Source organism: Scyliorhinus torazame, chromosome 15 (genome assembly GCF_047496885.1).
Source record: "Scyliorhinus torazame isolate Kashiwa2021f chromosome 15, sScyTor2.1, whole genome shotgun sequence".
Classification (NCBI taxonomy): domain Eukaryota; kingdom Metazoa; phylum Chordata; class Chondrichthyes; order Carcharhiniformes; family Scyliorhinidae; genus Scyliorhinus; species Scyliorhinus torazame.
The window spans coordinates 180,629,708-180,918,065 of record NC_092721.1 but is presented as its reverse complement, the minus strand read 5'-3'; positions in this window follow the sequence as shown (position 1 = coordinate 180,918,065).

Sequence of the window (288,358 nt, the reverse complement as noted above, 5' to 3'; positions counted from 1 at the left end):
CAGAAAACACAATTAGATTCGTGAAACACCATAGAAACACAGAAAAAGGTGCAGGAGTAGGCCATTCGGCCCTTCGAGCCTGCACCTCCATTCAATATGATCATGGCTGATCATGCAAATTCAGTATCCCAGTCCCACTTTCTCTCCATACCCCTTGATCCCTTTAACTGTCAGGACCACGTCCAGCTCCCTCTTGAATATATCCAACAAACTGGCCCCAACAGCTTTCTGTGGGAGAGAATTCCATACGTTCATAACTCTCTCAGAGAAGACGTTCTTCCTCATCTCAGTCCTGAATGGCTGACCCCTTATTCTTAGGCTGTGACCCCTCGTTTGGGGCATCCCCAATATCGGGAACATTCGTCCGGCATCTAACCTGTCCAGTCCCAGCAGGATTTTATATGTTTCTATGAGATCCCCTCTCATTCTTCTAGACTCCAGTGAGTACAAGCCCAGTTGATCCAGTCTTTCTCCGTATGTCAGTCCTGCCATCCCGGGAATTAGTCTGGTGAACCTTCGCTGGACACCCTCAATAGCAAGAATGCCCTTCCTCAAACTAGGAGACCAAAATTGCACACAATACTGAAGGTGTGGCCTCACCAATGCCCTGTATTACTGCCCTTTACAGATCCATGCTGGCTCTCCTTTATTAACTCAACCAGGTGCCAGTTGATCCCCCACCCCCCCCACCCCCCACCCCCACCCCACCCGTCCCTACCCCCGCAAGTAAGGATTCCAAAACCTTACCACCATTGATCTTAGACTAATTGGCCTGTTATTGCCAGAACTGTCCTTACACTCTCTCTTGAATAAGTGTGTCCCAGTTGCCACTCTTCAGACTTCTGGCACCGCCCCCATACCTAGGAAAGATTAAAAAATTGAGGCAAGACCTTCCGTTGCCTCCAACCCCACTTCCTTTAGCAACCTTGACCAGGTGACCTATCTACCCCAAGCAGATCCAACCTTTCCAGTACCTCATCCCTTTTAATTTTCACACTATCCATTGCCTCCACTGTCTCTGCCTCTTCTTTAGTAAATATTCTAGCCTTGCCCTGCACCTCAAAGTATATATCTCCCACTTTGTTCTGGTTAGGACCCATGCCATTTCTTACTATTTACATGCTGGTCGAAGATTTGGGGGTTCCCTGTTATGTTGACTGGCATTCTATCCTCATGCTCCTTCTGGGCCAGTCTTATTTTCCTCTTTGTCTCACCTCTCAACCTATTCTATTTAGCCTGGTACTCACTTGAAGAATTCGCCTGCCATGCATCATATAGGGAAATGGTTGTGTAGTGGTAGTGCCACTGGATTCGCAATCCAGAGGCCCATGATCATCCTCTGGGGACATGGGCTCAAAGCAGAGCAGCTGGTGGAAGTTAAATTCAATTAATAAATCTGGAAGCTAGTCTCTGTAATGGTGACCATGAAACTATAACTGGTTGTCTTAAAAAGAAAGCATCTGGTTACTAATGTCCTTTAGGGAAGGAAATCTGCCATCCTTGCCTGGTCTGGTCGACCTGTGATTCTAGACCCACAGCAATGTGATTGACTCTTAACTGTCCTTTGAAATGTCCTAGTTCAGTTCATAGAATTTACAGTGCAGAAGGAGGCCATTCGGCCCATCGAGTCTGCACCAGCCCTTAGAAAGAGCACCTTACTATTCCCACGCCTCTACCCTACCCCCGTACCCCAGTAACCCCACCTAACCTTTTGGACACTAAGGGGCAATTTAGCATGGCCAATCCACCTAACCTGCACAAGGGTACCTTTTCATCCCTTTCTTCCATTCCTTCATACCGAACTTCGCTAGGTCAGTTCCGCTGTTGTGTTGATCAGAGTTTGCTACTCTAACTCCCTTCTGGGAGGTGGGACGAACATTCTGCTTTTGCTTGGGGCTGGGAGTTGCAGAGTGTGTTCAGTGGTTGCCGTGTTGGTCTGTTGAACCATCATCGGAGCCGGAGCTGGATGCTCATCGGACTGCTGGTCTCTTTTACATCCTCCACTGGAAGCATTATGGTTACCTCCTGGGTGGCTAGCCTGTCTCACCATTGAATGTTTCCCGGCACCTGTAGCAATAATGGACAACCCTGTTCAGCAAAGAGAGACGACATCTCAGAACTGAAGCTCCAGTCAGGATATTATTTTTTGTTTGAGAACTTGGGAACTTGCAGTTCTGAATGATTAATGACGGTGGTTGTCTTGACATCTTCTTCCAGTCAGGAGGTCCGGGGTTAAACAGGAGCTTCTACTCAAGAGAGAGGAAGGCTGGTTATGGATGACAAACATCAGCTTGAAGATTTGTTTGTTACCATACATTAGTGGTTCCTGAATCATGCCTATGACTGGAAACTAATTTCTCTGGGTCTGTAGAGTTGTGTGTCTGATGTTCAAAGCCAGAGGTCCTTTAGTCCTGGTTCTTTGTTTGACAGGAGTGTTACGCTGGCCCCTGCATCTAATTTTAAATTTGTTAAATAGCTATTGAATGAATGCCTGCATTCTAAAATAAAAAAACAATGGGCTGGATTCTCCATCCTGGAATGCCCGGAATGCGTTCCATGATGGGACGGAGAATCGGGTGTCGGAGCAACATGGGGATCGCACCCCAACGCAATACACTGACCACCCACTGGCGGTGTGAATGAGTTCCACGCCGCATGCCAGTGGGAGCATGTGAATTGTAAATAAATACGAGTTGGTTGTAATGACCCATTTGTATCTATTTAGCAGGCCCAGCACCCTCTGGTCCTGTGATTCCCCATACCCGCGGCTGGGAATCATGTAGGCGAGGTTCACTTGTGGGTGGGATTTTCTGTCCCGCCGCACCCGTTTTCTGTTGCGGCATGACCCCGCCGGGAATTCGCTTCCCCGGCAGCCAGCCAATGGGGCTTCCCATTGTGGGCATCCCCGCGCCAACGAGAAATCAGCGGGCGTGAACGTGCTGCCGGTGAAATGGAGGGTCCCGCTGAAGAGAATCCCACCCCCGATCTCTGCAATCGAAGCCCTGGCTTGGTGGACCTTGCAGTGGGCCAAGGGGGTAACCGTCACTCCCTTGGCCCACCGCAAGGTCTACCATGCCAGTGCCATGATGGTAGAGACCATCTGAGCCCATCCGAGGACATTGGTCCTGACCCCCCCCCCCCCCCCCTCCCATCACCCCGCACCCTACAGCAGCCCCAACCCCCGGAGTGCCTGGTTGTCCATCTACTGACAAGTATGGGGGTGACCCTGGCGGCATGTGGTGCAGTGGATAGCACTGGGACTGCGGCACTGAGGACCCGGGTTCGAATCCCGCCCCTGGGTCACTGTCCGTGTGGAGTTTGCACATTCTCCCCATGTCTGCGTGGGTTTCGCCCTCACAACCCAAAGATGTGCAGATCAGGTGGATTGGCCACGCTAAATTGCCCCTTAATTGGAAAAAAAAATAATTGGGTACTCTAAATTAATTTTTTTTAAAGTATGGGGGTGACCCAACCCATGCCTCAGGGACCCTGTTATTGGGAGACCCCCACAGGGACCCTGTTATAGGGGGACCCCACAGGGACCCTGTTATAGGGGGGCAACACACAGGGACCTTCTGCCTATTGCAACCCCTGTCAAAGACTCACCCCCACAGACAGAACACCCCCCCCCACACACAGCCTACCCCCCCTACCCCCAGAAAAGGGTCCCCTGCCTTGAAGCTAGAAAGCGGTCCAGACAGGGGCAGTGGGAAGCATTATAGCTGTGATACTTAGCTTGCAGCTCCACGTGTCCATTCCTCGAAGGACAATAATTGTACTTGCGCCTGATTCCCACAGATCCACTATATGCATAGGCCATTCATAGCTTTTGAGTAGTGGTCTGTAATTGACAGCTGAGAAAAACCATCTGCAGTTTTGATCCATTTATATCATTTCATGCTTCAATGGCCTAAGTGGTGCAACCCCAATGTTTGTAAACAGTGACCACTTCAAAGGAATGTAAATGCACTCAGTGCATTCCAATCACTCAAGGGTGTAATTTCACTGCACTTACCTCTCTTTGATGTGGGTCCCTTTTCTGGAGGGGGTGTCTGTGTGTGGGTGGGTGGGTCTGTGGAGGGGGTCCCCCAATACAGGGTTCCCTGGAAGGACTAGTCCACGCTCCAGCATCACTGGTACCAGCACATTGGAGGGATACAGTGCACATGTCGAGTTAGTGACACTGGGTTATGAGCACAGCAGCAGAGTGCAGGCGGAGTAATCGGAATCAGAGATATCTGTACACAGTCATTCAGCCCCTCGAGCCTGTCAATGAGATCATGGCTGATCTGTGGCCTAACTCCATAAACCTGCCTTTGGCCCATATCCCTTAACACCTTTGCTTAACAAAAATCTATCTATCTCAGATTGAAAGTGAACATGTATGTCCTCAACAGGTGCCTGTAAGACAAAGTCATCACCACGATCCTCATTGCCATATAGACCGAAAGGTGAGAAGACCTGCCTCCACCGCCTCTATGGCAGCACAGAAGAATCAGAGTTCAAAGGCCCAAGCAGTGAGATGCTCCTCGTATCATTCATTGACCGTCCAAACTTGACTTTGAAGGAGGCTCAATGATCAGACTCCACCAACAGAGGCTGGGCAACAGGTGCACCTCAAACATGTGTGCTGGGTGCAGCATGCTCACCCATACGCCAGTGTCACACATTGGCCACGGTGGAAGTATCATAGCTCTTTAGGCCATGTATGCTCCAGGGAACATTGCTCATCTGCTGTCCCCACTATTCTGGCAGCATTTGCATTCCAGGTGACAGAGGATGTGCTTAGTGAGGGAAGGAGAGGTATATAGAAGTCTGGAATGTTACATATGTGGCTCACCTCGGAAACTGGGACGTTGGTCAGAATGGATGCTGCACAAGTTTTTCAAAGAGCTGTTGCTGCACATGTATGGGCTCATCCTGGGCAATGTGCCCTATCTATAGGTTTACTGGCACGTACAGTCCTATCAGCATGCAGAGGGTGTAAAGTTATGTCACTCAGCATTGTGGGCATGGTTTGATTATGGACAAGATGGCAACTTTGGTGCCTCATTTACAGGCCCTGGCATTTATGCGAGGGGCCCAGATTGTGAAGGGCTACTTACCATGTGTGTTTGTAATACGTTTAGGCCCATGGTTATGATGGTAAGGGTTTCAGCCATTTTAATGCAACTGAGTCAAACACATTGATGTTGATTCCTCCCTTGTGGGGGATGGGCATTCCCTGAGCAGTTGTGGTATCAACATAAAAGGTTCTTAACTTGGAGGTTGATCACCAGGGACTAGTTGATGGCAAGTCTGAGACGCGAGGGCCTTATGTGATTTTGTACAAGGACCTGCCCGGCGATGATCTCCTGCACAAAGTTAACGCTGGCTATGTAGTTATGCCTCCCAGCTTCTCTGCCATTGGCAAGTTCCTCATTCTCCTTCATTTGGAGATTGCCAGAATGGGCTGGGGCTTCCTGGCCTCCTCGTCAGAGATTGGAGCTCTACCCATGGTGTAATTGTCAGTGCGTTCTGGGCCTTCCCTATACAACGTTGTGCAGCTTGCAGCACATCACTACTGTTCCAGATACCCTTGCTGGGGCATATTGCAGGGCTCCACCGGAGTGATTGAAGCACGTGGGGCACCTTTAAAAAATGTCAATGGCCTGTTCGATGGCACTCCTTGTGACGCCATGGTCACTGTTGTAGTTATGCTCTGGCCTAGTTTGAGGGCTCCTAAAAAGGGGTCACTAGCCAGGTTCTTAAGGGGTAGATCACCTTCTGCCCAAGAAGCCAGTCACAGATCTGCTTTGGGGGCTGAAATGGCTGAAGGAGTTGAGAATTACTTAGTATGAGGGAGTCATGCCAGCTACCAGGGAACCTTGTGCACACTTGAAGGGGACCCTGTTGTGGTTACAAACCACCTGGACAGTAAAGAGTGGAAGGACTTTTGGTTGATGAAGGCGTCCGAATTATGATTTGGAGTCTTTATTGCAACACGATGGGCGGCTATCTCCATGAAACGCGCATAGACAAATTCTGTCCAGGGCCCATTCCCGGAAATATGGTAAGTTCTATGTTCAGGAGAGGGGCATCCGATTTCTGGGCACATGCACCATTTTAATAATGATGGCAAGGCTCTCAGTCATTGTGAAAACACAGACCTAATATCCTTGTATTCTAAGCTCCCTTTCCTCACCATTTTAAAGCCACTTTTCCATTATTGGCACTGCATCATCTTTCCACACTGCTATTTCCCCTTGTAGCTCACCAACATTATCAAAAGAACAAAGAACAAAGAAAAGTACAGCACAGGAACAGGCCCTTCGGCCCACCAAGCCTGCGTCAACCATGCTGCCCGTCTAAACTAAAATCTTCTACACTTCCGGGGTCCATATCCCTCTATTCCCATCCTATTGATGTATTTGTCAAGATGCCCCTTAAACGTCACTATCGCCCCTGCTTCCACCACCTCCTCCGGCAGTGAGTTCCAGGCACCCACTACCATCTGTGTAGAAAGCTTGCCTCGTACATCTCCTCTAACCCTGGCCCTGCGCACCTTACACCTATGTCCCCTAGTAATTGACCCCTCTACCCTGGGAAAAAGTCTCTGACTATCTACTCTGTCTATGCCCATCATAATTTTGTTCGACCTCTATCAGGTCGTCCCTCAATCTCCATCGTTCCAGTGAGAACGAACCAAGTTTATTCAACCTCTCCTCATAGCTAATGCCCTCAATACCAGGCAACATCCTGGTAAATCTCTTCTGCACCCTCTCTAAAGCCTCCACATCCTTCTGGTAGTATGGCGACCAGAATTGAACACTATACTCCAAGTGTGGCCTAACTAAGGTTCTATACAGCTGCAACATGACTTGCCAATTCTTATACTCAATGCCCCGGCCAATGAAGGCAAGCATGCCGTATGCCTTCTTGACTACCTTCTCTACATGTGTTGCCCCTTTCAGTGACCTGTGGACCTGTACACCTAGATCTCTCTGACTGTCAATACTCTTGAGGGTTCTACCATTCACTGTATATTCCCTACCTACATTAGACCTTCCAAAATGCATTACCTCACATTTGTCCGGATTAAACTCCATCTGCCATCTCTCCGCCCAAGTCTCCAAACAATCTAAATCCTGCTGTATCCTCTGACAGTCCACATTGCTATCCGCAATTCCACCAATGTTTGTGTCGTCCGCAAACTTACTAATCAGACCAGTTACATTTTCCTCCAAATCATTTATATATACTAGGAACAGCAAAGGTCCCAGCACCGATCCCTGTGGAACACCACTAGTCCAACCCCTGCAATTAGAAAAGCACCCTTCCATTGCTACTCTCTGCCTTCTATGACCTAGCCAGTTCTGTATCCATCTTGCCAGGTCCCCTCTGATCCCGTGTGACTTCAGTACACTTTGTGCATTTATGTACAAGCATTGTACTCCTCCCTTTACATTTCTTGATCTGCTGCTAGCGAATATAATGCTATTTCCTCTCTCATCCAATCATGCTCTCTCATTCCCCTATGCACCGTATTCATTTTTTACATTGATATGCTGGTACCCATCTGCCAGCCAATTCGGGTTAAACCCTCCCCATCCACCCCAATGAACCTACCAAATTAATCTAGAGGTTACTACCCTTGAGGTCATACCTTTTAACTTTCTTCCCGGCTCCTGAAAATCTGACCATGTCTATTCTCTTTCTGTCATTGGCATCAACATGCCCCACAGCTCTTGGTTCACTCCCTTCCCCCATCATCTCCATGATGTCCTTTGCCCTGGGAGGCAACCAACCATGTGGGATACAGGATGTACCTGTCTGTCCCCTGAATTAAGGAATCTCCTACAATAACAGTATTTCAACACTTTTACCATTCTCTCCTGCATAGTCCTTTTCCCATCAGTATCATGGTCTGGTCTGTCGTCCTTCAGGCCATCGTCACTCCTAGCCATCTCGAATACTGACTATCTGTTTGCGAGTGGCCCACCCATGAAACCTCCTGTGCTGCATGTCCCTTCCTACCTTTCCTAACCCTACCTTCCTGCACTAGGTTCTTAGCCCCTCAGGTCACGGCCCTTCAAGTAGACATCCAAGTACCTTTTTAAATGTGGCATGCATTTCTGCCTCTGCCGCCTTTACAGGCAACGAGTTCCAGATCTCCACCACCTTAATAGCTGAAAAGATGTCTCCTCATCTCCCCTCTAATCCTCGAGTACTTTAAATCTGTGGCCCCTGTTTTCTTTTGACCCCTCTGTTAAAATAAATGGGCCACCTGATTTACTCTACCTAGGCCCCGCATAAATTTATGACCTTCGGTGAAGACATCCTTCAGCCTCTTGTTCCAAAGAAAACAACCACAACCTATCCAACTTTTCCTCATAGCTGACATGTTTCCGTCTTTTCTCCATCCACGTAAACCTCCCGTGCACCCTCTCCTGTGCAGTCACACCTTTCCTGTGATGTTGTGACCAGAACTGTACGCAGCACTCAAAGCTGTGGTCTAAATAATGTTGGACACAGTTATAGCATAACCTCCCTGCTCTTTTATTCAATGCCTCATCTAATTAAGGAAGCATGTTTTCTGTCTTCTTAGGCACCTGTGTATGCCAGAACCTGTGGGCCTTTTTAAAATTTAATGGGATGCTGCTGGCTAGGACAGCATTTAGTGCTCATCCATAATTACCCTTGAGAAGGTGGTGGTAAGCTGCCTTTTTTAAAAACTGCAGTCCGCTGTCCCTCTGCTCCTCTACATTACTCAATATCCAGAGATTTTTTGTGTATTCCCTTGCCTTGCTGCACCTTGTTGCAAAGTGTGTTACCTCACATTTAGTATCATAGAATTCTTACAGTGCAGAAAAGAGGTAAGTGCATTCCAATCCTTAAGAGCATTCCAGTCACTCAAGCATGTGATTGCAATGCACTTACTGCTCTTTGATGTGGTTGATGTTTGTTAACATTAGGGTTTTAGCACTTAAAGTCACTCACCCATGAAGGGAGATGAATGAATCATGGCTGCATCTGCTTTATGGAAGCTGTCAAACACAGCCCACTATTAGAAATGAATCAATGGCTTGCAGCTAATGGATCTAAGGGATTCAAACATAGATCACAGCTGTTCTAATTAAAGGAATGGGCAATTGGAGCTTCCAGGTTAGTGTTACAGCTGTAATATTTTTCATTACCTTTGTCTGGACTGCTCTGTAGCTTCCAGACAAGGGTCTATTTTCTGGGGGGGGGGGGGGGGGGGGGCGGGGGGGGAGAAGGGGGGAGGTCTGTGGGGAGGGGCATCCCTTTAGTCTGTGGGTCCCTTTGAGGGGTTCCTTTGGTTAGGAGGTCTCTGTGGGCTTTTACTTCAGTTGGGGGGGTCCTGAGGAGGGCCTCCCTATTGAGGGTTTCTGGAGGGCAGAGGTGTGGGTGGGGGCTAAGGTAGAGGAGGAGAAGGCAGGTAGTGATTCCTGACCCAGGGAACCGTAGAATAACGGTAAGCCGGAAAATAGGGTGCTGAGCCCGCTTAATGAATGCAAATGGCTCATTAGGATCCATCTGCATTCATTTACACCCTCCCCTGCCGCGCGGTCGTGAACCTCGATCCCAGTGAGGGATAGGATCGACGCCCAATCGACACCCCGCGATGAACCCGATTTTTCATTTCTCTGCTGCATCGGGGACCCGGCTACCGGCGATGGGCAGCGGAGAATCCAGGCTGTTATCTGTGTTTCCCCCTCCACAGATACTGCCGAACCTGTTGAGTATTTCCTGTATTTTCTGTTCTTATTTCAACTATTACCCTTCGGCTTCCTGCACACGTTGATCCAATTTGCCACTTCCTTTTTTAGTGCAAAAAATAAACTTTATTCATAAAGTATCTGAAGGAACATTCCAAACATTGAAAAATGGCAACCACAGTAAGAGCAATAATATTCAAGTTTTCTAGATAGAGCCACTTCCCTTTAGATTCTAAGGGCTTTTACATTCTAAGAATAATAATAATCTTCATTAGTGTCACAAACAGGCTTACATTACACGGCAATGAAGTTACTATGAAAAGCCCCTAGTCGCCACACTCCGGCACCTATTCGGGTACACTGCGGGAGAATTCAGAATGTCCAATTCACCTAACGAGCACATCTTTCAGGACTTGTGGTAGGAAACCGGAGCACCCGGAGGAAACGCACATAGACACGGGGAGGATGTGCAGACTCCACACAGACAGTGACCCAAGCAGGAATCGAATCCGGGACCCTGGTGCTGTGAAGCCACCATGCTAACCACTGTGCTAGCCTGCCATGTGGGACCCCCATCAGGAGCCAAATCAATGTGGACCACATTTGCCACACATCAACCCTACTTGGCACCTCCTCAGAAGTATCAACTTATTCAGACCTGACCTTCCCTTCACAAATCTGTGCTATCTTTGCTTGAATTGTTTTTAATTTATTTTTTCATGGGATGTGGGCTTCGCTGGCTAAGTCAGCATTTGTTGCCCATCCTTAATTGCCCATGAGAAGGTGGTGATGAGTTGCCTTCTTGAACTGCTGAAGTCCATGTGGCGTAGGTACACCCACTGTGCTACTAGGGAGGGAATTCCAAGATTTTGACCCAGCGGCAGTGAAGAAACGGCGATACATTTCCAAGTCAGGATGGTGAGTGACTTTGAGGGGAACTTCCAAGTGGTAATGTTCCCATGTATCTGCTGCCCTTGTCCTTCTAAATGGCAGTGGTCATGGGTGGAAGGTGCTGTCTAAGGAGACTTGGTGAGTTCCTGCAGTGCATCTTGTAGATGGTACACACTGCTGCTGCTGTCATCTATGCCTTACTAAATGAAGGCTCATGGTGTCCTTCAGAATTGATTTCAATAATCTATTCACAATTGAAGTTAAGCTAACTGGTTGATACTTACTCAGATTAATCCTCCTTCCCTTTCAAAAAACCTCCCAATATTGGCAGTCCTCTAATCCTCTGGCACCACTCCTGTAGGCAGGAAGAATAGAGCCATGATGGTCAGAGACTCCGCAATACATTGGGTCCACTTAAAATGCGGAACCAGCTGTACAGAAGGCACAGCTTTCACTTGGACATGGTTAAATCTAAAGGGTCAAAGGTGGCACCCATGTAAGCATCAGAGCTCCACATGTCAACCCCATGGTTTATGTAAACATGGAAAAGGTTTTCATTCCATGAATGTTCAAGTGGTATATGACCAGAAAAGCATTATTATGCACATTGATGGCCATTAGCCTGAAGCCACCATTATTTTGCAGTTCTTATTACTGGTATGTAGGATGCCAGATCTGCTGGAGTTTACAACCCCCAGGGGTGGGTTGGTATGTGGCGGAGTTGTAAAATGTAGCACCATTCCCAGAACCTACTTGCATGACCCGTAGCAAGTATGTCAGCAATAGGGTGGCGTCATAGAATCATAGAATCTACAGTGCAGAAGGAGACCATTTGGCCCATCGAGTCTGCCCGGCCCTTGGAAAGAGCAACCTACCTAAAACCACACCTCCACCCTATCCCCGTAACCCAGTAACTCCACCTAACGTTTTTGAACACTAAGGGCAATTTTAGCATGGTCAATCCACCTAACCCACATTTTTGGACTGTGGGAGGAAACCGGATCACCCGGAGGAAACCCACACTGACATGGGGAGAAAGTGCAAACTCCGCACAGTGACCCAAGCCAGGAATCGAACCTGGGTCCTGGAGCTGTGAAGCAACTGTGCTAACCACTGTGCTACCGTGCCACCTGCCTGTGGGTCAATCGAGGCCCTGAAGAGGCCAATTTCTGGTCGCTTCACGGCATCCTACCACTGCCTCTGTGATCATACACATGCTGGAAGAGATGCGTGCCAAGTGTGTAGCCCAGAAACTTTCAGTGGTTGGTCTGGTAGCAGGTCAAGGGACAGTGGTGGGGAGGGAATGCTTCCTTTATGGGCCTGCTTTGTCCATCCTATCTCCTCTCCCCAGAGTCTTCCCACCCTTGCATTCTCCTTCCTGCCCTTTTCTATACATCTCGGCCCCACATCCCCCTCTCCCTCTCTCCACCCCCCCCCCTTCCCCAGCCCCTTTCACCCCCTCCCCCAGCCCCCCCGATCCTTATCTTTGCACTTTTACTGGTGTGGCCTACATCCCAAAATAAGACCAACTTCTTGCACCAAGGCTACCAACTTGTCGGCATCAAAGGGGAAACTGTTGCCCAATTTTCATGTTGTGGCCAATCAAATAACTGTCTGTAACCAGACAACTATGTTTTAAACGATGGACTGCTGCCCTATAAAAGTTGATGATCCTTCAGGTTGTTTTTTCATTTTTCAAGCGCCTGCATCAACATCTATCTGGGCACACATTTTTATGTTGCGGTAACCTGCTCAAATTTGGAGAAAGGATTCCTATCATGGAACATTACCACTTGAACTCCTGACACCAGCGATCTTGTTCTATGGGAGTCCTCAGTTTCTGCTGTTCTTCAAAAGTGCTGATGGTGAATATCGTGGGAAGTTTCATAGTGTAATGTGCTCCTCATCGGTTGATAGAGTCGAAACGCATTCCAGTTGAAGCCCTCACATCCAACAGAGGGGAGGAAAACTCTATCAATCGGGACTGAATTTAAGACTAGGTTCCCAGAGTTGAGAGGTTACCTTAGCAGTCCAAAGGCCGCAATATCGCGAGAGATTTACTCCACATATGAAAGTTTTTTTTAAAAACTCTGTTACTAAAATGTGTATTAATGATGCTACATAAAAGGAAATCAATCTGCATGCCTAGATGCCGGATTAGATACTCAATGTGTCTATAATTCTCCCATCACATTAGGTACTTTTGGCCAATATCATCTACAGAACATGCTAAACAGCTATGCAAAGATGGATGGAAGATTATAAGCTGCATATGAAAATGCCTATTTCTACTCATGTGGTTGACTATAACTCACTTGCAACTCTCACACGGCTGAATTATTTAGTTATACAAATAAGCATTCCCAAAGCAGAGGATGTCTCTCCCTGTTTCGATGATTTGGAGTTGGGGACCAAGGACAATGTGTCCAAGTTTGCAGACGACACTAAGATGAGTGGTAAAGCAAAAAGTGCAGAGGATACCGGAAGTCTGCAGAGAGATTTGGATAGGTTAAGTGAAAGGGCTAGGGTCTGGCCGATGGAATACAATGTTGACAAATGTGAGGTTATCCATTTTGGTAGGAATAACAGCAAAAGGGATGATTATTTAAATGATAAAATATTAAAACATGCCGCTGTGCAGAGACACCTGGGTGTGCTAGTGCATGAGTCGCAAAAAGTTGGTTTACAGATGCAACAGGTAATTAAGAAGGCAAATGGAATTTTGTCCTTCATTGCAAGAGAGATGGAGTTTAAGACTAGGGAGGTTATGCTGCAATTGTATAAGGTGTTAGTGAGGCCACACCTGGAGTATTGTGTTCAGTTTTGGTCTCCTTACTTGAGAAAGGACATACTGGCGCTGGAGGGTGTGCAGAGGAGATTCACTAAGTTAATGCCAGGGCTGAAGGCGTTGGATTACGAGGAGAGGTTGAGTCGACTGGGATTGTACTTGTTGGAATTTAGAAGTATGAGGGGGGATCTTATCGAAACATATCAAATTATGAAGGGAATAGATAGGATAAATGCGGGCAGGTTGTTTCCACTGGCGGGTGAAAGCAGAACTAGGGGACATAGCCTCAAAATAAGGGGAAGTAGATTTAGGACTGAGTTTAGGAGGAACTTCTTTACCCAAAGGGTTGTGAATCTATGGAATTCCTTGCCCAGTGAAGAAGTTGAGGCTCCTTCATTCAATGTTTTTAAGATAAAGATAGATAGTTTTTTGAAGAATAAAGGGATTAAGGGTTATGGTGTACGGGCCGGAAAGTGGAGCTGAGTCCACAAAAGATCAGCCATGATCTCATTGAATGGCGGTGCAGGCTCGAGGGGCCAGGTGGCCTACTCCTGGGGCGAAATTCTCCCCCAACGGCGGGATGTCCGCCGACTGGCGCCAAAGACGGCGCCAATCAGACGGGCATCGCGCCGGCCGCATCTTTGGCGGCCTAGCCCAAACATTGAGGGGCTAGGCCGACGCCGGAGGGATTTCCGCCCCGCCAGCTGGCGGAAATGGCGTTTGTTGCCCCGCCAGCTGGCGCGGAAATGCGGCGCATGCGCGGGAGCGTCAGCGGCCGCTGTCAGTTTCCCGGCGCATGCGCGGGAGCGTCAGCGGCCGCTGTCAGTTTCCCGCGCATGCGCAGTGGGGAGAGTCTCTTCCGCCTCCGCCATGGTGGAGGCCGTAGCGGAGGCGGAAGGGAAAGAGTGCCCCCACGGCACAGGCCCGCCCGCGGATCGGTGGGCCCCGATCGCGGGCCAGGCCACCGTGGGGGCACCCCCCGGGGTCAGATCGCCCCGTGCCCCCCCCCAGGACCCCGGAGCCCGCCCACGCCGCATGGTCCCGCCGGTAAATACCAGCTTTGATTTACATCGGCGGGACAGGCAATTCCTGGGCGGGACTTCGGCCCATCCGGGCCGGAGAATCCAGCAGGGGGGTCCCGCCAACCGGCGCGGCCCGATTCCCGCCCCCGCCCAATCTCCGGTACCGGAGACTTCGGCGGGGGCGGGGGCGGGATTCACGGCGGCCAACGGCCATTCTCCGACCCGGCGAGGGGTCGGAGAATGACGCCCCTGCTCCTAGTTCTTATGTTCTTAAGAAGGGGAAAACCAAAGAATGAAGCATCCTTTATGCCTGGTATCAAAATAATCAGCGTACCCTGAGATGTTACATCTTTTAAGCACACAATGTGGCCCATTATGTTATCTGACATACAGAGATGAAGTCTGTAGGTGGTGATTTTATTCCCTCTTCGCAGCGGCACTTTTTTGCCAGCGAGCTATAGTCATGATGGACAGCAAGCTCCCATTTCATTATTCGAGCTGCAATGTTAATGAGTTGTGCCTCCCTTAGTGATACAGGACAGGCACAGAAGATATCAGTGAGGAGCTTATTAACATCTCATTGAAATCATGGAGTGTAACACCAGTAATATTACCTAATTCACATGCTATCTTAACCTGTCCTTTGTTAAGACAGAGAACTGACAATTTTCACACTTGTGCACCACCCATTCTTTGCTAATATTGAATAAAGCATCATCTTTTCATCCAAACGAATAGTCTGCATTTTCCTTTCCTTGGCTGATGTTCAATCCTAATAGCTTTCTATTTGAAACCGTCATTAATCATAGAATCGTTGAATTTACAGTGCAGAAGGAGGCCATTCGGTCTGTCGAGTCTGCACCAGCCCTTGGAAAAAGCACCCTACTTAAGCCCACACGTCCACCCTATCCCTGCAACCCAGTACCCCCACCTAACTGTTTGGGCACTAAGGGCAATTTAACCTGGCCAATCCATCTAACCTGCACATCTTTGGACTGTGGTAGGAAACCGGAGAACCTGGAGGAAACCCACACAGACATGGGGAGGAAGTGCAAAGTCCACTCAGTCACCCGAAGCTGGAATTGAACCCGGGTCCTTGGTGCTGTGAGGCAGCAGTGCTAATCACTGTGGCACCGTCCCGTCCGTCACTCAACCCATCACTATTTCATCCAGGAACCTCTGTTCTTCATGTAGAGCAGTTTGGGGGCCAGAAAGCCACCCCTCATTGGCTTACTAAGAAGAGAGGGAGGTACAGCTCCATTGCAGCTTGCCTTGTGGGACATCCTACCCCGTGTGCTCAAAGATCTATGGATCAAGAATGAGTCTCAGTCACACAAACATCATGGCAGAAACTAATGACCCTGAGTAGGCATCATCCTCGAGTTGAGGGACAGCCGGCAATGATGACTGCAAGGTGACTGATTGGAGCAGCAATTTTAAAGATGGCAGCAGGAACAAAGGTTCAAGGGTTTTCAGATATATTGTATCAGGTGCTGTCTGGAGGGTGTGGCACACAGTCAGTGAGTGCAATATTTGTTAAATATTCTTCAGTGTGCTAAAAATTAAACTGACAACCAATCCAAAATTGTCAGCCCGGCTCGCAGTGTGGCACATTTGTGTGCATGGGAAGCTGTATATGTTAATACATGGGGCTCTGTTCTTTGCAGTCAGAAAGAACATGTACAAACATTGCACCTGTTTCAGCTAAACTAAACAAGTGATAGACATTCGCTGGTTCATTCCTCAGGGCAATTCCTCAACCAATTAGAGTCCAGCTCCCCGTTTAAAATATGAAACAAATCTTGGCAGTTAACTATCAGTCACCATTAACTGGTGCATTCTTCATGGCAACGCTTTGACCAAACAGAGTCCACTTACCAACCAATGAACTCTATCGTCTCATACAGTACAAAGTTATTGTTTCTCCCAACATTGATATTCCACAGTTGTCCTGATGGGTGAAAGAAGAAAAGCTTTGACAAAATGTATTCTTTTTCACAAAATTCAAAAGAAACTTCATTTTCAGGGACATTTTGTCTGTAATTCTCATCATGGTAAATGCATACACTCCTGGTTGGGAGAGACCATCAGCCACAGCTGAGAAGCCAAGAGTTCCAGATCGAAAGAGCCCTGTCTTCAAAAGACCAGGGATTATTTAGCATAGATTTCATTTGGATAGAGTGGACGTATATTCAACATATACCATTGAGGTGACTGCTATTTGGAAGAATTTCACTACAAGAGCCATAACGCCTGAAGAACGAAAGTCCAGGTAATTACTCTGGCATCAACGCTTCAGAAAAAAATTGGTGGTCTCCGGGTGATAGTCACAGCTGCTTCCACAGGTGCTTTCCAAAGATCGATACCGTAGGGCTTGCTGATGGGGACTAGTCAGTCTGTAATGACACTACTCATTAGCACCCTCAGTCTGTGCTCTTCGCAGTGGACTGCAGGATGGGGGTGAACATGCTTCCTTAAAACCCTCTCCAATACATTTAAGCAGGGAGAAACAGCCAACTGAAGTCACTCCTTGACACTGCACGGGAACAGCTGCGAGAAGCTGTTCACTCTGGTAACCTACTATTCTCGAGGTTTTTAAGCTTTAGCAAAACCATTCAGCCGTCCAACGATCAATCGCACTGACTCAGGTGGCAACATGAATGAATAATAGATTAAGAACGAAAGCAAGTAAAGGAACTGCCATAAAGGAGAGTTGAGGTGTTAATAAATAGAAAGGGAGAATACATTTTTGCAGCATTCCTGGTGAATGTCGTTGTCTGAAAATAGTTGCACTCCGCTAATTCTGGCCTTTTGAGAACCACATTGCTATTGTGTAACCATTGCTAGATGTGTCTCAGCTGCCAAAGTCCTAAACTCTGAATTTCCCTCCCTAAACATCTCCGCCTCTCTATCCACTTCGGTAGCAAAAGCGGGAAGACAGATTATTATCTGAATGGCCATAAATTATGAGAGGGGAATGTGCAATGAGACCTGGGTGTCCTCATACACGAGTCACTGAAGGTAAGCATGCAGGTGCAGCAGGCGGTCAAGAAGGTATGCTGGCCTTGATAGTGAGAGGATTTGAGTGCAGGAGCAGGGATGTGTTGCTGCAATTATATAGGGCCTTGGTGAGGCCATGCCTGGAATATTGTGCGCAGTTTTGGTCTTCTTATCTGAAGATGCGTGTTCTTGCTCTGGAGAGAGTTTAGAGAGTGCAGCGAAGGTTTGCCAGACTGATTCCTGGACTGGCAGGACTAAAGTATGAGGAGACATTGAGTCAAATAGGATTGTATTCGCCAGAGTTCAGATCAATGAGTGGGGGGATCTCATTACAACCTATAAAATTCGAACAGGACTAGACATGGTAGTTGCAAGAAGGATGTTCCCAATGATGAGGATATCAAGAAGCAGGGGTCACAGTCTGAGGATACGGAGTATACCATTTAGGACAGGGATGAGGAGAAATTTCTTCACCCAGAGAGTGGGTGGCCTGTGGAATTCATTACCATAGAAAGCAGTTGAGGCCAAAACACTTGTTTTCAAGAAGTAGTTAGAAATAACACTTGGGGGAAGGGGAACAAGGGATAGTGGGGGAAGCTGGGGGCAGGCTATCGAGCTGGATGATCAGTCATGATCATAATAAATGCTGGAGCAGGTTCAAAGGGTCAAATGGCCTCCGCCTACCCCTATTTTCTATGTTTCTATCTCGCTTTTCCCTTGAAAGTTTCCTCATGCCATTTTTGGGCAAACCTTTGATCAGCTGTCCTAGTCTTCCCTTTTGTGATTTGTCATCAAATGTTTCTTTAAAACTCGGGAATCTTGATTATGTTCAAGGCGCTACATAAATGCAAGTTGTTGCTGTTGTTGAAGTAAATACGGTTCAATCATGTAGAACTCGGAGGTAATTTCTGTTGCTGCCTATCAGCAGTTAGAAGTTGGGTGACAGTAGGTGAAGTGAAAATTTCTATCTTCAGTGTCATGGAGTTCAAACTTACCTTGTTGGAGAGCGCGGGAGTCGGGCATGTCAACTCACGATGGGTTTCACAGCCTTTGTGCCGACTGGGAGCACAGATTGGCATTTTTACATTTTTGGGGCCCAGTGCGCTTGTGCCTAAGGAAATGGCACAAAAAACATGGGTCAGGTGGGTGGGAGCAGAGCACCATCGAAAGGTAAGTGTCCCAGGCAGGGAGGTAGGGAGTGGTCCCTAATGGGAAAGGGGACAGGAAGAAGCCCCATGAGAAGTATCCCAGAGAGGGGACATGGACAGGATCAGGTCCCAGTTCCGTTCAAAAAGAGATGAACGGAGAAAAATGGCTCCAAATAGGAAGAGAACTGTGGGTAGCAGACTTTACGTGATGAGGGCTCAGGGTAAGCCCTGATAATCGAACAGGGCTCAGGGGAATCCATGAAGGAAGAAGAATGTTTGGTGACTCCATGCTGCAGGTCATTGGGAGAAAGGTACCCTTTTGGAACCGTAGTCTTCCACTTGGCATGACTGAAGATCTGAAGTTGTGCTGGTGAGTTGGTGTTTGAGTGTGCTCGGGAATCCAGGGAGTGCAGAATGAAAAGAGATGAGATTGAAACCCTGCGAAGTGAGCGATTGCTGGTGCCATCCCGAGTTTCAGTGACCTCCAAGTGAATTCCAAGCTAAGATCTTCAAAGGTGAAGACTATAATCCCTTGTGACAGAGACAGAGGGCGGGATTCTCCAATTGCCGACGCCGAAATCGAATTTGGCAATCGGCCGCAGAATCCCTTTTTACGCCGAAATCGGGAGCGGCGCCGTTTTTCCGATGCTCCACACCCTCAAAAACGGCGTACTCGAGGAGTACACCGCATGCCGTTGGGACGGCCTAAGGACGTCACCTGAGGTCCTGCCCTGATGCTGCACCCCCGATGGGCCAACTTCCTGATGGCATCGGTCGCATGTCCTCTCAACTTTCGTAAACCTGGCGTGGTGGCTGCGGGCTGTGCCAAGCGCCGCCACAGTCGAAGGGAGCTGTTCCGCTGGCAGGGGGGACTTCGGCGAGGGGACTTACAGGGGGGAAATTTTTGCAGGCCGGGTCGGCGTGCAGCCGGCGTCATGTTGTACGGCGCGGCCGCCACAGGCTGCCGATGTGCACATGCGTGTCCACAGACCCGGCCATTCTGTGTCCGTATTGGCAGGTAATGCCGGGAGCTATATGTGGCGCGGCTGCTAGCCCCCCACCGGACGGAGCATCGGTGCGTGGGCGCCGCCAATGTTTTGGTCATAAGACCAGATGAATCCTCCAGACATAGCTGAAGAATCGGAGAATCCCGCCCAGAGTTTCAGTGAGATTGGTTGAGTCATAGTGTTCACTGAAGTCTGGATTTGTTGTTGAGAAATCCATGGACTCTGTCTTGGTCGCATCTGCCATTCATTGTGTGTCATGTGTTCAACCACAGGTGGCTTGTTAATTTGCATTTTGCCTGGTACTTACCCTAAATGTCAGATTATCTTTCCGATGTTGTATAGTAACATTTAGTTTTGTTTATTCAAAACCTATGCAATTTTCTGGCTTTATTCACTGAGCAAATGGCTTAAATCTCAAACTTTGTCTAGTTTAAACAAAACATTAATGGTTCCTAATCAGATCTTACCAAAAACTTAGGGGCCTGGCCAAGGATCAAAACCGATGAAACTTTGTTTATACTTTTTGTAAATTTTTAGGAAAAATTGTGGCATTAATTGTCTAGCATGGGGCAACAATTGAGGGGAATGTATCAGAGGGCCTGGTCACATCCATTTGGGGAAGTAAGCATCAATGGTTGTAGTTTTTTTGGGGGGGGGATTTACTGAAGACAGTTGAGGCAGTTAAAGAATCCATTCTTCTCTTTTTAACCATCTCAAATGCACCCCAAAATAGATAATACCACAAAGAAGAATGCACGCTCTGTTCTTCTATCATAACCACACAAATAGCTGCTACTTAACATTGAAGATACAAATGGATTTTTTTAATTATCAAGAAGTCCTGCTGTTAGGAGTTGAAGTAGCATTATAATAAGAACATGGATAAACGTACTCAACAACAAAATATCACTTCGCAAGGAATAGTCTTAGAAAGAAATTGGCTGCTATGTACTGATCTGTATTCACATCTCATACAGATAAGGCAAAGCATAGTCTGCCTCGTGACATCTATTAATACCTTCCTTAACAGGTGTCCTCACAACACTTTTGGCAAAACCAAGATCTTTACAAATAAAGGAGAGCATCAGCTGCCAACACTTTTTGAATGCTGCACTGCAGCATGCTATTTGGCACCTTTCCTAGTTACCCCTTAATTTCAGCAGCTGATGATTTACCCTGCGTGAGCAAGGTAAGTGGGGTCAAGTAGGTTCCATACCTGCTGGCAGGCCGTTGTGCTGAGTAGATTCGCTGCGACAGACTTGGTAAAGCAACACCTGAGCCAGCTAGCCGGGCACATTGATGTAACCTACAGTTGTAAATCTATAGCTGGGTTCTGACAATACCCAGCTTCACGTAATGTTCTAATAGGCATGGTGATTTTTAACTGTGGGAAGCTTACCAAAGTCATGGTAATTGTGCACTTTTAGCTGGATCGCACTAACAGTACTCCTGTGCATAGTCAGGAATCTTTATCCCTGTTTCCTTGCTAACATGCTGCTTGTTTCTCAGGAGGGTAAGTGGGATATGACCCTGTGGGGACTGAAGAGAGGCAATGGAAGACTTAACTATGAGGATTTTTCATTAATTGGTTTTCAACTGTTTTAAGCACAGTGACAGATTTCTGTACATGTCAAACATGGCCATGTTACTTCGGGAATCATTTTGGTCTAAACTTTGTGGAATTGTATAAAACAGGCTGCAAATCCAATTATGGGATCTTCCCTCCAGGCAAGGGTAGATTCAAATTACTCCTGTAGCCCTGTATATTGTTTTGGCTGTATTTTCTTTTGTTCCATCTTTATGACCTGGGGCAGCACGGTAGCATAAGTGGATAGCACTGTGGCTTCACAGCACCAGGGTCCCAGGTTCGATTCCGCACTGGGTGACTGTCTGTGCGGAGTCTGCACATTCTCCCCGTGTCTGCGTGCGTTTCCTCCGGGTGCTCCAGTTTCCTCCTACGGTCCAAAGACGTGCAGGTTAGGTGGATTGGCCATGCTAAATTGCCCTTAGTGTCCAAAAAAGGTTAGGAGCGGTTATTGGGTTACGGGGATAGGGTGGAGGTGAGGGCTTAAGTGGGTCGGTGCAGACTCGATGGGCCAAATGCCTCCTTCTGCACTGTGTGTTCTATGTTCTATGTTATGTATCCTGCAGCCAGGAACCACCTTAAGTGGAGACGACGTGGTGGTTATCCTAACAAATATCATTCTTGGCCAGCTACTGACAACAACAATAGGAGATTTCTTACAGAACTCTTTTTCCCTCCTGCAAGAAGTAACTCAGAGAGGTTGTAGCATAGTGGTAATGATGTCACTGGATTAGTAATCCAGGGGTTCAACTAATGCTCTGGGGACATGTGTTTAAACCCCACCATGGCATTCAATGAATAAATCTGTAATATGACATCTTCAGCAATGGCATCATCATCATTTGTTGTCGAAAACATCTGGTCTGCTGGTACTGTTTAGGGAAGGAAATCTGTCATCCTTACCCAGTCTGGCCTCCATGTGACTCCTGACCCACAACAATGCAGTTGAACATTAACTGCCTTCAGTTCAAGGGCATTCAGGGCTGGATAATAAATGTTTGCCTTCCCACTGATGTCCACGTCGCAATGAAAGAATTAATTAAAAAATTGAACATACTTTCCACATTGTGTGTTCCGCTGAGAGAGGAATATCTATGAATTGGGGGTTCAAACTGGAACACGAAACTTTAGCAGACAAGCGGCGATATGTATGTCTCATGGCCAAAGAGTGCCTGCTTCAGGAAGAAAATATGAGCACTAAAACATAGCGGTAGAATTTACCGACATGTGGATTGCTGGTTATAATTTTCTCTGGCATCAAGTTTTCTCCAGAATCTTATGACAGGACTAGAAGTTGCTCGTTTTCCATATTTGCGCCTTTGAGGTTTCAGACGTATTAATCATTAAAATCTGAACACAGTTCAGTAGCACTGAAAAGAATGTCAATCCTCCCACCCGCAGAATGAGGGATAAGCTTCAGTCCCTGCTCTACTCATTTAATGGTCTGAGCCATGCTGAGGAGGCAGGCACAAAGGGAAGGCACAAAATTAGCATTTCCCCACAGGGAAAGGAAACATCGGAGGGGAGACTAACTCTTGACAATCAATAATGCCTCCTGGTAACTGGGCAGATTGGAGGCAAAAGCAGCAGAGTTGCCGATTGAGAGTGCCAAGGGTCTGACTCAACATTGCCAAAAGGCTCGAAACCAACTCAGAACATATCATTGCAGTTGAGAAAATCTCTTTTCTCTGTGTAAGTTCAGTCAAAGCACATTTACTGACACATATGCAGTGACCCATACTAACTCACTTCTTTAAGCCAATATATTCCTTTAGAAAAACTGACCAGATCTTCTGCAGTGTTCTGATGTAGGGTCTGCATTCAAAGCAATTACCAGCCTGTCCTTTTTACATATACCAATGAGATCTGATGTAAATTTCCAACATTTACTGCTTTCATTTCAGACATCCGCATTCACATTTACTTTGATCACTCCATCCCTTTATGTCAGGCAGGTGCTCTTGCGGTAGAGCAGCGACATGTGCCAGTGCTTGCTGAGAGAGTACATACGGCTTGTGATATTTGTCCTCCTGCTCCTCCCTGGAGTCCACATGGCCCAAACTTGAAGAGATCAAAAGTGCAGGAATGTTGCAACAGAAGTAGGCAACTCATTTCATTTGGAATGGAACACAAGTTTAGTCTTTACTCCATTTAAACAATAGGGTAGGGGTGTAGTCATCTGGGATGGCCACGTCCTGATTATAAAATGGGTACTTTGCAAATAATGCAGGGAAAATTGGACAATATTGAGAAAGCAAGCAGGTGCAAGGTTTGTATGTTGATTAGAGCTACAGCTCCCAGACAAGACCGAGACTGTAGAACCATCTACATACGAATGAGCGATCTCCGCGAACAAAAAGGCAACATTTAGGTAAACAATGCTAAGACAGACACCCCGGTGCCAGAGGAGACTAAAACAAAGCAGACCAATGGCCACCTAGGACACGCCCAGCAACCAGGGAACCCACCCCTCTATTGGAGGAAAATCGATAAGAACGATTGGGAAATGGCCCAATTAATTGGGGCCAGGTTCAAGGCCCGCCCAAAAGCGCGCAAAGCCCTTTCGAGTATAAAAAGGACTCCCCAAGAGAGAATCGCTCTCTTTGCCTTGGCTCTCAGCGAGGAGAGACCTGCCAAAGCTGCTCCAGACCAAGTAAGTTCCAAGTCAATGCACGCTACGAGATAGATGCTCTTAGTTGCTATCCTGTAAACAGCTCAACCCAGTAGCCTCAGAACCGAGCAACGGCCATTGTTCCTCTGACTGAGTGGGCACCCGAAGCTAAGTATAGGCTTTAGCAGTAGTGATAGTTTAGTTTGTAGAGTTTGATGCATGAGTATATTTGACTGTGTGTAAATAAATGAGCATTGAATTTGAACTTACTAACTGGTGTATCGAGTCTTTGATCAGTATTCGGTTTTGAACCTTGTGGCGGTATCGAAAGATACCTGGCGACTCTAGAGCAAACGTAATTAAACAGAGCCAAATTAAGAAACATCAGCAACGAGCAACATTGGCAACATATTTTGTAGCAGACTCCCCATATCATGGGAACAGTTTGTGTGTGTGTCAGTAGGCATTGGTGGATTACCCTGAGGAGGCCACAGAGGTCACCCTACTTATATTGAGTGCATCTCAGATCTGTTAGTCCAGGTTCTCTAACATCTCCGAAGATTTTGTCACAGGAATTTACAATATTCGGTTGTGATGCCAGAGTGTGATACCAGAGTGTGACATCAGAAAGTGTGACGCTTGAAGCCTTATGAGCTATGTGTGAATTGTACTGTTTGTAACATATTGTGGATGGATATTCAGAATCATGTTTTATTTTAATTCCTTATGGCACACACACAGCAGGCTGCAAGAGGAAACTTTAAAAAAATGAATTTATGGGATGTGGTAATCGCTGGCTAGATCAGCATTTATTGCCCATTCCTAATTACCCTTCAGAAAGTAGTGGTGAGCTGCTTTCTTGAACCGCTGCAGTCCCTGAGGTTTAGGTGCACATACTGGGTGGGATTCACTGACCACACTGTGTGTTATTACACACACAGCAATATCTACTAATGCACGAAATACTACAGACTAGACTATCACGACTGCTAAAGCCTATATTTAACTTCGGGTGCCCACTCAGTCAGAGGAACAATGGCCGTTTTTCGGGTCTGAGGCTGCTGGGGTCGAAGTGGTGAAGGGGAACGGCTAAGGTCGTCCGTCTGGTAGCGAGTTTTGACCTTGGACTTACTTGCTTCTGGTGCAGCTGGTGGAAGGGTCTCTCCGCTGTGAGAGCCAATTCCAAGAGAGCGATTCTCTCTCGGGGCTTTCTTATACCTGAAAGGGCTTTGCACGCTTTTGGGCGGGCCTTGAACTTGACCCCAATCAATTGGGCCGTATCTTTCTCACTCGTATTGATCTTGACCAATAAAGGGGTGGGTGCCCTGATGGCTGGGCATGTCCTAGGTGGCCGTTGGCCTGGCTTTGTTTGTGCTTTCGGTTTGGGGAACTGGCGCCGTGAGGTCTAGAGCCAGATCAGTTCCTTGAGTATCTCCCTTTGTTCCCGGAGATGGGCCATCAATATGCTAATGGACCTACAGTTTCAGTCTCGTCTGGGAGCTGCGGTTCCAATACACGTACAGGCTCTGTGCCTGCCTGCTTTCTTAGCATTGTCAATAGTTCCCTGCAATCTTTGCAAACATCCATTTTGTATTCTGGAAGTGGCCATCCCAGGTGGCTACACCGCCCACTGTGCTGTTAGGGAGGAAATTCCAGGATTTTGACCCAGCGACAGTGAAGGAGAACGGCAATATATTTCCAAGTCGGGATGGTGAGTGACTTGGAGGGGAACCTCCACGTGGTGGGGTTCCCAGGTATCTGCTGGTCTTGTCCTTCTTAATGATAATGGTCATGGATTTGGAATGTGCTGTCTAAGGAACCTTGGTGTGTTCTTGCAGTGCAACTTGTCGATGGTACACACCGCTACAACTGTTCATCGGTGGTTGAGGGATTGAATGATTCAGCAATGGTAATGCCATTGAATGTCAAGGAGCGATGATTAGATCCTCTCTTGTAGGAGATGGTCATTGCCTGGCACTTGCGTGGTGCAGATGTAATTTGTCACTTGTCAGCTCAAGCCCGGATATTGTCCAGGTCTTGCTGCATTTGGACATGAATTGCTTCAGTATCTGAGGAGTCACGAATGGTGCTGAATATTGTGCAGTCATCTGCAAACATTCCCACTTCTGACCTTATGATGGAAAGGAGGTAACTGATGAAGCAGCTGAAGATGCGAGGGCCTATGACACTACCCTGAGGAATTGTGCAGTGATGTCCTGGAGCTGCGATGATTGACTCTCAACTACCACAACCACCTTCCTTTGTTCCAGGTAATACTACAACCAGCGGAGAGTGTCCCCTCTGATTCCCATTGACACCAGTTTATCTAGGGCTCCTTGATGCCATACTCAGTCAAATGCTGCCTTGATGTCAAGGCCAATCACTCTCACCTCACCTCTGGAGTTCAACTCTTTTGCCCATGTTTGAACCAAGGCTGCAATGAGGTCAGGAGCTGACGGAACCTGGCAGAATCCAAACTGAGCATCTGTGAGCAGATTGTTACTGACTAAATGTCACTTGATAGCACTGTTGATGACTCCTTCCACCACTTTGCTGATGATGGAGCGTAGACTGCTGGGGTGGTAATTGGCCGAGTTGGATTTGACCTGTTTCTTGTATACAGGACATACCTGGGAGATTTTCTATATTTCCGGGTGCTGTAGTTGTACTGGACTGGCTTTGTTAGGTGCATCTGCGGCAGGCAGATTGGTGAGGATGTTTTTCTGTTTTGTTTGTTCCCTGAAAACTTGCCGCAGTCTCAGTCTAGCTGTAACATCCTTTAGGATCCAGCCAGTTTGTTCTGTGGTGGTACGATGGAGCCACTCTTGGTGATGGATATGGAAGTCCCCCACCAGAGTACATACATTCTGTGCCCATGCTGCCTTCAGTGCTCCCTCCCAGTGGTGTTCAACATGGAGGAGTACTGATTCATCAGCTGATTCATGGTAATCAGCAAGAGGTTTTCTTGTCCACGTTTTACCTTGTGCCATGAGATTTCATGGGGTCCAGAGTTGATATTGGGGGGTCCCAGAGCAATTCCATCCTGACTGCACACCACTGTGCCGCTACCTTGCCGGTGAGACAGGATATACCCAGGAATGGTGGTGGTGGTATTTGGGACATTATCTGGAAAGAATGATTCTATGGGCTGGATTCTTCCGCCCCGCTTGTTGCGGGTCGTGGACCATGTAAAGGTCCATTGACCTCGGGCAGGAATTTCTGGTCGCCGGGCGGTCATGGCTGGAGAATCCCGTCCTATGAGAATGACAATGTCAAGCTGTTGCTTGACTGGTCTGTGGGACAAGTCTCTCAATTTTGGCACAAGCCCCCAGATGTTAGGAAGAAGGACTAAGGAGGACTTTGTATGGTCGTCAGGGCTGGGTTTGCTGTTGTTGTTTCCGGTGCCTCGGTCAATGCCGGGTGGTTCCTCCAGTTTCATTCCTTTGAATACAACCAGTACTGAATGGCGACCGGCTGGGGACCTGCTTAGTCACGCCCATTTTGGGCGGTAACATGATTGTGCCACCTCGCAAGGTCTGGGTAGATCTCAGCTGCCGGGAACCCGTGGGAGTCCGTTCAGATGCAATGCGGCCGGTAGATGACGTCCAGAATGATTCTATGAGAACAATTTTCCACACATTGACATGGTTTGACACAAGGGCAGTCCTTCTTTTGTTCAACTGGATACAGAAGAGAGGAAGATTTCAACGATTTATTTTCATTCCGAACGTGATTTTTTTGAAAAATAAAAATTAACTTTTCAATTTTCAAAGCATTTGCTAGAAATGAACATAGAACATAGAACGATACAGCGCAGTACAGGCCCTTCGGCCCACGGCACCGAAATAAAAGCCATCTAACCTACACTATGCCATTATCATCCATATGTTTACGCAATAAACTTTTAAATGCCCTCAATGTTGGCGAGTTCACTACTGTTGCAGGTAGGGCATTCCACGGCCTCACTACTCTTTGCGTAAAGAACCTACCTCTGACCTCTGTCCTATATCTATTACCCCTCAGTTTAAAGCTATGTCCCCTCGTGCCAGCCATTTCCATCCGCGGGAGAAGGCTCTCACTGTCCACCCTATCCAACCCCCTGATCATTTTGTATGCCTCTATTAAGTCTCCTCTTAACCTTCTTCTCTCCAACGAAAACAACCTCAAGTCCATCAGCCTTTCCTCATAAGATTTTCCTTCCATACCAGGCAACATCCTGGTAAATCTCCTCTGCACCTGCTCCAAAGCCTCCACGTCCTTCCTATAATGCGGTGACCAGAACTGTACGCAATACTCCAAATGCGGCCGTACCAGAGTTTTGTACAGCTGCAACATGACCTCCTGACTCCGGAACTCAATCCCTCTACCAGTAAAGGCCAACACTCCATAGGCCTTCTTCACAACCCTATCAACCTGGGTGGCAACTTTCAGGGATCTATGTACATGGACAACTAGATCCCACTGCTCATCCACACTTCCAAGAACTTTACCATTAGCCAAATATTCCGCATTCCTGTTATTCCTTCCAAAGTGAATCACCTCACACTTCTCTACATTAAACTCCATTTGCCACCTCTCAGCCCAGCTCTGCAGCTTATCTATATCCCTCTGTAACCTGCTACATCATCCTTCCACACTGTCGACAACACCACCGACTTTAGTATCGTCTGCAAATTTACTCACCCACCCTTCTGCGCCTTCCTCTAGGTCATTGATAAAAATGACAAACAGCAACGGCCCCAGAACAGATCCTTGTGGTACGCCACTTGTAACTGAACTCCATTCTGAATATTTCCCATCAACCACCACCCTCTGTCTTCTTTCAGCTCGCCAATTTCTGATCCACATCTCTAAATCTCCCTCAATCCCCAGCCTCTGTATTTTCTGCAATAGCCTACCGTGGGGAACCTCATCAAACGCTTTACTGAAATCCATATACACCACATCAACTGCTCTACCCTCGTCTACCTGTTCAGTCACCTTCTCAAAGAACTCAATAAGGTTTGTGAGGCATGACCTACCCTTCACAAAGCCATGCTGACTATCCCCGATCATATTATTCCTATCTAGATGATTATAAATCTTGTCTCTTATAATCCCCTCCAAGACTTTACCCACTACAGACGTGAGGCTGATATTAAGAGAAAAAGTAGATCGACTTTCACTTATCATCATGAGAACGTAAAGACATAAAAACCTTTTGCAGTAATTTTTAAAATGCCTCATTTGCATCGATTTTCCAGGATTTCCATGGCTCTTCCAGATGTTATGGCGGAGATGACAGGACACGCCACATAGAAATCACCATCAAAAGATAAACCCATTGATTTCCCCAAATAATAATGCATTGATGCGTTGATGTTAACACCTCATTTTAAATAAGGTGCAATAAAGTCCAGGGCAGCACGGTAGGACAAGTGGATAGCACTGTGGCTTCACAGCGCCAGGGTCCCAGGTTCGATTCCCTGCTGGGGAGTCTGCACGTTTTCCCCGTGTCTGCGTGGGTTTCCTCCGGGTGCTCCGGTTTCCTCCCACAGTCCAAAGACGTGCAGGTTAGGTGGATTGGCCATGATAAATTGCCCTTAGTGACCAAAAAAGGTTAGAGGGATAGGGTGGAAGTGAGGGCTTAAGTGGGTCGGTGCAGACTTGATGGGCTGAATGGTCTCATTCTGCACTGTACGTTCTATGAATGCCAACAGATTGTAATCTGTAATTCATGCACAATATCTCTGCAAATGATGTCTTGACTTTATTCTTTTCATGGTCATAAAACTTAGAAGGAAGTACCAATAAAAGGTTCCTCAAGGAACCCTGCTTCTTGGATTACATTTGCCAACTTGCCTTAATGTCCTCCTTCAATTAACAAAACCCATCTCATTTTCCTAGTTTGCCTGAAGTCTGTGGCAAAAATAGAACTTTGTTAATAGACTCCAGCACCAAATTTTTTTTTCATGTGCTTCCAGTTAACAGGTTTTCTTCTGACAGGATGTTATGGGTCATAATTGTCACATCTCCCTTGCTGAAGAATCTTAATTTCCTTTCTTTCCTCTTCATTTTGATTTTCACAGCTCCTCCAGGCAGCTGTGAATGATAAAGTCTGCCGGCTTGTTTACTTAAGAGCTGCAAAGTTCAGCCAAGTTAAAACTGTACAGAATCACAGAGCGTTCGTGAGTCACTATTTGGCTGATCAACAAACAGGAATTATGTGCATCTGCTCAACAGTTTTATGACAGCAATAACACTCTCGTCTCTAATATCCCCACCTCGATCGCGGAACCACAGCTGGGGAGGCCGGCGTACAATGTGTGAACGGCTGCTGCGTTTTGCCCTGTCTGTGATGATGTGTCAGGTTCAGAGAACCTGCAAAGGCAGATGTACAATATCAGATGTGCGGATACTCTGATGATGTCGTGCCAAAACTGAAACATGGATGTCCAGCTTTAACGCGATGGTGGTTCCTTTAAATCAGTCAAAACTAAAAGCCTCCCCCATTCTGAATCCACGCCACAACCTAAGCTGCTGCCTCACCATAAGGATTGCAACAAGGATGATTATCTGCATTTATTATTTCATAGGATCATAAAATCCCTACAGAGCAGAAGGAGGCCATTCAGCCCATCGATTCTACACCGACCCTCCAACGAGCACCCTGCCAAGGCCCACTTCCCCACCCTATCCCTGTAATCCCCAAACCCCACCTAACCTTTTGGACACCACGGGCAATTTAGCATGACCTATCTACCTAATCCACACATCTTTGGACAGTGGGAGGAAACCGGAGCACCCGGAATAAGCCCACACAGACATGAGAAGAACATGCAAACTCCACACAGACAGTGACCCCAGGCTGGAATTGAACCCGGGTCTCTGGCACTGTGAGGCAGCAGTGCCAACCACTGTGCCACCGTGCCAACCATTCAACTTTTAATATTGAGAATATCCAAGGGCGGCATGTGGCGCAGTGGCTTGCACTGGGACTGCGGCGCTGAGGACCCAGGTTCGAATCCCGTCCCTGGATCACTGTCCGTGTGGCGTTTGCACATTCTCCCCATGTCTGTGTGGATTTCACCCCCACAACCCAAAGGTGTGCAGGTTAGATGGGTTGGCCACACTAAATTGCCCCTTAATTGGAAAAATAAATAATTGAGTACTCTAAATTTATTAAAAATAATATTGAGACTATCCAATACATAGGCCTCAAGCTTCCCTACGAGCCTCAAAGAGTGTGATCAAAAATTAGATGTCAGGCTAAACGAGGCGATATCAGGTGGCATGGTGGCACAATGGTCAGCACTGTTACCCCACAGCGTCAGGGACTGGGGTTCGATTCCAGTCTTGGATAACTGTCTGTGTGGAGTTTGTACATTCCCCCGTGCCTGCGTGGGTTTCCTCCGGGTGCTCCAGTTTTCTCCCACAGTGCAAAGATATCCAGGTTAGGTGCATTGGCCACATTAAATTGCCCCTTGGTGTCCAAAGATGTGCAGGACAGGTGGGGTTACGGGATTAAAGGGATAGGGCAGGGGAGTGGCCCTGGGAGAGGGTTGGTGCGGGCCCAATGAGCTGAATGGCCTCCTGTCTCTACGGCTAAGCTGACCCGAAGAAATGGATTTGAAAGAGGGGAGAGAGGGGAGGTAATGCTGCAGAAGAACTTTGGAAGAAAATTCCAGGACATGGGTTCTAGGTGGCTGAAGGTGCAACCCTTAATGGTGGAGCAAAGGGAAGGGGTAGTGATGTGGAGTTCAGAGGAGGAAGAATAGAGGTCTCTTTCAGTAGGGAATCAGGTGTTGTAGGACCTTTACGATCTTGGGAAGCATTGAGGCCATAGGGCTTTAAACATAAGGATGAAAATTTTAAATTTGAGGCATGGTGGTGGAGGGGGTTGGGTGGGGGTGGTGGGGTCGGTGTGGGGACAGCAGACCATTGTTGAAATCAGCATAGACAGGACTAACAGTGAGAGATTTGACTGAATTGGCATTTTGGGAATGCAGATGATGGGGAGCATTGGAGTGGTCAAGCTTGAAGACCAGAGGACCTGAATGCTGAATTCAGCAGCTGTGCAGGGGTAAATGCTGCCACAGGAATACAGGTGGGTGGTCTTTGCGGTGGAGAGGCTGTGGCGTCAGAATCTTACTTCAGCATTGAAGAGGTTGGTAACAATTTGACCCAGTTTAAGACAATAATGGGGTTGGGGAGTGGACGCAGTGACAAGGGTAATGGAGTTTGTGGGAGGGGGCGGAAGACAATGGCTGGCTGGTTGAGTTACATGTTTAGAAAGGCGCAAAGTCATAGAATGTACATGTACAGATGTGTGATCTGTTCACAGTTTGTATGACTTACAGCTCAAGAAAGCAATGATTGACAAATATCAGCCAGTGGTTATCAGCAGTGCTGGAGATGGCTGTTTAGATTTTCTGATAAGTTATTTCCGTAGGCAGGGAGCAAATCACACATGCAGCGCTATTCCCTGCCTCCAGCAGCATGTTCATCATCTCATTTGTGTTACTGCCTCTGAAAGACAGGAATAATTGTAACAATGCAGCAAAATGATTGTGTTGCTGACAGCATCCTGCTATAAAGTTATTGGACTAGATTTTGCTGTAGCAATGATAGGGGAGCTGCCAACATTCAACACTGTCACTCCTCTGAAATGCCCGGTAGCTGATTTTCCTTCAGGGGCCAGGAAACCCTCGCTGGGACCATTTCAGGGTCCCGGTCCTGTCGGGTCGGGGGAGGGTTGTGGGGGGTTGGGGGGAGGAGTAGTCACATCACTCCCCCTCTGCCCCACCTGCCCTCTGTATTGGCTGGAGGACAAGCTGGGAGGCAGCTCGCAAGAGACCCAAATGAAAGAAGGCTCAGCTTCAGAAGTCTGAAGGAACCCAATCCACCCCAGTATACAAAATCTGCTCAGGCCATCAAAGGATAAAGGCACAGGTTTTAAACTTCAAATATTAAGAAGAGGATACTCTCAGAATCAAAATCAAGACCCGATATAGATTAGTTGTAACTGGGGGCTACCCTCAATCTTAATAAGGACTAAACTAACCCTACCAACCCCAACTAACCACTCTTCATAGATTTCATAGATTATCATAGAATTTACAGTGCAGAAGGAGGCCATTTGGCTCATCAAGTCTGCACCGGCTCTTGGAAAGAGCACTCTTCACCCGCTATGGCTACACTCATCCTTCTTATAAACAAGATAGGGGGTGATAAAAACAGAACACACCCCTACCACAGCCACATGGATTGTAAGTCATAATAACAAAAGAAAGAGTAAAACTATGCACAGATCACATTTCACATAATCGACTCAACATGATTTTGCAGCTATGTGTTGTGACTTCCTCTTTTTCACATCAGAAAGCACTTAGCTGCCTTTGATGTGGTGAGGGACTGTCAATCATAGTAAGAGAGTTTATATACATTGTGGTTAGCATCAAAACAGGATAATAGAGATGCATTCAAGCATGAAGGGAAAGATCAATGGACAATCCACCAAGCTGGTTTCTCTGGAGTAATAACACTGTCGCTCACTGGCTAATAAAATGTATTGCTGTGTGAACTTGAATGGAATATCTGCATTTCAAAGGCTGTCATTTCAAAGGATTTGCGTTGTGGGGGGAGCATACTCTGCAATGGACTTTCGGGGGGGATCCTACATTACATGTTTACCACCTTGACCCACCGCAGGGTCCAACGCATCAGGATCATGCTTGAAAATACTTGCACCAATCCACGCCTGCACCAGTCCCGTCAAGAAGGCTGAGGCTGTATCAGTTTAAATGACCCATTTGCATCTTCCCACTGGCACGGGGCTTGTAGCTCGACACCGCTGCTGGCGGGGGACCAGAGCATCGAAAAGGGCAGCGATCCCGTTTTTAGCTTGACGCTCAAATCTCTGTTGGATCGTGAATTCCGCTACAGCCGGCGGATGGCAGAGAATCCACCCCTCCCCCCCCCCCATCTTCAGAGCACTTTTCATACATAGAAAGACATAAAACAGTTTTACTGAGCGAGGGGAAAAATTCACAAAGACACAGTAAAAGCTTCCGAAGTTCCGGAAATACAGAAGTTCAGTCTGTGGATTGGAAGATGAACAAATCTTATCCAAGCGTTTAGAGTCAGTGACCATCACAGGTTTTATAGACTAGGTTGTTTTTAAAAAAATTTAGAGTGAGTGCCCAATTATTCTTTTCTCAAATGAAGGGGCAATTTAGCATTTTCAATCCACCTAACCTGCACACCTTTGGGTTGTGGGGGTGAAACCCATGCAGGCATGGAGAGAATATGCAAACTCCACACGGACAGTGACCCGGGGCCGGGATTCGAACCCTGGTCCTCAGCACCGCAGTCCCAGTGCTAACCACTGCGCCACATGCCACCCCGATAGACTAGATTGTTGACCACTAATAGTGAGGAAACTGTTTGAGGGTATCTATGGAATCTTATGCTTGAGGAGCATAAGGGAAGTCAGCATTTATGCAGTAACAGGGCATGTTGACTTTGCCACTGGAAACACATATTTGAGGAATTCAAATACGGAATTAAAAGAAAATGATTTATTTGGTGCATGGTTGTTATTGGAAATTGCTGTCAACTGGGGTAATTGTGGCAAACGGCACACATACATTTACAGGGGAGCTAGATAAGCAGCTAGGGGGAAGAGGAATGGATTGACATGCTGACAAAATTAGATGAAGTAAGGTGTGAGACCCATGTGGATGATAAACAAAGGCATAGACCAGATGGGCTGAATGGCCTGTCTCTGCACTGTAAATCCGATGCAATATAAGGAGAAACTGGGTGGGATTTTCCGGCACCCCACACATGTCCGATGGGCTGGACAGGCTCCTTCTGAAAATGAAATGAAAAATGAAAACCTCTTATTGTCACAAGTAGGCTTCAAATGAAGTTACTGTGAAAAGCCCCTCGTCGCCACATTCCAGCAACTGTTCGGGGAGGCTAGTACGGGAATTGAACCGTGCTGCTGGCCTGCCTTGGTCTGCTTTCAAAGCCAGCAATTTAGCCCAGTGTGCTAAACCAGCCCTTAGAAGGCTCCTTCTTTGTTGAATGATTCTATGATCCTATGTTGCATATTCTATCTTGTATAAATGCCATATCCGTTGGTTTTGTGGTATTATCAGGTATTGCAGTACCCGAGTGGCTGTAGACCATTGGGTAAACCTAGGAGTTTACCATTGGCTGTTTGGTATGTAGCTCCGCCCTGATAGGCGGGGTATAAGAACCGGTGCTGTCCCAGCAGCCCTCATTCTGTACCGAAGCTGCTGGGGAACAGATCTAGTCTATTAAAGCTTTCAGTTATGTTACAACCTCGTCTTTAATAGTAATTGATCGTGCATCAGGTTTATATGGTTCTGGTACCACAGCAGTCACGATCGGCCATGTGGCCCAATATTCTAAGTGTCATTTTAGATCAAGAGGAGCTATTGATTAAAAGCAAAGGGCTAATTTTCCATACTTCTGTTCGCCCCTGCATATTCGTGAAGTCAAGTGGTGCATTTAGCATAGGCATTGTTGTGTTTGGTCCTTTGTACTTCACGAAGGAACTCACCCAACACCTTGACTTGTCCAAACCAGAATCTTTTATCGAGTCTCGTGTGGTAAGATAGCAATCTGATACAGAGCACATTATCATGGAGTCTGCTAACTACTCCTCTGGAACGTGCACCCCTGACCATTCACAAGTATGTCTTATTACCGTCTCAATCTTCTTCTGAACATGGCCGGATGTGTCTCCCTTTATATCCGAGTCACAGATCACATGACTTTGGTCTCGAGACCGCATGGTGTGTCTGTATGGCCACCTGCTGGTTGGAGGTTGCACACCATCCAACTATGATATAGCCCATAGACATGTCACCACAGACATGACTTGAAAGCGATTGAATGGAGCTGCATTTACAAGGTCAGCTGATTTGATTCTCGTCTGTGAATTCTGCACAGGGTTAACATCCTAATCCATGCACGCTCAAAATATGCCTTTCATTACAGTAAGATTTTTTAACGGTGTCTGTTGTTCCTGCCAGAAATCCCGTGGACTGACGTCCCTTAAAAAGGGGTGACAAGTACAACTTTATAAAAAAATATTTTAATTCTCCTTTTTCACATTTTCTCTCAAATTTACACCCAACAATAAACAATAATCAGTAACGAAAGTAATATCAATCCCCATATCAATAACAACAATCCCATCCTCCCACCAAACCCCAAACATTAGCCCGCATTTTAACATAAACAAATGACAAACAGGAATCAAGAATCACCCATAGTCACCATTAACACATACAGTCCCTCTCCCCCCAACCCTCCCAGCTGCATCCCCCACTAATGTTCGATGTGATCCAATTCTCGAAAGTGCATAATGAATAACGCCCATGAATTGTAGAACCCCTCCATCCTTCCCCTCAGTTCAAATTTGACCTTTTCAAGCGTCAAGAATTCCAACAGGTCCCTCCCACCAGGCCAGGGCACAGGGTGGAGAGGTTGATCTCCAGCCCATCAGGATCTGCCTTCGGGTGATCAACGAGGCGAAGGCTACAACATCTGCCTCCGCGCCCGTTTCCAACCCTGGCTGATCCGACACACCAAATGTGGCCACCTGAGGGCTCAGGGCCAGTTTCACATGCACCACTTTAGAGATTACCCTAAAAACCTCCTTCCAGTAATCCTCCACCTTTGGACAGGACCAAAAACATATGAATGTGGTTAGCGCCCCCCCCCCCCCCCTCCCCACCCCACCCCCCACCCCCCCCCCCCCACCCCCCACCACAACGTTCATACACATCTTCTACCCCCTCAAAGAGCCGGCTCATTCTCGCCCTTGTAAGGTGTGCTCTATACACCACCTTCAGCTGTATCAGGCCCAGTCTTGCACACGAGGTGGAGGCGTTAAGGGGTGACAAGTGTTACTGCAGTTTTCATCCTTTACTCTTTGGCTTCTGAATGACACCCTGGACACAGGTAGGGTCATCTGACAGTAACTCCAAATTAGAATGGAAAAAATAATGACTTCCATTCATGTAGAACCTTTCATGACCTCGGGAGACATCAAAGTACGTTAGAGCCATTGAAGTACCTGTGAAGTGCAGTCCCTGCAGTCACTTTGTGCAAAGTAATCTCTCACAGAGAGCAATGAGATCATGATCAGATCATTAGTTTTGAGTGATGATCTTTAGCCTGGGCACAAGCATTCATTACCCTGCTGTTCTTGAAAATAGTGCTTTGTGATCTTTTAAATCCACATTTGAGGGAAGACAGGCCCTCGGTTAAACATCTTATCCAAAGCTTGCCACCTCCTATAAGGCAGCACACCCTCAGTGCTCCACCAGAATGTCAGTCTGGGGCACTATTCCGTGGCCTCAGCGCACACGACTTGGTGTCGGGACAAGGCCGTTGAATCGTGTGAGAAACCTCCATTAGGCTTATTTGAATATGCGTTCACCGGATTAATCTGACCTCTGTGATTCACCAGCCGCGCCTGGGAGACCTAGCCAGGGTGCAATTTGGTACTGGTCCACAAAAAGGACACCTGGCACCTGGGCAAATGTCAGCCTGGCATCCTTGCACTATCACCCGCATGGCATTGCCAGGGTGTCTGGCTGGAAATAACAAGGTGGCCCTGGTGCCTGGTTGCCCATGCCAGAGTCGGGCCCGGGAGTGCCTTGCCCATAAAGGGTGGGTGAGGGCGAGGCTTGAGGATCCCAGGTGAGATAAATTGGGTGAAGTGAGGGTGTCCGGAGGCTGCTGAGGGAGGTCGGGGCGGGATTCTCAGACCCCTCGCCGGGTCGTAGAATCGCCGGGGGGGGTGGGGGGTGGCTTGAATCCCGCCCCCACCGGCTGCCTAATTCTCCAGCGCCGGAGATTTGGCGGGGGCGGGAATCACGCCGCTCCATTCGGGGAGCGCTGGCAGCGGCCCCACCGCCGATTCTCCGGCCCCGCGATGGGCTGAGTGGCCGCCCGTTTGCGGCCAGTCCCACCGGCGTATATTACACCAGGTATTTGCCGGCGGGACCTGGCTGCGCGGGCGGCCTCCGGGGTCCTCGGGGGGGGGGGGTGGGGGTGGGCGGGTGTATCTGACCCCGGGAGGTGCCCCCGCGGTGGCCTGGCCCGCGATTGGGGCCCACCGATCCGCGGGCGGGCCTGTGCTGTGGGGGCACTCGATTCGTCCGCGTCGGCCGCTGTGGTCCTCCGCGATGGCCGATGGGGAGATGAACCCCCTTTGCGCATGCGCTGGGATGACGCCAGCTCACCGCGCATGCTCCAACGCACGCCGGCCGGCGGAGGCCCTTCAGCGCCGGTTGGCGTGGCGCCAAGCCCCTTCCCCGCCGGCCGGCGCAGTGCAAACCACTCCGGCGCCGGCCTAACCCCTGAAAGTGCAGAGGATTCCGCACCTTCGGGGCGGCCTGACGCCGGAGTGGTTCTCGCCACTCCTTCGCGCGCCGGAGTTGCCCGCCCTGCCGATTCCTGCAGAATCCCGCCCCCAGGGCTGCCTTTAAAAATGGTAGTAGTCTTAAAGTGCAACCTTAACGGGGAGTTCCTCACCAAGCCAAAAACAACGGCAAAGTGCAGTTGAATAAGAGGGTCTTTCTCTGCTCGGCAGGGGGACTTTACTCAAGTCCGCTGAATCGCACCCTAGAGTTTTAACTCAGGGTAACCCTGTTTTAAGAACCCAGTTTGAGCATATTTAATACATTTTCAGATCAACAAATATGAAGGTTGCATGTTTACTGATTTCTCAATTCCAATACAGCTCTGGCTTCTGTCAGTTTCTGGGAATCCCTTTATTTAATCAAGCTATTTTAAACAGTTAAAACATTTGATTGGGTGGATGCAGGGGGCGCAATTCAGGAGACAAATGTTCATGTCCTCTTTTGGGCATGTGCAGCGGGATGTTTCAGGGCAGCTGCAATGCCCAGAAACAACCCACTATTCAACAACACTTTGCCCCTATTTTTGGTCTCAGGGAGCTTCCCGAGGCTGTACTTAGAAGGATTTCCTGCTGGTGAGCTGATATCGCCGGCGGCAACGGCTGTTTAATTGACAGCCCCAATCTTTCCTCCCCTGCATGCTTGTTTCCCACCGACCCCCCCCGCTTGATCAATCAACCCCCTCACCACCTCCAAACTTGTCTGGACCCCTGAGAACCCCCTTCACCCCCTCTCCAATTGGCAAGGTGAATCCAGCATCCAGCAGGCTCACTTAAATATGCAGATATGGACTTGGCCCAGTGAGGTGAAGATCCAGATCGCGCCGGGCAGAGTGAGTCGGAGGTGTCGCGATTGGCCCGGCATAGCGCTTGGCTTGGGACATTCGTGCCATTCACCCGTTGTGTCGGGCGCAACGGAGCCGTTGAATTGAGCCAGGGAAATCACTTGTTGTGGTGGGGACTCCAAAAACAAGAGGGTAAAAATCTTCAAATCTGAGCTAGGCTGTTCAGGACGGGAACCAGGAAGCAATTCTAAAAAACAAATAGATACCTTTATGGATCTTTTTTTAGATTTATGTTGAACTCCCATGGAACTAGCTAGCACAGCAATTATTTCTCTCTCTCGGTAAAAATAGAAACAACCCTAAGGAGTCAGGAACAAAGACAGCCAAAGATAACAGTCACAAAATTTGTACATCCCGCATCAAGGTTACTAGACTCTGCGAACTTTCCTGAACTAATAGTGTAGCCATGTAAAATGGCTGCGTTCCGATAAAATGTAGCCATGTAAAATGGCTGCGTTCCGATAAAATGTAGCCATGTAAAATGGCTGCGTTCCGATTAATCTGGCCAAAACCCAGTTTAAAATGGCTAACCCGAAAGACTGCTGGGAAAAGCAGCTAAGAAGACACAAGCAGGCAGCTGCAGACAGGTTCGCATATTCAGCTCTGGGAACGTAGCCCAGATCGATACTCAGGGCTATCAACAGCCCTTCAACTCAGGTATCCGCAGTTTCATTCAGGACTGTTTACACCTAATCAACTCAGACATCCACAGTTAAATCGGCTATCCCCGGGAACAATTGCAACATATTAGCAATTGAATACCGGGCCAGACCTGTCGGCGCCTGCAGTGGCCGAAACAAAGGCAGGTGAGCGACCACCCCCCGATCGAGGAATCGCCTCACCATTGGACACATTGACCCCAGAGATTGGGGACAGAATCCAATCACTTGGGACTCAGGGTCAAGGGCCGCTCCGGGAGGCGGGAAGCCCCTGGGCCCTATAAAAGTAAAGGTCCAAGTTCAGATCTCTCTCTCTCTCATCTTCGCCTGCTCGAGACCTTCGGAGGACCAGCCACCGGTAGCAGTAAGTGTGAATCCAACGATCGCTATCCGGTAGAGACACCTAGCCACCGACCTGTAGCAGCCTTTTGAATCCCGCCGGCCAGATTTGATTGGACAAGCCATTCGTTTCCCTGACCTGGTGGGCTCTTCCTAAGTTAAGTATTGGCCAGTAGTGATAGGTTTGTTATACAGAAAGTAGTATTAGGGTATTAATATTGCTTGTTGTATATAATAAATGACCGTTGTTTTAATCCTTACTAAGCGGTGTGCTGTGTTATTAATCATAACCTAAACTTGAACCACGTGGCGGTATCATAAAGATACCTGACGACTCATGAGCAAAGGTGACCTAAACAGAGCAAATAGTCTAAAGCTAGAAAGAGCAACAATAGCAGCAAGCCTTCTGGCACCCCTGCGTAGACCAATGACACCTAGGCGGGGTAGGTGGGCACCCTGACATAAGAACATACATAAGTACTAGGAGCAGGAATAGGCCACCTGGCCCGTCGAGCCTGCTCAGCCATTCAATGAGATCATGGCTGATCTTTTGTGGACTCAGCTCCACTTTCCGGCCCAAACACCATAACCCATAATCCCTTTATTCTTCCAAAAGCTATCTATCTTTACCTTAAAAACATTTAATGAAGGAGCCTCTACTGCTTCACTGGGCAAGGAATTCCATAGATTCACAACCCTTTGGGTGAAGAAGTTCCTCCTAAACTCAGTACTAAATCTACTTCCCCTTATTTTGAGGCTATGCCCCCTAGTTCTGCTTTCACCCGCCAGTGGAAACAACCTGCCCGCATCTATCCGATCTATTCCCTTCATAGTTTTATATGTTTCTATAAGATCCCCCCTCATCCTTCTAAATTCCAACGAGTACAGTCCCAGTCTATTCAACCTCTCCTCGTAATCCAACCCCTTCAGCTCTGGGATTAACCTAGTGAATCTCCTCTGCACACCCTCCAGTGCCAGTACGTCCTTTCTCAAGTAAGGAGACCAAAACTGAACACAATACTCCAGTTGTGGCCTCACTAACACCTTACACAATTGCAGCATAACCTCCCTAGTCTTAAACTCCATCCCTCTAACAAAATTCCATTCGCCTTCTTAATCACCTGTTGCACCTGTAAAACAACATTTTGCGACTCATGCACTAGCACACCCAGGTCTCTCTACACAACAGTACGTTTTAATATTTTATCATTTGAATAATAATCCCTTTTGCTGTTATTCCTACCAAAATGGATAACCTCACATTTGACAACATTGTATTCCATCTGCCAGACCCTAGCCCATTCACTTAGCCTATCCAAATCCCTCTGCAGACTTCCAGTATCCTCTGCACTTTTTGCTTTACTACTCATCTTAGTGTCGTCTGCACACTTGGACACATTGCCCTTGGTCCCCAACTCCAAATCATCTGTGTAAATTGTGAACAATTGTGGGCCCAACACTGATCCCTGAGGGACACCACTAGCTATTGATTGCCAACCAGAGAAACACCCATTAATCCCCACTCTTTGCTTTCTATTAATTAACCAACCCTCTATCCATGCTACTACTTTACCTTTAATGCCATGCATCTTTATCGTATGCAGCAACCTTTTGTGTGGCACCTTGTCAAAGGCTTTCTGGAAATCCAGATATACCACATCCATTGGCTCCCTGTTATCTACCGCACTGGTAATGTGCTCAAAGAATTCCACTAAATTAGTTAGGCACTACCTGCCGTTTATGAACCCATGCTGCGTCTGCCCAATGGGACAATTTCCATCCAGATGCCTCGCTATTTCTTCCTTGATGATAGATTCCAGCATCTTCCCTACTACCGAAGTTAAGCTCACTGGCCTATAATTACCCGCTTTCTGCCTACCTCCTTTTTTAAACAGTGGTGTCACGTTTGCTAATTTCCAATCCACCGGGACCACCCCAGCGTCTAGTGAATTTTGGTAAATTATCACAAGTGCATTTGCAATTTCCCTAGCCATCTCTTTTTGCACTTTGGGATGCATTCCATCAGGGCCAGGAGACTTGTCTACCTTTAGCCCCATTAGCTTGCCCATCACTACCTCCTTAGTGAGAACAATCCTCTCAAGGTCCTCACCTGTCATAGCCTCATTTCTATCAGTCACTGGCATGTTATTTGTGTCTTCCACTGTGAAGACCGACCCAAAAAACCTGTTCAGTTCCTCAGCCATTTCCTCATCTCCCATTATTAAATCTCCCCTCTCATCCTCTAAAGGACCAATATTTACCTTAGCCACACTTTTTAAAAAAATATATTGTAGAAAACGTTACTATCTGTTTTTATATTTTGAGCAAGTTTACTCTCATAATCTATCTTACTCTTCTTTATAGCTTTTTTAGTAGCTTTCTGTTGCCCCCTAAAGATTTCCCAGTCCTCTAGTCTCCCACTAATCCTTGCCACTTTGTATGCTTTTTCCTTCAATTTGATACTCTCCCTTATTTCCTTAGATATCCATGGTCGATTTTCCCTCTTTCTACCGTCCTTCCTTTTTGTTGGTATAAACCTTTGCTGAACACTATGAAAAATCACTTGGAGGGTTCTCCACTGTTCCTCAACTGTATCAGCATAAAGTCTTTGCTCCCAGTCAACCTTAGCTAGTTCTTCTCTCATCCCATTGTAATCTCCTTTGTTTAAGCACAAAAAACTAGTGTTTGATTTTACCTTCTCACCCTCCATCTGTATTTTAAATTCCACCATATTGTGATTGCTCCTTCCGAGAGGATCCCTAACTATGAGATCATGAATCAATCCTGTCTCATTACACAGGACCAGATCTAGGACCGCTTGTTCCCTTGTAGGTTCTATTACATACTGTTCTAGAAAACTATCGCGGATACATTCTATAAACTCCTCCTCAAGGCTGCCTTGACCGACCTGGCTTAACCAATCGACGTGTAGATTAAAATCCCCCATGATAACTGCTGTACCATTTCTACATGCGTCCGTTATTTCTTTGTTTATTGCCTGGACCAACATAATGTTACTATTTGGTGGCCTATAGACTACTCCTATCAGTGACTTTTGCGCCTTACTATTCCTGATTTCCACCCAAATGGATTCAACATTATCCTCCACAGCACCGAAGTCATCCCTTACTATTGCCCGGATGTCATCCTTAAATAACAGAGCTACACCACCTCCCTTACCATCCACTCTGTCCTTCCAAATAGTTTGATACCCTTGGATATTTATCTCCCAATCGTGACCATCCTTTAACCATGTTTCAGTAATGGCCACTAAATCATAGTCATTCACGATGATTTGCGGCATCAACCCATTTACCATATTTCGAATACTATGAGCATTCAGGTAAAGTACACGTATGTTGGCTTTTTTACCTCTGTTTTGAATCTTAACACCTCGATCAGTAACCTCTCCTAAGTTATATTTCCTCTTAACTTTTCTCCTAATTTTCCTTGTCGTTGAACCCATATCTTCATGTAACAACCTGCCGCGTCGCTTACCATGAATGTTTTTACTTCCCGTTTTATTCCTTTCAGTATTACTAAGCCTATTCACTGAGCTCCCCTCAGTCACTGTACCTTGTACTGTCGCCCTTTTTGATTTTTGACTATGGCTTCTCTGCCTTATTCTTTCCCCTTACAGCCTTTTGTTTCTGTCCCTGTTTTACTACCTTCCAACTTCCTGCATCAGTTCCCATTCCCCTGCCACATTAGTTTAAACCCTCCCCAACAGCTCTAGCAAACACCCCCCCCCCTCCCCCCCAGGGACATCGGTTCCAGTCCTGCCCAGGTGCAGGCCATCCGGTTTGTACTGGTCCCACCTCCCCCAGAACCAGTTCCAATGCCCCAGGAATTTGAATCCCTCCCTCTTGCACTACCTCTCGAGCCACGCATCCATCCTATCTATCCTGATATTCCTACTCTGACTAGCTCGTGGCACTGGTAGCAATCCTGAGATTACTACCTTTGAGGTCCTACTTTTTAGTGTAACTCCTAACGCCCTGAATTCAGCTTGTAGGACCTCGTCCCGTTTTTTACCTATATCGTTGGTGCCTATGTGCACCATGACAGCTGGCTGTTCACCCCCCCCCCCCCCCTGAATGTCCTGCAGCCACTCCGAGACATCCTTGACCCTTGCACCAAGGAGGCAACATACCATCCTGGAGTCTCGATTGCGTCCGCAGAACCGCCTGTCTATTCCCCTTACGATTGTGTCCCCTATCACTATAGCCCTGCCATTCTTCTTCCTGCCCAGCTGCGCAGGAGAGCCAGCCACAGTGCCATGGACCTGGCTGCTGCTGCCTTTACCTGGTGAGTCATCTCCCTCAACAGTATCCAAAGCGGTATATCTGTTTTGCTCGGAGATGACCACAGAGGACACCTGCACTGCCTTCCTACTCTTGCTCTGTCTTTTGGTCACCCATTTTCTATCTCCCTCAGTAACTTTCACCTGCGGTGTGACCAACTCGCTAAACGTGCTATCCACGACATCCTCAGCATCGCGGATGCTCCAAAGTGAGTCCATCCGCAGCTCCAGAGCCATCAAGCGGCCTAACAGGAGCTGCAACTGGACACACTTTTTGCAAGTGAAGGAGCCAGGGACAGTGGACGTGTCCCTGAGCTCCCACACTGCACACGAGGTGCATGACATGGGTCTGGGATCTCCTGCCATGTCTTAAACCTTAGGTTAACTTATACATCTACAATTCCAAAAAAACAAAAGAAAAAATAAATAAATAAATTAGACAATGAAAAGAAAAACTACTTACCAGTCATTTGCCAGGGATAAAAAGCACCTCCTCCCTCCCAAGCATCAAAGCCCCACCTAGATTCAAATTCCCAATCTCACTCTTGGTTGTGTCTCACTCTGGCTGTGTCTTCTCTGGCTCACTGGGAGAACTCACTGGGGAGTAACTGGGTAACTCATCTTTGATAACTGTCCTACTGCCATTGGTCAGGAGGGTTTGTGGCACGGTAGCACAGTGGTTAGCACTGTTTCTTCACAGCACCAGGGTCCAGGAATCGATTCCCGCTTGGGTCACTGTCTGTGTGGAGCGTGCGCATTCTCCCCCTTTCTATGTAAATTCCCTCCGGGTGCTCCGGTTTCCTCACACAAGTCCCGAAAGATGAGCTTGTTAGGTGAATTGGACATTTTGAATTCTCCCTCTGTGGTATTTTCACAGTAGCTTCATTGTAGTGTTAATGTAAGGCTACTTGTGACAATAATAAAGATTATCATTAATGAACAGATATTAACACTGGGTAAGCTTGCCAGCCTCTAGAAATGATGTAAGTTAATGAGTGTCCCGGAGACAAGGGCAGTCCTTGTCAGGTCAGGCGGCAGAGCTGCTTCAGTCAGAAGGAAGATAGGCCAGGGAAGATGGGGGAACGATAGGGGGGGGAATGGAGATGAAATCCTTAACCCTTTGGCTCGAGAATAAAATGCTTCCATTAAAAGCTATTGAGAACAATGCTATCTATGCCAGCTGTCTCATTCTCCGGATCAGTGACCAGGAATTTATGGCCCCAAGCGGCATGTCCCCCCTCACCTCCCCTATCCCCTATCCCAGCGGATGCCCAGAGCCATTTAAACCTCCATTCAGATCGGCAGGACCGTAATGCCTTGCTGGGTGGTAAAACCCTGGCCAGTGAACCAGTCTACACTGTCACGGGTTGTGTCAGTTTCCTGTCTATTCAGCAAATGCATCATACTCGAACTCTTACTTCTCAATGAACTCCATGAAGTGCCTTGTAATTACTTACGCATACTCGACTCCCTGTGCAACATTTTACATAAAGGACAATGGGAATCTGGAACTTGTGCCTCAAAGGCCGTGAATGCTGAGGCAAATGCAATTTTCAAGCTCAATCAATTTTTGTTATGTCATGGAGTGAAGGGTTTGGGAGTTGAGATACAAGTCAGCCATGTTCTAATTACGTGGCGAAAGGAGCTGCCTGGCCTCCTCCTGTTTCTAAACTCCCCCACCTTCCTGCTAATCCGCTGCCGAACACACAAAGCCTAATTCAAGAGAAATTACCTTCATCCCAGAGACACTTAGCCATAACCATTCACATTCTCTCTCACGCATTATAGCAAAACCTTTAAAAGACTAATTGGGGACTCCTATGCCTTCACTACTGCCACCAAACATTCTTCGTGACAGTTGTTAGGCATCTTTCCATTGCAGATGACAGATGCGATCAACTTTCTGATTGCACAGAATAATTGTATACCCAAAGGAAACTACTAACATTTATCAGTGCACATTATAACAAACTCCTAGTTTTGCATACAGATCGCATGCTTGAATAAATAAAGTAAGGTAAAGTTTAGTAATGTATTTCCAGGGCATTTTACGATTGAAGTATCTATCAGATGTTCTAATTTTGTCATCCAATCTCAACTGTATGATTCTGTTTTGACAAATCCTATCAGTTCCTAATACAGATAGCGCCAAGATTGTGCCACTTTAAATAAGAAATGGGAAATGAGAAATGAATAAATGTTGCCATCAATGGAGCCTCTGTTGCAATCATGCCTCAGGTCAGAGTTTTCATTTTTTTTTTAAAGTATCCAATTCATTTTTTCCAATTAAGGGGCAATTTAGTGTGGCCAATCCACCTAGCCTGCACATCTTTGGGTTGTGGGGGCGAAACCCGCACAAACACGGGGCGAATGTGCAAACTCCACACGGACAGTGACCCAGAGCCGGGATTGAACCTGGGACCTCGGCACCGTGTGGCAACAGAGCTAACCCCCTGCGCCACCGTGCTGCCCTAGGTCAGAGTTTTCATATCAAACGTATACTACATTTGTTTTTTAAAATTTGGAGTACCCAATTCATTTTTTCCAATTAAGGGACAATTTAGCATGGCCAATCCACCAAACCTGCAAATCTTTGGGCTGTGGGGGCAAAACTCCACACGACAGTGACCCAGAGCTGGGATCTAACCTGGGACCTCGGCGCCGTGAGGCAGCAGGGCTAACTCACTGCGCCACCGTGCTGCCCGATATACTACTGACATGGCAAGGGCAAAGCACTATTGGAAAGGGCAGCATCCTCGGATAAACTTAATTAGAAGATATCTCTGTACTTTCCTCTGTCACAGCGTTGTTGAGAAACAATAATGGTCTGGATTTTCCATCTCGGGCCTAAGTTCCGTAGCAAAGGTGAAAAGTCTTTTCTTTAACAGAGCCCAGTGGGGAAACCATACTGAATCGTGGAATAAAAAGGTGCTCGGACAGCTGCAGCTTTATCCCACTCGGAACTGTGGTCCAGGAAACTGGCTCAGAAACCCTGGGATGCACCGGCACCAAGACCAGAAATTTACGGCTCCACCCGCCCGTGTGATATTACAGTCGCGCCGATGCAAATGACAATTTACAGTGCCGCATCCACCAGGGGGAGACATGCCGTGGAAGAGGGATTTCTTCCACCTTACTCGACTCACCAACCCTGCATAGCAGGCAGTGTCCAGGGTGGTGAGTGCAAACAGTGTCCACCAGAGGACAGCCCTACAATGCAGGAAAAGGATGAATGACCTCAACCATGCCTCCAGGGGAAGTGAACCCTTTACTGCTCAAACTCACCTCCCAAGGTTGGAAGTGGGACATGGGCCTCAGTGGCCAGGCCACCATCTGGACTGCCCACAGTCCAAAGATGTGCAGGTTAGATGGATTGGCCATGCTGAATTCCGCTAAGTGTCCAAAGGTTGGGTGGGGTTTCGGGGAAAGGGCAGGGGTCTGGACCGAGGTAGGGTGCTCTTTCGGAGGGTCGGTTCAGATTCAATGGGCTGAATTGCCTCCTTCTGCACTGTAGGGATTCTATGACTTGCGATTGGCCTGGCATAGAGCCCGATTTGGCGCTCTTGCGCGATTCACTGTGCACCGGGCGCAATGGAGTTCCTGAATCTCGCCCAGCATTTATCTATTCCACCTATTCTGATGAGACCTTGCCCCCAAAATGGGGTAAGGTACTCCATCAGGAGTATCAGTCGCTTCTTCACATGGATGGCTGAAACGTAACAGCAAAGTCTACCTCAATGTTTTTGAATGGTGGGTATTGTAACTGAGAAGAAAACCCATTAATTCTGGCACATCCGTTAAAATAGGGGACAAAATAATTATTTTTGTTGATGAACATTTCCAAGGTGTATTTTCAAAGCCAGATTATGAGATGCTCAGGCCCAAAACTATGTCTACCATAAAAGGCCCCATATAATTTTTAAAAATTATTCTCACAGAAAACACACCAAAACTATAAATCTGAACATTTTATATTTGCATATCTGCAAAGCCAAAGGCACAAAGGTAAAATTATAATTATAAACATGTCTTACAAAATACCAGTTTGCATTATATAATACTTCCAAACTAAAATTAGTTCATGGTTTTTTAATTATCATACATGGGGCCATATTCTCCGATTCTGAGGCCAAGTGTGGAGCATCTGTGACGTTTTACGAAGAACAAAATCAGCGCTGGTCCCTCACCGATCCTGTGACTGGTGAGGGGCTAGCAGCTATGCCGTTAAACTCCCAGCCTCTACGAAATAAAAAGCCGGAGAATGGCCGGGCCCTTGGCCGCGGCTGTGCATGGCGACGACCTGTAGCGGTCACGCCGTAAAACATGGCACTGGCCATGCACGGATCCGACCTGCCAGTTAGTGCCCCCCTTGCCACCACCTAACAACCCCCCACCAGCCGCCCCAGCCCTCAAGGAATCCCCCCCGGCCAGCAGCACGGCTCCCGCCCGACTGTGGCGGCACTGGACACAGTCCGTAACCGCCACGCCGGTTTCCTGCACGGCTGAGACCATGAGTGAACCGCGCCGTCGTGAACTCAGACCATCGGGGGGGTGGAGTATTGGGGGAGGGCCTTCTGATGATGAGCTGAGGCCGTTCCAACGGCGTGCGGCACGCACTGCAATGATGCCGTTTCGGAGGGGGCGGAGCATACAAAACCTGCGTCAAACAGGCGGCAGCCCGATTTTGGGGTCAAAAGGGATTCTCCACCCAATCGCCAATTATGAAATCACCGCCGGGGAACAGAGAATGCTTTCCATGATCTTTTTGATCAACACCCACAGAAAAGCCATTACAGAAAGCAGAAGCTTAACAGATGGAAGAACAATACAACTGCAATTGGTCCGTTTGCACATCACACAAAGTGAAAAATGTAAAACATTTTTTGTGATTTTTGGAGAGCAAAGTCATCGACGATGTCCTCGAATGATAAGCTGCAAAGTTTAGCACTTTTGATGCACATGATGGTTCAGGCAGATAGCTTCCCTTGCAACATTGCTGTCCTCAGTTCATTCTTGATGATGTTCAGTCGAGAAAATGACCTTTCCCCTGAGCAGTTTATCATTAGACTCACAAATAGCTGCAATGTTGTTTCTGCACAAGGGAATGCCAGCTGATTCTTATCTTGGATGAATGACTTGATGCAGTTCCTGGTGGCTTCAATGTATTTTTAAAAATTCATTGATGTAAGTGTAGGCGTCGCTGGCTGAGTCAGCATTTATTGCCCGTGCTAACTGCCTTTGCACTGTGGCTTGCCCAACCATTTCAGAGGGCATTTATGAGTAAAACTCATTGCCGTGGATTTGGAATCACATGTAGGCCAGACCAGGTAAGGGCAACAGATTTCCTTCCCTAAAGGATATTAGTGAGCCGAGATAGGTTTTTATAACAACTGACAGTATTTTCATGAACTTTAAATTCCGGATTTTTATTGGATTTAAGCATCACCATCTGCCATGGTGGGATTTGAACCACGTCCCCGAGAGACTCTGGTCTCTGCATTGTTCGTTCAGTGACGATACCGCTTTACCACCCTTTCTCTGCATCATTTTCTCAATGAGGTTAACATCTATCTTCAGGATACTCTTTATCAAACTTTTATACTTTCATTCAGCTATTTTTCTGAGGCGTCTCAACCAAACAAAAATGACAAAAGGTTCCCATTGCTCTATTCTTCACGATGGGATGAAATTCTTCCATCATAGGAGTAAAGGATTTTACTCAATATGTGTCTCTCGGAGAAATCACTTGCATCAGCATTGACATCATTGACTTCTTTTTTTCTAATCATTTACGGCTTATTTACAGGCTAGTAGTACATCAGAGACAGAGTCACAGTGCCTGATTTAATGGCTGCTTTGTGCCCGGCACGGATCAGGACGCGTCGGTTAAATAGTGGGGAGGCCAAAATTGGGATCGACACCAGGCACAAATCGGTGCGTTATCTAACCTGGCAGCGGGTTCCGGATGCTGCCCAAACTTGCCGGGAAGATGACTGACACCAAGTAAGACCAATCTCCATCTTATAATAAAAGCAAATTACTGCGGATGCTGGGATCTGAAACGAAAGAGAAAATGCTGGAAAATCTCAGCAGGTCTGGCAGCATCTGTAAGGAGAGAAAAGAGCTAATGTTTTGAGTCCGATGACTCTTTGTCAAAGCTAACAGACAGAGAAAGTGGGAAATATTTAGACTGTGGAGTGAGAATGAAAGATGAGTCATAGCCACCGAAACCCAGAGAAACCGGGTGCTAATGGCCACAGAAACCCAGGGGAAAGAATGCTAATGGCAGTCCCCAGAGAGGACAAAAGATGTTAAAGGTCAGACAGCAAGGAAACTAACATCAGAGGATGAACTGTAGGTGTGGGGGGAGGGGAAGGGGGAAGCAAAGAGGAGAAAGGTAAAGAAAAGGTGGATAAGACTGGGGGGGGGAAATTAAATGTATATTAAGAAAGAAAGAAATGGTAAAAGACAGTTAAAATGAAATGAAAACAAATGGGTCGAGGTGAGCATCTGAAGTTGTTAAATTCGATGTTCAGGCCGGAAGGCTGCAGGGTGCCTAACCGGAAGATGAGATGTTGTTCCTCCAGTTTGCGTTGCGCTTCACTGGAACATTGCAGCAGGCCAAGAACAGACATGTGGGCATGGGAGCATGGTCTTTTGTTAAAATGGCAAGCAGCGGGAAGGTCAGGGTCCTGAATGCGCACAGACCAAAGATGCTCAGCAAAGCGATCAGCCAGTCTGCGTTTGGTCTCTCTGATATAGAGGAGACCACATTGAACAAAGACAAAGAACAAAGAAAATGACAGCACAGGAACAGGCCCTTCGGCCCTCCAAGCCCATGCCGACCATGCTGCCCGACTAAACTACAATCTTATACACTTTAATCTTGGGAGCAGCAAATGCAGTAGACCAAATTGGAAGAGATGCAAGTGAAACGCTGCTTAACCTGGAATGAGTGTTTTGGGCCTGGGATGTTAAGCATGGAAGAGGTAAAGGGGCTTGCGTTACACCTTCTGCGATTGCATGGGAAGGTGCCATGGGTGATGGGAGGGGTACTGAGTATGGTGGAGGAGTGGACTAGATTGTCTCGGAGGGAACGGTCTCTGCGGAATGCTGACAGAGGGAGTGAAGGGAAGATGTGTTTGGTGGTGGCATCACGCTGGAGTTGCCGAAAATGGCGGAGGATTATGCTTTGCATACGGAGGCTGGTGGGATGAAATGTGAGAACGAGGGGGACTCTATCCTTGTTCTGGGAGGGAGTGGAGGGGGCGAGGGTAGTGGCGCAGGAGATGGACTGCACACTGTTGAGGGCCCTGCCCACAACTGTAGGTGGGAAATCACGGTTGAGGAAGAAGAAACAAATTTTCGAAGCACCATTTTGGAAAGTGGCATCATCGGAACAAATGCAACGGAGGCGAAGGAGTTGAGAGAAAGGGATGGAGTCCTTACAGGGTGTAGGGTGCGAACAGCTGTAGTCCAGATAGCTGTGGGAATCAGTGGGCTTGTAGTGGATATTAGTGGATAGCCTATTGCCGGAAATGGAGACAGAAAGATCAAGGAAGGGAAGGGAAGCGTCTGAGATGGACCAGGTGAAAGTGATGGAGGGGTGGAAACTGGAAGCGAAGTTGATGAGTTTTTACAGGTCTGCGCGAGAGCATGACGCGGCACCAAAATAGTCATCAATGAATCGGTAAAGGAGTTGTGGCAGGGGGCCTGGATAGGCCTGGAACAAGGAATGTTCCACCTACCCCATAAAAAAGGCAAGTGTAGCTAGGACCCATGCGGGTACCCATTGCTACACCTTTGAATTGGAGAAAGTGAGATCAGTTAAAGGAGAAGTTGTTGAGAGATAGAACGAGTTCAGCCAGGCGGAGGAGAGTGGTGGTGGATGGGAATTTTCCGGGCCTCTTTTCGAGAAAGAAGCGAAGAGCTCTCAGGCCATCCTGGTGTGGGATGGAGGTGTAGAGGGATTGCACATCCATGGTGAATAGAATGGGGTTGGGGCCCGCGGACTGGAAGCTGTCACTATGACGCAGGGCATCAGAGGAATCCCGGATGTAGGTGGGGAGGGAATAGACCAGAGGAGTGAGGATGGAGTCAAGATAAGAGGAAGTAAGTTCGGTGGGACAAGGGCATGCTGACACAATGGGCCTGCTGAGACAGTCCTTTTTGTGGATTTTGGGAAGTAGGTAAAAGCGGGCTGTCTGGGTTTGGGAGACTATGGGGTTGGAAGCCGTAGGGGGAAGGCATCCGGAGGAAATGAGGTCGCTAACGGTGTTGGAGATAATGGCTTGATGTTCAGTGGTCTGGTCCCCTCCCCCCTCCAAGTGGACCCCTCCCCCGCCGGGGCAATTACCTGCTCTTGATCTCTTCATTGAGAACTGTCGACGGGACATTGGCCGTCTTAATTTTTCTGCCCCCCCCCCCCCACCCATTCCAACCTCTCTCCTTCCGACCTTTCTGCTCTTCACTCCGTCAGATCTAACCCTGACTTTGTCATCAAACCTGCCGACAAAGGGGGTGCTGTTGTCGTCTGGCGCACTGACCTCTACCTCGCAGAGGCTGAGTGCCAGCTCTCAGATACTTCTTCTTACCTCGCCCTGGACCATGGAGGCAGAATGTTGGAGGCACATGAAAGGATCAGTGGAATGGGGGGGAGGATTCTTGCTCAAAGAAGTGGGCATGGAGGCGAAGGCGGCGAAAGAAGAGTTCAACAACATGCCGAGCCCGGAATTCATTGAATTGGGGACGTAAGGGTACAAAGCTGAGTCCTTTGCTGAGAACAGCACGCTCAGCCTCAGAGAGGGGGGATGGGACCAGACCACTGAACATCAAGCCATTATCCAACATCTTTAGCGACCTCATTTTCCTCCGGATGCCTTCCCCCTACGGCTTCCAACCTCAGTCTCCCAACCCCGGGCAGCCCGCTTTTACCTACTTCCCAAAATCCACAAAAAGGACTGTCCCAGCAGGCCCATTGTGTCAGCATGCCCTTGTCCCACCGAACTTACTTCCTCTTATCTTGACTCCATCCTCACTCCTCTGGTCTATTCCCTCCCCACCTACATCCGGGATTCCTCTGATGCCCTGCGTCATAGTGACAGCTTCCAGTTCGCGGGCCCCAACCCCATTCTATTCACCATGGATGTGCAATCCCGCTACACCTCCATCCCACACCAGGATGGCCTGAGAGCTCTTCGCTTCTTTCTCGAAAAGAGGCCTGGACAATTCCCATCCACCACCACTCTCCTCCACCTGGCTGAACTCGTTCTATCTCTCAACAACTTCTCCTTTAACTGATCTCACTTTCTCCAATTCAAAGGTGTAGCAATGGGTACCCGCATGTGTCCTAGCTACACTTGCCTTTTTTATGGGGTATGTGGAACATTCCTTGTTCCAGGCCTATCCAGGCCCCCTCCCAGAACTCCTTTACCGATACATTGATGACTATTTTGGTGCCGCGTCATGCTCTCGCCCAGACCTGTAAAAATTCATCAACTTCGCCTCCAGTTTCCACCCCTCCATCACTTTAAAAAAATATATATATTTTATTCAAGTTTTTTGGCCAAACATAACAATACGTAGTGTTTCTTTTACACAACAATAAAGCAATATAAATAACCGTGGCCAGTTTTAAACAAATAAATAAGTAATATATAAACAAAAACAAAAAACAAAACTAAATGGCAACTGCCTTGTCCAAAATAAATACTCTCCAAAAATACAATCCAACAATCCAATATACAATTACATATACCAAATACCTATACATATACAATAACATCCCTGAGAGTCCGTCCGATTCCTCCCCCCCGCCCTTCCCCCCCCCCCCCCCTCCCCCCTGGGTTGCTGCTGTTGTCTACTTCTTTTCCATTCCCTCTATCTTTCTGTGAGGTAGTTGACGAACGGTTGCCACCGCCTGGTGAACCCCTGAGCCGAACCCCTTAACACGAACTTAATCCGTTCTAACTTTATAAACCCTGCCATATCGTTTATCCAGGTCTCCACACCCGGGGGTTTGGCTTCCTTCCACATTAACAATATCCTGCGCCGGGCTACAAGGGACGCAAAGGCCAACATGTCAGCCTCTCTCGCCTCCTGCACTCCCGGCTCTTCTGCAACCCCAAATATAGCCAACCCCCAGCTTGGTTCGACCCGGACCCCCACCACCTTCGAAAGCACCTTTGCCACCCCCACCCAGAACCCCTGTAGTGCCGGGCATGACCAGAACATGTGGGTGTAATTCGCTGGGCCTCTCTAGCATCTCGCACACCTATCCTCTACCCAAAAAAATTTCCTAAGCTGTGCTCCGGTCATATGCGCCCTGTGTAGCACCTTAAATTGTATCAGGCTTAGCCTGGCACACGAGGACGATGAGTTTACCTTACGTAGGGCATCAGCCCACAGCCCCTCCTCAATCTCCTCCCCCAGTTCTTCTTCCCATTTCCCTTTCAGCTCATCTACCATGATCTCCCCCTCGTCCCTCATCTCCCTGTATATGTCCGCCACCTTACCGTCCCCCACCCATGTCTCTGAGATCACTCTATCCTGCACTTCCTGCGTCGGGAGCTGCGGGAATTCCCTCACCCGTTGCCTCGCAAAAGCCCTCAATTGCATATACCGAAATGCATTCCCTTGGGGCAACCCATATTTCTCCGTCAGCACTCCCAGACTCGCAAACGTCCCATCTACAAATAGATCTCTTAGTTGTACTACCCCAGCTCTTTGCCATGCTCCAAATCCCCCATCCATTCTCCCCGGAACGAACCTATGATTGTTTCTTATCGGGGACCGCACCGAAGCTCCCGTCCCTCCCCTATGCCGTCTCCACTGCCCCCAAATTTTCAATGTAGCCACCACCACCGGGCTTATGGTGTATTTCTTTGGTGAGAACGGCAACGGCGCCGTCACCATTGCTTGCAGGCTAGGTCGCCCTCTCCAATCTTTTCCACGCCGCTCCCTCCCCTTCTCCCATCCACTTACACACCATTGAAACATTGGCGGCCCAGTAGTACTCACTTAGGCTCGGTAGTACCAGCCCCCCCCTGTCCCTACTACGCTGCAAGAATCCCCGCCTCACTCTCGGGGTCTTCCCAGCCACACAAAACTCATAATGCTCTCCTCAATTCTTTTGAAAAAAGCCTTCGTGATCACCACCAGGAGGCACTGGAACACAAAAAGGAATCTCGGGAGGACCACCATTTTAACCGCCTGCACCCTACCTGCCAATGACAGGACACCATGTCCCATCTCTTGAAATCCTCCTCCATCTGTTCCACCAACCGTGTTAAATTAAGCCGATGTAATGTACCCCAATTCTTGGCTATCTGGATCCCCAGGTACCGGAAGTCCCTTGTTACCTTCCTCAACGGTAAATTCTCTATCTCTCTGCTCTGCTCCCCCGGATGCACCACAAATAACTCACTTTTCCCCATGTTCAAAGAACAAAGAACAAAGAAATGTACAGCACAGGAACAGGCCCTTCGGCCCTCCATGCCCGTGCCGACCATACTGCCCGACTAAACTACAATCTTCTACACTTCCTGGGTCCGTATCCTTCTATTCCCATCCTATTCATATATTTGTCAAGATGCCCCTTAAATGTCCCTATCGTCCCTGCTTCCACTACCGTTCAGTTTATACCCTGAAAAATCCCCAAACTCCCCAAGTATCCGCATTATCTCTGGCATTCCCTCCGCCGGGTCCGCCACATATAGCAACAAATCATCCGCATACAGAGATACCCGGTGTTCTTCTCCCCCCCCTAAGTACTCCCCTCCACTTCCTGGAACCCCTCAGTGCTATGGCCAGGGGTTCAATCGCCAATTCAAACAATAATTGGGACAGAGGACATCCCTGCCTTGTCCCCCTATGGAGCTGAAAATAGTCAGACCCCCGTCCATTCATGACCACGTTCGCCATCGGGTCCCTATACAGCAACTGTACCCACCTGATATACCCGTCCCCAAAGCCAAATCTCCTCAACACCTCCCACAAATAATCCCACTCCACTCTATCAAATGCTTTCTCGGCATCCATCGCCACCACTATCTCCGCTTCCCCCTCTGGTGGGGGCATCATCATTACCCCTAGCAGCCTCCGTATATTTGTATTTAGCTGTCTCCCCTTCACAAACCCAGTTTGGTCCTCATGGACCACCCCCGGGACACAATCCTCTATCCTCATTGCCATTACCTTGGCCAGAATCTTAGCATCCACATTCAGGAGGGAAATGGGCCTGTATGACCCGCATTGCAGCGGGTCTTTTTCCTTCTTTAGGAGGAGCGATATCGTTGCCTCTGACATAGTCGGGGGCAGCTGCCCCCTTTCCCTCGCCTCATTAAAGGTTCTCATCAGTAGCGGGGCCAGCAAGTCCAAATATTTCTTATAGAATTCAACTGGGAATCCGTCTGGTCCCGGGGCCTTCCCCGCCTGCATGCTCCCAATCCCTTTCACTACTTCCTCCGTCTCAATCTGTGCTCCCAGCCACACTCTCTCCTGCTCCTCCACCTTAGGAAATTCCAGCTGATCCAGAAAGCACATCATTCTCTCCTTCCCGTCCGGGGGCTGCGCTTCATATAATCTTTCATAAAATGCCTTAAACACTCCATTCACTCTCTCCGCTCCCCGCTCCATCTCTCCCTCCTCATCTCTCACCCCCCCTATTTCCCTCGCTGCTTCCCTTTTCCTCAGTTGGTGGGCCAACAACCTACTCGCCTTCTCCCCATATTCGTACAGTACACCCTGTGCCTTCCTCCATTGTGCCTCTGCATTACCCGTAGTCAACAAGTCAAATTCTACATGTAGCCTTTGCCTTTCCCTGTACAGTCCCTCCTCTGGTGCCTCCGCATATTGTCTGTCCACCCTCAGAAGTTCTTTCAACAACCGCTCCCTTTCCCTACCCTCCTGCTTTCCTTTATGTGCCCTAATAGATATCAGCTCCCCTCTAACCACTGCCTCCCAGACCACTCCCACCTGTACCTTCCCATTATCATTAAGTTCCAAGTATCTTTCAATACACCCCCTCACCCTTAAACACACACCCTCGTCTGCCAATAATCCCATGTCCATTCTCCAGGGTGGAAGCTGTTGTTTTTCTTCCCCTATCTCCAGGTCCACCCAGTGTGGAGCATGATCCGAGATGGCTATAGCCGTGTACTCTGTCCCCGTCACCTTTGGGATCAGTGCCCTTCCCAAAACAAAAAAATCTATTCGTGAAAATACTTTGTGTACATAGGAGAAAAATGAAAACTCCTTACTCCTAGGTCTACTAAATCTCCAGGGATCTACTCCTCCCATCTGCTCCATAAAATCCTTAAGCACCCTAGCTGCAGCCGGCCTCCTTCCGGTCCTGGACCTCGATCTGTCCAGCCCTGGGTCCAGCACCGTATTAAAGTCTCCACCCATTACCAACTTCCCCACTTCTAGGTCCGGGATTCGTCCTAACATACGCCTCATAAAATTGGCATCATCCCAGTTCGGGGCATACACGTTCACTAATACCACCGCCTCCCCTTGCAGTTTGCCACTCACCATCACGTATCTGCCCCCACTATCCGCCACTATAGTCTTTGCCTCAAACATTACCCGCTTCCCCACTAGTATGGCCACCCCCCTGTTTTTTGCATCTAGCCCCGAATGAAACACCTGCCCCACCCATCCTTTGCGAGTTCTAACCTGGTCTATCAGCTTCAGATGCGTCTCCTGATGCATAACCACATCTGCCTTAAGTTTCTTTAGGTGTGCGAGTATCCGTGCCATCTTTATCGGCCCGTTCAGCCCTCTCACATTCCACGTGATCAACCGGGTTGGGGGGCTCTTTACCCCCCCCCTTGACGACTAGCCATTTCCTTTTTCAATCCAGCTCCTCACCCAGTTCCCACGTAGCTGTATCTCCCCCAGGCGGCGCCCCCCTGCCCCGACCCCACCCTCCCATACCAGCTCCCCCTTCTCCCCAGCAGCAGCAACCCAGTTAACCCCCCCCCGCCCCCCCCCCCGCTAGATCCCAAGCTCAGCCCTCCATCACTTTCACCTTGTCCATCTCAGACACTTACCTTCCCTTCCTTGATCTTTCTGTCTCCATTTCCGGCAATAGGCTATCCACTAATATCCACTACAAGCCCACTGACTCCCACAGCTATCTGGACTACAGCTGTTCGCACCCTACACCCTGTAAGGACTCCATCCCTATCTCTCAACTCCTTCGCCTCCGTCGCATTTGTTCCGATGATAGCCCACTTTCCAAAATGGTGCTTCGAAAATGTGTTCCTTCTTCCTCAACCGTGATTTCCCACCTACAGTTGTGGGCAGGGCCCTCAACAGTGTGCGGTCCATCTCCCGCGCCACTACCCTCGCCCCCTCCACTCCCTCCCAGAACAAGGATAGAGTCCCCCTCGTTCTCACATTTCAAACCACCAGCCTACCGTATGCAAAGCATAATCCTCCGCCATTTTCGCCAACTCCAGCGTGATGCCACCACCAAACACATCTTCCCTTCACTTCCTCTGTCAGCATTCCGCAGAGACCGTTCCCTCCGAGACAATCTAGTCCACTCCTCCACCATACCCAGTTCCTCTCCCTTCACCCATGGCACCTTCCCATGCAATCGCAGAAGGTGTAATGCAAGCCCTTTTACCTCTTCCATGCTTAACATCCCAGGCCCAAAACACTCATTCCAGGTTAAGCAGCGTTTCACTTGCATCTCTTCCAATTTGGTCTACTGCATTTGCTGCTCCCAATGTGGTCTCCTCTATATCAGAGAGACCAAACGCAGACTGGGTGATCGCTTTGCTGAGCATCTTCGGACTGTGCGCATTCAGGACCCTGACCTTCCTGTTGCTTGCCATTTTAACAAAAGACACTGCTCCCATGCCCACATGTCTGTTCTTGGCCTGCTGTAATGTTTCAGTGAAGTGCAATGCAAACTGGAGGAACAACATCTCATCTTCCGGTTAGGCACGCTACAGCCTTCCGGCCTGAACATCGAATTCAACAACTTCAGATGATCAGCTCTGATGTGTTATCTATGTTGGATTAACATGGACTGCAACTCGATGCAGTATCACTTGAAAACAGGCTTCCAACGCTGTAGATGGTTCAACACTGCTTTATTGAACTTGCCGAGTAATGTACATAGTTCGCTGTGAGTCGACACTCTATTAATCTAAGCTTGCTAACCTTGGTCTGCCTTGCCCAGACTTGCTCTGTGCCATGTGTAGTAGGTGCTGACTGTACATTGCACCCTGACTGCTGCTACAGCTATCACCAGTACGAAGAGACCGAGCCTTACTGCCTCGTGTGTTTTATACTGGTAATGTCCCTGTCGTGTCCTGCCTGGTGATTGGTTGTTCTGTATTCTGTGTGGTGATTGGTTCCTGTGTGTGTGCATCACTGCCTGTCTGTATCTCATGATGAACATTAGTGCATATTATGACAAGCTCTACCCCCACCTCGACCCATTTGTTTTCATTTCATTTTAACTGTCTTTTACCATTTCTTTCTTTTTTAATATACATTTAATTTCCCCCTAAATCTTATCCACCTTTCCTTTACCTTTCTCCTCTTTGCTTCCCCCTTCCCCTCCCCCACATCTACAGTTCATCCTCTGATGTTAGTTTCCCTGCTGTTTGACCTTTCACATCTTTTGTCCTCTCTGGGGACTGCCATTAGCACTCTTTCCCCTAGGTTTCTGTGGCCATTCGCACCCGGTTTCCCTGGGTTTCTGTGGCTATGACTCATCTTTCATTCTCACTCCACAGTCTAAATATTTCCCACTTTCTCTGTCTGTTAGCTTTGACAAAGAGTCATCGGACTCGAAACGTTAGCTCTTGTCTCTCCCTACAGATGCTGCCAGACTTGCTGAGATTTTCCAGCATTTTCTCTTTCATTCCAATCTCCATCTTATTCGTGAGATGTAAGTCCAATCGAACGGCCTCCCGGGAACTAACTGGTTCCCCGCGAGATATCACACGGGCGTTGTTTAGCACTCCCTTTTAAAAACGGGAAGCAGGCGCAATGGCTGCTGAGGTGGGCTGAGGAGGTGAGTCGCCATTTCCAATCTCCCCAGCGCTCATGGAGGGGGTGGGGCAACGCCCAGTGGATAGACTGGAGTTGGCACCCAAATGCAGGGGGCCGCCGTGTATCCTGTAGACCCAGCTGCCCATCATTCTGAGGAGGGGCCTAGAGGGGGACGCTGGCGACGGCGTCATTGGTTGTATGAAGAAACCATGGACCCCATGTGCTACAGGAGACTCCGTCTCAACATGTCCTCATAGAGTTGGCACACTGTGGAGGAGGAGGACTCCCGGTGGCCCTGAAGGTCGCCACAGCCCTGAACCTTCATACGATTGGTTCATTCCCGGGCTCAAGTGGGGACCTATGTGGAATTTCCCAAGCTACAGCATACAAGTGCATCTGTGAGGTCACGGATACCCTGTATGTCTGGGCAGCAGACAATATTAGCTTTGAGCTGGACAAAGCCCGTCAAGGTGCCCGGGCAGCAGGATCCTCTACCATCACTGGGATTTCCCAGGTCCCGGGGGTAATAGATGGCACGCATGTCATCTTGCACGCACTGGGGCATCAGGGAGTGCCCTTCTTAAACAGGAAGGGGTTCCATTCCTGAATATTCAACTTGTGTACGACCACCACCTCCGCATTATGCGCATGTGCGCACGCTTTCCAGGGAGTGTGCATGATCTCCAGCGTCTTAGAGCACCACCACAGGATGATGGGCTCACTCTTGGGGGATAATGGAGGTCCTGGCTGATGAGACCAGTGCGGAGACTGGAGTCCAAGGTAGAGACCGGATATAACGAGGCCCATGCTGTCATTGAATGAAGCATTGGACTGTCAAAATACGGTTACAATGCCTGGACCTCTCTGGTGGTGCACTGTTGGATACCCCACAGAGGGTCTCCCACTTTGTGGTGGTCCGCTGTGCCGTACACAACCTGGCACAGCAGCGGGGTGAAATCCTGAAGGAGGATGAGGAGGAACATACGGCCTGGTCTGAGGATGAGGAAGGACCAGACCAGGAAGGGCTGGAAGAAAGCCTGGGGGGGACCCGTGGGCGCTGTCAGAGGATGGAGGATCGTTGGCGGTGAAGGTCCAGCATGTGCAGGAAGGCCCTCATAGGACGAGGCTTTGGCCGTCAGCTCAGCCCCTTCCCCCACAACTCTCCCCCCATTCACCCCCTCCCTCCATTGACCAATCCCACCCCCCCCCTTTCCAGACCCTCCTCAACCCCTCACTACCCTGTTCCACACTCCGAAGGTCTGTGTAACATCAGACCAGGGTGATGGGCCTGTGACGACACTGTCAGGTGGTCAATATACAAGGCAGGAGAGTGATGATAACCTGGTGGTGCTCTTCAGTTTGTGCCAAAGTCTGTGACTCCTGTCCTTCTGCTGACAGCACGCTCACACCCATCCTCTGACCGGGGTCTGCATTGGGGCTCTTGATCTTGGACCACTGTTCCCGGGGTGGTAGGGGTAGCAGAGGGCAATAGGGGGTGGGGGTGCAGACAGGCCTGTTGTGGAGAATAACCGGACCCACTGCGCATGCGCGAATCCCCCGCCGCCCATTCCACGGCCGGATCAGCAGCTGGTGTGAACGTCTCCAGGGCCCTGCTGGCCCCCTGTCGGGCCAGAATTGCTGGTCCTGGGGCCGTGTTGATGCCATCGGGAAACGTGGCGGCGTTTCCGACGGCGTCAACACTTAGCCTCAGGATCAGAGAATCCCGCCCTCTATCTCCCTCCTGTATTCTGACTCACCGTTATTCGAGATCCGACCCACTACGGTCCTGTCATCAGCAAACTTGTAAATGGAGTTGGAGCCAAATTTTGCCACACAGTCGTGTGTGTATAGGGAGTATAGTAGAGGGCCAAGTACGCAGCCTTGCGGGGCACCGGTATTGAGGACTATCATGGAGGAGGTGTTGTTTATCCTTACTGATTGTAGTCTATGGGTCAGGAAGTCGAGGATCCAGTTGCAGAGTGAGGAGCCAAGGCCTATGTTTTGGAGCTTTGATATGAGTTTGGCTAGGATTATGGTGTTGAAGGCGGAGCTATAGTCAATGAATAGGAGTTTGACATAAGAGTCCTTGTTGTCAAGATGCTCCAGGGATGAGTGTATTGCCAGGGAGATGGCGTCTGCTGTGGTCCAGTTGTGACAGTTTGCAAATTGCAGTGGATCTAGGCATTCTGGGAGTACTCCCAGCTTGACCGAATTTCCCATCTCTCTTTGCGGGGGGCCATTTCAGATGGCCACAGAGGGGAATTCTCTGCCTCCCCACCTGCGTATTTCTCGGAAAAGCACCATCGCTGGCAGCAGGATTCTCCATTCCTGCCGCTGGCCAATGGGATTTCCAATTGTAGCTACCCCCTGCCATGCGGGGTGCGCTGCTGGCAGAATGGAGAATCTCGCCAATGGAAATTCACCCATAGTGTAATCTGTTAGGGCAGTTGTTTTGCTTTTATTCATCATCTGGCAGATTGACCAACTCTGTCCCTCCCGTTCATCTCTCCTGTGGTGTTCCTGAGGGCAGCACGGTAGCACACTGGTTAGCACAGTTGCTCCAAGGTCCCAGGTTTCATTCACGGCTTGGGTCACTGTCTGTGCGGAGTCTGCACATTCTCCCCGTGTCTGCGTGGGTTTCCTCCGGGAGCTCCAGTTTCCTCCCACAGTCAAAAGATGTGCAGATTAGGTGGATTGGCCATGCTAAATTGTCCTTCGTGTCCAAAATATTGGGGTGGGGTTGTTGGGTTACAGGATAGGGTGGAGGTGTGGGCTTGGGTAGGGTGCGCTTTCCAAGGGTCGGTGCAGACTCAATGGGCCAAATAGCCTCCTTCTGCACTGTAAATTCTATGATTCTATTACTGAGATTCTCATGGGAGGACTTAGACAATGAGTGTTGTCACGTTATATAACTGTGAGGGCATCACAAATAGTCCGAATGCTGCCCTCACTTAACTCTCACACGTGCCTTTTCCAAGGGGGATGACTGCTGCTTGTAGAGCAAAGAGTTAACTCTCATAATAGCTACTGAGCATGTGCAGAAGGAGCGACGTCCCTGTGGAGACATCACTGCAGGAATGAGTGAGAAGCATCTGAGAGAGGAGCTGTAGCTACGTCCAGATGATCTGTAATCGTCAATAGTTATTGATGTAAATAAAGGTAGTTTGAACGAAATACCATTGGGCCAGCAAGATCTCTTCGAGAGTAAGAGACCAATGTATATCCAGACAACCCCACCATAATAGAGGATTGACCAAAAAATATGAAGCAGGATAATTGCTACCCTAGCTGAAGGTAGAGGAGTGGTGATCACAGCATCCTTGCGACCAATCTGAGGACAGAGAACTACTGACCAGGAATTGAACATCTTTGGATTTCTGAACCTCAATTACACACTGAACATGATTCTCATTACTAGAAAATAAAAAAGAGTATTAAAATTGTTTATCAATCTTCATATCATCACTGCCATAACATTAAAGACCAATAGCTCAATCTTCCACAGTGGTCTCCTATGTAGCTCTTTATGTCTGTCAGATTTATGACCATGGCTTAAAAATATTAATATCTATTTCAAATATCATTCATGGATATCACATACATAAATGTGATATAATTATTGATTTATTGATTTAGTCTGGCTTGCCCATTAGTAATTGGTCCAATTAGAGATTTGTTCCTTGGAGAATACGCATGACAACCATGAATAACTAACCTTGCAAAATCTGTGCCATTATGCTCAATTTTGCCAAAAAATTCTAAAATGAACATAGACATTACAAACCTGGGAATGATAGAATGCAATTTGGATTGGAAGTTTAAGGTATTCACAACAAATTGAGCTATTTTAACCTGATTGTTTTATTCCAATAGAGTGGCTAACGGAAGTTGGAAGTTAGGTGTTTCAATGGTAATATTATCCTGGGTATTTTCCAGGCCAAATCTAGAAGTTCCCAGCTTGGGGATATTAATGTTTATGTGAATAAAACAATGGGAATGCTGGCATCAGAAATTACACATGTGGTAGTCTGTATTATGGGTATTACAGTACCTAGGTTGGAGGCACCTGATACTGTAAGATCATTGGTGTTGGAGGTACCTGATACTATAAGATCATTGGTGGAGCCTGCCTGCTGGTTCCGCCCAGAAAGGCGGAGTATAAGAGTCTGTGTTTCCCTAGCTGCTGCATTCTGTACCTGCACTGCTGGGGGAAACATCTAGTTCAATAAAGCCTTCAATTGTCCTACATTCTCGCTTCGGGAGTTATTGATCGTGCATCAATTTATTGAACTAGATTTGAAGAATGGAGCTCCGCATCAAGGTGGAGTGTCTACAACTTAGCCCCCACGCAGCAAACTCTGCGGCGACCTTTAAACACTGGTTGGTGTGTTTCAACGGATACATCAGGACGGCCACGACTACACCCATGGAGGACCAGAAACTGCAAGTTCTCCACTCAAGGGTGAGCCCAGAAATCTACATGCTCATCGAGGACGCGGACGGTTTTGAGGCCGCGATGACCCTGTTAAAAGGACACTACGTTCGCCCAGTAAATCAGGTCTACGCCCGACATCTCCTAGCTACCAGACGACAAATTGCGGGGGAATCGCTAGACGAATTCTACCACGCATTGCTAGTACTGGATAGGAACTGTGACTGTCCGCAAGTTTCAGCCAACGACCACACCAAACTTTTAATCTGGGATGCCTTCGTTGCAGATATGCTGTCGCAGATCCGCCAGCAGCCGCTGGAAAAGGAGACACTGGGTCTCAAGGAGGCACGGGCACTCGCAAGCTCCTTAGACGTAGCCTCCTGCAATGCCCGAGCGTACGACCCCAACCGCGAGGTATCCCCTTGGGCAGCGTGGACCCCACCCGCAGCCAATCCCGACGCATCCCCCAATCCCCCACAAGCCTGTGCCGTGCGGATGCCAGGCAACCATGGGTGGCCCCGATGCTATTTTGGTGGTCAAGCCAAGCACCCCCGGCAACACTGCCCAGCCCGTTCCGTAACTTGCAAGGGCTGTGGGAAAAAGGGGCATTTAGTGGCGGTATGCCAGGCCCGGTCGGTCACCGCTGTCTCCGCAGGCGAACCGGGGCCGCCGCCATTCCCCTCCTCGCAGGCCACGTGCGGATCCCGGGCGCCGCCATCTTGTCCCCCACAGGCCACGTGCAATTCATGGGTGCCGCCATCTTGTCCACCCACGGCCATGTGCGACCCGTGGGCGCCGCCATCTTGGCTGGAATCTCAAGACCCCAATTCGGATGACCGTCCACTGCCCGAGGAGATCCATCAGCTTCTGCCATGACTCGCCTCGGTGACACTGGACCAGTCTTGGCCCGAACTCTTTCGACCGCTACGCTGACAGTACTCATCAACGGACACAAGACATCCTGCCTGATCGACTCCGGGAGCACGGAGAGCTTTATCCACCCCAATACAGTAAGGCGCTGCTCCCTCACTATACACCCAGTTAACCAGAAAATCTCCCTGACCTCCGGGTCTCACTCTGTGGAGATCAAGGGGTACTGCATAGCTAACCTCACAGTCCGGGAGGAGAGTTTAACAATTTCCGACTCTACGTCCTCCCTCACCTCTGCGCTGCCACACTCCTGGGATTGGACTTCCAATGTAACCTCCAGAGCTTAACTTTTAAATTCGGCCGCCCTATACACCCTCTCGCTGTCTGCAGCCTCGCGACCCTCAAGGTCGACCCACCTTCCCTGTTTACAAACCTCACTCCCGATTGCAAACCCGTCGCCACCAGGAGCAGACGGTACAGTGCCCAGGACCGGACCTTCATCAGGTCGGAGGTCCAGCAGTTACTGAAGGAAGGTATTGTAGCACCGTCAATATGACGCGAGGCAGGTTGAGGTAATGTCAATTGAAGGCTTTATTAAGCAGAACTTTATCCCCAGCAGCGTGGTTACAGAATGCAGCTGCTGAGGGAAATGGAGGGAAAAACTGGGTTCTTATACCGGCATTTCTGGGTGGAGTCCAGTAGGTGGCAGATCCTATCAGGACCTGGCATCCCTACACCAATAGCCTGTTGACACGTGGTGTACCGTATTACCTACCATACATACATACATACCACCACAGGTATTATCAAGGCTAGCAACAGCCACTGGAGAGCTCAAGTGGTGGTTGTAAAGACTGGGGAGAAGCACAGGATGATCATCGATTACAGCCAGACCATCAACAGGTATACGGAGCTCGACGCGTACCCTCTCCCCCGCATATCTGATTTGGTCAATCAGATTGCACAATCCAAGGTATTTTCCACAGTGGACCTCAAATCCGCCTACCACGGACTCCCCATTCGCCTGGACGACCGCAAGTACATTGCATTCGAAGCAGATAGGCGGCTGTACCACTTCCTAAGGGTTCCCTTCGGTATCACAAATGTGGTCTCGGTCGTCCAACGGGAGATGGGTCGAATGGTTGACCGGTACGGTTTGCGGGCCACGTTTCCGTACCTCGACAACGTCACCATCTGCGGCCACGACCAGCAGGACCACAACACCAACCTCTGCAAATTCCCCCATACCGCCAGTCTCCTTTACCTGACCTATAAATAGGAGAAATGCGTATTCAGTACCAATCATCGAGCCATCCTTGGCTACGTAGTGCACGATGGAGTCATAGACCCCGATCCCGAACGCATGCGCCCCCTCATGAAGTTTCCCCTCCCCCACTGCTCCAAGGCCCTGAAACGTTGCCTGGGGTTTTTCTCATATTACGCCCAGTAATCAAGGCTCGCCCACTAATCCAATCCACGGCTTTCCCCCTGTCGGCAGAGGCCCGCCAGGCCTTCAGTCGCATAAAAGCAGACATCGCAAAGACCACGATGCACGCAATCGATGAGTCCCTTCCCTTCCAGGGCGAGAGCGATGCATCCGACGTAGCTCTGGCAGCCACCTTCAACCAGGCAGGCAGACCCATGGCCTTCTTCTCTATGCCCCCGAAATCCATCATTCCTCCGTTGAAAAGAAGGTCCAAGCCATAGTAGAAGCTGTGCGGCATTGGAGGCACTACCTGGCCGGCAGGAGATTCACGCTCCTCATTGAACAACGGTCGGTTGCTTTCATGTTCGATAATGCACAGCGGGGCAAGATAAAGAACGATAAGATCATACGGTGGAGGGTCGAGTTCTCCACCTACAATTACGAGATCTTGTATCGTCCCGGGAAGCTAAATGAGCCTCCTGCGCCCTGTCCCGCGGCACATGTGCCAACGCACAAGTGGACCGAATCCGGACCCTTCACAATGACCTCTGCCACCCGGGGTTCACTCGTTCATTCCATTTTATCAAAACCCGCAACCTGCCCTACTCCATCGAGGAGGTCAGGACTGTCACCAGAAACTGCCAAACCTGCGCGGAGTGCAAGCCGCACTTCTACCGGCCAGAGAAAGCGCACCTGGTGAAGGCTTCCCGCCCCTTTGAGTGCCTCAGCATGGACTTCAAAGGACCCCTCCCCTCCACCGACCGCAACACGTACTTTTTGAACGTGATTGATGAGTACTCTGGTTCGCGTTCGCCATCCCCTGTGCCGACATGACCACTGCCACCGTCATTAAAGCCCTCCACAGCATCTTTACCCTGTTCGGTTTCCCCGCCTACGTCCACAGCGATAGGGGGTCCTCCTTCATGAGCGACGAGCTGCGTCAATTCCTGATCAGCAGGGCATTGCCTCAAGCAGGACGACCAGCTACAACCCCCGGGGAAGCGGACAGGTGGAGAGGGAGAACGGAACGGTCTGGAAGACCATCCTACTGGCCCTCTGGTCCAAGAATCTCCCAGTCTCCCGCTGGCAGGAGGTCCTCCCCGATGCACTCCACTCCATTCGATCACTACTGTGTACCACGACCAACGAAACACCTCATGAACATCTCCTTGTCTTCCCTAGGAAGTCCTCCTCCGGGACCTCGCTGCCAACCTGGCTGGCAGCTCCTGGACCCATTCTGCTCCGTAAACACGTGTGGGTGCACAAGTTGGACCTGTTGGTTGAGAGGGTACACCTCCTTTCTGCTAACTCTCAGTACACCTATGTGGCGTACCCCGACGGCCGACAGGATACATAGAACATTACAGCGCAGTACAGGCCCTTCGGCCCTCGATGTTGCGCTGGCCTGTGATACCACTCTAAAGCCCATCTACACTATTCCCTTAACGTCCATATGTCTATCCAATGACCATTTCAATACCCTGAGTGTTGGTGAGTCCATTACTGTTGCAGGCAGGGCATTCCACGCCCTTACTACTCTCTGATTAAAGAACCTACCTCTGACATCTGTCCTATATATATCTCCCATCAATTTAAAGCTATGTCCCCTCATGCTAGACATCACCATACAAGGAAAAAGGCTCTCACTGTCCATCCTATCCAATCCTCTGATCATCTTGTATGCCTCAATTAAGTCACCTCTTAACCTTCTTCTCTCTAACAAAAAACAGCCTCAAGTCCCTCAGTGTTTCATCATAAGATCTTCCCTCCATACCAGGCAACATTCTGGTAAATCTCCTCTGCACCCTTTCTAATGCTTCCACATCCTTCCTATAATGTGGCGACCAGAATTGCACGCAATACTCCAAATGCGGCCGCACCAGAGCTGCAACATGACCTCATGGCTCCGAAACTCAATCCCTCTACCAATAAAAGCTAACACACCGTATGTCTTCTTAACAACCCTCTCAACCTGGGTGGCAACTTTCAAGGATCTATGTACATGGACACCGAGATCTCTGCTCATCCACGCTGCCAAGAATCTTACCATTAGCCCAGTACTCTGTCTTCCTGTTATTCCTTCCAAAATGAATCACCTCACACTTTTCTGCATTCAACTCCATTTGCCACCTCTCAGCCCAGCGCTGCAGCTTATCTATGTCCCTCTGTAACTTGTAACATCCTTCTGCACTGTCCACAACTCCACCGACTTTAGTGTCATCTGCAAATTTACCCACCCATCCTTCTACGCCCTCCTCCAGGTCATTTATAAAAATGACAAACAGCAGTGGCCCCAAAACAGATCCTTGTGGTATACCACTAGTAACTGGACTCCAGTTGGAACATTTCCAATCAACCACCACCCTTTGTCTTCTTCCAGCTAGCCAATTTCTGATCCAAACTGCTAAATCACCCTGAATCCCATGCCTCCGTATTTTCTGCAGTAGCCTACCATGGGGAACCTTATCAAACGCTTTACTGAAATCCATATACACCACATCAACTGCTTTACCCTCATCCACCTGTTTGGTCACCTTCTCAAAGAACTCAATAAGGTTTGTGAGGCACGACCTACCCTTCATAAAACCGTGTTTACTATCTCTAATCAAATTATTCCTTTCCAGATGATTATACATCCGATCTCTTATAAACCTTTCCAAGATTTTGCCCACAACAGAATTAAGGCTCACTGGTCTATAGTTACCGGGGCTGTCTCTACTCCCCTTGTTGAACAGGGGGACAACATTTGCTATCCTCCAGTCTTCTGGAATTATTCCTGTAGACAAAGATGACTTAAAGATCAAAGCCAAAAGCTCAGCAATCTCCTCCCTAGCTTCCCAGAGAATCCTAGGATAAATCCCATCCGTCCCAGGGGATTTATCTATTTTCACACTTTCCAGAATTGCTAACACCTCCTCCTTATGAACCTCAAGCCCTTCTAGTCTAGTAGCCTGAATCTCAGTATTTTCCTCTACAACATTGTCTTTTTCCTGTGTGAATACTGACGAAAAATATTCATTTAGCACCTCTCGTATCTCCTCAGACTCCAAGCACAACTTCCCACTACTGTCCTTGACTGGCCTCACTCTTACCCTAGTCATTATTTTATTCCTGACATATCTATAGAAAGCTTTAGGGTTATCCTTGATCCTACCTGCCAAAGACTTCTCATGTCCCCTCCTGGCTCTTCTTAGCTCTCTCTTTAGGTCCTTCCTAGATAACCTGTTACTTTCGAGCGCCCGAACTGAACCTTCATATCTCATCTTGACATAAGGCTCCTTCTTCCTCTTGACAAGTGTTTCAACTGCTTTAGTAAACCACGGTTCCCTTGCTCGACCACTTCCTCCCTGCCTCACAGGTACATACTTATCAAGGACACGCAGTAGATGTTCCTTGAACAAGCTCCACATTTCCATTGTGCCCATCCCCTGCAGTTTTCCTCTCCATCCGATGCATCCTAAGTCTTGTCTCATCGCATCATAATTGCCTTTCCCTCAGATATAACTCTTGCCCTGCGGTATATACCTATCCCTTTCCATCACTAAAGTAAACGTAATCGAAATTGTGGTCACTATCACCAAAGTGCTCACCTACCTCCAAATCTAACACCTGTCCTGGTTCATTACCCAGTACCAAATCCAATATGGCCTTGCCTCCCTTTGGCCTATCTACATACTGTGTCAGGAATCCCTCCTGCACACATTGGACAAAAACGGACCCATCTAAAGTACTCGAACTATAGCGCTTCCAGTCAATATTTGGAAAGTTAAAGTCCCCCATTACAACTACCCTGTTTCTTTCATTCCTATCCAGAATCATCTTTGCAATACTTTCCTCGACATCTCTGGAACTTTTCGGAGGCCTATAGAAAATCCCTAACAGGGTGACCTCTCCTTTCCTGTTTCTAACCTCAGCCCATACTACCTCAGTAGACAAGTCCTCATCAAACGTCCTTTCTGCCACCGTAATACTGTCCTTGACTAACAATGCCACCCCTCCCCATCGTTTACCACCTTCCCTGAGCTTACTGAAATATCTAAACCCTGGCACCTGCAACAACCATTCCTGTCCCTGCTCTAACCATTTCTCCGAAATTGCCACAACATCAAAGTCCCAGGTACCAACCCATGCCGCAAGTTCACCCACCTTATTCCGGATGCTCCTGGCATTGAAGAAGACACACTTTAAACCACCTTCCTGCCTGCCGATACACTCCTGCAACTTTGAAACCTTACTCATGACCTCACTACTCTCCACCTCCTGTATACTGGAGCTACAATTCAGGTTCCCAAGCCCCTGCTGAACTAGTTTAAACCCTCCCGAAGAGCATTAGCAAATTTCCCCCCCAGGATATTGGTACCCCTCTGGTCCAGGTGGAGACCATCCCGTTTGTAGATGTCCCATCGACCCCAGAATGAGCCCCAATTATCCAGAAATCTGAAACGCTCCCTCCTGCACCATCCCTGTAGCCACGTGTTCAACTCCTCTCTCTCCCTATTCCTCATCTCGCTATCACGTGGCACGGATAACAACCCAGAGATAATAACTCTGTTTGTCCTAGAATTACGTTTCCACCCTAGCTCCCTGAATTCCTGCCTTACATCCCTATCCCTACCTATGTCGTTGGTACCTATGTGGACCACGACTTGGGGCTGCTCCCCCTTAAGGATCCCAAAAACACGATCCGAGGCATCACGCACCCTGGCACCTGGGAGGCAACACGCCAACCGCGAGTCTCTCTCGTTCCCACAGAATCTCCTATCTATCCCCCTAACTGTGGAGTCTCCAATGACTAATGCTCTACTCCTCTCCCCCTTCCCTTCTGAGCAACTGAGACAGACTCTGTGCCAGAGACCTGTACCCATGGCTTACCCCTGGTAAGTCCACCCCCCCAACAGTATCCAAAGCGGTATACTTGTTATTAAGGGGAACGACCACATGGGATCCCTGTACTGACTGCTTCCTCCCAGCCCCTCTCACTGTCACCCATCTATCTTTATTCTTCGGAGTAACTACATCCCTGAAGCTTCTATCTATGACCACCTCTGCCTCCCGAATGATCCAAAGTTCATCCAGCTCCCTAACACGGTTTCTGAGGAGCTGGAGATGGGTGCACTTCCCACAGATGAAATCAGCAGGGACACTGACGGCATCCCTCACCTCAATCATTCTGCAGGAGGAACACTGCACTACCTTCCCTGCCATCCCCTCTAGATTAAAAAAGAAAAAGAAAAAGCTTACCTGTTATTCACTCCCGTTCTCAGCAAGCACTCACTCAGCAACCTCTGCGCCCCGCATTATAACACCTGAGGGAAAATAAAAGATAAACTACTTACCAGTCACCAGCCAATCCCTTACCTGCAGGCTGTGACATCACGGTTCAACTTCTTTCTACTTCTACCTGGCCTCGAGCCTTTCTCTTGATCTTTACAGCGGTTGTTTTTTTTTGATTAGAGGAGTGGGTAGGGAGGGAAACATTGAAGAAGTGTATCAGGTTTAAGTGTCACTTGACAACAGTTCCTCCACAAACCAACTTCAAGTTAGCGTGACCACAACGGACGTATGCAAATTTCCCCCGCAACAGCCAATCAGCAGCTCCGCTCTACTGCCCTCTGCTAGTTGCTTGTCTTCACTTGAACAGCTAGGGTCTCTTGCACAGGTACACCTTCAAGTTGGGGTGACCACAACGGACGTATGCAAATATCCCCCGCAACATACAATCAGCAGCTCCGCTCTACTGCCCTCTGCTGGATGCTTGTCTTAACTTGAACAGCTAGGGTCTCTTGCACAGGTACACCTTCAGGTTAGGGTGACCACAACGGACGTATGCAAATTTCCCCCGCAACAGCCAATCAGCAGCTCCACTCTACTGCCCTCTGCTGGATACGGTCTCCCTCCGGGACCTGATGCCCACTGGATCCCCACCCACACCCCCTCACCAACCCCACCACCCTCTCACTGGCGCACCCAACTGCTGCCCCTTTCCCAGGTGGATTGGTCCTTCCACTGGTCCCACCTAGGGGGCGATGAAGCTGAAGATGCCACGCTCCCGGAGTCACGGATGCCCAAGCCGGCGCCTGCATCACCGCCGAGACTGCGACGATCACAGAGGACAACCAGGGCCCCCGATCGACTAATAGCTTCATTATGAAATGTATCTGTAAATAAATACCTGTAAATAATTTGTGTGACATGTAAAAAGGCAAAACACTATACCACCGAGGAGTACCGTCATAACCTCCACCACTGTACAACGCAAGACCACCACCCATGCCAGACTCTTTTTTAACAGGGGGTGAATGTGGTAGTCTGTATTAGGGGTATTACGGTACCTAGGTTGGAGGTGCCTGATACTGTAAGATCATTGGTGTTGGAGGTACCTGATACTGTAAGATCATTGGTGGAGCCTGCCTGCTGGTTCCGCCCAGAAAGGTGGAGTATAAGAGTCTGTGTTTCCCTAGCTGCTGCATTCTGTACCTGCGCTGCTGGGGGAAACATCTAGTTCAATAAAGCCTTCAATTGTACTACAATCTCGCTTCGGGAGTTATTGATCGTGCATCAACACATTCCTCACCAGTGGTCATGACTTATGCTTTACATCGCTCACTCATTGATTCTGTTTTATCCACGTAACACAGGCTTGTCCAAACTTTCCACTTGGAGCGGGGGCACATTTCCATTTTATCATCACTCACGGGGTGATTTTCAGAAAGATAAGGGCAGGAGTTCTCCGGCAGTTGGCATTCTCTAGTGGCATGGGGTGGCTTCAACGGGAAATCCCATTGACAAGCGGTGGGAGTAGAGAATCCCACCGCCAGCGAGCGGTGCGCCACTGAGAAACACACGGCTGGGGGGACAGAGAACCCCACCCACGGTTTGGCACCACATTAAACTTGACATTCGGACAGCACGATGGCACAGTGGGTTAGCACTGCTGCCTCACGGTTCAATCCTGGTCCTCGCCCCACCCACACCATCGCATCCAGCCTCTTCCAGCCAATCAGCCAGCCTCTACCTCTCCTGGCCCAGCCATGCAGCAAATCTCTCCCTCTACTTCCTGGCCGGGCATGGAGCGAGTCTTCCACCAGCCCAGCGGGATGTGATTCTCTCCCAGCCCGGCATGAAACAAGTCACTCCCCCCAGTGAGAGAGTCTCTCCTGCCCAACACCCGCCGCCACTCCACCCCGCACCCCGCCTACCCAGCCCAGCATTACAAGGCAGAATCTGCCTATCTCTCTCTTTTCTCCCCAATAGGACCCCATCGTCTGTAGCCCAGACACTTCCGTCACAGTTGCTGCTCCTCCAATCACAGACTGCTTCTCTCCCACATTTAATGTTGATAGGCTCATTTGTGAATGTTGTGAATGGCATTTTTAAAACTACCTCAAGGGGCGACATTAGGGGGGGCTTCATGGGCCATATACAGCCCACGGGCTGTGCATTAGACAAGCCCTGTATTGCTTTGAACTTTTAAAGTTATGTTTTAAAGGGTAATTGTGTTATTTTTCAGTATGATTTGAAATTTAGTAATAGCTTGAATTTAAATGGCCTGTAACATCTGAGCTCTGAGGCAGTGTACCTGGGGGATAGTCTAAAGATGCACTGGGGACCCTACTGCCCCAAGAGGTTCCAGGTAAAGATTGCATGGCATTTGCCTAGGCCTGGCCCCATCCAATATAACCTGACCACACCTATCACCCCGAGGCACCCCCCCCCCCCCCCCCCCCCCGCTGGCCCAACCTCTCCCTGGAATAGATGAGCAGGTGGCAGATGGAGTTCAATGCAGAGAATTTTGCCCGGGCATGCCAGTCTATCCCCCTGGAGGCTACACTTATTTCTGCACCCCAGAGTAATCCCCTTGACTGTCCCACACGTGGTCAGATTTGATGTAAATGATACTGGTGAGACGTCACGCCAGTGCTGGGTCAGGATTCTGTGAGGGGGGCAAGGTCTGGAGAGAGTGCTCACTGATGACATGCCAATGTATTAAAATGAGGTTCCCAGGATCATAGAATCATACAATTTAAATGGCAGAAGGAGGCCATTCGGCCCATTGAGTCTGCATCGGCCATTGGAAAGAGCACCCTACCTTAGCCCACAACTCCACCCCATCCCTGTAACCCAGTAACCCACCTACCTAACCTTTGGACACTACAGGGAAATTTAGCGTGGCCAATCCACCTAACCCACACATATTTGGACTGTGGGAGGAAACCGGAGCACCCGGAGGAAACCCACGCAGATACGGGGAGAAAGTGCAGACTCCGCAGAGACAGTGACCCAAGAAGCAACTGTGCTAACCACTGTGCTACCGTGCCCCCCCCCACCGCATGGAGCGATTCGCACCTCTCCACTGCCGAGGTGCGTGGGGGAAGATTCCAAAAGCCAATTACGCCAGAGAGAATTCTGTTTTTCGATTCTCTACGACTTTTGAGCCCAAGCTCAGTTCCTCCCAGATGGAGAAAGTTAGCTCAAAATCGCCCCAATAGAGTACAAGAGAAAGGAAGCGATGTGGAACTCCCAATAAGACAACAGTTTAGCTTCAGGTGCAGTATTATGTCCAGTCCTGGGCACAGTACTTTATGAATGGTATGAAGACATGAGAGAGAGTGCAGAAAACATTCATGAAAATGGTCCCAGGGATGGGGAACTTCAGTTATGAAGAGAAATTGGAAAAGTTAAGCCTGTTTTCCTTTGGGAAGAGTGATGTACCATCAATGACGACAGACGAGAGTCGGAAGAGTAAGCTCTGACTTTAATCAGTTAAATTATACCTGCTGGCAGCCGGTCCCAGAATGAAGGCAGTGCTGGAGGTTAGCTACCTTTATACTTGAGCCTGAGGGGCGGAGCCAGCAGGAACAAACTCAGACATGTAACAAACAGTAAGAACAGTAAGTACAATAAGTAAGAACAGCATGTACAATATAATACAGTGGTTCACCACATTCACCCCCTGTTAAAAAAAAGAGTCCAGCGGGGGTGAAGTGGACGGGTTGAATTAGAGATCGAGTCTGTTGGGGGCTCTGACCTTCCGCTGTGATCGCCTCAGTCCTGGCTGTGGTGAGGACACTGGTGTCGGATGAAGTGTTGAAGCCTGCGTATCCAGGAGCGTGTCGTCTTCCGGATAAGTTGTGATGGAGGGAGACAGTGTAGAGTCGGGGGTAGTGGTGATGGTCGCTGGGGAACCTGCGGGTGCTAAGTCCTGAAGGGAGACTGTGTCCTCCCGCCCGTCATAGATTTACATAGAATTTACAGTGCAGAAGGAGGCCATTCGGCCCATCGAGTCTGCACCGGCTCTTGGAAAGAGCACCCTACACAACACCTCCACCCTATCCCCTGTAACCCAGTAACCCCACCCAACACTAAGGGCAACTTTGGACACTTAGGGCAATTCTTCATGCCCCTGTTTTTGTTAGCGATGTTAGTTGAAGGATAGGATTTTAGGGCAGCACGGTAGCACAGTGGTTAGCACTGTTTCTTCACAACTCCAGCATCCCAGGTTCGATTCCCGGCTTGGGTCACTGTCTGTGCGCAGTCTGCACGTTCTCCCCGTGTGTGTGTGGGTTTCCTCCGGGTGCTCCGGTTTCCTCCCACAGTCCAAAGATGTGCAGGTTAGGTGGATTGGCTAAGCTAAATTGCCCTTAGTGTCCAAAATTGCCCATAGTGTTGGGTGGGGTTGCTGGGTTATGGGGATAGGGTGGAGGTGTGGACCTTGGGTAGGTTGCTCTTTCCAAGAGCCGGTGCAGACTCGATGGGCCGAATGGCCTCCTTCTGCACTGTAAATTCTATGAAAAGTCCTAAATTGTGGAGTCTCTTGTGCGCAGTATTGAGGGAGTGCTGCATTCTTGATGGTGTGATACTTTGCATGAGATGTTAAACCCAAGCCCTCTCTGTCCTCTCAAGCGGATGTAAAAGGTACCGTGGCACTACTCTGAAGAAGAACAAGGGAAATCTACCTGGTGTCTGTCATATCGTGGGCCTGACAAAAGCCTACGGAGTCCGGGATCTGCCAGAAGCCCTCGGAGAATACGTGCTCTCCTGCTGAAAGGGGGCAGGACCTCCGAGGACTTCTGTTATAAAGCCAGCTGGCTCACAATCGGCCGGTACTCACTTGGAGGAGTGGCTTGTATGAAAGACTCTGTAGTAAACTTCAATAATCCTCCTGTTCATCCTGCAACCCGAAGTGGACTCCTTCCTGTGGAGGCGTTTATAATAGTGTCCTGTTGTTATCGTAGAATCACATAATTTACTGTGCAGAAGGAGGCCATTCGGCCCATTGAGTCTGCACCAGCCCTTGAAAAGAGCACCCTACTTAAGCGTACACCTCCACCCGATCGCCGGAATCCAGTAACCCCACCTAGCCTTTTTGGACACTCAGCGGCAATTTTGCATGGCCAATCCACCTAACCGGCACGTTTTTCAGTCCATCTCCCCCCCTCTCCACCCGCACCCCCTCCACCTCCACCACCAGTATGTTTTCCAGGGGCGGAGGTTGCTCACCATTGGCTGCCGCCGGGATATTTTGGTAGATCTTCGGAAGATCCTGCCAGCTGGAAGGACCGGAAAAGTCTACCCCAATGATTTGGTCATTATAACTTTGCTGTTTGTGAACACTGCTGTGCTGCTTTCCTAGTTTACGACAGTGACTCCAAAAGTGCCTCGTTGGTTAAAGGTGCCTTCGGGCATCCTGAGGTCATTAAAGGTGGAAGGCACAGGTGTTTCTTCATATTTCTGGAAAGAGAGACATGTTGCTGAAGCTTTTCACCTTGCACTCACCAGGACAAATGCAAGAATGCCAAATTTCAAACGATCACAACAATGTAAACAACAGGGGACAAGGGTGCTGATTCGTTGGTGAGTCGACTCTGATTGGCTGAGGTGTTGCCATGGCGAAATCAACAGGGAGCAATACGCCTCTCATTTTAAACTCCAATGAGTAAAGGCCCAACCTGCTCAACCTTTCGCCACAAGACAACCGTTAACCCTATGCATCACCCTGCCACAGGCATGGGCACAATGGTGGTACAGTGGTTAACATTGCTGCCAAATAGCGCCAGGAACCTGGGTTCGATTCTGGACTTGGGTGACTGTCTGTGCAGGGTTTGCACATTCTCCTTGTGTCTGCATGGGTTTCCTCCAAGTACTCTGATATCCACCCACAGTCCAGATATGTACAAGTCAGGTGGGGTTACAGGGATAGGATGGGAACGAGCCTAGGTAGCGAATGAGCCTAGGGCGGCACGGTAGCACAGTGGTTAGCACTGTTGCTCACAGCTCCAGGGTCCCAGGTTGATTCCCGACTGGGGTCACTCTCTGTGTGGAGTCTGCGCGTTCTCCCTGTGTCTGCGTCGGTTTCCTCCGAGTGTTCGGTTTCTTCCCATAAGTCCTGATTTGGACATTCTGAATTCTCCCTCTCTGTACCCGAACAGGCGCCGGACTGTGGCGACGAGGGGCTTTTCACAGTAACTTCTTACGGTGTTAATGTGAGCCTATTTGTGACAATAAAGATTATTATTAATTAGGGTGCTCTTTCAGAGGGTCGGTACAGATCAAATGGCCTCCTTTATGCACAGTAGGGATTCTATGATTCAATTTATTGAGATATTTTTGGTACAGTAACAACAACAAAATAAACAATATACATGAAACCATAAACATAGTGTAAAAGCCTTTTAGCTCTCGTACAGGTCACACCCTTATTGACCCCCTACTCTAATTTAAACTACTCCCCGCCCCCCCCCCCACCCCCCCACCCCCTGCTGACGATTAATTTCCCGCAAAGAAGTCGACGAACGGTTGCTACCTCTGGGTGAACCCTAACAGTGACCCTCTCAAGGCGAACTTGATTTTCTCCAAACAGAGAAAGCTAGCCATGTCCGATAGCCAAGTCTCCGACTTCGGGGGCTTTGAGTCTCTCCATGCTAATAGTATCCGTCTCCGGGCTACCAGGGAAGCAATGGCCAGAATGTCTGCCTCTTTCTCCTCCTGGATTCCCGGGTCTTCTGACACCCCGAAAATCGCCACCTCTGGACTCAGCGCCACCCTTGTTTTTAACACCGTGGACATGACAACAGCAAACCCCTGCCAAAATCCCCTAAGCTTTGGACATGCACAGAACATGTGGACACGGTTCGCCGGTCCTCCCGCACATTTTGCGCACCTGTCCTCCACCCCAAAGAATCTGCTCATCCGGGCTACTGTCATGTGAGCCCGGTGAACAACCTTAAATTGTATCAGGCTGAGCCTGGCACATGTTGCAGACCCGTTGACTCTACTCAACGCGTCTGCCCATAGACCATCCTCTGTCTCACCTCCTAGCTCCTCCTCCCACTTACGCTTCAGCTCCTCGGTCTGCATCTCCTCCGACCCCATGAGCTCCTTATAAATGTCCGAGACTCTCCCTTCTCCTACCCACCCTCTGGAAACTACCCTGTCCTGAATCCCCCTTAGCGGTAGGAGTGGGAAGGTTGACACCTGCAGATACCTGAATTCATTTCCCTCGCCAACCCAAACTTTACCTCCAACACCCTCATACTTGGAAAGCTCCCCTCTATGAACATATCCCCCATCCTCTCAATCCCCGCTCTCTGCCATAACCGGATCCCCCCGTCCATACTCCCCGGGGCAAACCGGTGATTATCACCGATTGGGGTCAAGACCGATGCTCCCACTGCTCCCACATGCCGCCTCCACTGGCCCCAAACTCCCAGGGCCGCCACCACTGGACTGGTGGAGTACTGTGCCGACGGGAATGGCAGAGGCGCAGTTACCAACGCCCCCAAACTGGTGCCCTTACATGAAGCCGCCTCCATACATAGAACATACAGTGCAGAAGGAGGCCATTCGGCCCATAGAGTCTGCACCGACCCACTTAAGCCCTCACTTCCACCCTATCCCGGAACACAATAACCCCTCCTAACCTTTTTGGACACTAAGGGCAATTTCTCATGGCCAATCCACCTAACCGGCACGTCTTTGGACTGTGGGAGTAAACCGGAGCACCCGGAGGAAACCCACGTAGACACGAGGAGAACGTGCAGACTCCGCACAGACAGTGACCCAGCAGGGAATCAAACCTGGGACCCTGGCGCTGTGAAGCCACAGTGCTATCCACTTGTGCTACCGTGCTGCCCACGCACCCATGCTGACCCCTCCCCCACCACCCACTTCCTGATCATGGCTATATTAGCCGCCCAGTAATAGTTGTTAAAATTTGGCAGCACCAGCCCTCCCTCTCCCCGACTCCGCTCAAGGGTTACCTTCCTTACTCGCTGGGTATTGCCCGCCCAGAGAAAGCCCATGATCACTCTGTTGACCCGCTTAAAAAAGGGCTGCGGAATAAAGATGGGGAGACATTGAAATACAAATAGGAATTTCGGGAGGACCATCATCTTCACCGTTTGCACCCTCCCAGCCAGAGACAACGGAAGCGTGCCCATCTCCGAAAATCGTCCTTCATTTGGTCCACCAGCCGGGCCAGATTCAATTTATGCAGCCGGTCTCATTCCCGCGCCATTTGGATGCCTAGGTACCGAAAGCTTCCCTCTACTACTAACCTAAACGGCAGCTCTCCCAGTTGCCTCTCCTGTCCCCTCGCCTGGACTACAAACATCTCACTCTTTCCCATATTAAGCTTATACCCCGAAAACCGGCCAACTTCCGCTAGGGTCCTCATGATTTCTTCCATCCCCTCTATTGGGTCCGGAATGTACAGAAGCAGGTCATCCGCGTAGAGCGAAACACTGTGCCCCACCCCTCTCCCGGACCAGTCCTCTCCAGCCCCTCGAGGCTCTCAGAGCAATTGCCAACCGCTCTACAGCCAGTGCAAACAACAGTGGGGAGAGGGGGCATCCCTGCCTCGTCCCCCGGCGCAGTCTAAAATAGTCCGATGTTGTCCTATTCGTCCGTACACTTGCCACAGGAGACTGATACAGTAACCTGACCCAGTCAATAAAACCCCGCCTGAATCCGAACCGTCCCAGTATCCCCCACAGATAGTCCCATTCTACCCGATCAAAAGCCTTTTCTGCATCCATTGCGATCACTACCTCCACCTCCCTACCTTCCGGGGGCATCATGATCACATTTAACAGCCTTCTTACATTGGCCACCAACTGCCTGCCCATAACAAACTCCGTCTGCTCCTCCCCAATAACGTCCGGAACACAATCCTCGATCCTGGAGGACAAGATTTTGGCCAGCAACCTGGCATCTACATTCAACAGGGAGATCGGCCTGTACGACCCACATAGCTCCAGGTTCTCGTCCCACTTAAGAATCAGCAAAATCGTCGCCTGTGACATTGTCGGGGGCAACACTCCTCTTTCCCTTGCCTCATTGAACATCCTCATCAACACCGGCCCCAATATCCCCGAGAATGTTTTATAACTCCACTGGGTACCCATCCGGATCTGGAGCCTTACTCGCCTGCATGGCCTTCAAGCCCTCCACTATCTCTTCCAGCCCGATTGGGACCCCCAGCCCTTCTACCCGCTCCCCGTCCACCTTTGGGAAATTCAGCCCCTCCAAGAAATGCCTCATCCCCTCCGGCCCTGTAGGGGGCTCCGACCTGTACAGCCTGCTGTAAAAATCCCTAAACGCCTTATTCACCCCTACTGAATCACCAACCAGGTTCCCACCTCCGTCCTTTACTTTCCCTATCTCCCTAGCTGCCTTCCTCTTCCTAGGCTGCTGTGCAAGCATTCCGTTGGCCTTCTCTCCATAGATCGCCCCCCTCACCTTTCTCAGCTGCTCCACCGCCCTGTGGTCAGCAAGCTAAACTCCACCTGTAACCTCCGCCGTTCCCTTAAAAGCCCTGCCTCTGGGGTCTCCGCATACCTCCTATCGATCTGTAGTATCTCCTTTACCAGTCAGTCCGTCTCTGCCCTGTCCACCTTCTCCCTATGGGCCCGGATCGAGATCAGCTCCCTCCTGACCACCACCTTCCGTGCTTCCCACACCACCGCTGCAGAAATTTCCCCCGTGTCATTAACCTGTAGGTAGCTCTGAATACATTTCCTCAGCCGCTTGCACACCCCTTTATCCGCCAAAAGTCCCACATCCAACCTCCAGTGCGGGCGCTGGTTACTGTCTTTACTAACCTGCAGGTCAATCCAGTGCGGAGCATGGTCTGAGATTGTGATCGCCGAGTACCCCGTGTCCACCACCCCAGCCTGCAAGGCCCTGCTCAAAATAAAGAAATCAATCCGGGAATATACTTTATGCACATGTGAGTAGAAGGTGAACTCCTTCACCCTCGGCTGCCCAAATCTCCATGGATCCACCCCCCCCCCCCCCCCATCAGCTCCATGAACCCTCTTAGTTCCTTTGCCATTGCTGGCACCCTGCTCATTTTCAAACTTGACCGGTCCAAGCCAGGGTCCATAACTGTGTTGAAGTCCCCTCCCATGACCAACCTGTGCGAGTCCAGGTCCGGTATCTTCCCCAGCAGCCTCTTTATAAACTCCACTTCATCCCAATTTGGCACATACACATTTACTAATACCACCTGCACCCCCTCTAGATTCCCACTGACCATAATGTACCGACCTCCCACATCCGAAAATATTCTACCTGCCTCAAACACCACCCGCTTGTTGATCAGGAGATTCTATGATTCTATGAATAAACCTTGTGACTGCCCAGGCATAATGATGGTCTAAAGTGGCCTAACCTATCCCTCTCTGAAGGTTGCAACCAACTCAAATGATTGAAAAAGTGCAGCTCCATAATTACCCCTTAAACAATAGCCACGGTTCAAAGGATTGAAATAACCGTAGGCTCACTTCAATAAGAGTTTCCTGGCATACACATGCCTTAACAAATTGTGTGCAATATGGAGTAAATATTGTTTTCCTTCAACTTGATAAACAAACATTATGAGCAAGCCTCTGAAATGATTAAAAGGCTTTCCAAGCCTGACTCCCTTCAATTTAAATCTGTTAACAAGTTGTTTCTTTTTTGCTTATAAGCTTTTCTTTCCAACATCTTGAACATGATTTTGAAAAGTAATTTAAAATTTAAAACTTCAATGTTTTCCACTGAATTCTCAGTAGAACAGTTCTCATATTCCCATGGTTTTCCCTTCTAGTATCCATGTTTATTGCACAGATTCCCTGTAATTATAATAATTTATTGATAATAGTCTTTAGCCTCAAAATTACACTGCCCATGAGCTATCCTGTGAGTGCTTAAATGTGATCATCTGAAATTCTTTTCCCCATTAATTTATCAGCGCGGTTAACTCACCTATTTTATACAGGTTAATGCCTCCTCCAAAATAGCAGGGAGGGAAATTCCGAATGAATACATTATGAGTGCATAAAACAGTATCCCACAGTGTAATTTCAGGGCACTTGTACATTAGTAAAGGGATTAAGCTGGTGATGATTTAACATGCAGATATTAGGATGTATAAGTAGAAGCAGCTTGTTGCCAATTTGTCAGATAGCGTGTCAGATGTACAAATATAATTGATCTTACCCAGCACTCCGTAGGTCAGAATGGTCCATTTTTCCTGGAGCACCCTTACATCGCTGACATTTCTTTTCCCCCACTGTTTTTGAAAGTACACATTTTGTAGCATTTGCAAGCTGCTCTTAATAGCAACTCCCTCTTTTCTTCTTGAGAAAATTAGGTGAGGGGCCAAATTGCACATTCCCAATTCTAATCGCTCCAGCATTGGCTGCTGTGCCCGATAAGCTTTGCAATTGCCTCCCTACCATGCACCAGCTCTCTCTACCCTCTTATAACCTCCTCAACCCCTATCTCTTGTATGGCAGCACAGTAGCACAGTGGTTAGCACAGTTGCTTCACAGCACCAGGGACCCAGGGTCGATTCCCAGCTTGGTTCACTGTCTGTGTGGAGTTTGCACGTTATCCCCTTGCCCGTGTGGGTTTCCGCCAGATACTCCGGTTTCCTCCCACAAGTCCCAAAAGACGTGCTTTTAGGTGAATTGGATATTCTGAATTCTCCCTCTGTGTACCCGAATAGGTGCCAGAATGTGGCGACTAGAGATTTTCACAGTAACTTCATTGAAGTGTTAATGTAAGCCTACTTGTGACAATAAAGATTATTATTATATTTCACATCTGGCATGAATCTCAGTTTGGGCCTCTCCCGCGATTCACCAGGCACGCCCGGATCGGAGCTGGGCTCAACGCGGTGGGAAAATCACGCCCTAAGTGTCATTTTGTGTGAGTTCGGCGAGGTGTTTCCCGTCGGCTTTTTGGGTGAGCACCAGACCTGAATTCACCCACTTTTAGCCATTTCTTCTAGGCCTTGGGAAATGTTTTCAACAGTGGGGCGCTGAACTCACAGGTGAGACCGGCTCCTCAGAGATCGGGACACCATTTTGAAAGGGTGCCCTGAACTCTAAGTGAGCTTGAGTGACTGCACCCCCACCCCCCTCCCTGCCCACGGACAATACCAAACTCCCTCCCCGCCCATGGACAATACAGCCCCCCCCCCAGACATGGACATTACTCCCCTCCCCCCTAAAGTGAGCACACCTCAGTAAGGGGTCGCTGATGACCCCCTCCTTTCAAGCCCCCCCCCCCCCCTCCCTTTCAGGACCGTCCTCCTTCAGGACCATCTCTTCACTCCCCCAACTTTTATAACCATTATGAAGCCCCTTCATACCTCCCCCTTAAATCCCCCCTTTCATGGGCATGCCCCTCCTCAGGCCCTGTCCCTTGACAGTGCCAACCTGGCACCTGGGCACTGCGAGCCTGGCGCTGGGGAATGACCCTGTCACCTTGGTACTACCACTGGACCAGGTTGGCACTGCCAGTGTGCCTGGGCATGAGGGGAGTGTTAGGCCACTGTACTGCCCTGTGTCTAACCCCCGAGGGGTCTCCAATGGCCTCCAAGGCCCTCAGATTAGCCATCACATCTGCTCTCCACTTGAGGAGACTAGTATTAATCGGCGCCCTTGTGAGGCCTCGCTGGTGCGGCAGGTGATTCCCAGGAGCCGGGGGACTGTGACCTGAAACAGGCTGAGCATTTGTAATTGAGGCTAATGGCTCATTTAAATATAAGTATCAAGATCGCGCCCAGTGAGGATGTGATCCAGATCACGCCAGGTGCCGCAGGTCAGGTGACTCGTGCACAGTTTTGGGCTCTCAGATTTGAGCCTCTCCCGCGATGCTGCCGGTGCAACAGGACCAACGCCGGGCACAACACGCTGTGAAAATCATGCTCATATTTTTTTTTAATGCTGGGTTGTCATGAGGCTCTTAATTCCATTAAAGGAACTACGATGGATAAAATGGGGTTGAAGTATGTGTAATAAGCTTCAGCTAAAGTACATTTGGATTTTGCAATGTTTATTAAGCTGTGTTGTTCAAGAATCTTCCTGTTGCAATGTTGATCCTTACAATCCACAATGATTACTTCAAATGCTTTAGTTGACATATGCACGCCTCCTGTAAGCTAATGTGAACTATCTCTCTGACAGGTATTGAAGAGTCCAGTGCAGATTCAAAATCTGGAATCATGCTCCACCACCGCTAGTTCATCATACTTTTCGCTTGGCTTCGTAACATCTTTGAAGATCTTTCGAAGCTCCTGGTGCAGGTTTACAAGCGCAGGCTGCAGGGCAGTTTGAGATCATCTGGCAGCTGCTGATTTTGCACATTGAACCCTCCCTCCTTCTCCTATTCCTACCTCTCACCTCCCTTCCCTCCTCTTGCCTCCCTCTCATCCCTACCCTATTGAGAGAAAGACAAAAGAACCATTATGTTCAAATTAAATATATATATTTTATTGATCACTGTGTTAAAGTGAACAAATATATTTTATTGCAAGAAATTGAAAAGTTGAGGTAGTTATTAAACAAAATGTCAACTAGCTGCTGCTAATGTTAAACATTAAGGTAAATGTTAACATGGTATGAAATTTTAGCATTGAGAACATTTCTACTAATAAATGTTTTCCATTAAACATTATAAGGTTATCCAAATGTCTTATTGAAACATCAAAACACAACATTTAATTCTGAGATAATTATAAATGAATAAGATAATTGGAATAAACAAGGCTGAAATATAATGATGAAAAATACAGGTTTTTTAAGTCAAATGTTACACGGACAGTGACAACTAAAAGCAAAAAAGCCTTGGGGGGCACTTTTTATATCTTATGACCAGGTCAGGACCATCTTGTAACAGTATTTCCTGACCCCTTCGCAGGTCTGTAAGGAGACGGTGTTGTTCACATTTTATTTGCTTCAAGAACCACCATTGTTCATGGTCCAAGAAGTCCCAATTTCTCTTTTTCCCAACTACATTTTCAATTGCCATATTGTAAATAAAAACACACAAACACTTTTAAAGTTTGTTATGGGCGAGGCGTTTTCAGAACCCCAAAATATATCATGGAGTTCAACCAACCTCCCCTTTTAATGTATTTGTTACTTTTCCTAGCACACGGCTTGATCCCTAGGTGCGGGATTACAATTATGGACACGTGGGTTTTTAAACACAAAACAATGTTTATTCCATGAACTCAACTTAACATCTTGAATTAACATTGGATCTCTTAACACCCCTTACTTCAAAGATAACTATGAAAATATTGCAACAGTAAATCATTCCTCAAAACATTCCTTCAAACTTCCAAGAGACTTAACACTTTTAAAATGAATCACATCAGGTTAAAGGCTTTACTATTATGAGTTTAAATCACCCAAATGATCCAGAGATAGTCTTACATGGCAGACATCACAGCAAATCCAGCTCACTGCAAAACACAGACACACACCCAGCTCTTTTCCTCCAAACTGCAGCTCTCTGGAAACACACAGACACGCACCAGGTATTTTTCAAAACTGCAAAACTAAACTGCAAAATGGCTGACCTGACCTCAGCTCCACCCACTCTCTGACATCACTGTTTTCTTAAAGGTACATTGCTTAAACATCCATGTCTTAAAGGTACTCTCACATGACACCTCCACAAGAAAAAAAAATAAACCATCAACTTCAAGATGATTTCATTTTTCACTTTTGCACCATCCACTAAGAAATGTACACAGTAAATATACCTTTTCGTTAAAAAAAACACACACGCAAAAAGGTATAATAATATAGTCCATTTTTCTTTGTTCTTCTTCCTCCAACCAAAAACCTTCTCAATTGATCACATTCGTGACAAAGCATCAGCTATCACATTTTCCCATCCTGCCACATGTACTATTTTAAAATGAAATGGCTGTAACAATAAACTCCAGCGAAACAGCCTTGCGTTGTTATTCCGGAATCGCTCCAAAAACGTCAAAGGATTATGATCAGTATGTGTAACGGTGTCAGATGGATTGCTGGTCACATAAATGTGAAAATGTTGCAAAGCCAGCTCCAAACTCAAAGTCTCCTTCTCAATCGTCGAATACGTTTTCTGGTGAGAATTCAATTTCTTTGAAAAATAACCAATAGGCCGATCTAGCCCTTCATTGTCGCCTTGTAGAAGCACCACACCTACGCCCACATCGCTCGCATCAACAGCCACTTTGAAGGGTTTGGTATAATTTGGGATGACTAACACAGGAGTAGTGGTTAACACAGCCTTCAGGACGTCAAATGCCTGTTGACACTCCGCTGTACACTGGAATTTGTTACGCTTCTTGAGCAAGTCCGTCAGTGGAGCGACCACACTTCTAAAATATGGTACAAATTTCTGGTAAAATCCACTCATACCAAGAAATCGCATTATTTCCCGTTGTGTGGAGGGTATCAGAAACTCCCCAATAACTTTTGTTTTCACATCCCGTGGGACCAGTCGACCCTGTCCGATTGTATGGCCAAGGAAAGTGACTTGGGCTTTTCCAAATTCACTTTTGGCTAGGTTTATCACCAAATCCGCCTCCTGAAGTCGATTGAATAACTACCTCAGATGTTTTAAATGTTCTTTCCATGTCTGGCTGAAAACTACCAGATCGTCGATGTATACCGCACCATTGGGTAATCCTGAAACGACTGTATTAGTTAACCGTCAAAATGTTGCTGGGGCGTTTTTCATGCCAAATGGCATAACTTTGAATTCGTATATACCATCTGGAGTCACAAAAGCTGAAATCTCCTTCGCCCTTTCAGATAAAGGTACCTGCCAGTAACCTTTCAGTAAATCCAATTTGGAAATAAAAGCGGATTGTCCCACTTTCTCAATGCAATCCTCCAAACGTGGGATAGGATAAGAGTCCGTTCTTGTAACTGCATTCACCTTTCGATAGTCCACACACAACCGTTGGGTACTGTCTGGTTTACGTACCATCACTATGGGTGAGCTCCATTGGCTGCAACCCATTTCAATTATGCCATTCTTCAGCATACTCTCAAACTCTCTGTTAACCTGTGTCAATTTTAAAGGATTAAGTCTATATGGATGTTGTTTGATAGGAACAGCATTTCCCACATCTACATCATGTATAGCCATTATCGTACTTCCCAATTTATCTCTACAAACTTGCCCATGTGATATCAATAACTCTTTCAGGTCAGTTCCTTTTTCCTCTGGAAGGTAACTTAACAATTATCCCAATTTTTAAGAACATCCTCATTTTCCAATTTAATTTGAGGTATGTCAAATTCACAGTCATCTGGATTTGGTTCATCACTTTGAGTTAGAATAATTAAAACCTCCTTTTTCTCCCCTTCCCTTTCAAAGTACCTTTTAAGCATATTCACATGACACACTCGGTGAGTCTTCCTTCTATCTGGTGTTTTTACCACATAATTCACCTCACTTAATTTCCTTTCAATCTGATAAGGTCCACAAAACCTAACTTTTAAAGACTCCCCTACCACTGGTAACAACACTAAAACTTTATCCCCACTGGCAAAACTACGAACTTTGGATTTCTTGTCCGCTACTCGTTTCATCACATTTTGTGCAGCTTTCAAATGTTGTCTAGCCAATTCACCTGCTCTATTTAATCGTTCCCTAAAATTTGACACGTAATCCAATAGTGTAATTTCTGATTTCTCACCCACCAATTTTTCCTTAATCAATTTAAGTGGTCCTCTTACCTCATGACAAAAAATTAGTTCAAAAGGACTAAATTTGGTAGACTAATTAGGTGCATCCCTAATTGCAAACAATACGAATGGGATTCCTTTATCCCAATCCTCTGGATAATCTTGACAATACGCCCTCAACATTGTCTTTAATGTCTGATGCCATCTTTCTAACGCTCCCTGCGATTCTGGATGGTACGCAGTTGATTTAAATTGTTTCATTCCTAAGCTATCCATAACTTCTTTGAATAACTTTGAAGTAAAATTTGTTCCTTGATCCGATTGAATTTCTGTGGGTAGTCCATATCTAGTAAAGAATTTAAGCAACTCTTCCACAATCCTTTTAGCTGTAATATTACGTACTGGAATGGCCTCTGGAAACCTAGTAGACACATCCATTACAGTCAAAGATATTGATTCCCACTTTTTGTTTTAGGAAGCGGTCCTACACAATCGATTAGGACCCTTGTAAAGTGTTCCTCAAATGCTGGAATGGGTACTAAGGGCGCTGGTTTTATCACTGCTTGAGGTTTCCCTATCATTTGACATGTGTGACATGATTGATAAAATTTAACTACATCTTTATGTACTCCAGGCCATGAAAATGTTTCTGGATTTTAGCTTGCGTTTTCCTTATTCCCCAAATGACCTCCCACTGGTACCTCATGTGCAACTCGCAACACCTACTTTCTATACCCTACCGGCAATACTACTTGACGAACTTTTGCCCACTTTTCATCCACCTGCATATGTACAGGTCTCCATTTTCTCATCAAGACATCATTTTTACAGTAATAACACTCTGGTATACGCTCAGATTCCTCTTCCGTATATGCTTTCTGATTTATCCATTTTATTTCTACATCTTTCTGTTGTAACTTCGCCAATTTTCCTGAACTAAAAATATCCGCCTCATCCTCCACCTGTTCTTGTTCTTTTTCAACCATCTGATCAAAAATCGTTTCTGATAATTGCACTTCAACTTCATCTTCACTCTTTGATTTCTCTTCTTGTCTTAACGTGACTTTGCGACCTTGTTACTACACAATCCGGAAAAATCCCAAGATATTCGTCCTTCAACACTTCAGTTGTCTGATTTTCCACTGGCTTATCAACCACAGTAGGCATCACTCCCACCTGCGATCCAGCTATATCATTACCCAAGATAAACTGTATTCCTGGACAAGATAGTTTATCTATTACTCCTACTACCACTTCACCACTCTTCACTGGACTTTCCAACCTTACCTTATATAATGGAACGCTACTCCTCTCATCCTGAATTCCACATATCACCAACTTTTCTGGCAACATTCTTCCCAAACTACATAATTCCTCATCTCTTACCATTAAAGATTGACTGGCCCCTGTATCTCTTGAAATGGTGACATCTTTACCTGCTCCTCCTGATACACGAGTAAACTTTACCCACACAAGTAAATTCTTTAAATACATCTGGCACCATCTTAACAATTACTTCTTGAACAGGCTGTACAATCGTTTGCACCTCCTTCACTTCCCTTGGGCTTTCCTTTACCACTCTAACAAACCCCACTGTCTTATCCTGTTTTACCACATCAACCTTCCCAGTGCTTTTCTTCAACCGCCAACACTGTGACTTTACATGGCCTAGTTTATTACAATGAAAACATCTGAAACTTTTCATTTCTTTTCCACCCTCCTATATTTCTTTTTTAATCTGAGGTACACTCTCTTTATTGTCTCCCATTCAGATCAACTTTACCTTTACCACTTGAGTATTTCTCATGTCCCCAGTTTCTATCCCTCACCGGCTGAAACTGATGTCAGAAACTAATCTTTGATTTATGAACTAATTCATAATCATCTGCCATTTCCGCTGCTAATCTCGCAGTTTTAACCCTCTGTTCTTCCACATGAGTTCTCACTACATCAGGATTTGAATTTTTAAACTTCTCCAAAAGTATAATTTCTCTGAGAGCTTCATACGTTTGGTCTATTTTCAAAGCCCTTATCCACCTATCAGAATTACTCTGTTTGAGCCTTTCAAACTCCATATATGTTTGACCAAATTCTTTCCTTAAATTTCTAAACCCTTGTTTGTAAGCTTCAGGCACTAGCTCATATGGACATCAGATGGATTTCTTCACCCCCTCATATGTTCCAGATACCTCCTCCGGTAGTGATGCAAGCACTTCACTAGCTCTACCTACCAGCTTTGTTTGAATCAGTGACACCCACATGTCCTGTGGCCATTTCATATGTTTAGCTACCTTCTCAAATGAAATGAAAAAGGTTTCCACTTCCTTCTCGTCAAACCTTGGCAATACTTGGACATATTTAAATAGATTCCCACCGAGCCTTCGACTATGATGCTCTTTCTCACTATCCTCATCACTATCATCCAACTGGACGTTTCCCTTTATGTCTGCCAATTTTAACTAATTGTCATGTTTCATGGCCATTTTTGAAGTTCAAACTCCCTCTCTGTATCTTTTTCCCTGATCTGTATCTCCCTTTCTTTTTCTTTTTGTTCTACTAGGGCTATTCTTTCTTTTCTCCTTTCTTCTCTCTCCTTTTCTTTTTCCTCACTCTCTCTTTCTCTTTCTTTTTCCTCTCTCTCTCTTTCTCTTTCTTCTTCCTCTATCTCACTCTCGTATTCAAGCTGCTTTAATTCTTTCTCATGTTCCATTTGTTTGTTTTGCAACTGAATTTTTGCCATTTAGAATGAGCAAACTCTATCTCAGGCAACTTTAAATGCTTAACCACTGCCATAATTACCTCACCTTTTCGCATTTTGGCAGGTAATGTTAACTACAATGTTCTTGCCAAATCTAACAGTGCTTTTCGTTTCTGTCCGTAAAGTACTACATGTGACATTCTCCACCCCCAAAAACTTATGAGCCTCTCAAAGAGCCATTGTTCACAACAATTCCCCACTTAAACTAAAATATCACACCAGAAAAGCAACAATCCTTCACTGTCTTTAAGTTCACAAAAGCTGATCCAATAGATAGACTTTTATCCCCCTTGAGCCCCCAATTGTTATGGGCGAGGCGTTTTCAGAACCCCAAAATGTATCATGGAGTTCAACCAACCTCCCCCTTTAATGTATTTGTTACTTTTCCTAGCACACGGCTTGTTCCCTAGGTGTGGGATTACGATTATGGAGACGTGGGTTTTTAAACACAAAACAATGTTTATTCCATGAACTCAACTTAACATCTTAAATAAATATTGGATCTCTTAACACCCCTTACTTCAAAGATAACTCAGAAAATATTGCAACAGTAAATCATTCCTCAAAATGTTCCTTCAAACTTCCAAGAGACTTAACACCTTTAGACAGAATCACATCAGGTTAAAGGCCTTACTATTATGAGTTTAAATCACCCAAATGATCCAGAGATAGTCTTACATGGCAGACATTACAGCAAATCCAGCCCACTGCAAAACACAGACACACACCCAGCTCTTTTCCTCCAAACTGCAGCTCTCTGGAAACACACAGACACACACCAGGTCTTTTTCAAAACTGCAAAACTAAACTGCAAAATGGCTGACCTGACCTCAGCTCCACCCACTCTCTGACATCACTGTTTTCTTAAAGGTATATTGCTTAAACATCCATGTCTTAAAGGTACTCTCACATGACAAGTTATGCAATAACATAGATTTAAACAGTGCTTTCATAGATTTAAAACAAATAACAAAACCTATGTTCACTTATGAATATTAAATAATAATCATTTTCAGACATAAAAAATAAAAATAAAAATGATTTTAAAAGAACCAATAACAATCGCATTGCACGTTTAAAAGAAAGAACAAAAAAGGTAAAAAAAACCACAAAAACTTTTTAAAAGTTGTGAAACTTGTTGCTCGTTGTCATAAAATCACCGAATCCCTACAGTGCGGAAGGTGACCATTCGGCCCATCGAGTCTGCACCGACCCTAAGCACAGTCACCCGCCCTATCCCTGTAATCCCATAACACCACCTAACCTTTTGGACACGAAGGGGAAATTTAGCATTGTCAAACCACCTAACCTGCACATCTTTGGACTGTGGTTGGAAAACGGGGCACCCGGTGGAAATCCACCCCCACACGGGGAGAACGTGAAAACGCCAGTCACCCAAGCTTTGAATTGGACCTGGATCCCTGGCACTGTGAGGCAGCAGTGCTAACCACTGCCTTCAATGCCAACCTGCAGATTAAATCCCTGACCTCAATGGGCATTCCCTCAGTGCCCCCATCACAAGCGGGCATGGGTACATTCAAACTGTGCCACGCTGGGGCCTGCGCAGACTGTCCCAATGCAGGCCCGTGGCTTCACCAGGAGTCAGAAAGTTCAAGGGGGGTTTTGAGCACTAGTAAGTGGGCACATTTCTACCTACTCAGTCTCCACGGGCAATGGCTCCCCGTCGACACATAGACGTTATGGGCGAACATTTCAGATCTGAATAACACAAGGATTATTTAGATCTGAAACGTTAACTCTGTTCCTCTCTCCGCAGTCGCTGCCAGACCTGCTGAGTTTACCCAGAATTTTCCTTTTTTCTTTATTACTGTATTCAGTTATCTATTTTACTTTTGTTTTATATGTTTGTTATTCTTATCACCAATTGCTCCATCATTTTGAACTGTAGGAATAGAATAAAACTGAACCATTTGCCAAATACTCTCCAACTGGAGGCCGATTTGCCTCAGTTGGCTGGACAGCTGGTTTGTGATGTGGAGCGAAGCCAACAGTGCAGATTCAATTCACGTACTGCCTGAGGTTATTCATGAAGGCCCCGCCTTCTCAACCTTGCCCTCGCCTGAGGTGTGGTGATCCTCAGGTTAAATCACCACCAGTAAGCTCTTTCTTCAAAGGGCAAAGCAGCCTATGGTCATCTGGGACTCTGGTGTCTTTACTTACTTTATTCTCCAAATAACTAGCTTTTCCTGTAGCAGAGTAGAAGGCTGAGAGAAATAGAAAGCACATGGGCACATCTTTCATTTCTTTCCCTAACGCCCTTAATTACCCAACCCCCCAGCAGCACAATAGCATAGTGGTTCGCACAATTGCTTCACAGCTCCAAGGTCCCAGCTTCGATTCCCGGCTTGGGTCACTGTCTGTGTGGAGTCTGCACGTTCTCCCCGTGTCTGCGTGGGTTTCCGCTCGGTGCTCCGGTTTCCGCCCACAGTCCAAAGATGTGCAGGTTAATTGGATTGGCTGTGCTAACTTGCCCTGAGTGTCCTAAATTGCCCTGAGTGTTGTGTGGGGTTACTGGGTTATGGGGATGAGGTGGGCTGGAGCTGAGGGTAGGGTGCTCTTTCCAAGAGCCGGGGCAGACTCGATGGGCCGAATGGCCTCCTTCTGCGCTGTAAATTCTATGAAATCTTCTATGAAAGCATGAATGACGAGTGCAAGTTTGGAGGGCCGAAGGGCCTGTTCCTGTGCTGTATTGTTCTTTGTTCTTTCCCCAGTGCACCAAATTCCTGCTTTGAGCCAAATTTCCAAACATACTCACTTGGTCTCTGTCTCACTCAGGCCGAAGGCTCCCCTCACTGACCATGTGCATCTCACTCAGAAGGCTGTGGATACCGCAATTATAAATTTCAAGGGAGAGATCATGGAGATTTTGTGAACAAACGATTATGGAACAAAGGTGGCTAAATTAATTTGAGATAATTGAATAGTGGAGCAAACTCGAGGTACTCAATGGCCTATCCCTATTGCAATGCTTCTACATTGGATTGTCCATCACATGACCCGAATTCTGGTGGATTCCACAAACTTGTTGGAAGGGTTTTGATGCACAACTCTGTAGTTACCCATGGGTAACGAAGGCAGGGGAAGAATGTGCAAAATTCACACAGACAGTCAGCCAAGGCTGGAATTGAACCCAGGTCCCTGGCACTGTGAGGCAGCAACATTAACCACTGTGCCGCCATACCTGTGACAAAGCCAGTTGATTCTTAGGATGAAGAGTAAGGGCTGACACTCACTGGAGTTCAGAAGAATGGGAGGTGATCTTACCTAACCATATAGGATTGTAATGGTGTAGATGCTGAGGGAAAAAGGGGGAGAATTAGGGGGGGCACAGATTAGAAATAAGGGGTCACCCTTTAAGGTGGAGGTGAGGAGAAATTTAATCTCTCGGAGGGTCATTAGTCATTACCCCAGAGAGTGGTGGAGGCTGAGCCATTGAATATATTCAAAGCTGAGTTTGATTTTTTTTGTTGCTGTACAAAGGAGCCGAGGGCTATGGGGGATAGGGAGGAAAGTGGAATTAATGGGTGGCACGGTGGCATACTGGTTAGCACTGCTGCCTCACAGCTCCAGGGTCCCTGGTTCAATTCCAGCCTCGGGTGACTGTCTGTGTGGAGTTTCTCCCCGTGCCGGCGTGGGTTTCCTCCAGGTGCTCCGGTTTCCTCCCACAATCCAAAGATGTGCAGGTTAGGTGGATTGGCCATTCTAATTGCCCCTTAGCATCCAAACGATTAGGTGAGGTTACTGAGTTGCGGGGATAGGGTGGAGGTGTGGGCTTAGTGATGGGCCGAATGGCCTCCTTATGCACTGTAAATTCTATGATTCTATGATAAAGCTACAATCACATCAGCCATGATATTATTGAATGGGGCAGAATTGTAGAGTCAAAAGTCCTACTCCAGCCCTATTTTTTATGTTCTTATATTAAAACCAGTAATATCCTCTCCTAGAATGTCCACCCTGTCAGTATGCATGCCCTCAGCCCTGCTCTCTCCTCTCTGTCGTTGACAGTCTGGAAGATTGGAATTTTCAGCTCATTATGCTCTCTGAATCGGCACTGTAAGCATTCTGAAGCAGTGCTCAGTAAAGACAGGAGATGTGAAATGGACCTGGAAATCAATGGAATTATAAATTGGATAGGCTACATAATGGGCAGATCCAGACGGTATCAGCCAAAGTCTGCCGCAGACTTCCTTCGTCACTAAATCACTTGTTTCAGCCGCAAACAGAACTAGTTCAAACAATGTTGTGTATTTGGCGTGGCCCTTTCAAACTCTTCCCCTTGAAATAACTTTTGGGGCTGTGTGGCCTACTCCTGCTCCAATTGGCCATTTTTTTGCCATTGATTTAAATGGATCCTGGAATGGACTAGGAAAACAGACTTCTGACCTGATGATGCAGTCCGTTAGATATAGCTATTGTAGATTGCACTGAGTAAGACTAACACGTGCTCAACTCCAGGCAGCCATTATTGAAATAACTTTAGCTCACCTCCCCAACAGAGAGGGCAGCAGAGAAGACAATTTCACAAAATGCCCGAAGTTTAAAATGTATTGCAATCCCTCCTGACTTAAAAAAATCCTGTACATAAAATGTAAACTGGTACATGTGCGTACGTTCACAGAATATAATACAACTAAACCAATAACAACAATATCTGAAAATTTAGCAGGTTTGATTGTATTTTGTTTTTCCTGTACTCACAACTAAAACATGTATGACCGATACTCACATTCTTTCTTTCTTATTCCTTTCTACTTACTTTCAATTCATCTATATGGCTTATTTTTCTTTCTGTCTGGGTATCTCCTTCTATCTTCATTAAGTTGACTCCACTGTCTCAACATCTCTGCCTGTGTCAAACCTGAACTTTATCTTATGGTTGGCACTGTGACATTGATTGATTTACCTTTGTCAAGGAGCCTGACTCATGTCCCTCCATCGGTGGGTTCTATGATACCTTAAAATTTCCAGTTTCATTGTGATTTTCGCTTTCTTTTTGACTTTCAATTTGGGCCATGGGAAGAATTTGAATTAGAGAATGCTTTCCCTTTGTCAGGTATTCCTGGCAGCCTGGCACTGCCAACCTGGCACCCAGGCACTGTGCCTGACACCCTGGCAGTGGGGCTCCAATGCCCTCCAAAACCCCCGGAGTAGTCACCACGCCTGATCTCCGCTTGTGGAGACCAATACTAATCGTAGGTCGGATGACACCCGGGGGGCTGCGGCCTCAAATCAGCCGTGCATATTTAAATGAACCGAGCGGCGGTACTCCTGGTGCAACAGGATCGGCGCAATGGGATGTAACAATCGTGCTCTTTGTTTCTTGTTTTAGAAACTGTGGAGGAAAGTTACTGAACAAACTCACAGCAGTCCATTGGTAAACTTTTAACATGAAGAATAAAACAGTCATAAAACAAGAAAAATGAACCATATTATACTAGAGAAGAAGGTTGGAAAGATCTCAATATGAACACAAAAATGGTTCAAATCACATTATTCGTTTAACCCAACAATATCTTTGCAGACACATATAGGATACGATTCAGTGGACTCGGCTAAAGTCCGCTGAACAGCACATTTAATGGAATGTGTGATGGTTTTAGCACAGAGAAACACCCTGCTATCCAATTGCACTTTTGCCCTTTTTTTTGCCTCAGGCAGTTTCTCCCCACTGAGGCCGCATTTAGAGGGATTTCCTGCTGGTGAGCTTCGATCATTCCCACTGCCTTTCAGATTCCCACGTATTTTTGTCCCCCCCCCCACCCCTCAACATTGGAGAGGCAACTAGGAACCCCCCCTCCCACACACACACACACACACCATTCCTCACAAGGCCCCACGGACCATGACACACAGCAGTGCCAGCCTGGCATCTGGCCAGTCTGATATGCTGGCACTGCCCCTGGTGCTCAGGCAGTGCACCTGGCAATGCCAGTCTGGCAGTGACAAGGTGCCAGGCTGGCAGTGCCAAGGTGCCCAGGTGCCAGTGGGAGTGCCAGGGTGCCACCCTGCCCTGTACCTGACCACCCAGGGATGTCCCATGGCCTGGGAGACCTCCCGGATACCTTTATGCCTGGTCCACGTTTGTGTGAACCAGTACTAAAAGGCACCCTGGCGAGGTCCCCCATGCGTGGCTGGTGAGCCGCGGGCACCAGATGAATCATGTAACCGGTGTATAAATGAGCCATAAGGCTTATTTAAATATTCAGATCTTGATCTCGCTGGTGTGGGGGGGGGGGGGGGGTAGGCGGGGTGTGGGGAGAGCAAGTCGAGTGACTCGCACAAGGTTATGCGCCCCCCGCAAAGCCCGATTTGGGGCTCACATGTGATTCACCCATTGCGCCCAGATCCGTGCCGAGTGCAACGGGGCCACTGTATCGGATCCATAAATTCAGACAGATTAACAATTGACAATAACTATATAACAGTCTAAAATTCAGGATATGTATGAATTAACAGGTTAATTGTGATCAGATATATCATATTCAGAAAAATGAATGACAGATGTAACCAAAGCAGCTTCCATGGATTTCCCCACATCCCGCCCAGATGTGTGTTACATTGTGTGCCAAACAGTCTCATTGGAACTTCATCTTTCTAACAAAGATTTTTAATCTCCCCATTTTAAGAACTTGCCCTGGAATTCTCTCCCAAGCTTGGTCCCACTGGGACATCTTCAACAAGGATCCACCCCCTGGAGTTTCAAACTTCAAATCTGAGATTCATCTCCCCAGGATCTCTGAGTACACTCAAGCTTCACCTTCCAAGCAATATTTCAGACCTTCGAACCATACCAAGCAGAACACCACTGCTCCAAAAGGTCTGGAGTAAGGCATCGCCAACCTTTGCTGCTTCCTCTGATATTCAACTTTCCTCTCAAGCCCAATTTAATCCAAGTCTGCTCCCCACAGCTCTCACTTTCCCAGAGCAACCCGGTGGCATAGTGGTTAGCACAGTTGCTTCACAGCTCCAGGGTCCCAGGTTTGATTCCCGGCTGGGTCACTATATGTGTGGAGTCTGCACGTCCTCCCCGTGTCTGCGTGGGTTTCCGCCGGGTGCTCCGGTTTCCTCCTATAGTCCAAAGATGTGCAGGTTAGGTGGATTGGCCATGCTAAATTGCCCTTAGTGTCCGAAAAATGTTAAGTGGGGGTTACTAGGTTACGGGGATAGGATAGTTACGTGGGCTTCAGGAGGGTGCTCTTTATAAGGGCCGGTGCAGACTTGATGGGCCGAATGGCCTCCCTCTGCACTGTAAATTCTATGATTCTATGATTTAGTGCTCCTTTTTTTTAAATGACTTCTAGGACTTCTTTCCGTACTCTATTTTTATCCTTCTGGTACTTCACCCTGTCCCCTCACCATCTCCCTCCCTGGGACACCTTCTCTGAAATGGTGCTCTAGTTCAGGTCTTCACTTCTTTGCTTCTTTTCTTCTGATCAGGTGCAGAGAGACAATCCTGGCCTGAAGATTTGAAATGACATGAATTCCGCATGTGCGTCCATTTCCCAGCTGACGCATGGACAAAAAGCCCCGGGTTCACTGGGAACTGGAGTTCCCAGCCTCCGTCGTTAAATCAAGGTAAGTATCTTTGTTTCCTAACACTGTGTTCGTGCAGATAACACCGGTTAAAAACCATATCAAAGACATCTGACCCCATCACGGCAAGTAAACCATTGGCATTATCCTCATCACCTATTTTATTTGCTTTCAGCTAAATGTGTAACCTTCATTCTCTTTGCTAGGGTTTAATCCTCCCATTCTACCTTAGTGCAATTTATTTCAACTCTGGTACTGGCTACTGTCTCGCTGAATGCAATGTGCACACACAAAACAATATTTCAGATCACTCCAACTTCCTCAAAATCAACTTCACAAGTTCCGAAAACGTGTCATAACGTTCGCCAGTCCTTAATTTCTCAAACGAAATGTAAAACAAAAATTCCATCCCGACCTCGCCATCATCTTTTCATGCTGTGTATTCGATGGAGTATGATTAACACATGCCCAACTGCAGGCAGCCACATTGATCTAACTTTAGTTGCACCGCTACAAAAAAAAAGAGAGGGCAGCAGAGAGGGCAACATAACAAAATGCTCAGATCTTGCAATATTCCACAGTGACGGATATCAAAGTCAGCCCCACAACCTTCTAGCTTCAGGACATGAGTCCTATCAATTAAGTCAAGCTCGTAATTGAGGCAAGTCAAAGAATTCCATTGATTATTGTACAATTCTAATGGCTGTTGCCCTGAGGACGTGACGTGGCTTGTTCTGTGAGGACCCAGGGCAGTTAACAGTCAACCACATCAAATGAGTCGGCAACAATATCTACGACCAGATCAGGTACCTGATTTTTTTTTTTCCCCCGTTAACCCTTTCTCCTATTCTAAGGAATTTTGAAAACATTTCCCCCCCCCAAAAGGTTCTTACAGTTGGCTAAATATAGGCAAAACACTCAATGTTTTAAAGCATTGAGAACATCCCTTCAGTATTACTCCATGTTTTCTTGAATAATCTACCTGTATTATCACAGAAATGGTCGAAGAATTGCCTAAAGTACTGAGTGCCTCAGCACATTTCTCCTGTGGCACCTTATTACCTTTCTGACATTCTGCTCACTTGTCATGCTCCAAGATTAAAAATAAGAACAGATGGTTTTATAATTGAGTACAATCCACAAGGCCTGGTTGGTGTCAGAATAATAGCTTAATAAAATGAATGACGTTTGAGTGGTTAACTTTGACAAGCTCTAAACACCATCCAAAGGCAGTTGATAAGGCTGATAAAATGTGCATCAGATGGTAAATAGCACAGTTATCTCAAGAAAGGAGGCATACCAGTTGGGTTTGTAGAACTTCAATAAGAAGCAGTCCGAAAAGGAGGTTTCCCAGTACAGCTTGCTTTCCTGTCACTTTGGCTATGCTGCAAAGTATTTGTTGCAGTAATATGTTAAAAGCATGGGTTAGGGTGTGTATGTATCTGCTGCAGTAATCATAGAATTCCTACAGTGCAAGAAGGAAGCCATTCAGCCCATCAAGTCCGCACCTACCCTTTGAAAGACCACCCTACGTAGGTCCAATCCCCAACCTATTCCTACAAACCTACCCTAAGGGGAAATTTAGCGTGGCCAATCCACCTACGCTGCACATCTTTGGACTTTGCGAGGAAACCGGAGCATCCGGAGGAAACCCACGTAGATACGTGGAGAATGTAAAAACTCCACACAGACAGTCACCCGAGGTCGGAATCGAACTCGAGGTCCCTGGCACTATGAGGCAGCAGTGCTAACCACTGTGCCACCATGCCAACCCCTAATATTTTTTAACATCCTGGTTTAAAACACAGACAAACTTGGGAATAGTGTAGATGGGCTTTAGAGTGGTTTCACAGGTCGGCGCAACATCGAGGGCCGAAGGGCCTGTACTGCGCGGTAATGTTCTATGTTCTATGTTTTCAAAGAGACGCTTAATGGGATTTTATTTATGATTTCTGGGAATTCCCCAGGGAGCAAATAATTAGAGACATTGGGCAGGATACGTTTTCTGGTGCGGCGTGTCCCCGCCTGCAGCGGGATCTTCCCTCCCGGCAGAGGGCCAATGTGGTTTCCCATTGTGGGCACCCCCATGCCATCGGGAAATCCATGGAATGCATGCGCTGCCGGCAAAATGGAGGATCTCGCCGATGGAAAATCCTGCCAATTATATTTAAACTTAAGTGAGTAGGTCATGGGATTTGAATGGAATACCGGCCAAGTAATGGGAGGAGCCAGGCCTGCAGCGCTCAGTGTTTAGTGGACGTTTTCTAGACGCTGCGAGCTGAGCAATAGCTTTGGCAGTAGGCTGCACTGCACATGCATGCCCGATCATCGGCGCGCATGGGCAGTGCGGCCGAATTTATTTTACATGTTCGCCGCCATTTTAAAGGCCGCTTGCAGCCGGCGTTATTAAAGGCCGGCTGCTGCGCGGGGATTTGCGCGATCGGGAGCACCGCGAAGGACGGCTCCGCGACCCTCCCGACACCCGTCCGCGAGTTTGAAGAACACTGGGCTAAAGGGATCAGAGGATATGGGGGAAAGTGGGAATAGTTTACTGAGTTGGATGATCAGCCATGATCATAAGAAACGGCGGAGTAGGCTCAAAGGATCGAATAGCCTATTCCCATTCCTATTTTTCCATGTTTCTATGTTTCCATGATACCGTTACCATTCCACACCCCGCCAGAATAGTCTGGGTGATCCAAACTTTTAATGGGAAGACAACGGTAGCGTCAAATACCTGCCCTTCTTCACACACTAATACCATGTATCACAGCAGGAGATCTGGGGAGAGTAACTGAGAAGGAGGACAAAAATCGTGCAAATCAAACCAGGAACAATAATAAACACCGCAGAGTGCATGATCATTAGAACTCCAGCAGGGGAAGCAGTAAGGATTTGTGACCAGAATCACAAATGCCAGGTTTTTGAAATAACATGATAGCCCCAGTCTTATCTGCCGGAGACTGTGAATGGAATAGTGAGACAAAACTGAGCGCCCAAATATCTGCAAGAATAAGACCTTCAATGGGATGGACCAGTTTCCCAGGAGATCAGCAGGACAAACTGGAAAACGAGCTGGTAGACTCTGATGATTTACATATTACTCCATTCAGTTTCGGAGAGAAGATGGAGAAATTGAACCCCACCCAATTCCCTGAGAGAGCTGAGAATAAGGTCAGGGAGATTTTTGAAACCACCGTAATGGTTACAGCTGTGAACCAGGGATGACGACAGAGCCTTCGCGGGGAGATGTCGGATCATGGAAATAAAAAGTCCAATTTTCTGTGGAGTGGCAATCGCCATCGCTCCGATTTCCTTACTGCAGCTCCACGTTCCTCCACACTCCTGACCCAGGGGCTATGGGGTGGTTGGGTGGTCACAGGAGGGGCGGAAGGGAGGGTGTCGCAGGTGGCGTGGCGAGATAGTCGAGAGGGCAGTCACGTTGTTGGGAGGGTAGTCAGAGGGTGGGGTTAATCAGGGGTCGGGGAAATTGGGTGGTTAGGAGGGTGATCGGGGTCAGTTGGGAGACCGAGTCGTCAAGGGATGGATGCGGTAGTCATGCGGGTACTCAGGTGGTCGGCAGGGTAGTTGGGGGGATCAGGAGGGTAGTTGGAGGGTCCAGTAGGGGATCCAGAAGGGGGATGGGGGTGTAGTTTGTAGAATACTGAGTGTCCAAAAGGTAAGGTGGGGTTACTGGGTTATGGGGATGGGCTGGAGGCATGGGCTTAAGTTAAGTGCTCCTTCCAAGGGCCTGTGCAGACTCGATGGGCTGAATGGCCTCCTTTTGCACTGTAAATTCTATTTTTTTTAAAACCTAATTTAATCCTTCTAACATTTCCTGGATAACTATTTTCCTAAGACTCAGAATCATCCACAATCTTTGTCTTTAAAGTTTCGGAGGGTTCCAGGCCCAGGATAATTTCCCAAAGCAAGTTGAAACTTCCCAGGAAATTCCCATGTAGTTAGTGCATTCTGGCTTTAGAGGGGACCCCAGTGCATCTTCCAAGGTATCTCCCAGATAGGACCATTTGGAGAATGCAAAATCCGAACCAATGCCACAGAGTCAGAGACTTGGGTGGGGATGTAATGTAAAAGGTTAATGTTAAATATGTAAATAGACTGCATGATCAGTGATATAAGATCACATGATGACATATTATGCTGAGAGATAATCCAATGTGCAACCATGTGCTCAGCCTTATCCTATATCTAGTATGATTAATAAAAAATAAAATTTACTATTAACTTTGCCTCCAAAAGTCTCGATCAATCCTGATGAAGCATAACCTTAGTTCAGGCCGTGGCAATGGTGAAAGCAGAGTACTGAAGCTGCAAACCATTTACAGTCAGAATAGCAAAAACAAAGAGCAAGATTATCCGCCACCCCCCACCCCCCCCCACCCCGCTTGCAGCGTGTCTTCCGGGTAGCAGAGGCGGCTAGTCATTGGCTACCAGCGGGATCTTCCAACCCCGGCAATGTCTATGGGGCACGATTCTCCCTCGGCCGACGCCGGAATCGGGAAAGCCAATAGGTCATGAGGCCAAAATCGTGGTTGGCGCCAGAATGCCATGCTCCGATGCCTCAACAGTGGCGTCAATGCATTCTACTCCCAAGGTACAGTTAACGCTGTTTGCATATCAGTAGCAGGCCGAACCTGGTATTCTCCGGAGCCTCCGTGATGCTCCGCCTCCGCCAGTAGCAACATGCAGAGGTACGACCGTGGGCTGACGGACCTGCCACTGGCAGGGCTGGCTGGGGGCGGAGGGAGATTTCTGCCAGGCCCGGAGGGAGCAGTGAATGGTAACCTTCTTTCCGCCCCTAGGCCTTTGCTCCTTGGCATCCAGCAGGGTCTTGAGCTCAGTGTCCACACACTGGGGTGCCGCTCTTCAGGCTGCCTACTTGTTGGCTGGGGAGTGGAGTGCTAATATGCGGCTTGTCAGCCTCTCGAGTGTCAATCCCGACCCCGGCGAATCTGACACCGTTTTTCATTGGAATCGATCGTGTTCTGCGTGCCGTCGGTGCTCACCATTAACAGTTGGCGAGTTGGTCCGGGAGTGGCAGCAATTTTGTGTCGTAGAAACCCACAGATTCTGTCCCGGCGTCAACACTTAGCTGTGAAACGGCGGATACCGCCCATGATGGCTCTTCCGTTCCCCACTGGGGAAACCACTATGGGGGCCATCTTCAGTGGGAACAGAAGATCCCACCGACAGGAAGGTCGAGAAAATTCTCCCCAAAGACTTTTCTTACAATAGCAACCTGTTTGTTTGAGACTTGCTAGCACTTAAATGATAGCTGAAATCAGTGATACTTTTTTTCTGGGACTGATAAAACCTCAACTACACCTTGTGGTGTGACAGCAAATCTGTGTGCAGAGCCATCGAACATTAATTTGTATGTAGCGTCCACTGTCCACAAGCACAGCGAGCACTTGATTTTTTAAAGAGTAATTTCTCATAGGATCATGTTTTGTTTTATTTACAGTATTTTGTGTGTGTCTGATTTTTTTTCATTCGTGCCAAAGCCAGCTTGTCGGATAAGTCTGGACATGAAATTATCCAAATGTACTGGGGCTGGTTTAGCACACAGCTAAATTGCTGGCTTTGAAAGCAGACCAAGGCAGGCCAGCAGTACAATTCAATTCCCGTACCAGCCTCCCTGAACAGGCGCCTGAATGTGGCGACTAGGGGCTTTTCACAGTAACTTCATTGAAGCCTACTTGTGACAATAAACAATTTTCATTTCATTCATGTCATCTCACATCTCAGTGATGTGGTCCAGTTGGACTGCTTTTATACCAGAACGAGGACTCACGCCACTAAATGCTAATCTCAGTTGCATAGGAATAAAATGCAAGGGAGGATTAGTGGGCGCAATGGCTTAGCCGCTCACCTTTCACCTCTGGCCCCTTAGTCCAATCCCAACCAATGAGCTGGAAGTCTTTCGGCTCCACGTAAGGATATGAGCAATCTCACACTCGTTCTGAATGGGTATCTGTCTCGACAGCAAAAAGTATACCGAATTTGGTATTAATTAACAATCTGCCTGAGGGAGGTTTTAGGATGATCTGTGGAAATGTAGTGGTTGGCTGATGGGGGTTGTCACATTAATGCATTAGGAAATATTCTTCGGCTGCCGATGCACTTTGTCAGCAGAAAGTCGGGAGAACTTTATTTTGTATACCCGTCATTGCTATAACTGATCTCAGGAGTACATGACACAGGTTCTGGTGTTGCAAATTGGGTAGAGTTCTCTTCCTCAGCACTCATATTTTAATACTTTAATAAGCCCTGGACAAAAAAAATGTATTGAAATGCTGCCACTGCATTCCTGTAATGATGCCATCAAATTTAACCAAGGGATTAGGGGAATGTCTCGCACTGGCACATTGGCTGTACTGACCGAAGTTATGTTTCTTCCAGTCTTCAGTGATTGAGCAGGGGATGGGAGATAAAGAAGTCTTCTCATAATCATCAGCTAAATACCTGAATTATCTCCTACATTCTGGGGAGATGGAGGCAGCACCAATGTCACTGGACTCGTAATCCAAATTCCCAGGCTATTGCTCTGGGGGACAGAGCAATATGGGCAATCTCACCCTCGTTCTGAATGATCAGTCACCAACACACAATCCAACCAGATATCATCACGCAACGTCTGTAAACATTGTGTGGCGTAATGTCCAATGGGCAGATTTGTTCAATTCTCACAGGCCTGGAACAGCCAACTTGCCGAACCAGTGGCAGAGATCAAAAAAGCACCTCATTTAATCCTTCCAAGGTGCAAACACTGACAAGAATTAGCGGGTTAGAATGAAATGACATGTGCTATGCTCTATCAGAGCTGATATCTTCATATGAGCTTGGAGCAAGAATCCTAAACCTGTATACACATGTCATAAAAAGGGGGGAAATTGGTTGCAAATCATTTTGAATTCGCTCAAAAATTTCTAGTCACCGATTTGCACTTCCTTTATTATTCTTTTACAGGCTGTGGGTGTCACTGGCAAGGCCAGTATTTGTTGCCCATCCCTAATTGCCCTGCTCAGCTGGAGGGGAGGCAGTGGGGCAATGGCGTAGTGATATTGTCACTGGACTTGTAATCCAGAAACCGAGGGTCATGCTCTGAGGACAAGGGTTTGAATCCCACCAGATGGTGGAATTTGAATTCAGTAATGATAAAATCCGGAATTAAAAGTCTGATGACGACCATAAAACCATTGTCGATTGTTGTAAAAACTCGTCTGGTTCTTCACGGAAAGAGTCTGTTATCCTCACCTGGTCTGGCCTACATGTGACTCCAGACCCACAGCAATGTGGTTGACTCTTAAATGCCCTCAGGGATGGGCAACAAATGCTGACCTGGCCAGTGGGGCCCAAATCCCATGAACGAATAAAGAAAAAAGCCATTTCAGAGTTCAGTAGTTGAGAGTCAACTACATTGCCGTGGGTCTGGAGTCCCATATGGGCCAGACCTTGTAAGGATGGCAGATTCCTTCCCTGAAGGACATTAGTGAACCAGACGGGTTCTTACGACGATCAATGTTAGTTTTGTGATCTCCATCACTGAGATTAGCTTTTCAATTCGACATTTATGAACTGAATTTAAATTCCACCAGCTGCCAGAGTGAGATTTGAACCACTGTCCCCAGAGCAATAGCCTGGGAATTTGGATTACTAGTCCAGTGACATTGGTGCTGCCCCCATCTCCCCAGAATGTAGGAGATAATTCAGGTATTTAGCTGAAGATGTTGCTGATGCGGATGAGTGTGAGGTGCAGTAATAATTTTCCTGGCTCCACTAGATGTTTCTGCAACAATATCCTCTGAGTCTGTACCTGTATCCTGCCTTGCTAGCATGTGTCTACTTCTTAATGGTTAAGTCACTTTGTTTCAGGAAGTTACTCAATATCAACCTGACAGGGATGATTGGTGACATTGTAAGAGCGGGGCTATAAATCATCTCCAAACCTACTGAGGCACCTGAAGTGCTCCTTCACTGCTAGTGTTTTATAACGATCCAGCTAGTTTCATGGACCTTCTTGCATTTATTGTTGTGTGTGCCTGTTGCACAAGGCTTATTAGGCCACGCTGTAAAGGGTAGCCTTGGTCTCTGAGGAGCCATCCTTTGTATCTACCTTTGCCTTCAGAGAATGGTGATATGATGACTGCTGCTAAATGAAAGCATGTTGATTACAGTCTGATAGGCAGCTATTATGCTGCAAGCAGCAGTATTCCTAGTCACTGACCACTTGCACATTGATGTCCTTTGTGCTCACATAGGCCATGACATTGCATCCCGTAATCCTCATGGTCACAGGGGAGGTGGCACTAATGCGTCATATTTTGCAGAACCCAGTGATGCGACAACGTTAGTTGTCTGTATGGAGCTGTGTTCAGTGCTGAGTAACGCATCACTCACCTGATTGGTAAATCTGTGGGCAGGAGATTAGCAGAGATTGCCGAAAATCCCATTTCCAGTCTGGAAAGTGAGGAGGCAGAGTCGTTAAGGGCAGTGGTGACCTGACTGCATCCACTGTACTGCCACTGTTAATGGCCACTTACATTCCTCAACCTCCCCACTATTTTACCCAAGGCAGGCAGACGCCTATGCCAGTTGGATAGCCCAACAGCATTTATCAATTGAGCTGATATTGAGCAAGGGTGAAATCTTCTAGGGGGGGTCCTCCATGTCTATTTGCTTCACTAATGTCCTTTAGGGACGGAAATCTGCCGTCCTTACCTGGCCTGTCCTACATCACTCTGGACCCATAACGATGTGTGTCCTCAGGGATGGACAATAAATGCTGGGCCAGCCAGCGATGCCCACATCCCTTGAATTAATTTTTTAAAAACTTGATCATATCTCCCCTCCACTTTAACACTTACCTCCAACCTTTCAAACACAGCCCCACACCCCTTTCAGTCTACACAGCAAAAAGTCAAGCCCTGTCTGTAGCACAGTGGTTAGCACAGTTGCTTCACAGCTCCAGGGTCCCAGATTTGATCCCCGGCTTGGGTCACTGCCCGTGTGGAGTCCGAACGTTCTCCCCGCCTCTGTATGGGTTTCCTCCACAGTCCAACGATGTGCAATTTAGGTGGATTGGACAAACATAAGACCATAAGACCATAAGAGCTGTATGGTCTTATGGTCTTATGGTGACAGGGTGGGATATCCCGCCATCCTATAAATCCTACCCATGGAATCATAGCAGGTTACAGAGCAGATGGAGGCCATCCAATCCATTGTTCCTGCACTGCTTCTTTAAAAGAACCCTCTATTAATCTCACTGCATTGCTTTCTTTTCTCATTGCCCCTCAAATGTTTGCACTTCAAGGGTTGAATCTGGTTCCATTACTCTTTCAGGCAGCACATTCCAGATTACAGCTACTCACTGCGCAAATTAGTTTTTCCTTGAGGTGTCTTTAGTTTGTTTTGGCAATTACCTTCAGTCTGAGTTCTCTGGTTACCCCCGGCCCTTCTGCCATGGGAAACAGTTTCTCCTTATTCATCCTATCAAAACCTGCCATGACTTTGAACACCTCCATTGAATCTCCCTTAATCTGCCTTGCTCTTAGTGGAACAACTCCAATTTCGCTCCACATAAATGAAGTATTTTACCCTAAATACAATTTTAATAAATCGCCTCTGCATCCTTTTTAAAGTGTGCTGCCCAGACTTTGTAATGGTTTAACATAATGCCCTTGCTGGTGTACTCTATGCTTCCATTTATAAAACGAAAGGATCTTGTCTGCTTTTTAACAGCCCTCTCAAGTTTCATAGAATAGAATCCCGAAGGCAGAGAAGGAGGCCATTTGGCCTATTGAGTCTGCATTGACCCTCCAAAAGAGCATTTCACCCAGGTCTACTGCCCCACCCTATCCCCATAACCTTGTAACCCAATCTGGACATCCCTGGACACTAAGAGGCAATTTATCACGACCGATCCAACTAACCTGCACATCTTTGGACTGTGGGAGGAAACCGGAGGAAACCCACGCAGACACGGGGAGAATGTGCAAACTCCACGCAGACAGTCACCCAAGGCCAGAATCAAACCCGGGTCTTTGGCATTGTGAGGCAGCAGAGCTAACCACTCTGCCACCGTGCTGCCACCTTGAAAGTCATGTAAATCCCTAGACAGCTCCACTTCTGCACGACTTCTAATATTCTACTTTAGTTTATATGGCCTCTCCTCATGCTTCCTATCAAAATAAATTACTTCAAACTTCTCTGCGCTAAATTTCACCTATCATATGTTTGCCCATTACTCTCGTCTATGTTCTCCGGAAATCTGTTACTAACCTCCTCACCGTTTATTACATTTCCAAGCTTTTGTATTGTTTGTCAACTGGGAAATTATTCCCTGCATACCCAAATTCAGGTCATCCATCAAACCAATGGTCTCAATACTGATCCCTGGGAGAACACAACTTCCTTGCAATTTGGAAACAACTTTTTTTATTTCAATTGGTTCACAGGATGTAGGTGTTGCTGGCTAGACCAGCATTTATTACCCATCGCTAATGGCCCTTGAGAAGGTGGTAGTGAGCCACCTTCCCAAACAGCTGCAGTCCATGTGGAGTACACCCGCAATGCTCTCAGGGAGGGAGTTCCAGGATTTTGACCCAGCGACAGTGAAGGATTCCAACAGCCTCTGCACCTTTAGTTCCAAGAGCATCTAACAGGTCTATTCATAGAATCCTTACGGTGGCGGAATACAGTGAAGGAGGCCATTCGGCCCATTGAGGCTGCACCAACCTTCTGAAAGAGCATCCCGTCTAGGCCCAACCCCTCCCTATCTCCATAACCCGGATTAACCTTTAAACACTGAAGGGGCAATTTTAAATTGACTCACTCTTCCAACTTCTTCCATTAGGCAGAAGATACAAAAGTCTGAGAACACGCATGAACAGACTCAAAAACAGCTTCTTCCCCGCTGTTACCAGACTCCTAAACGACCCTCTTGTGGACTGACCTGATTAATACAACACTCCTGTATGATTCACCCGATGCCGGTATCTATGTATTTACATTGTGTATCTTGTGTTGCCCAATTATGTATTTTCTTTTTATTTTACTTTCTTTCAAGTACTAAATGATCTGTTTGAGCTGCTCGAAGAAAAATACTTTTCACTGTACCCGAGTACACGTGACAATAAACAAACCCATCCATTTCGCATGGCCAATCCAATCCACCTAACCTGCACATCTTTGGACTGTGGGAGGAAACTGGAGCACCCAGAGAAAACCCACACAGACACTGGGAGAAAGTGCAAACTCCATACTGACAGTCACCGCAGGTCGGAATCAAACCCCGGCCGTTGGCACTGTGAGGCAGCAGAGCTAACCACTGTGCCACCCTGCTATTACGCTGGATTTTATCAAATGCCTTCTTAAAAGTGTAGTTTCTTCTGCTTTACATTTCTTCCACCAATACCTCCAAAGCAGTGTTTGAAATCTTTGTGCACACTTTCCTGCAGGTCCAGCCATTCTTCAAACCTGGCTCACTTTGCAAAGGATTCCCGGCACTACTTCCTGCAGCCACAAAGCACCTCCCGTTTTAGAAAGTCCAGGCTATCTTTAAATAGCCACTCGCCATATTGGGCCCGTTCTTGATGTACTTGGCCGATGAATGGCCCACGTTGGCTGCATTGCACTCACCATTTATCACTGTTGCCAGAGTCACAGTGAACGGGCATGGATTAATCTCAGACCACAACCTCCGTGCACATTTTGGTGTTATCCAATTTAGCGCCCCGCAGGCTTTGAAAACTAAAAAACATGCTGGAAGAGTATATCTTAGCAGAAAAAGTAACCAAATCATTGTCCACAAAATCATTGAAAAGCCAATTGTAGATGAAGCATTTAAACATGTTCAGCAGGACAGGAAGATCCCCAAGGGACAGAGGATTCCCCACGGGGCTCTCACTATACAGCTCAGGCAGTGTCTGTAACAGTGAAATACTGAGCGCAGTGCAGTTGAGCGAGTCAATTTAAAATTAATGATGAAGTTTGCTTTTAAGCACAACAATTGCAGTATTTGATGACCGAGGGTGCAAGAAGTCAAGAAAGAGCAATCAACTGACTTACACCTACTGTTCCAGCACAAATTGCACCTGCTCGCCAGGACACAGCTACCTGACACTGATTGACAGCAACCATTGAGCGCAGGAGCAGTCAGGCTCGGCAGGTTAATGTGTGGCTGATGAAGGAGGGCTTCACAATGCTGGAGTACTGGGAACAGTTCTGGAGCTGCCGGGATTTCTGTAAGCTGGAGCTCCTGCACCCCAACAGGACTGGGACCAATGCCTTTGTGGGGTCGGTGAATTAGTGCCGGTTGGGTTGGGGCGGAGTGGGGTGAGTTTAGACTAACTTGGGAGGGGGAGGGGTGGATAATAATAATCTTTATTGTCACAAGTAGGCTTACATTAACACTGCAATGAAGTTGCTGTGAAAAGCCCCTCGTCTCCACATTCCGGCGCCTGTTCGGGTACACGGAGGGAGAATTCAGAATGTACAAACTACCGAACAGCACATCTTTCGGGACTTGTGGGAGGAAACCGGAGCGCCCGGAGGAAACACACGCAGACACAGGGAGAATGTGCAGACTCCACACAGACAGTGACCCAAGCCGGGAATCAAACCTGGGACTCTGGCGCTGTGAAGCAACAGTGCTAACCACTGTGCTACCATAATGAGGCACTGAGAGGGAGATGCAAGCTGCACAGAGGACTGTGTGAGGTGAACAGCGTTGTAATAAAATGCATGTTCATGAACAGGAAGGATCAGGTGGTGGAAGGGGGAATGGACATGAGGCAGGAGAAATGTCCACTATCCATAGGGTCGGGAGGTTGGTGGTGCAGAAGGACTCCCTGACATATGCTCAGGAGACAGTGGGAGGAAGGAGTGTCAGAGGTCATGGGAGGGGTAAAGCTCCAAGCGTACGAATGCAGTGGAGGAAGAAGTTTGATGATCTGACAAGAGTTGTCGAGGTGAGTTAGCTCAACCTTCAAATGGCATGTCCCAACAACTGCACTAATTAAACTCCTCCACTGCTCCTATACAACATTGAATGTGTGGTCGCCTCCATTAGCACGCCTGTGGAGTCCACTATATTACAAAATCACAGTTTCAAATGCAGCATAAACAACTCTCCTTGCAGCACAAATAAGTTTCAACAAAAGCCGAAATGCTGCAATGGAATCTCAGACTGTTGCCTTCATGATTCTAAGTATTAACTTCCATTTGGCTTCCGGGATAATACAGCAGTTTATTGGATTGGATTGGATTTGTTTTATTGTCACGTGTAATAAGGTACAGTGGAAAGTATTGTTCTGCGTACAGTCCAGACAGATCATTCCGATCATGAAAAGTAAATACATAATAGGGCAAGCATAAAATGCACAATGTAAATACATAGACACAGGCAATGGGTGAGTATACAGAGTGTAGCACTACTCAGTAGAGAAGAAATGAAAAATGAAATGAAAATCGCTTATTGTCACAAGTAGGCTTCAACTGAAGTTACTGTGAAAAGCCCCTAGTCGCCACATTCCGGCGCCTGTTCGGGGAGGCTGGTACGGGAATTGGACCATGCTGCTGGCCTGCCTTGGTCTGCTTTAAAAGCCAGCTCTTTAGCCCTGTGCTAAACCAATCCCTAATGAGTGAAGAGATCAGATCAGTCCACAAGAGAGTCATTCAGGAGTCTGGTAACAGCGGGGAAGAAGCTATTGTTTAACTTGTGCTCTCAGGTGTTTATATCTCCTGTTCGATGGGAGAAGTTGAAAGAGTGAATAACCCAGGTGGGAGGGGGTTGATTATGCTGCCTGCTTTCCCAAGGCAACGGGAGGTGTAGACAGAGTCAATGGATGGGAGGCGGATTTGCGTGATGGACTGGGCTGTGTTTACGACTCTTTGTAGTTTCTTACGGTCTTGGGTCAAGCAGTTGCCAAAATAGGCTGTAATGCAGCCAGATAGGATGCTTTCTACGGTGCATCTGTAAAAATTGGTAAGAATCAATGTGAACATGTCGAATCTCCTTAGTTTCCTGAAGAAGTATAGGCACTGTTGTGCTTCCTTAGTCGTAGTGTTGATGTGGCTGGACCAGGATAGATTGTTGGTGATGTGCATACCTAGGAATTTGAAGCTGCCAACCATCTCAACTTCGGCACGATTGTTGCACATCGGGATATGTCCAATACTTTGTTTCCTGAAGTTAATGACCAGCTCTTCAATTTTGCTGAATTGAGGGAGAGATTGTTGTCATTACACCATGTCACTAGGTTCTCCATCTCCCTCCTGCACACTGATTCATCATTGTTCGAGATCCGACCCACTACGGTCGTGTCATTAGCAAACTTGTAGATAGAGTTGGAGCCAAAGTTTTCCGCACAGTCATGTGTTTATAGTTAGTATCGTAAGGGCTAAGTATGCAGCTTTGCAGGGCCCCAGTATTGAGGACTATCATGGAGGAGGTGTTGTTGTTTATCCTTACTGACTGTGGTTTATGGGTCAGGAAGTCAAGGATCCAGTTGCAGAGTGAGGAGCCAAGGCCTAGGTTTGGAGCTTTGATATGAGCTTGGCCAGGATGATGGTGTTGAAGACGGATCTGTAGTCAATGAATAGGAGTCTGAAATAGGAGTCCTTGCTGTCAAGATGCTCCAGGGATGAGTGTTGGGTCAGGGAGATGGTGTCTGCTGTGGACTGGTTGTTGCGGTATGTGAATTGCAGTGGATCAAGGCATTCTGGGGGTATGGAGTTGATATGTTTATGACAGATAGAAAGAGGGAAAATCAGCCATGGATATCTAAGGAAATAAGGGAGAGAATCAAACTGAAGGAAAAAGCATACAAAGTGACAAAGATTAGTGGGAGACTAGAGGATTGGAAAATCTTTAGGGGGCAACAGGAATCTACTAAAAAAGCTACAAAGAAGAGTAAGATAGATTATGAGAGTAAACTTGCTCAGGATATAAAAACAGATAGTAAAAGTTTCTACAAATACATAAAACAAAAAAGAGTGGCTAAGGTAAATATTGGTCCTTTAGAGGATGAGAAGGGACATTTAATAATGGGAGATGGGGAAATGGCTGAGGAACTGAACAGATTTTTGGGGTCGGTCTTCACAGTGGAAGACACAAATAACATGCCAGTGACTGATGGAAATGAAGCAATGACAGGTCAGGACCTTGAGACGATTGTTATCACTAAGGAAGTAGTGATGGGCAAGCTAATGGGGCTAAAGGTAGACAAGTCTCCTGGCCCTGATGGAATGCATCCCAGGGTACTAAAAGAGATGGCTAGGGAAATTGCAAATGCACTAGTGATAATTGACAAAAATTCACTAGACTCTGGGGTGGTCCAGGCGTATTGGAAAATAGCAAACGTGACACCACCGTTTAAAAAAGGAGGTAGGCAGAAAGAGGGTAATTATAGGCCAGTTAGCTTAACTTCAGTAGTAGGGAAGATGCTGGAATCTATCATCAAGGAAGAAATATCGAGGCATCTGGATGGAAATTGCCCCATTGGGCAGATGCAGCATGGGTTCATAAAGGGCAGGTTGTGCCTAACTAATTTAGTCGAATTTTTTGAGGACATTACCAGTGCGGTCGAAAATGGGGAGCCAATGGATGTGGTATATCTGGATTTCCAGAAAGCTTTTGACAAGGTGCCACACAAAAGGTTGCTGCACAAGATGAGAATGCATGGTGTTAAGGGTAAAGTAGTAGCATGGATAGAGGATTGGTTAATTAATAGAAAGCAAAGAGTGTGGATTAATGGGTGTTTCTCTGGTTGCCATCAGTAGCTGGCGGTGTCCTTCAGGGATCAGTGTTGGGCCCACAATTGTTCACAATTTACATAGATGATTTGGAGTTGGGGACCAAGTGCAATGTGTCCAAGTTTGCAGACGACACTAAGGTGAGTGGTGAAGCAAAAAGTGTAGATGATACTGGAAGTCCGCCCAGGCATTTGGATAGTTTGAGTGAATGGGCTAGGGTCTGGCAGATGGAATACAATGTTGACAAATATGAGGTTATCCATTTTGGTCGGAATAACAGCAAACAGGCTTATTATTTAAATGATAAAATATTAAAACATGCTGCTGTGCAGAGGGACCTGGGTGTCCAAGTGCATGAGTTGCAAAAAGTTGATTGACAGGTGCAACAGGTGATTAAGAAGGCAAATGGAGTTTTCTCCTTCATTGTTAGAGGGATGGAGCTTAAGACTAGGGAGGTTATGCTGCAACTGTATAAGGTGTTAGTGAGGCCACACCTGGAGTATTGTGTTCAGTTTTGGTCTCCTTACTTGAGAAAGGACGTATTGGCGCTGGAGGGTGTGCAGAGAAAATTCACTAGGTTAATCCCAGAGTTGAGGGGGTTGGATTACGAGGAGAGGTTGAGTAGACTGGGACTGTACTCGTTGGAATTTAGAAGGATGTGAGTGGATCTTATAGAAACATATAATATTATGAAGGGAATAGATAGGATAGATGCGGGCAGGTTGTTTCCACTGGCGGGTGAAAGCAGAACTAGGGGGCATAGCCTCAAAATAAGGCGAAGTAGATTTAGGATTGAGTTTAGGAGGAACTTCTTCACCCAAAGGGTTGTGAATCTCTGGAATTGCCTGCCCAGTGAAGCAGTTGAGGCTCCTTCATTAAATGTTTTCAAGATAAAGATAGATAGTTTATGAAGAATAAAGGGATTAAGAGTTATGGTGTTCGGGCGGGAAAGTGGAGCTGAGTCCACAAAAGATCAGCCATGATCTCATTGAATGGTGCAGCAGGCTCGAAGGGCCAGATGGCCTATTCCTGCTCCTAGTTCTTATCTCCTTACGTTCTTATGACTAACCTCTTGAAGCACTTCATAATAATCGATGCCAAGGCACCCGGATGGTAGTCAGTGAGGCACGTTGCCTGGTTCTTCTTTGACACCGAATCAGGGTTATGGTGTTCTTCCTGGAGCAGGTGGAAACCTCAGAATGGAGTACGGGGAGGTTGAAGATGTCCGCGAGCATATCCACCAGTTGGTCCGCGCAGGATCTGAGTGCATGACCTGGGACTCCCTCAGGACCCATCACTTTCCGAGTGTTCACTTTCAAGAAGGCTGATCTGACTTCGGAAGCTGTGACGGTAGGTATAGGTGTGTCCGAAGCTGCTGGGGCAGTTGACAACGCTTTGATGGTTTTCTGCTTGAACCAAGCATAAAATGCATTGAGTTCACTGGGGAGGAGTGCACTGCTGACAGAGATTCTACTCGGCTTTGCTTTGTAGCCAGTTACGTTGTTTAAGCTTTGCCACAACTAACGACAGTCTGTAACGTTAGTCTGTGACTCTAGCTTAGTCTGGTATCGTCTTTTGGCTTCCCTGATGACGTTACGGAGGTCGCACCTGGATTTCTTGTATAGGTCAGCGTCGGATGTCTTGAACGCTTCAGACCTGGCCTTCAGTAGCTAATGAATCTCCCGATTAAACCATGGTTTCCACTTGGATAACATATGTACTACCTTCTTTAGCATGCAGTCTTCCACACACTTGCTGATGAAGTCTGTGACGTTGGTGGCATATCTGTTTAGTTTAGGTTAGTCGCTGAGTTCTTGAATATGAACCAGTCCACTGACTCCAAGCAATGATGTAAGAGCTCTTCTGCTGCCTCGGACCAGCATTGCGCGACCTTCTTAACCAGATTCTCCCGCTTAAGTTTCTGCTTGTATGCCAGGAGAAAGTGCACCATCTTATTGTCCAATTTTACGAAGAGGAAAAGTTAAGGAGTTTGGGACTGTTGTTGAATCAGTAGACGTGGTTGAGGGTAACGAGTATTGTTCATGTATAACGTAATCAGATAGAGCCCAGGCTGAAAGAGGCTGTTTACCTTATAAGATCACTTCCTTTTCCTGGTGCTTCTGTTCAGGAAAATAGATGGGTTTGAATGAGACCTATGCAGGGCAATGTGTGTGCAGTCAATGGTACACTGTGCAATGGGAAAGGCTGGACTTCCTCAAAAACCTCATGCTTTCACCATTTCTGACAAGAGGAAATGGAATGAAAGTGTGTCTCCTGGCATGGAGAGCCTCAATGACCTCCCTTTAAGGAGAGCCCTGCACTGCAAAACTTAAGGTGTCACTCTAATCTTCAACCGCACCTTGAAAGGAGCCAGACACTTGTTAAGAATCTTAACAATCTTTTTAACTTAAGAATTATGGTCACCTTGATAGCCACAGGCAATACAATCCTTGCACTGTTTTGTGGCTGCAGATGTGGGAGTCAGCCATTGACAGTTTTCAGTCATGACCTCTTCTGTGAAGCACAGACATCACAAATGATGGTCTTCATGAGAGCCTGGGCAGATATAACCACTTGCTGAGAGCCCTCTTCCCTCTTCTAGCATATCCTACTCCGCGTGGCCTCTCATCAATCTTCCAGTCATGTTCAATCTCAGAGGAAGTCTTATCAAGCTCCCCATGTCTGGAAGGACGTTGCTGCAACACAGGATTTTAAGTGAATGAAACGTGTTTCAAGGCCACCAACAGCATTCCCCTTGGAGTATTCAAACTTCAACCAAGCATAGGAGAGCTCTAAAAAGACATACAATCGCAACAGTGGCTAGTGGATATAACCCAGCAATTAACCTGCATGTAGTGTATGATCTCTTTATGGAACATTAATAGGGGGTGATGGCTGGGAACCTTCCTTCATTCTATTTAAGGTCATGTTCAGTTATGGTTAAGAGACAGCGTGGTTGGAATTTGAAAAGGGCAGTGGAGCTATCAACACAACATTGCACATTGCTAAGCATATAATCTCCCTGCACGGTGGTCAGTATGGTGGCACAGTGGTTAGCGTTGCTGCCTCACAGCTCCAGGGTCCTGGGTTCAATTCCGACCTCGGGTGACTGAGTGGAGTTTGCACTTTCTCCCCATGTCTGCGTGGGTTTCCTCCGGGTGCTCTGGTTTCCTCCCACAGTCCAAAGATGTGCAGGTTAGGTGGATTGGTTATCATCAATTGCCCCTTAGAGTCCAAAAGGTTAGGTGGCTGACTGGGTTATGATGATAGGTGCCGTTTTAGAGGGTCGGTGCTGACACGATGGGCCGAATGGCCTCCTCCCTGGCGGAATTCTTTGAAATCGATGTTGTGGGCAGCCTTTAGGTGGTTCATGCAAAATGCTGCAACAAGATGACATTCTGGGAAACTCACATGAGAAATGTCTGCATGCATTGCACTTTCGATCTAAACTTTTTTTTCTTAAGCTGTCAAAGGATGTGGAATTGCACTGCATGTCATTTGCAATTTAAAAAAATATTCCATGGGATGTGGGCATCACAGGCAAGATCTGCAGGTTGTGCTGACCTCCTTCCTTACCTCCTGCAGTCTAACTATTTTAACCTTCCTCTGAAGAGGGTCGATGCAACGGAATGTTTTGCTCAGCCACTTCAGAGTCAACAACATTGGATTCACGTGTAGGCCAGGGCATATAAAGAGATTTCCTTCCCTCAAGGCCATTAGTGAACAAGGTGGTTTTTTTAATGACAAAGAATGATAGTTTTATGGTCACCATTACTCAGGCTAACTTTCAATTCCTGATTCTTATTAATTAATTGAACTTAAGTTTCAAACAACACTGGGATTCGAATCTATGTTCCTGGAGCAGTAGCCTGGGACTCTGCACTAAGTGACAATGCAACGCTGTAAATTGCCTGAAAATGCAGTTGCCCCATGGCTCAATTCAATCCCCCCCTCCCCACTCCCCACCACCCCCTTGTCTAATAAGAGCTTTCTTCCATCGTCAATGTAGCTCTAATTGTGAATGGATGAAATAAGCATTAAACAGGGCTTTATCTGAGGATTGGAAATGTAAGTTGGATGTTATGTCAACATGCACATGCAAACCTCAGGCAAAATAATGTATTCTATGCAACAGCACTACAATCTGCCATTGGCGGCATGGTGGTACAATGGTTAGCACTGCTGCCTCAGTGCTAGGGACCTGAGTTTGATTTGTAGGTGAAAATATTCACGAATAGACCTTTGAGTGAGTAAAGAAGCAATTTATTAATTTTCAGAGCTCAGGGAGAAAAGGCCTTTGACCCCTACAGTCTGTGCAGCATCTTTTCTCTCCTGAGCTGAGGTCGCACTGGGTTAATATACAGAAGGAAAGCAGAATTGTTTGCATTCGCATTTACATATACCCAATCAATTCTGTTCGCGTCACAATTCATAACATGCAACTTCAATGCCATAAATGGCTACAAGTTAGCTCCTATAGCTTCTAATTGGCAGTTTGCCGTACCCGATCAATTCATTACATAGATAACGGTTACATAAAGTCATGGGGTCAATAGTCCAGCCATGTTGAAACATGTCCTTCCTCATTCCTTGCTAGTTCCTCAATTTGGGGCCCCCTTGTCAGTTACAAATAGCTAAGAATACAGACATTGGACAAAGGTTGTCAACGGCTCATTGTCTCTCCGGATGCATCTGGTTATGGATCACTTGTTTTGCACAAAGCTTTACTACTTCAGTAGAAGACACTGATAATAACATAGGGTCAAGAACATTGACAGAGTCTATTTTATATCAGGCAGCATCCATTTTGTATCTTCTGTAGTCCGTTCGGAATTCTACCTCTTCAGATTCCAACCTCGAGTGACTGTCTGTGTGGAGTTTGCATGTTCTCCCCGAGTCCGGGTGTTCCAGTTTCCTCCCACTGTCCAAAGATGTGCAGGTTAGGTGGATTGACCATGCTAAATTGCCCCTTAGCATGGGGTTACAGGAATAGAGTGAGGGATTGGGCTGAGGGTGGGTAGTCTTTCAAAGGGTCAGTGCAGACTCGATGGGCCAAATAGCTTCCTTCTGCACAGTAGGGATTCTTTGATTAGGGTTAGCTGACCATTCATACGTGTGAGGTATTTCCTGTGAGGGTTGGATAGGTTTCTGAATAGAAGATTTTCCAGTCACCAAATGTTCAGTATATGTGCATTTACCTAACAATACATTCTGCATAATTCAGCTATGCCTAATTGCTTTTCATAGTTCTTCCGTGGCCATGGTTGCACAGAAACCATTGTCTAAAATGAAATATTTGATTAACTCTGTTTATAGTTATTCATGAAACCTTATCGTTAGATATAAATCCCACTCTGTTTTAATCAGTGGTTTGCACCAGATGAATCAACTTGTCGGGCTGTAATTTTCCACCATGGGATGCTTACACCTATATTTAAGTGTTCAATCCCTACCCGAGCCACTGGCCTCATTGCTCTCTCTGGCAACTGCCTACGGCTGAACCAGACTTCACAACCTCCCGATCATAGTTGACTCAACTTCCGATGATGTGTCCAAACCATCACTAAAAGTGCCTACTCCTACTCCTTAACAGTGAGCAATTCTGTCCCGCTTCAGCTCACCTGGTGAAACCCTCATCCATGCCTTTGTTACTTCCAGTCTTGATGATTGCAGTGTACGCCTGGATTTCCTCCCATATTCTAGAGTCGGTAAACTTGCGGTCATCTACAACTCTGCTGACGGTGTCGTAACTCACAACAAGTCGCATTCACCCCCCACCGCCCTCAACCAGTACCAACCTCACACCCACCCCTCGCCCATCATGCTGAAGATCTACATTGTCTCCAACTTCAGCATTGCTTCAATCTGAAAGCTCTCATTTCAGTTTTCAAAGCCCCCATGGCTTCACCCCTTCTACATTTGCAATTTCCCCCAGCCCACAACCTTCCAATATATCTGCACTGCTCTAATTTTGGGCTCTTCAGCATTCCGAATGTTAATCATTCTATCATCTATGGTCCTGCCATCAGTTGCCCAGGCCCTGAGCTCTGAAGTCCCCCTTCCCCCCAAACCCCGCTGGAGGTGTTTTATGATGTTCAAGATGCTACAAAAATACAAATCACTGATAAGGATTAGGTTCATTTATTAAGACTAGGCACATCCGAACAGAGGAGTTCTCTTGATCGAGTGGGTGGTGTCTTTACCTCTGAGCCCGAAGCTCCAGTTTCAAGTTTCAGCTCAGGACTCAGTGCCAAATAAGGTGTGTTCATAACGTGGCCAAGCAGGTTGATTACCAACCTGCAAATTCCTTCCAGCACATGCCAAGGGCAGGTGGTAATAGCAGGAGAGGCTCAGGTAAAACTTGCTATGGGAGCAAATGAAAGCCTGCCTTGTGCACTACTTGGTGCGGGAAGAGAAGCACCAACATGTGAACAGATATAATAATCTTTATTAGTGTCACAACTTGGCTTACATTAACACTGCAATGAAGTTACTGTGAAAATCCCCTAGTCGCCACATTCTGACACCGGTTCGGCTACACTGAGGAAGAATTCAGAATGTCCAATTCACCTAACAAGCACGTCTTTTGGGACTTGTGGGAGGAAACCAGAGTGCCCGGAGGAAACCCACGCAGACACAGAGAGAACGTGTAGACTCCGCACAGACAGTGACCCAAGCCGTAATCAAACCCAGGTCCCTGGCATTGTGAAGCAACAATGCTAACCACTGTGCTACTATGCATACCTGATATAAAGGCATCGGAGCAGCAGAGCTGTGTGTGGGAAACTAAAACTGGATCGCATGACATACTCCTTTTCAGTGATGCCATGCTGCAATCCCTTAAAAAGCACGTTCTCCCTGTGTTTGCGTGGGTTTCCTCCGGGTGCTCCAGTTTCCTCTCAAGTCCCGAAAGACATGCTTGTTAGATGAATTGAGATGTTATAGTTACATTGTAAATGCACTGATGCAGATGTTCTTCTTTGGTCAGTGCTCCTGGAGAAATCCAAATACATTTCAAAACATATTTCCAATTTTAGTTGAAACACTGAGCAGAGAAAATCTTCATAAATATAATAAATGCACTCAATCTGAATAATTCTTAAGTGTTGAAGATTTGAAGTTTGGGGCTAGGGGAGGTTGGAGATGAATATTAAGTCACAAATTTACATTGTGGATAATCCATTGTGATCCTCGGAGAGCAGGCAAAATTCCTGTGGAGCACAGGTAAGCACATCTTGCAATAACTTCATCATAAGGCCTTGGCAGAGAGATACATATTTTATGATGTTCTGTCAGCTTGACACAGCAACATGTACCTCTGATCATTATGCGGTGAGGATATCTTTATCCAACATGTATTCTTCATCCCTGCGGTTTCCACACAAACCTTAGTAAGTATTCCACCTCCTACCTATTGCTCAGTAACAACAGCTGCAATCAGCTCAGTCTGGTTCTCATGCAAATATAATTGAAAAATGCATGCTTGTGAAATCGCTTTGTAATTATCTTTAGCGCCTGATCAAGGAGGGATGGAAAAGCTTCACGGCACATATCCACCAGTGCAAATTAGGAAGTGTTCATTTGCTGGATCTGTTTTGGATGGGTCGCACAGGGGAACCACCACAGACACAATGGGTGGAATGGTCGCCTTCTGTGCTGCAACCTTATATGGGATTTTGTCTCTGTCCATTCTTATCGGGTTGTGTGCCATAAACTTCGTTTTTAAAAAAAATGCATAATGCATGCTGTTCTGGACTAGCAAGGTGCAGACATGCACTCTACAGTGACGGAAACAAATCAGATAACCGTCAAGTATGTGTGTACCATGGGCTGTACTATTTTGCCCAATGTCCGGCTTGTCAATCAAACACGCCTGGGGAAAGATATTGCCTTGCACAGCATTCTGCTAGCCCATTCCCAGTTGATTTCCTAACCAAATCAAACAAAAAATAACATGCAGTGAAGAACAAGGCAAGAAGCGCTTACCCCTCTCAAATAAAAAAATCAATTATATCTATCAGCTTGGAATGGCCCATGGGGCAGTAAGGAAATGGCAGCTTCAAGTCATCTCTCTCAAAAGAGGAAGAACAGCCCATGGTCTTCGGGGACTATGGTTTAACATAGTCCATCGGCTTTAATCCAAAATACTTCTGATGATCATCTTCTCCATTTTTTCTTTGTTTTGTGTGTGCAACCTCCATGAAATCATAATCACTGTTCTGCCCAGTTTCTTTCGAGGGACACATTTGTTTTACGCCTCTGTGGTGTCAACCGGTGCTCCCTCAGTGGTGTGTTAAGGCTGAAGAAACAACACCTCTCCTTGACCTCATCGTCCTTTAATAACAGTGTTGTAATTGTCCAATGTCATTTGGAAAACTCTGCAGCGCTGGTCTTTGGGATAAATAATTCTCTCACTCCTTGCTTTTCTTTTGGATGAGGCGAATTAGTCTCACAAGGCATCTATATTCATCTCCATGACCATGTGCAGTCTCTTCTCTATTCGCTTTACAATCTTCAGTGCTGTTGCTGCATCTTCCACAAAGGCCCAGTATTCGCAGACTTAGGAAATTGCATCAATGCGTGACCAGGAAAAGCCCAAACGCAGTTTCCACAAATGAATGCTTATTATTTAGTGATGGAATGTCTTATCGGATCACCTGGGGCCTAATCCACAAACATTGATTGGAGACATGGCTCTTGAGGTTAATCTATCATGACACGCTGTTTCTGATTACACAATAAATATGCAGCAAAGCCCTCAAACACAGAAGAATGATGGCAGTCAATCTGCACCTTTATAAATAGAAATTGATCTGACTAATATTAGCAATTAATTATCTAAGTAAACAATCACCCTCTGTAGCCCTCCACAAGATCGGTTGAGACACCATTGCTGTTATGCTGTCAATATTACATGGCACGCAAATGATTAGATAGTTTTCCTTTTTAATCAGAAGATCTACAACCTTGCAAGTCATGAATGCTGATCGGATTCTCGAGCAGGCAATTATTGTGATGGGTGCTCCGAGTGTAAGGTTCATTCAGAGCCTGAGAAACACTGCAAGTCAGTATCAAACATGAGCAGTGTTTCAGCCATAGAGCAGCCACTTGGGATAGGCACTGGAGGGAAGATTCCAAACACACACAAAAAGGTGCCCTCTCTGCCACTCTCTCCTGGCATCTGCATCGCCCATGAGCCCAATCCCACGAGCTGGGGATTAAGTGGTGGTATTTCTACAAGATGTGGGTGAGGAGGGTGCTTCTCTGATCTCCCATCTTAACTTGGGCAGTACGTCAATGGAAACCCTAGAGATTTATCAACAGCAAATACATAATAATCTTTTAATGTCACAAGTATGAAGTTACTGTGAAAAGCCCCCAGTCGCCACATTCTGGCATCTGTTCGGGTAAGCTGGTACGGGAATTGAACCCGCACCATGTTCTGCATCACAAACCAGCTGTCTAGCACACACAGCTAAACCAGCCCTACATACCTGTGCCGGCATTTCCCCTCCAATGTCCCCTCAAACGCTGTTAACATTTGTAAATTGGAAAAGTCATCTTTGCGTGCCGTTGCATCTCGGACTATCCGTGTTAGAATGAATCACTCCTAAATGCTCATTGTTGGGTTTAGATTGCTATTTCCCCAAGCAATCCGATGGAAATGGCTTTCAATAGAGTAGTGTGTGGTTATCTGACTGAACGCTGCACATATTAAACTCAATCATTTCTCTTGGAAAACGCGGATTTAGAAGTTGGAGCTTTGCAGTTTTCCATTTCAACAGACTGGGCTGAATTTAATCAGTTTGCACTATGCAGCCAGCCTGCATGTTCCGTCGGCCAGTTGGAAGCAAATGAAACAAATTAGGTTTCGCTCCTTTCAATTTATCGCAATTAAATTTTAACAACTGATTCATTTGATTTAATTTAAGGGTAGCGAAACTCAGTTATGTACAGATGTTCGTACACAGACACATGCTCAGGAAATGCTGAGCACTCCAAGTCTATGTATGGCCATTGGTTTTACCGCTTCTGATCTGATATTATGTTCAGGTTCAAATTGGCAAACCAGACGAAAGTCAATAAGCAATTGGTACATTAGGCACAAATTTTAGGTCGTACCTTCAAATTGTGAAAACATATGGGCCATTTAATTGTGCCTCAAACTCGTTTACACTATCTGCATTAATGATTTTGCATAAATTCATTATGGGTGAACGTTTGGATGAAATTACACAATTTTCCTGATAAATTTATCATTCATTGTGTCACTTTGCAGTGTGTGTGTTCCTGGCTAGGTCAGCATTTTTTCCGCACCCCTAATTATCCTTGAGAAGGTGGTGATAAGCCACCTTCTTGAACCGCTGCAGTCCATGTGGTGTAGGTACACCCACAGTGCTATTAGGGAGGGATTCCCAGGAATTTGGACCAGCGACATTGGAGGAACAGTAACATAGTTCCAATCAGGATGGAAAATTTGTAGGTGTTCCCATGCATCTGATGTCCTTGTCCTTCAAGGTGGTAGAGATTGTGGGTTTGGAAGGTGCTCTCAAAGAAGCCCTGATGCAGTGCATCTTGTGCTGCCACCGTGTGTTGGTGTTGATGGGAGTGAATGTTTAAGGTGGTAAATGGGGTACCAATAACAGAATCACAGAAAAGTGGCCCTTCAGCCCATCCAGTTTTTACCGACACATGAAAAACACCTGACCTGCTGACCTAATCCCATTTGCCAGCACTTGGCTCATAGGCTTGAATGTTCTGACATTCCAAATGCTCATCCAGGTGTTTATTAAAGGTTGTGAGACAACCCGCCTTTACCATCCTCCCAGGCTGTGCATTCCAGACCGTCACCAACCTCTGGGTAAAAATGGTTTCCCTCACATCCCCCCCGAAACCTCCTGCCCCTCACTTTGAACTTGTGTCGCCTCGTGTCTGAGCCTTCAACTAAGGAGAACAGCTGCTCCCTATTCACCATGTCCATGCCCCTCATATATCTTGTACGTCTCGATCTGGTCGCCCCTCAGTCTTCTCTACTCTTCCCTATCCAACCTCTCTTCATAACTTAAATGTTCCATCACATGCAACATCCTGGTGACTCTCCTTTGCACCCCCTCCAATGCAATCACATCCTTCCTATAATGTGGCGACCAGAATTTCACACACCACTCCAGCTATGGTTTCACCAAAGTTCTACACAACTCAAACATGACCCCCCTGCTTTTGCAATCTGTGCCTCCATTGATAAAGGCAAGTGTCCCATATGCCTTGTTCACCACCCTATTAACCTGCCCTCCCATCTTCAGGGATCTATGGACAAACATGCTAAGGCCCCTTTGTTCCACGGAACTTCCCAGTATCGCGCTGTTCATTCAATACTTCCTTGCCAAATTTCTCCTTCCAAAGTGTATCACCTCAAACTTTTCAGGATTAAATTCCATCTGCCACTTATCTTCCCATTTGACCATCCCATCTATATCTTCCTGTAACCCAAGACATTCAACCTCATTTTAACCACCTGGCTCATCTTTGTGTTATCCGCAAACGTACTGATCCTACCCCCACATAGTCATCCATGTCATTTATATAATAGGGGAGCCAGCACAGATTGCTGTGGTATGCCACTGGACACTGGCTTCCAGTCACTAAAGCAGCCATCTGTCATCACCCTCTGTCTACCACAACTAAGCCAATTTTGAATCTACCTTATCAAATTACCCTGTATCCCATTTGCATTTGCCTCCTTTATAAGTCTTCCATGTGTGACCTTGTCAAAGGCTTTGCAGAAGTCCATGTAAACTACTTTGACTGCACTCTCCACACCTGCTCACCCCCTCAAAACAGTCCATCAAATTTGTTAGGCGTGACCTCCCTCTGATGAAGCCATGCTGACTGTTCCTGATCAAACCTTGCCTCTTCAAGTGGGCTGCTTTAATTGTGCTGAATGTCAGCCATCTTGGGCTTAAGCTCTCGAGTACCCTTACAAAAACATTTTATTGCCATAACCATCCATTGGTACCCTCCTTAAAAGCAACCTTTGACAAAGCTCCCCTGCAAATTCTATTCCTTTGTCTCAGAATCCATTTTCTCTGGTTATATGATTGTGCAATGCTTTGGAACACTTTTTTCTCCCTATTAAAACAATAACATAAAGGTCCTAAAGCGCTCACAAAATATGGTCCTTCCATTACTTAATTAATGGTGTGAAGTGTTGGTTAGCTGTTGGGAATGGGAAATAAAATGGAGATGTAGAAGGCGAGCATCTATACTTTCTACATGACATCACGTTAATCAAACTGTAGTTTTCCTTTCTGCAAACATTGTCACATGCGAAATAAAATCTATTGTTTTGTTCAGAAGTTTAACTGTCATTATTACTTCCCAGTAACGTCAACTGGTAGGTGCCTTACTAAATATCAACTTAAGCCAGGTCGAGCGGAGCTCAGAATTCACCATCAATCTGTATTGAGGGGGATGATATTCAGGCAGAGTGGTAATAGTGTTATGGGCCAGGGTTTAGAGAACTCCAAAGTATATCATGGAGATCACCTGACCCACGACTTTTACTAGATTGTGATATGGGGAGCACATGGCCCACTGCAGCAGAAATCTAAAAATAATTTTTTTAAGCAAAACAATATTTATTCTATGAACTCAGTTACCCTTTTTAAAACATACAGTGAACATCTTAGCAACCATCAATTCAAATACAACCCCTAAAGAATACAACACTCTAAGTAATCCTTAAAGTTTCCTTTTAACATCCATAAGACAAAAACCCTTTTTACAGAAGCACATCAGGTTTAAATTCTCTACTGAGAGCAGTTATCACTCTGAATTTACCAAATGATCTAGAGATAGTCTTAAGATGGCAGAGAGATCAAAATTACACCTTCTTTGGCTGGCTGCAGCTCCAACACTAAAACAAAACTAAAAAACACAGACACACCCAAGCTTTTCCTCAAAGCGAAACTAAAAAGCAGAGCCAGAGCTCAGCTGCACCCACATTCTGACATCACTGCAGCCACTTGAGCAGACAAACATTTCTTAAAGTGACATTCCCATGCCAAAGAGATGTGTCAAATTTCCAACTTGGTGTGGAGACATGATTCACTGCACGAATGCTCCTGGGGTGGCATGGTGGCACAGTGGTTAGCATTGCTTCTTCACAGCGCCAGGGGCCCAGGTTCAATTCCGGCCTTGGGTGACTGCCCGTGTGGAGTCTGCACGTTCTCCCTGTGTCTGCATGGGTTTCCTCCGGGAGCTCCAGTTTCCTCCCACAGTCTAAAGATGTGCAGGTTAGGTGGATTGACCATGCTGAATTGCTCCTTCATGTCCAAAAATGTGCAGGTTAGGTGTGATTGCGGGGATGGGAAGTGGGGGGGGGGGGGGGGGGGATAGGTTCCCTTTCAGACGGTCAGTGCAGACTGGATAGGCTGGATCACTTTCTTCTGCATTGTAGAAATTCTATGGTAATGTTTCTTCTTGAGGAAATCTTGATATTCCTCCGCATTCCCGACCGCACAATTTTCTTCCAGGCCTTTTGTATATCAGGAATGCTTTGTGGGGTGGGCCTCCCCATTTTAAATGTGGAGAGGGAAATCAGATTGCCTCCTGCACACCAATTTTGATTGACGGTACAGACTTTTGGAAGCCCATTTTTTAAAAAACATGATTCGTGGGATGTGACCATCACTGACCATCCCTAATTGGGGCAGCATTGGAAAGGGTGCAGAGGAGATTTACCAGAATGTTGCCTGGTATGGAGGGAAGATCTTGTGAGGAAAGGCTGAGGGACTTGAGGCTGTTTTCGTTAGAGAGAAGAAGGTTAAGAGGTGACTTAATTGAGGCATACAAGATGATCAGAGGATTGGATAGGGTGGACAGTGAGAGCCTTTTTCCTCAGATGGTGATGTCTAGCACGAGGGGACATAGCTTTAAATTGAGGGGAGATAGATATAGGACAGATGTCAGAGGTAGGTTCTTTAATCAGAGAGTAGTAAGGGCGTGGAATGCCCTGCCTGCAAAAGTAGTGGACCCGCCAACACTAAGGGCATTCAAATGGTCACTGGATAGACATATGGATGATAAGGGAATAGTGTAGATGGGCTTTAGAGTGGTTTCACAGGTCGGCGCAACATCGAGGGCCAAAGGGCCTGTACTGCGCTGTAATGTTCTATGTTCTAACTGTCCTTGGACTGAGTCCCACTTCAGAGGGCAGTTAAGAGTCAATCATATTCCTGTGGGGCTGGAGTCATATGAAGGCCCGATAAAAACAGCAGATTTCCTTCCCTAATGGCCGTTCGTGAACCAGGTGGGTTTTTACGAAAATCGACAATGGTTTCATGATCAACGTTAGACTTTTACGTTCAGTGGCTGGATTCTCCGTTGGTGGGATGCTCCGCCTCGCCATAAGCGCACTCAAATCCATGGATTTCCCAACACCGTGGGGGTGCCCACCATGGTAAACCCCATTAGCCGGCTGGTGGGAAGGAAGATCCCACTGCGACGGGGGCGCGCCGCACCAGAAAACGGGTGCAGCGGGGCGGAGGATCTCGCCCCAGATTTTTATTGAATTCAAATTCTGCCAACTGCCATGGTTGGATTCAAACCCAGGTCCCCAGAGCTTTACCCTGGGTCTCTAGATTACTAGCCCAGTAACAATACCACCATACCACCACATCACCCAATGAAAGCACACCAGAGCGGAATTCTCCGGCCTCACAGTCATGTGTTTCTCGCCAACGCGCTGTTCACTGGCGGCAGGATTCTCTCTTCCCATTGAAGCCACCCCCTGCCGCTAGGAAACCTGCGGGCGGGATCGTGCTGCCAGCGAAATCAGAGAATCCTGCGGCTAGCGAAAGGCTGGTGAATTCTAGCCCAGGTTTCAGAGTTCAAGAAGAAACTGACAAGCCATCTGAGGCGCCTTCTCAAACAAACATTCTGAAAGGTCAGTGTCAAGTGTTTTCACATATTCAAATACCACTGTTCAGTGCTGTATTGTAATGTTGATGCATTTTAATGCAGTGATTTATCATAGTGAGCAGTCCTTTTGAGGTAAGCTAACCCTTACATTGACCAACCTTACGTATTAGTTCTCATGTATGACCATGATTTTCCAATCAAGAAAGCACCATAATGTGGTGAACCATGATACTAAATGTCCTGTCAGCCTGTGCTGCCATATTTCCTGCCGCAAATTAAATAGCTCCGACTCATTCCATAAAACTTTGGCAGGATTTCCTGGCAACGCCCGCCTCCATGATCATCCAGTCCCATTGAAAGTCAATGAACTTTCGGCTGGGCCACCAAATCTCTCCCAGTAGGTCCCACCATGATGGGCCAGAAAATCCCAGTTCTGGTTTTGATACTTGAAAAATGATGCACTTGAAAATAATCTAACCACTTGCTCTGTTACATTGATTGACAGGCACAATGCTTTGCAATTAAAATGAACAGCTCCTTTTTTCTTCCCAGAGAGTAATCTATTGTTTAGACAGCTACGCCTACTCTGAATGCTTGGCAGAGTTTCAAATGCTGTTGGGTTTCAGCACAGTACATGTTCTGATCATCTAAGACTGAAAAACAGTTTTAAGAACTTGCATTAACAGATTGTCCTTGATGTGGTTTCTGGTTTGTTGACACAAGCTAATAGGATTGCATGGGTTACTTCTTTTTACTTGGCAGAATGCATTTTTCCTTACTATCAATGATACAAACGTTTTTATTAGATGATCAGAAGTTTTTTCTCCCCAGTGGATGTAAAATATTCCATGATGATATTGCATGGAATCTGAGGACTGTACATAGTGCCTACTGGTGTGTGAAGTCACACAGGGGTCGGGTGTACAGTTTATAAGCTGTGAAATTCCACAGGCCAGGTTTCCCTGAGCCCAGAGGAAGTGGGGTGTCGCCAGCTGGTTGAAGAGCCAGTGAGAGTCCTGCCTCACTGCTTTTAGGGAAGGCCACTGAATTAAGAGCCAATCAGACACTCAGCTGTTCACTGGCAGGAGCTACTCGCCAAGCAGAGGCCAGCAGCACTGTAAAACAGCAACAGCACTAGGGAGGTGGTAGTTATTTCCAGTATGACAGCAATCCGAGGGTAGTATCACCCCAGGGTCACCACTGGATCCCAGGTCACATGTGAGTGATGGTCAGGGGGAGGGCCAGGGGGGTCACCGGTTTGAGGCCTCCGAGGAGGGGGGAGAGTGGGAACAATTACAGGGATGTCCCTCTTGTTGCTACTACCTTCAACGCACCCACCCACCCCCCCACCCGCCCTGCACTTCCCGATGCTAGCTCCTTTGATAAGGCAGTGAATGACCACACTGACCCCTGGGACAGGATATTGATAGATCCAGGGCAGTGAGGGAATGGAACAAAAGCATAAAAATGTTCAGACTGCTCAGCAGGTGAGGCAGCATCAGTGGAAACAGAAACATGGGTTGATTTTGCCGGATGGGTCAAATTGATCATAACATGGGCCTCAGTTCTGCAGTGGGAACCCAGACGTGGCTGTGGCTAGAGGTCAAATGCAATGCTCCCGGAGGATGGTGAGGTTAGCTCATGAAAGAAACGGCACGGTTGCACAGGGGTCAGCACTGCTGCCTCACAGCTCCAGGGTCCCAGGTTCAATTCCAGCCACGGGTGACTGTGTGAAGTTTGCACTTTCTCCCCGTGTCTGCGTACCTTTCCGCCGGGTGCTCTGGTTTCCTCCCAAAGTCTAAAGACATTGCAGGTTAGGTGGCTTGGCCATGATAAATTGCCCCTTAGTGTCCAAAGGTTAGGTGGGGATACTGGGTTACGGGTGGAGGCGTGGGCTTAAGCAGGGTGCACTTTCCAAGATCCGGTGCAGACTCGATGGGCCAAATGACCTCCTTCTGCACTGTAAATTGTATGAATGCAAAAGATCCTGTTGCACTACCCTGAGAAGAGTAGAGAGTTGCCCTAGGAAAAGCTAAAGGAGGTGATATTGGTCTACGATCTGAGGACAACGCAAGCAATAGAGGATCGGCTAAACTCTCCTTGTTGACATTGATGGACAGGAAGGTTGGATGGGGTGTAAAGTCAATACCAGTTCACAATTGCCCATTTTGCCCTGCCATCGATAAGCAATTTTAACCCAAAACCTTCACTATTAACAATGCTGTTTGTCCTGCCGTCTAATATGAAGCCAGGCGCTCTGCTTAATGCAGTTACAGCCCCGAGACAATGGCAGTACTCTGAATGAGTTAATGCATTATATATATGGAAAAAAAACCTCACAGCGCACAACTACCTGCCACACCCACAGATTTCAATAACTTCGCTGAAGTGTCCGATTTCAATTCATGCATTACAGGACAGATCAATTGTAATTCCATCTGCGTGCATTTCACCTTCCATTTCTCTGCATCTGCCTTCGCGGCAGTGCTATCAATAGCTTAAACTTTATTCTCTGAACAAGAGGCAGGACCATTCTGTTACTTAACGCTGCATTCCCGGTGGAGGCACACGCTCGTCATCTGCTGCCATTATATCTTAACACTGGCCAATGCCTGATCAATTTATGCCAGGTTGAAAAATTCCCAGTTGGTGCCATGCCCTTAAGAAAAATCTATCATCCCATCTCCAGTTTACCGCTCAGATTTTACAAAGGGAGTTACGTGCGAGCTTCAGGGTTTGTAAGAACAGGGGAAAAATATTCGGTCCAACGAGCCCCTGCCCGATCATGAATCAATCCGAAATTGCGATCAAGTCCTCATTTTCCTCAACCACTTATTTCTCCAGAGATGTGTCCAGTTAGTCCTTGAGTCCATTTATAACATAAAGCTGAAAGCATTATATGGAATCTTACAACACAGATGGAGCCCATTCGGCCCATTGTCCCTTTGTCAGCTCTTTGAACTTGCAATTCAGTTGGATTAGATTGGATTTTGTTTATTGTCACGTGTACCAAGGTACAGTGAAAATAAATTTTCTGTGAGCAGCTCAAAAGATCAGTAAGTACATGAAAAGAAAAGGAAATAAAAGAAAATACATAATAGGGCAACACAAGGTACACAATGTAACTACATAACACTGCATCGGGTGAAGCATACAGGGGTGTAGTGTTAATGAGGTCAGTCCATACGAGAGTCATTTAGGAGTCTGGTAACATCGGGGAAGAAGCTGTTTTCTTCTTGAGTCTATTTGTGCGTGTTCTCAGACTTTTGTATCTCCTGCCCGATGGAAGAAGTTGGAAGAGTGAGTATGCCGGGTGGGTGGGGTCTTTGATTATGCTGCTCGTTTTCCCCAGGCAGCAGGAGGTGTAGATGGAGTCAATGGATGGGAGGCAGGTTTGTGTGATGGACTGGGCTGTGTTCACGACTCTCTGAAGATTCTTGCGGTCTTGGGCCGAGCAGTTGCCAGACCAGGCTGTGATGCAGCCAGATAGGATGCTTTCTGTGGATGGTGCACCTGTAAAGGTTGGTAAGAGTTAATGTGGACATGCCGAATATCCTTAGTTTCCTGAGGAAGTATAGGCGCTGTTGTGCTTTCTTGGTGGTAGCGTCGACATGGGTGGACGAGGTCAGATTAGGAGTCTGGTAACGTGGGTAACAAATGTGTACCCCCATTTAGCACCACTTCCCTGGGCTCGTTCCCCATAACCCTGAAATAATTTTCCTTTTCAAAGCATACATCCAATATCCTTTTGAAAGTTACAATTGAATTTGCTTCAACCACAATTTCAGACAATGCAATCCAGATCATAAACCATGTCTCCTCCTATACTTCCTGGCTCTTTTGGTCAATGTTATTTAAACTGTGCGCATTCTCTGGTTACTGACCCTCTTGCTAAATCAAACAGTGTCTCCCGACCTGTGAATTTGTTTCACCGCACCCGCTATATTTCTGTGCCAATCTTAGTTAACTATCATCGCCAGTGCAGGGGAACACGTTGTTCTGACTAATTTTGACAAGTTTTCCAACCCCGCCCGCTGCCGGGATCTTCCAGTCCTGCTTTTGAAAAGTGAACGGGCTTTTGTTTGGCTTGCGCGGTGGATCCCACCACAGCGGGGCCGGAAAACCCGCGGCCTTTGTGTTCCCAGCATTCCCAGGTAGGTTATGAGGCAGGCGGGCACCCTGCTTCTGATAGAAGCGGGAAGGTTGAACCTACCACAGTGAAGGAATGTAGCAGCAATTGGGATGTGCTTCTTTTAACTCCTGATCCGTCCAGTTTCAGCGGAGTGAGGCGATTAAAATTCCAACAACTATTAACAATGGCTGTCAATATTGAGGGCTGGATTTTCTTTTTTTTTTAATAAACATTTTATCGAGGTTTTTTTTGGCATTGTAACAGCAGCAATATAAATAATGTACATAATAGTATAAACATAGTGCAAATACCACCTCCCTCCCCCACAGGTCCCACCATTAATTAACCCCCTAATCTACACTAACCTAACCCCCTCCCCCTTCTGCTGATGATTAATTCTCCGCGAAGAAGTCGATGAATGGTTGCCACCTCCGGGCGAACCAGGGGGCTGGATTTTCGTGGAGTCGTGAAGACTTATGATAATAATGCACACGACCCGATTGCAGAAGTCCTAATTTTCCACAGATCCAATTGTTTGCTGTCGGGGGGGGGGGAATAATTCAGCCGAGCTGGAAACCCAAACCCAACAGAGTCATTACAGTTGAGTGCTGAGTTCAAATAGACCTCATTTTGGCCGTTTCAAGGGTCTCTACCCGCAGTTTGGGAGTCACAAATTTATGGAGTAGATTTAAATGTTCTTGAAGAGTGGATAAGGTCTGTACAACTATCTTGATATCAAGTTTTTTTTAATCCTCACCACTCACTTCACTTAAAAAAAAGGCTGCCGCTGTCAGCGAGAGTTAAAACAAACTCCACTGGAGAGTTTTGATTGACAGTCCATGTAATAATAACAATAATCTTTATTAGTATCACAAGTAGGCTTACATTAACACTGCAATGAAGTTGCTGTGAAAAGCTCCTCGTCGCCACACTCCTTCGCCTGTTCGGGTACACAGGGAGAGAATTCAGAATGCCCAATTCACCTAACCTGCACTTCCTTCATGCGGCAGGAAACCGGAGCACCCGGAGGAAATGCACGCAGACACGGGGAGGACGTGCAGACTCTGCACAGACAGTGACCCAAACGGGAATCAAACCTGGGACCCTGGCGCTGTGAAGCAACAGTGCTAACCACTGTGCTACCGTTAGAAAAAAAAACATCTTGGGGCGGCACAAGACTCAGTGGTTAGCACTGGGACGACGGCGCTGAGGACCCGGGTTCGAATCCCGACCCTGTGTCACTGTCCGTGTGGAGTTTGCACATTCTCCCTATGTCTGCGTGGGTTTCACCCCCACAACCCAAAGATGGACAGGGTAGGTGGATTGGCCACGCTGAAGTGCCCCTTAATTGGAAAAAAATAATTGGGTACTTTAAATTTATTTAAAAAAAGAAAAAGACCCATCTGTGCCGTTTCAATGGGGTTATTTCCCTGAGGGCTATAATTATGCTTTTATGAATGCTTGATTGTGTTTTGAAATCTACAGTTAAATGGTCAAGGGGTCGTGAGCTACCAGTTTGATTGACAGTTTAAAGAGGCTATAAAAGGATTATCTGTCTTTGACATGTGGTCTGAATAGAAGTGTGTCTGTTTCTACAGGAGATTAACACTTGAGATTTAAAAGGTTTGGATGGATTTTATAAATCTGAGTATTTTCATAATTAACTATGTAGGAGTGAGTGCTGTATTAGATTGTTAGTATGTTTATTTTATTCATCTCCACATGATTCCTGTGGTTGGTGCATGGTAGATATTGGTGAATGGGTATGGAGGTTACGCATGGGGTCCACGAGTGCCCTCCTTGGCACTTACCTGCCCCCGATAACCCTTACGCTCTGCTTCAGGGGTTGGTGGACAAATTGTATCCCGCCCCCGTCTCCCCAGAGTAAAAACCATTTGATTTAGAGTTCATTTTACTGAGATGGATGTGGTGAGTGGGGAAATTACCCAATTCGGGTCAACCACCTTGGTAGCCAAAACCTGGCCCTTGGAGATGATCCCTGAAGCTTTGATCCTGGTTGTCTTTTGATACTGTGTTTTCCACCTTAAGAAAGCGTCCTCTGGTCTGCTCTATATGTGATTCAAAGTGCCAGACTGAGGGTTGAAGGGCAAGAGGGGGCTTCCAGTGCAGAAGTAGAAGATTAACGACAGGGCTAGGGTCAGAATTGCACACAATTATACGGTGGTAATTATATATGGGAACTTCCTTGGCCAAGGCTTAGGTTTATTTCTGAATTATTGAGTGCTGACAGCTCTTCCTCTTATCTGGCAAGCTTCCATTTACATTGACTCCGTAAGGTATTTGGAATTCAGCTTAGCACCAAGTGTAGCCTATTGAACTGGCTCACCTTGAGGAGCATAACTCGTCTCATGCCAATGAACAATTCCTGATTGTGACCCACTACCGTATTTTTTGTTAGGGCATCCGGTATGAGGGACTTCAGTTATGCGGAGAAGACTGGAGAAGCTGGAATGGATCTCCTTATAGAAGAGAAGGGTGGCACAGTGGTTAGCACTGCTGCCTCATAGCTCCAGGGACCCGGGGTCAATTCTAGCCTCGGGTGACTGTGCGCAGTTTGCACTTTCTTCCCGTGTCTGCGTGAGGTTTCTCCGGGTGCTCCGGTTTCCTCCCACCGTCCAAAGATGTGCAGATTAGGTGGAGTGGCCATGCTAAATTGCCCCTTAGTGTCCAAAAGGTTAGCTCGGGTTATGGGGACGGTGTGGCGACATGGGCTTAAGTCGGGTGCTCTTTCCAAGGGCTGGTGCAGATTTGATGGGCCAAATGGCCTCTTTCGCACTGTAGGGGGATTCTATGATTCTGAGATAATGCGATATATATCTGAACAAACTAGAGCAATCACATGAACAAATCACTTGGATAACGCGATAGGCTTACTGCAAGTAATTCTATTTTACTGCGAGAAAAGAATGACTTGTCATATTTTATGCATAAGTAGTTTGTGCTGAAGCTGCTACAATATAGCGATTCTTTTATACATAAAATCTGCATCTGTGTCAACCCAAAACCCACGGGTCAGCAGCTAAGACAGGTGTCAGATAATCAATTTGAATAAATAACACACTGTAGTCTTCTTGCAACCATTCATGTGAGAAATACTGACTGATTATATTGACATATGCAAATGTCAGGCAAAGAAATTTTAGATTTTGTCACTCAAAACCCGAACACCAATGTATTTCTAGAACAGGTCGATCCATTCAGAGTTAAGTCGGTTCTACTAAGATATGCCCTGATGGGCGATTAGAGTTCATTTGATCCTCTCTGTGAGGTGGGTAAAGAATTAAAAGGGTAACGTGAAAAACAAACCCAGCATTTGAACAGGAGCCACAACCCTTGCCAAGAAAATGTGAAAGCACCATTTCTCTCCTGCTGTGTTGCAACTATGTTCCAGAGCAGATCACCTGATCCAGGTCAATAAAGGTAAGGTAAAGTCGCCCTAGTGCCATAGATGACCATAGGCTGCTTTCCCCTTTGAGGGGGAGACCTGACTGGTGGTGATTTAACCTGAGGACCACCACACCTCAGATGAGGAGTAAGGTTGAGAAGGTTAACCTCAGCCTGTACGGGTATTGAACCCGCGCTGCTGGCGTCACGAACCAGCTGTCTAGCCCACTGAGCAATATGGACAACTCCAAGATGCTGTCATTGACTGACCCACCTGGTTTAGTGGACTTGGATGAGTAAACAGGGCCTTGGCAGCTGAAATTTACGACTAAGTCCATATGACAACACTTCTGGATTGTGAACCTTGCAAGCTACATCAGTTTGACGTGTTTGATGACATCATCTTGGTTTCCAAGATTGATTGCAGGTAACCTGTTGGCTTGCGGCTTTGTGTTGTTGAATATTAGGTTTTTAGACTTTGATTGAAGTGAAAGGAAGCATTTGCTTTTCAGTTATCATTTTTACCATGTCTTCCTGGAACATCTTGATAACATTTCATCCAGAATGAATGACATTGAAATGCTTGTGAAAATGATATAAAGGCACCGGTCGCTCATAAGGGATTGTGCAAACACTTTGTGAGATCATTCATTAATTCTAGGCACATGTGAGCAGACACAGATGGACAGAAAGTTTGAGGATATCAGAGCTGTGGGTGTGTGCTCTGCTCCAGGTTGAAGTCAAACTGGGGCCAGATCACCTGACACACTTCCCTTAATGTGATGACATGCTGCTACCCCTCAAAGACGTATTACAACAATGCATAGCGCACCCAAAAAAACTATCAATAAGAAGATAATCTCTTTCTGATTGTATTGGTTGAGGGAGGAATGTTGGCCACGACACTGAGAGGACCATTTGCCCCTGGGAGAAGCAGATACGGTCTTGGATAATTCAGATGCAAGGTCTACACTTAAAACATCAGCTTGTCTCCTCTCTCCTCAGATGCTGAAGGACTTGTTTCCAACATTTTCAACTTGTGATTAATGTCTGCTGTGAAGGCTGACACTCATAAGAAATGTAACAGTCCGTGCGTATGAGAGGAGAGATGTCCACAAGCCTTGTGAACGTTAATTGTGTTGTGTCTCAGACCATTCCTCTATGGTGGAGTGAAGTGCTGTACAGCATGGCAGTTGTGGTCACTAAAGTAGAAATGGCGCAGCACAAAAGAGGGCCATTCGACCCATCATGTCTGTGCTGGCTCTCTGAATGAGCACTGTGCCCATAGCCATCCCCCTTCCTTCCCTCCATAGCCCTGCTCGTTTTTCCATTTTTTTTTGTATGCTGCAGTAAAATCATATGTAGCTTCATGAAAAAAAAATTGATGAAACGACTGTAGAAATTAAATGATACGTGAAGTAAATGTGAACTGGTGGTGCTTGGACCCTACGATAATTCATTCTTTTCTGCAGAAAATGCAGGATGCAAAAGAGCTGATTCAATTCATGCTGAAGTGCAATGATTTTACTGGTGCAAAATGTAACACCAATGAGGGGCAGAATTTACTGGTCAGCTTGGAAGTGGAGACATTAAATCAGACAGGAGGGTGGTGGGCAGGGACCTCGCCACTTACCCGCCTGTACCCCGATGAAATCCAGGAATGGACAGCTTTCCTTCACTGATGCCAACTGAGATTCTTAAGTGGCCAATTAATGCCCCATCCCATCACCATCACTGTTATTCAACTAACAGCAAGCGGGGGAGATCGGAGGGGGGAGCTGTAAGGGGGGGAGGCAGGTGTAATGGGGGGGGGGGGATAAGGTGCAAGAGGAAAGTGGAATTTCCGGGTGAACCTACAAGGGTTTGTGGAGTCAGTGACTAGCTCCTGGGCAACTAACGGAGGGTAGATATGATGGGAGGCTCAGGGTGGTCATGGTGGGAGGCTCGGGGTAGACATGGTAGGAGGCTCAGGGTAGACATGGTAGGAGGCTCGGGGTCGACATGGTAGGAGTCTCGGGGTGGACATAGTGGGAGGCTCAGGGTGGATATGGTGGGAGGCTCAGGGTGGACATTTAGGAGGTGATATGACATCCTGGTCTAGTGCGTGGCCGATTCCAGCATTGCAACACCGGTGAAATTAGATTTTACATTAATCCCCGTGGTTTTGGTTGAGTTAAATTGAACACAGTCACCAGGTTTATAAATTTTAACACAAATAACCTTTTATTAAGTACAGCATTGTAATTAAACTGAGAGAAAAATGTAGATAAAAGCAAATTGCTGCAGATGCTGGAATCTGAAACAAAAACAGAAAATACTGAACAATCTCAGCAGGCCTGACAGCCTCTGTGGAGAGAGAAGGGAGCTAACATTTCGAGTCTGGATGACTCTTTGTCAAACAGAATATAACTTTCCCACACACCCTTTCTAACTACCCGATCTCTCTACACACATGCACACAAACAATCAACACAGAGGGGCAAGGGTGGTTGAGAGGTTAAAAAAAATAGTATTAAAATAAAAGGATAAAGAATTTTTGATTCGGTTGGATGTCTTCCAGTTAGTTTCTTTTTCAAGGTTGGGCCTTCAGTTGGGTACTTTCTTTTCCTTCACCTTGTAAAGATCTTCACTGCAGACTCACAGAGACAGCAGGCAACCGGCAGCAGAGAGAGGGAGAAAACATCTCCTCTTTCTTCGAGGGTTAGAGGTTTATGCCAGGTTCTCTCTGGAAAAGCCATCTGGCAGGAACCAATCGCTGACTGTTGTCAGGCAGAACACTGTCCCTGGACGACCCACCAGTTGCCAGTTAGCCAATCAAACCAAATTCTCCACAAGCGGCTCACAAGATTCACTCGGCACCAACGAGTCTGGTTTCTCCTCGCTAAAATACAAAGCCTAGGAGCACACTATCCTGGAAAGCTTCTGCTGAAAGGCACATTGCGATTACATCAGCTAAAAATGTAATTTTAGCACCAGGATGGTGCTAAAAATCATAATTGTAGGCCGCCAGCAGCAAGGCCCAATGTTGCACCCTCGCCGAGGGTATGGGCTGTATGGGCTTATCTTCTCTTAAAAGGCCCAGTAATGGCTTGTGGTCAGTCACTATGTCAAACCGCTGTTTATGCACTTATTGGTGGAATTTTTCCACAGTATATATAACCACTAAACCCACCTTCTCAATCTGGGAATAGTTCTGTTCTGCTTCTGAAAGTGTCCGAGAAGCAAAGACGATGGGGGGCCAAGAACTATCTCCCATTTTGTGGCATAAAACTGCTCCTATTCTGTAAGGGGACGTACTGCAGGTCAGCACGATTGGTTTTACCGGGTTAAAATGCACCAAGAGGTTAGAGGACTGTATTGCTTGCTGCACAACTCAGAAGCATTCCTCTTGGGTTCCCTCCACTGCTGATTCTTCCTTCACAGCTGGTGTAATGCTGCCAATGTTGTGGCTCAATTCGAGATGAACCTTCCATAATAATTTACCATACCAAGGAAGGATTTGAACTCGCTGACATTTTTGGGTGCAGGGACTTTACGTATAGCCTTGACCTTGTATTCCAAGGGATGCAACCCTGTCGCATCAATGTCCCCACAAATTCTTATCCAACGATCTAGTTTGACAACAGGGACTATTGACGCTGCCCACTCAAAAAACTGAACCGGCTTAATAATGCCCAGCTCTTCCATTCTCTTTGGCCGGGATTCTCTGATCCGGCGCCGGGTCGGAGAATCCCCGGGAGGGGACGCGAGAATCGCGCCCCGACACTGGCTTCCCCATTCTCCGGCGCCGATTCTCGGGCACCCGCGGGATTCCCGCCGTGCCGGTCGGGGGCCGTTGACAGCGGACCCCCCGGCGATTCTCCGAGCCCTGATGGGCTGACAGGTTTGGCCGAGTCCCGCCGGTGTGGGCTACTCAGGTCCCACGGGAGGGGTGGGGGGGCCCACAGTGGCCTGGCCCGCGATCGGGGCCTACCGATCGGCGGGCGGGCTGGTTCCGTGGGGGCCTATCTTATCCCACGCTGGGCCCCTGTAGGGCTCCGCCATGTTGCCCGGGGGGCTGGCGCGGAGAAGGGAACCCCCGCGCATGTGCGGAAATACGCCGGCTGTTCCGCGCATGCGTGAACTCGCGCCGGATGTTCCGCGCCGGCTGCAGCTGCGGGGGTCACACCCACGCCAACCTAGCCCCCTAGGAAGGGGAGAATTCCTCACTTTGAGAGACCGTTGACGCCGGAGTGGTTGGCACCGCTTTTCATGCTGGCGTGGGGACATAGCCCCATTATTAGAGAATCTGATGCAGTGCATATGGCAGGTGTGACCTGTATAAGATGGACGGGTTGCATCTAAACCGGAGAGGCATAAATATCCTGGCCGCGAGATTTGCTAGTGTCACACGGGAGGGTTTAAACTAGTATGGCAGGGGGGTGGGCACGGGAGCAATAGGTCAGAAGGTGAGAGCGTTGAGGGAGAACTAGGGAATATGGACAGTGTGGCTCTGAGGCAGAGCAGACGGGGAGAAGTTGCTGAACACAGCGGGTCTGGTGGCCTGAAGTGCATATGTTTTAATGCAAGGAGCATTACGGGTAAGGCAGATGAACTTAGAGCTTGGATTACTACTTGGAACTATGATGTTGTTGCCATTACAGAGACCTGGTTGAGGGAAGGGCAGGATTGGCAGCTAAACGTTCCAGGTTTTAGATGTTTCAGGCGGGATAGAGGGGGATGTAAAAGGGGAGGCGGAGTTGCGCTACTTGTTCAGGAGAGTATCACAGCTATACAGCGAGAGGACACCTCAGAGGGCAGTGAGGCTATATGGGTAGAGATCAGGAATAAGAAGGGTGCAGTCACAATGTTGGGGGTATACTACAGGCCTCCCAACAGCCAGCGGGAGATAGAGGAGCAGATAGGTAGACAGATTTTGGAAAAGAGTAAAAACAACAGGGTTGTGGTGATGGGAGACTTCAACTTCCCCAATATTGACTGGGACTCACTTAGTGCCAGGGGCTTAGACGGGGCAGAGTTTGTAAGGAGCATCCAGGAGGGCTTCTTAAAACAATATGTAAACAGTCCAACTAGGGAAGAGGCGGTACTGGACCTGGTATTGGGGAATGAGCCCGGCCAGGTGGTAGATGTTTCAGTAGGGGAGCATTTCGGTAACAGTGACCACAATTCAGTAAGTTTTAAAGTGCTGGTGGACAAGGATAAGAGTGGTCCGAGGATGAATGTGCTAAATTGGGGGAAGGCTAATTATAACAATATTAGGCGGGAACTGAAGAGCATAGATTGGGGGCGGATGTTTGAGGGCAAATCAACATCTGACATGTGGGAGGCTTTCAAGTGTCAATTGATCGGAATACAGGACAGGCATGTTCCTGTGAGGAAGAAAGACAAATACGGCAATTTTCGGGAACCTTGGATGACGAATGATATTGTAGGCCTCGTCAAAAAGAAAAAGGAGGCATTTGTCAGGGCTAAAAGGCTGGGAACAGACGAAGCCTGTGTGGCATATAAGGAAAGTAGGAAGGAACTTAAGCAGGGAGTCAGGAGGGCTAGAAGGGGTCATGAAAAGTCATTGGCAAATAGGGTTAAGGAAAATCCCAAGGCTTTTTACACTTACATAAAAAGCAAGAGGGTAGCCAGGGAAAGGGTTGGCCCACTGAAGGATAGGCAAGGGAATCTATGTGTGGAGCCAGAGGAAATGGGCGAGGTACTAAATGAATACTTTGCATCAGTATTCACCAAAGAGAAGGAATTGGTAGATGTTGAGTCTGGAGAAGGGGGTGTAGATAGCCTGGGTCACATTGTGATCCAAAAAGACGAGGTGTTGGGTGTCTTAAAAAATATTAAGGTAGATAAGTCCCCAGGGCCGGATGGGATCTACCCCAGAATACTGAAGGAGGCTGGAGAGGAAATTGCTGAGGCCTTGACAGAAATCTTTGGATCCTCGCTGTCTTCAGGGGATGTCCCGGAGGACTGGAGAATAGCCAATGTTGTTCCTCTGTTTAAGAAGGGTGGCAGGGATAATCCCGGGAACTACAGGCCGGTGAGCCTTACTTCAGTGGTAGGGAAATTACTGGAGAGAATTCTTCGAGACAGGATCTACTCCCATTTGGAGGCAAATGGACGTATTAGTGAGAGGCAGCACGGTTTTGTGAAGGGGAGGTCGTGTCTCACTAACTTGATAGAGTTTTTCGAGGAGGTCACTAAGATGATTGATGCAGGTAGGGCAGTAGATGTTGTCTATATGGACTTCAGTAAGGCCTTTGACAAGGTCCCTCATGGTAGACTAGTACAAAAGGTGAAGTCACACGGGATCAGGGGTGAACTGGCAAGGTGGATACAGAACTGGCTAGGCCATAGAAGGCAGAGGGTAGCAATGGAGGGATGCTTTTCTAATTGGAGGGCTGTGACCAGTGGTGTTCCACAGGGATCAGTGCTGGGACCTTTGCTCTTTGTAGTATATATAAATGATTTGGAGGAAAATGTAACTGGTCTGATTAGTAAGTTTGCAGACGACACAAAGGTTGGTGGAATTGCGGATAGCGATGAGGACTGTCTGAGGATACAGCAGGATTTAGATTGTCTGGAGACTTGGGCGGAGAGATGGCAGATGGAGTTTAACCTGGACAAATGTGAGGTAATGCATTTTGGAAGGGCTAATGCAGGTAGGGAATATACAGTGAATGGTAGAACCCTCAAGAGTATTGAAAGTCAAAGAGATCTAGGAGTACAGGTCCACAGATCACTGAAAGGGGCTACACAGGTGGAGAAGGTAGTCAAGAAGGCATACGGCATGCTTGCCTTCATTGGCCGGGGCATTGAGTATAAGAATTGGCAAGTCATGTTGCAGCTGTATAGAACCTTAGTTAGGCCACACTTGGAGTATAGTGTTCAATTCTGGTCGCCACACTACCAGAAGGATGTGGAGGCTTTAGAGAGGGTGCAGAAGAGATTTACCAGAATGTTGCCTGGTATGGAGGGCATAAGCTATGAGGAGCGATTGAATAAACTCGGTTTGTTCTCACTGGAACGAAGGAGGTTGAGGGGCGACCTGATAGAGGTATACAAAATTATGAGGGGCATAGACAGAGTGGATAGTCAGAGGCTTTTCCCCAGGGTAGAGGGGTCAATTACTAGGGGGCATAGGTTTAAGGTGAGAGGGGCAAAGTTTAGAGTAGATGTACGAGGCAAGTTTTTTACGCAGAGGGTAGTGGGTGCCTGGAACTCACTACCGGAGGAGGTAGTGGAGGCAGGGACGATAGGGACATTTAAGGGGCATCTTGACAAATATATGAATAGGATGGGAATAGAAGGATACGGACCCAGGAAGTGTAGAAGATTGTAGTTTAGTCGGGCAGTATGGTCGGCACGGGCTTGGAGGGCCGAAGGGCCTGTTCCTGTGCTGTACATTTCTTTGTTCTTTGTTCTTTGTTCTGAAGAACTTAGGTGTTGAATCCGGTTTGACATAGATTTTGGCTTTGGCACCTTTAATACGGCCTTGTGAAAAACGTCTTCATACCTCCTTCAGACATTTTGGAAGATGGCATTGGATATTTTGAACATTTCCAGCCAATTGAGCCTAATCTTCTGTAACGAGTCTCTTCCCATCAGACTGGGTCTCTGCCCTTACACGACAATTATGGGCAGATTGGCTTCCTGCTCTTTCTCGGTCATTGCTGTGTTGGTGGTTCCAAAGACCTTCAGTTTCCCTGGTGTACTTGGAAAGCTTGGTTGCGGTACTCTGCAAGCTTAAAGGCTGAGCTCCCACACAAAGACATTGGAATGTCTGCTCTTCCACTACGGTCACCAAAGCCCAGATGTTGACTTCTATTTTGAGGGGTTTGCTATTTATCCTAAAGACAATTTCAACTGGGGTTGTCTTACTCAATTGGACTGTATTCAACCGATACATCGCCTGCTCTTCTTTAGAGGTCTTCTCCATTATGTTCAGTGGTGCTATGAACTGTTGCTGATGCTGTTGGTTTTGTTTTGTATTGACACGCTTTGTGTAGTGTGGCAATGATCCTGAATGTGCCCACTTTGGTTGCATCGGAAGCACATGGACTCCCGAACATGACAGGTCTCCTGTGGATGGTGTCCCCTGCAAAGATATCAGTCCTCCTCTGAATTGGGTTAGCGGCCCGTCTCTTCCCGATCCAGTCCCGGAACCGTGTTCTCCGGTGTGCCTCTTGATCCTGCTACGCACCTTGCGGCCTAAACAGCCCCATACTTGGTAAACCTCCCCTTCAGCCGTGCTTTGGAGCTCAGTGGCGTCCCACGGTAGCACAGTGGTTAGCCCACAATGATGGTAACAGATGGCTGCAGTGGAAATCACAATGAAAGATCAACAAATGAAGAGCCCAGCGACTGGAAAAATCAGGACAAGCACAGAACTGGAATACATTGAATCAAACGCCAGAGAAGGCAACAGTGAAACAAGACCATGGGGAAAATTCTATCTTCACCAGAATGCTTCGAATACATGGAAGGCCTGGATTTAGATGAGGATTGGAAGAAATGGGGCGAGATTCTCCGACCCCCCCGCCCGGTCGGAGAATCGCCGGGGGCTGGCGTGAATCCCGCCCCCGCCGTTTGCCGAATTCTTCGGCACCGGAGATTCGGTGGGGATGGGAATCGCGCCGTGCCGGTTGGCGGGCCCCCCCCCCCCCGCGATTTTCCGGCCCGAATGGGCCAAAGTCCTGCTGCTAGGATGCCTGTCCCGCCGGCGTGGATTAAACCACCTCTCTTACCGGCGGGACAAGGCGGCGCGGGCTCCGGGGTCCTGGGGGGGGGGGGGGGGGCGCTGGGCGATCTGGCCCCGAGGGGTGCCCCCACGGTGGCCTGGCCCGCGATTGGGGACCACCGATCCGCGGGCGGGCTTGTGCCGTGGGGGCACTCTTTTCCTTCTGCCTTCGCCACGGTCTCCACCACTGTGCATGCGCGGGAATGCCGTGAGCGGCCGCTAACGCTCCCGCACATGCGCCGCCCGGAGATGTCATTTTCGCGCCAGCTGGCGGGGCACCAAAGGCCTTTCCCACCAGCTGGCGGGGCGGAAATCAGTCCGGCGCAGGCCTAGCCCCTCAAGGTTAGGGCTGGGCCCCCCAAGATGCGGAGGATTCCGCACCTTTGGGGCGGCGCGATGCCCGACTGATTTGCGCCGTTTTTGGCGCCGGTCGGCGGACATCGCGCCGATACCGAAGAATTTCGCCTATGGTGTCAGGACTAGTATAGAAAACTAGCGAGGAACAGGCCAATATGTTACTCTATGCCATAGGCATTAGTGCAAATGAAGGTCATAAACGTAGGCATAATGTGTTGTTATGATACAAAAATAGGGAGGTTATGCTTCAGTTGTACAGGGCACCAGCAAGACCACATTTGGAGTGCACTGTACAGTATTGGTCACCTTATTTAAAGATGCATGTAAATGTTTTGGAAGTAGTTCAGAGCAGGTTTACCAGACTAGTGCCTGAAATAGATGGGTTGTCTTTTGAGGAAAGGTTGGACAGGTGAGGCTTAGATCTGCCAGAGCTTAGAAGAGTGATTGAAACATGTAAGATCCTGAGTGGTCTTGACAGGGTGGCTATAGAAAGGATGTTCACTCTTGCGGGAGAATCTAGAACAAGGGGCGGGATTCTCCGACCCCCCCGCCGGGGGCGGCGTGAATCCCGAATTCTCCGGCACCGGGCATTTAGCGGGGCCGGGCACAGGCCGCGCCGGTCGGTGCCCGCTGGCATCAGCCCCCCCCAGTGATTCTCCGGCCCGCGATGTGCCGAGTAGCCGCCCGTTTTCGGCCAGTCCCGCCAGCGTAAATTAGAGTAGGTCCTTACCGGCGGGACCTGGCGGCGCGGGCGGCCTCCGGGGCTCTCGGGGGGAGGGGGGGCGGGGGATCTGGCCCCAGGAGGTGCCCCCACGGTGGCCTGGCCCGCGATCGGGGCCCACTCACGCCGGCCGGCGGAGGCCCTTCGGCGCCGGTTGGCACCAAGCCCCTTCCCCGCTGACCGGCGCAGCGCAAACCACTCCGGGGCCAGCCTAGCCCCTGAAGGTGCAGAGGATTCCGCACCTTTGGGGCAGCCCGACGCCGGAGTGGTTCCCGCCACTCCTTCCTGCCGGAGTTGCCCGCCCTGCCGATTACGACAGAATCCTGCCCAAGGAGTCACTGTTTCAAAATGCAGATGAGGTGAAATTTTCCTCTTAGAGGGTCTTAAGTCTTTGGATCTCTCTTCCTGAAAATGTAGTGGATGCAAAATCTGTGAATATTTTTAAGACGGAGGTGAATGGATACTTGATAAGCAAGTGAGTGATAGGTTATCGGGGGTAAGTGGGATGTAGATTTGAGGTTACGATCAGAGCAACCATGATCTTATTAAATGGCAGAACAGGCTTAAGGGGCTGAATGGCCTCCTGCTCCTTGTTCATATGATCTGGAATGCTGGGCTTGAAAGATTAATAATCTTTATTGTCACAAGTAGGCTTGCAATAACACTGCAATGAAGTTACTGTGAAAAACCCCTGGTTGCCACATTCTGTCGCCTGTTCGGGTACACAGAGGGAGAATTCAGAATGTCCAAATTACCTAACAGCACGTCTCTCGGGGCTTTTGGGAGGAAACCGGAGCACCCGGAGGAAACCCACGCAGACACACGGAGAACGTGCATACTCCGCACAGACCCAAGCGGGAATCGAACCTGGGACCTTGGCGCTGTGAAGCAACAGTGCTAACCACTGTGCTACCGTGCCACCGATTAACAGAAGCAGTTCAGTAATAACTAGTATAAGACAATTGGATAAATACTTAAGCAGGGGAGAATTTTCTGAGCTATGAGGTGTAGAACCAACTGGGTAGCTAAGGGTGGCAGTGGTATTGTCACTGGATTATTAATCCAGAGACCCAGGGTAATGCCCTGGTTTCGAATCCCATGATGGTATATGTAAAATTTTGATTCAATATAAATCTGGAATTAAAAGTCTCATGATATAATTGTCTATTGTCCGAAAAACCCACCTGGTTCATTAATATACTATCAAGAAGGAAATTTGCCACCCTTACCTGGCCTATATGAGACTCCAGATTCACAACAATGTGGTCTTGACTCTTAAAATGCTCTCGGGAATGGGCAATAAATGTTGGCTCAGCCAGCGACACCCAGGTCCCAGAAACAAAAACAAAAATTCAAAGTACTGAATTCAAAGTCTTCTTCTTCTTCTTCTTGAGCAGTCCCTCAGGATCAAGGATGACTTCCACTCCGAAGAGGAGGGTTCTGCAGTGGTTGAATAGTCCAATCCTGAATCCGCAGACTCTGCCACAGGTTTGGGAGGTGGTGTTTGATGTGGTGAGTGGGTGCAATGCTCTGGATTCTGCGCTCTCCTTCTGTTGTTTACGCTTGGCTACCCTACGCCGCTCTAAGTGATTGGCACCTTCGCGGATGCTTCTTCTCCAGTTTCTGCATTCTGAGGCAAGTGATTCCCACATGTCAGTGGGAATGTTACATTTATTTTGGGAGGCTTTCAGAGTGTCCTTGTAGCGTTTCCTCTGCCCTCCTGGTGATCGCTTGCCATTGCAGAGCTCAGGGTAGAGCACTTATTTCGGGAGTCTTGTGTCGGGCATGCGGACAATGGGGCCGGCCCATCGCAGCTGGTTGAGTGTGACCAGTGCCTCGACTCTGGGGATATCGGCCTGGGAGAGGACGCTCACGTTGGTATGCCTAACCTGCCAGTGGATTTGCAGGATTTTGCGGAGGCAACATTGGTTTTCTCACTTCATGTTTCTTTTTATTTTTAAATTTAGAGTATCCAATTATTTATTTTTTTCCAATTAAGGGGAAATTTAGCGTGGCCAATCCACATAACCTGCACATCTTTGGGTTGTGGGGGTGAAACCCACGCAGACATGGGGAGATTGTGCAAACTCCACATGGACAGTGACCCAGGGCCAGGATTCGAACCCGGGTCCTCAGCGCTGCGATCCCAGTGCTAACCACTGAACCACATGCCGCCCCGCATTGTCCATGTTTCTGATGTATACAGGAGGCCATGGAGCACAGCTGCTCTGTAGACCATGAGCTTGGTTCCCTCAGGGATGGGCATTAAACGTGGGCCCAGCCAGCGATGCCCACATCCCATGAACGAATAAAAAAACATTTTCATCGTGCTGACACATGTATGGTGCGCAGAATGACTTCATTTAGTGTATCTTTCTATGATTTCTTCTTCTGGCTGCACCTACTTTGTAGTTTATGGAGCAGCATTCATTGCCCTCTTCTATCTGTAACAATGCCACATTTCCTAGCGAATGGCTGATTCAAGGTAATATATTGCGGCAGGGCTGCACAGCGTATCGGTGTTTGTAAGTACAAGGCAATGGCCTCAATAAAGGACTGAAGTAAAAATGGCCATTCTTCCAGTCAGAGTGTTGCGGCTTGCCAACAATGATCAGGTTTATATTAGAGGCCAAATAGAGGCATGTTCTTTGTAAGTCAGAAGAGTGGAATAGATTTAATTTCAAGAAACGTGAAAGCAGTTGCGATTAGATTTAATAAATGTATGATCATATTTTTTTTTTAAAGTGCTGGAGTAGGCAAAGGAACTCTCCAGTTTCCAGTCCTTAATGAAACCCCTGAGTACAACACAATGGATTTTCAATCATTCTCTCAAAAAGAAATCATTGTGCAATAGAGATGTGTGTTCCCTGAGGTATATTAAATAAATCATGATCACATTTTAAAATAATAAGGCTCGCCGTGTTCCTTCACTAAAGGTATGTGGCTATGCTGCTTCTTCATCACCATTGAAATTGCCTCTGCAATCATTGAATGCCATGTTGGCAGATGACCAGCAAAAATAAAATTATTAATAAAAAACATTCTGTATGAATCATAGAATTCAGTTGGGGATTGAAAGGAAAGGTTTATAATTTAATACATGTTATGATACCAAGTCTATTTGTGGTTTATTGGCAAAATACCAGATATTGGTTTTCCTTGTAAATGCCTCTAATCACTCAAATGGTACCTTCATTCTTTCTAATTTAACAATAGAAATCTCTATGTCTTAACTGCGTGAATATTGTAGGTCTTCTGTTTCCAAATGCACAGAGAACAGTGACATGATTTTAATATTATTGTCGCTCGCAAGGTGGAAAGATGGTTTCCTCCATTTCTCCCTCCTGCAATATCATAACCATGAAGATTAAAATATGTATATTTGTTACAAATGGGGAACACAGAATCAGCGTAGAATTAGGCCATTCCGTCTATCATACCTGGGCTTGTTCTCTCAGAGAATTAGCTATTCACCAATCCCACTCCTCAGTTCACAAAGCCTTGCATATGTTTCCATTTAAGTATACGCCCAATTCCCTTTTGCAAGTTACTGTTGAACCTGCTTCCACCACTCTTTCATGAAATGCATTGCAGATCATAACAACTTTCTGGGTAACACGGCTTTAAAAAATAAATCTCCCATCATTGACCTTTGGGAACTGACCTTATTGCCAGTGGAAACCCTTTCTTTCCATCTTTTCTATCACAATCCCTCCGCAATTTTTAAACACAAAACCGAATAGAGGATATCTTCCCTCAAGATCTTCAAATTGTTCAGCTAGTAAATGCACCAGCTAGTGTTGTGTCAATAGGAATAGGTCCCCAATGATCAGGCTGTGCTGTGCTGGCAACCTGGTTTTACTTGAAAGGGGCAGTAGGGGGATAAAACCAGTTTCAGATGCAGCCAAAATAGGGCAAGGTTTTTACATCTTCACTCACTTTGCTAAATCTCAACTCTGTGGCCTGAGTTTCCCGGACATTTACGATGGAGGGTTCTTCCGATCCTGCCAACCAGCACCCCCACCGCGGGTACCTGGCGGCGAGGGGTGTATTCAATGTTAAACCCCATTGACGTTGGCAGGACCAGAGGATCCCACCGCCGACCAATGACGGACCGCCACAGCGAAACACGTGGCCGGTTGCGTGGAAAATCCCACGCTGAATGTTATGGGTTCAAGACTCACCACTGACGTACACACATAAGTGTCTTTGAGATGACAGGTTGAATTAAGATTCCATCTTCCAGCAGAGATTAATATGAAAATTTCACAGCGCAATTGGGGGAAAAAAAGAACAGAGAGGAAAAAAACAAGTCATGTGTTGGTCATGGTTGGGAACAGGGTCAGCTATGATGTCCCTTAAAGTTCGGCAGCTTTCCAGCACCAACTTTCAAGACATGTCCATCAATTGAGCCAAATACCAGAGGATGGCTAGTACTTCAGCAGCCAATACCTTCAAGAGAGGAGGGAAGAGATGAGAAGTGGAATATATAAATGGAATATATTCTGAGATACATAATTCTATATAAATGATTGAATGTCATAGATTACGGGAGGCATGGTAGCAAAGGGCGGCACAGTAGCACAGTGATTAGCACTGTTGCTTCACAGCTTCAGGGTCCCAGTTTCGATTCCTGCCTTGGGCAACTGTCTGTGCGGAGTCTGCATGTTCTCCTCATGTCTGCGTGGGTTTCCTCCAAGTGTGCTGGTTTCCTCCCATGGTCCAAAGATGTGCAGGTTAGATGGATTGGCCATGCTAAATTTCCCTTAGTGTCCAAAACGGTATGGTGGGGTTACTGGGTTATGGTGGAAGTGTGGGCTTGGGTAGGGTGCTCGTTCTATGGGCCGATGCAGACTTGATGGGCAGAATGGCCTCCTTCTGCACTGTAAATTCTATGATTTGTCAATTACCGATGAAAGAATAATACTTGCCATTCATCCCACTGATGACTGCCAGCAAAGATTTCCTTAGGTTTTGAACAGAGACCTTGGTCTGGATTTTGAGATTCCATCATGGGACTGCACAGATTCAGGATTTAGAAAAAAAAGGCATTCGAGCATTGAAGGCAGGCTGTCCCCCTCCCATTTCCATCTCAGGCCATTTCCAGCTGAAACTGTGCCTGCTGTGATTGATAAGTTGCCTGCACAATTGCTTGCGTTTAGGAACTTCTGGAATTTTCATCGAGGTGGCCTCTTTTTGGAATACTTTTAAATCACACCTGCAGTGTGGAGATGGGAGCTATGGGAGTATAAAAGGTGAGCAAAAATGATGTTGCATCCTTTACAGTGCATTATGAAATGGTGCAGCTATGTCTCTATTTAATAAATTGAGCGATGTAACGCTATGATTGGAAAATGCAAGTGACCATTCAATAATGCACTAGTCAGAGTGTTCCATCTGGAACTTAACATGCCATCCAGTGAAAGAACAACATGGGAAAAGCAGGTACGTATTCAGATGCATCAGAATAGATTATTCACAGACTAAAGTGCTATTTTGCATTGTCCAATATTGAAAGGTTAACCCAGTGTGAGATCCAGAGCTAACTGTTTAAATTCTTCTCATTTAAACTCTGCCCATTTCTTTCTTCCATTCTTTGCAGATAAGCTCAGACATCTGTTTGGCTGTTTAAAAGGGTTGAAAGATAGATGCATTTTCATTCATTCTTTACAGCTCAAATCAGCCATCTGTTTGGCTGTTTGGAAGGTTTTATTGATTTAGGAGTGGCTCCGTTCCAAAGCACAAATGGATTTTGTAATATCGAGTTTGTTTATTCAACTATTTGATTGCTTTCGCAGATTTATGAATTTGAAGAGGATAATGGCTTTTAATGAACCTATTCAATGTTGTGTGTTTATTTTTTTTTACAATTTATGAGCTTTGAAGATGATAATGGTTTTATGTCTCTATTAAAGTGATTTTTATCAATTTTGACAGAGGCATGAGCTTTCCATTGGCCTCCAAATATTATTATAGGGCTTGTGTGTTCTCTTTATAAAGCATTTACTAGATGAGTGGGCTAGCAGGGGTGAGGTAGGTGGGGAGGAATGTAACAAAGGATTATGACTGCACTATATTTTTAGGTAACTTTTACTTTAAATCAATGAACTTTTCACTTTTAGCACAATCAAACAGACAGACTTCAAATATGTACTTTACACCGTCCTTTAAATAGACAACCTGTTCTCCCTGAACCAATCCAGAGTGATTCTTAGCGCCTGAGGGATTACTTTTTTACTTTCCTTTCTCAGCCTGGTAACCTTTGATCAAAACTGTCTTTCACAGTGAAGTTCTTTCTCCAGAGATTCTTCCTCTCATGCAAGGTAGGTGAATCTTCCAGCCTTATTTTAACTCCTCACAAATGTGGTCTTTTCAATCAAAGCTCCCACCCGCTGTCCTTTGCTAGAATATTAGAGCCTTTCTGCCTTGAGTTGTTCTCTCTCATGTCTGTGAGTTTTCACTGACATCTTAGAAACCCTTCCCCTCTCAAAAGCTATCACCATGGCAATGAATCACATAGGCCTCGTATCCAGGTAGAAATGCTGATTAGCTATCCTTGATATCCTAACTCTATTTTATCTTGGAAATAAATAGACAGTTTGAAGCATAACTGTTTACAATCCAACATTCTCAACACATTCCTAGGCTTTGGAGACTTTAAGTCAAACCACTGTAAACACAGATGCTCCTTCCACTGTCTCCAAGTGTGAAGATCTTACACCTTCTTCCCAGCAAAACATTCTTGGTCTTCCTTTAATCTTTAAAAGTCCCCTGACCCAGACATACTTCAAGGCATACTTCAGAACAGGTCACATGGTCTTCTTCATGTTAAACAAAGTTCCAAAATGTAACAATCTTGTAAACCTCATAATTATAACAATACCATATTTGTATGGCAATTTGGAGGCAGGATAATACCATAAGACATAGGAGTAAAAGTAGGCCCATTGAGTCTGCCCCATTCAATGAGATCATTACTGATCTGATATAATCCTCAGCTTCACTTTCCCGCCTTCTCCCCATAACCCTTGATTCACTTATTGTTTAAAAGTCTGTCTATCGCAGCCTTGAACATACTTAATTACCCTGTCTCTACATCTCTCTGTGGTAAAGCATTCCATAGATTTATTTCCTGTGTGTGAAGACATCCTTCCACATCTCTGCCTTAAATGGGCGACCCCTTACTCTTTGATATTGTTCTCTGGTCCTAGACTCTCCCACAAGGTCAAGCAGCACTTAAGCTGCACTTGCTCAGCCAACCCCAGCCAGTTCACAACAATGGCGTCCAGGTGACCAGCCCCAAGATTTGGGAACGCTGACCTGGGTAGGCTCCTAGATGTGGTGGAGGGCAGCAGGGTTGTCCTGTTCCCCCGAGGGCCCAGGAGGGTGAGCCATCGGGCAGCCAGGGCTGCCTGGGATGAGTTGGCGACAACTGTGAGCTCGGGGAGTGTGACCAGGAGGACTGGCCTCCAGTGCAGGAAAAAGATCAACGACCAACACCAGGCAGCAGAAATGCGAAGACACCAATGACCCCCAGCCCCCGCAAGGGAGTATCCACCCCCCAACTACCGATGTGGTCCCCAACCCTCCCTCCACTCCCTCCCCCTTCAACCCCCCCCCACAACCCTCCCTTCACACCCCCATCCCACCACTGTGAACCAAGCGTGTGGCTAACGATGCCCCCTCTGTATCTCCTCAGGAAAAGGTCTCCCATAATAATAATCTTTATTAGTGTCACAAGTAGGCTTATATTAACACTGCAATGAAGTTACTGTGAAAATCCCCTAGTCATAGATTGGCGGAGGGGTGCTGGACTTAAGAATCCGCACCACCTTCGAGGAGCGTGCCCTGGAGGTGACTAGTGTGGCCGAAGACAGGGCAGTCACCCATGCGGAGGCTGGCGGATGCCACAGAGGTGAGGAACCACCAGGTTCCACCCGGGGGACCTGTTAAACATGAGTTGCTGTTGCCTTACTGATTGATCCATCCCTCCCACTGACCACATGTCTATTCTCCCGCAGGTCCACCAGCCGACAGCACGGGCCTATCCTGGGCGGCGCCCTCATCTGCCTCCCACAAGACCACCTTGGAGGAGAGCTCACCTCGGTGGGAAATGTTAGTGGGCGGGCTTCAGGGGCACAATCCGGTGAGCACCCCACTGTTGCTAATGCACATCAGTTGGAGGCAGGAACCACCAGGCGTGACAGCAGTCGGAGGGCCGTGCGTGTGCGCGGCCGCACGGGCGTAACTGCAGGGTCCCGCCCGCAGCCGGAGCTGCAGGACGCACGCCGGGACCCTGCTAGCCTTCTTGAAGATGGAAAATCACACCGGACTTTCGAGGAAAAAGTCCGGAGTGATTCTCACCCGTTTTCCGGCGGGCGTGGGGACTTAGTCCCCAAGAGGGAGAATCGCACCCTATGTGTTTTCTTTCAGTTTAATACTATCCGTCACTTCCTTGGTTCATCGTGGTTAATTTATCCCCTTCCTAGAATCCTCCTTCTTCAATGTGTTTGTTGTGAGAAATTAAGTGTTTTCAGACATGTCTGCCACTGCTGATCGATAGTCTTTCCTGCTAAACTCCATTCCCAGTCCATTCCAGTCAACATTGCCCTCATTCCTTTGTAATTACCTTTATTTAAGTGAAGCACAGTTGTTTCTGACCCATGTTTCTCACTCTCAAATTGAATGCTAAATTCTGCTAATTAACCTTCCTCATTACACATGACCAAATCCAAACATGACCCCTGGTTGATGCACAACATCATTGTTCAAGGAAACTGTCCAGAATACACTCTGTGAATTCTGCCTCATGTCTACCTCTGCCAATTTGATTTTCCAACATGAAGATTAAAGTCACCCTTGATTGAAGTACTGCGTTTTTTATGTGCCTTTATTATCTCCTTATTTATTCTCTGTCCTACAATTTAGTTACTGTTTGGGGGCTTATAGACTACTCCACCAGTGTCTTCTTCCTCTTGTTATTTCTTACCTCCGTTCATATGGATTCTAATTGTTCCAATCCAAGATTGTTTATTGCCATTGTATTGATTCCATTGTGTACTAAAAAGGTACCCCACCAGCCTTTCCTTCCTACCTGCCCTTGCAAAAAGTCATATACCCTTGATTAGTTAGTTCTCAGTTTTCATCTCCCTGTAACCAAGTCTTTGTAATGGCGATAAGATCATACCCATTAACCTCAATTTGTGCATTTAATTCAATTATCCTGCCTCAAATGCTACGTGCATTCTTTTCCCATTTTGACTCTATTTGTTGTGTTTCTTATGTTTGTACACACAGCCCCTGCCTGTCACTCTGGGTACCATTACCTATAGCTGCCTTGTAATGCTGTCCTATCCTTTTGCTTTGTAAGCTTATGTATCCCCTCCATATAACCAGGACTGGACTGGTTCTGATGCATGAGCCTTGAGCATTGCAGCTGGGATGTGTTGCAACCCATATCCTTTGCTGTGCCCAATGCTCTCCATTGCTTCTTATTGGTACGTGCAGTCAAATGCCTTAAGACAGCATTTGAATTAAACATGCACGCATCAGACTTCTTTCATCCGATATATCTATGTTTCGCAAGAAAATGACCTTGCGGGCAGCACAGTGGCGCAATGGGTTAGCCCTGTTGCCTCAAGGCGCTGAGGCCCCAGGTTCGATCCCGGCTCTGGGTCACTGTCCGTGTGGAGTTTGCACATTCTCCCAGTGTTTGCGTGGGTTTCGCCCCCACAACCCCAAGTCGTGCAGAGTCGGTGGATTGGCCACGCTAAAATTGCCGCTTAATTGGAAAAAATGAATTGGGCACTCTAAATTTATATTTAAAAAAAAGAAAATGACCTTGTTTTGACTAGGATTGAGCATTGCCAATGTGAAAGAATCAGATCGTTGGAGAGTATAATGTGTGAGCTATTCCCCCCCCCCCCCCCCCCCGGTCCACCCCCCCCCCCCCCCCCCCCCACCACCACCATTGTTTGCTGTACATAGAATCAGGACCAAAATGGTTTAAAATGACCTGGTGGATTCTGAAAGTCACAATTGGAGTTTTTTAAAAAAGTGTTAACCCCCCCCAAGGAAGTTGTAGGTAACTAATCGGTTGTCAAAATCTCTCTTTTCCATCCAGGACTATCGAGCATATACAATATACACACACACACAGGATATTTGGCCCAACCAGACCATGTCATTGTTTATGCTCAACTTGAGCCTTCTCTCACCTCTCATCATTCAAATCTATCATCATAACCCTCTACTCCCACCTCTCATGTATGCTTGAATAGCTTCTTCTTAATTGCATCTATGCTATTCACTTCACACACTCCCAGTTCCACATTCTTACCATTCTTTGGGTGAATATGTTTCTTCTGAATTCCCTACTGGATTTTCTTCATGACTATCTATGATATGAATGCCACTAGTTATGCTCTAACCCACAAGATGAAGCGTCCTGATCCCACTCTATCAAAGCTTTCATAATTTTAAATACCTTGATTGGGTCATCCTCTTGGGCTTCCTTTTTTCAAGAGACCCAGCCTGTCAATCTTTTCCTGATATATACACCCAAATATTTCTGGTATTACCCTTGTACATCCTCTTTGCACTTTCTATATCATTGTTTGAATGCGGTAACCAGAACTGCACATTTGATAAAGTTTCCCATGGCAGGTTAATGGAAAAAGTGAAGTCGTATGGGGTTCAGGGTGGTCTAGCTAGATGGATAAAGAACTGGCTGGGCAACAGGAGGAAGAGAGTAGTAGTGGAAGGGAGTGTCTCAAAATGCAGAAAGGTGACTAGTGGTGTTCCACAGGGATCCGTGCTCGGACACTGTTGTTTGTGATATACATAAATGATCTGGACGAAGGTATAGGTGGTCTGATTAGCAAGTTTGCAGATGATACTAAGATTGGTGGAGTTGCAGATAGCGAGGAGGACTGTCAGGGAATATAGCAAAATATAAATAGATTGGAGAGTTGGGCAGAGAAATGGCAGATGGAGTTCAATCCAGGCAAATGCGAGGTGATGCATTTTGGAAGATCTAATTCAAGAGCGGACTATACGGTCAATGGAAGAGTCCTGGGGACAATTGATGTTCAGAGCGATCTGGGAGTTCAGGTCCATTGTACCCTGAAGGTGGCAACGCAGGTTGATAGAGTGGTCAAGAAGGCATACAGCATGCTTGCCTTCATCGGACGGGTTATTGAGTACAAGAGTCGGCAGGTCATGTTACAGTTGTATAGGACTTTGGTTAGGCCACATTTGGAATACTGTGTGCAGTTCTGGTCACCACATTACCAGAAGGATGTGGATGCTTTAGAGAGGGTGCAGAGGAGGTTCACCAGGATGTTGCCTGGTATGGAGGGTGCTAGCTATGAAGAAAGGTCGAGTAGATTAGGATTGTTTTCTTTGGAAGGACAAAGTTTGAGGGGGGACCTGATTGAGGTCTACAAAATTATGAGAGGTATAGACAGGGTGGATAGCAACAAGCTTTTTCCAAGAATGGGGGTGTCAATTACAAAGGGTCACGATTTCAAGGTGAGAGGGGGAAAGTTTAAGGGAGATGTGCGTGGAAAGTTTTTTACGCAGAGGGTGGTGGATGCCTGGAACGCTTTGCCAGCGGAGATGACAGAGGCGGGCACAATAGCATCATTTAAGATGCATCTAGACAGATATATGAACGGGCGGGGAACAGAGGGAAGTAGATCCTTGGAAAATAGAAGACAGGTTTAGATAAAGGATCTGGATCGGCGCAGGCTGGGAGGGCTGAAGGGCCTGTTCCTGTGCTGTAATTTTCTTTGTTCTAGTGCTCTTCAGTGTGGTCTAACCATGGTTTCCATGATGTGGAGATGCCAGCATTGGACTGAGGTGGGCGCATCTTGCATCATTGGCTTTGTCTATATATGCTGTGTTTGTGTAACCTACCTCTTCACTCACCTGATGAAGGAGCTACGCTCCGAAAGCTCGTGATTCCAAATAAACCTTGTTGAACTTTAACCTGGTGTTGTAAGACTTCTTACTCTAACCATGGTTTGATGCAGATTTAACATAACTTTCCTCCTTTTCAATTCTATAACTTTTGGAAACTTCTTTCTCCTCCGTGGAACTTTCTGCAACATACCTGGCCATGCGAAGGTTCATTTTGTTCCAGAACAATCGCAGGAACCTCTTTTTAAGATAAAGTGGCTTTGTTACGAATGCTCAAACCAGCTTTATGGAAGATTCTTGTCACTGCACTTGTGGGCCTGACAGCCTTTAGAAATACAGAGCAAAGGAAGGAGTGGAGGTGAGTCATCCACATTGAAACCAATTACAGAGAGACTCGCATGTAGGATTAATTTTGCGACTAGTGTACTGTTGTGTGATGTGGATGTTGAGCTTGCTTGTGTGTTTGGTCATATTCTGCGACCTATTTCAAATTGTTTACTCACACATGGTGGAGTGACTGGGGAGAAAGCCCTTTATTAGAGTTGCCAATACCTGCAGGGAAATATGAGGAGCGCTTATCAATGGTCTGCAGAAGGATAATGGATTTCAAACACTAATGCTGTCAATCAGACCTGCCTGAAAGCACATGGGTTCGGCATACCTGTCCCAGTTCCTGCAAACTATGATTGTGACACTTTTTATTTTGTTTAAAACCGGGTGTAACAATGTTGGCCGCTCCGACGAGGAAATAGCACGTGCAGCAGTGTCAAAAGAATGATACCGATTAGAAAATATGTGGATGACACAACAAACGACCCCTTGTTCATCACTCCCCTCGGCCTGTTGCTTTGCACACATTTTTTGAGTTGTCTGCTTTTTTTTTTGAAGCTGCGCATGACGCTTTGGGATATTTGGTTTTAACGACAGCGCAGCCTTCCACTTTTCTCAGCTGGCATTTGTTTGGCTGGGCCATTTAATGACAATAATTCGGGGCAGTTTTTTGTACCAAGTGAGAAATGAATCCAGAATATCAATTTTCAGGTAAGGCCTTTAGAGCAGAATCCATCATCCTGCCTGTCAGGAACAGGACACAGGTTCTTGTAGAAAATAGGAAATGAGCTTTAGCACACGGCAGGGATTAATTTCACCTGTGTGTTATTTTTAGTGTGTTGGTTAACATATTTGCATTAAATTCCTCCCTCTGCACTTCAATTCAGCTGCTCAAAATGAATAGGTTATCATTAGTAAGAGCACAGAAAGGATCTTAAGGCAAAACATGTTAACAGTGCTTGGAAAATAATGTAGAAAACATTACCTATTAGCACGTTACCTATTAGCACGTTACTCACCTCATCACTATTTTTTTTATTTCAAAAACTTGTGAAGAGCTTTGGTTTGTCAAATTGCTGTTGGATAAATCCAAAATAAAGGCAGAAGCTGACATAATATTATGATCAAATACTCCGAGGATGACTGAAGTGAAATAAACGAGTAGGGTACCCATGGAATGTAATTCTTTCCTTCCTCTTTCTACTGTCAACCAGTTTTTAAACCATTTGCTTATTGTCTTGTAAAGAGGCTTACATTTTAAAATATGTTCCAGTATTCCTTGGAACAATCATACCCCCACCATGACAGACGTACATCCATTTCAGGGTGGCTTCTGTTTTTGCTAATAATAAAACAGAGTTGAGGAAAAAGTACTTCTCCCTAAGGGTTGTGAATCTGTGGAATTCGCTACCCCCAGAGTGTGCTGGGACAGTGAATAAATTTAAGGAGTGGTTAGACAGATTTTTAATTGGTAATGGGTTGAAGGGTTACGGAGCACGAACAGGGTGGCGGAGTTGAGGCCAGGATGAGATCAGCCATGATCGTATTGAACGGTGGGGCGAGCTCAAGAGGCTAAATTGCCTATTCCTGCTCTTAGTTCTCGGGCTGGATTCTCCGATTCTGGGGTGATGTTCCCATGCCGGCGTAGGAACGGTGGCATTAAAACTGGCGCAAAATGGCCACCCATTCCCCGTTTTTCTGGGGGCTAGCAGGACAGCAGCATAGAGCATCCGGCACTAGCTGCCAATACGCTCCGGAGAATTGCCGGGTCCGTGGCCGCGCATGCGCACAGCGGCGGCCTGCAGCGGCCCCGCTGTGCTACATGGCAGCGGCTGCTCGCGGACCCGGCCCACGAAATAGTCCCCCCCCCCCTTCAGCCCTGGAGCACCCTCCACAGTGCCTCCAGCCCCTAATATTGTCCTCCCTGTCCGCGGATCGCCCTTCCCCCGACTGTGGCGGCGCTGGACTGAGCCCACAGCCACCATGCCGAGTTTTTGACGGGTGAGGCCACACGTGTCCCACGCCATCGGGAACTCGGGCGGTCGGGGATGAAGCATCGGGGGAGAGTCTCAGGCAACGTCCTAAGGCCGTTGATAGGTGGCGCGGCGTAATCTCCGAGTACACCGCTTTGGAGGGGGCGGAGCGTTGCGAAAGCGGCGCCACCCGGTATTTGGTTGGGAACCCGGATTTTCTGGCCAGTCGCCGAACGCAATGTCCCTTATGTTTTAAGGAAGAATTGCTCTAGCTGATTTCACCATCTAGCTCTTGGTCTGTAGCTCTGTAGGAAACCAACCCAATCACAAATATGGGGCAGGATTCTCCCGCAATCGGCGGGATGGCCCGACGCCAGCGCCAAGAATGACGCGAACCACTCTGGCTTCGGGCCACCCGGAAGTTGTGGAATCCTCTGCACTCCGGGGGGCTAGGCCGGCACTGAAGGGGTTGGCGCCATGCCAACTGGCGGCGAAGGGTTGCCGTGGTCCCGTGCATGCAAAGAACCGCCGGCGTGTTCCTGTCGGCCATGGCGGAGCCCTACAGAGGTCGGCATGGAGGGAAAGAGTGTCCCCATGGCACAAGCCTTCCCGCAGATCGATAGGCCCCGATCACGGGCCGTGCCACCATGAGGCCCCCCCTGGGGCCGGATCCTCCCGCTCGCCCCCGAGCACCCCGCTAGACAGCCGACAAACCAGGTCCCGCCATAATGGACCATGTCCATTTCATGCTGGCAGGACTGGCATGTTGCTACGCCAGCATGGGGCCATAGCCCCAGAATCGGAGAATCCAGCCCAATTGCCAGGGGGTGCCGCAGCCAACGGCCCCCGAAGACACGGCGTAAAACCTGCCCCCTCCCGCAAACCGCCACCTGAGAATACGGCAGCCGGCGTCAGAGTGGCGGGGCGGGATTCTCACTGCCCCCCGGGGATTTTCCGACCTGGCGGGGGATTGGAGAATCCCGCTCATGGTGTCCATGATCAATAAAGGGAATTCTTGATTAATACGAAGAGCATGGGGAGAAGGCAGGAGAATGGTTATGAGGAACACATCAGCCATGATGGAATGGTGGAGCAGACTCGATGGACCAAATGGCCTAATTCTGTTCCCATATCTTATGAACTTATGAACACCATATTGACACTTGCCAATCCAACAAGCTCCTCAAAAAAATTCAGTAACAGGTCTCTGGCATTCCATTGTCTGTAAGCCAACAGGGTTAGGGTTAGAAAAGTATGGGGAGCATTATTACGGCTAATTATAGATCATTATAGAGTCAATTATGGCGATCAATTGTAGAGTCAGTGACAGCTGATCCTCGGTTTGAGGATAATATCTGCTCAGGGTCACGACATTCTGCTGTGGGTCTTTATGCAATGGAACAGGCTGATTCTTGACTAACAGATCTTTGGGACATGAGGTAGGGTGTCCTATGTGGCAGAAGGATCGGGAGAACAAGATTTGCTTCCTTTTCTTTCCTGCTCTGCCGCCGCTCTGCCTCCTTATTAAGACATTGGGCGCTATTTAATGGAAAAGAAACAAAGTCCCTTTTTGAGTGCATTTAGCGAGGTGTTTCCTGGCACTTGCAGCGCCAAGAACCACCCCGCTATTAAACGGGACTCCGTCTCTATTTTGGGCCTTGCCAAGGAACGCCCCATCGAGGCTGCACTTAGCTTCATTTCCTGAGTTCAACTCGTTTAAAAATTATGCCCCAATTTCTCTGACCCCCACTGTGGCTTCTAGACCACTCAAACGCACCAATTTATCAATCAACTCGGAGTTCTAGAGCCCCCCACACCCCACCTCATAAGCGTAGGGCATCCCCGTGCCTGATCCCCGGCATAGGCAAGATGCCACCTGGCACCCTATCAGTGCACTTGCCAGACTGGCAGTGTTACCTGGGCATCTTGGCAGTGCCACCTGGGTGCCACCCTGGCAGTTCCAGGCTGGCAGTGCCACAGATGGAATTGAGAGTGACAGGGTACTACCCTGCTCAGAGCCCAACCACCCAGGGGCCCCCAAATGCCTGGGAGACCCCCGCCTAAGTGCCAGTACGCCTGGTTCACGTTTATGGAAACCAATGTTAAACAGCGCCCAGCCGGGGTCTTTGAGGTGAGGCCATTAGGCCCCGCGCCTTGGGTAACTCCGGCGTAAACATATTCAAGTGAGGCCAACTACTCAGTTGAATATGCAAATCTGAATTGTGGACGGGATCCCGATCGCGAGGCGTAACGAGCAACATAAATCCCGCGAGAGGTCTCTCATGAGATTTAACGGCGTGACTGCATCCCGAGTCGGACGCAATGAGGTAGGCAAATAACGCCCATTGTGTCTCAAAACATGACGCTGCTTGACGGACATGCTGCTATCATTATCAATGATTGGTCGCAAGCTCCCTTCAGTCATTAATGTGAACACTGCTGCACTTCAGACTGTCTTCAAAACATTTTCTTTGCCCTCTTCTGGCACACTAGTCATTTGAGCGCTGAAGAAGCAAAACCTGGTCTAGTCTATCACGTTGATTTTTCAAGAGTTTTGCCTTAATGATTGTGGAGCTGGCTTCTGGATGGACACTAATGTTTATTCAATGGTCCTCCCTATGAATCCAATAGGAGTTGGATGTAAAAACAAAATACTGAAAGAAATCTGAAAGAAAAACTGAAAATGCTGGAAAGATTGAGCAGCTCTGTGGAGAGAGAAACCGAGTTAACATTTTGAGTCGGTATGACTCTTCAGCTCTGAGACATGTCATGTACTGCATTGTCGGGTTTCTGTAGCCTTCTACTTCGAAGTTATTAACTACAGAACTAATACCAGCACCTCTAAGTTCCCCTTCAAGGCACAAATCATCCTGACTCAGAACTATATGGCCACTTCTTCACTACCGCTGAGTCAATAGCCTGGAACTCCCTCCCGAACAATAATAGGCCTAGACCAAGACATAGACTACAGCAGTTCAAGAAGGTTGATCACCTCCACCATCTTAAGGATTAGCGATGGCCAATAAATGCTGACCTTGGTCACAATGCTCACATCCCAAGACCAAATAATATAACTAAATTGGAAGCCAATATTGTGACTAATGCATGAAAATTGTTTCCTTTACTATAGCAAAAAAGTAACAAGACCCTTGAGCTTGAAATATCCTTCAGTTAGATCATGCCTGCTCTGTACCTCAACATTTACCTTCCTGGTTATACTCCTTAAGACCCTTATCTGGCAAATATCTATCAAGTTCAGTATACAGAATATCCTCTTTTGGACGAGGGAATTCCAGATTTTCACTTCTCGCTGTGTGAACAATTACTTCCTGACATCACTCCTGAATTGCCCAGCTCTTACTTAGGGCTTCTCATTAGCACAGTGGTTAGTACAGTTGCTTCACAGCGCCAGGAACCCGGGTTTGATTCCTGCCTTGGGTCGCTGTCTGTGTGGAGTCTGCACATTCTCCCCGTGTCTGCGTGGGTTTCCTCCGGGTGCTTCGGATTCCTCCCACAAGTCCTGAAAGACGTGCTGTTAGGTGAATTCGACATTCTGAATTCTCCCCAGTGTAGCCGAACAGATGCCGGAGTGTGGCGACTAGGGGATTTTCACAGGAACATCGTTGCAGTGTTAATGTAAGCCTACTTGTGACACTAATAACAATTATTAAGGTTATGCTCCCTTGTACTGGATTTGTGTCTTTGTTACCTTTAGACTTAACTGTTTAAACATCAGCCTGGATGGCATCTGTCGTCTGTCCACCATAAACTTGAGGTCATCCAAAACCCCACTGCCTCTATCCCACTCACACCAAGTCCCTTTCAACTATTACCCCTCTGCTTCCTGACCTACATTGGCTCCCAATCATAAGCAATGTCTCAATTGTAAAACTCTTATCCTTTTTTTCAAATTGCTTTGTGGCCTCATGGCTCTCTGTCTCTGGAATCTCCTCTAGCCTGACAAACCCTGAGACCCTGGCACTCCGATTCTAGACTATTCTTAACATTTTCACCATTGTGACTGTCCACGACTAGGTTCCACCGCCCCCCCCCCCCCCCCCCCACTAAACTTCTCCACCTCTCTATTCTCCTTTGAGACATTACTTAGCATCAAGCTTTTTAGCATCTGCTCTAATATCTCCTTCTGTGGTTCAGTGTCAAAGCTTGTTTCCAAAGACAAAGACAAAAAATGCTGGACAATCTCTGCAGGTCTGACAGCATCTGTGGAGAGAGAATGGGGCTAACGTTTCGAGTCTGGATGACACTTTGAAGAGTCACCCAGACCCGAACCGTTAGCCTCGTTCTCTCTCCACAGATGCTGTCAGACCTGCAGAGATTGTCCAGCATTTTCTGTTTTTGTTTCAGATTCCAGCAGCCGCAGTAATTTGCTTTCATCTTATTTGCAAAGATCCTGGTGAAGTGGCTTGGGATGTTTGATCATGTTAAAGGCACGATACAAATGAAAATTGCTATTAGAATTGCCACACTAATGGCAGCCGATTCACTGTCCCAGTTTTACACATGTGTCGCAAAGGTCTGTCCCAATATCTCCAGACTTGGTTTCAGCTGAGCATAAACTGGAACTTTCTCAGCCTCCACCCTTCATCATTTAGAAAATACTCTGATCCACCTTCCTTTGAAACTACTTTCTATCTTTCTATATTTATCAAACTTAATCTCTTACCAAGAGGTAAAAAGCATGTTATAAGATTACATTAAATGTTTGTACAATAATATCGGCAACAGTAATTCCCAAACACCGAAAGAATAATTCCTCAAATGTTCACGACCAGTGGGCAAGATATTGTGCCGGGAGCATAAATTTGTAAAATTGCATTTATATTCTCCTTAGATCTCACATTCAAACCTTCTATCACATTAATGCTCTTTACCCTCTTTGATCATCTTTGTAATGCTCACAATGGATGGCTCGGTTTATCATTTTAACGTAAAGTGATAAAGCAGTTCTGATAAATGAAAGGTGCTCATTTGAATGAAGTGACATTTACTACAAATGAGCTGTTCTATAAGTGGCATTTAGACCTTAGTTATTGAGCTCACTGATGGAAGCACACAGAATAGCTTTGGAGTGCTACAATGATTAGCAATCTCGTAGACTCCATTTATACTCTGTGTGTCATCCCAGCTCAGAGAAGCACTAAATGCCGGCATTCGTCACAAACTGCATCCTGCCTGCAGCAGAGGTTACACAAAGTTCAATATTCATGAAGGAAAACATATTTAGCGAGCATTATGATACAGTTATGAAGTAGGATTGCAGTCTCAAAATGTCTAATGTTTCTTCAGCAGAATAGTTGCTCGAAAATGCGTCAACTTTCAAGCCAAAACTCCATTTTCAAACCTCGAGTATCTGCTATGGCAACTATCTGATTGTGTTGCAACCTTTTTACTCATGGTGCTAATTGATAATGAGGCAATTTTATATGCAGTTGCATTTTTAAATTAACTTTTGCGTGTTCAATTTGACTGTTTATAAAATTGAGAGGTGCTGTGCTGGGGAATGGAAAAATTATCTCTTCAAGGGATTTGGCATCAAACGCTCCCAAGTCAGATAAGGCACAGTCAGATGCAATTCAGCTGGGTCCATTCTGTACCAATGATAGGGGACAATGTGCTCTATTCTGCTCACTTAGTGCATGGTCACTTCCGGAATGAAAGAAAGGCTTGCATTTCTAAAGCCCTTTCCTATCAACGCGACATCCCAAAGCACTTTACAGCCAAGGAAATTCTTTTTGAACTATTGTCACTGTTGCAATGTAGGAAACGTGGCATCCAATTTACTCACACCAAGCTCTCACCAGCAGAAATGTGATAATGAATGGATAAGTGTGTTTTTTTAAAAGTGATGTTGATTGAGAGATGAATATCGGCCAGGACACCAAGCTGAATTCTCTTGCTCTTTTTTAAAATATATATTTATAGAAAGAACAAGGAAGGTTTTTATTTACTCTAGCTCTGGTAGAAAGTGGCTGGTAAAGAATTTAACCCCCCAATTCACTTTCCTTTACCTTGACTTCAATGGCAAAAAGATCAGGCGGGATGTATATGGGGCAGCAGATTCACTACAGCCAGTGCCCCACCATCCTTCACAAGATTAATAACTCTTCTCAGTGCGTTACACTGCCCCAGGCAGACCACTTTCTCCACAGGAATAAGAGGAGGCCATTCAGCCCAAGGAACATACTCCACCATTCAATTAGACCATGGCTGATCCATCACTCAACTCCAATTATTTGCCTTAACTACATATCCCTTGGCATCTGCACCTAATAAAAATCCATTGGCCACGGCGTTGAAAGCGTCAATACTGCCGGCATCCACAGCCTTTCTCAGGGAGAGAATTCCAGAATTCTGTTACCATTTCTGTGAGAGTGGCTCCATACTTGTGAGGCTGATGTTAATGGTGCTCTCTAATATGAAGTTCCAGAATATTGACTCAGAGATGTTTCATTTGGAATAGTCTGGAGCTCCATTTATAATGAGTGCCTTTTATTTGCAATGCCCGTATCAACTGTTATGTCAACAATTTTAGCAATTAAATTGTGCAGGGTGTATCCCACAAATGGTCGTAGGATGAACAACCAGTTAGCCTAAGATTTTGTGGCACTGTGAGTTGGGAAATGTTGATAGCGACACTGAATCTTTAACACAAGAATACTCCAACTGGAAATAGGTTTATTGCCACATCAAAAATAGGGAACCATTAACAACACAATACTGCACTGGACTATCAACCTACTTTCTTCGACACAGGTTCCAGGGGTGAAACCCACACTCAATATTCCAAACTATCTCAACAGTAATTAAACCAACGTCCTTTTTGTTTCACAGTCAAATGACAATGTGAGGAACAAACTGAAGTGGCATTGGACCAGGGCTGAGTCAGAAACTACCCATCCCATAATTCTCCCCCTTGGCTGGTCAATGATTCAAATACAAAGGGAAAATAATAAATGCCAAAAAGAATTCAGACAAAATCTAAATTGACACCCAAAACACATATCCTCCAGTGGAAAATTGTGTTGCCCTTTTTATAAAGCTCATTCAAATGGCTCTATAAAACTTGCATTGCGGGTGGTAGCATTGCAGAAAGAAAGACAAAAGAATTTGCATCGATATGGCTCTGTTTATGGCCCAGTGGTCACTACAATGCACTTTACAGCCAGTCAAGTACTTCTGAAATCACTGCTGAAGTGTAAGAAATATTAGTGTGTGGGAGATAAAGAGGGTTGCACCTGCTGCCTGAGAGGAAGATTGAAAATATGCAATTTTCTTACGGGCTTCTTGCGATCGCAAGTAGGATCACAGTAACCCTGCTGAACCTAGGGCCAAGGGCAGGACTGCAGGTATTGTGAACCTTTTTGATTCTTCCTGGAATGCCACTGTGGCATAAGGTCCACACTTATACAAGTGCAACAGCAATCAAAACACTTGAATTTCGGTGTCGACCCCTACTCAACATCTACTTCCTAGTATCTCTGCTATCATCCGCCAAATCCACACGCCTAATCTAATGTGCAAGTTAGCACTTTCCCAGACCATGAGAAGTCATTGAACAGCAGCGGCTGATGACTCAGATCATCCCTTTATCTCTTGGTGTGATATGCCAGAATGTGTGTGTGTGCTGGATGATACGTGTTGTCAGTCAACAGCTGTCTTGAGTATCAGACAATAACATGAGGCAGTGGTGAAATAGTCCTCCTACATATCGGTACAAAAGGATGATTGGAATGACCGTGCAATAAGGAACACAATGACCATCAAAACTAAAGTACAATGAAATCAGCAGAAGATCAGTGTGTCAGTCCTCAGGAGGCTTTTGATAATCTTGTGCCGTTAGAAAGAACAGTGGCAGTGTTAGAACTGAAATTCTTTTGAAACTCTATTGGAAATATTAAACCATCACCTGTAAAGAGAAGAGTGAGGTTACAATTAAAGTGTAAAGTTTTTGACAGAATTCAGTACTTCGAACAACATAATTTTTGTATTTATATAGCACCTTTAACATTTGCAGGATTATTTTAAGGAAGCTTTACGTAGGAACATAGAAAATAGGAACAGGAGTAGGCCATTTGGCCTGGTCCGCTATTCAATGCGAACATGGATGATCATCTGTCTCGATGGCATGCTCCCGCTCACTCCACATGCCCCTTTACCCCTTTTGTGTCTAGAAATCTATTTCTTTCTCAGATACATTCAGCGACTTGGCCTCCAGAGCCTTAGGCAGTAGGGAATTCCGCAGGTTCACCACACTCTGACACCTCAGGCCTAAATGTCCTACCCGGCATCCTGAGATTATGACCCTTGTTCTAGACCCCCGGCCAGGGGGAAACATCATCTCTACATCCAGTCTGTCCAGCCCTGTCAAGCACATAAGGTGGTCAGAGGGCAGGAGGTCAATTTGGTCAAAGTTGTAGGTTTTACGGAATATCTCAAAAGGAGGAAAGTCAGTTAGAGAGATGGAGAGGCTCACGGAGAGAATTCCAGACCTTTGAACCCAGACAGCTGAAGGTTCAGCCACCAATTCTGCAATAATTCCAACAGGATTAGACAGGATAGATTCAGAAAGAATGTTCCCGATGGTGGGGGAGTCCAGAACTAGGGGTCGTAGTTTGTGGATAAGGGGTAAATCTTATAGAACTAAGAAGAGGAGAAATTTCTTCACCCAGAGAGTGGTGAATCTATAGAATTTGCGACCACAGAAAGTAATTGAGGCCAAAACATTGTGTAATTTTGAGAAGGAATTAGATATGGAGCTGGATTCTCCATTATTAGGACTATGTCCCCACGCCGGAGTCAAAATGGTGGAGTTTCACGGCAGTAAAACTGGCATGAAAGGACCACTAATTCCAAGCCCTGCAGGGGGCTAGCAGGGACCCGGATTAAATCTTACAGCTTTTGCTGCAGATACAGGCCCCGCACCTCCGGGTCAGAGGCCGCACATGTGCACGGCGGCGGCCTCCAGCGGCCGCGACGAGCTCCATGGCGGACTCGGATCGCTGAACCACCCCAAGAAAGAGACCCCCCGATCGGCCATATGCCCGACCCTTGATGCACTATCAATTATGACGAGATGAGAGTAGAGAGTAATCGAGGCTTTATTAAGCAGAGATGTGTGGCCTCCTGCAGCAGCTACCAGAATGGGAGCAGCTCGGTGTGCACACACATTTATACTCCACCTACTGGGTGGAGCCAGCAGGCAGGGATCTACCCCCGTCCCTGTAGTATTACCTCTAATAACAACTATTATACAATCAGTAGTGACTACCACTTTCACCCCCTGTTAAAAAAGAGTCTAGCGGGGCTGGTGGAAAAAATTTTACATGTTTATGAAAATTTTAAGTTTACAGTCTGCTGAAAATTTACAAATTCAGCCGGCCGGGTGCCTTGATCCTCCGCTGTGAGCGCCTCGGTCCTGGTGGTGATGCAGGTGCCGACTTGGTCGCCTGTGACCCCGGGAGCATGTTGTCCTCATCTTCATCCCCGGGTGGAACCAGTGGGAGGATGAATAATCCTGGGGCGGGGGCTGTAGTGAGGTGCGCTGGGGGGAGGGTGAGTGGTGCCGGAGCAATCGGAGGGGGTCGGGTGGTGGTGGGCCGTGTGTGGGAATCAAGCTGGTGCCAGGTCCATAAGGGAGACTGTGTCCTGGCGGCCATCGCGGTACGCCACGTAGGCATACTGCGGGTTCGCATGAAGTAGTTGTACCCCTTCGACCAACAGGTCCACCTTGTGGATCCGCACACGTTTGCGGAGGAGAACGGGTCCTGGAGCTGCCAGCCACGTTGGGAGCGAAACCCCAGAGGTGGACTTCCTAGGGAGACATTCATGGGGGGTTTCATTAGTCGCAGTGCAGAGTAGCGATCAAATGGAGTGGAGCGCGTCGGGGAGGACCTCCTGTCAGTGGGAGACCGGGAGGTTTTTAGACCGCAGGGCCAGCAAGACGGCCTTCCAGAGCGTCCCATTCTCCCTCTCCACCTGCCCGTTTCCCCGGGGGTTGTAGCTGGTCGTCCTGCTCGAGGCAATGCCTTTTCCGAGCAGGAACTGACACAGCTCATCACTCATAAAGGAGGATCCCAGTCGCTGTGGACGTAAGCGGGGAAACCGAACAGGGCGAAGATGCTGTTTAATGCTTTAATGACTGTGGCAGATGTCATATCGGGGCATGGGATGGTGAAGGGGAATCGGGAGTATTCATCGACCACGTCCAGGAAGTACGTGTTTCGGTCGGTGGAGGGGAGGGGCCCTTTGAAGTCCATGCTGAGGCGTTCAAAGGGGCGGGAGGCCTTCACCAGGTGCGCTAGGTCTGGCCGATAGATGTGCGGTTTGCACTCCGTGCAGACCTGGCAGTCTAGGGTGACAGCCCTGACCTCCGCAATGGAGTAGGGCAGGTTGCGGGCCTTTATGAAGTGGAAGAACCGGGTGACAGATATCATCGTGTAGGGCCCAGAGTCGGTCCACTTGTGCGCTGGCACAGGTACCTCGGCATAGGGCATCGAGGGGCTCGTTGAGCTTCCCGGGGTGATTCAAAATCTCGTAATTGTAGGAGGAGAGCTCGATCCTCCACCATAAGATTTTATCATTTTTGATCTTGCCCCGCTGTTTATTATTAAAGATGAAGGCAACCGACCGTTGGTCAGTGAGGAGACTGAATCTCCTGCCAGCCAGGTAATGCCTCCAATGCCGCACAGCTTCCACGATGGCTTGGGCCTCCTTTTCGACAGAGGAGTGCCGACTTTCGGTGGCATGGAGGGTGCGGGAAAAGAATGCCACGGGTCTGCCTGCCTGGTTGAGAGTGGCGGCCAGCGCGACATCCGATGCATTGCTCTCAATCTGAAAGGGGAGGGTCTCATTGACCGCATGCATCGTGGCCTTGGCGATGTCTGTCTTGATGCGGTTGAAGGCCTGGCGGGCCTCAGCTGTCAGAGGAAAAACTGTGGAGTGGATGAGTGGGCGGGCCTTGTCCGCATAGTTAGGGACCCACTGGACATAATAGGAGAAAACTCCCAGGCATCGTTTCAGGGCATTGGGGTAGTGGGGAAGGGGAGTTCCATGAGGGGGCGCATGCAGTCGGGGTCGGGCCCTAGATCTCCATTTTCCACAACATAGCCAAGGATGGCTAAGCGGTTGGTGCGGAACACGCACTTCTCCTTATTGTACGTGAGGTTAAGGAGTTTAGCGGTGTGGAGAAATTTGAAGAGGTTAGCGTCGTGGTCCTACTGGTCGTGACGTTATCCAGGTACGGGAAGGTGGCCCGCAGTCCGTACCGGTCAACCATTCGGTCCATCTCACGTTGGAAGACCGAGACCCCTTTAGTGACGCTGAAAGGAACGCGAAGGAAGTGGTAAAGGCGGCCGTCTGCTTCAAACACAGTGTACTGGCGACCCGCCTTGCGGATGGGGAGCTGGTGGTAGGCAGATTTCAGTTCCACTGTGGAGAAGACCCGGTACTGTGCAATCTGATTGACCATATCAGATATGCGTGGGTGGGCGTACGCGTCGAGCTGCGTGTACCGATTGATGGTCTGACTATAGTCAATGACCATCCTGTGTTTCTCCTCAGTCTTTACTACTACCACTTGGGCTCTCCAGGGGCTGTTGCTGGCCTCGATGATGCCTTCCCGCAGCAGCCGCTGGACCTCCGACCTGATGAAGATCCTGTCCTGGGCGCTGTACCATCTGCTCCTGGTGGCGACGGGTTTGCAATCTGGGGCGAGGTTTGCAAACAGGGAAGGTGGGTCGACCTTAAGGGCTATGAGGCCGCAGATGGTGAGGGGTGGTAGGGGTCCGCCAAATTTTATAGTTAGACTTTGGAGGTTGCACTGGAAGTCCAGGCCGAGTAACAGGGCAGCGCAAAGGTTGGGGAGGACGTAGAGCTGGAAGTTGCTGAACTCTATGCCCTGGACGGTGAGGGTGGCGATGCAGTACCCCCGGATTTCCACGGAATGGGATCCGGAGGCCAGGGAGTTTCTCTGAGTAACGGGGTGTACCGCGAGGGAGCAGGACCTTACCGTAGCGGGGTGGATGAAGCTTTCCGTGCTCCCGGAGTCAAGAAGGCAAGATGTCTTGTGCCCATCGTCTTTAACTGTCGGCGTCGCGGTTGCGAGGTTGTGCGGCCAGGACTGGTCGAGCGTGATGGAGGCGAGCTGCGGCTGGGGTAGGCCCCGGGCTGGTCGGCGGCAGTGGCAGGCGATGAACGGCCAGATTAAGTGCCCGACGAGCAGGGGTCTTGAGGCGCCGTCCAAAATGGCGCCGAAGATGGCGACGCCCAGGGGCCACACATAGCGGGCGGCGTTAAAGATGGCGGCACCCATAGGCAGCACGTGGTCTGCTGGGAGGAAGATGGCGACGCCCACGGGTTGCACGTGGGGGGTGCAGGAACACTAGGCCTAGATACAGCAGCGATCGACCGGGCCTGGCACACAGCAGCGAAATGTCCCTCCTTCCCGCAGGTCTTGCAGATTGCACTCCGCGCTGGGCAACGCTGCCGGGGGTGCTTTGCTTGCCCGCAGAAATAGCATTTGCGCCCCCCGGATTTGGCTGGCTGCCGTGCGGTGCAGGCTTGGGGTTGGCTGGGGGTGGCCACTGGTGGGGCCCATGATGTCAATGAGGGCGACGTGCGGTCGGGGGCGTACGACTTTACATTACGGGAGGCTACCATTAGTGAGTTCGAGAGTTGCCTGGTTGCCGTGAGGTCTAATGTTCAGCGGCCGAAACTGCCTGGCAATTGCAGTTCCTCACCAGGCTGTGCAGGGCACGCCAGAAATCGTCTAATGACTCACTGGGGAATTGCTGCCTCGTGGACAGGAGGTGCCTGGCGTAGAGTTTGTTGATCAGCCGGATATAGTGTCCTTTCAGAAGCTCTATAGCTTCAGGGTAAGTGGGCGCATCCCGGATAAGGGGAAAAATCTCGGAGCTCACCCGTGAGTACAGGATCTGGAGCTTCTGTGCGTCCGAGTGTTGTTCAGTCTCTGATCCGAGGTAGTTTTCAAAGCAAGCTAGCCAGTGGTCGAAGGCCGACGTGGCATTGGCTGCTTGCAGGTGCAGCTGTAGGCGATCTGGCTTGATGCATAGTTCCATCGCTGTAATATCTCTGCTTAATAAATTGATGCACTATCAGTTACGACGAGACGAGAGTAGAGAAAAAGCAGAGATGTGTGGCCTCCTGCAGCTGCGACCAGAATGGGAGCAGCTCGGTGTGCACACACATTTATACTCTGCCTACTGGGCGGAGCCAGCAGGCAGGGATCTACCCCCGTACCTGTAGTACAGGAGCCTTACCGTATTCCCTCTCATAACAACTATTGTACAATCAGTGGTGACTACCACAACCCTCAACCCCCACATGAACATTTCCTGGCTGTCTATAAGGCCCCCCTGGCCTCCAATCTGCCCGCCCCCGATTTATTGCGGGAACATTGATTCTCCGCCCCCGCGCCGGCTGCAATTTTGGCACGAGGGTGCGGAAAATCCAACCCATGGGGCTAAAGGGCTCAATATGGGGGGGGGGGGGAGGCGGGGTCAGCGTATTGAACTTGATGATCACCCATCATCATAATGAATGGTGGAGCAGGCTTGAAGAGCCTAATGGCCTCCTCCTGCTTCTATTTTCCATGTTTCTATAATTAAAATCAGCAATGTCCAAGAGGCCAGAATTAGAGAACTGCAGACATCTTAGAGGGTTGCGGTGTTGGAGGTGTTTGCAGAAATAGAGAGCGACAAGGTTGTGGAAGAATTTGCAAACAAGGATGACAGTTTTAAAATGAGATGTTGCTTAATTAGGAGCCACTGTAAGCCAGCGAGCACAGGGGTGATGATTGAATGATCTGAGTATTGACACAGGCTGCAAAGTTTTGGATGATCAGTTCTGATGAAGACCGTACTTGATTTCTCTTTGCAGGTGCAGTGCTTTCTGATTCCCTTATCATTTACGTTTGAAAGTATGAATTAGGAGCAGGGGTAGGCCATTCGGCCCCTCAAGCTGACTCTATTGTTCAATCATATGATCATAATCTCATTGTGGCCCCAACATTTCCATACCCCCAATAACCTTTGTGAGTAAAGAATCTATCTAACTCTATTGTATAGAATCACAGAATCCACAGTGCAGAAGGAGGCTATTCTGCCCATCGAGTCTGCACTGGGCCCTGGAAAGAGCACCCAACTTAAGCCCACACTTCCAACCCATCCCTGTAACCCAGCAACCCCACCTAACCTTTTTTGGGCACTAAGGGCAATTTGGCATGACCAATCCACCTAACTTGCACATTTTTGGACTGTGGGAGGAAAGCGGAGGAAACCCACGCAGACACGGGGAGAACGCGCAGACTCCGCACAGACAGTCACCCAAGCCGGGAATCGAACCTGGGACCCTGGAGCTGTGAAGCAACTGTGCTAACCACTATGCTACCATGCTGCCCCCATAACTAATGATTGTAACCATTTCATGATGCCAATTAGATGAGCACTTGACTGAGGATATGGGATGTGTCACTCTTTCTAACTGCGATTTTTCAGGAATCCCGGCTCACCTCAATAGCGGTGGCTATTTTCCTTTTTGGTTATGAAGGAGAACCCATTTTTATTGATGCAAGCCAGTGTGACAATGTCATCATTGAATACAATCTTGTCATCAGTGAGTGCTTTTCCTTGGCTCCCACATATGCCCAGTGGCCTATAATACGAACATTTTCAGAACCTCATGCTTATTTTTAGCGTTACATAATAATAATAATATTCACTTATTGTCACAAGTAGGCTCGATGAAGTTACTGTGAAAAGCCCCTAGTCGCCACATTCCGGTGCCTGTTCGGGAAGGCTGGTACGGGAATTGAACCTGCGCTGCTGTCCTTGTTCTGCATTACAAGCCAGCTGTTTAGCCCACTGTGCTAAACCAGCGCCTTCTGGTCTGAAATCATCGGTTCTATGTGAGGTGCAAATCAATAAGAAACCAACGGAAGAAAATCTGGAAGCAATTGTTTGAGCAACGGACAGTGGCTTCCATAAATTCAGAAATCGAGGGCCCTGAGGCAAAGAGACAAATATTCATATTGGGAAGACAAGTTGATGCCTGGATCTCTGTTATTAACCAGAATCAGAATCTTCAGAAGGGCGATCTTTGGGGCAGGACTCTTTCCTGCTGACATTCTGACTGATGACGACTGTCCGATTGCTTCTGTTTTAATCTGAAGCCTTCCACACACTAATACTGCTGGGTGCTCATTGACAAATATCAAAATGAGTATCAACGGCTTTGCTGTCCCCAAAATTCAATGGTGTGTGCACTCAATGCTCCAATGGTATTTTATTTACTTATTTAAAAAAATATTTTTATTGACCTTTTAACTATTCATACAAAAAAACTGTACAAACAAAATAACTCCAACACCAATATCAAAATTTACAAACAACAGCTGGACAGTAATCCCCCCAAAACAGGAATAACCCCAAGCCAAGCGCCCCCCCTGCCCCCCCCCCACCCCCCCACCCCTCCCCCTCTCCGCCCCCACCAACATCTAACAGTGACCAGTGCAAAATGAAAGTCTGCCATCTACGGTAAACCTTTCAATCGACACCCTCACTGTTAATCTGACCTTCTCTCAGTGCAAAAACTCAATCAAGTCACCGGGCAGGGCTCCAAATAAATATTTAGCATTGCCGATCTGGCACTAAAGAAAGACACCCAAATGCCCAGCAATTTGAAACAGGATCACGACATGGGCATGTGATTCATGGGCCCTCTCGAGCACCGCTCATACCTATCGTAAACCCCCTCAAAAAAATCTACTCATTCTGGCCTTGGTGAGGTATGCCCTAAACACCACCTTAAACTGAATGAAACTCAACTTCGCACAGGATGGCTTAGCATTCACCCTGCGGCGGGGCTCACTCCACACCTCCTCCTACAATATGACTCCTAGAACCTCCTCCGATCTGGCTTTCACCGCTTCAATCCAATAAAACCCATTGGTCTGAGGTAAGTACCATATTTTATTATATTATTATTTTTTAATAAAAATTTAATTTAGTTGTTAGCCAGATCTTGGTAGAAAGTAAGAGGAATGGCAGGGAAGGGAGTGCAATGTTCCTCCTGCAGGATGTTTGAGGTGAGGGATGCAGTTAGTGTCCCTGCTGATTTTACCTGCAGGAAGTGCTGCCATCTCCAGCTCCTCCAAGACCGAGTTAGGGAACTGGAGCTGGAGTTGGAAGAACTTCGGATCATTCGGGAGGCAGAAGGGGTCATAGATAGCAGCTTCAGGGAATTAGTTACACCAAAGATTGGAGATAGGTGGGTAACTGTAAGAGGGACTGGGAAAAAGCAGTCAGTGCAGGGATCCCCTGCGGTCGTTCCCCTGAGAAACAAGTATACCGCTTTGGATACTTGTGGGGGGGGGGACTTACCAGGGGTAAGCCATGGGGTACGGGCCTCTGGCACGGAGTCTGTCCCTGTTGCTCAGAAGGGAAGGGGGGAGAGGAGCAAAGCATTAGTAATTGGGGACTCTATCGTCAGGGGCACAGATAGGAGATTTTGTGGGAGCGTGAGAGACTCACGTTTGGTATGTTGCCTCCCAGGTGCAAGTGTACGTGATGTCTCGGATCGTGTTTTCCGGGTCCTTAGGGGGGAGGGGGAGCAGCCCCAAGTCGTGGTCCACATTGGCACTAACGACATAGGTAGGAAAGGGGACAAGGATGTCAGGCAGGCTTTCAGGGAGCTAGGATGGAAGCTCAGAACTAGAACAAACAGAGTTGTTATCTCTGGGTTGTGGCCCGTGCAACAAAAAGATATAGTTCGAGTACAATAGATGGGTCGTTTTTTGTACAGTGTGTGCAGGAGGGTTTCCTGAAACAATATGTTGACAGGCCAACAAGAGGCGAGGCCACGTTGGATTTGGTTTTGGGTAATGAACCAGGCCAGGTGTTGGATTTGGAGGTAGGAGAGCACTTTGGGGACAGTGACCACAATTCGGTGACGTTTACGTTAATGATGGAAAGGGATAAGTATACACCGCAGGGCAAGAGTTATAGCTGGGGGAAGGGCAATTATGATGCCATTAGACGTGACTTGGGGGGGATAAGGTGGAGAAGTAGGCTGCAAGTGTTGGGCACACTGGATAAGTGGGGCTTGTTCAAAGATCAGCTACTGCGTGTTCTTGATAAGTATGTACCGGTCAGACAGGGAGGAAGGCGTCGAGCGAGGGCACCGTGGTTTACCAAGGAAGTGGAATCTCTTGTTAAGAGGAAGAAGGAGGCCTATGTGAAGATGAAGTGTGAAGTTTCGGTTGGGGCGATGGATAGTTACAAGGTAGCGAGGAAGGATCTAAAGAGAGAGCTAAGACGAGCAAGGAGGGGACATGAGAAGTATTTGGCAGGAAGGATCAAGGAAAACCCAAAAGCTTTCTATAGGTATGTCAGGAATAAGCGAATGACTAGGGAAAGAGTAGGACCAGTCAAGGACAGGGATGGGAAATTGTGTGTGGAGTCTGAAGAGATAGGCGAGATACTAACTGAATATTTTTCGTCAGTATTCACTCAGGAAAAAGATAATGTTGTGGAGGAGAATGCTAAGCCGCAGGCTAATAGAATAGATGGCATTGAGGTACGTAGGGAAGAGGTGTTGGCAATTCTGGACAGGCTGAAAATAGATAAGTCCCCGGGACCTGATGGGATTTATCCTAGGATTCTCTGGGAGGCCAGGGAAGAGATTGCTGGACCTTTGGCTTTGATTTTTATGTCATCATTGGCTACAGGAATAGTGCCAGAGGACTGGAGGACAGCAAATGTGGTCCCTTTGTTCAAAAAGGGGAGCAGAGACAACCCCGGCAACTATAGACCGGTGAGCCTCACGTCTGTAGTGGGTAAAGTCTTGGAGGGGATTATAAGAGACAAGATTTATAATCATCTAGATAGGAATAATATGATCAGGGATAGTCAGCATGGCTTTGTGAAGGGTAGGTCATGCCTCACAAACCTTATTGAGTTCTTTGAGAAGGTGACTGAACAGGTAGACGAGGGTAGAGCAGTTGATGTGGTGTATATGGATTTCAGCAAAGCGTTTGATAAGGTTCCCCACGGTAGGCTATTGCAAAAAATACGGAGGCTGGGGATTGAGGGTGATTTAGAGATGTGGATCAGAAATTGGCTAGCTGAAAGAAGACAGAGGGTGGTGGTTGATGGGAAATGTTCAGAATGGAGTACAGTCACAAGTGGAGTACCACAAGGATCTGTTCTAGGGCCGTTGCTGTTTGTCATTTTTATCAATGACCTAGAGGAAGGCGCAGAAGGGTGGGTGAGTAAATTTGCAGACGATACTAAAGTCGGTGATGTTGTCGATAGTGTGGAAGGATGTAGCAGGTTACAGAGGGATATAGATAAGCTGCAGAGCTGGGCTGAGAGGTGGCAAATGGAGTTTAATGTAGAGAAGTGTGAGGTGATTCACTTTGGAAGGAATAACAGGAATGCGGAATATTTGGCTAATGGTAAAGTTCTTGAAAGTGTGGATGAGCAGAGGGATCTAGGTGTCCATGTACATAGATCCCTGAAAGTTGCCACCCAGGTTGATAGGGTTGTGAAGAAGGCCTATGGAGTATTGGCCTTTATTGGTAGAGGGATTGAGTTCCGGAGTCGGGAGGTCATGTTGTAGCTGTACAGAACTCTGGTACGGCCGCATTTGGAGTATTGCGAGCGGGTGCAGAGGAGATTTACCAGGATGTTGCCTGGTATGGAGGGAAAATCTTATGAGGAAAGGCTGATGGACTTGAGGTTGTTTTCGTTGGAGAGAAGAAGGTTAAGAGGAGACTTAATAGAGGCATACAAAATGATCAGGGGGTTGGATAGGGTGGACAGTGAGAGCCTTCTCCCGCGGATGGATATGGCTGGCACGAGGGGACATAACTTTAAACTGAGGGGTAATAGATATAGGACAGAGGTCAGAGGTAGGTTCTTTACGCAAAGAGTAGTGAGGCCGTGGAATGCCCTACCTGCTACAGTAGTGAACTCGCCAACATTGAGGGCATTTAAAAGTTTATTGGATAAACATATGGATGATAATGGCATAGTGTAGGTTAGATGGCTTTTGTTTCGGTGCAACATCGTGGGCCGAAGGGCCTGTATTGCGCTGTATTGTTCTATGTTCTATGTTCTAATCAGGGCCCCCACGATACGTCCCTATATCCCGGATGTGCTGCCCTCCTCCGACCCCGCGCAGGAAAGAATCCGCTCCAGTAAAGTGGATGGTTGGACCACTGGGACTGTCGGGAATGGCCTACGAACAAAATCCTGTACCTGCAAGTACCTAATTGCATCTGTCCCCTCCAAGCCCTGCTTTCTCCCTCAGCTCCTCTGTGGTGGCAAACCACCCCTCAAAAAACAAATCCTTTGCCCTCTCTTCCAAGGGTATTTTAAAAGTGAAATAAATGAGACAAACTTGTTGCAAGCGTTAAGTTGAGAATGATGGAAATGTTTTACATTGGAGATTATGGGCTGATTTATGGGAGATTGTTGGAGCTTCAAGAGCGATTTTAAAAAATGATTTAGTTTGCCTTTTACTTTGACTCAGCCTTCGGCAGGGTAGCACAGTGGTTAGCACAGTTTCTTCACAGCTCCAGGGTCCCAGGTTTGATTCCAGACTTGGGTCACTGTCCGAGCGGAGTCTGCACGTTCTCCCCGTGTCTGTGTGGGTTACCTCCGGATGCTCTGGCTTCCTCCCACAGTCCAAAGATGTGCAGGTTAGGTGGATTGGCCATGCTAAATTGCCCTTCATGTCCAAAACAAAAGGTTAGGTGGGGTTACTGGGATACGGGGAGAGGGTGGACACATGGGCTTAAGCAGGGTGCTCCTTCCAAGGGCCTGTGCAGAGTTGATGGGCCGAATGGCCTCCTTCTGCACTGTAAATTCTATGACATCCTGAGACTACAGTCAGGTGTTTCCATGCAGCCATATGTGAATGTTAATGTACCAGATATGAGATTCCCAATGGACCTTCACTTGCTTGCAATTATAACAGTGAAAGGACAGGGGCAGTGTAGAATGCAGACACGGACAGTGATATAGAATTGGAGAAGGCGACACAAATTCAAATTAATAGGCCACTTTCCAAAATAATTAGTTAGCCACAGGAATCCTGTGAAGACCTTAATGAAGAGTTCTTGTGCTTTAGGCAAGTGTTCTTCACCACATTTGCGAGAGAGGTGCTTTGCTACCTACTGCATGTAGAGCTGTGGCCAAGGATCATCTGTCAAACAGATACGATTATTGCTGTGAAAGTGAAAGTCACACAAAGCACACAGGCTCAACTGCTGGAATCACAGAGGATCTATGCAAATCACCACAGGCGCCAAACGGACATAAATTCATCAGACAACTGGCACACTTTGACGGAGGTCTGGGAAATTCACCCAGCTCAGCATGAAGGCAAGGCAGCAGCCTGATAGGGTATTCAGATTTATTGTGTTGCTTGATTCCCCAGACAGGAAAGTGCATACCAATGGCATGCGTGTCGCATTGCGAGCCCCTCATGCATGTAGCATTGTGAGCCCGTCATGTATGTAGCACTGCGAGCTACTCATGCATGTAGCATTGCGATCTCTTCATGCGTGTAGCATTGTGAGCTTCTTATGCATGTAGCATTGTAAACTCCTCATATGTGTAGCATTGCGAACTCCTCATGCGTGTAGCATTGTGAGCTCCTCATGCATGTAGCTTTGCGAGCTACTCATGCATGTAGCATTGCGAGACCCTCGTGTGTAGCATTGCGAACTCCTCATGCGTGTAGCATTGTGAGCTCCTCATGCATGTAGCATTGCGAGCTACTCATGCATGTAGCATTGCGAGATCCTCATGCGTGTAGCATTGCGAGCTCCTCATGCGAGTAGCATTGTGAGCACCTCATGTGTGTAGCATTGCGAGCTCCTGATGCGTGTAACATTGTGAGCTCTTCATGCGTGTAACATTGCGAGCTGCTCATGCATGTAATATTGTGAGCTCCTCATGTGTGTAGCATTGCTAGCTCCTCATGCGTGTAGCATTGTGACCATCTCATGCGTGTAGCATTGTGAGTTCCTCGTGTGTGTAGCATTGTGGCTCCTCATGCATGTAACATTGTGAGCTTTTCACATGTGTAGCATTGCGAGCTCCTCATGCGTGTAGCATTGTGAGCACCTCATGTGTAGCATTGCGAATTCCTCATATGTGTAGCATTGCGAGTTCCTCATGCGTGTAGCATTGCGAGCTGCTCATGCATGTAGCATTGTGAGCTGCTCATGTGTGTAGCATTGCAAGCTCCTCATGTGTGTAGCATTGTGAGCTCCTCATGCATGTAGCATTGCAAGCTACTCATGCATGTAGCATTGCGAGCTCCTCATGCGTGTAGCATTGCGAGCTCCTCATGTGTGTAACATTGTGAGCTCCTCATGCGTGTAGCATTGCGAGCTGCTCATGCGTGTAGCATTGTGAGTTCCTCGTGTGTGTAGCATTGTGGCTTCTCATGCGTGTAGCATTGTGAGCTTTTCACGTGTGTAGCATTGCGAGCTCCTCATGCGTGTAGCATTGCGAGCTCCTCATCCATGTAGCATTGTAAGCTCCTCATGCTTGTAGCATTGCGAGCTCCTCATGCGTGTAGCATTGTGAGCTCCTCATGCGTGTAACATTGTGAGCTGCTCATGTTTGTAGCATTGCGAGCTCCTCATGCGTGTAACATTGTGAGCTTTTAACGTGTGTAGCATTGTGAGCTCCTCATGTGTGTAGCATTGTGAGCTCCTCATTTGTGTAGCATCGCGAGGTCCTCATGCGTGTAGCATTGTGAACTCCTCATATGTGTAGCATTGCGAACTCCTCCTGCGTGTAGCATTGTGAGCTCCTCATGCATGTAGCATTGCAAGCTACTCATGCATGTAGCATTGCGAGCTCCTCATGCGTGTAGCATTGCAAGCCCCTCATGCGTGTAACATTGTGAGCTGCTCATGTTTGTAGCATTGCGAGCTCCTCATGTGTGTAGCATTGCAAGCTCCTCATGCGTGTAACATTGTGAGCTGCTCATGTTTGTAGCATTGCAAGCTCCTCATGCGTGTAACATTATGAGCTTTTAACGTGTGTAGCATTATGAGCTCCTCATGTGTAGCATTGTGAGCTCCTCATGCGTGTAGCATCGCGAGGTCCTCATGTGTGTAACATTGTGAGCTCCTCATGTGTGTAGCATTGTGAGCTCCTCATTCGTGTAGCATCGCGAGGTCCTCATGCGTGTAACATTGTGAGCTCCTCATGTGTGTAGCATTGCGAGATCCTCATGCATGTAACATTGTGAGCTCCTCATGTGTGTAGCATTGTGAGCTCCTCATGCGTGTAACATTGTGAGCTCCTCATGTGTGTAGCATTGTGAGATCCTCATGCGTGTAACATTGTGAGCTCCTTATGTGTGTAGCATTGTGAGTTCCTCATTCGTGTAGCATCGCGAGGTCCTCATGCGTGTAACATTGTGAGCTCCTCATGTGTGTAGCATTGTGAGCTCCTCATGTGTGTAGCATTGTGAGCTCTTCATGTGTGTAGCATTGCTAGCTCCTCATGCGTGTAGCATTCTGACCATCTCATGCATGTGACATTGTGAGCCTTTCATGTGTGTAGCATTGCGAGCTCCTCAATCGTGTAGCATTGTGAGATCCTCATGCCTGTAGCATTGTGAGCTCCTCATGCCTGTAGCATTGTGAGCTCTTCATGTGTGTAGCATTGCGAGCTCCTCATGCGTGTAGCATTGTGAGCTCCTCATGCCTGTAGCATTGTGAGATCCTCATGTGTGTAGCATTGTGAGCTCTTCATACCTGTAGCATTGGGAGCTTTTCATGTGTGTAGCACTGTAATAGGAGAGCCGAGCCTGTAAATGAGCACGAGAAAGAGCAAGACTGAGAGTGGAATCGTGGAGATAAAATAGTGCGAGGCAGACTGAGAGCGGAACCACGGATTTAAAGGAGCACAAGAAAGAGCGAGACTGAGAGCAAGAGTGGCTCTGCACCGGCTCTTGGAAAGAGCACCCTATCCAAGGTCAACACCTCCACCCTATACCCGTAACCCAGTAACCCCACCCAACACTAAGGGCAATTTTGGACACTAAGGGCAATTTAGCATGGCCAATCCACCTAACCTGCACATCTTTGGACTGTGGGAGGAAACCGGAGCACCCGGAGGAAACCCACTCAGACATGGGGAGAACGTGCAGACTCCGCACAGACAGTGACCCAAGCCGGAATCGAACCTGGGACCCTGGAGCTGTGAAGCAATTGTGCTACCCACAATGCTACCGTGCTGCCCTCAAGTACGGTCAGGTTAATATTTACTACTTTTATTGCTCGTAGATGTAAGGTCTATACTTAGTGGTGTATAGTTTGTAAGGGCTAAGTTCTAGAGTAATGAGGACCAGGGGAGAAAAGCCCAAGAGTAATTGATATGATTTGATTGTAAATATCTTCTAAAAGATTTAATTAAAAGGGGTACATCATAGCAGGAGAGTTCAAAGTTGTTGTGTACTCCTCCTGCCCTGTGTGGGAAGCACAGTTCCAGTACCCGGGGCCAGTAGGTGTGCATGAGTGTCTCTAGATGCAGCTCCTGGAGACCTGGGCTTCGGAGCTGCAGTGGCAGCTGGGGACACTCTGGAGCATCCACAAGGTGGAGCATCATGGATAGCATGTGAAGAGAGGTGGTCACTGTTGTATATGTAGGTTGTTGTTGCATGGTCACTTTAAGACTCTCGTCACATGATAGTCCATGATGTTATTGGCTACTGTGCAGGCTTTCTGTCAAACTAGATCAAGCCTTTGTGCAGTTGACATTCATCTAATAAACCTCTGTTATTTATTGCATTCAACACACGTGCTTCAGCATTTACATTCTTTTATCTGACAAGTACAATACACAACAGTCGCACCGTAGTCTAAGACTCCACAGACCAGGAAGGGAATGGGTGACCACCTGGCAGAGGAGGAGGATGGGGCAGGCAGTGCAGGAATCTCCAGTGGCCATTCGCCAGCAAAACAGATATACCGCTTTGGATACTGTTGGGGGAATGGCTTCTCAAGGAAAAGCAACAACATCCAAATTTGTTACACTGTAGTTGTCTCTGCTGCAAAGGGGAGGGGTTAAAAGTGTGGGAATGTAATAGTTATAGGGGATTCAATTATAAGGGGAACAGAGGGGCGTTTCTGTGGCTGCACACAAAACTCCAGGATGGTATGTTGCCTCCCTAATGCTAGGGTCGAGGATGTCTCAGAGTGGCTGCAGGACATTACCCAGTGATTGCGATACACATTGGTGCAAATGACATCGGGAAAAAAAAGTGATGAAGTCCTAAAGGTAGAATACAGGGTGTTAGGAAAAAAAATTGAGAAATCAGGCCTCAAAGGTAGTGATCTCAGGATTACTTGTGGGCCAGTTTAGCTCACTTGGCTGGACAGCTGGTTTGTGATGTAGAACAAGGCCAGCAGCGTGGGTTCAATTACCGTATCGGCTGGGGTTATTCGTGACGGCCCTGCCTTCTCAACGTGGACCCTTGCCTAAGGTGTGGTGATCCTCAGGTTAAATCATCATTAGTCAGCCTTTCCCCTCAAAGGGGAAAGCAGCCTAAGGTCATTTGGGACAATTTTACCACCTTCACTACCAGTGCCACCCGCTAATCATGCCGATATATCAGAGGTGGGATTCTCCCCTACCCAGCGGGGCGGGGGTCCCGGCGGGATGGAGTGGCGTCGGGCCGCCCAAAAGGTTTCCGCACTTTTAGGGGCCAAGCCCTCACCGTGAGGGGCTACCCACGCCGGAGTGGTTGGCGCGCTGCCAGCCGGCGGGAAAGGCCTTTGGCGCCACGCCAGCCGGGGCCGAAAGGACTTCGCTGGGTGGCGGAAGTCCGCGCATGCGCGGGAGCGTCATGGTGAAGATGCTGGTGAAGATTGTGGCCGAGGCGGAGGGAAAAGAGTGGGCCCGCCCGTGGATCGGTGTGCCCCGATCGCGGGCCAGGCCACCGTGGGGGCACGGCCGAACCGCCCCCCCCCACCCCCCAGGACACCGGAGACCGCCCGCGCCGCCTAGTCCCGGGAAGAGAGGTGGTTTGATCCTCCCCGGCGGGACAGGCATTCCAGCAGCGGGACTTCGGCCCATTGCCGGCCGGAGAATCGCTGGGGGGCGGGGGAGGGGGGGCTCACCGACCGGCGCGCCATGATTCCCGCCCCCGCCGAATATCCGGTGCCAGAGAATTCGGCAACCGGTGGGGGCGGGATTCACGCCAGCCCCCGGCGATTCTCTGACCGGCGGGGGGGTCGGAGAATCCCGCCCGTGTCAGATTCCTTGGACTGGTTCTGGGGAGTTGGGTTTAATAAGCACACAGGGCAGTCCACACCAAGTAAAATAACACAAAGAAATATAGTTTTATTTAAGCACGATATTCACACTGCCCGGTAGAGCTTTACCGGATTCCTGCCTTAGTCGGTCCTTCTGGACGACCTTTCACACAGAGGTTAATAGCGATCCCCCGCCCCTTGCGGGGGAGCTTGTACTCCATAAGGACTCAGGGAAGATAATCATTTCCGCCCCGTGGACCCCATGCAGGCTATTACAGTGGGACAAGTACAAACTGGATGGGGTCACCTGGGTAGGATCGGGACTGATGTCCTCTGGGGAATATTAGCTAGAGTGGCTGGGGAGGGTTTGAACTAAAAAGGCAGGGGGATGGGAACCTAGATAAGGAGTCAGAGGAGGGGGACTCAAGGACAAAATCAAAAGACGGAAAGGGGCGTGAGAAAAGTGATAGGCAGAGAAATCAAAGAACTGGGATCAAACAGTGCAACAGGGAAAAGTAATGGGAACGGGACAAGGAACGTTAAAAAGACCAGCTTTAAGGCTTTGTGCCTTAATGCGTGGAGAATTCACAATAAAGTGGATGAATTCATCGTGCAAATAGTTGTAAACGGGTATGATACAGTCGGGACTGCGGAGACATGGCTGCAGGGTGACCAGGGATGGGAATTGAACATTCAGGGGTATCCAGTATTTAGGAAGGCAGGCAAAATGGAAAAGGTGTTGGGGTTCCATTGCTGGATGTCAGCTGATCCCCAGCCACAGTCTTACACTCGGCACACAAGTTGAATATGTGTCCCAATTCCTCAGTACCTGAAAGTCACGAGGGCATGGGTGGGGGACGGTGGCCCTGCACAAACAGTGATCCAACTTCAGCTGTTATATGTTGAAATGGCTATCGGGACGGGAGCAGCATCTATACTCCAAAAGATTCAAATCAATCCCAGTGGATGAACTGATATTCTCAGCCATTTTTAAACCAGGTCTGCCACTTTGCCAGATAGTATATCCACGTAATGCCACATCAATTCATGAAGGCCCCCGCCTTCTCAACCTTGCCCCTCGCCTGAGGTGTGTGGTGACCCTCAGGTTAAATCACCCCCAGTCAGCTCTTCCCCTCAAAGGGGAAAGCGGCCTATGGCCATCTGGGACTATGGCAATTTTACTTTACTTTACATTCAAAAAGTGGTCAGCTAAGTGCAGTCTTAAATTCCCATAGCTTCCAGAGATCCAGGGGTTAAAATGCAACGATACAGATTAAAATCCTCAAGAGAGACGACAGTAGCAGGGTCGAAATTGTGCTACATTATATCAGCAGCAAACACTTAATATGAAGCTCCTTGATCTTAACAATGGCGTCAACCCAAATGTGTTGAGCGATAACATTTTTCCTCAGCTGTAAATGAAACAGATTTTATTTCACGCACAGACACTGTAAAACTCAGCAAAAAATGAGACACCCGCTTTTCCATGTCTGTCGTGTTTGGCGATGACGAATAACGCTGGTACGGAAATGATATCCAGGTCACCCATTGCCTGTCCCTCTTTGAATGGTTTAAATTAACATACAATGTGTCGCCATTTCATTGCTGAACTTTATTCCAACCTTTTCACCTACCTCAGGATAGTTGTAATAAATCAGTGTGCGTAAAGTCAATTGGTGTTCGCGCAGTACGTCAGAGGGCCATTGTTTATTCTCTTGTCTAAAGCCAATTAAGCGATGATCCAAAACTGAGGTTAAAAATCAGACAAATTCAAACATTGAAAAATTACGGAATTCTCCCGCCGGGTCGGAGAATCGCCGCAGCGCCGCTCGAATCGCGCCCGGCTGCTCGGAGAATCACCGAAAACGGTCGCAGCGGCGATTCTCCGCTGGAGCAGGGATTCTCCGGGCCGCATGGGCCGAAGCCCCGCCGGTGTGACCGGGCATGCCGGCACCATTCTAACATGGTATAGAGGGAGGATGTGAGTGTCGGCGTGGAGCGGGCCTCCGGGGGGTTGACGGCATTGGGGGTGGGGAGCCCGTGTCTGCGGGCGGTGTGGGGGAGGCTGCCGGGGATGGGGGGCACACATCCGGGGGTTGGGATGGGGGGGGGGCATACATCCGGGGGTGTTGGGGGAGGGGGCCCACACATCCGGGGTGGGGGTGGATGTGGGGGGGTGGCCCACACATCCGGGGGTGGGTGGGGGGCACACATCCAGGGGTATTGGGGGAGGGGGCCCACACATCCGGGGGTGGGGGGGGCACACACCCGGGGGTGGGGGTGGGGTGTGGCCCACACATCAGGGGGTGGGGGTGGGAGGGGGAAGGAGTGGTGGGGGCGACAAAGGCTGCGGGCGGCCACGGACCGCCATGGCAGGGCGGATGCAACGGCCAGACCCCATGACGGCGGACATGCGGCTGTCCACCCAACTCGTTTGCTTCACGGCGCAGGTGGCCCGGCCGTCCTGACGTGTGCCAGACACCTGCGTCCCCCCCCCCCCTCCCATCACCAAACCGGCGGCACCCACAAGCGGGTATGTCCAGGGCGGCACACACTGGAGCCCCCCGGTGTGGGGCAGCCCTGGCAGAGGGGACGGCCGACTAGTCTCAGGGCACCGAGTGGGCAGGGGTGGGGCGTGTGCTGGCAACCGGGCCGGCCATGTAACCCATGGCACTTGGTTGTGGAGGGGTGTATACCAATGCTGAAACCCTGTCTACTCCCACCCCCTACAGATAGTACAATGTTCAGCCACCTTCCAGCGTTTTCGGCCACCGTGGCGGGGGCTGCTGCCCTGTGTGATGCCCAGTGGGAGCTGGAGCACGGGCATGACACAGAGGTGACAGGGAGCGGGCTGCAGTGGGGCACTTGCAAGCCACCCAGTCCGCAGAGCCACACACCCGAGAGGCGCAGGAGGAGCACCACGCTGTGCGGTAGCCACAGCAGGAGGATGATGAGGAGGAGGGTGTGCCACGGCCACGGAGGCGTCCGATGCGACAACGTGTGTAGCGGCCCCGCATGTCCTTCGAGTACCACCCGGACAGGGCGTGCAGGAGGAGACTCCGGCTGAGCAGGGAGACCATCGCCCACATCTGCCACCTGATGGCACACCTGGCACCACGTGGGACCAGGGGTGGACATGCCCCCCGGTGGCCGTCAAGGTGACTGTCGCCCTCAACTTCTTACATTTCTTACCACCCATTTCTTAAAGGTACTCTCACATGACACTGGGCCGCGCGTAGGGTCCACCCAGGTGGAGGGTCTTGATGTGGCCATGAGTCAGACATTGTTGAACGATGTATGGCTCGGAGCACATTGCATGGCGGGCTGTTATCATCCTCCATGCTCTGGGGGGGCCCTCCAGTACCCGTTGGAGAGCGTCGGCCGCATCGTCGTGGTCTGCTGTGTCCTGCACAACATAGCCCAGCAGAGGGGCGATGTGCTGGAGGTGGAGGAGGACGGTCAGGATGAGGGGAACTCTTCTCCAGATGAGGGGGATAGCAAGGGGGAAGCAGATGGACGAGACATGGGGGATGGACGGCAACAGGAGGCTGCCCAGTGCCGCCAGCTGGGCCAGCAGGCACGGGTGTCGCTGGTAGCTGCACGTTTTGGCGACCACGGTGGGGGTCAGCAGTGATGGGCATGGGCACAGACAGCAGAGTTCGGCACCTCCCCCACCACTGACCACCCTCACCTCCCCCACCACCACATCACTCGCATGCATATGACCCCTCCAAGACACATTCATCTGCGGAACAACGGGATGGGGGCACACAGTTGATGGTGTAAGCGGGTCTGATACAAGGCATGAAGGATGATGACAGCCCGCCATGCGATGGGCTCCGAGCCACACATCGTTCGCGATGTCTGACTCATGGCCACATCAAGACCCTCCACCTGGGTGGACCCTGCACGCGGCCCAGTGTCATGTGAGAGTACCTTGAAGAAATGGGTGTTTAAGAAATGTACCTTTAAGAAATGGGTGTTTATCAGTGATGTCAGAGTGTGGGTGGAGCTGGGCACTCTGTCAGCTTTTTACTTTTGTTTTAGGCTGTTTGCTGCAGGGTGTGTTTTAGTTTTGTTTTCAGAGCGGGATAGCTGCAGTCACAGCCAGAAGGTGTATGAGTCTCTCTCTCTCTGTATTCTAAAGACTGTAAATTGATCCTTTGGTGATTTAAAACGAATAACTGTTCTCAGTAGTGACTTTAACCTGATGCGCTTCTGTTTAAAGGCTTTTTTAAAGTCGTCTGGATGTTAAAAGGACAGCTTAAGGATTACTTAGTGTTTTATTCTTTGGGGGTTGTATTTGAATTAACGGTTGCTAAGATGTTCACTGTATGTTTTAAAAAGGTCAACTTGAGTTCATAAAATAAACATTGTTTCGCTTTAAAAAATACTTTTCCATTTCTGCTGTACCACACCTGTAGAGTGAGCCATGTGCTCCCCATACCACAATCTATTAAAAGTTGTGGGTCAGATGAACTCCATGATACACTTTGGGGTTCTCTAAACCCTGGGTCATAGCACCAGACACTGCATCCCATGGCCCTGGCGTATGGCTGGGGGGGGGTTGGCGTGGGAGAACCGTATTGGGGGGGGGGGGGGGGCACACGTCACACGCACTGGAGCTCAACTTCTATCACAGCGCTCCTCACACACTGGCACACAGTCCCTGCCCGCATCGGACAGAGTACAAAGGCAGCTCACATAGCTGTGGAATGTGTTTAATAACAGACGTCCTGTACCTATGCCCTAGCCCATCTAACTATTCTGTGCGCTGCACCCGTGCCAACTTACTCATCAGTGTCTACCTTTCTGGTCTTATGGGCCCTATGATTACGTCTCGGTGTTCCCCCAGACGGTACAGCAGAGCTGGAGGTGGACTCCTGTGATTCCTGCCCTGTGACTAGGGTCCCCTTTGGCGGCCGTTTCCTGGGGCGGCCCGGCCTGGGTGGGCCAGGCTGCACCTCCAGCAATTGGGATGGCGTGGTATCACCCTATTCTGCCCGCTGCCCACTAGATGCACCAGGGACGGTGGGGCGGGGGGGGGGGGCGAGGTGGCGTGGCGTTCCGGCACCCCCCTGCAGGGGGAGCCGGAATGGGCCCCAGCACCTCCTTATCCCTCGGGGTGCCCGGTGGCTCCCGGGGCTCTCCATGGGATGGGGGTGCGAGCAAATCCAGCACCTGGGGCACCACCATCGCCTGGCGCTGCCAGTCCTGGAGGCCCGCGCTGGCATCGACCAGGGTCTGGTTGTTCGCAGCCATGGAGCTCAGGGAGTTTGCCATCCTGTCTGGCTCTGTACAACGGCATCCATCACCCGGGCAATGGCACTGATGCTCTCAGTGATGGCCTGCTGGGACTGGGCCATGACCTGCTGGGACTGGGCCATGGCCGGCTGGGACTGGGCCATGCCCCTGCTGAGACTGTGCCAGGTTATTGAGCGCCTCTGCGTTGTTCAGCTGGCCCTGGCTCATAGCTGCCTGTGCGACAGCAGCCCTGTCCTGGGCCGCGGAGGATGCGTGCACAGATAGACCCAGGCCCTGCAAACTCAGTCCCACGCCCGCCACCATCGCCACCATTGTCTCCACCGTGAACGCCACCCGTGCGGTGTTGGCCTGTGTTTCACTCAGGACCGGCACCATTTCCTGCTCCTGGACACAGACGCACTCCTGCACTTGTGTCTGCAGGCGCTGGAAACCGGCCGTCACCTTCTCATGCCCCTGAGTCCCTGACTGCATCGGGTCTATGGGTGGGCGGGGGAACGCCAGGAACCCGGGATACGTCTGAGTGGCAGGTGTTTGCTGGGGCTGGGCTGCCCTCCGACCGACCGGCCCCTTGGCTGCTCCTACCTCCACCTGCTGTACCGGAGCGGCTGTGTGGTGCGCACCAGTTAGTGGCCCAGAAGCCTCATCACTAAAATAGCCAACCGATGTGAGAGCATCTGCGGTGGCGGAGGGTGCAGGGGACAGCTGTGAGCAACTTTGGTGTCTTCATCGGACCTATGGTCGGGAGTACCCTGGGGTGTATGTTCGTCCCCTCCGTGGTGGTGTCGTGTTGTGTTCTTTCATGTCTGTCTGTCCCCTGTGTGCTAGTCTCCTGTGTCGTCGTGTCGTGCCTGTCCGTTCCCTGTGTGCCTGTGTCCTGTGTCGTCGTGTTGTGCCTGTCCGTTCCCTGTGTGCCTGTGTCCTGTGTCGTCGTGTCGTGCCTGTCCGTTCCCTGTGTGCCTGTGTCCTGTGTCGTCGTGTTGTGCCTGTCCGTTCCCTGTGTGCCTGTGTCCTGTGTCGTCGTGTCGTGTCTGTCTGTCCCCTGTGTGCCTGTGTCCTGTGTCGTCGTGTCGTGTCTGTCCGTTCCCTGTGTGCTGGTGTCCTGGGTCGTCATGTCATCACTGGACTGGGCCGGAAGGCTGTTGTTGGAGCTGCCGCCCCATCGCTGCTAGAGTCCCTGTGGGCTGGCCTCCCTGGCGCTGGCCTGGGGCGGTGGAGTATGATGCGCCTGGTTGATCTGCGTCGGCTGGCCGTCCAGGCGCTGGATGCGGGCGGTGTCTGCCAGTTTCACCCGGTTGATCTGCATCGGCTGGCCGTCCAGGCGCTGGATGTGGGCCGTGTCTGCCAGGTGCTCCGGGTCGGTCACCGTGTGGCACTGAGACACGCAATACACCATCATGGTTAGGCAGGTGGAGGGGGGCGTGGGTCACGGTACGGGGTGAGGGGGGAGTGCTGAGGGGTGAGTGCTGAAGGGAAACGGCTGGGGATAGTGTGCTGAGGGGAGAGTGCTGAGGGAAGAGTGCTGAGGGGAAACGGCTGGGGATAGTGTGCTGAGGGGAGAGTGCTGAGGGGAAACGGCTGGGGATAGTGTGCTGAGGGGAGTGTGCTGAGGGAAGAGTGCTGAGGGGAGAGTGCTGAGGGAAGAGTGCTGAGGGGAAAGGGCTGAGGGGAGAGTGCTGAGGGAAGAGTGCTGAGGGGAGAGTGCTGAGGGAAGAGTGCTGAGGGGAGTGTGCTGAGGGAAGAGTGCTGAGGGAAGAGTGCTGAGGGAAGAGTGCTGAGGGGAGAGTGCTGAGGGAAGAGTGCTAAGGGGAAACGGCTGGGGATAGTGTGCTGAGGGGAGTGTGCTGAGGGAAGTGTGCTGAGGGGAGTGTGCTGAGGGAAGAGTGTGCTGAGGGGAAACGGCTGGGGATAGTGTGCTGAGGGGAGAGTGCTGAGGGAAGTGTGCTGAGGGGAGTGTGCTGAGGGAAGAGTGCTGAGGGGAAACGGCTGGGGATAGTGTGCTGAGGGAAGAGTGCTGAGGGGAGTGTGCTGAGGGAAGAGTGCTGAGGGAAGAGTGCTGAGGGAAGAGTGCTGAGGGGAAAGGGCTGAGGGGAGAGTGCTGAGGGAAGAGTGCTGAGGGGAGAGTGCTGAGGGAAGAGTGCTGAGGGGAGTGTGCTGAGGGAAGAGTGCTGAGGGAAGAGTGCTGAGGGAAGAGTGCTGAGGGGAGAGTGCTGAGGGAAGAGTGCTGAGGGGAAACGGCTGGGGATAGTGTGCTGAGGGGAGTGTGCTGAGGGAAGAGTGCTGAGGGGAGTGTGCTGGGGGTAGTGTGCTGAGGGGAGTGTGCTGGGGGTAGTGTGCTGAGGGAAGAGTGCTGAGGGGAGTGTGCTGAGGGGAGTGTGCTGAGGGGAGAGGGCTGAGGGGAAACGGCTGGGGATAGTGTGCTGAGGGAAGAGTGCTGAGGGGAGAGTGCTGGGGGTAGTGTGCTGAGGGGAGACTGCTGAGGGGAGTGTGCTGAGGGGAGAGTGCTGAGGGGAGAGTGCTGAGGGGAGTGTGCTGAGGGGAGAGTGCTGAGGGAAGAGTGCTGAGGGGAGTGTGCTGGGGGTAGTGTGCTGAGGGGAGTGTGCTGGGGGTAGTGTGCTGAGGGGAGTGTGCTGGGGGTAGTGTGCTGAGGGGAGAGTGCTGAGGGGAGTGTGCTGAGGGGAGAGTGCTGAGGGGAGTGTGCTGAGGGGAGAGTGCTGAGGGGAGAGTGCTGAGGGGAAAGGGCTGAGGGGAGAGGGCTGAGGGAAGAGGGCTGAGGGGAGAGTGCTGAGGGGAGAGTGCTGGGAGTAGTGTGCTGAGGGGAGAGTGCTGAGGGAAGAGGGCTGAGGGGAGAGTGCTGGGAGTAGTGTGCTGAGGGAAGAGGGCTGAGGGGAGAGTGCTGGGGGTAGTGTGCTGAGGGGAGTGTGCTGAGGGGAGAGTGCTGAGGGGAGAGTGCTGGGGGTAGTGTGCTGAGGGGAGAGTGCTGAGGGAAGAGGGTTGAGGGGAGAGTGCTGAGGGGAGTGTGCTGAGGGTAGTGTGCTGAGGGGAGTGTGCTGGGGGTAGTGTGCTGAGGGGAGTGTGCTGAGGGGAGAGTGCTGAGGGAAGAGTGCTGAGGGGAGTGTGCTGGGGGTAGTGTGCTGAGGGGAGTGTGCTGGGGGTAGTGTGCTGAGGGGAGAGTGCTGAGGGGAGTGTGCTGGGGGTAGTGTGCTGAGGGGAGAGTGCTGAGGGGAGAGTGCTGGGGGTAGTGTGCTGAGGGGAGAGTGCTGAGGGGAGTGTGCTGGGGGTAGTGTGCTGAGGGGAGTGTGCTGGGGGTAGTGTGCTGAGGGGAGAGTGCTGAGGGGAGTGTGCTGAGGGGAGAATGCTGAGGGAAGAGTGCTGAGGGGAGTGTGCTGGGGGTAGTGTGCTGAGGGGAGTGTGCTGGGGGTAGTGTGCTGAGGGGAGAGTGCTGAGGGGAGTGTGCTGAGGGGAGAGTGCTGAGGGAAGAGTGCTGAGGGGAGAGTGCTGAGGGGAGTGTGCTGAGGGGAGAGTGCTGAGGGAAGAGTGCTGAGGGGAGTGTGCTGGGGGTAGTGTGCTGAGGGGAGTGTGCTGGGGGTAGTGTGCTGAGGGGAGAGTGCTGAGGGGAGTGTGCTGGGGGTAGTGTGCTGAGGGGAGAGTGCTGAGGGAAGAGTGCTGAGGGGAGTGTGCTGGGGGTAGTGTGCTGAGGGGAGTGTGCTGGGGGTAGTGTGCTGAGGGGAGAGTGCTGAGGGGAGAGTGCTGAGGGGAAAGGGCTGAGGGGAGAGGGCTGAGGGAAGAGGGCTGAGGGGAGAGTGCTGAGGGAATGGTGCTGAGGGGAGAGTACTGAGGGGAGAGTGCTGGGAGTAGTGTGCTGAGGGAAGAGGGCTGAGGGGAGAGTGCTGGGGGTAGTGTGCTGAGGGAATAGTGCTGAGGGGAGAGTGCTGAGGGAATAGTGCTGAGGGGAGAGTACTGAGGGGAGAGTGCTGGGAGTAGTGTGCTGAGGGGAGAGTGCTGAGGGAAGAGGGCTGAGGGGAGAGTGCTGGGGGTAGTGTGCTGAGGGGAGAGTGCTGAGGGAATAGGGCTGAGGGGAGAGTGCTGAGGGAAGAGGGCTGAGGGGAGAGGGCTGAGGGGAGAGTGCTGAGGGGAAAGGGGAGGGGAGAGTGCTGGGAGTAGTGTGCTGAGGGGAAAGGGCTGAGGGGAGTGTGCTGAGGGAAGAGTGCTGAGGGGAGTGTGCTGGGGGTAGTGTGCTGAGGGGAGTGTGCTGGGGGTAGTGTGCTGAGGGAAGAGTGCTGAGGGGAGTGTGCTGAGGGGAGTGTGCTGAGGGGAGAGGGCTGAGGGGAAACGGCTGGGGATAGTGTGCTGAGGGAAGAGTGCTGAGGGGAGAGTGCTGGGGGTAGTGTGCTGAGGGGAGACTGCTGAGGGGAGTGTGCTGAGGGGAGAGTGCTGAGGGGAGAGTGCTGAGGGGAGTGTGCTGAGGGGAGAGTGCTGAGGGAAGAGTGCTGAGGGGAGTGTGCTGGGGGTAGTGTGCTGAGGGGAGTGTGCTGGGGGTAGTGTGCTGAGGGGAGTGTGCTGGGGGTAGTGTGCTGAGGGGAGAGTGCTGAGGGGAGTGTGCTGAGGGGAGAGTGCTGAGGGGAGTGTGCTGAGGGGAGAGTGCTGAGGGGAGAGTGCTGAGGGGAAAGGGCTGAGGGGAGAGGGCTGAGGGAAGAGGGCTGAGGGGAGAGTGCTGAGGGGAGAGTGCTGGGAGTAGTGTGCTGAGGGGAGAGTGCTGAGGGAAGAGGGCTGAGGGGAGAGTGCTGGGAGTAGTGTGCTGAGGGAAGAGGGCTGAGGGGAGAGTGCTGGGGGTAGTGTGCTGAGGGGAGAGTGCTGAGGGGAGAGTGCTGGGAGTAGTGTGCTGAGGGGAGAGTGCTGAGGGAAGAGGGCTGAGGGGAGAGTGCTGGGAGTAGTGTGCTGAGGGAAGAGGGCTGAGGGGAGAGTGCTGGGGGTAGTGTGCTGAGGGGAGAGTGCTGAGGGGAGTGTGCTGAGGGGAGAGTGCTGAGGGAAGAGTGCTGAGGGGAGAGTGCTGAGGGGAGTGTGCTGAGGGGAGAGTGCTGAGGGAAGAGTGCTGAGGGGAGTGTGCTGGGGGTAGTGTGCTGAGGGGAGTGTGCTGGGGGTAGTGTGCTGAGGGGAGAGTGCTGAGGGGAGTGTGCTGGGGGTAGTGTGCTGAGGGGAGAGTGCTGAGGGAAGAGTGCTGAGGGGAGTGTGCTGGGGGTAGTGTGCTGAGGGGAGTGTGCTGGGGGTAGTGTGCTGAGGGGAGAGTGCTGAGGGGAGAGTGCTGAGGGGAAAGGGCTGAGGGGAGAGGGCTGAGGGAAGAGGGCTGAGGGGAGAGTGCTGAGGGAATGGTGCTGAGGGGAGAGTACTGAGGGGAGAGTGCTGGGAGTAGTGTGCTGAGGGAAGAGGGCTGAGGGGAGAGTGCTGGGGGTAGTGTGCTGAGGGAATAGTGCTGAGGGGAGAGTGCTGAGGGAATAGTGCTGAGGGGAGAGTACTGAGGGGAGAGTGCTGGGAGTAGTGTGCTGAGGGGAGAGTGCTGAGGGAAGAGGGCTGAGGGGAGAGTGCTGGGGGTAGTGTGCTGAGGGGAGAGTGCTGAGGGAATAGGGCTGAGGGGAGAGTGCTGAGGGAAGAGGGCTGAGGGGAGAGGGCTGAGGGGAGAGTGCTGAGGGGAAAGGGGAGGGGAGAGTGCTGGGAGTAGTGTGCTGAGGGGAAAGGGCTGAGGGGAGTGTGCTGAGGGAAGAGTGCTGAGGGGAGTGTGCTGGGGGTAGTGTGCTGAGGGGAGTGTGCTGGGGGTAGTGTGCTGAGGGAAGAGTGCTGAGGGGAGTGTGCTGAGGGGAGTGTGCTGAGGGGAGAGGGCTGAGGGGAAACGGCTGGGGATAGTGTGCTGAGGGAAGAGTGCTGAGGGGAGAGTGCTGGGGGTAGTGTGCTGAGGGGAGACTGCTGAGGGGAGTGTGCTGAGGGGAGAGTGCTGAGGGGAGAGTGCTGAGGGGAGTGTGCTGAGGGGAGAGTGCTGAGGGAAGAGTGCTGAGGGGAGTGTGCTGGGGGTAGTGTGCTGAGGGGAGTGTGCTGGGGGTAGTGTGCTGAGGGGAGTGTGCTGGGGGTAGTGTGCTGAGGGGAGAGTGCTGAGGGGAGTGTGCTGAGGGGAGAGTGCTGAGGGGAGTGTGCTGAGGGGAGAGTGCTGAGGGGAGAGTGCTGAGGGGAAAGGGCTGAGGGGAGAGGGCTGAGGGAAGAGGGCTGAGGGGAGAGTGCTGAGGGGAGAGTGCTGGGAGTAGTGTGCTGAGGGGAGAGTGCTGAGGGAAGAGGGCTGAGGGGAGAGTGCAGGGAGTAGTGTGCTGAGGGAAGAGGGCTGAGGGGAGAGTGCTGGGGGTAGTGTGCTGAGGGGAGAGTGCTGAGGGGAGAGTGCTGGGAGTAGTGTGCTGAGGGGAGAGTGCTGAGGGAAGAGGGCTGAGGGGAGAGTGCTGGGAGTAGTGTGCTGAGGGAAGAGGGCTGAGGGGAGAGTGCTGGGGGTAGTGTGCTGAGGGGAGAGTGCTGAGGGGAGTGTGCTGAGGGGAGAGTGCTGAGGGGAGAGTGCTGGGGGTAGTGTGCTGAGGGGAGAGTGCTGAGGGAAGAGGGCTGAGGGGAGAGTGCTGAGGGGAGTGTGCTGAGGGTAGTGTGCTGAGGGGAGTGTGCTGGGGGTAGTGTGCTGAGGGGAGTGTGCTGAGGGGAGAGTGCTGAGGGAAGAGTGCTGAGGGGAGTGTGCTGGGGGTAGTGTGCTGAGGGGAGTGTGCTGGGGGTAGTGTGCTGAGGGGAGAGTGCTGAGGGGAGTGTGCTGGGGGTAGTGTGCTGAGGGGAGAGTGCTGAGGGGAGAGTGCTGGGGGTAGTGTGCTGAGGGGAGAGTGCTGAGGGGAGTGTGCTGGGGGTAGTGTGCTGAGGGGAGTGTGCTGGGGGTAGTGTGCTGAGGGGAGAGTGCTGAGGGGAGTGTGCTGAGGGGAGAGTGCTGAGGGAAGAGTGCTGAGGGGAGTGTGCTGGGGGTAGTGTGCTGAGGGGAGTGTGCTGGGGGTAGTGTGCTGAGGGGAGAGTGCTGAGGGGAGTGTGCTGAGGGGAGAGTGCTGAGGGAAGAGTGCTGAGGGGAGAGTGCTGAGGGGAGTGTGCTGAGGGGAGAGTGCTGAGGGAAGAGTGCTGAGGGGAGTGTGCTGGGGGTAGTGTGCTGAGGGGAGTGTGCTGGGGGTAGTGTGCTGAGGGGAGAGTGCTGAGGGGAGTGTGCTGGGGGTAGTGTGCTGAGGGGAGAGTGCTGGGGGTAGTGTGCTGAGGGGAGAGTGCTGAGGGGAGTGTGCTGAGGGGAGAGTGCTGAGGGGAGAGTGCTGGGGGTAGTGTGCTGAGGGGAGAGTGCTGAGGGAAGAGGGTTGAGGGGAGAGTGCTGAGGGGAGTGTGCTGAGGGTAGTGTGCTGAGGGGAGTGTGCTGGGGGTAGTGTGCTGAGGGGAGTGTGCTGAGGGGAGAGTGCTGAGGGAAGAGTGCTGAGGGGAGTGTGCTGGGGGTAGTGTGCTGAGGGGAGTGTGCTGGGGGTAGTGTGCTGAGGGGAGAGTGCTGAGGGGAGTGTGCTGGGGGTAGTGTGCTGAGGGGAGAGTGCTGAGGGGAGAGTGCTGGGGGTAGTGTGCTGAGGGGAGAGTGCTGAGGGGAGTGTGCTGGGGGTAGTGTGCTGAGGGGAGTGTGCTGGGGGTAGTGTGCTGAGGGGAGAGTGCTGAGGGGAGTGTGCTGAGGGGAGAGTGCTGAGGGAAGAGTGCTGAGGGGAGTGTGCTGGGGGTAGTGTGCTGAGGGGAGTGTGCTGGGGGTAGTGTGCTGAGGGGAGAGTGCTGAGGGGAGTGTGCTCAGGGGAGAGTGCTGAGGGAAGAGTGCTGAGGGGAGAGTGCTGAGGGGAGTGTGCTGAGGGGAGAGTGCTGAGGGAAGAGTGCTGAGGGGAGTGTGCTGGGGGTAGTGTGCTGAGGGGAGTGTGCTGGGGGTAGTGTGCTGAGGGGAGAGTGCTGAGGGGAGTGTGCTGGGGGTAGTGTGCTGAGGGGAGAGTGCTGAGGGAAGAGTGCTGAGGGGAGTGTGCTGGGGGTAGTGTGCTGAGGGGAGTGTGCTGGGGTTGTGTGCTGAGGGGAGAGTGCTGAGGGGAGAGTGCTGAGGGGAAAGGGCTGAGGGGAGAGGGCTGAGGGAAGAGGGCTGAGGGGAGAGTGCTGAGGGAATGGTGCTGAGGGGAGAGTACTGAGGGGAGAGTGCTGGGAGTAGTGTGCTGAGGGAAGAGGGCTGAGGGGAGAGTGCTGGGGGTAGTGTGCTGAGGGAATAGTGCTGAGGGGAGAGTGCTGAGGGAATAGTGCTGAGGGGAGAGTACTGAGGGGAGAGTGCTGGGAGTAGTGTGCTGAGGGGAGAGTGCTGAGGGAAGAGGGCTGAGGGGAGAGTGCTGGGGGTAGTGTGCTGAGGGGAGAGTGCTGAGGGAATAGGGCTGAGGGGAGAGTGCTGAGGGAAGAGGGCTGAGGGGAGAGGGCTGAGGGGAGAGTGCTGAGGGGAAAGGGGAGGGGAGAGTCCTGGGAGTAGTGTGCTGAGGGGAAAGGGCTGAGGGGAGTGTGCTGAGGGAAGAGTGCTGAGGGGAGTGTGCTGGGGGTAGTGTGCTGAGGGGATTGTGCTGGGGGTAGTGTGCTGAGGGAAGAGTGCTGAGGGGAGTGTGCTGAGGGGAGTGTGCTGAGGGGAGAGGGCTGAGGGGAAACGGCTGGGGATAGTGTGCTGAGGGAAGAGTGCTGAGGGGAGAGTGCTGGCGGTAGTGTGCTGAGGGGAGACTGCTGAGGGGAGTGTGCTGAGGGGAGAGTGCTGAGGGGAGAGTGCTGAGGGGAGTGTGCTGAGGGGAGAGTGCTGAGGGAAGAGTGCTGAGGGGAGTGTGCTGGGGGTAGTGTGCTGAGGGGAGTGTGCTGGGGGTAGTGTGCTGAGGGGAGTGTGCTGGGGGTAGTGTGCTGAGGGGAGAGTGCTGAGGGGAGTGTGCTGAGGGGAGAGTGCTGAGGGGAGAGTGCTGAGGGGAGTGTGCTGAGGGGAGAGTGCTGAGGGAAGAGTGCTGAGGGGAGTGTGCTGGGGGTAGTGTGCTGAGGGGAGTGTGCTGGGGGTAGTGTGCTGAGGGGAGAGTGCTGAGGGGAGTGTGCTGGGGGTAGTGTGCTGAGGGGAGAGTGCTGGGGGTAGTGTGCTGAGGGGAGAGTGCTGAGGGGAGTGTGCTGAGGGGAGAGTGCTGAGGGGAGAGTGCTGGGGGTAGTGTGCTGAGGGGAGAGTGCTGAGGGAAGAGGGTTGAGGGGAGAGTGCTGAGGGGAGTGTGCTGAGGGTAGTGTGCTGAGGGGAGTGTGCTGGGGGTAGTGTGCTGAGGGGAGTGTGCTGAGGGGAGAGTGCTGAGGGAAGAGTGCTGAGGGGAGTGTGCTGGGGGTAGTGTGCTGAGGGGAGTGTGCTGGGGGTAGTGTGCTGAGGGGAGAGTGCTGAGGGGAGTGTGCTGGGGGTAGTGTGCTGAGGGGAGAGTGCTGAGGGGAGAGTGCTGGGGGTAGTGTGCTGAGGGGAGAGTGCTGAGGGGAGTGTGCTGGGGGTAGTGTGCTGAGGGGAGTGTGCTGGGGGTAGTGTGCTGAGGGGAGAGTGCTGAGGGGAGTGTGCTGAGGGGAGAGTGCTGAGGGAAGAGTGCTGAGGGGAGTGTGCTGGGGGTAGTGTGCTGAGGGGAGTGTGCTGGGGGTAGTGTGCTGAGGGGAGAGTGCTGAGGGGAGTGTGCTGAGGGGAGAGTGCTGAGGGAAGAGTGCTGAGGGGAGAGTGCTGAGGGGAGTGTGCTGAGGGGAGAGTGCTGAGGGAAGAGTGCTGAGGGGAGTGTGCTGGGGGTAGTGTGCTGAGGGGAGTGTGCTGGGGGTAGTGTGCTGAGGGGAGAGTGCTGAGGGGAGTGTGCTGGGGGTAGTGTGCTGAGGGGAGAGTGCTGAGGGAAGAGTGCTGAGGGGAGTGTGCTGGGGGTAGTGTGCTGAGGGGAGTGTGCTGGGGTTGTGTGCTGAGGGGAGAGTGCTGAGGGGAGAGTGCTGAGGGGAAAGGGCTGAGGGGAGAGGGCTGAGGGAAGAGGGCTGAGGGGAGAGTGCTGAGGGAATGGTGCTGAGGGGAGAGTACTGAGGGGAGAGTGCTGGGAGTAGTGTGCTGAGGGAAGAGGGCTGAGGGGAGAGTGCTGGGGGTAGTGTGCTGAGGGAATAGTGCTGAGGGGAGAGTGCTGAGGGAATAGTGCTGAGGGGAGAGTACTGAGGGGAGAGTGCTGGGAGTAGTGTGCTGAGGGGAGAGTGCTGAGGGAAGAGGGCTGAGGGGAGAGTGCTGGGGGTAGTGTGCTGAGGGGAGAGTGCTGAGGGAATAGGGCTGAGGGGAGAGTGCTGAGGGAAGAGGGCTGAGGGGAGAGGGCTGAGGGGAGAGTGCTGAGGGGAAAGGGGAGGGGAGAGTCCTGGGAGTAGTGTGCTGAGGGGAAAGGGCTGAGGGGAGTGTGCTGAGGGAAGAGTGCTGAGGGGAGTGTGCTGGGGGTAGTGTGCTGAGGGGAGTGTGCTGGGGGTAGTGTGCTGAGGGAAGAGTGCTGAGGGGAGTGTGCTGAGGGGAGTGTGCTGAGGGGAGAGGGCTGAGGGGAAACGGCTGGGGATAGTGTGCTGAGGGAAGAGTGCTGAGGGGAGAGTGCTGGGGGTAGTGTGCTGAGGGGAGACTGCTGAGGGGAGTGTGCTGAGGGGAGAGTGCTGAGGGGAGAGTGCTGAGGGGAGTGTGCTGAGGGGAGAGTGCTGAGGGAAGAGTGCTGAGGGGAGTGTGCTGGGGGTAGTGTGCTGAGGGGAGTGTGCTGGGGGTAGTGTGCTGAGGGGAGTGTGCTGGGGGTAGTGTGCTGAGGGGAGAGTGCTGAGGGGAGTGTGCTGAGGGGAGAGTGCTGAGGGGAGTGTGCTGAGGGGAGAGTGCTGAGGGGAGAGTGCTGAGGGGAAAGGGCTGAGGGGAGAGGGCTGAGGGAAGAGGGCTGAGGGGAGAGTGCTGAGGGGAGAGTGCTGGGAGTAGTGTGCTGGGGGGAGAGTGCTGAGGGAAGAGGGCTGAGGGGAGAGTGCTGGGAGTAGTGTGCTGAGGGAAGAGGGCTGAGGGGAGAGTGCTGGGGGTAGTGTGCTGAGGGGAGAGTGCTGAGGGGAGTGTGCTGAGGGGAGAGTGCTGAGGGGAGAGTGCTGGGGGTAGTGTGCTGAGGGGAGAGTGCTGAGGGAAGAGGGCTGAGGGGAGAGTGCTGAGGGGAGTGTGCTGAGGGTAGTGTGCTGAGGGGAGTGTGCTGGGGGTAGTGTGCTGAGGGGAGTGTGCTGAGGGGAGAGTGCTGAGGGAAGAGTGCTGAGGGGAGTGTGCTGGGGGTAGTGTGCTGAGGGGAGTGTGCTGGGGGTAGTGTGCTGAGGGGAGAGTGCTGAGGGGAGTGTGCTGGGGGTAGTGTGCTGAGGGGAGAGTGCTGAGGGGAGAGTGCTGGGGGTAGTGTGCTGAGGGGAGAGTGCTGAGGGGAGTGTGCTGGGGGTAGTGTGCTGAGGGGAGTGTGCTGGGGGTAGTGTGCTGAGGGGAGAGTGCTGAGGGGAGTGTGCTGAGGGGAGAGTGCTGAGGGAAGAGTGCTGAGGGGAGTGTGCTGGGGGTAGTGTGCTGAGGGGAGTGTGCTGGGGGTAGTGTGCTGAGGGGAGAGTGCTGAGGGGAGTGTGCTGAGGGGAGAGTGCTGAGGGAAGAGTGCTGAGGGGAGAGTGCTGAGGGGAGTGTGCTGAGGGGAGAGTGCTGAGGGAAGAGTGCTGAGGGGAGTGTGCTGGGGGTAGTGTGCTGAGGGGAGTGTGCTGGGGGTAGTGTGCTGAGGGGAGAGTGCTGAGGGGAATGTGCTGGGGGTAGTGTGCTGAGGGGAGAGTGCTGAGGGGAAAGGGCTGAGGGGAGAGGGCTGAGGGAAGAGGGCTGAGGGGAGAGTGCTGAGGGAATGGTGCTGAGGGGAGAGTACTGAGGGGAGAGTGCTGTGAGTAGTGTGCTGAGGGAAGAGGGCTGAGGGGAGAGTGCTGGGGGTAGTGTGCTGAGGGAATAGTGCTGAGGGGAGAGTGCTGAGGGAATAGTGCTGAGGGGAGAGTACTGAGGGGAGAGTGCTGGGAGTAGTGTGCTGAGGGGAGAGTGCTGAGGGAAGAGGGCTGAGGGGAGAGTGCTGGGGGTAGTGTGCTGAGGGGAGAGTGCTGAGGGAATAGGGCTGAGGGGAGAGTGCTGAGGGAAGAGGGCTGAGGGGAGAGGGCTGAGGGGAGAGTGCTGAGGGGAAAGGGGAGGGGAGAGTGCTGGCAGTAGTGTGCTGAGGGGAAAGGGCTGAGGGGAGAGGGCTGAGGGGAGAGTGCTGAGGGGAAAGGGGAGGGGAGAGTGCTGAGGGGAGAGTGCTGAGGGGAGAGTGCTGAGGGGAGAGTGCTTAGGGGAGAGTGCTGAGGGGAGAGTGCTGAGGGGAAAGGGACCAGGCAAGGGGGGATCTCACTTGGTGGCGCGCCCCCGATCTCGGCATGGGCAATCTCCCGGTCCTCGGATGCACCAGTCATGTCCAGTGCCCTCTGCTCGTGCACGGTGAGGGACCGCAAGTCAGATTCACCCCCTTCGGTTCAGGCACGCACTCGCTGGTTATGGGCGCTCTTCTCCTGGGGTGGAAGGGGGGGCGGTCATGACAGCATTATTAAGAGGTCCAATGCATGAAGTTGGATCTATGTTGGCATGGGTGCACAGGGCACATGGCCAACGCGGCTTGCATGGGTAGCTGCAGCCATGCGGGTCACGGCTGTGATTGTACCAGCCCCCTGGGGAGGAGGTGGGTGTTACACGTGTGGGGGGTAGGGGGGTTGGTGCCATGGGCACATTGCTGGGTACTCACCCTGGCTGCCCTCAGTAGGTTGTTGAGCTTTTTGCAGCACTGCTCGCCAGTCCTGGGTGTCACCGCGATGGCACTGACGGCCGCGCCCACCTCCCTCCACAGATGCCGGGCCACGTTGGGTGGGACCCTCTGGCCGGGTCCAAGGTACAGACGCTCTCTCCTCCTCGAGGGCATCCAGGAGGGTCTCCAGGTCGTGGTCGGTGAACCGGGGTACTGCTCGGCGTGGTGTCATGTTGCTCCATCGGCAGCCTGTGCGCTCGCATTGCCTTATGTGCGACGTGGCACCGCGTCTCCCAGGCCATGCCCCCGCGCTTCCCGCCGCGCCCCTGCTGGCCCGCTTGTACGCCGCAGAATGGGGGCCCGGAACGGGCTCCGATCACGGAGTGAAACACTCGTGTTTTTAAAAATATATATATTTATTAAAGTTTTTTAACACAATTTTTCTCCCTTACAAACAATAACCCCCCCCCACCCCCCCTCCCCTCGTAACAAAAAAAAAGCAAGAAATCGCGTAGAGCAAGATATATACATGGCAAAATGATATATTTACACAGCTTTGTACACTGGCCCTCTCCCGTACGTGCCAGTTTCCCCAACCCTTCATGTCATCTCTTGCTCACCCACCCTCCCCGGATTCGCCTCCTTCCACATTAGCAAGATCCTTCGCCGGGCTACTAGGACGCAAAGGCCAGAATACCGGCCTCTTTCCTGCACACCCGGTTCATCCACTACTCCAAATATTGCTAGCCCCCAGCTTGGCTTGACCCGGACTTTCACCACCTGAGATATTGCTCCCGCCACTCCTCTCCAGATCCCCTCCAGTGCCGGGCATGACCAAAACATATGGACATGGTTTGCCGGGCTCCCTGAGCACCATCCACATCTGTCCTCCACCCCAAAGAACCTACTCAACCTCGCCCCCGTCAAGTGCGCTCTGTGGACCACCTTAAATTGTATCAGGCTGAGCCTGGCACACGAGGAGAAGGAATTAACCCTACCGAGGGCATCAGCCCACTGACCTTCCTCGATCTCCTCCCCCAGCTCCTCCTCCCATTTGCCCTTCAACTCTTCTACCAGCGCTTCCCCCTCTTCTTTCAACTCCTGGTGTATTTCCGACACCTTGCCCTCCCCGACCCATACACCCGAGATCATCCTATCTTGAACTTCTTGTGCCGGGAGCAGCGGGAATTCCCTCACCTGTCGCCTCACAAAAACCCTCACCTGCATATATCTAAAGGCATTTCCCGGGGGTAACTCGAACTTCTCCTCCAATGCCCCGAGGCTCGCAAACGCCCCGCCGATGAACAGGTCCCCCATTCTTCCAATCCTCGCCCAATGCCAGCTCTGGAATCCCCCGTCCATCTTCCCCGGAACAAACCGGTGGTTACCCCTGATCGGGGACCACACCGATGCTCCCATTGCACCCCGGTGCCGTCTCCACTGGCCCCAGATCCTTAGCGTTGCCGCCACCACCGGGCTCGTGGTATACTTTGTCGGCGAGAGCGGCAGCGGTGCCGTCACCAACGTCCCCAGGCTCGTTCCTTTACAGGACGTCATCTCCATCCTCTTCCATGCCGCCCCCTCTCCCTCCATAACCCACTTGCGGATCATCGCCACATTTGCTGCCCAGTAGTAGCTCCCCAGGTTTGGCAGCGCCAACCCTCCTCGGTCCCTACTGCGTTCCAGGAACCCTCCTCAGCAGTAGGTCCCCTATCCCTCTTTCTTGGTCAAGTACCTTGACCGCCGCCGGCCTTTTTCCAGTCCTTGATTTGGAGTGGTCCAGTGCTGGATCCAACACTGTATTGAAGAACCCCTGCCATTATCAGGCTTCCTATCTCCAGGTCCGGAATGCGCCCCAACATGTGCTTCATGAATCCTGCATCATCCCAGTTCGGGGCGTATACGTTCACCAACACCACCCATATCCCTTGCAGCCTACCGCTCACCATTACATATCGCCCTCCATTGTCCGCTACAATAGTCTTGGCCTCAAATGACACCCGCTTTCCCACCAATATTGCCACCCCTCTATTCTTCGCGTCCAGTCCCGAGTGGAATACCTGTCCTACCCATCCCTTTCTTAACCTGACCTGGTCCGCCATCTCCTTTTCTGGGCCAGTCCCGTGTCCACGCCTCCCTCACCCTCCAGTCCCCCAGACGGGGGACCCCCGTCCCGACCACCTCTTCTGTGCCCCAGTCCCTTTTGGCCAGTGCAGCAGCAACCCTTTTCACCCCCCCCCCGCCCCCCGCTAGACCCCTGTCTAGCTTTTTTGCTGACGCCTGCTGACCCCGGCTTCCCCCGCTGTCCCATTGACCTCCCCGCGTGGGAGTCTCCCAATCCATATGCATTCCTTCGTTCCCCTTCCCGCCTTTCCTCCCGTGCGCGGGGAAAACCCCGCGCTTTCCAAAGCCCGCTCCGCCCCCTCTGGCACAGCTCCTGTCGCGGCCTTGTCTCTCTCCCCCAGCCCATGTAACATTTCCTGCGCGTGATTGACCCCCTATACACAACAAACATCACACATCAAACCTCAAACATCCCCCCTACCCTCACAAACCCTCAGTTAGAGTCCAACTTTTCGGCTTGTACAAAGGTCCACGCCTCGGCATTTCAAAGTAATAGTGTTGGTCCTTGTATGTGACCCACAGTCGCGCTGGCTGCTGCATTCCGAATTTCACTTCTTTCCGGTACAACGCCGCTTTGGCCTGGTTGAAACCCGCTCTCCGCTTTGCAACCTCTGTGCTCCAGTCCAGGTATATTCGGATCTCTGCATTGTCCCACTTACTGCTCCGCTCCTTCTTGGCCCATCTCAGGACCCATTTTCTGTCCGTGAACCGGTGGAACCTCACCACCATCGCCCTTGGCGGCTCATTTGCCTGGGGCTTCTTCGCCAGCACCCGATGTGCCCCGTCCAACTCCAGCAGCCTCGAAGGGGCCTTCATGTCCATCATCGCCTCAAGCATCATGCTCGCGTATGTCCCAGCATCAGCCCCCTCCACTCCCTCAGGAGACCCAGGATTCGCAGATTCTTTCTCCTCGACCTGTTCTCCGGGTCTTTGAGTCTTCCCGCCCACCTCTTGTGTAGCGCCTCGTTCTGCTCCACTCTCACCGCCAGTCCCACGAGCTCGTCGTCGTTCTGACGGACTCTTTTCTGTACCTCCTGGATCTTAACTTCTTGGGACTTCTGGGTGATCCCGAGTCCTTCAATTGCCGAAAGCATAGGCGCCAACATCTCCTTGCGCATCTCCTCGCGCTGCTCCTCGAAGCAGCGCTTGATGAACTCCTGCAGCTCCCCTTTGTCCCTGGCCGCCGCCATTTTGTTTTCTTTCCCTCGCTTATCCCGTTGCTCCAGTGCTGCTCCTTTGGCTGTTACACTTCTGGTCCGTTTCATAGAAGTTGGAGGGGGACCTCTCTCTTCCCTTCCCCATGGGTTGCGTCAAAGAAAATTCTGTTGGGGCTCCTCTAACGAGCCCGAAAGTCCGTGGTAGCGGGAGCTGCCGAATCGTGCGGCTTAGCTCCGCATAGCCGCAACCGGAAGTGAAACAATCGTGTTGTTGCGCCGGCGTCGACACTCTGCCGTCAGAGCGGAGAATCGCGCCCGCGATTCTCAATTAAGCAGCCCATTTTCAAGAAGTAAGCTGATCTCAGCACTTTGAGGACGAGTAATTGGGATAGATCTTAACTTGCCGTAGTAGTTCAAAGCAGGCGATAGTTTTACATCTTTCTCCATTGAAGTTCATAAAATAAAAATGACAAGAATTCTAAAAAAGGCTGCCAGCTTGCTATCGTCCGTTCCACACCGTCGGACAAAGTCAAAACCTGACCCACTGGCCAATGAAATCACAGGCTAGATTTTCAGCATAAGATTCCCTACAGCAAGGAGCTTGTTTGGAAATTCTCAATGTTAGCGCGTGCTCCATTTCAATATCTATCAGTGATAGCTTCAATGATTTGAACCAAGCTGAATCAAGGGGATCAACTGAGATAAGTGTGCCTTGTGCTTCAGCTTTAGGGGAATACATGAAGACGTATGTTTTGATTTTATACTGTCCTGTCCCCGCTCAGGGAAACATTTGACGGCTACGTGAATAAAACAGATATCTACAAATGGTCGCCTGGTAGCGCAGAATTGCAGCTTGCTGAAAAGAGAGACATGTAAGCTTTCCATATTGTACTCATCAGGAAAAATGCCAAATTTCAAAAACATTACAACAATTTATACTACAGGGACAGCATAAATTGTTTTGCATTTGAATTTAACCTTCTTGCATTTATCCTGATGTGTGCTTGATGAGAGGCTTTGATGACATGTCTCTCTTTCCAGAAATATTCAAATTTACAAATCAGTAATTAAACAATAACTTGTACAGTGCCTTTGACTAATAAGACATCCCAAGGCCCTGCATATAAGATTTAAAAAGCAAAATTTGATGCCAAGTCACATAATTTTCATGTGCAGGTAATCAAAGACTTTGTCATAAGAATAGGTTCTCAGAGTGTCTTAACAGAGAAACGAGAGGTAGAGAGATGTGGAGGTGCAGAGAGGGAATTCTAAAGTTTGGGGCCCAAAGTATCGAATGCACAGCCACTGAGCCAATCCATTTCCAAATGCGGCCAGTCCTGGACAATATGTAGGCTTGGACTGACAAGTGGCAAGTACCACACCAGTGCCAGCCAATCACCATCTCCAAGAAAAGAAAATATAACCATCACCTCTCGACATTCAATGTCATTACCATCAATGAATCCTCCACTACCATGGAGAGGTGGCGGTGTAGTGGCATCGTCACTGGACTTTGAGTAATCCTCTGGGGTTCCGGGTTCAAATCCCACTATGGCAGGTGGTGAAATGCGAATTCAATAAAAATCTGGAATTAAAAGTCTAATTTTTAAAAATTAGTTCCTGGGACGTGGGCGTCGCAGGCTGTGCCAGCTTTTATTACCCATCCCTAATTGCCCTTAAGGGCGCAGTTAAGAGTCAACCACATTGCTGTGGGTCTGGAGTCACATGTAGGCCACACATGTAGGTAAGGATGGCAGATTTCCTTCCATAAAGGACATTCGTGAACCAGAAGGGCTTTTCCGACAATGGTTTCATGGTCGTCATTAGACTTTTTAATTCCTGATATTCTATGGTGTTTAAATTCCATCACCTACCATGATGGGATTCAAACCCGGGTCGCCAGATCATTATTCTGGTTCTTGGCATTGCTAGTCCAGCGACAATACCACTATGCCCTAAATAATGACCATGAAACCATTGCTGATTGTTGTAAAAACCCATCTGGTTCACTAAGATCCGTCAGGGAAGGAAATCTGCCGTCCTTCCCCGACTGGCCTGCATGTGACTCAAGACCCACATAGAGATGCGGTTAACTCTTAAATATCCCCCACTGAAATGGCCCAGCAAGCCACTCAGTTCAGTTCAAGGGCAGTTAGGGACGGGTAACAAATGCAGGCCCAGCCAGCGACTCCCACGTCCCAAGAATGAATAAAAAATACATAGATCAATATCCTAGTGGTTACCATTGACCAGAAATTGAACCGGAAAAGCCATATAAATACTGTGGCTCCAAGAACAGGTCAGAAGCTGGGAATCTGGTGACAAGTAACTCATCTCCTGACTACCCAAAGCCTACCCACTATCTACAAGCACAAGTCAGGAGTGAAATGGAATACTCTCCAATGAGTGAAGCTCTAACAACACTCAAGAAACTCACCACCATACAAGACAAAACACCCTTCCACAAACACCGACGCACAATAACAGCCGTGTGTGCTAACTGCGAGATGCACTTGCAGGAACTCACCAAGGCTCCTTAGACAGTACCTTCAAAACCCACAACCGCTACCTCTAAAAGGAAAAAGGCAGCAGATACATAGGAATATTGCCCACCTGGAAGTTCCTCTCCAAGCCAGTCATCGCGGCTTGGAAATGTATCGCTGTTCTGTCACTTTTGCTGGGTCAAAATCCTGGAACTCGCTCCCTCACAGCACCAGACTGCGATAGCTCAAGAAGGCAGCTCACCACCACTTTTCAGGGGGAACTAGGGATGAGTAATAAACACTGGTCAAGCCAGCGACACCCACATCCCAGGAATTAATGAAAAAAGTAAAAATAATGGTGATGTGATTAAAATTGGGGCGGCTCAATAAGGCAGTATTAGAGAAACGTCAGTATTTTGGACGGGGGTTATAGAGATAGGGAAGAGAGAGACAATGAAGGGATTTGACAATGCGGATGCAAATTTTAAAATCAAGAGATGTCCTTACAGGATAACCTCTGCCAGTTCTGGGCCCCGGTGGCGTGCTTTGTTTGGGCTGCACCACCTCAACATGGGCAGCTCTGCCTGGGTGAGAAACAGCAGCAAGGACATCGGCAGAGTGCCAGTAGTGGGAGCATTGCCAGCATTGAGGCACTGTCACTCCCCAGCATCAGTGCCTCAGTTATCCTAGTATTTTGTTCGAGCACAGAGTACTGGGCTGCTGTGAGAGCCTGAAAGAGCCTTTCAAACATGAGGACAACAGTCTTAGCCTGCATTGCAGCAAGCATGGATCCCTGGTCTGAGCTTCCCGGCAGCATTCAGATGTTGGCTAGCGTTCGCCTGTGCTGCAGTGGAAGCTGAGACAGCTGCCACCAGATGTTGCATTATGGGGTTGGGCCATTACTCCGTGCTGGAAAGCACGGCATCCAATCTCTGGCCAAAGACCAATGGCAAGTTGAAGTTGGATTCCTCTACTCTACTTGGTAGTGACAGGAGACTCTGACATGTCAGACCTGACATTGCACTAATCATCAATGGGTACACCATCAGCCTTTTCCTCCAAGACACCCCAATCCTCACCGAATCCTCATTAGCTGAACGTTTCTACAACCTTTCGGGTGCTGACACAAACATTACCCTCTTCTCCCTGGCTGCAAGGAACTCATGCTGGGACACTCACCTCTTGCTGACCCCAGGTCTGTGGCACCATCCAAAATAGATGCAGTTATAGACTCTGAGCTGGAAGCTGCAGGTGTCAGATCAAATGATCATGTTTCTTCATCAGAGACATCTGCTCAAGTTCACACCCATCATCCTGAGGCTGCTCTGACTGGGCAGGTGGCAGTTCTTGGGTATCTGAAAGTATAAAGATAGAAGTGGAGGTGTAACCTGGGTTGGCTAACTCCCGACGTAAAATGGAGAACAGCAAAGGCTGCAGGGAAATTCAGCCAACAGAGGCAGAAACTAGCAGGTGCAAGTTTACTGTGTATTAAACTCTGCAAAAGCCCAGACAGCATCGATACAAGCAGCCATCTGCATAATAATGTAGCAGTCATCTACATACTAATGAGCGTTCCCCAGGAACAATCAAAACATTTGGGATAAACAAGGAGACAACACAAAAGAGATTAACGGACACCTCAAGACCGCCCATCGATCAGGGAACCGCTCCAGTATTGGAGAAATCGAACCAAGCGATTGGAACGAAGTCCAATCACTTGGAACCAGGTACAGAGACCGCCCCGAAAGGCGGGAAGCCTCTGGGGACTATAAAGTTAAGCCTCCAAGTGCAAATCGTCCTTCTTGACCGGGTCACTCAGCAACGCGAACCAACCCTTGACAGTGACCGGTTCAGCTGCCACCAAGAGCCCGTAAGTCTTAAATCACGCTCGCTATGAGATAGGCGCTCCTAGCTACCAGTCCGTACTAACCTTTGAATCCCGCAGACTCAGAACCCGCAAGAAAGGCCATTTGTTCCCCTGACCTGGTGGCCCAGTCCGAAGCTAAGTATAGGCCTGTTAGTGGTAGAAGTAGCTTAGACGTAGAATTTATGCATGAGTAGCGATTACTGTGTATAATAAATGTGCTTTGATTTGAATCTTACTGATTGGTGTATTGAGTTATTGATCATTACTTGAACTTGAACCTCGTGGCGGTATCATAAAGATACCTGGCGACTCGAGAGCAAAGGTTATAAAACAGAGCCAATTGAACCAACCAAAAGTTAGCAACATATTACTGGCGACATCCTGACAGGACCCGATCTAGAAGTGGCTTAACCACTCCGGGAGAACCCAAAATTTGACTTTGAAATCCAATTGGGAACAGAAAACCACAAGTGTTCAAGCAGTTCTAATCAATCCTCATAATTCGGAAGTCTGTTAAATGCATGCGTAACTAACAGGGCGATAAGGTAAACTGATAGATTTTTGTTGCGAGAAGACTGTCGGGAGTTTGTATTCCAGAAAATAGCGAAAGCCGTACCCGTAATTACAGCACCGCCTTAGTACCCCTCGTTCCAAATTTAAGAGAAGTATTCAGAGAGGAAAGATGGCAATGCAGGCAATGCAATGCCTCATGAACCCCAAAGAATTCACGGCCGTAGCGACCAGCAGCAGTAGAGTAGGACAGTGTCCCGTTTGGGAAGAGGAAATCAGAAAGTACTTCAAAGGGAAAGGATGGCCCCTTTGGAGCGAATTCTGTAGCAATGAGGAAACAGGTCCCGGGAGTAGAGGACATACTTGGTGGGAGAACCTAAGCGAGATTCACAAGAAGAGCTTAGGAAAAGCTCGCAAGCCGACGACAATCATGTCCTGTTTGGCACAATTGCGAGGCACAGAGGAGGTCATTGGGACGCTCCGGAAAGAGATAGAAGGCATACATCGAATGAGCAAGGTCGATGTCAGTGAGGTAGAGAGAGAGAGAACGTAGAGTTAAGGAGGAAGTTGGCAGCAAAGGATGGAGAGGTGGATGATGCCAAGTGGGCACACCAGTCTTGTCTGGTGCACCTAAGCAGCTTCCAATCCCAGTGCGAAAAGGCCTATCAGGACACACAGCGTGCAGTCCTGGTACGAGAGGAAACCGAGAAGCAGGTAGAGGCATTGCAGAGGCAGTGTAGTGACCTGAAGGCAGCGTTAAGAGCACTCCATGCTGCCACCACGGAGCAAAGACAAAGCTCACTATACCACGCAAAGTGCTGGAAGCAGATTGCAGAGCTGCAATCTCTGCTTTCAGTTCAAAAAGGATTCCAGGAAACCTTTGGATCAAAGTTAGATGAGGAAGACGGCCCTGATTGGGACGAGTTAAATGAGACAGTGCAGAGATATGTTCAGGGAACATGTGCGCAGGGAAAGCCCCAAAAGAGAAAAGCGCCCCAATCGCCCATAGAGCAGATAGTTCAGGCTCCAATGAACCCAGTCACCACCCACCGCACAGCCACATCGGACGACATGGAATTTCTGTACACCACCCCCTTAACAGTGACCCAATTACGGGACGCGTGCGAGAAAATCACACCGTTCCTCCCACCACAGACCCCCACCACTTCTTTGCCAGAGTAAAGCATCAGGCAACCATGTACGGCCTGGATGAGCGAGAGCATGTAAAGCTCACAGTTTTAAGTTTAGATCCTCCAGTAGCAGCAGCGCTTCCGGACCAACAGAATGTAGGAGGAGGCACCCTTGCAGAAATGCATACCGCGATCCTAGACGCGATCGGGTATAACAGGGGTGACCCCATAGATGGCCTCAATAAATGCAGGCAAAAGAAAACCGAGCACCCCGCAGCGTTTGCTGGACGCCTGTGGATCCACTTTGCAGCAGTTTTCGGAGACTTAGACTGTGCCCATTTGTCCCCAGACAACATGGCCAAATGGACCTGCACCCTTATCACCCATGCCACAGAAACAGGACAAAAAGCTTGTGCGAATTATGATCCCTCAGAGGAGGCTCATAATGAGAAATGGGTCGTAAAAAGATTGTCCCGCACCTGGGAGCAGTCTGTACAAAAAAAAACCCGCAGTTAAAAATCCCGAAGAACAGCAGGCAGAAGCAGACATACAAGCAGTTAAAACACAACAGAACCCCGCATGGGTAAATTAAGGCAGGAACAGCCCCCCACAAAAGTCACAGGAGTGTTACAACTGTGGCCATTTAGGACACTTTGCATGAGAATGCAATGCCCCACGGAAGCCACAGAGAGCCCAGCAGACAGGCACTCTAAGTAAGAATAAGACAAAGCTCATACATAGTGTGAGCACCCGTTCAGATCAGACGGACCTGAACGGATTGACGGTGTTCGGGCTCCCCCAGTTGGGTCTGCGACACCCTTTGGGGTAGGTCCGGCTGACCAGTAGTTGCAGCAAAAATACGGGACAGCCCATCAAATTTCTTTGGGACACAGGAGGGGGGTCCCGCACCACAATCAATTCCTCCACCATGTTTCAAAAGGACACGTAGCCCACTACAGCCACCATCACCCTCAGCGGCTTTACAGGCCACTCACAGCAGGGACACATCACAGCCCCTGTACCCATTCAAATCGGCAACATCACCACCAAGCACCCCATAGTTTTAGTCGACCTGCCCCACACAGCAGAACACATTTTGGGCATAGACTTTATGAATTCCCACAGCCTATCCTTTGATCCAGTCAACCAATGTGTCTGGAGAATGGCAAAATCTGCAAGAGCCCCCGCAACGCTCACCATAGGGAACTATGCAAACAAAATTAGCGCAGGAGGCAAATTTTGGTTTAACCCGACTACAATTAGCACAGACAAGCAGGTTAGGGCAGTGTTACAAAAGAACAGGGCAGCATTCGCGACCCACAAACACGACTGTGGCCAGATGACTGGTTCAGTACAAATCACAGGTCCTGACCCTAGACCACAAAAGCAATATGGATTTCCCCAAAAGGCAGAGGGAGAAATCGCAAAAGTAATCAACAGCTTATTAGAGCAGGGCGTACTCAGATCAGTAGCCTCCACTAATAATGCCCCGATTTGGCCAGTGAGAAAGCCCGATGGATCATGGCGACTGACCATCGATTACCGGGAACTCAACAAAATCACCCCCGCAGCAGCCGCCACAGTAGCAACAAGTCCCGAGACCATGCTCAAGCAGGGACTCAATTCCCGATACTTTACGGTTTTGGATATCAGTAATGGATTCTGGTCCATTCCATTGGCAAAGGCGTGCCAGTACAAATTTGCCTTCACGTTTAAAAACCAACAGTACACGTGGACATGCCTTCCACAAGGATTCCACAACTCCCCCTCCATTTTCCACCGACAGCTGGCAAATGATTTAGCCAAATTTTCTCACCCCAAATGTCTGGTCCAATACGTAGACGACCTACTACTGCAGCCAGACACCAAGGAAGAGCACATCGAGCTTCTGTCAGAACTCCTGGAACTCCTACAGAAAATTGGATGTAAAGTTAGAACAAAGAACAAAGAAATGTACAGCACAGGAACAGGCCCTTCGGCCCTCCAAGCCCGTGCCGACCATGATGCCCGACTAAACTACAATCTTCTACACTTCCTGGGTCCATATCCCTCTATTCCCATTCTATTCATGTATTTGTCAAGATGCCCCTTAAATGTCACTATCGTCCCTGCTTCCACCACCTCCTCCGGTAGTGAGTTCCAGGCACCCACTACCCTCTGTGTAAAAAACTTGCCTCGTACATCTACTCTAAACGTTGCCCCTCTCACCTTAAACCTATGCCCCCTAGTAATTGACCCCTCTACCCCGGGGAAAAGCCTCTGACTATCCACTCTGTCTATGCCCCTCATAATTTTGTAGACCTCTATCCGGTCGCCCCTCAACCTCCTTCCTTCCAGTGAGAACAAACCGAGTTTATTCAACCGCTCCTCATAGCTAATGCCCTCCATACCAGGCAACATCCTGGTAAATCTCTTCTGCACCCTCTCTAAAGCCTCAAAATCCTTCTGGTAGTGTGGCGACCAGAATTGAACACTATACTCCAAGTGTGGCCTAACTAAGGTTCTATCACTAAGGTTCTATTAACTAAGGTTAACCCCAAAAAGGCCCAGATTTTGGAACACAAAGTGATATATTTGTGTACAATTATCACGCACGGTAAACGCGAGATCGAGCATAAAAGGATTGACTCGATTGCCAAATTGCCCCTTCCCCAGAACGTTTCAGCCCTCCGGTCATTTTTAGGACTGGTTGGCTACTGCCGAAACCACATTGACGGTTTCGCCAGCAAGGCAGCACCCCTCTCAGACCTCCTAAAGAAAGGAGCCCCCTGGGAATGGCTTCCGCAGCATACGGATGCTGTGGACTCGTTGGAAAGAGCACTCATAGCAGCCCCCGCACTACAATTTCAAGACCCGCTTTCCCCCATGCGATAGAGGTAGCAAGCACAGACCGCACCCTTTCGGCCGTGCTCCTTCAGGAACGGCACGACCAGTTAAGGCCCGTGGCTTACGCCTCCAGAGTTTTAGATGCTGTGGAGCAGGGATTTTCAACCTGTGAAAGGCACCTGCTCGCAATTTTTTGGGCAGTGCAGTATTTTTCTTACATAACCGCACTAAACCCCATCACAATCCTCACGGAACACACCCCCACCCAACTTTTACTGGACGGACGACTCAAGGACGGTACAGTTAGTCAGATAAGAGCAGCTAGATGGACCCTTCTTTTGCAGTGACGGGACATCACTGTTAAAAGGACCAAAACCCACACTTTTTTAGCCGATAACCTAAATACCCCAGAACCCCCATGAATGTGAAATTATCTTTCCACACCACAACACAGGCCCCTTTATTGCTAAAACACCCCCCAGAAAGATAGGTAGTTCAACCCAGAGCCCCAAGCACACAGACACGTGCAAACCCGTAAGGATATATGTGGATGGATCTTCCACAATATTAGAAGGGAAGCACATAACAGGATGCGGCATTTACGTCGAGGACACGCAGGGACGTGCCCGAGAAGAAATAGCAATAAAACTTCCAGGACACTTAGGCGCGCAGGCGGCAGAACTTGCGGCCATCGCATACATAGTGGAACACCCAGATTCCTTCCCCAGCCCAGCAGACATATATTCGGACAGCCTCTATGTCTTCAACAGCCTTACGGAATTCCTACCCCTGTGGAAAGCAAGAGGATTTGTTTCCGCAGACGGAAAACCCCTCCCCTCAGCCCCACTGCTCCATCACATTTTAGAGCGAGCACAGAACAGGACTTTTACAATAGTTAAAGTTCGAAGTCACCATCGTTCCTCCCCCCCCTGGAAATGTAAAAGCCGACGCACTGGCTAAAGCAGGTTCCAGGCACGGATATTTTTGGACACCCCCCGAAAGCGCACCAGTGAATGCAGTTCGGGTCTCGCAGACTCATATTGAGGATTTAGTGGAGGCCCAGAAGCAGGATAGCAATCTCAGGGAGATTTTGAAAGGAAACTATCCAGCACCCTATGATAGGTTTAAAAATGCTCTGACCACACATGGCGGTGTGGTGTTAAAAGACACCCTTTATGTGGTTCCTGTACAGGACAGGAATCAGCTCATTTGTTTGTTCCATGACAGTCATGGACATCAGGGAATTGATCCCACTACAGCCCACCTCAGGCAGCTCTGTTGGTGGCCAAGTTTAAAAGACGATGTAACTCACTACATTGAGAATTGCCTTATCTGTGCCCAGAACAACCCGGACAGATACGCCAAAAAGGCTCAGCTCAGTCACACCCGACCCGTTAATGGCCCCTGGACTAACCTCCAGATTGACTTTATAGGACCATTGCCCCCTTGCAGGAATGGTTATAAATATGTACTCGTGGTGATAGACACGTTTACAAAATGGGTGAAAGCATTCCCATCCGGAACGCACGCGGCAAAGACCACAGCCAAGATTTTAACCCACCACATCTTTACGAGATGGGGATTTCCCCGCAGCATTGAATCCGACCAAGGTTCCCATTTTACGGGACGTGTCATGAAGAACGTCCTCACGATATTTGGCATTACCCAAAAATTAAACATTGCATACCACCCTCAGTCAAGTGGTATCGTGGAGCGCATGAATCGGACCCTAAAATCAACCCTCAGAAAAATAGTCCAGCAAAACAACACCACTTGGGATTCAGTCCTCCCTTTTGCGCTGATGTTTCTGCGAAATACGGTTTCCACATCCCCAGGTTACACCCCAAACACTCTCATGACCGGACGCCCCATGAAATGCACAGAATTTTTATTAGGATTAGATTTGACCAGCCCCGAAGTGACGGCTCTCACACACGAGAAAGCAGTAGAATAATTAGGGGCAAATGTAAAAACGGCTCAGGTGGCAGCCGCAGTGAAATTGGGCACAAGAAAGAAACAGAGCAAGGCCTGTTTCGATAAGACAGTGCATGCGACTGAGTTCAGTGTAGGACAGCAAGTCATGCTCTTCGTATACAACCCCAGCACATTCCTGTCACCAATGTATTCGGGTCCGTACTCCATTGCGGACAAAGTAAGCCCTTCCGTCTACAAAATAAAGTACCCCAATGGAAAGACTGCGTGGTTCCATATCAACCAGCTGAAGGCATATGGAACACAGTCTAACCACGCACATCACGTCATGCTCGACGCAGCAGACCACGCCCCGCCCACAGCCAACGTAACCCTACCCTCCCCCAACACGTCCAGCCCAGCCACGGACTCAACCTTGACTCCACCCCCGAAATATACACTCCGCCCCGGAATGCCCACAGACAGCAGCAGCAGCAACAGCGACTGTGACTCGGACAATAGCCACAGCACGCCTCCCTACTATCTCCATGCAACAGAACCGACACCCAGCAAATCTGACCACGATTCGAGTGATCGCTTCATGATCACTTTCCTAAACAAACCCCATCACCGACCACCGACCTACAAACACGACCCCGATTCCGTCCCCACAGAACTAGACACCACCTTTTGGCACTGAGATAATTCATACAGACTCGTCCGGAATGACGGGAACGATCCCAAATCACATCAAGCAGCCCTCTCAGCCCTGATACACTCGAGAGTTTGGCACCCGGGAGAAGATGATGACTTGGAGTCTGACTCCCAAAACGAGAACCCCTTTGCGACCCTGTTCGCAACCGATAACTGAGATGTCCAGATGATGTTTTAAAAGGAACTGCTTGGGAGAAACGGTGTCCTTTCTGATGGAACCTGCAGCATGTTTAATGTTGTTTGTACCTGTACTGTTAAATGTTGTATGTTAGACCAGAATTTTTTTTCCACAGCTCCACGCCACCACCCTTCTGACGCCCACTGGCAGTCAGAGAAACTAGTTTGGCCAGACGCTAGTCAGAGGGACTAGTTTGTCCGCAGAGACTTGTTAATGTCCCAGACGCCAGTTCAGAGGAACTCGTCTGTCGACAGATACATAGACCCCCGTTCGTAACTGCCCTTCTGGTTCGAAGGAAGAACCAATACGGCAACCCCTCCCACGATGACTACATTTCTTGCCCGTTCTTGTCGGTTGCTCAGGCAGTGGAGAAACGGCATTGGGACCCACCCTGCCCGGGAACCCCCCCTCTGGTCAGCTACGCTCGGGTAGGGCACACACGGCATTGGTCGCCGTCCTACCCGGGGACTCCATCCAAATCTTACCCGCCGCAGCCCATACGCACCTCATTTCGGCAAGTTTTGTTCAAAAAGTTTTGTTTTGTTTTCAGGTAACCCTTAGGTTGCCATCCCTCTGCTATTTATATCCTCAAGCATTTGGATGGTAACCCGCACAGCCTACGAGACGGCTCGCACTGGTTCAGTATTTGTAAGTGTGTCTTGTCCTGAAATTCGGTTTTTGAAGAAAAAAAAATGAGGGAGTCACACATAGTGACCAATTATAAAGGGAGTAATTGGCACTATCATACGAGATATTAAACCAAGATAGTAACAGAGACTATGCTTGATCCTGACGAATGTGATATAAAATAGTTAGTTTAAATATATTAGTTACAGGAATGTAGATGTAGGCCGGTCTAATTCATGTTAGTTCACAGACAAAGGATTTCAGAGAGCATGGCAAGGAAGGGGAGAGGGGTGTCGAGTGGATGAGGAGAAAAGGATGCTGGGTAACAAGAGGCCAGGGGAAGGAATGAGAAGTGAGCCAATTAGGATGTATGTCCAGGTCAGGAGGGGTATAGGATGACCTATGGGAATCCTGTATGTGAAACTTGATGCCATTTGAATGTATTTGTAGAGACTTCTTTGTCTCCAACAGCACTCGATTCTGAAGACCTAGGAGACTGCTTGTGTTCTGGGTTTTTGTGAAACGAGTCAGACTTGCAAGTCGAGTAAAAATATTTAATACTATGCCTACAAATCCATCTTGAGTTTTATTGAGGCCAGACTGACGGGTAAAGAATTCAACATTTGTCAATCCCACAGAACTCCAGAAGCTCCAGGACCAGAGAAGAGAAGAGAATAGAAGTGAAAGAAGAAGAACCATGAGGACATCCTCCGCGTGGCTCATCACCATAATGGACATTTGGTTGCGCGCGAACGCGAACCCCCTGACCTCAACCCCAACACCCAGCCGTTAATGATTCACTTCCCCATAGTGCCCAGAGCCCAGTCACAAGCAACACCACACCATCTTGGTGTGACAGGTTTATAACCTGGTACTCCCTGTCCGACTTGATAGAATCCCTACTGGTGTTGGCGATACTCTGCTGCATCGTGCAGACTAATCGTCTGGGAAAATGGAGAAGGAGAGCCTACCGCGCTTGCACCCCGGTATATAGGATAAGATCCCCTATTTTCGGTTACGACCAGACCCCCGACCCCCGCGATCTATAATAAAGAACATTCGTTTGCGTTTTTGTGAATAAAGAAATGTTTCATGAGTGATTGTACAATCCTGAGTTTGACTGCCAAGCCAGAAAAATGTGTATAATGCTGCTATGATTTTGTGTGTATTGTTTAGGAAGTTAGTGTGATGGAATATTTGAGTGAGTGTAGTTTATTAAGGATAGTTAGAGGTTCCGATTTTCTTATTTTGTAATGCATGTCCCTGTTTGACATAGCACCCCTCAGAATTGTCTGTTAAAAATTTTTGTGCATAGTTATGGTCAGTGTAGAGGCCATAGAAGAGTGCTCGCTGGATAGGAAATGAAGAACAACGCAGTTATGTGATCCTTCACGCTTCGTGTTAGGATCACAAGGAGGGAGTGTAGCCACCTGGGTTGGCCAACTCCCGACGTAAAATGGAGAACAGCAAAGGCTGAAGGGAAATTCAGCCAACAGAGGCAGAAACTAGCAGATTCAAGTTTACTGTGTATTAAACTCTGCAAAAGCCCAGACAGCATCGATACAAGCAGCCATCTGCATAATAATGTAGCAGCCATCTACATACTAATGAGCGATCCCCAGGAACAATCAAAACATTTGGGATAAAGAAGGCCAAGCCAGACTCCTCGGCGCCAGCAGGAGCCAACACAAAGAGGTTAACGGACACCTCAAGACCGCCCATCGATCAGGGAACCGCTCCAGTATTGGAGAAATCGAACCAAGCGATTGGAACAAAGTCCAATCACTTGGAACCAGGTACAGGGTCTGCCCCGAAAGGCGGGAAGCCCCTGGGGACTATAAAGTTAAGCCCCCAAGTTCAAATCGTCCTTCTTGACCGGGTCAGTCAGCAACACGAACCAACCCTTGACAGTGACCGGTTCAGCTGCCGCCAAGAGCCCGTAAGTCTTAAATCAACGCTCGCTATGAGATAGGTGCTCCTAGCTACCAGTCCGTACCAACCTTTGAATCCCGCAGACTCAGAACCCGAACGAAAGGCCATTTGTTCCCCTGACCTGGTGGGCCAGTCCGAAGCTAAGTATAGGCCTATTAGTGGTAGAAGTAGCTTAGAAGTAGAATTTATGCATGAGTAGCGAATACTGTGTATAATAAATGTGCTTTGATTTGAATCTTACTAATTGGTGTATTGAGTTATTGATTATTACTTGAACTTGAACCATGTGGCGGTATCATAAAGATACCTGGCGACTCGAGAGCAAAGGTTATAAAACAGAGCCAATTGAACCAACCAAAAGTTAGCAACAGAGGGTAGTGGTAAGGGAACGTGTTTGGGTGGTAATTAAAGGGTCCATAATCTCACCACTTCACAATGGGATGAAGGAGGAGGGGGATTTGCAAAAGTGCATAAGACGGGGGCATGTTGTCATTCCCTGATGCACTTCACAACATTGGTTAATAACTTGCACCAGTGTTTACTCCAAGGTACTCAGGAGATGCAACCTTTGCTCCACTGGTTCTCTGCTGTCCCCTCCTGTTGTGTGCCACCTTGTCCTCCAAGAGAGAGGAAATGTGTCAGTGAGTGTTTTGTCATGTGTTTGGGTGGAGGCCATTTGAAGATTAATTGACTGACCTCGACTACTTGGGTGAGGTCATTGAACTTTTTGTGGCACTGCCAGCAGGTCCTGGATGCCAGGTTCCTTGAATTGGCCTGTGCAGCTACCTCCTCCCACTTCCTTCACAGTCTGTGCCTTGAGGGACTCATAGGGCTGTATTTCTGTCGATCAAAGGCAGGTGACCAAACAAAATGGTGCCGACAACCTCCGTGCTGGTCTGCCATCTCCATTCCCGACCCAGCCGGCTTTTTCAGGGATGGAGGAAGACCGAGAAAATGAAGTTGCTTGCATGCTTAATTGCCGCATTTATGGAATTAGGGAACTTGTTCAGAGCTTGCCTTCTAATGTGTCAAATTTTTATAAGAGCGGGAGGCCATTGGGAAATGTGTAAAGCTGGACAATTCCAGCCTGAAGGAAAAAGGGTTGGCAACGTTGAGACAGTTTTACACCTGCAAATACTAATGTCAACCTATTCTACAGCAATTACATTTTAATCATATGAACCCAATCCTGGGTTGTAGCTCTCCATCTGCCCTGGTCAATTGGAAGATTCTTTTCTTCATTCTGGGAACGTGGGAGTTGCTGACTGGGCCAGACTTTGTTGCCAATTCCTAATTGCACTTGAACTGAGTGACTTGTTGGACCATCTCAGGGGCCACATTACTGTGGGTCTGGAGTCACATGTAAGCCAGATGCTGATGCATTTCCTTGTTTGAATCAGTCACAGGTGGCAGCCATATCGTGGTTGTTGAGTGGGACCAGAATGGGGCCTTCTTCCCTGGTGTCTCACCTCTTTTCATGTGCCCCCTTATAACCAATAATTGCTCAGGAGGCTCACACCTCCAACAGTTATGCTGCCACCTTGACGATCACTTCCAGGTTTGGAGAGGGTTTGTGAGTTGGAAATGAACCTGATTCCAGGTTCCGGTCTCCTCAGTGAAAATCCAGCCTCTGATCCCTCAAGAAACACACCCTCGAGAAACACCTTTTAGTAAACCTTCAACACCTGCTGCAGCCAGAATACACCTTCCCTTTAAGATTTAAGAGGTGCATGTTGGCATTCAAAGTACAGGCCAATCTTAACTTGTGCTAGCCTCGCACACTTTTCACTACTTTTCAATACTTTTCACTGTACCTTGGTACACGTGACAATAAATAAACAAACACACCGCCCTGAGTCAATCAGTCAACTGGGCTGCATGTAACTGCCATGGTAATGATCAGGCTGCATGAATCGCTTCAATCGGGTGCAGGGAATTTTGTGCATTGCGATCCTCATAAACTGGCCCTAGGGAGCACTATTAACCCTTGAGTTATTGCTGCAGTTAAAAGGGATTTTCTTGTCAGACTGCATCTAGAATACTCTGTGTACACTTTCGGTTTTCATACCTAAGGCAGTAGTGATACAACAAAGGTTCAGTAGGTTAATTCCTGAGATGAAAGGTTTGATCTCTGAGGAGAGGTTAAGTACAATGAACCAATCATGGTTAGCGGGACCCTGGATGGGGCACCGATAGTACTAGTTAACGTGCACGGGCCCAACTGGGACGACCCGAGCTTCATCAAGAAGACCATGGCAGAAATCCCTGACATAGCGACGCACCGGCGAATCATGGGGGGGGGACGACACTTGAACTGTGTACAGGACCCAATGACTGACAGATCAAACCCCAAGATGGGGAAAACCGCAAACATGGCAAGGGAACTCGGTCACTTTATGGAGCAGATGGGAGCGGTGGACCCCTGGAGGTTTACCCACCCAGAGGAGAAGGAGTTTTCCTTCTTCTCCCCAGTACACAACGTATACACCAGAATTGACTTCTTTGTGGTGGGGAAAACGGTGCTTCCGGGGATAGACAAAGTGGAATACTCCGCAATTGTGATATCAGACCACGCTCCACACTAGATGGACGTGAGGCTGGAAACGGGCAGGGCCCAACGCCCCACATGGAGACTGGACATTGCCCGACTAGCTGACTAGCGGACCATAGCAGAATACACGGAGAACAATCAGAACGGGGAAATCATCGCTTTCAAAGCAGAAAGCGATAGGGAGGAAAAGGCGGCTAGGCAGCAGCTGGTCGACTCCATACTGGAGGTAGACCGTAAACACTCCAAGGCCCCGACCGTAGAGCTCCTGGCGGCGAGGAAAGAGTTGCAAAGGAAATTTGATCTGCTCTCCACCAGGCAGCAGCTGGTCGACTCCATACTGGAGGTAGACCGTAAACACTCCAAGGCCCCGACCGTAGAGCTCCTGGCGGCGAGGAAAGAGTTGCAAAGGAAATTTGATCTGCTCTCCACCAGGAAAGCAGTGCTTCAACTCCGCCAAGCACGTGGGACCCTATACGAACACGGAGACAAAGCCAGCCGCCTGCTGCCACACCAGCTGAGAAAGCAGGCAGCCACCAGAGAATTGCACAAATCAGGGATACTAGAAGCGCATTACAAACAGAGCCAGAAAAGATCAACAAGGCGTTCAGGGCCTTTTACCAAGGGCTGTACACCTCCAGGGGCGGATCTACTACGAAACTAATGAAGCTTAAGCTTCAGGGCCCCTAATCCCGAGGTGCCCCAGAAGCGACTTTAGTCCACATTGCTTAAAAATTTTGGGTCTACTGTATGAGAAGGGTTTTTAAAAAAATAATAATATTAATAATACAGTGTAATTCAATACAAAATAATAGTTAAAATAAAAATTAAAAGGTTGTTAAAGTATCATGTAGGCTAGCCGTAAACGAAAATACGTTCAAATTAAGGATGTTTCATTCTAAATATATTTAATATAAAATAATTATAAATAATTTAAAACACGATTAACATTTATGACAGAAATACAAACAGTAGATGACGTGTCATAACAAAAAAGGGGAGCCGTTGAAAAGGCAATCACAATGCTAACGTGAATTTTCAACGTGATAGCACTCGTGATAGCGGTCCAGACAAGAATTTTTTTCAATAAAGTGTTCATAAGGATACAATATTTTAATTACCCCTACTCAAAAATAAATGTTATATTTAGAAAAGTAAGGTAAGTAATAAAGGTGAAATAGTGTTAGATTAGCCTAAACCTATTGTTTTTTGAAGAGGTGAATGGAAGGTAGGCTACGACCGCATAACCTAGGCTAATACTATATTACAAGTATTTATGAAAAAGTAATAAAAGGGTGAATTTGTGTTAAATTACAGGTGTTTATTATGAAAAGTGTTCAAATAATGGTAAAATTGTGTTACATTACAATAGCCTATCAGTTTTGGTGGCCTAGTCTTGCCTAACTTAGTCTAGCCTAGCGTAGGCTCGCTTGAACATAGCCCAGTTTAGCCTATTTAGCTTATTTATGATAAATCTTTAAAAAATGGCGCTTTACTTTCTGAGAAGGTTTTTTTTTTAAAAAACTTTTCTCAGAAAGTAGACCTAAAATGTTTTCCTTTCAAAGCCTGCGACAATAGTCGCATGACTCAAATTGATTAATTTTTTGTTGTATATATTTCAACAATCCCAAAGTTTGAGAGTCAGTAGCACAGATATTGTAAAGGTGGAGTGTCGCGGTAAGTTGGCTGTTCTGCTGTGGCTAATGTAATTTTTTTCCCTTTTTAACAGAGTTCAAGAACCTAGAGGAATAACAATGAGTTCACAAAAGTACTTAAGTGGATACCAAAAACGTAAACTCAATGAAAAGCGATCTGACAAAATTTCTAAATGTCAAAAACTAACAAACTATTTTGCAATGTCAAGTTTCTCAACACCTACAGTTGAAACAAGCCAAGCAAACACCATTGAAGCCAGTGATAGTGCACAAACCGTGGGAGCTCTTTCTAGCAATATTCAACCCACTGTTGACGCTTTTGATACAGATGACGATCACAGTGGTCAACATGAAAGTACCGCGGAACAAGCAGAGACTGAGCAGAAACATGAAACAGGAAGCAAATTCAGTGATTTCAAAGACTACAGTGACCTCGAAAACTGGCCCATAACAGCTGATAATGATTTCATACAGAATTGTTTAATGCAAGACATCGTTTTTTTTCAAAATAAAAAACCAGATGATGTATATATCGAATCAAGCAGGGTTTACAAGGAGCAAAACAGAAGTTTCTCAAACAAATATTTTGAAAAAAGATTGAAAAATGTCCAGACTGTGATGAGATCCTGCTTAGTTTACTCAAAGAGCAAAGGCTGTATATACTGTTTTGTTTGCAAACTCTTTTCTAAATGCCAAACATCACTTACAACAGGTGGGTTTTCTGACTGGATGAATGTACTCAGAACTCTGGAGAATCATGAAGACAGCATGGAACATAAGAGGGCGATGTTGTGTTGGATAACAAGAAAGTCAAATAAAAATACTGTTGATCAGCAACTTGAAGAACAGATGAGAAAAACCATACAGTACTATTTTGAAGTACTGAAAAGAGTTGTAGCTGTTATAAAGTTTTTAAGTGAAAGAGGTTTGGCATTTAGAGGTCATGAGGAGAAGTGGGGCTCACCAAATAATGGAAACTTCATGGGGGCCATTGAACTTATTGCAGAGTTCGACCCATTTTTACATAAACATCTCAAGAAATGTAAAAATGAAAAAGTAAATGCTACTTACCTATCCAAACCCGTGTATGAAGAATTGATAGAAATCATGGGAAAACATGTGCAAGATGAAATTGTGAATCAAATCAACAACCTGGACACCAAATACTACTCTATTATTGTTGACTCCATGCCTGACCTGGCACATGTTGACCAGCTGGTAATTGTGATTCGATACTGCTATAATGGAAAACCCTGTGAGAGATTTTTAACATTTTTACCGATAGAAAACCATTCAGCCACGACCTTGTTCAACAAAATACAACAAGTCCTGGGTGAACATAAGCTTTCACTTGAAAATATCCGTGGTCAGTCCTACGATAATGCATCAAAACATGAAGGGCTCGGAGAAAGGGCTGCAAGCACTCTTTAAAAACATTAACAGGTACGCAGACTATGTACCATGTGCAGCCCACTCACTTAACCTTGTTGGAGAAAAGGCACTGTCTACTGTACCTGACATTGTTGACTATTTTGGCATTTTGCAGGAGCTGTATGTTTTCTTTTCTGGATCTCCACGAAGATGGGGGATTTTAAACACACAGGGCAATCTACATTTTTCTCAAAAGAGCTTAAGTGTAACTAGATGGTCTGCACACTATGAAGCAGTCCGGGCAATTAAAAATGGATATATGGGTATTTTACAAACTCTCAAACATATTTTTGAAGACTCAGAAGAGAAGCCTGAATGTAAACGAGATGCAAAGAATTTATACCACAAGTTGGTAAAGCTGGAATATGCTATTTTAACAGTCGTTTGGGAAGAAGTGCTGGAGCGTTTCAACAAAACAAGTAAGAAACTCCAAACCCCTGGTTTTGATGTATTTGAAGTTTATCTTCTGCTATCATCTTTACTTTTGTTTGTTAAAGAACTCAGAGAAAATTCAGCCGATAGGATTGCACACTATGAATCAGAAGCAAAAGGTTTTTGTGAAGATATCACCTCAAGTTATTCTGATGCTTCCAAACGCATTGTTACAAGGACATTTTCAGATGGAACAAGTGGTATGGTTTCTTTGGGAGGAGCTGACAAGTTTAGGATAGAAGTTCTACATCAACTCTAGGACTGCTTGATAATCCAGTTACACAAGAGGATTGACCCATATGAGCAGATTGCCAAAAGGTTCAAGTTCCTCTCAGAATTGGTGAACAATTCTGAAATTGATGAGGACAGTATTAAAGTTATAATATCGTATTACAAAGATGATATTGACCACAAATTAGTAAACAAGTGTTATCAGTTCAAAGAATATTTGCACCTTAGGAAATCCCAGAACACAGAAGAAAATCTAAAATGCAATGCGCAGAAGTTCTTCAGCTTATTTGTGAGCAACACCTAATTGAAGTGTTCCCCAATATTACTACTGTGCTTAAGCTGTACTTGACAATGCCTATCACGAGCTGTGAAGCAGAAAGGAATTTTTCAAAGCTATCCTTTAGAAAGAACAATTGTCGGTCTACCATGACTGAAGAGCGCTTAAATTCTTTATGCATATTGTCTCTAGAAAATGACATTGCAAGGAAGCTCTCATATGACAAAACTGTACGTGAATATGTTGCTAGAAAAAACAGAAAAAAGGGTATTTTGTAAAATGTGCTTCATGTGGTCTGTATTCTCATAGGTGTCTAAAATAAAAGATTATATTGACTGTGGTCTTTTCTATGTTTTATGTCTATGATGCAATATGCTATGTCTATGATGCAATATGCATGTATATAACATTTCCCTAATTTTCATCCCCCCATAACTCAAAAACTATAAGGCATAGTAAATTTTTATTCACACCAGTGACTTTGACATGTGAGATAAACCAGGACATCAGTTTTAAGCAAAATCTGAGATGTAGTGGTTACATTTTTAAAAAATTTGGGGTGATCTGTCGTGGAACAACCCCATTGAAGAGGATAACAGTGGTTACCCAGACATCATTGCTGGTTGCGAAGGGGCCCCCATAACAGTTCAAGCTTCAGGGCCCCAAAAATGTAGGTCCACCACTGTACACCTCAGAGCCCCCAACGGGGGAGGCTGGGATGATACGGTTCCTTGATGGACTGGACATACCAGTCGTGGGGGAGGGCAGAAAATGGGGCCTGGAAGCACCACTAGCACATGGACAGCATAAGCTCCATGCAGGCGGGGAAGGCACCGGGACCGGACGGATTCCCGGCAGACTTCTACAAAAAATTCTCAACAGCACTGGCCCCGCACCTGCGGGAGATGTTCACAGACTCGCTGGCCAAGGGCACACTGCCACCCACGCTAGCACAGGCCTCAATCTCGCTGATACCTAAGAAAGATAAAGACCCAACGGAATGTGGGTCATACAGACCCATCTCACTGCTGAACGCAGATGCCAAAATACTGGCCAAGATTCTAGCCAAAAGGCTAGAAGACTGCATGCCAGAGGTGGTCGCAGAAGAACAGACAGGCTTTGTCAAAGGTAGACAGCTTACCTCCAACATCAGGCGCTTGCTGAATGTGATAATGACCCCTTCCGGGGAGAGAACACCAGAGGTGATCGTCTCCCTAGACGCAGAGAAGGCCTTCGACATAGTCGAATGGAAATACCTCATAGAGGTACTGGACAAGCCCATGGCGAGGGCACGGACAAAGAACACCAACTCCCGATACTTCCAGCTGCACAGGAGCACCAGACAAGAATGCCCACTGTCCCCGCTGCTGTTCGCTCTAGCAATCGAGCCACTAGCAATTGCGCTCAGAGCGGCAAAAAGCTGGAGGGGGATCCAAAGGGGCGGCAGAGAGCACAGAGTCTCACTCTATGCAGATGACCTGCTCCTCTACATCTCGAACCCACAAAGCAGCATGGACAGAATCATCGCGCTCCTGAAAGAGTTTGGCGCCTTCTCGGGATACAAACTCAACATGAGCAAAAGCGAGATCTTCCCAGTACACCCACAAGTAGGTGGGGCAGCACTAACAGGACTGCCGTTTGAACAAGCCCGACTCAAATTCCGCTACCTGGGGATCCAAATAGCCCACGACTGGAAAGGGATCCACAAATGGAACCTCACCAGTCTGTCAGAGGAAGTAAAAAAAGTACCTGCAAAGATGGAACACACTCCCACTCTCCCTCGCGGGGAGAATACAGACAATCAAAATGAACGTGCTGCCCAGGTATCTCTTCCTATTCAGAGCCATCCCGATCTACATCCCCAAGGCCTTTTTCCAAGCAGTAGACAAATTAATCATGGCGTTCGTTAAGGGGGGGGGGTAAGAATGCTAGGATCACAAAGAAGGTCTTGCAAAAAACAAAATCAAGGGGAGGGCTCGCCCTCCCACACGTACAATTCTACCACTGGGCGGCGACGGCCGAGGGAGTAAGGGGATGGATCAAGGAGCCAGAAGCCGAGTGGGTGCGTGCGTAGGAGGCCTCCTAAGGGGACCATTGCCACGGTGGTGCTCCCATCCCCACCCAAAAAACACTCCATCAGCCCGGTGGTGATAGCCACCCTCCTGTCCTGGAACCAGCTACGGCAGCAATTTGGCCTGACCAAAATGTCTGACAAAGCTCCCATCTGTAACAACCATAGGTTCACACCAGCGCTGACTGACGCCACCTTAAAAAGGTGGAGACAAGACGAGTGGACACTGATAGTCAGGGACCTATACACCGAGGGCAGGGTTGCGACACTGGACGAACTGACGGAGAAATTCCAGCTGACCAGGGGGAACGAACTAAGGTACCTGCAGCTCAGAAACTTCCTATGAAAGGAGACAAGGACTTACCCACAACCGCCACGACAGACATTACTGGAAGAGTTACTGGACGCAAGCATTTTAGAGAGAGGAAACTGTAGCGACATGTACGACTGACTGGTAGAAGGGGCCGACAGGGAAGGTGGGGGGGGGGGGGGGAACGTTAACCAACCTGACATCCACAGGAACAGAGAAAAAGAAGAATACGGGCAGAGGATGGGAGGGCCGGCTGAAGTGGCAGCGTGCACGAGAAGACAACGGTGGCGAAATCCGACTGGGAGAAGCGAGGGGCAACACCGGCACCAGACCCACTCGAGGATTGCCCTCCGGAAGCGCCTCGCCGGCACAAATGGATGCCTACTTACATAGATATAGATATATCATATCCTGTGTACATAACGGCAAAATATACTCTGTGCTGAAATCCAATAAAAAACATTTTATAAAAAAGTATAATGAACCAATATTCTGTGGAATTTGGTAGAATGAGAGATGGTCTCATTGAAATCTGTAAGATTTTGAGAAGTCTTAAGAGGGTGGAAACAGAGAGGCTCTATTACCTGGCTGTCTACAGAGAGGCTCTATTACCTGGAGTGTCTAGAACTAAGGTTCATAATCTCAGGAGAAGAGATCAACCATTTGAGACAGATATGAGGAGAAATATTTTCATTTGGAGGTTTGTAAATCTTTGGAATTCCCCATCCCAGAGAGCAGTGCATTGATTGACTGATTTGATTTATTGTCACATGTACCGAAGTATGGTGAAAAGTATTTTTCTGCGGCCGAGGGAACGTACACAGTACATACACAGTCGACAAAAAGAATAATCAACAGAGAACATTGAGAAATGGTACATCGACAAACAGTCATTGGTTACAGTGCGGAACAAGGGGCCAAACAAAGCAAATATATAAGCAAGAGCAGCATAGGGTGTCATGAATAGTGTTCTTACAGGGAACAGTTCAGTCCGAGGGGGAGTCGTTGAGGAGTCTTGTAGCTGTGTGGAACAAACTGTTCCTATGTCTGGATGTGCGGATCTTCAGACTTCTGTAACTTCTGCCTGATGGAAGGGTCTGGAAGAAGGCAATGCCTGGGTGGGAGGGGTAACTGATAATGCTGTCTGCCTCCCTGAGGCAGCGGGAGGTGTAGACAGAATCAGTGTCGGGGTGGCAAGCTTGTGTGATGCATTGGGCTGAGTTCACCACACTCTCTCCAGTTTCTTGCGACCTTGGACTGCGAGGGTTGATGAACTGTTGGGGTCCAGGGGAATCAATGGATGTGTGGGTCATGCAAGAAAGTGGAGCTGAGGTTGGAAGTGAACGTACTGAATGATGGAGTAGATTACTCCTGCTCTAAAGTTTTATTTATTCGTTCTTTGGATCTGAGCGTTGCTGCCAGCGTTGCCCATCCTTAATTACCCTGCATGGATTGCTGTGCTCTGTAGTCACACCTAGCCAGACCGGGCAAGGACAGCAGACTTCCTCCCCTGAAGGTCATGAGTGAACCAGGCAGGTTTTTATGACAATTCGGCAGTTTCATGATCATTATTAATGATTGTTACATTCAGTTTTCTCAGTTGAAATTACATTCTTCCCAGCTGCTATGGTGGGATTTGACCTCATGTCTCTGGAGAATTAGTCTGGGCCTCTAGTTTCCTAGCCTAAGCAACATTATCAGTGTTACCGTCCTCCAATGCCCTCACTTTTCATATGACTGTGCTCCTGTGAAGTGCATTGGGATGTTCTACATTAGAGGACACCTTGTTGTTCTTGTTGGTGTTTTATGTCAAGTTGACAGAGCAAAAGATCGAGTTGAAATATGTGATCATTGTGTTATGTCCTTTGCCGACCAAGAACGACTGCAAACATTGCTTAGACTGTGTAAAAACTAGACGTAATAAATATCCTGCTTTTACTTTCAGCCCCTTCTCTGTCTCTTAAAGCTTGATTTAGCCTTTGACAGTGTCAGTACATAGCTGCAGGAGAAAACATATTGCAAACCGTGTGAGCACTTCAGTGACAGGCTACCAGATTGGCTGTGGACAGCTTTATTTGCCAAAGACTAAATGGGAGCTATTATTGCAATGCTGTCTCGCCAAATACAGAACAGCAAATGTAGTTGATGTGTTGATGTTGAACTCGGTGGGAGATTCTGTATCCTGAAAACCAGCGTGCAGGGAACCTAGCAATTATTAAATCAGAAAATTAGAATAATCTTGTCATGCTTTTAGCAACAGCTCTTGTCAGTGGAAGCAAGTGCTCAGATGCAGCAGACTGCCAGCGGAGAACATGGATAAACGGCTCCAAGACGAAGGTCCCACATATTGCAACACGGCAGACACCCCGGGGTGCGCATCTGATGGATAAAATTTCACTGGGCTGGAGATATGGCACCTTAGCCACGACAGGGAACCCACTTGCCAATCACAAGAACCATCTATACTGCACCTTAAACATCCAATCCCTTCAACACCTGGCAACTGTGGCTGTGACAACAACAACTTGCATTTATATAGCGCCTTGGAGCATAATAAAATGTCCCAAGGTGCTCCACAGTGCCATTACCAAAGAGAATTTGACACCCCACCCACATAATTGGCTTTAGACTGTAAGTTTGCTCAGGGATGGGTAGATTTTGAGGAGCGCCTTAAAGGAGGAGAGTGAGAAGTACCGAATCACAGTGCTTTTGGGAGGGAGTTCGGGAGCTCAGCCTTTAGACTTGCTGAAGGCATGGCCGTCAATGGTGGAGCGAGGATTGCAGGACTGGGGAAGATGTCAGAGATGGAGGGGAGTGATGTCATGGCGCGATTTGAAAACAAGGATGAGAATTTTAAATTCCAGGGTGTCGTATGCAGAGGAACTCGTCAATGATGCTTCGGTGGTTCCTACCAGCTCGAAAGACAAGGGTAGCGAGTGCAAGGCAACACTTCCTCCAGCTTCTCGACCAAGCTACACATCATCTCAACTTTCACCTGTAATCACCTTTCCTTCATTGTCGCTGGGTCAAAATCCTGGAAATCCCGGCACGCTGGGGGAATACTTTACCCACGTGGACAAAAGAGGTTCAAAAAGGTGGCTCAACATCAGCTTCTCAAGGATAACTATAACAATAAATGTTGCGCTTGCCAGCAATGCCCATCTTGTAAGAATTTATTACGAATATAAAGAGCTTTACATTTGCAGACCCAATGATTATTGGGCATCATGCCCAGAGTAAGAATTCTTTGCAATGACAAATTTTGACCTGATATTGGTTTAACATATGCAAATTGGGAACCTTGACTCCTTTTGTAGAGAACGTCGGATTGCACCTGAAGGACAGACTTCCCCAGCAGTTCAGTGATGCAGTGCCTTGCTTCACATCCATTACACAATTGTATATCATCCCTGTAAAAGGGAGAATTATGGAGACTGTGGCTCTACAATAAAAATGTTTACAGCAATGTTGCCAACCACTTTATGGGCTGCCTTACTGACAGACAAGGTCAATTTCACTGACAGCATATAAAAGATGTGCACTCCGATGGCTTGGATAAGGCTGTACAAATTGTGGTGAAAGTTTTCCCACAGTGCTCCGGGAGTTCCAGGATTTTGACCCAGCTGCAATGGAGGAAAGGTGATGATATGTGCAAGTTGAGATGATGTGCAGCTTGAAGGAGATGGCAGAAGTATCACTAATGATAACCGGTATTTATGCATTGAGAAAGGAAAGTCTTTTCTCGACTTCGCCCCGGAGTAGGAAAGGGTTAAGCTCTTCACGCTCGCAGTCCCACCAGGCGCGATTGTGGGAAAAATCACACCCACCCATCATTTTCATGGAAGGAAAGTAATGGGTGTTATGTATTAACCAATGTCCTCCTGTTTAGTCTGATATGTGATGCGTGGTGACATCAGCAAAGGTGCTTGGGAGATTTTCCGCTCTCACCTAGGACTGTGAGCAAGCAACACCTCTGCAATAAAGTCTGACAACTGGTGCAATAACCTACTGTGCAGCAACTTGGCTATCCTTTGTCTCTACTGTGAGTGAAAGCAAAAACTCTGAAGATGTAAGAATGGGCTACTTTGTTTCTGAATGAGATGTTTGGTGGGGTGTTTGTGCGATGTTCCTCTCACCGCCACCTTTTGCAGCATCCATGGGATGGGTGGGCGTTGCTACCATTTATTTACCATTCCTAACTACCCTTTAACTGAATGGCTTGTGAGGCTATTTCAGAGGGAAGGTTTTTTAAAATAAATTTAGAGTACCCAATTCATTTTTTCCAATTTAGGGGCAATTTAGCATGGCCAATCCACCAAACCTGCACATCTTTGGATTGTGGGGGCGAAACCCACGCAAACACGGGGAGAATGTGCAAATTCCACATGGACAGTGACCCAGGGCCGGGTTCGAACCTGAGACCTTGATGCCGCGAGGCAGCAGTGCTAACCACTGCGCCACCGTGCTGCCCCTATTTCAGAGGGAAGTTAACTGTCCCCCACATCGTGGCGGATCTGGAGTCAAATGTAGACCACACCAGGCAAGGATGGCAGATTTCCTTCCTCTAAGGACATTAGTGGACCCGGCGGGTTTATTTTTACAACAATCGCCGTTGCTTTCATCATTAGACTTTTAATTTCAGATTTTTAAATTGAATTGAAATTTCACCATCTGCTTTGGTGGGATTCTAACCCGGGCATTACCCTGGGACTCTGGATTATCAGTCCAGTGAAACCATAGGGCCAGCGCCTCCCCCTACAGCTTGGACTGAAGTCACCTGGTTTTTGTCTGTCACAATTTATCTAAAATTACGTTGCGGGAACCCTCGGAATCCCATTCTCATACTCTGCAGAAACATTTTTTGCCGGGGATAAGTGGGTGGCTAGGAATGGTAGTGGGATATATTTCCCATGTATCAGGGCGTCCGGCAGCAGGTGGAGATGGTGGGGGAGAACACCAAGCAAGGGAACTGGTCAGCTCCTGTGGGACACTGAGCAGTGTTTTTGACAGGCTGATGGCGCAAAGCCAGATGTTATGAGACCAGGGAGAAGGCTGCCAGGGAAAGAACAGGACTTGTGAGTGACAGTGTGGCAGGAGCCTAGGGCAGATTGAAGCCCCTGAGGATGGCTGAAGAGCCAGGAAGGTAAAATGGGACCGAGTCAGTCAGAGAAGCCTCATGGATCAAGAGGGGGCTGGATTGCAGCCAGCCGTTGGGCCTCAAGAGCATGTTTGGTGAGTGCTGCATTGAGGAGACAAGACCCCAACTACCATAGAGATCTCTATTACAGAATATTCTCTGTAAACAGTTGGTTTTTGGAGATAAACTTTCCCTTGACAGTTTATACAATTTTGATGCGGGTGGAATAAAGAAACTTTTATTTTTAACTTTGTGTAGTCCATGGGCGAAATTCTCCATTTGGGAGACTATAGGCTGGATTCTCCGAACCCTGACGGCGAGATCGCGTTTGGCGACGGGGAATCCCCGATGACGCCAAAATTGGGGGCGGTGCCGCTTTCGCGATGCCCCACCCCCTGTAAAGCGGACTACTCTAGGAGTACGCCGCACGCCGTATCCACGGCCTCAGGCCATTGCCTGAGGCCCGCCCCGCCATGCTGCATCCCTGACCGGCTGAGTTCCCGACGGCGTGGGATTCTTATGGTCTCATCTGTCGGGAACTCGGTGTGACAGCTGCGGACTCAGTCCAGCGGCGCCACAGTCGGGGGAGGGCCGATCCGTGGGCAGGGGGTCTATTATTTAGGGCTGGGGGCACTGTTGTGGGGGGGGGGGGGTCCGGGGCAGACGAGCCGGTCAAAGGGGGGGACTATTTTTGCGGGCCAGGTCCGCGGGCTGCGTCCGCCATGAAGCACGGCCACAGATCCGGCAATTCTCCGTGCCGTATCGGCAGCTAGAGCTGGGAGCTCTACGCTGCCTGGCTGCTAGCCCCCCGCGGAGAAGGGAATCGGTGGCCATTTTGCACCGGTTTTCCTGCCGTAAAACACCACTGTTTTCATGCCGGCGTGGAGATTTAGTCTCCCAAACGGAGAATCTAACCCTATGGGTGGGACTCTCCATCCTGGGATGATGGAATGGTGGATTGCGTTCCCCGATGGGATGGAGAATTGGGCATCTGGGGAAAACGAGGTCCACGATGCATGCAGGAGGGGGAATGTAAATAAATGCAAATAGGCCGTAATGACCCATTTGAATCTATTTAGCGGGACTGGCACCCTATGCTCTGGCTTGCCATGATTCTCTGGTCCCCGTGGCTGGGAATCACGTGGTGCGGATCACTTGTGATCTCAGCAATCATGAACGTGATGTGGTGGTCCTCGCGGAGGGTTGCCCCCTTGGCCCACTGCGAGGTCCACTATACCAGGGCCACACCTGGTAGAGACCATCTGAGCCAAGGGCCAACCCCCCGAGCAATCCACTGCCTGTGCAGTTCTCCTCTAGCAAATACCCCCACATCTCCACCCCTCCCCCCATAGGGATCCCTCTAATAAGTGAACCACCCTCCCCAGTACCCCTGTAATAGGGAGACTCCCCCCCCCCCAGGGACCTTTGTAATAGGGGAACTCCCCCACAGGAACCCCTGTAATAAGGGGATCCCTCCAGGGACCACTTTAATAGACGGAACCCCAGGGACCCCTGTAATGGGGACACCCAAAGTGACACCTGTAATAGGGGACCTCCAAGGATCCCTGTAATAAGAGAGCCCCCACAGGGACCATTACCTAAAGGTACCCTATCCACAGACCACCCCCTCCAGAAAAGGGACTCCAGTCTGGAAGCTAGAGAGCAGTCCAGACAAGGGCTGTGGGAAGCATTATAGCTCTAATACTTACCTTGCAGTTCTAAGTGTCCATTCTTCAAAGGAGAGAAACTGCCTGCATCTGGTTCCCATGGATCCACTATCTGTAAGCCATTCATAACTTTTGATCAGTGGTCTGTGATTGACAGCTCGTAAAAACCATCTGTGCCTTTGCTCCATGAATCATTTCAATCTTCAGTAGCCTAATTGGTGAAACCCTAATGTTTGTAAACGTTAACCACATCAAAAAGAGGTAAGTGCAGTGAAATCACACCTTTGAGTGATTGGAATGCACTTAGTGCTTGGAATGCACTTACATCCCTCTTTGATGCCGTCAATATTGTGCTGTGTGCTGCACAATATAGTGCAGGGAGTGCGAGAGGATCCAGGAATTTAAACAGAGCGGGAGAAGGATAAATGCAAACATTGGTTCAGAAAGTAACGTGGGACCAATAAAAGCAGCTGATTGGTGAGTAAGTCTCGGTGAGTATTTTCAATCTTTTAAAGTAATTAATGGGCGGCATGGTGGTGCAGTGGTTAACACTGCTGTCTCAAGCACCTTGGTTTGTTCCCGGCCCTGGGTCACTGCCAAGTGAAGTTGACACATTTTCCCCATGTCTGTATGGGTCTCACCCCCACAACCCACAGGATGTGTGGGGTAGGTGGATTGACCACACTAAATTGCCCCTTAATTGGAAAATTAAAAAACTAAATAAAGTAATTCATTGCTGAATGCTAAAATAAGGACTATAAAAAAAAGTACCGGATAGTACTGTACAATTATAATAGAAGTGTTTGGAAAGAAACAAGGTTCCTAGCTAATGTAAATAAGGTCCCTAACTAATGTAACTAATGTAATTTTTTTTTAAGGGAGTTACTAACTTAATCAAGAGGGACATCATGGCAGAGACCTCAGACCTGTGAAATGCTCGTCCTGCACAATGTGAGAAATGAAGGTCGCTTCCAGCGATCCGCGATGCTGAGGAAGTCACGGGTAGCACGTTTGGTGAGGTGGTCACACCGCAGATGAGGATTGTGCTGGCAGAAAGGGAATGGGCATCCATCAGGAACAGTAAAATACTCTGGAATGTAGTGCAGAGTCATCTATGGTCGTCCCCCTCTCAAACAGATAGACTGCTTTGGATGCTGTTGGGGCGATGGCCTCTCAAGGGAAGGCAGCAGCAGCCAAGTTCATGGCAGTGGGAGTGGCTCTGCTGCTCAGTGGGGCAGAAGGGAAATCAGTGGCAGGGCTACAGCAATAGGGGGTTCGATATTTAGGGGCACACACAGATGCTTCTGTGACCTCAAACGTCAATCAAGGATCGTATGGCGCCTCCCTGGTGGCAGGTTCCGGGATGCAAATCTTGCAGGAGGCCTCTCACGAGATTCAACGGACTCGTCCCGGCACCAAGTCAGCCACGACAAAGCTGTTAAATTCCACCCATTATTACAATCCCAGTCAATACGAGGCTGGAATCATTCGGTCGTTTGCTGGTGACAGGATTCTGTAGTCCCGCCGGCAGAGCACTGCTGCCCGTGGATTTCCCGGCAACATGGGGTGGCTTCAATGGCAATTCTCATCGACAGCGGGGGGAGCAGAAAATCCCACCGCCCATAAACATGTGGCATCCAGAGTGTCATGAACAGCTGATGCTGACAAGCTGCTACCATTTCCATGGCTATGTCTTGTGAAGTTTCTGTAGCCTGAACTTTCTCGAGTGTGTTCCTTCATTAATAGGTAAATAGGCAGCAGTATTCTCAACTTTTTCCTAAAAAGCCCATCATGGGTGTAATGAATCCACGGAGGCAGAAGTCTTGTCAGCAGAATTCCTTTTATTTACAAACCCAACAGCTGAACAACCATGACCATTCAGTCTGCTGTCTACACCGGGAGTGCAGAGGATCTGACACTCCCTGTTTTATACACAGAAAGGGGTGCCCTGATTGGGCTACTGATCAGGGAACTCGTATTCTAATTGGCCAATCTCAAAGGCCAGGCCTCAGACATTACAATGGGCCATCTTGTCCCGTGTCAGCAACTCAGTGGATAACTATGGCAGTCAGTGCTCACCTGACACCTGGGGCGGGATTCTCCGACCACCCACCAGGTCGGAGAATCGCCGGGGGGCGGCATGAATCCCGCCCCTGCCGGCTGCTGAATTCTCCAGCGCCAGGGATTTGGCGGGGGGCGGGAATCACGGCAGGCTAGTTGGCGGCCGCTGGCAGCGGCCCCCTCGGCGATTATCCGGCCCGCGATGGGCCGAGTGGCTGCCGGTTTTCGGCCGGTCCCGCCGACGTAAATTAGAGTAGGTACTAACCGGCAAGACCTGGCTGCGCGGGCGGCCTCCGGGGTCCTCGGGGGGGCGCGGGGGGATCTGGCCCCGGGAGGTGCCCCCACGGTGGCCTGGCCCGCGATCGGGGCCCACCGATCCGTGATCGGGGCCCACCGATCCGCGGGCGGGCCTGTGCCGTGGGGGCACTCTATTCTTCCACGTCGGCCGCAGTTGTCCTCCGCCATGGCTGATGCGGAGAAGAGCTCCGCTACACATGCGCTGGGATGACGCCAGCACATGCTGGCGCTCCCGCACATGTGCCAACTCGCACCAGCCGGCGGAGGCCCCCTTCCCCGCCGGCCGGCGTGGCGCAAAGTACTCTGGCGCCGGCCTCGGCCCCTGAAGGTGCGGAGGATTCCGCACCTTTGGGGCGGCCCGACGCCGGAGTGGTTCACACCACTCCTCTGCACCGGAGTTCCCCGCCCCGCCGATTCCCGCAGAATCACCAAAGAGAAGGAATTGGTGGATGTTGAGTCTGGAGAGGGTGTGTAGATAGCCTGGGTCACATTGAGATCCAAAAAGACGAGGTGTTGGGGTCTTGAAAAATATTAAGGTAGATAAGACCCCAGGGCCTGATGGGATCTACCCCAGAATATTGAAGGAGGCTAGCGAGGAAATTACTGAGGCCTTGACAGAAATCCTTGGGTCCTCACTGTCTTCAGCTGATGTCCCGGAGGACTGGAGAATAGCCAATGTTGTTCCTCTGTTTAAGAAGGGTGGCAAGGATAATCCAGGGAACTACAGGCCGGTGAGCCTTACGTCAGTGGTAGGGAAATTACTGGAGAGAATTCTTCGAGACAGGATCTACTCCCATTTGGAAGCAAATGGACGTATTAGTGAGAGGCAGCATGGTTTTGTGAAGGGGAGGTCGTGTCTCACTAACTTGATAGAGTTTTTCGAGGAGGTCACAAAGATGATTGATGCAGGTAGGGCAGTGGATGTTGTCTATATGGACCTCAGTAAAGCCTTTGACAAGGTCCCTCATGGTAGACCAGTACAAAAGTTGAAGTCACATGGGATCAGGGGTGAGCTGGCAAGGTGAATACAGAACTGGCTAGGTCATAGAAAGCAGAGGGTAGCAATGGAAGGATGCTTTTCTAATTGGAGGGCTGTGACTAGTGGTGTTCCGCAGGGATCAGTGCTGGGACCTTTGCTGTTTGTAGTATATATAAATGATTTGGAGGAAAATGTAACTGGTCTGATTAGTAAGTTTGCAGACGACACCAAGGTTGGTGGAATTGTGGACAGCGATGAGGACTGTCAGAGGATACAGCATGATTTTTGGAGACTTGGGCGGAGAGATGGCAGATGGAGTTTAATCCGGACAAATGTGAGGTAATGCATTTTGGAAGGTCTAATGCAGGTAGGGAATATACAGTGAATGGTAGAACCCTCAAGAATATTGAAAGTCAGAGAGATCTAGGTGTACAGGTCCATAGGTCACTGAAAGGGGCAACGCAGGTGGAGAAGGTAGTCAAGAAGGCAAACGGCATGCTTGCCTTCATTGGCCAGAGCATTGAGTATAAGAATTGGCAAGTCATGTTGCAGCTGTATAGAACCTTAGTTAGGCCACACTTGGAATATAGTGTTCAATTCTGGTCGCCACACTACCAGAAGGATGTGGAGGCTTTAGAGAGGGTGCAGAAGAGATTTACCAGAATGTTGCCTGGTATGGAGGGCATTAGCTATGAGGAGCGGTTGAATAAACTCGGTTTGTTCTCACTGGAACGACGGAGGTTGAGGGGCGACCTGATAGAGGTCTACAAAATTATGAGGGGCATAGACAGAGTGGATAGTCAGAGGCTTTTCCCCGGGGTAGAGGGGTCAATTACTAGGGTGCATAGGTTTAAGGTGAGAGGGGCAAGGTTTAGAGTAGATGTACGAGGCAAGTTTTTTACACAGAGGGTAATGGGTGCCTGGAACTTGCTACCGGAGGAGGTGGTGGAAGCAGGGACGACAGTGACATTTAAGTGGCATCTTGACAAATACATGAATAGGATGGGAATAGAGGGATATGCATCCAGGAAGTGTAGAAGATTGTAGTTTAGTCGGGCAGCATGGTCGGCACGGGCTTGGAGGGCCGAAGGGCCTGTTCCTGTGCTGTATTTTTCTTTGTTCTTTGTTCTTTGTAATCCCGCCCCAGTTAGCTGTCTCCTCCCATCAGCTTGATGCCTCACAGCAGGGACATCTTACAGGTTGGCATTTTATCCAATGCCCAAGAGGTGTTACCCATGCCTGCCTCCACATCCCTACTGCTTCCAGGATAGGCGGGCCTGACTCCACCCCACTCCCACCTCCCCTGAGTGAAAATAAAGCCACCCAGGGCAGATTTTCCTGAGGTGGAGTGTCGATGATCTGGGAAATTTCATGTCTCTGAGCTCTCCTGCCTCGGGAGCAAAGATGCAGACCTTCACCCACACAGGCGTAGAGTTTGTGGCTGTCAAAGAAGCCTTGGCAAGTTGCTCCATTGCATCTTGAAGTTGGTACACACTGCGGTCAGGTGTGTCGGTTATGGAGAGAGTGAATGTTTATGGTGATGGATTTGGTGCCAAACAAGCGGGCTGCTTTGTCTTAGGTGGAGTTGAGCTTCTTGAGTATTGTTTAAGTTGCATTCTTTGGGCAGGTGCAGGATATTCCATCTCACTCCTGAGTCATGCCTTGTAGATGGGCAGGTTTCGGGAGTCAGGAAGCGAATTACTCACGGCAGAATACCCGTCTTTGACCTGCTCTGGTAGTCTCAGTATGTGTATGGCAGGTCCAGTTCTGTTAAAGTTCTGGTCAATCGTGAGGCCCAGGATAAATGACAAATATCCTGTGATTAACAATCAAATTGTATAAGGTACCAATATTCCTCATGCAAATTCTATATACGTTTTTCTGCTGTTTCACTGCCAAATTCATTCTGGTCATTCCGTCAATAATTAAATAGTGTTACCATGGTCACTAAAACCCACAAGTCATAAATTTCAGCACATTAAATCTAGTCATAAATAAACCTTACAGCCATCTGCCTAATGTTTTTAAAGAGCCAGAAACCTGAAAGTCCGTTTGGTTTATGAGAATAACCGGGGCATCCTTTCATATTATTTTTCCACCTTAACTGAAACATGAATTTTACACTGCATATTCTCAGGACCCTGTCTCTACCACACCTAATGCCTGCGAGAAGCCATTTAATGCTGACTATTTCAATGTTAAATATAAAAACGACAAGCCTTTTATTGTCACCTCTCATCTGTAAGCAGCTGGTTCTTCCCAATAAAATATCGCAGACTGAAGCTTTAAAGAGAGTGGGGGTTGGATTCGCCATCGACAGGTCTATCGCCTCATGGAGTGGACAGATGACACCCTGATGATTCCCAGCAGCGATAACTAGTTTAACTTTTGAATTGAATTGTGCAAAACCTGGTTTGGGGCTCCCCAGATGGCTCACTCGATTTACCCGTAAAAATACTTGCTTTTCAAGATTCAAGTTCGGCCTTCAGCGTGTATTGGGTTAGATCCCCAGAGCCATGGTAAGAGCAGGGAGTTCAATGCGTGGGGACAGTGCCCTGGGTTAGTTTGGAGGAGTCAGAGCAGTGTCCCACTACTTTGTGCTATTCAATGGCTCCTTGAAAAAGATAGGGTGAAGTTTGACCGTAATGTACTGCACAGTTTGCCATCCAGCTGATTTATCTTTGAGTCTCACAGCTGAAATCTCACTGTGTCGGCCGATATCGGAAGGTATTCAACATGAATGGAAAGGGAATCCAACACGGAGACAACATCTTGAAAAATGCAGGGAAATGGGAGGGGAGAAGATGATAAATATACTGGTCGGAATTCAGTCACCTGGGACCAAGTCTTGTGACGGGGGATGGGGGGTGTTTTGCGTTGCGGAGACCAATGGTAAACCAGGCCGTGGGGCTGGATTCTCCATTTTGAAAACTAAGTCCCACGCCGGCGTGAAAACAGTGATCTCTTATGCCAGGAAACTGGCGCAAAACAGCCACCTATTCACCGTTTTACAAAGATACATAGATACATAGAAGATAGATACAGGAGGAGGCCATTTGGCCCTTCGAACCTGCTCTGCCATTCATCACGATCATGGATGATCATCCAACTCAATAGCCTAAAGCTGCTTTCTCCCCACAGCCTTTGATCCCATTCTCCCCAAGTGCTATATCCAGCCGTCTCTTGAATATATTCAAAGTTTTAGCATCAACTACTTCCTGTGGTAATGAATTCCACAGGCTCACCACTCTTTGTGTGAAGACGTGTCTCCTTATCTCTCTCAGAAATGGTTTACCCTGAATCCTCAGACTGTGACCCCTGGGGCGTCATTCTCCGACCCCCCAGAGGGTCGGAGAATGGCCGTTGGCCGCCGTGAATCCCGCCCCCGCCGGTTGCCGAAGTCTCCGAAGGGAGAAAAGTCGGCGGGGCGTTAATGGCGCCGCTGCCGCGGAGAATGTCACGGGTCTGCGCAAGGCAGCCGATTTTCGGCCTGCCGATATTCTCCCTTCCGGATGGGCCGAAGTCCCGTCGACGTGATGACCGTTCACGTCGACGTAAATTAAACCTCCTTTTCATCGGCGTGACCCTGTGCTCCAGGTTCACGCCGACCAGCGTGGAGGTGAGTGACGGCCTGGGGGGTTGGCTCTGGGCAGGCGATGGCGTGGCCGCAGTCTGAATGCGTGAGGAGAGGTGTGTCTCGGGTTGTGTGTGTGTGTGTGCGGCGGGGGGGGGGGGGGGTGGTTAGAGTAGGCTGGGCTCCGGGGGAGTGCCGGGGGGGGTCCGTGCCGGGGAGGGGGATGGGGGTGTCCGTGCCGGGGTGGAGGTTGGGGGGGGGGTCCGTGCCGGGGAGGGGGATGGGGGTGTCCGTGCCGGGGTGGAGGTTGGGGGGGGGGTCCGTGCCGGGGAGGGGGATGGGGGTGTCCGTGCCGGGGTGGAGGTTGGGGGGGGGTCCGTGCCGGGGAGGGGGATGGTGGTGTCCGTGCCGGGGTGGAGGTTGGGGGGGGGGGGTCCATGCCGGAGTGGAGGTTGGGGGGGGGGTGTCCGTGCCGGGGTGGAGGTTGGGGGGGGGGTCCGTGCCGGAGTGGAGGTTGGGGGGGGGTCCGTGCCGGGGAGGGGGATGGGGGGGGCCGTGCCGGGGTGGAGGTTGGGGGGGGTCCGTGCCGGGGTGGAGGTTGGGGGGGGGTCTGTGCCGGGGAGGGGAATGGGGGTGTCCGTGCCGGGGTGGAGGTTGGGGGGGGGGTCCGTGCCGAGGTGGAGGTTGGGGGTGGGCCCGTGCCGGGGAGGGGAATGGGGGTGTCCATGCTGGGGTGGAGGTTGGGGGGGGTCCCTGCTGGGGAGGGGGATGGGAGGGCAAGTGAGTTGGTCCACCTGGCCAGGTGCCAGCCTCCAACAGTTGGACCCATGCGGTCCATGCCACCTGGCTGGGGGGAGGAGGGGATATGGGCAATGATGACATGCCGTCGTTCCCCTCCCCCCACCAGGCCGTCATGTTTTCAGATCATCCAGCGATGCTGGCCGCCGTGGCGGCAGCCGCTCATGTCTATGTTGCCCTGGATGAGGAGGAGGAGGAGGAGGAGCGTGCCAGAGAGGCGGCACAGGCTGCTGCAGAGGGGCAGGCGGCAGCCGCCCAGGCTGGAGGGACACCCGACCGACAGGATGAGGAGGGGGAGGAGGACGTCGCGGCCCCACGGCAACGGAGGCACCCGAGGTCGCCCCGTGTGTACCGGCCCAGGCAGTCATACCAGGACCTCACGGACCGGGAATGCAGGAGGAGACTCCGGATGAGCCAGGAAACCGTGGCACACATCTGCCACCTGCTGGCACACCTGTCACCGCGTGGCACTAGCGGGGGACACCCTCTCCCTGTGTCCGTCAAGGTTACGGTGGCCCTGAACCTTTATGCAACGGGGTCATTCCAGGCACCGAGTGGGGACCTGTCAGGCATATCGCAGACATTGGTGCACCGGTGCATCCGGGCAGTGACAGATGCCCTATATGCCATGGCGCACCGCTATATCCGCTTCCCCGTGGACCGGGCCAGCCAAGATGCCCGGGCCGTGGGCTTCTCTGCCGTGGCCGGGTTCCCCATGGTCCAGGGCGCGATCGATGGGATGCACGTCGCCGTGTGGCCACCTGCAGATAACAGGGCCGTGTTCACTAATAGGATTCCACAGGGATCAGTGCTGGGACCTTTGCTCTTTGTAGTATATATAAATGATTTGGAGGAAAATGTAACTGGTCTGATTAGTAAGTTTGCAGACGACACAAAGGTTGGTGGAATTGCGGATAGCGATGAGGACTGTCTGAGGATACAGCAGGATTTAGATTGTCTGGAGACTTGGGCGGAGAGATGGCAGATGGAGTTTAATCCGGACAAATGTGAGGTAATGCATTTTGGAAGGGCTAATGCAGGTAGGGAATATACAGTGAATGGTAGAACCCTCAAGAGTATTGAAAGTCAAAGAGATCTAGGAGTACAGGTCCACAGGTCATTGAAAGGGGCAACACAGGTGGAGAAGGTAGTCAAGAAGGCATACGGCATGCTTGCCTTCATTGGCCGGGGCATTGAGTATAAGAATTGGCAAGTCATGTTGCAGCTGTATAGAACCTTAGTTAGGCCACACTTGGAGTATAATGTTCAATTCTGGTCGCCACACTACCAGAAGGATGTGGAGGCTTTAGAGAGGGTGCAGAAGAGATTTACCAGAATGTTGCCTGGTATGGAGGGCATAAGCTATGAGGAGCGATTGAATAAACTCGGTTTGTTCTCTCTGGAACGAAGGAGGTTGAGGGGCGACCTGATAGAGGTATACAAAATTATGAGGGGCATAGACAGAGTGGATAGTCAGAGGCTTTTCCCCAGGGTAGAGGGGTCAATTACTAGGGGGCATAGGTTTAAGGTGAGAGGGGCAAGGTTTAGAGTAGATGTACGAGGCAAGTTTTTTACGCAGAGGGTAGTGGGTGCCTGGAACTCGCTACCGGAGGAGGTAGTGGAAGCAGGGACGATAGGGACATTTAAGGGGCATCTTGACAAATATATGAATAGGATGGGAATAGAAGGATACGGACCCAGGAAGTGTAGAAGATTGTAGTTTAGTCGGGCAGTATGGTCGGCGCGGGCTTGGAGGGCCGAAGGGCCTGTTCCTGTGCTGTACATTTCTTTGTTCTTTGTTCTTTGAAGGGGACCTATTCGATGAACGTACAGGTGGTCTGCGACCACCGCATGATGATCCTGCACGTCTGCGCCCGTCACCCAGGCAGTGTACACGACTCATTCGTGTTGTCGCGGTCATCCATCCCCGGCATGTACGAGGGACGCCATCCCCGGCTAAGGGGCTGGTTGCTGGGCGACAGGGGCTACCCATTGCGATCGTGGCTGATGACGCCTGTACGGAGGCCACGCAATGAGGCGGAGAACCGCTACAATGATGCCCATGTAGCGACAAGTGGAGTGATAGAGAGGTGCTTTGGCGTGCTGAAGATGCGTTTCAGGTGCCTGGACCTCTCTGGGGGCGCCCTCCAGTATCGGTCAGATAGGGTCGGCCGCATCATTGTGGTGTGCTGCGTCCTGCACAACATAGCCCAACAGAGGGGCGATGTGCCGCAGGCAGAGGAGGGGGGAGTGGAGGAGCAGCAGGAAGAGGCGCAGTCCTCCCCAGATGAGGGGGATGGGGGTAATGGTCAGGGCAGACGGGGTAGACACAGGCGGGTGGCTGTCCACTGTTACCGGCTGGCCCAGCGGGCACGGGATAGACTGATAGACGCCCGCTTCACTGACTAGATGGGCGTGGGAATCGGGTAGTATGGCCACAGGCCGCACACCATGGCAACAGCCGACCACCCACACCCCCGACCCATCCACCCACCCAGCACCCTCACCCCCCCTCCCCAACCCCACCCACCCCACCCGCATGCACACCACCCCCCCCCCATTGCCGATCCACCTGCGGCACAACGGGCCGGGCTCACACAGTTGCAGGTGGACGCGTGTCTATCGCAGGCCATGGAGGATGATGACAACCCGCCATGCGGTGAGCTCCTGGCTCTACATCGTTGGACTATGTCTGACCCATGGCCACAGTACCACCATCCACCCGGACCATCCCTGCATGCGGCTGTGACACTGCAGCGTACGGTCCCGTCCTCTGCCCGGGGGATGTTGATGGCGGCCCAGGGGGAAGGGGGCAGACTCACCTGGGGCTGAAGTAAGACCACCCCTCACACACACACTTGCGCTCAACGTACATGACACCCCCGCACACTTTGGACAGAGCACAAAGGCAGCTTCTGTAGGTGTAACATTGACTTTAATAACCAAAGGAGTTCATGCACGTGCCCTAGCCCCTAAAACTCATCTGTGCCCTGCAGCCATGCCAACTTACTCAGTGTCTAATTGTTTGGCCTTACGGGCCCTTTGACTACGTCTACGTGGTTCCCCAGACGGTACAGCAGAACTGTAGGTGGACTCCTGTGATTCCTGCCCTCTGACACTGGATCCCTTTGGCGGCCGTTTCCTGGGGCGTCCTGGCCTAGATGGGCCAGGCTGCGGCCCGGGCCACTGGGATGGCGAGCTGCCAGCCTGTCCTGCCCGTTGCCCACCCGATGCACCTGGGACGGAAGGGGGGGAGTCCGAGGTGTCGCGGTGTACCGGGACCTCCCCTACAGAGGGAGCCGGGACGGACCACACCACCTCCTCCTCCCTCGGGGTGCCCGATGGCCCCCAGGCCTCTACATGGGTGGGGGATGCGAACGGACTGGCCATCCGACGCCCCCCCGACATCTGGCGCTGTCAGTCCTAGAGGCCCGTGCTGGTATCGACAGGGGTCTGCAGGTTTGCAGCCATGGAGCCCAGGGGGTTGGCAAACCCTGTCTGTGATAGTGCGACGCCGGCTCGCACATGGCCACTGGCGCCGATGCCCTCAGCGATGGCCTGCAGAGACTGGGCCATGGCCTGCAGAGACTGGGCCATGGCCTGCTGAGACTGGGCCATGGCCTGCTGAGACTGGGCTATGGCGTTGAGCGGCTCTGCCATCTGGCGCTGGCGCTGGCTCATGGCCTCCTGTGAGAGGGCAGCCATTTCCTGGGCCACAGACGCCGCCTGCACGGAAAGCCCCAGGCCTCGCAAACCGTTACCCATGTCTGACACCGTCGCACCCATTGCCTCCACCGCGGACGCCACCTGTGCGGTGTCGGCCTGGGTGGCACGCATGACCGGCACCACTTCCAGCTCCTGGACGCGGGTGGACTCCTCCACCTGCGACCGCAGCCGCCGCAAGCCGCCCGTCACCCTCTTCGCTCGCCTCCGGGTCGGTGGTTGCATCGGATCGATGTGTGGGTGTGGTAACTGCAGGAACCCGGGATCCATCTGGGCGGCAGATGTTCGCTTGGGCTGGGCTGCCCTCCGACCTCCCGGCCCCTCTGCTACTCCTACCTCCACCTGCTGTACTGGGACGGCTGTGTTGTGCGCACCAGTGAGTGTACCAGACGCCTCATCACTAAAGTGCCCAACCGAGGTGAGTGTTTCTGCGATGGTGGAGGGTGTTGGTGACAGCAGTGGCGTTGTGTCGTGCTCTTCATCCCACTCTGAGTCCATGGCACTTTGGGGTGGGGGTTCGTCTCCACCCATCCACTCTGAGTCACTGTCCGGTATTTCGTCTTCCTGGGTAGTGCTGTCCCGGGTAGTGATGTCCCGGGTAGTGGTGTCCTGGGTAGTGGTGTCCTGGGTAGTGGTGTCCTGGGTAGTGGTGTCCTGGGTAGTGGTGTCCTGGCTCGGATGTGACGGGGGCCTGTGACTGCCCCCCTCATCGCTGGGTGGTCGCTCCCGCACGTGACGGGGGTGTCGTCTCCCTGTTGCTCCAGGTCTCTCCGTCTCCCGTGGTGTGCGAGGGGCATCCTGCGGGCGTCGCATGCTGGAGGGTGCGGGTCTCTCCGTCTCCCGTGGTCTCCGAGGGGCATCCTGCGGGCATCGCATGCCGGAGGGTCTGGGTCTCTCCATCTCCCGTGGCCTCCGAGGGGCATCCTGCGGGCGGTCTGCATCTGTGGGGATGGGTGCCTGGACGTTTGGTCCTGCGATACACAATGAAGCATGCATGGTTAGACATCAGGCAGTGATCAGGTGATACGGGGGAGGGGGATATAGGGGAGGGGGGATATGGGGACGGGCTGTCGGTGGCTCACTTGCTACTACGCCCCCGACCTCTGCATCAGCAACCTCCCGGTCCTCAGGTCCACCAGCCAGTTCCAGGGCCCTTTCCTCATGTACGGTCAGTGGCCTCTCATCAGCGGGGCCTCCTCCAGTCCTCACATGCTCCCTATTGTTGTGTGCACGCTTCTCCTGTGGGGGGGGGGGTGGCAGGGGTAAAAGGCAACACTGTTAGGCAGGTATTTGAATGCACGCCATCGGTTGCGCGTGCATTGCAGAGGTTAAGGTTCGGGCTGGATTCACTTGGGGACATGGGGGAGGGGGGATATGGGGGAGGGGGGATATGGGGGAGGGGGGATATGGGGGAGGGGGGATATGGGGGAGGGAGGGATATGGGGAGGGGGGATATGGGGGAGGGGGGATATGGGGGAGGGGGGATATGGGGAGGGGGGATATGGGGGAGGGGGGATATGGGGAGGGGGGATATGGGGAGGTGGGGTATGGGGAGGGGGAATATGGGGGAGGGGGGATATGGGGGAGGGGGGATATGGGGGATATGGGGGAGGGGGGATATGGGGGAGGGGGGATATGGGGAGGGGGGATATGGGGGAGGGGGATATGGGGGAGGGGGGATATGGGGGAGGGGGGTATTGGGGGAGGGGGGATATGGGGGAGGGGGGATATGGGGGAGGGGGGATATGGGGGATATGGGGGAGGGGGGATATGGGGGAGGGGGGATATGGGGGATATGGGGGAGGAGGGATATGGGGGAGGGGGGATATGGGGGAGGCTCAACCTGCCTACTCTGACGAGGTCGTTCACCTTCTTGTGGCACTGGGTGCCTGTCCGTGATGTCAGGGCCACAGCGGTGACAGCCTCTGCCACTTCCCTCCACAGACGCCGGCTGTGGCGTGGGGCAACTCTGCAGCCGTGCCCGGGATACAGGGCGTCCCTCCTCTGCTCCACCGCGTCCAGGAGCGCATCCACATCCCGTGACTCGAACCTCGGGGCTGAGCGGCGGCCAGCCATCCAGTCGGGTGTTGCGGTCGGGTGTTCCGGTCGGGTGGGGGGGAGCAGCGCGGCCTTATGAGCCGTTACGCCGTGCAGCGCGTATGACGCTGCACGGCGTGAACCACTGCGCAAGCGCGGATCCCGTTACGTCGCTGCTAGCCCATTTTGGGCCGGAGACTATCGACCCATTTTTCCGACGTGACGCAAGTCGGATTTGCGCCGATCGGCGGACTTTCCGCCGATAATGGAGAATTTTGCCCCTGGTTCTGGACACACCTATCATTGGTAACATCTTCCCTGCATCTACCCGGTCTAGTCCTGTTAGAATTTATAAGTCTCTATGAGATTCCCCCTCATTCTTCTGAACTCCAGCGAGAACAATCACAACCTTGTCAATCTCTCCTCATATGACAGCCCCGCCATCCCTGGAATCTGTCTGGTAAACCTACGCTGCACTCCCTCGAGAGCAAGAACATCCTTCCTCAGAGAAGACCAAAACTGCACACAGTACTCCAAGTGTGGCCTCACCAAGGCCCTGTACAATTGCAGCAACACATCCCTGCTTCTATACTCGAAACCTCTCGCAATGAAGGCCAACATACCATGAGCCTTTACCGCCTGCTACACCTGCATACTTACCTTCAGCGAATGGTGCACAAGGACACCCAGGTCCTGCTGCACACTCCCCTCTCCCAATTTACAACCATTCAGGTAGTAATCTGCCTTCCTGTTTTTGCTTCCAAAATGAATAACCTCATACTTATCCAAATTATACTGCGTCTGCCATTGGTTTACCCACTCGCCCAACCTGTCCAGATCTTGCTGTAGGATTCCTGCATCATCACAATTCACCCTCCCATCTAATTTGGTATCATCTGCAAACTTTGAGATGTTACATTTTGTTCCTTCATCAAAATCATTCATATATATTGTGAATAGCGGGGGTCCCAGCACTGATCCCTGTGGTACCCCACTAGTTACTGCCTGCCAATTTGAAAAGGATCCATTAATCCCTACTCTTTGTTTCCTCTCTGCCAACCAGTTTTCTATCCACCTCAATACATTTCCCCCAATCCCATGCGCTTTAATTTTGCACAATAATCTCTCATGCAGGACTTTGTCAAACGCCTTCTGAAAGTCCAAATATACCACATCGACTGGCTCCTCCTTGTCGACTGTACTGGTTACCTCTTCAAAGAATTTGCTGGGGGCTAGCATGGAGGCAGCCTAGAGCTCGCAGCTCCAGCTGCCGATACGGCCCCGAGCACTTCCGGTTCAGTAGCCGCGCATGTGCACGGCGGGGGCCTACAGCGGCCGTGCTCCATGGCAGACTCAGCCCACAGACCCGAACCGCAAACGTGGCTCCCCCACTTCGGCCACTCGCACGTCCCAGACCGTCTGCCCACAGTGCCCCCAGCCCCGATTGAAGTCCCCCCTGCTCGCAGATCGGCCCTCCTCCAACTGTGGTGGCCTCGGACTGAGTCCGCAGCCACCATGCGGGGTTCGCTGACGGTGTGAGCACACGTAACCCACGCCGTCGGGAACTCGGCCAGTTGGGGACGGAGCCGCTCCCGATTTTGGCGTCAAAACTGATACTCTGCCCTGTCGCCGAATGCAATTTCGGCATCGGGGTGCGGAGAAACCAGCCCCATATTTTTGGCCCCAGCCTTATTAAATATGCTTCCGGGGGTTTAGCGCTATATTCCGTGGTAGGCCGTGCTTGATTGCGCACATCCTGCCATCACGCCTGGGTACCATATTTAAAAAGCAGCCACCGCCACTGACTTATATTGAGGAAAGAAGAGGGACCTCCTGAAGAGGAAAATGGATATCAGGAAGACCCTAAGGCTGGAAGATGTACCTCCTGAAAAAGAAGCTGGATTGCCTGGAAGGCTCTGAGGCTAGCAGATGGGCTGCCTGGATGTCACTGAATCTGGAAGATCCACCTGATAGGTGCTCCTCCCACCTCACTGCTGTGGCGTTCCAGGGTCCAGAGGCATGGGTGGCCTCCATCCTGAACTCTGGAGGCAGTCCCAGACATTCTTCAGCTCAGTCCCGACTTCTGCACACTACGTCGTTCCAGACGTGCTCTGGACTGGCACGGTTTCCCGTCGGTGTAACAGAGAATCGGGTGAGGTGGTGTGCATTCTGGATGGCCCTTCACCTGCATTCCATTAACATGGTGCAAATCATGCAAAGCAGTTTCATACCGGCCACCAGAGGGTTTTCCTGAAGCACCACAGTGGGAATGAGCGGAAGATCCCACGGGAAATACATGCTGGTGTAAAAAACGATTCTTGTGTCTCCCGCAAAAATCCCCCCCCTTCCCCCCCCAGCCTGTCATTGATCCCGCCGGCAAGCAGTACATGGGAAAATTCCGCCCACTGTATTTTGAAAGTGAAGCGGAATAAACTCATCATGCAATCTGGGAATCACCTGCCTAACCTGATGCTCTGAGGACTAAAGGAGGATCTGCATGTTGTAAAATTATTTTACTAAATGGAGCCTTTAAAAAACAAATTATACACAGTGCAATTTTCTTTTAAAGGCAGTGAAATGTGATCAGTGCCAAGACAGATAGTGAATGGATTGTTTAACACTTAGTCCTACATCTCTTCAGAAACAGGGTCAAGCTGTAGGCTGCTTGACTCTCTGCCAATGATGTCACATCAGAGACTTCTCTGGCATAGATCCAAAATGGCAGACAATGCAGCTAGAATATTTCCTTCTTCGCTTCTCTTTCTTTAAGCAATTCTCATTTTATATTTTTTGGACCATAGGTTAGCAGTTGAATCACACTGTATACCAATTTGTACCCTGAGCTTGTTGAGCTCTTTACAATAAAACCCTTGATCGCTATTTATGGATCAAACAAACTTTTCACAGGAGATTGGCAGTATCACGCACAGCCCTCCAGCTCTTCACGTACATTTGGGAAATTAAAATCTGAATGATAAATCATTGTATGCCTTTCACTCAGTGGCAGTGATCTATCTTGGGTGTGTAAAAGTCTGCAGAGATTAGCTTATTCTTTGACTACTCTTTAGCAGCCCTACAGCGATATCAGTTAGATTGAAGATGTAAGCTTGCGTTTTATATAAAAAGGAAGACAAGAGACAACACTGCGGCTGAACATTCCTCAGAACTACAGACCTGTCAGCCTTGCATCAGTAGACTGGGAAAATGTTGGAATGTGTTATAAAGGATGTGGCAAATGGACACTTGGGTGATAATGATCTGATTGGGCGCAGTTAACATGGGAAATCAGGGGCGGGATTCTCCCTGGCCTTCCTGCCGTCGGGAGGTGGGAGACGACATGCCGTTCACTGGTGGCAGGATTCTCTGCTCCCACCCATGTCAATGGGAATTCCTATTGAAGCCACCCGCCGGGAAACCCATGGGCTGGGGATCGCTGCCGGCGGGATCATGGAATCCCACTGCCAGCAAAGGGCTGGAGAATTCCGGCCCATGCGTGATGATCCTGTTGGAGTTTTTTGAGGATATTACTTGGAGAGTCGGTGGGTGTAGTGTACTTGGAATTTCAGAAGGCTTTTGATCCTCCAAAGGAGGTCAGTTAGTAAAATTAAAGCCCATGGGATAGGAAGTAATGGCATGGATTAAAGATTGGTTAACAGACAGAAAAGAGGGTAGGAATAAATGGGTCATTCTCATGTTGGCAGGCTGAGACCAAGGGGGGACCTCAAGGATCTGCACTTGGGCCCAGCTATCCACAATATATATCAATGATTATGGATGTGGGCACCGAGTATAATATTTTCAAGTTCATGGACGGCACAAAGTTAGCTGGGAATGTATTTTGTCCACGGGTCCCAGGTTTGATTCCTGGCTTGGTCACTGTCTGTGTGGAATCTGCCCCAACCCCAATCTCCGTGTGTCTGCGTGGGTTTCCTCCAGGTGCTCCGGTTTCCTCCCAAAGTCCTGAAAGGTGAGCTTGTTAGGCGAATTGAACATTCTGAATTCGCTGTCTCTGTGCCCGAACAGGCGCTGGAATGTGGCGACTAGGGGCTTTTCACAGTAACTTCATTGCCGTGTTAATGTAAACCTACTTGTGACAATAAAGATGATTATTATTATTAGGTGTAAAATGACTTCTAGGGGATTCGGATAGACTGAGTGGGAAAGAACATAGCAGATGGGATATAACGTGGAAAAATGTGAGGTCACTTTGATAGGAAGAGTAGATGTGCAGAATATTTCTTAAATGGTGAGAGCAGAAGCGGGTTTACAATGAAACACGCCCTGCCTAGGCAAAGGGCCTGACCAATGGGGGGGCCCCGCGTTTGCCAGTGCACTGGGCACCCAATCGGAGCCTGATTACTCTACACTTGAAGACATGTTCATTTGTATTTGTTGAGCCTTTCAGCAGGAACATAGAGCGAAATCAGATTCTGATTGGTGAGTCTAAAAGAACGGGAAAACATTGGTCCGAACCGTATGAACTGTTAACTTGACGCATACGCGAGGAATGAAGAGAGGCTACCAGGTGAGGAAGGAGAGGCAGAGGCTGTTGAGGTTTTTCTATTTTTGGAAAGGGAGCAGGTTTGCGAGTCCGCCCAGGGCAGGCCACCAGCAGAGAGGCGCAAGGCACCGAAGCCACTGGCAAGGCCTTTATCACGAGGGAACGACATGTGAGGCATGAGGCTGCTTTGAAGATCCCAGGTGTGCGAGGTGAGTGAGATTGTGAGAATGAGAGAGAGTGGGAGGGCTGGAGGGAGGTCCTGAGGGGATGGGTTTGGGGCGGAGAGCGTGAGGGGGGTTAGCTAGGGTTGCAGACTTGCAGGGAGGCAGGGCCGGGTTGCATTTTGGAGGGATGGAGAGTTTGTGATGGGGTTGGGGCTCCACGGGGAGGGAGAGTTTGGGAGTTTGTGAGGGTGGGAATGGGCAGACGATGAGGAGAGTGAGTGGTTTTTGAAATCCAGAATCACAGCTTCATAGTTAAAAGATGAATCCAATTTTTGCAGAGCTTGAAATAAAGCTGATAAAAATGTGGGATTGACTGTGCAACTGCCACTCTTGCAGGCACTTCATTATAATCAAGATCAGTTCCGTCAGCAATATGAGGGCACTGTTGATAAGTTTGCAGATGATACAAAGATCTGTAGAGGGAGAGGTAGTATTGGGGACTTGGGGGCTGCATAAAGACTTGAACAGGCTAGGAGAGTGGGCAAAGAAGTGGCAGGTGGAATACAATGTGGAATACAAAGTGAGGTTATGCACTTTGGTAGAAAGAATGGAGGCATAGACTATTTTCTAAATCGGAAAACGCTTCGGAAATCAGAAGCACACCAAGGGACTTGGGAATCCTAGTTCAAGATTATCTTCAGGCTAACGTGCAGGTTCAGTTGGCAGTTAGGAAGACAAATGCAATGTTCACATTCATGTGGAGAGGGCTAGAATACAAGAGCAGGGATGTATTTTTGAGGCTATTCAAGACTCTAGTGGCTCAGTTTCAAAAGGAGTGTTCTTACTTGAGGTAAATTCTGAGACGTGTTGCTGCTACAGTCAAATTGCTGTCTTTTTTGGGACTACCTCTAAGAGGACATGATGAGTCATCAGTGTCAAGCCGAAGAGGTAATTTTTTGAGCCTGCCTTGAAAATCTCAATGAATTTGATGGGCTTCTCAAAAATAAATTGAAAAGTTATCTATGTTGTGCCTCAGGGAAGACCAACCTTTTAATGCACCAAACCTTTGATAACTTGATCACTATAATTGCAAAGTGGTTCAGAAACTTATTTACAAATGAAGTAAAATATGCAAAATACTATCCCATAATAGTTCATTCAACATCAGATGTGAGTCATGTGGACCATTTAATGTTAATTTTAAGATATGTGACCAGCGAAGGTGAAGTTGTAGAGAGATTTATTTGTTTTGTCCAGCTACAATACCACACTTCTGAATATCTGGAGACAACTCTTTTGGAAATCATTGCAAATTTAGGTCTGGACATCAAAAATTGTCATTCGATAATGCCGCAAATATGGCAGGAAAATATTCAGGTCTACAAGCAATACTGAACAATGCAACCCCTGTGCATTATTTATCCCACGTACCAGTCATTCCTTGAATTTATAATGTAATGCTGCAGCTGAATCCTGTGAAGGCACTGTACATTTTTTTGACTTTGTTCAAAATGTGTACGACTTCTTTTTGGTTTCCACGCATCAGTAGGATATGTTGCAATGCCACTTGGAGTGGGAAAATGGAAAACATTTGGCAGTCAAAAGAATTTGTGACACCAGGTGGTCTGCTCATGCAGCTGCTGTTTTGGCTTTGAAAATTAACTTTGCTGATATAAAGGAAACATTATTAGACATGGCTGTGTCAAATTTAGAAAAGCCACATATGAAAGCTGAAGCAAAATCCTGGGTAAAGAAGTTTGAAAAGCATGCTATTGCTGTTTTTACTCATTTGGGGAACCAATTACTGGAAAGAACTACTGCTGTCAGCAATTCACTTCAAAATGTTGCGACGACTTTACTGATTGCTGCACAATTGTTAGCCCCAGTTAAAAGTTTTGTCATGGAAGTTTGAAATGACTATAGCTCACGTCATGAATTTGCCTTGCAACAGCAATAACAAAAAATGAACAACACATAATGGCATGCGCCCTTTCCAGAAACAGGTAGAAATCTGCCTAGATACAGCAGCAGCCAGTATTCAAAAGGCCAGATGAGATGCATGTCTCCCAGTAATGAGATTAGAAGACAGTTTAGTAAGAATAAGGGGTGAAATTATCCGGTATCGGCGCGATGTCTGCCGACTGGCGCCCAAAACGGCGCAAATCAGTCGGGCATCGTGCCACCCCAAAGGTGCGGAATGCTCCACATCTTGGGGGACCGAGCCCCAACCTTAAGGGGCTAGACCTGCGCCGGACGAATTTCCGCCCCGCCAGCTGGCGGAAAAGGTCTTTGGTGCCCCGCCAGCTGGCGCGGAAATGACATCTCCGGGCTGCGCAGTGGAGACAGGCATTCTAGCAGCGGGACTTCGGCCCATCCGGATCGGAGAATCGCCGGGGGCTGGCGTGAATCACGCCCCCGCCGGTTGCCGAATTCTCCAGCACCGGATATTCGGTGGGGGCGGGAATCGCGCCGCGCCGGTTGGCGGGGCCCCCCCGCGCGATTCTCCGGCCCGGATGGGCCGAAGTCCCGCTGCTAGAATGCCTGTCCCGCCGGCGTAGATTAAACCACCTACCTTACCGGCGGGACAAGGCGGCGCGGGTGGGCTCCGGGGTCCTGGGGGGGGGCGCGGGGTGATCTGGCCCCGGGGGGTGCCCCCCCGGTGGCCTGGCACGCGATCGGGGCCCACCGATCCGCGGGTGGGCCTGTGCTGTGGGGGCACTCTTTTCCTTCCGCCTTTGCCACGGTCTCCACCATGGCGGAGGCAGAAGAGACTCCCTCCACAGCGCCTGCGCGGGGATGCCGTGAGTGGCCGCTAACGCTCCCGCGCATGCGCCGCCCGGAGATGTCATTTCCGCGCCAGCTGGCGGGGCACCAAAGGCCTTTTCCGCCAGCTGGCGGGGCGGAAATCAGTCCGGCGCGGGCCTAGCCCCTTAAGGTTGGGGCTCGGCCCCCAAAGATGCGGAGGATTCCGCACCTTTGGGGCGGCGCGATGCCCGACTGATTTGCGCCATTTTGGGCACCGGTCGGCGGACATCGCGCAGATACAGGAGAATTTCGCCCCAGATGTGAATAGATTACGAGTAAAAACAGTTTTACTAGACTATTGGGAAGATCAATGTGGTATACATGTAATAATGTCTAGAGTCAAGGAATGTGATAGGGCAGAAAGCCAAATACACAGAGGGCCAAATCAATGTGAAGCAAAAGTATAATGTGCAATATAAGCAAGGCAGGCCAGTTAACACTGAGCAGGCAGAAGCAGAAAAGCCAGCTCACAGTCTCTAAGTCTTAGAGCCAAGGCAGTGCAGAAAATCTTTGTAAATGCAGTTTAAATATCTTCATGCGACCAGAACAAGACATTTGCCAGACTTGATTATCATTCCTGTTGCAATTATAAAATGGTTTTAATTTATAGATTTATTTAATTTGGATGTTGTTTGGGGAAACAGGGAAGTCTTAAAGAGTTCAGGTATCGTAAATATATTTTGGAACAAGAGGTACATTCTACATAAACTGTAGGCATATTTTGTAATTTATATACCTTAATTATTGTAGAGTTGTCCCCTTTGGTTGTATTTGTCTTTTTTTACTTAAATAAATAGTCTTTCATTATTGTTACATGATAACTGGGCTGCTTATTCTCACTGGGGTTTCACTTGTCTCCTCACACCAAAACAAAACTATACACTCCAACAAACCGGTGTTCCAAGTTGGGATATCCTCGCAGATAACATCAGCATGCTTCATGACACACGGTGCAAGCAGAGGCACGAGCATTAACAAAAAATACCGATCCCTCTGATGATGAAAAGTATACAATGCACAGGAAGTTATTTTCTGATAGAACTAGAGACAATTAAATCACTTTAAAACGTCAAGAGAAGATCATTGTTGAGACTGCCAAAGTGATTGGTGACACATTAATGGTGAAATTGCTCAGTAGAAGTGAACCACTGAAGAAAACTATTGATTTATTTTGCAAGCTTTTTGACAGAAATTGCTAAAAGCCACTGCAATACGTGAATCCTGCCAGGAGGACTTAGACACAAATCTTTTTGAAGACAAAGTGAAACAATTCGTTAATTTCATCAATAGTGATGAGCTCTGTGCTTTGAGATCAGCTGATTTGTACAGACTTATACCTGATGGTTTGCAGGCAACCTTTCCAAATGTGGAAACCATTCTGAAAATATTTTTAGCAATACCTGTCGCAAATGCTTCCGGTGAATGCTCATTTTCTTTATTGAAAAGAGTTTTAAAATTATGTACGAAGTACGATGAGTCAGGAACATTTGACAAATTCAACAATATTGACGATTGAAAGTGCGTCTTTACAAGATTTTACCTATGACCTATGATGATGTAATTGATGAAAGAAAAAGTGCAGGAAAGAAGCTAGCTAAATTGCCATGCCAACCAGGGATGAAGCACGAAAATCTTAAAATTTAGCCCTCTTTCATATTCTCTTGTTTAAATATTGTTGTGCAAAATGGACCATTACTGGTCTGATATAATGGCTGCAGCTGGTCACCTGCCGCCAGTTCTAACCAACATCGCTCTCAAGACTGACATTTAGAAAGTCTATAGGACAAAGAAGGTAATCATGCCAGACAAAGTGACTGATATTGGACTTGGACTCACTGGACACTCCACTGGCATGAATTTACGGCAATAACTTGTTTTATTTTGTGAGAGGAAGTAAGGAAGTTGACGTTTATTTTTGAAACTGAATGAGATTCTTAAATATATTGAATGGGAGCGTATGCATTTTGTTGATTGGAGTATTTTCTCCTGCAATGGACTGGCTCATTTTGTCCTGCACTGGCCTGTGCTGTTGTGGTGCCATTGGCTGATTTTTCCATCTTGTTCCAGCAAGTTCCATGTTTGCTTGACTCAATACTCATGTCATGATATTCAAACACACACATCATGATAGACACACCAACAGACAAATCAGAACACACAACACCACAACCAATGACAGAAAGATATAAAAGCACAGACACGACCCCTGGTGGTCAGTAAGAGCTGCAGAGGAGAACCAGGACACAGCTATTGCCAAAGACACTCAGGGAGACAGCACGTGCAGAGTATCCAGAACGAACTGTATTATAAGAGTTATAATAAAATAGAGTTGTACCACATACAACTGTGTTGGCTCATCTGTGCACCAGAGCACCCAACACCACATGGTACAGGAGTGGATCGATACCTGCCGGCATACCTCAGTGTACACAGACAACCAGCAGTGCCCAGGCATGATGTACGAGCTCCCGGTTCCGCAGGCGCTCCAGTGCGACGGCGACCTCCACGAAAACTGGCGGCGATTCCGGCAAATGTTCGAGTTGTTCCTGGCGGCAGCTGAACTCAAGGACCTGGATGATAAAGAAAAAATTGAATTTCTCCTCATCGTCGCCGGTGCAAGGGCAAGAGCAATGTTCAGAAGGTTCAGGTTCTTCAGGAGGCAGCAAAGGCACGATTACCAGGCAGTCATGGGCAAATTCGCCAAGTACTGTGAAGAATACGCAATCCAATGGGGACTTAAAGGTAAGAAAAGCTGCAGTACTCACCTCGTGGCTGGGATCCCGGAGCCCGAAATCCCGGGCCTGAGAAAAGGCTGGGTCGAGGTCGGCGGCCATCTTGCTAAAGGTATAACGCTAGCACAGTTGCGCGAGAAGTGCGCAGAACCGGAAGTTTCGTTTGCGCATGCGCGAGATGGTGCGCATGCGCAGTCAAGAAAACGGCCATCGGTAAAGGAACAGCGATCTGAGCATGCGCAGTCGCTTCCTACGTGCTACATACCGAGCGTCAGGATGTCAGAGGCCCAAGACTGGATCAATTTAAAAAGGAAATGTCCCAAATCCCATTTAAAAGGGAAACGTCCCAAATCAAAAAAACAAAAATCTGTTAAAGCTGTAAAACAACCTTCCTTCACCTGGAATGACAGCACAGTGCCGCAAATTGACCCAGGAGATGAATTTAACCTCCAAAGAACCCTCCGACAAGCAGTTACCTACGCACAAGCCGATGATTCCGACCTTGAATACTTCGATGACGATTTTTACAGTGTTTCCGGACCTCGCGAGCCCAATGATAGCTCCGTGGTCCTATATGACTATGACTCGGACGAACCTTTCGTGTTGCACATTGGCGGCCCCCATATTGAATCCGACGCAGATGCGGATTCATTTCTCGGATTTGAGGATCTTCAACCCAGCAGATATGACGTTCCAACTTATCAGTACCGGATGATGCTGCAGCCTGACATTACCAGACAGGGAGCGGTGCAAGCACACGGAGAGTGCCCTGCTGCCACACAGAGCGTGGTCCACGTCCCGCTCAACGTTCCCGACTCTATGAAAGAAGACATGCAAGACTCCAGAGTGCAGTCCTCGCATAAACCAGAAGTGACTCCAGTGTCACAAGCTTCCACAGCAAGCTCGTGGACAGCCTCCACGATAGAAGCAACGCAAGACTCCAGAGCGCAGTCCTTGCACGAACAAGAAGTGACTCCAGTGTCACAAGTCTCCACAGAGAGCTCGTGGACAGCCTCCACGATAGAAGCAACGCAAGACTCCAGAGCGCAGTCCTTGCATGAACAAGAAGTGACTCCAGTGTCACAAGCCTCCACAGAGAGCTCGTGGACGGACTCCACGATGGAAGGAACGCAAGACTCCAGAGCGCAGTCCTTGCAGGAACAAGACCATGAGGGTCTAGCAACCTCTCCTGACCAACCAGCGGCAGACGATGCAAGTCTGCCATGCTCCCGTGAACAGCAAGAAGGCTATAACAGCCTACCATGCTCCACTACACAGCAGCATGACCATGACGGTCTCTCATGCTACAATAAAGGGCACAGCGCTGAAGACTGTTCAAGCCCAACTGAAGACAAGCCAAAGGAATCGCCTCGTCCAAGCCCGAAGAAAAAAGGTTTATGCGCTGACCTTCAGGATCATTGTAGCCGAACAGAGATTAATAATGCAGCACGGCCACAGAAGGATGCTGAGGATTTGCTAACGAAATTAATTGAATGTTTAACTTGCAAGGAGCAGACTGAGAATTGCCAGTGTTTTAGTACGGATCGAAAAAATGGACAAGACATTGATCCTCAGGTAATGGAAATAACACAACCTGAATCATATCTACAGCAGGGACAAATGTCTCCCTTCAACACAATGCCGCAAAATCCCAACTTCGGAGACCAGCAGTTAGTCAGTAATGACTCTTCAAACCTGGAGGGGAACATTAATTGCATTGAACCTATACACACTCCACTGATTATTGAGCAGAACATTGGAGCAAGAATCCTGAGGACACCGACATCGAGTAGCCAGATAACGAATTTAAAACCCACAGCGGTTTCAAGTGAACCAAGTGTGCTTTCCACTAATGGTGAAGATGCAGATAAGGTCGACCCGATTGTCCATTGTACCACACTAACCCCAGTGATTAAGCAGTTATGTATGGGGAGTATAATGTGGGCAATTGAGAACAGTAAAAGAGAGACCGTGACCATGCCAGTCCCAGCAAAATCAGACCCAGAGACCATGAAGGCATGTACATTAAACAAAGTTACATATGAGGTACCTGAGAAGAAAAGTGAAACGGAATGTTCTTTGGAAAATGGTACAATGTCGATAGAAACAGTGGATCCTATATTCGAGACCATACATATGGGAGAATTTGGGGGTAATAAACAAGGTTCTGCAATGTCTGGGGGAAGATTTAAAGTTCCAAAGAAGAAAAGCCCAAATAAAGGACAATGGCAAGACAATGACAGTCCACCGACATGGTGTGCACCACCAGATGAAAACTCTGACAATTTACCCAACCCTAGTGAACAGCAAGCTGCTAATGACGATCTATCCACGGGATGTGAGACGAGTGACGACAGCATCCCACTTCCCATGCAAAAGGTGCAAGGTGACAGACCTCGCCTAGTGCGTACCGAGGCACTCAACGATCACGGTGGGACCACTGACGACTGTGGTGGCGGCGCACCGCTTCCACCCTCGATGGCTCGAGCCTCTCCACTGGTTGGTGCATTCCTGCATGTTCCGACTCCAGAAGTGCAGCTTCAGGGAATCTCGGCTGCCTCCAGTGAACCTGTCGGGACTCCGGACAGGGGGCATCGGCGGAAGGCAGACCGGACTCCAGATGGGGAGCAGCCAAGCGCCGACTCTGATCTGCGCACGCCAGACCTTGCTCCGGACGGGCGGTGTCGCGGCCTCGGTGATGGCACGCTCAGGGTGACGGCAGATGCCACGGCGACAGGGAATGGATCGCGTGGCAGTCCCACTGGGTCGGCAGTGGCAACCAGCACCGGCGGTCCAAGATGGACACACCAATTCGCGCCATCGCCAGACGTTGATGCGAGCAACAATTCTCTCTCCAAGGCGACATGCTTCGACGTTTCTCTGCGGAGTCGCCCTTCCGGCACAGCAGAAGGCCGGAACCAGCATACACGGTCTTGGCCAACTTCCACATCTGGCACAGTCATCGCCTTGCATGATATTAGTGATGGTGCTACTTCGATGGCAACGACCCATCGGCTACTAGATGCCGTCCACCACAAACATAAAAAGAAAACAGACTTCACCTTGTTCCTGGCATGCAGGGCGGATGGATTGGTGCGTAGGCGCAATCAGCGGGCTTTGTGCCGCCTTCCACGCTCGCAACTGCACCGTACGCACACGCCGGATCCTCCACTGGTTCCCAAGGATGACTTCGTGGAGATGCCACGGATCATGCCCCTTCCATCACCACCAGAACCAAACCACAGCCAGGGCACCACTAACAAAGATGTTGAATGTTATATTTGCAAGAATGAAACAAACCAAGCACTGCATGAAGTACAACAAATGGTAAAGTAGAGACTTCGGCAACAGCATCACCTCCAACAGTCCAAGGTGAACCAGTGTGACCCCAAATCTCCACAGCTGAACCGGCTTGAGGACCAGCCCATTCTTGAGGCGGTCACCCATTAGACTGGACTTATAACGCTGTTAATACGTTCAAAAAGTCAAACACTTCTGTATTATAACCTGTTGTTGTTTATTGTTCCAGATATCGTCTGACCGGACCAATGTTCAAGTTTTTTTTTTTCTCTCGCATCCAAGTTTTGTTATGGTACAACCTTGTTAGTGTGACGCACCCGACATCGCCCCATGTAAATAGTTATGTCATAAACACACGCTGTACACAACACAAACGCACACTCTTAGATGCACTCACGACACAATTATATTTATAACCACGTAGGCACTTGTCTTTGTAAAAAGGGGGGATGTCATGATATTCAAACACACACATCATGATAGACACACCAACAGACAAATCAGAACACACAACACCACAACCAATGACAGAAAGATATAAAAGCACAGACACGACCCCTGGTGGTCAGTAAGAGCTGCAGAGGAGAACCAGGACACAGCTATTGCCAAAGACACTCAGGGAGACAGCACGTGCAGAGTATCCAGAACGAACTGTATTATAAGAGTTATAATAAAATAGAGTTGTACCACATACAACTGTGTTGGCTCATCTGTGCACCAGAGCACCCAACACCACAACTCACACCTCACAATATTGACCATCTTTACCGTCAATCTGACGAGAGGTAAGCTTGGATTTCAATTCAGCAATTATTCACACAGGGAGATTTTTACAAATTAAAAAGCAGTGACCAATTTGTATATTTTTGTGGCTTCCGCTTTTGCGTTCTATGAAGCGAGGGTGGGTGGTGCCGGGAGGGGTGTGAGGTTGGAGGGGAGGCCCAGAAATGAAGGTGAGCGCGGAGTTCCATGAACTGTACATTTGCCTATGGGTGAAAGATACAAAAAGGTAACTGGGTCTCCTCGTCAATAAATTAATGAAGGCTTACACACAGGTGTAGCAAACAATTAGGAAGGCTAATGGCATGTTAGCCTTTATCGCAGGAAAATTTGAATAGAGGAATTGCAAAGCCTTGCTTCAATTGTATCGGAACTTGGATGGACCACACCTAGAATACTGTGTTTGGTCCTCTTACCTTAGGAATCTTATTATTGCCACAGAGTGAGTGCATACCAATGTAAGAACATGAGAACTAGGAGCAGGGGTGGGCTATCTGGCTGGAGCACCTGGAGGAAACCCATGCAGACATGGGGAGAACATGCAGACTCCTCCCAGACAGTGACCCAAGCCCGGAATAGAACCTGGGACTCTGGCGCTGTGAAGCAACTTTGCTAACCATTGTGCTACCGTGCCGCTCAGTGCGAAGGAAGAACAGTAGGAAATAAAGGAGGGAATCAAACTGAAAGAAAATGCATACAAAGTGGCAAAGATTAGTGGGAAATTAGAGGATTGGGAAATCTTTAAAGGTCAACAGAACGCCACCAAAAACGCTATAAAGAAAAGTAAGATAGATTATGAGAATAAACTAGCTACGAATATCAAAACAGATAGCAAAGATTTCTACAAATATATAAAGCGAAAAAGAGTAGCTGAGGTAAACATTGGTCCTTTAGAGGATGAGAAGGGGGATTTAATAATGGGAAATGAGGAAATGGCTGAGGCATTGAACAGGTATTTTGTGCTGGTCTTCACAGTGGAAGACACAAATAACATGCCAATAATTATTGGCAAGGAGGCTATGGCAGGTGAAGACCTAGAAATAATCATTATCACCAAGGAGGTACTGTTGGGAAAACTAATGGGGCTAAAGCTAGACAAGTCTCCTGGCACTGATGAATGCATCCCAGGGTACTAAAAGAGGTGGCGGGGAATAGCAAATGCGCTCGTGGTAATTTATCAAAATTCGCTGGACTCTGGGGCGGTTCCAGCAGATGGAAAACAGAAAATGTGACCCACCAGAGTCCTAGGTTCGATTCCCACTTGGGTCATGTCTGTGCAGAGTCTGCACATTCTCCCCGTGGGCTCCGGTTTCCTCCGACAAGTCCCGAAAGACGTGCTGTTAGATAATTTGGACATTCTGAATTCTCGCTCTGTGTACCCGAACATGCACCGGAATGTGGCGATTAGGGACTTTTCACAGTAACCTCATTGCAGTGTTAATGTAAGCCTACTTGTGACAATAAAAATTATTATTATCACTGGTATATACTTTTTCTGAGCACTGTGAAAAATCTCTTTGAAAGTCCTCCACTGTTGCATCAAAGATTCACCAGACTTGTTCCCAGAATGGTGGGACTGTTCTGTGAAGAGAGATTTGGAAAACTAGGCTGGAGTTTCGAAAAATGAGAGGTGGCCTTATTGAAACCTATAAAATACTTAAAGTGATAGACAGTGTAGATGCAGGTAAGTGTTTCTCCTGGTTGGGAAATCTAGAACCTGGGGACAAATTTCAAAAGAAACGAGAAGCCACTAGCGATCTAGATGAGGAGAATTTATTTTACTCAGAGTTGGGTAATCTTTGGAATTCTCTACCCCAGGAATCTGTGGAAGCTCAATCATTGAATATGTTTGATATGGGGATGGACAGATTTCTAAACACCGATGACATAAAGGGAGAGGGTTATAGTGTGGAAGAAAGGCTTCGAAGTAGGTGATTAGCGCTGATAGTATTGAATGGTGGAGCTGGCTTGATGGGCTGAATGGCCTATTCATGCTCATATGTTCCAATGTTCCTGTACTGCACACAGTTAAGGTCTCCTTATTCGAGGATGGATATACTTGCACTGGAAGTAGTTCAGAGATGGTTCATGAGGTCAATTCGTGGGATGGAAGGGTTGCTTTATTAGGGAAGATTGAGCAAGTTGTGACAATACTCATTGCAACTCAGAAGATAAGCAGTTATCTCATTGAACCATAAAAGATTCTGAGGGGGCTTGATGGTGTAGATGCTAAGAGGATGTCTCCCCTCGGGGTGGGGGGGTGGGGGGATCTAGAACTGGAAACACAATTTCAAGATGAGGGGTCTCCCATTCAAGATGGAGATGAGGAGGAATTTCTTCTCTCAGAGGGTTGCACGCCTTTGGAATTCTCTTCACCAGAGAAGAGTGGAGGCTGGATCATTGATTATATTCCAGGTTGAGTTAAACAGATATTTGATCAACAAGTGACCAAACAGTTTGTGGGCAGGCAGGAAAGTGGAGTTAAGATGACAATCAGGGCCCAAGATCTTATTGAGTGGTGGAGCAGGCTCGATGGGCCTGTGGCCAACTCTTGCTCCTGTTTCTTTTCTTCTAACACTGAAAGGACCCACGAGTGGTGCTGCCAGGTTGTGCCGACTTGTGCCCTCCGCAGAATAGCTTTGCCTCGTGGATTGGAAAAGTGCCTTTGGATCCCTGTGTACATTATAAGACTTCAATTTGCTTTAATTCAGGAAGCCCACCCCTGACTCAGGCAGGTATCTTGGTTGACTGGTGCAAAGTCACAGGGAAAGTGTCAGGAGAGCAGAACAGAGCGACAAGATTAGCACCTCTATCTTACCCCTGCGACCGGCTGCCTTTTACCGGATGGAGTTAAAATAGACCCATATGTCTCCAAGTGCAACTGGCAATCAGACCTTCTGAAGAAATAAAATCAGGGAAAGTAAAAGTTTGAAATAAAACACCATTCAATCATTCCAAAGCTTTTTTATCTGCGAAATCATGGCCGGAATCCCTGTTGCAAGTCCCCCGCGCTGCCGCTGCCGGCGAGGAGTGAGAATTCGGTGCCCAGCCAAATTTCCCATTCACTGCAGCTAGACCGGAGAATCCCATTGCCCTGAATGGACGGAGAATCGTGTCCCATGTGTCTGAATTTTTCTGCCCTGTGGAAGTAGGCTTGTAGGTATGAGGGGCTCGGAAAATTTGCGGGGGGGCTCGGAAAATTTGCGGGGTAGCGCGGGGATGGGCACTTGTTGGGATGGAAACCCTGTTGTATGTTTTATATATCTCAGAGAAATGCAGAGATGACACTGGTAACAGTGGTTTAAAATGTCTACTCCATGCTTCAGGACTGGCTTGCTGGAGCATCGTTTAACTTTCCCTGTTGAGGCACGATCAGTTTGACAAAAGACGAAAGTTGAATCCAAACTGAGGCTTTATTGCTATCAGATGTGTGGCCTCCCACAGCAGCTCGCGAAATGGCTGCGAGCAGGAGGATACGCATATTTATGTCCCGCCTCCTGGGCGGAGCCAGCAGGCAGGGGCCACAGGCGAACCTGTAGTGCAGGTTCTACAGTACATCCTCTAATAGAGGTACAAAAGTGGTTTGCCACACCTGTGTCCACACCCAGACTTAACCAATCAAGCGCAGAGAGCATCAGTTGTAAACAGGCTCAAGTAATCAAACGCAAAACAATCGAACACTACACCCCCTGGCTCATTCTCACAGCTGGAGAATTTTCCATGGAGCAGCCTTAGGAAGCGGTTTGGATGCCCGCTACACAGAGAGAGGCAACCGATTTATATACTTACTGCCCCAATTATAGGCAAGATTGCGTATCTGCCAACATTTTGCCAACTGCTTGAGATGGCTGCCAGCTCCCTGGAGGCTGCCTCTCTACGGCAGACCGGGGGAGTAATTGGAGCAAGAAACTCCATCTGTATATGTCACATTTGCACTTTGGGCCAATATCCGAAGAAATGCCAAGAAATTATGAATTAAAACCTGACATGGACATTGGTGGACTCATCCTTGCTCATTAGGTGACTGGAAAAGAAGTAATTCACTGAAATACCCTTGATACAGAGTCTCAGTTTTACCTTCTTTGTTTTGAACTCCAAACTGGCAGAAAGGGGGATTAATTAAAGATATTCTTCCCAATTAAACTTGGTTTAATGCACTGTGCAATACCTGCAGGACGTAGGAGCAGATGTGAAGGAAGTTGGCAAACTCTAAGGAACCTGGCGAGGTAAGAGTGCCCAACTATCATTTATCATTTAGAAGGACAATGCTCGCATGCCACAAAATGTTCTCTCTCAACCTGCTCATCTTATCAAAGCAGGGCACATATTCAAAATTCAACTGGAGAACTGAAAGTCATACCACACTTCAAACATCAAATCCTCCTGCATGGTTATTGTTGAGAACACGGGATGATGTACAGGTTAAGTATATGTTTGTCAAGGTGAATTCTATGCTGATTCAATGTACTGCATGGCAAGGCTACTCTTTAACAAGGTGGCTCACGAAATCAAAGGAAGTCTCAAAAAAAGGCTTAAATAATCACGGGGGTCTTGATATTGTTTTGCACTCATTCTCAGGGTGTGGGCATGGTTGGCAAAAGACTGACATTTTACTGCACCCTAGTTGCCCATGCGAAGGTGTCACTGGACATTCCAGAATGGCAGTGGTCCATGTTGTGAAGGTACTACCACTGATCTTGCCCTGTCTCTCACTCGTTCCCACACAAGCCTGACACACAAATACCAAACACAAGTATCGTTCAGTCAAAGCTGGGATTGAAAGCATTTTGGTCACAAGGATGCCATATGCTGCCTTGTATTGTCAGGAGTTCTGCAGCCGTGAAAGGTAATGTGGCCCATCCCACTGGTGCCTCTTTTCCACAGGGAAAGGTGGACATTTGTGGGGTGTGTCATGTTAGGTACACTGGTCTAACACAGGCTGCAACTGTATGCAGTTTAATCAGAAAGATACTCCAGACCTTGAAGTTAGTTCAATCAGGTTTATTGAACCAGTAGCACAGTTAGCACAGTTCTCTGTGAGCTCGACTCTCTGCTAATTTAAGTGTGGTTACTCTGTCTGACTGAACCAGACTAGCTCTTAGCCACATGGTGGAGATGTGAGATTGTCACAACACCCTTGATTGACTCTCTAGATGTTCATCAGTGGAAAGAGGTGGAGTGTGAGTGCCTCGTGTCTTTTATAGTCAGATCCCACCCCTGAGTGTCCTGCCTGCTTATTGGTCATGTCCTGTTCTCTGTGTCCATTAGCTGCTTGTCTGTATTTCATTATGTGTGTGCCTGCATATCATGACATCTCCCCTTTTTTTTAATGTTTGGATGACATATGTGAGCGTATTTACAAGAATAGGCCAATATTAACATATATACATGCAGTGAGTGTGAACATATGTACATGTGAAAACAGCTGTCCAATGCGAGAACACAGAACATAGCAAACAGAACAAATGTTCATAAGTCCAGTCTCTGTGACTTGCGTCTGATCCTGGTCAACCGCCGGAGAAGTGGTGGTGGGGAGGACAGTGCCTTGATGGGCGGGATTGAAGCCTGACTGGTGGCCTCGTGAGTCGAGGTATCAGGAGGTGGTCAAACAACAGAAGGAAACGGGGATGAATGTGGTTGCGGGCAGGCAACTTTGCGCAGAGCCCGTCTGTTTCGTCGCACAACAGAACCATCAACCAGACACACAACATACGAGCGGGGGGCAGCCTGTCGAACAACGACAGCTGGAGCTGACCAGCCTCCATCAGGGATCTTGACCCGAACAGTGTCTGACGGGGATAACATGGGCAAATCGGTGGCATGAGCATCAGAGCCCTGTTTTTGCCGGTCTTGGAGTTGCTGCACCTTCTGCAGCATCGAGAGGTGGGTGATCCAGGTCGGGCACGTGTATGGCTGGAAGTGTCGTTCGCAGGTCCCTGTTCATCAGGAGTTGAGCCGGCGACATGCCATTGGACAGTGGGGTCGCCCTGGACGCAAGCAGTGCAAGGTGAATGTCAGACGCTGAATCCGCAGCCTTGTAGGTGAGCTGCTTTACTACGTGCACCCCTTTCTCAATTTTTCCGTTTGACTGCGGATAGTGTGGGTTGGAAGTGACGTGTTTGAACTGATATGACTGGGCAAACAGAGACCATTCATGGCTGCTGAAGCACGGGCCATTGTCACTCATGACAGTGAGTGGGATACCATGCCTGGAGAACGTCTCCTTACAGGCCTTGATGACGGTCCGAGATGTGAGGTCTGAGAGCTTCACGACTTCAGGGTAATTGGAAAAGTAATCAGTGATTAACACGTAATCACGACCATTTGCATAAAAGAGGTCGATGCCAACCTTGGACCACGGAGAGGTTTCGATTTCATGCTGCTGAAATGTCTCCTTACTCTGCGCTGGCTGGAAGCATTGACAGGTCGCACAGTTAAGGACCATGTTCGCGATGTCCTGGCTTATCCCGGGCCAGTAGACAGCCTGCCTGGCTCTGCGTCTGCACTTTTTCACACCCAGGTGGCCCTCATGGATTTGACGGAGCACCAAGCTCTGGAGACTGTGTGGAATTACAATCCGATCTAGTTTGAGGAGGATACCATCAACCACCGTCAGGTCATCCTTTACATTGAAAAATTGAGGGCACTGCCCTTTTTGCCAGCCATTGGCTAGGTGTTGCATAACACGCTGCAAGAGGGGGTCTTTGGCTGTCTCCTCACGGATACGAATCACCTTCTCATCAGATGCCGGAAAGGTGCTAACACACAGCTGCATGTGTGCCTCAATCTGTGACTCAATTTGACGGATGACGTTCGGTGGTTCACTAGGCACAGTGATCATTTTCCAATTTAATTTGAGGTATGTCAAATTCATAGTCATCTGGATTTGGTTTGACACTTTGAGTTAGAATCATTAAAACCACCTTTTCCTCTCCTTCACGTTCAAAGTACCTTTTAATCATATTCACATGACACACTCGGTGAGTCTTCCTTCTATCTGGTGTTTTTAACCACATAATTCACCTCACTTAATTTCCTTTCAATCTGATAAGGTCCACAAAACCTAACTTTTAAAGGCTCTCCTACCACTGGTAACAACACTAAAACTTTATCTCTACCGGCAAAACGACGAACTTTGGATTTCTTGTCCGCGATCCGTTTCATCACATTTTGTGCAACTTTCAAATTTTGTCTAGCCAATTCACCTGCTCTATTTAATCGTTCCCTAAAATTTGACACGTAATCCAATAATGTAATTTCCGATTTCTCACCCACCAATTTTTCCTTAATCAATTTACGTGGTCCTCTTACCTCACGACCAAAAATGAGTTCAAAAGGACTGAATTTGGTTGACACATTAGGTGCATCCCTCATTGCAAACAGTACGAATGGAATTCCTTTATCCCAATTCTCTGGATAATCTTGACAATAAGCTCTCAACATTGTCTTTAATGTCTGATGCCAACTTTCTAACGCTCCCTGCGATTCTGGATGGTACGCAATTGATTTAAATTGTTTTATTCCTAAGCTAGCCATAATTTCTTTGAATAACTTTGACGTAAAATGTTATCTTGATCCGATTGTATTTATGTGGGTAGTCCATATCTAGTAAAGAATTTAAGTAACTCCTCCACAATCGTTTTAGCTGCAATATTACGTACTGGAATGGCCTCTGGAAACCTAGTAGACACATTCATTATAGTCAAAAGATATTGATTCCCACTTTTTGTTTTAGGAAGCGGACCTATCCCAGGATATCCCAGGATATTCGTCCTTCAACACTTCAGTTGTCTGATTCTCCACTGGCTTATCAACCACAGTAGGCATCACTCCCACCTGCAATCCAGCTATATCATTACCCAATATAAACTGTATTCCTGGACAAAATAGTTTATCTATTACTCCGAATACCACTTCACCACTCTTCACTGGACTTTCCAACCTTACCTTATGGAATGGAACGCTACTCCTCTCACCCTGAATTCCACATAATCACCACCTTTTCTGGCAACATTCTTCCCAACCTACATAACTTTTCATCTCTTACCATTAAAGATTGACTAGCTCCCGTATCTCTTAAGATTGTGACTTGTTTACCTGCTCCTCCTGATTCACATGAGTAAACTTTACCCACACAAGTAAATTCTTTAAAGACATCTGGCACTTTCTTATCAATCACCTCTTGAACAGGCTGTACAATCTTTTGCACCTCCTTCGCTTCCCTTGGGCTTTCCTTTACCACTCTAACAAACCCCACTGTCTTATCCTGTTTTACCACATTAGCCTTCCCAGTGCCTTTCTTCAACCACCCACACTGTGACTTTACATGGCCTAGTTTATGACAGTGAAAACATTTGAAACTTTTCATTTCTTTTCCAACCTCCTGGATTTCTTTTTTCGTCTGAGGTACACTCTCCTTATTATCTCCCATCAGATCACCTTTACCTTTACCACTTGAGTATTTCTCATATCCCCAGTTTCTATCTCTCACAGGTTGAAACTGATGTCTGAAACCAAGCTTTGATTTATGAACTAATTCATAATCATCTGCCATTTCTGCTGCTAATCTCGCAGTTTTAACCCTCTGCTCTTCCACATGAGCTCTCACTACATCTGGAATTGAATTTTTAAACTCCTCCAAAAGTATAATTTCTCTGAGAGCTTCATACGTTTGGTCTATTTTCAAAGCCCTTATCCACCTATCAAAATTATTCTGTTTGAGCCTTTCAAACTCCATGTATGTTTGACCAAATTATTTCCTTACATTTCTAAACCTTTGTCTGTAGGCTTCAGGCACTAGTTGAAATGCACCTAAGATGGATTTTTTCACCTCCTCATACGTCCCAGATACCTCCTCCGGTAGTGATCAAACACTTCACTAGCTCTACCTACCAGCTTTGTTTGAATCAGTAATACCCACATGTCTTGTCACCATTTTATTTGTTTAGCTACCTTCTCAAATGAAATGAAAAAGGCTTCTACCTCCTTCTCGTCAAACCTTGGCAATGCTTGGACATATTTAAATAGATCCCCACCACACCTTTGATTATGACGCTCTTTCTGAAGTTCAAACTCTCTCTTTATCTTTTCCCCTGATCTGTATCTCCCTTTTATTTTATTTATGTTCTGCTGGGGTTATTCTTTCTTTTCTCCTTTCTTCTCTCTCCTTTTCTTTGTCCTCTCTATCTCTCTCTCTTTCTTTTTCTTTCTCCTCTCTTTCGTATTCAAGCTGCTTTAATTCTTTCTCGTGTTCCATTTGTTTAATTTGCAACTGAATTTCTGCCATTTCCAATGAGTCAAACTCTATCTCAGGCAACTTTAAATGCTTAACCACTGCCATAATTACCTGATTATTTCGTATTTTGTCAGGTAATGTTAACTGCAATGTTTTCGCCAAATCTAACCGTCTGCTTTTAGTCTCTGTCCGTAAGGTACTGCGTGTGACCATCTCCACCCCCAAAGACTTCTGAGCCGCTGAAAGAGCCATTGTCCACAACACACTCCCCACTTAAACAAAAGTACCACATCTGAAGAGCAACCTCAATATGCTAACCCCTCACTGTCTTTAAGTTCACTAAGCCAATCCAATAGATAGACTTTTATCCCCCTCGAGCCCCCAATTGTTATGGGCCAGGGTTTAGAGAATCCCAAAGTATACCATGGAGTTCACCTGACCCACAACTTTTAGTAGATTGTGGTATGGGGAGCACACGGCTCACTCTACAGGTGTGGTACAGCAGAAATGGAAAAGTATTTTTTAAAGCAAAACAATGTTTATTCGATGAACTCAAGTTAACCTTTTTAAAACAAACAGTGAATATCTTAGCAACCATTAATTCAAAGATAACCCCCAAAGAATGCAACACTAAGTACCTGTATGCTGTCCTTTTACACCCAAAAGACTTAACAAACCTTTAAACAGGAGCACATCAGAGTTTACATTCAATACTGAAAACATTTAAATTTCTGAATTCACCAAATGATCAAGAGATAGTCCTTCATGGCAGAAAGCTCAACAATACAGCTGCTTTGGCTGACTTCAGCTGCAACACACTGAAAAACGAAACCAAAAACTCAGACACACCCAAGCTTTTCTCAAAGTGAAACTAAAAAGCAGAACCAGAGCTCAGCTCCACCCACACTCTGACATCACTGCAGTAACATGAAGAGCCAATCATTTCTTAAAGCGACATTCTCATGACAATGCCCACTCGGTAGGCGGACACCAGACACTCGTCCTCTGGATCCGTTGTACTGCCAGGATCAGAATCCTGTAATCATCGTTGCACATGCTGGACGCACCATCGTCGGAATTGGGAGCGCTGGCCTGGTGGTGCACAAGGCTGCATAGTGTCCAGGCTTCCCACAGTTTAAACGTCGCCTGCCTCTTGCAGGGCAGTGTCCCTTTAAGTGGGCATTGCCACAGTTCGGGCACATCATGGCATCGACATCGTGACGCCGTTTACGTTGTCGCACATGCGCAGTGCGGTCGGAAGACTTCTGCACCTGCGCAGTGTGGGTGTCGGCCACTTTGTTAACCCGTTCGCATCGCGCTTGCGTGGGGCTCCAGGAAAAGCGTGCGAAATGGCCGCTGTCTTAAATGCTGAGGCGCTGCATCCAGGAGATGGCCTGCACACTCTCTGCCTCGTGGGAGGCACGCTTCTCATTTTCAGCCGATTTGTATTGGGAATACCGATTTTTTGCATGCTCATGCACTGTACATGTTTCAATCGCAACTGGCAGGGTCATATGCTTGATTTTTAAGAGCTGCTCTCTCAGAGGATCAGAGTGAACTCCAAACACGATTTGGTCTCTGATCATGGAGTCAGCAATATCACCAAAGTTGAAGGACAGTGCTAGCAGGCGGAGGTGAGTTAAGAAGGCATTGAAAGATTCATCTTTACCTTGAAGACGTTGTTTGAATATGTAGCACTCGAAGATTTCATTGGTGTCCACTTCACAGTGACTATCGAACTTGTCCAGAATGGTCTGAAACATTGTCTTGTCCTGGCCTTCGGTGAAGTTAAACGAGTTGAAGGGTTCGATGGCTTGATCACCTGCTGGTGAGAGGAGAAGCGCGATCTTTCTTGCATCAGACGCACCCTCGAGGTCTGAGGCTTCGATGTACAGGAGAAACCTTTGCTTGAATGTCCGCCAGTTGGCACTGAGATTGCCGGAGGTCCTGAGCTGGTGAGGAGCCTGAATCTTCTCCATGGTGCCGGGATACATTTGCTGGTCGTCACGGAACGGACTGAGGTAAGCCACTTTAAGTGTAGTTACTCTGACTGAACCAGACTAGCTCTTAGCCATGTGGTAGAGGTGTGTGTAATTGTAACAACACCCTTGACTGACTCTCTAGATGTTCATCAGTGGAAAAGAGGCGGAGTGTGAGTACCTCGTGTCTTTTATAGTCAGATCCCACCCCTGAGTGTCCTGCCTACTTATTGGTCATGTCCTGTTCTCTGCGTCCATTAGCTGCTTGTCTGTCTATCATTATGTGTGTGTGTATGCCTGCATATCATGACAGGGGGGGATTCTCCGATCCCGCGCCAGGTCGGAGAATCGCCGGGTGGGGGGGGAGCGCAAATCCTGCGACACCGCTCTGACGACGGGCCGGCGATACTCTGGCGACTGGAGAATCGTCGGCAATGGCACCGGCGCGGTCGCCGCGGCACCAATCGGGGGCCGCTCAATGCGACACCAGTCGGGGGCCGCTCAACGCGGCCCGCCCCAGGCGATTCTCCGCGCTCGATGGGTCGAATGCCCGCCGAGTTCGGCTGAGTCCCTCCGTCGTCATTCGCTTGTGATCCTACCGGCGGGACCCCGTCGTTCTGGCTACGAGGGCCGTCCTGGTGGGTGGTAGGGGGGATCCGACTCCCGGGGGGCCTCCATGTTGGCCAGGCCCGCGATCGGGGGCTACCGATCGGCGGGCAAGCTAATTCCGGGGGGGATGCCTCTGATCCTCTACACCAGGCCCCTGTAGGGCTCCGCCATGTCACCCGGGGGCCGGCGCGGAGACGGCAACCCGCGCACATGCACGGACCCGTGCCAGCCGTGGCGCGCATACGTGGACCTGTGCCACCCATGCTGGCGCCCATATCAGCAGCTGAAGCTGCGTGAAGTGCTCCAGTTCCGTGCTGGCCCCCTGTGGGTTGGGGGATCACGGTGTTTTTAAAAAAATATATATTTATAAAAGTTTTTTAACACAATTTTTCTCCCTTACAATCAATAACCCGCCCCCCCCCCTCGTAACAAAAAAAAGACGAGAAATCGCGTAGAGCAAGAGATATACATGGCAAAATGATATATTTACACAGCTTTGTACACAGGCCCTCACCCGTACGTGCCAGTTTCCCCAACCCTTCATGTTATCTCTTGCTCATCCACCCTCCCAGGCAGTCCCCCGTTCCCCCCCCCCTTCCAGGACGTCCCCTCCACCCGCCCCCCCCCCCCCCCCCCCCCCCAAGGTTGCTGCTGCTGCTGACCGACCTTGCTCTAACGCTCCGCGAGATAGTCTAGGAACGGTTGCCACCGCCTGTAGAACCCCTGCGCAGAACCTCTCAAGGCGAACTTAATCCTCTCCAACTTTATGAACCCAGCCATATCATTTATCCATGCCTCCACGCTAGGGGGCTTCGCCTCCTTCCACATTAGCAAGATCCTACTAGGGACGCAAAGGCCAGAATGCCGGCCTCTTTCGCCTCCTGCACTCCCGGTTCGTCCACTACTCCAAATATTGCTAGCCCCCAGCTTGGCTTGACCCGGACTTTCGCCACCTGAGATATTGCTCCCGGCACTCCTCTCCAGAACCCCTCCAGTGCCGGGCATGACCAAAACTTATGGACATGGTTCGCCGGGCTCCCTGAGCACCTTCCACATCTGTCCTCTACCCCAAAGAACCTACTCAACCTCGCCCCCGTCAAGTGCGCTCTGTGGACCACCTTAAATTGAATCAGGCTGAGCCTGGCACATGAGGAGGAGGAATTAACCCTACCCAGGGCATCAGCCCACAAACCTTCCTCGATCTCCTCCCCCAGCTCCTCCTCCCATTTACCCTTCAACTCTTCTACCAGCACTTCCCCCTCTTCTTTCAACTCCTGGTGTATTTCCGACACCTTGCCCTCCCCGACCCATACACCCGAGATCACCCTATCTTGAACTTCTTGTGCCGGGGGCAACGGGAATTCCCTCACCTGTCGCCTCACAAAAGCCCTCACCTGCATATATCTAAAGGCATTTCCCAGGGGTAACTCGAACTTCTCCTCCAGTGCCCCTAGGCTCGCAAACGTCCCGTCGATGAACAGGACCCCCATTCTTCCAATCCCCGCCCGATGCCAGCTCTGGAACCCCCCGTCCATCTTCCCTGGGACAAACCGGTGGTTACCCCTGATCGGGGACCACACCGATGCTCCCATTGCACCCCGGTGCCGTCTCCACTGGCCCCAGATCCTTAGCGTTGCCGCCACCACCGGGCTCGTGGTATGCTTTGTCGGCGAGAGCGGCAGCGGTGCCGTCACCAACGCCCCCAGGCTCGTTCCTTTACAGGACGTCATCTCCATCCTCTTCCATGCTGCCCCCTCTCCCTCCATAACCCACTTGCAGATCATCGCCACATTTGCTGCCCAGTAGTAGCTCCCCAGGTTTGGCAGCGCCAACCCTCCTCGGTCCCTACTGCGTTCCAGGAACCCTCTCCTTACTCTCGGGGTCTTATTCACCCACACAAACCCCATAATACTCCTGCCTACTCTCTTAAAAAAGGCCTTAGTGATCACGATGGGAAGGCACTGAAACACAAACAGAAAGCTCGGAAGGACCACCATTTTGACTGACTGTACTCTACCCGCCAGCGAGAGCGGTAACATGTCCCATCTTTTGAAATCCTCCTCCATTTGCTCCACCAACCTCGTCAGATTCAGTTTATGTAGGGTCCCCCAACTCCTGGTTATAGATACCGAAAGCTCCCCTCCGCCCTCCTCAGCGGTAGGTCCCCTATCCCTCTTTCATGTTCCCCCGCCTGTAATACAAAGAGCTCACTCTTCCCTACATTGAGCTTATAGCCCGAAAACTCCCCAAACTCCCTTAGAGTCTGCATGACCTCCACCATCCCCTCCATCGGATCCGCCACGTACAGCAACAGGTCATCCGCATATAGCGACACCCGATGCTCTTCTCCCCCTCGGACCACCCCCCTCCATTTATTAGACTCCCTCAATGACATGGTCAATGGTTTGATCGGGAATGCGAACAACAGGGGGGACAGGGGGAGTCCCTCGGTACAGTCGAATGTACTCCGACCTCCGCCGGTTCGTCACTACACTCGCCATCGGGGCTCTGTAAAGGAGCTTAACCCAAGTGATAAACCCTAACCCGAACCCAAACCTACGCAGCACCTCCCAGAGGTACTCCCACTCTACTCAGTCAAAGGCTTTCTCCGCGTCCATAGCTGCCACTATCTCTGCCCCTCCCTCCTCCGATGGCATCATTATCACGTTTAAGAGCCGCCGCACATTGGTGTTTAGTTGCCTGCCCTTTACAAATCCCGTCTGGTCCTCGTGGATTACCCCTGGGACACAGTCCTCGATCCTCGTGGCCAGCACTTTTGCCAGCAACTTTGCATCCACATTGAGGAGCGAGATCGGCCTGTACGATCCACATTGCAGTGGGTCCTTGTCCCGCTTTAGGATCAAAGAAATTGTCGCTTCCGACATTGTCGGGGGCAGGGTCCCCTCCACTCTTGCCTCATTAAAGGTCCTCACCAGTAGCGGGGCCAACAGGTCTGCGTACTTCCTGTAGAACTCCATCGGGAATCCGTCCGGTCCCGGGGCCTTCCCCGCCTGCATGCTCCCCAAACCCTTGCTCAGCTCCTCCAACCCATTGGTGCCCCCAAACCAGCCACCTCTTGCTCCTCCACCCTCGGGAATCTCAGCTGATCTAGGAATCGTCTCATCCCCTCTTCCCCCGCTGGGGGCTGGGATCTGTACAGCTCTTCATAAAAGGCCTTGAATATCTCGTTTATTTTCGTTGCACTCCGAACCGTGGCTCCCCTTCCATCTTTGACTCCCCCTATTTCCCTCGCTGCCATCCTCTTACGGGGTTGGTGTGCCAGCATCCGACTAGCCTTTTCCCCATACTCGTAGGTCGCCCCCTGCGCTTTCCTCCACTGTGCCTCCGCCTTCCCTGTGGTCAACAGGTCAAACTCCATCTGGAGCCGTCGTCTTTCCCCAAGTAATCTTTCCTCCGGGGCCTCTGCATATTTCCTGTCCACTCTCAATATCTCCCCCACTAACCTCTCCCTTTCCATACCCTCTGTCTTCTCCCTATGAGCCCTAATGGAAATTAGCTCTCCCCTGATCACCGCCTTCAACGCCTCCCATACCACCCCCACCCGCACCTCCCCGTTGCCGTTGGCCTCCAAGTACCTTTCGATACACCCTCTCACCTTCCCACACACCACCTCGTCTGCCAGCAGTCCCACATCCAGCCGCCACAACGGGCGTTGGTCCCTCTCCTCTCCCAGCTCCAGTTCCACCCAGTGCGGGGCATGTTCCGAAACGGCTATAGCCGAATACTCCGTCCCCTCCACCCTCGGGATGAGCGCCCTACCCAGAACAAAGAAATCTATCCGGGAGTAGGCTTTGTGTGCATGGGAGAAGAAAGAAAATTCCCTGGCCTGCGGCCTTGCAAACCGCCATGGGTCCACTCCCCCCATCTGATCCATAAACCCCCCAAGTACCTTGGTCGCCGCCGACCTCTTTCCAGTCCTTGATTTGGAGCGGTCCAGTGCTGGATCCAACACTGTATTGAAATCCCCTCCCATTATCAGGCCTCCTATCTCCAGGTTCGGAATGCGCCCCAACATGCGCTTCATGAATCCTGCATCATCCCAGTTCGGGGCGTATACGTTCACCAACACCACCCACATCCCTTGCAGCCTACCGCTCACCATTACAGATCGCCCTCCATTGTCCGCTACAATAGTCTTGGCCTCAAATGACACCCGCTTTCCCACCAATATTGCCACCCCTCTATTCTTCGCGTCCAATCCCGAGTGGAATACCTGTTCTACGCATCCCTTTCTTAACCTGACCTGGTCTGCCACCTTCAGATGTGTCTCTTGGAGCATGGCCACGTCCGCCTTCAGTCCCTTTAAGTGCGCGAACACTCGAGCCCTCTTCACCGGCCCATTCAGGCTCCTCACATTCCACGTTATCAGCCGGATTGGAGGGGCTCTCACCCCCCCCCCCACGCCCCGCCGACTAGTCATCTCCTTTTCTGGGCCAGTCCCGTGTCCATGCCTCCCTCGCCCTCCAGTCCCCCAGAGGGGGGACCCCCGTCCCGACCACCTCTTCTGTGTCCCATTCCCTTTCGGCCAGTGCAGCAGCAACCCTTTTTTCCCCCCCTTCCCCCCCCTCCCCTCCCCCCCCCCCCACCCCGCTAGACCCCTGTCTAGCTTTTTTGCTCCCCCCATGTCACTCCCGTAAGTCAGCTGATGCCTGCTGACCCCGGCTTCCCCCGCCGTCCCATTGACCTCCCCGCGTGGGAGTCTCCCAATCCATATGCATTCCTTCGTTCCCCTTCCCGCCTTTCTTCCCGCGTGCGGGAAAAAACCCCGCACTTTCCAAAGCCCGCTCCGCCCCCTCTGGCGCAGCTCCTGTCGCGGCCTTGTCTCTCTCCCCCAGCCCATGTAACATTTCCTGCGCGTGATTGACCCCCTATATACAACAACCATCACACATCAAACCCCAAAACATCCCCCCCACCCTCACAAACCCTCAGTTAGAGTCCAACTTTTCGGCTTGTACAAAGGTCCACGCCTCTTCAGGTGTTTTGAAGTAATAGTGTTGGCCCTTGTATGTGACCCACAGTCGCGCTGGCTGCAGCATTCCGAATTTCACTTCTTTCCGGTACAACGCCTCTTTGGCCCGGTTGAAACCCGCTCTCCGCTTTGCAACCTCCGTGCTCCAGTCCGGGTGTATTCGGATCTCTGCATTGTCCCACTTACTGCTCTGCTCCTTCTTGGCCCATCTCAGGACCCACTCTCTGTCCGTGAACCGGTGGAACCTCACCACCATCGCCCTTGGCGGCTCATTTGCCTGGGGCTTCTTCGCCAGCACCCGATGTGCCCCGTCCAACTCCAGCGGCCTCGAAGGGGCCTTCGTGCCCATCATCGCCTCGAGCATGGTGCTCTCGTATGTCCCAGCATCAGCCCCCTCCACTCCCTCAGGGAGACCCAGGATTCGCAGATTCTTTCTCCTCGACCTGTTCTCTAGGTCTTCGAGTCTTCCCGCCCACCTCTTGTGTTGCGCCTCGTTCTGCTCCACTCTCACCGCCAGGCCCACGAGCTCATCCTCGTTCTGACTGACTCTTTTCTGTACCTCCTGGATCTTAGCTTCGTGGGCCTTCTGCGTGATCCCGAGTCCTTCAATTGTCGAAAGCATAGGCGCCAACATCTCTTTGCGCATCTCCTCGCGCTGCTCCTCGAAGCAGCGCTTGATGAACTCCTGCAGCTCCCCTTTGTCCCTGGCCGCCGCCATTTTGTTTTCTTTCCCTCGCTTCTCCCGTTGCTCCAGTGCCGCTCCTTTGGCCGTTACACTTCTGGTCCGTTTCATAGAAGTTGGCAGTGTTTGCTTCACCAGTCTGCCCCAAAAAGTCAATGGAAACTCCTGAAAAAGGTCTGAGAGTCAGCTCCAGGCGGGAGCTGACGAATGCGCGACCTACTCCTCCATGGCCGCCACCAGAAGCCTCGTCCCTGCTTCTTCAATGGCCCTGGTAGATCTTTTCACAGTTGTTCCCTCTGCTGCTAGAATTCGCCTTTGATAGAGTCAAGCCAGATTGCAGCTTTAAGCTTGCCCTTCCGCCGCCTGCATGCTGGAAGAGGCCCTCGTCTACTGCTGCAGCTCAAGCCAAATCTTTCACTGTTTCTGCCGGGTCTGGTAGCCAAAAGACACAACACTCCTGGGGGACACTGTCAGGGGAATGCTGCAGCCTTCTTCCCACACCGGGAAATGTCAAACAAATGCCGTGGGGGCCCTGTAAAAGAGCCCAAAAGTCCATTCCAAGCGGGAGCTGCCGAATATGCGACCTAGCTCTGCATAGCCGCACCCGGAAGTCCGGATCACGGTGTTTACGACGGCGTCAACACTTAGCCCCATTATCGGAGAATCCCGCCCGTTGTCTCAGTCACAGGTGCGATGCATGTCTGCACAGCCAGCTGATTGGTTGATGTTTGCCTGTGGCGGTTTGGAACGACCCAGCAGCATTAAATATTTGATGTAGTGATGGGAAGAGTCACCAAGTGAAAGAATTGGCTGGCAGGTTCGCTTCAAGGAGATGGCATGGCTCTTTCACAGCTTCACTTGCAAAGCAGAAAAAGCCCAGTGCTAGCTAAGGCTTTCTGACTTTGTAGCTTCAAGTCGTTGTGAGTACCTACATAATGCCTGTGGTGTGATTGCAACTCCTCTTCTTTTCCTCTCATGAATCTTTCCTCCTCTAAATCAAAGGAATTCTCCTCCTGTCCACTTTGATATCTGTGCAAATAAAACTGTGATGAGGGAAGTAGTTGCAAATAAGTCTTTCAAAACAAAATCTACCAGACCTGAAGAGCAATGAAAACTAAGGTACCAATGAAAATGTAGCTAAAATAGGAATATGGAAAAATAAACTTTCTAAGCAACATTGAAAATTCCAAAGCAGGTTCAAAACCCACCCCATGAGACTTGAGCACATAATCCAGGATGGCACGTATTGGCAGTACTGAGAGGATGCCGCATTGTTGGGGATGTTTTAGGGGCTGGTTTAGCACACTGGGCTAAATCGCTGGCTTTTAAAGCAGACCAAGGCAGGCCAGCAGCACGGTTCGATTCCCGTACCAGGCGCCGGAATGTGGCGACTAGGGGCTTTTCACAGTAACTTCATTGAAGCCTACTCGTGACAATAAGCGATTTTCATTTTATTTCATTTCATGTCTTCTTTCTGATCTGGGGCGAAATTCTCCGGAAACGGCGCAATGTCCGCCGACTAGCGTCCAAAACGGCGCAAATCAGACGGGCATCGCGCCGCCCCAAAGGCGCGGAATGCTCCGCATCTTTGGGGGCCGAGCCCCAACCTTGAGGGGCTAGGCCCGCGCCGGACAAATTTCTGCCCCGCCAGCTGGTGGAAAAGGCCTTTGGTGCCCCGCCAGCTGGCGCGGAAATGACATCTCCGGGCGGCGCATGCGCGGGAGCGTTAGCGGCCGCTGACAGCATTCCCGCGCATGCGCAGTGGAGAGAGTCTCTTCCGCCTCCGCCATGGTGGAGACCGTGGCGGAGGCGGAAGGGAAAGAGTGCCCCCACGGCACAGGCCTGCCCACGGATCGGTGGGCCCCGATCGCGGGCCAGGCAACCGTGGGGGCACCCCCCGGGACCAGATCGCCACTTTGTCCCGCCGGTAGTTTAGTCGGGCAGTATGGTCGGCACGGGCTTGGAGGGCCAAAGGGCCTGTTCCTGTGCTGTACATTTCTTTGTTTGGTAAGGTAGGTGGTTTAATTTACGCCGGCGGGACAGGCATTTTAGCGGCGGGACTTCGGCCCATCCGAGAACAGGCCGGAGAATCGCGTGGGGGTCTCGCCAACCGGCGCGGCGCGATTCCCGCCCCCGCCGAATGTCCGGTGCCGGAGACTTCGGCAACCGGCGAGGGCGGGATTCACGCCAGCCAGCCCCCGGCAATTCTCCGACCCGGCGGGGGGTCAGAGAATTTCGCCCTAGAAGTTGAACCAGGTTCCCTCCCGCCCATCCTCCGAAAGGGCATAAAACTTCCCATGCCACGATTTTGAAGACCAGAAGGGTTCTCCTGGTGTCCTCGCCAACATTTATCCCTCAATCTGCATCACTTAAAACTGATTATCTGGTCTTTATCACATTGTGGGCAGCACGGTAGCATTGCGGAGCAATTGCTTCACAGCTCCAGGGTCAGAGGTTTGATTCCGGCTTGGGTTACTTTCTGTGCGGAGTCTGCACATCCTCCCCGTGTGTGCGTGGGTTTCCTCCGGGTGCTCCGGTTTCCTCCCACAGTCCAAAGATGTGCAGGTTAGGTGGATTGGCCATGGTAAATGGCCCTTAGTGTCCAAAATTGCCTTTAGTGTTGGGTGGGATTACTGGGTCATGGGGATAGGGTGGAGTGGAGGTGTTGACCTTGGGTAGGGTGCTCTTTCCAAGAGCCGGTGCAGACTCGATGGGCCGAATGGCCTCCTTCTGCACTGTAAATTCTATGATCTATGATCGTCCCCTTAAAGCAAAGGGCACCCCGAGTGAATGGAAGGTCGGCCCTGTTAGCAACCCCTGAGGTTGAGTGACTGAACCCCACTCGCCGGACCCGAGTTGAACTTATCTGTGTCCCCCACATCTTCCCCAGTGCACCCTGAGCAGTGAAGCCTGGAGAACCACTGCTCCCCGAGGGCTCACCTCCGATATTCCCCCTCAAGGTGAGGCCTCCAGGTTCACGCTCTTGTGACCTGTGAATATTCCATGAAGGCGGGGGGGAGTCTGGAGTGAGTGCTGACTAATGACATGCTATTGTATTAAAATAAGGTTCACGGGCTCCCGCGGCATGATTCGCATGACTCCACTGGAGGGGGCGGGGGGGGGGGGGGGGGGCGATATTGCAAATCCCAATCGCTCCAGGGACAATCACTTTTTCTGATTCTCTCGAACCTGCGCCGAGTTTCTCACGGGCAGAGGGTGCGGGGTCAAAATCGCCACCATAAAAGATAGCCTGACTGGGTGACAAGGAAAAAGAAAAAAAAATGGGAGAGACAAAGGGAATGAGCTTGGACAGCAGCTAAAATGTGCACGTCAGCAGACACGGGAAATTTGGGTCATGTAGCCACAGCAGAATTCAGAAATAACAGAAAGCCTGCCCACTACATACCATGTGGCTCAAATCAAACGGGTCATAAATTGTTACATTCAGGACATTAAAGTTACAATAAAATACTACAAATCTGTCAGCCCACGGGTACAAAGCATCACTGGATAAATAACTTCACTGAGGACAAAAGGACTCCAGAAAGCAAGCTGTCCCTTTTCTTCTGTCAGTCGCCCTTTGTAGTTTAATCAACAAAGGTACCGATCTCTGCTCCGTGCTGATAACCCTACGGATTGCTCTGAGCATCTCTGTTGTTTGCCTATTCCCGTGAGGTCAGCAATTCTTTTCCAGTTATCTGCAGCTGCTCAGGGAGGCATGGAGGTGACATTTAATGCATGTGCGTCCTCTCCCCACTGGATTCAAAGAAGTGCTCACGATGCCCTTCTTACGCACCAACCTTCCCAGCCTCATTTCCTGTTGGAGCACCTCCAGCTCACGAGAAATTGGATGAAAGTCCATGAGGGCCTTTCTTCTCCGCTATTAGATCCTCCTTTACGTGTCCGCTTTGTACTTACCTCCCAATCCAGCCAGGTCACAAACCTGCAATCGTCGGTACTATTCCCTAATAGAATAAATTCGCTGACTCCAGATAATTCTCTCGGATCAATAGTGAACATGTTTCACCGATGAAAGACTCCTGATGATCATCCACCAGAAAGTAGAGGTTCACTTTTTACTGGGAACTGGCAATGTTAAATTGGATTCAGCAGCCACAATCACAGAATCCCTAGAGTGCAAGAAGAGGGCCACCCGGCGCTTGGAAAGAGCACCCCACCAAAGTGCATGCCTTCACCCTATCCCCATAACCCAGTAACCCTATCTAACCTTTTGGACACTAAGGGCAATTTAGCATGGCCAATCCACCTAACCGGCACATCTTTGGACTGTGGGAGGAAACCGGAGCACCCGGAGGAAACCCATGCAGACACAGGGAGAAAGTGCAGACTCCACCCAAGGTCCGACTCTGGGGGGGGGTGGGGGGGGTGGGGCCTCCACAGTGGCCAGGCCCACGATCGGGGACTACCGATTTGCGGGCGGGCTAATTCCAGTGGTGGCCTTTGTTCCTCCATGCCGGGCCCCTGTGGGGCTCCACCATGTTGCCTGGGGGCTGGCGCGGAGACAGCAACCCACGCGCATGCGCGGACCAGTGCTGGTCGTGGCGCACATGCGCGGACCTGTGCCGGCTTTCAAGCGGCGGAGCAGCGGACACCACGCCGGCGCCTTACTAACCTCCTAGGAAGGGGTGAATGCCTGGGCCCGAAGGCCCATTGACACTGGAGTCGCTCACGCCAGTTTTGACACGTCAGAGAATCCCAGCCCACGTCTTTCGACTCTTGTGGGG